The 265132-nt window shown below is 34.7% G+C and overlaps 18 protein-coding genes and 2 long non-coding RNA genes across 38 annotated transcripts; 9 read left to right on the top strand and 11 right to left on the bottom strand.

The window, feature by feature from the left end:
• Nucleotides 1-31749: 31749 nt before the first annotated feature.
• On the bottom strand, nt 31750-38985 carry LOC129951248 (protein kinase C and casein kinase substrate in neurons protein 1). Of its 2 annotated transcripts, XM_056063331.1 has the most exons (11): nt 38837-38966; nt 38081-38328; nt 36086-36311; nt 35922-36031; nt 34997-35334; nt 34663-34889; nt 34467-34587; nt 33565-33675; nt 33269-33444; nt 32099-32253; nt 31750-31966 (listed from the first exon to the last, which is right to left on the bottom strand). In XM_056063331.1, exons 3-11 carry the CDS (start codon nt 36187-36189, stop codon nt 31854-31856), a joined length of 1455 nt encoding a protein of 484 aa, XP_055919306.1. In that variant the 5' UTR covers nt 36190-36311; nt 38081-38328; nt 38837-38966; the 3' UTR covers nt 31750-31853. The 2 variants fall into 2 exon arrangements, with proteins under 2 accessions (XP_055919306.1, XP_055919305.1); XM_056063330.1 differs by lacking the exon at nt 38081-38328 and having other exon boundaries at nt 38837-38985.
• Nucleotides 38986-39707: 722 nt separating this feature from the next.
• Nucleotides 39708-43651, top strand: LOC129949225 (glycerophosphocholine phosphodiesterase GPCPD1). Of its 2 annotated transcripts, none has more exons than XM_056060551.1 (6): nt 39708-39957; nt 40924-41097; nt 41471-42552; nt 42619-43095; nt 43153-43299; nt 43377-43651. In XM_056060551.1, exons 2-6 carry the CDS (start codon nt 40938-40940, stop codon nt 43416-43418), a joined length of 1908 nt encoding a protein of 635 aa, XP_055916526.1. In that variant the 5' UTR covers nt 39708-39957; nt 40924-40937; the 3' UTR covers nt 43419-43651. The 2 variants fall into 2 exon arrangements, with proteins under 2 accessions (XP_055916526.1, XP_055916525.1); XM_056060550.1 differs by having other exon boundaries at nt 40889-41097.
• Nucleotides 43652-45628: 1977 nt separating this feature from the next.
• LOC129949226 (lactosylceramide 4-alpha-galactosyltransferase) lies at nt 45629-48234 on the bottom strand. The gene is made up of 3 exons (XM_056060552.1): nt 48078-48234; nt 47632-47884; nt 45629-46687 (listed from the first exon to the last, which is right to left on the bottom strand). The coding sequence occupies exons 2-3, from the start codon at nt 47632-47634 to the stop codon at nt 45875-45877; spliced, it is 816 nt and encodes a 271-aa protein (XP_055916527.1). The 5' UTR covers nt 47635-47884; nt 48078-48234; the 3' UTR covers nt 45629-45874.
• Nucleotides 47777-48437, top strand: LOC129949227 (uncharacterized). The gene is made up of 2 exons (XR_008782015.1): nt 47777-47916; nt 47980-48437. It is a non-coding gene; the product is annotated as an uncharacterized LOC129949227 (long non-coding RNA).
• Nucleotides 48438-49005: 568 nt separating this feature from the next.
• Nucleotides 49006-53172, top strand: LOC129950917 (pre-mRNA-processing factor 40 homolog A). Its single transcript, XM_056062868.1, has 8 exons — nt 49006-49157; nt 49211-49634; nt 49687-49946; nt 50228-51282; nt 51428-51730; nt 51780-51848; nt 52548-52634; nt 52691-53172. Exons 2-8 carry the CDS (start codon nt 49246-49248, stop codon nt 52961-52963), a joined length of 2436 nt encoding a protein of 811 aa, XP_055918843.1. The 5' UTR covers nt 49006-49157; nt 49211-49245; the 3' UTR covers nt 52964-53172.
• A 133-nt stretch (nt 53173-53305) lies between these two features.
• Nucleotides 53306-54766, bottom strand: LOC129950919 (uncharacterized). Of its 3 annotated transcripts, none has more exons than XM_056062869.1 (4): nt 54514-54766; nt 54166-54458; nt 53979-54107; nt 53306-53818 (listed from the first exon to the last, which is right to left on the bottom strand). In XM_056062869.1, the coding sequence occupies exons 1-4, from the start codon at nt 54697-54699 to the stop codon at nt 53770-53772; spliced, it is 657 nt and encodes a 218-aa protein (XP_055918844.1). In that variant the 5' UTR covers nt 54700-54766; the 3' UTR covers nt 53306-53769. The 3 variants fall into 3 exon arrangements, with proteins under 3 accessions (XP_055918844.1, XP_055918846.1, XP_055918845.1); XM_056062871.1 differs by having other exon boundaries at nt 53306-53933; nt 54514-54765; XM_056062870.1 differs by having other exon boundaries at nt 53306-53921; nt 54514-54764.
• A 526-nt stretch (nt 54767-55292) lies between these two features.
• LOC129950855 (uncharacterized) lies at nt 55293-59835 on the bottom strand. Of its 2 annotated transcripts, XM_056062776.1 has the most exons (7): nt 58528-59835; nt 58165-58356; nt 57951-58100; nt 57307-57576; nt 56998-57251; nt 56323-56557; nt 55293-55856 (listed from the first exon to the last, which is right to left on the bottom strand). In XM_056062776.1, exons 1-7 carry the CDS (start codon nt 58544-58546, stop codon nt 55384-55386), a joined length of 1593 nt encoding a protein of 530 aa, XP_055918751.1. In that variant the 5' UTR covers nt 58547-59835; the 3' UTR covers nt 55293-55383. The 2 variants fall into 2 exon arrangements, with proteins under 2 accessions (XP_055918751.1, XP_055918750.1); XM_056062775.1 differs by having other exon boundaries at nt 58165-59835.
• Nucleotides 59836-60446: 611 nt separating this feature from the next.
• LOC129951392 (coiled-coil domain-containing protein 85C) lies at nt 60447-64862 on the bottom strand. Of its 4 annotated transcripts, none has more exons than XM_056063513.1 (6): nt 64521-64862; nt 64296-64475; nt 62521-63348; nt 62274-62462; nt 61327-61563; nt 60447-60925 (listed from the first exon to the last, which is right to left on the bottom strand). In XM_056063513.1, the coding sequence occupies exons 3-6, from the start codon at nt 63265-63267 to the stop codon at nt 60590-60592; spliced, it is 1509 nt and encodes a 502-aa protein (XP_055919488.1). In that variant the 5' UTR covers nt 63268-63348; nt 64296-64475; nt 64521-64862; the 3' UTR covers nt 60447-60589. The 4 variants fall into 4 exon arrangements, with proteins under 4 accessions (XP_055919488.1, XP_055919486.1, XP_055919487.1 ...); XM_056063511.1 differs by having other exon boundaries at nt 64296-64452; XM_056063512.1 differs by having other exon boundaries at nt 64300-64452.
• A 1501-nt stretch (nt 64863-66363) lies between these two features.
• Nucleotides 66364-75583, bottom strand: LOC129949285 (lethal(2) giant larvae protein). Of its 5 annotated transcripts, none has more exons than XM_056060649.1 (12): nt 75069-75511; nt 74849-74930; nt 73634-73764; nt 70887-71665; nt 70277-70816; nt 69707-70218; nt 69523-69647; nt 69357-69462; nt 68677-69277; nt 68224-68618; nt 67230-67338; nt 66364-67165 (listed from the first exon to the last, which is right to left on the bottom strand). In XM_056060649.1, the coding sequence occupies exons 3-12, from the start codon at nt 73715-73717 to the stop codon at nt 67030-67032; spliced, it is 3387 nt and encodes a 1128-aa protein (XP_055916624.1). In that variant the 5' UTR covers nt 73718-73764; nt 74849-74930; nt 75069-75511; the 3' UTR covers nt 66364-67029. The 5 variants fall into 5 exon arrangements, 4 of the variants coding, with proteins under 4 accessions (XP_055916624.1, XP_055916626.1, XP_055916623.1 ...); XR_008782020.1 differs by adding an exon at nt 67955-67990 and having other exon boundaries at nt 67135-67165; nt 74849-75512; XM_056060651.1 differs by lacking the exon at nt 74849-74930 and having other exon boundaries at nt 75443-75583.
• Nucleotides 75584-76666: 1083 nt separating this feature from the next.
• LOC129950088 (AN1-type zinc finger protein 2A) lies at nt 76667-77999 on the top strand. 2 transcript variants are annotated; one of them, XM_056061890.1, is made up of 5 exons: nt 76667-76737; nt 76852-76920; nt 76979-77351; nt 77421-77550; nt 77612-77999. In XM_056061890.1, exons 2-5 carry the CDS (start codon nt 76866-76868, stop codon nt 77762-77764), a joined length of 711 nt encoding a protein of 236 aa, XP_055917865.1. In that variant the 5' UTR covers nt 76667-76737; nt 76852-76865; the 3' UTR covers nt 77765-77999. The 2 variants fall into 2 exon arrangements, with proteins under 2 accessions (XP_055917865.1, XP_055917864.1); XM_056061889.1 differs by lacking the exon at nt 76667-76737 and having other exon boundaries at nt 76744-76920.
• A 297-nt stretch (nt 78000-78296) lies between these two features.
• Nucleotides 78297-82668, bottom strand: LOC129950086 (conserved oligomeric Golgi complex subunit 3). Its single transcript, XM_056061888.1, has 9 exons — nt 82361-82668; nt 81771-82292; nt 81042-81523; nt 80840-80979; nt 80428-80588; nt 79813-79930; nt 79579-79754; nt 78952-79521; nt 78297-78890 (listed from the first exon to the last, which is right to left on the bottom strand). The coding sequence occupies exons 1-9, from the start codon at nt 82523-82525 to the stop codon at nt 78564-78566; spliced, it is 2661 nt and encodes an 886-aa protein (XP_055917863.1). The 5' UTR covers nt 82526-82668; the 3' UTR covers nt 78297-78563.
• Nucleotides 82669-88533: 5865 nt separating this feature from the next.
• Nucleotides 88534-92318, top strand: LOC129948967 (exocyst complex component 2). The gene is made up of 10 exons (XM_056060132.1): nt 88534-88760; nt 88814-89428; nt 89492-89591; nt 89649-89763; nt 90203-90337; nt 90408-90552; nt 90607-90770; nt 90827-91266; nt 91323-92039; nt 92094-92318. Exons 1-10 carry the CDS (start codon nt 88652-88654, stop codon nt 92230-92232), a joined length of 2679 nt encoding a protein of 892 aa, XP_055916107.1. The 5' UTR covers nt 88534-88651; the 3' UTR covers nt 92233-92318.
• On the bottom strand, nt 92283-94532 carry LOC129948969 (uncharacterized). Its single transcript, XM_056060134.1, has 3 exons — nt 93940-94532; nt 93588-93880; nt 92283-93399 (listed from the first exon to the last, which is right to left on the bottom strand). The coding sequence occupies exons 1-3, from the start codon at nt 94004-94006 to the stop codon at nt 92398-92400; spliced, it is 1362 nt and encodes a 453-aa protein (XP_055916109.1). The 5' UTR covers nt 94007-94532; the 3' UTR covers nt 92283-92397.
• LOC129948970 (uncharacterized) lies at nt 94328-95424 on the top strand. The gene is made up of 2 exons (XR_008781985.1): nt 94328-94466; nt 94526-95424. It is a non-coding gene; the product is annotated as an uncharacterized LOC129948970 (long non-coding RNA).
• LOC129948968 (uncharacterized) lies at nt 95342-98605 on the bottom strand. The gene is made up of 3 exons (XM_056060133.1): nt 97224-98605; nt 96558-97152; nt 95342-96024 (listed from the first exon to the last, which is right to left on the bottom strand). The coding sequence occupies exons 1-3, from the start codon at nt 98196-98198 to the stop codon at nt 95525-95527; spliced, it is 2070 nt and encodes a 689-aa protein (XP_055916108.1). The 5' UTR covers nt 98199-98605; the 3' UTR covers nt 95342-95524.
• A 1339-nt stretch (nt 98606-99944) lies between these two features.
• On the top strand, nt 99945-216889 carry LOC129949411 (muscle-specific protein 300 kDa). 6 transcript variants are annotated; one of them, XM_056060851.1, is made up of 28 exons: nt 99945-100111; nt 101977-102961; nt 126337-126398; nt 129368-129640; nt 130622-130785; nt 131419-131695; nt 131761-134367; nt 134525-147727; nt 147866-148019; nt 148092-148252; nt 148583-149725; nt 150219-150456; nt 150514-153299; nt 160341-160646; nt 161420-161571; nt 170269-171238; nt 171303-171515; nt 171580-171840; nt 200285-200449; nt 200512-207798; nt 208923-209228; nt 209963-210220; nt 210418-213344; nt 213804-213842; nt 214060-214683; nt 215021-215162; nt 215402-215481; nt 215840-216889. In XM_056060851.1, exons 2-28 carry the CDS (start codon nt 102139-102141, stop codon nt 216072-216074), a joined length of 35856 nt encoding a protein of 11951 aa, XP_055916826.1. In that variant the 5' UTR covers nt 99945-100111; nt 101977-102138; the 3' UTR covers nt 216075-216889. The 6 variants fall into 6 exon arrangements, with proteins under 6 accessions (XP_055916826.1, XP_055916827.1, XP_055916831.1 ...); XM_056060852.1 differs by having other exon boundaries at nt 99964-100105; XM_056060856.1 differs by lacking the exons at nt 99945-100111; nt 101977-102961; nt 213804-213842 and adding exons at nt 118099-120112; nt 174047-197065; nt 199910-200020.
• Nucleotides 216890-217413: 524 nt separating this feature from the next.
• Nucleotides 217414-218800, bottom strand: LOC129949413 (uncharacterized). Its single transcript, XM_056060858.1, has 4 exons — nt 218267-218800; nt 217974-218208; nt 217708-217812; nt 217414-217652 (listed from the first exon to the last, which is right to left on the bottom strand). The coding sequence occupies exons 1-4, from the start codon at nt 218791-218793 to the stop codon at nt 217476-217478; spliced, it is 1044 nt and encodes a 347-aa protein (XP_055916833.1). The 5' UTR covers nt 218794-218800; the 3' UTR covers nt 217414-217475.
• A 251-nt stretch (nt 218801-219051) lies between these two features.
• Nucleotides 219052-233863, top strand: LOC129949412 (dynein axonemal heavy chain 2). The gene is made up of 16 exons (XM_056060857.1): nt 219052-219189; nt 219250-219951; nt 220008-220767; nt 220970-222053; nt 222107-222277; nt 222331-222835; nt 222900-223284; nt 223353-223796; nt 223874-227053; nt 227121-227319; nt 227375-229899; nt 229976-231333; nt 231398-231502; nt 231564-232506; nt 232575-233065; nt 233118-233863. Exons 1-16 carry the CDS (start codon nt 219132-219134, stop codon nt 233660-233662), a joined length of 13455 nt encoding a protein of 4484 aa, XP_055916832.1. The 5' UTR covers nt 219052-219131; the 3' UTR covers nt 233663-233863.
• A 992-nt stretch (nt 233864-234855) lies between these two features.
• On the top strand, nt 234856-235861 carry LOC129950844 (UDP-glucosyltransferase 2-like). Its single transcript, XM_056062763.1, has 2 exons — nt 234856-235056; nt 235118-235861. Exons 1-2 carry the CDS (start codon nt 234856-234858, stop codon nt 235787-235789), a joined length of 873 nt encoding a protein of 290 aa, XP_055918738.1. The 3' UTR covers nt 235790-235861.
• Nucleotides 235862-236236: 375 nt separating this feature from the next.
• On the bottom strand, nt 236237-260617 carry LOC129951249 (uncharacterized). The gene is made up of 5 exons (XM_056063332.1): nt 258204-260617; nt 241738-241864; nt 237156-237364; nt 236803-237086; nt 236237-236629 (listed from the first exon to the last, which is right to left on the bottom strand). Exons 1-5 carry the CDS (start codon nt 259182-259184, stop codon nt 236473-236475), a joined length of 1758 nt encoding a protein of 585 aa, XP_055919307.1. The 5' UTR covers nt 259185-260617; the 3' UTR covers nt 236237-236472.
• Nucleotides 260618-265132: the final 4515 nt, after the last annotated feature.

Below are 265132 nucleotides of genomic sequence, written 5' to 3'. Positions count from 1 at the left end.
AAGTTGCGCCTAGTCAAGATCTATCATTCTAGATACAGCCAGGTCATTTTGGAGCGCTGGTTGAGCGTCCAGAGCGTTTTCCCACATACAATGACGAAAAAAAAAATTCTCACAAAAATAACGTGCACCGTTTGCCCCCCTCTCACTCCTAAACCGCTGAAAATAGAATTTTCACTTGTACTAGGGAAAGTTGCGCCTAGTCAAGATCTATCATTCTAGATACAGCCAGGTCATTTTGGAGCGCTGGTTGAGCGTCCAGAGCGTTTTCCCACATACAATGACGAAAAAAAAAATTCTCACAAAAATAACGTGCACCGTTTGCCCCCCTCTCACTCCTAAACCGCTGAAAATAGAATTTTCACTTGTACTAGGGAAAGTTGCGCCTAGTCAAGATCTATCATTCTAGATACAGCCAGGTCATTTTGGAGCGCTGGTTGAGCGTCCAGAGCGTTTTCCCACATACAATGACGAAAAAAAAAATTCTCACAAAAATAACGTGCACCGTTTGCCCCCCTCTCACTCCTAAACCGCTGAAAATAGAATTTTCACTTGTACTAGGGAAAGTTGCGCCTAGTCAAGATCTATCATTCTAGATACAGCCAGGTCATTTTGGAGCGCTGGTTGAGCGTCCAGAGCGTTTTCCCACATACAATGACGAAAAAAAAAATTCTCACAAAAATAACGTGCACCGTTTGCCCCCCTCTCACTCCTAAACCGCTGAAAATAGAATTTTCACTTGTACTAGGGAAAGTTGCGCCTAGTCAAGATCTATCATTCTAGATACAGCCAGGTCATTTTGGAGCGCTGGTTGAGCGTCCAGAGCGTTTTCCCACATACAATGACGAAAAAAAAAATTCTCACAAAAATAACGTGCACCGTTTGCCCCCCTCTCACTCCTAAACCGCTGAAAATAGAATTTTCACTTGTACTAGGGAAAGTTGCGCCTAGTCAAGATCTATCATTCTAGATACAGCCAGGTCATTTTGGAGCGCTGGTTGAGCGTCCAGAGCGTTTTCCCACATACAATGACGAAAAAAAAAATTCTCACAAAAATAACGTGCACCGTTTGCCCCCCTCTCACTCCTAAACCGCTGAAAATAGAATTTTCACTTGTACTAGGGAAAGTTGCGCCTAGTCAAGATCTATCATTCTAGATACAGCCAGGTCATTTTGGAGCGCTGGTTGAGCGTCCAGAGCGTTTTCCCACATACAATGACAAAAAAAAAAATTCTCACAAAAATAACGTGCACCGTTTGCCCCCCTCTCACTCCTAAACCGCTGAAAATAGAATTTTCACTTGTACTAGGGAAAGTTGCGCCTAGTCAAGATCTATCATTCTAGATACAGCCAGGTCATTTTGGAGCGCTGGTTGAGCGTCCAGAGCGTTTTCCCACATACAATGACGAAAAAAAAAATTCTCACAAAAATAACGTGCACCGTTTGCCCCCCTCTCACTCCTAAACCGCTGAAAATAGAATTTTCACTTGTACTAGGGAAAGTTGCGCCTAGTCAAGATCTATCATTCTAGATACAGCCAGGTCATTTTGGAGCGCTGGTTGAGCGTCCAGAGCGTTTTCCCACATACAATGACGAAAAAAAAAATTCTCACAAAAATAACGTGCACCGTTTGCCCCCCTCTCACTCCTAAACCGCTGAAAATAGAATTTTCACTTGTACTAGGGAAAGTTGCGCCTAGTCAAGATCTATCATTCTAGATACAGCCAGGTCATTTTGGAGCGCTGGTTGAGCGTCCAGAGCGTTTTCCCACATACAATGACGAAAAAAAAAATTCTCACAAAAATAACGTGCACCGTTTGCCCCCCTCTCACTCCTAAACCGCTGAAAATAGAATTTTCACTTGTACTAGGGAAAGTTGCGCCTAGTCAAGATCTATCATTCTAGATACAGCCAGGTCATTTTGGAGCGCTGGTTGAGCGTCCAGAGCGTTTTCCCACATACAATGACGAAAAAAAAAATTCTCACAAAAATAACGTGCACCGTTTGCCCCCCTCTCACTCCTAAACCGCTGAAAATAGAATTTTCACTTGTACTAGGGAAAGTTGCGCCTAGTCAAGATCTATCATTCTAGATACAGCCAGGTCATTTTGGAGCGCTGGTTGAGCGTCCAGAGCGTTTTCCCACATACAATGACGAAAAAAAAAATTCTCACAAAAATAACGTGCACCGTTTGCCCCCCTCTCACTCCTAAACCGCTGAAAATAGAATTTTCACTTGTACTAGGGAAAGTTGCGCCTAGTCAAGATCTATCATTCTAGATACAGCCAGGTCATTTTGGAGCGCTGGTTGAGCGTCCAGAGCGTTTTCCCACATACAATGACGAAAAAAAAAATTCTCACAAAAATAACGTGCACCGTTTGCCCCCCTCTCACTCCTAAACCGCTGAAAATAGAATTTTCACTTGTACTAGGGAAAGTTGCGCCTAGTCAAGATCTATCATTCTAGATACAGCCAGGTCATTTTGGAGCGCTGGTTGAGCGTCCAGAGCGTTTTCCCACATACAATGACGAAAAAAAAAATTCTCACAAAAATAACGTGCACCGTTTGCCCCCCTCTCACTCCTAAACCGCTGAAAATAGAATTTTCACTTGTACTAGGGAAAGTTGCGCCTAGTCAAGATCTATCATTCTAGATACAGCCAGGTCATTTTGGAGCGCTGGTTGAGCGTCCAGAGCGTTTTCCCACATACAATGACGAAAAAAAAAATTCTCACAAAAATAACGTGCACCGTTTGCCCCCCTCTCACTCCTAAACCGCTGAAAATAGAATTTTCACTTGTACTAGGGAAAGTTGCGCCTAGTCAAGATCTATCATTCTAGATACAGCCAGGTCATTTTGGAGCGCTGGTTGAGCGTCCAGAGCGTTTTCCCACATACAATGACGAAAAAAAAAATTCTCACAAAAATAACGTGCACCGTTTGCCCCCCTCTCACTCCTAAACCGCTGAAAATAGAATTTTCACTTGTACTAGGGAAAGTTGCGCCTAGTCAAGATCTATCATTCTAGATACAGCCAGGTCATTTTGGAGCGCTGGTTGAGCGTCCAGAGCGTTTTCCCACATACAATGACGAAAAAAAAAATTCTCACAAAAATAACGTGCACCGTTTGCCCCCCTCTCACTCCTAAACCGCTGAAAATAGAATTTTCACTTGTACTAGGGAAAGTTGCGCCTAGTCAAGATCTATCATTCTAGATACAGCCAGGTCATTTTGGAGCGCTGGTTGAGCGTCCAGAGCGTTTTCCCACATACAATGACGAAAAAAAAAATTCTCACAAAAATAACGTGCACCGTTTGCCCCCCTCTCACTCCTAAACCGCTGAAAATAGAATTTTCACTTGTACTAGGGAAAGTTGCGCCTAGTCAAGATCTATCATTCTAGATACAGCCAGGTCATTTTGGAGCGCTGGTTGAGCGTCCAGAGCGTTTTCCCACATACAATGACGAAAAAAAAAATTCTCACAAAAATAACGTGCACCGTTTGCCCCCCTCTCACTCCTAAACCGCTGAAAATAGAATTTTCACTTGTACTAGGGAAAGTTGCGCCTAGTCAAGATCTATCATTCTAGATACAGCCAGGTCATTTTGGAGCGCTGGTTGAGCGTCCAGAGCGTTTTCCCACATACAATGACGAAAAAAAAAATTCTCACAAAAATAACGTGCACCGTTTGCCCCCCTCTCACTCCTAAACCGCTGAAAATAGAATTTTCACTTGTACTAGGGAAGTTGCGCCTAGTCAAGATCTATCATTCTAGATACAGCCCAGGTCATTTTGGAGCGCTGGTTGAGCGTCCAGAGCGTTTTCCCCACATACAATGACGAAAAAAAAAATTCTCACAAAAATAAACGTGCACCGTTTGCCCCCCTCTCACTCCTAAACCGCTGAAAATAGAATTTTCACTTGTACTAGGGGAAAGTTGCGCCTAGTCAAGATCTATCATTCTAGATACAGCCAGGTCATTTTGGAGCGCTGGTTGAGCGTCCAGAGCGTTTTCCCACATACAATGACGAAAAAAAAAAATTCTCACAAAAATAACGTGCACCGTTTGCCCCCCCTCTCACTCCTAAACCGCTGAATATAGAATTTTCACTTGTACTAGGGAAAGTTGCGCCTAGTCAAGATCTATCATTCTAGATACAGCCAGGTCATTTTGGAGCGCTGGTTGAGCGGTCCAGAGCGTTTTCCCACATACAATGACGAAAAAAAAAATTCTCACAAAAAATAACGTGCACCGTTTGCCCCCCTCTCACTCCTAAACCGCTGAAAATAGAATTTTCACTTGTACTAGGGAAAGTTGCGCCTAGTCAAGATCTATCATTCTAGATACAGCCAGGTCATTTTGGAGCGCTGGTTGAGCGTCCAGAGCGTTTTTCCCACATACAATGACGAAAAAAAAAATTCTCACAAAAATAACGTGCACCGTTTGCCCCCCCTCTCACCTCCTAAACCGCTGAAAATAGAATTTTCACTTGTACTAGGGAAAGTTGCGCCTAGTCAAGATCTATCAATTCTAGATACAGCCAGGTCATTTTGGAGCGCTGGTTGAGCGTCCAGAGCGTTTTCCCACATACAATGACGAAAAAAAAAAATTCTCACAAAAATAACGTGCACCGTTTGCCCCCCTCTCACTCCTAAACCGCTGAAAATAGAATTTTTCACTTGTACTAGGGAAAGTTGCGCCTAGTCAAGATCTATCATTCTAGATACAGCCAGGTCATTTTGGAGCGCTGGTTGAGCGTCCAGAGCGTTTTCCCCACATACAATGACGAAAAAAAAAATTCTCACAAAAATAACGTGCACCGTTTGCCCCCCCTCTCACTCCTAAAACCGCTGAAAATAGAATTTTCACTTGTACTAGGGAAAGTTGCGCCCTAGTCAAGATCTATCATTCTAGATACAGCCAGGTCATTTTGGAGCGCTGGTTGAGCGTCCAGAGCGTTTTCCCACATACAATGACGAAAAAAAAAAATTCTCACAAAAATAACGTGCACCGTTTGCCCCCCTCTCACTCCTAAACCGCTGAAAATAGAATTTTCACTTGTACTAGGGAAAGTTGCGCCTAGTCAAGATCTATCATTCTAGATACAGCCAGGTCATTTTGGAGCGCTGGTTGAGCGTCCAGAGCGTTTTCCCCCACATACAATGACGAAAAAAAAAAATTCTCACAAAAATAACGTGCACCGTTTGCCCCCCTCTCACTCCTAAACCGCTGAATATAGAATTTTCACTTGTACTAGGGAAAGTTGCGCCTAGTCAAGATCTATCATTCTAGATACAGCCAGGTCATTTTGGAGCGCTGGTTGAGCGTCCAGAGCGTTTTCCCCCACATACAATGACGAAAAAAAAAAATTCTCACAAAAATAACGTGCACCGTTTGCCCCCCTCTCAACTCCTAAACCGCTGAAAATAGAATTTTCACTTGTACTAGGGAAAGTTGCGCCTAGTCAAGATCTATCATTCTAGATACAGCCAGGTCATTTTGGAGCGCTGGTTGAGCGTCCAGAGCGTTTTCCCCACATACAATGACGACAAAAAAAAAATTCTCACAAAAATAACGTGCACCGTTTGCCCCCCCTCTCACTCCTAAACCGCTGAAAATAGAATTTTCACTTGTACTAGGGAAAGTTGCGCCTAGTCAAGATCTATCATTCTAGATACAGCCAGGTCATTTTGGAGCGCTGGTTGAGCGTCCAGAGCGTTTTCCCACATACAATGACGAAAAAAAAAATTCTCACAAAAAATAACGTGCACCGTTTGCCCCCCTCTCACTCCTAAACCGCTGAAAATAGAATTTTCACTTGTACTAGGGAAAGTTGCGCCTAGTCAAGATCTATCATTCTAGATACAGCCAGGTCATTTTGGAGCGCTGGTTGAGCGTCCAGAGCGTTTTCCCCCACATACAATGACGAAAAAAAAAATTCTCACAAAAATAACGTGCACCGTTTGCCCCCCCTCTCACTCCTAAACCGCTGAAAATAGAATTTTCACTTGTACTAGGGAAAGTTGCGCCTAGTCAAGATCTATCATTCTAGATACAGCCAGGTCATTTTGGAGCGCTGGTTGAGCGTCCCAGAGCGTTTTCCCACATACAATGACAAAAAAAAAATTCTCACAAAAATAACGTGCACCGTTTGCCCCCCTCTCACTCCTAAACCGCTGAAAATAGAATTTTCACTTGTACTAGGGAAAGTTGCGCCTAGTCAAGATCTATCATTCTAGATACAGCCAGGTCATTTTGGAGCGCTGGTTGAGCGTCCAGAGCGTTTTCCCCACATACAATGACGAAAAAAAAAAATTCTCACAAAAATAACGTGCACCGTTTGCCCCCCTCTCACTCCTAAACCGCTGAAAATAGAATTTTCACTTGTACTAGGGAAAGTTGCGCCTAGTCAAGATCTATCATTTCTAGATACAGCCAGGTCATTTTGGAGCGCTGGTTGAGCGTCCAGAGCGTTTTCCCCACATACAATGACGAAAAAAAAAAATCTCACAAAAATAACGTGCACCGTTTGCCCCCCCTCTCACTCCTAAACCGCTGAAAATAGAATTTTCACTTGTACTAGGGAAAGTTGCGCCTAGTCAAGATCTATCATTCTAGATACAGCCAGGTCATTTTGGAGCGCTGGTTGAGCGTCCAGAGCGTTTTCCCACATACAATGACGAAAAAAAAAAATTCTTCACAAAAATAACGTGCACCGTTTGCCCCCCTCTCACTCCTAAACCGCTGAATATAGAATTTTCACTTGTACTAGGGAAAGTTGCGCCTAGTCAAGATCTATCATTCTAGATACAGCCAGGTCATTTTGGAGCGCTGGTTGAGCGTCCAGAGCGTTTTCCCACATACAATGACGAAAAAAAAAAATTCTCACAAAAATAACGTGCACCGTTTGCCCCCCTCTCACTCCTAAACCGCTGAAAATAGAATTTTCACTTGTACTAGGGAAAGTTGCGCCTAGTCAAGATCTATCATTCTAGATACAGCCAGGTCATTTTGGAGCGCTGGTTGAGCGTCCAGAGCGTTTTCCCACATACAATGACGAAAAAAAAAAATTCTCACAAAAATAACGTGCACCGTTTGCCCCCCTCTCACTCCTAAACCGCTGAAAATAGAATTTTCACTTGTACTAGGGAAAGTTGCGCCTAGTCAAGATCTATCATTCTAGATACAGCCAGGTCATTTTGGAGCGCTGGTTGAGCGTCCAGAGCGTTTTCCCACATACAATGACGAAAAAAAAAATTCTCACAAAAATAACGTGCACCGTTTGCCCCCCTCTCACTCCTAAACCGCTGAAAATAGAATTTTCACTTGTACTAGGGAAAGTTGCGCCTAGTCAAGATCTATCATTCTAGATACAGCCAGGTCATTTTGGAGCGCTGGTTGAGCGTCCAGAGCGTTTTCCCACATACAATGACGAAAAAAAAAAATTCTCACAAAAATAACGTGCACCGTTTGCCCCCCTCTCACTCCTAAACCGCTGAAAATAGAATTTTCACTTGTACTAGGGAAAGTTGCGCCTAGTCAAGATCTATCATTCTAGATACAGCCAGGTCATTTTGGAGCGCTGGTTGAGCGTCCAGAGCGTTTTCCCACATACAATGACGAAAAAAAAAATTCTCACAAAAATAACGTGCACCGTTTGCCCCCCCTCTCACTCCTAAACCGCTGAAAATAGAATTTTCACTTGTACTAGGGAAAGTTGCGCCTAGTCAAGATCTATCATTCTAGATACAGCCAGGTCATTTTGGAGCGCTGGTTGAGCGTCCAGAGCGTTTTCCCCACATACAATGACGAAAAAAAAAATTCTCACAAAAATAACGTGCACCGTTTGCCCCCCTCTCACTCCTAAACCGCTGAAAATAGAATTTTTCACTTGTACTAGGGAAAGTTGCGCCTAGTCAAGATCTATCATTCTAGATACAGCCAGGTCATTTTTGGAGCGCTGGTTGAGCGTCCAGAGCGTTTTTCCCCACATACAATGACGAAAAAAAAAAATTCTCACAAAAATAACGTGCACCGTTTGCCCCCCTCTCAACTCCTAAACCGCTGAAAATAGAATTTTCACTTGTACTAGGAAAGTTGCGCCTAGTCAAGATCTATCATTCTAGATACAGCCAGGTCATTTTGGAGCGCTGGTTGAGCGTCCAGAGCGTTTTCCCACATACATGACGAAAAAAAAAATTCTCACAAAAATAACGTGCACCGTTTTGCCCCCCTCTCACTCCTAAACCGCTGAAAATAGAAATTTTCACTTGTACTAGGGAAAGTTGCGCCTAGTCAAGATCTATCATTCTAGATACAGCCAGGTCATTTTGGAGCGCTGGTTGAGCGTCCAGAGCGTTTTCCACATACAATGACGAAAAAAAAAAATTCTCACAAAAATAACGTGCACACGTTTGCCCCCCTCTCACTCCTAAACCGCTGAAAATAGAATTTTCACTTGTACTAGGGAAAGTTGCGCCTAGTCAAGATCTATCATTCTAGATACAGCCAGGTCATTTTGGAGCGCTGGTTGAGCGTCCAGAGCGTTTTCCCACATACAATGACGAAAAAAAAAATTCTCACAAAAATAACGTGCACCGTTTGCCCCCCTCTCACTCCTAAACCGCTGAAAATAGAATTTTCCACTTGTACTAGGGAAAGTTGCGCCTAGTCAAGATCTATCATTCTAGATACAGCCAGGTCATTTTGGAGCGCTGGTTGAGCGTCCAGAGCGTTTTCCCACATACAATGACGAAAAAAAAAATTCTCACAAAAATAACGTGCACCGTTTGCCCCCCTCTCACTCCTAAACCGCTGAAAATAGAATTTTCACTTGTACTAGGGAAAGTTGCGCCTAGTCAAGATCTATCATTCTAGATACAGCCAGGTCATTTTGGAGCGCTGGTTGAGCGTCCAGAGCGTTTTCCCCACATACAATGACGAAAAAAAAAAATCTCACAAAAATAACGTGCACCGTTTGCCCCCCCTCTCACTCCTAAACCGCTGAAAATAGAATTTTCACTTGTACTAGGGAAAGTTGCGCCTAGTCAAGATCTATCATTCTAGATACAGCCAGGTCATTTTGGGAGCGCTGGTTGAGCGTCCAGAGCGTTTTCCCACATACAATGACAAAAAAAAAATTCTCACAAAAATAACGTGCACCGTTTGCCCCCCTCTCACTCCTAAACCGCTGAAAATAGAATTTTCACTTGTACTAGGGAAAGTTGCGCCTAGTCAAGATCTATCATTCTAGATACAGCCAGGTCATTTTGGAGCGCTGGTTGAGCGTCCAGAGCGTTTTCCCACATACAATGACGAAAAAAAAAAAATTCTCACAAAAATAACGTGCACCGTTTGCCCCCCTCTCACTCCTAAACCGCTGAAAATAGAATTTTCACTTGTACTAGGGAAAGTTGCGCCTAGTCAAGATCTATCATTCTAGATACAGCCAGGTCATTTTGGAGCGCTGGTTGAGCGTCCAGAGCGTTTTCCCACATACAATGACGAAAAAAAAAATTCTCACAAAAATAACGTGCACCGTTTGCCCCCCTCTCACTCCTAAACCGCTGAAAAATAGAATTTTCACTTGTACTAGGGAAAGTTGCGCCTAGTCAAGATCTATCATTCTAGATACAGCCAGGTCATTTTGGAGCGCTGGTTGAGCGTCCCAGAGCGTTTTCCCACATACAATGACGAAAAAAAAAAATTCTCACAAAAATAACGTGCACCGTTTGCCCCCCTCTCACTCCTAAACCGCTGAAAATAGAATTTTCACTTGTACTAGGGAAAGTTGCGCCTAGTCAAGATCTATCATTCTAGATACAGCCAGGTCATTTTGGAGCGCTGGTTGAGCGTCCAGAGCGTTTTCCCCACATACAATGACAAAAAAAAAATTCTCACAAAAATAACGTGCACCGTTTGCCCCCCCTCTCACTCCTAAACCGCTGAAAATAGAATTTTCACTTGTACTAGGGAAAGTTGCGCCTAGTCAAGATCTATCATTCTAGATACAGCCAGGTCATTTTGGAGCGCTGGTTGAGCGTCCAGAGCGTTTTCCCCACATACAATGACGAAAAAAAAAATTCTCACAAAAATAACGTGCACCGTTTTGCCCCCCTCTCACTCCTAAACCGCTGAAAATAGAATTTTCACTTGTACTAGGGAAAGTTGCGCTAGTCAAGATCTATCATTCTAGATACAGCCAGGTCATTTTGGAGCGCTGGTTGAGCGTCCAGAGCGTTTTCCCCACATACAATGACGAAAAAAAAAAATTCTCACAAAAATAACGTGCACCGTTTGCCCCCCTCTCACTCCCTAAACCGCTGAAAATAGAATTTTCACTTGTACTAGGGAAAGTTGCGCCTAGTCAAGATCTATCATTCTAGATACAGCCAGGTCATTTTGGAGCGCTGGTTGAGCGTCAGAGCGTTTTCCCACATACAATGACGAAAAAAAAATTCTCACAAAAATAACGTGCACCGTTTGCCCCCCTCTCACTCCTAAACCGCTGAATATAGAATTTTCACTTGTACTAGGGAAAGTTGCGCCTAGTCAAGATCTATCATTCTAGATACAGCCAGGTCATTTTGGAGCGCTGGTTGAGCGTCCAGAGCGTTTTCTCCCACATACAATGACGAAAAAAAAAATTCTCACAAAAATAACGTGCACCGTTTTGCCCCCCTCTCACTCCTAAACCCGCTGAAAATAGAATTTTCACTTGTACTAGGGAAAGTTGCGCCTAGTCAAGATCTATCATTCTAGATACAGCCAGGTCATTTTGGAGCGCTGGTTGAGCGTCCAGAGCGTTTTCCCACATACAATGACGAAAAAAAAAAAATTCTCACAAAAATAACGTGCACCGTTTGCCCCCCTCTCACTCCTAAACCGCTGAAAATAGAATTTTCACTTGTACTAGGGAAAGTTGCGCCTAGTCAAGATCTATCATTCTAGATACAGCCAGGTCATTTTGGAGCGCTGGTTGAGCGTCCAGAGCGTTTTCCCACATACAATGACGAAAAAAAAAATTCTCACAAAAATAAACGTGCACCGTTTGCCCCCCTCTCACTCCTAAACCGCTGAAAATAGAATTTTCACTTGTACTAGGGAAAGTTGCGCCTAGTCAAGATCTATCATTCTAGATACAGCCAGGTCATTTTGGAGCGCTGGTTGAGCGTCCAGAGCGTTTTCCCACATACAATGACGAAAAAAAAAAATTCTCACAAAAAATAACGTGCACCGTTTGCCCCCCCTCTCACTCCTAAACCGCTGAAAATAGAATTTTCACTTGTACTAGGGAAAGTTGCGCCTAGTCAAGATCTATCATTCTAGATACAGCCAGGTCATTTTTGGAGCGCTGGTTGAGCGTCCAGAGCGTTTTCCCACATACAATGACGAAAAAAAAATTCTCACAAAAATAACGTGCACCGTTTGCCCCCCTCTCACTCCTAAACCGCTGAAAATAGAATTTTCACTTGTACTAGGGAAAGTTGCGCCTAGTCAAGATCTATCATTCTAGATACAGCCAGGTCATTTTGGAGCGCTGGTTGAGGCGTCCAGAGCGTTTTCCCACATACAATGACGAAAAAAAAAATTCTCACAAAAATAACGTGCACCGTTTGCCCCCCTCTCACTCCTAAACCGCTGAAAATAGAATTTTCACTTGTACTAGGGAAAGTTGCGCCTAGTCAAGATCTATCATTCTAGATACAGCCAGGTCATTTTGGAGCGCTGGTTGAGCGTCCAGAGCGTTTTCCCACATACAATGACGAAAAAAAAATTCTCACAAAAATAACGTGCACCGTTTGCCCCCCTCTCACTCCTAAACCGCTGAAAATAGAATTTTTCACTTGTACTAGGGAAAGTTGCGGCCTAGTCCAAGATCTATCATTCTAGATACAGCCAGGTCATTTTGGAGCGCTGGTTGAGCGTCCAGAGCGTTTTCCCCACATACAATGACGAAAAAAAAAAATTCTCACAAAAATAACGTGCACCGTTTGCCCCCCTCTCACTCCTAAACCGCTGAAAATAGAATTTTCACTTGTACTAGGGAAAGTTGCGCCTAGTCAAGATCTATCATTCTAGATACAGCCAGGTCATTTTGGAGCGCTGGTTGAGCGTCCAGAGCGTTTTCCCACATACAATGACGAAAAAAAAAAATTCTCACAAAAATAACGTGCACCGTTTGCCCCCCCTCTCACTCCTAAAACCGCTGAAAATAGAATTTTCACTTGTACTAGGGAAAGTTGCGCCTAGTCAAGATCTATCATTCTAGATACAGCCAGGTCATTTTGGAGCGCTGGTTGAGCGTCCAGAGCGTTTTCCCCCACATACAATGACGAAAAAAAAAAATTCTCACAAAAATAACGTGCACCGTTTGCCCCCCTCTCACTCCTAAACCGCTGAAAATAGAATTTTCACTTGTACTAGGGAAAGTTGCGCCTAGTCAAGATCTATCATTCTAGATACAGCCAGGTCATTTTGGAGCGCTGGTTGAGCGTCCAGAGCGTTTTCCCACATACAATGACGAAAAAAAAAAATTCTCACAAAAATAAACGTGCACCGTTTGCCCCCCTCTCACTCCCTAAACCGCTGAAAATAGAATTTTCACTTGTACTAGGGAAAGTTGCGCCTAGTCAAGATCTATCATTCTAGATACAGCCAGGTCATTTTGGAGCGCTGGTTGAGCGTCCAGAGCGTTTTCCCCACATACAATGACGAAAAAAAAAAATTCTCCACAAAAATAAACGTGCACCGTTTGCCCCCCTCTCACTCCTAAACCGCTGAAAATAGAATTTTCACTTGTACTAGGGAAAGTTGCGCCTAGTCAAGATCTATCATTCTAGATACAGCCAGGTCATTTTGGAGCGCTGGTTGAGCGTCCAGAGCGTTTTCCCACATACAATGACAAAAAAAAAATTCTCACAAAAATAACGTGCACCGTTTGCCCCCCTCTCACTCCTAAACCGCTGAAAATAGAATTTTCACTTGTACTAGGGAAAGTTGCGCCTAGTCAAGATCTATCATTCTAGATACAGCCAGGTCATTTTGGAGCGCTGGTTGAGCGTCCAGAGCGTTTTCCCACATACAATGACGAAAAAAAAAAATTCTCACAAAAATAACGTGCACCGTTTGCCCCCCTCTCACTCCTAAACCGCTGAAAATAGAATTTTCACTTGTACTAGGGAAAGTTGCGCCTAGTCAAGATCTATCATTCTAGATACAGCCAGGTCATTTTGGAGCGCTGGTTGAGCGTCCAGAGCGTTTTCCCACATACAATGACGAAAAAAAAAATTCTCACAAAAATAACGTGCACCGTTTGCCCCCCTCTCACTCCTAAACCGCTGAATATAGAATTTTCACTTGTACTAGGGAAAGTTGCGCCTAGTCAAGATCTATCATTCTAGATACAGCCAGGTCATTTTGGAGCGCTGGTTGAGCGTCCAGAGCGTTTTCCCACATACAATGACGAAAAAAAAAATTCTCACAAAAATAACGTGCACCGTTTGCCCCCCTCTCACTCCTAAACCGCTGAAAATAGAATTTTCACTTGTACTAGGGAAAGTTGCGCCTAGTCAAGATCTATCATTCTAGATACAGCCAGGTCATTTTGGAGCGCTGGTTGAGCGTCCAGAGCGTTTTCCCACATACAATGACGAAAAAAAAAATTCTCACAAAAATAACGTGCACCGTTTGCCCCCCTCTCACTCCTAAACCGCTGAAAATAGAATTTTCACTTGTACTAGGGAAAGTTGCGCCTAGTCAAGATCTATCATTCTAGATACAGCCAGGTCATTTTGGAGCGCTGGTTGAGCGTCCAGAGCGTTTTCCCACATACAATGACGAAAAAAAAAATTCTCACAAAAATAACGTGCACCGTTTGCCCCCCTCTCACTCCTAAACCGCTGAAAATAGAATTTTCACTTGTACTAGGGAAAGTTGCGCCTAGTCAAGATCTATCATTCTAGATACAGCCAGGTCATTTTGGAGCGCTGGTTGAGCGTCCAGAGCGTTTTCCCACATACAATGACGAAAAAAAAAAATTCTCACAAAAATAACGTGCACCGTTTGCCCCCCTCTCACTCCTAAACCGCTGAAAATAGAATTTTCACTTGTACTAGGGAAAGTTGCGCCTAGTCAAGATCTATCATTCTAGATACAGCCAGGTCATTTTGGAGCGCTGGTTGAGCGTCCAGAGCGTTTTCCCACATACAATGACGAAAAAAAAAATTCTCACAAAAATAACGTGCACCGTTTGCCCCCCTCTCACTCCTAAACCGCTGAATATAGAATTTTCACTTGTACTAGGGAAAGTTGCGCCTAGTCAAGATCTATCATTCTAGATACAGCCAGGTCATTTTGGAGCGCTGGTTGAGCGTCCAGAGCGTTTTCCCACATACAATGACGAAAAAAAAAATTCTCACAAAAATAACGTGCACCGTTTGCCCCCCTCTCACTCCTAAACCGCTGAAAATAGAATTTTCACTTGTACTAGGGAAAGTTGCGCCTAGTCAAGATCTATCATTCTAGATACAGCCAGGTCATTTTGGAGCGCTGGTTGAGCGTCCAGAGCGTTTTCCCACATACAATGACGAAAAAAAAAATTCTCACAAAAATAACGTGCACCGTTTGCCCCCCTCTCACTCCTAAACCGCTGAAAATAGAATTTTCACTTGTACTAGGGAAAGTTGCGCCTAGTCAAGATCTATCATTCTAGATACAGCCAGGTCATTTTGGAGCGCTGGTTGAGCGTCCAGAGCGTTTTCCCACATACAATGACGAAAAAAAAAAAATTCTCACAAAAATAACGTGCACCGTTTGCCCCCCTCTCACTCCTAAACCGCTGAAAATAGAATTTTCACTTGTACTAGGGAAAGTTGCGCCTAGTCAAGATCTATCATTCTAGATACAGCCAGGTCATTTTGGAGCGCTGGTTGAGCGTCCAGAGCGTTTTCCCACATACAATGACAAAAAAAAAAATTCTCACAAAAATAACGTGCACCGTTTGCCCCCCTCTCACTCCTAAACCGCTGAAAATAGAATTTTCACTTGTACTAGGGAAAGTTGCGCCTAGTCAAGATCTATCATTCTAGATACAGCCAGGTCATTTTGGAGCGCTGGTTGAGCGTCCAGAGCGTTTTCCCACATACAATGACGAAAAAAAAAATTCTCACAAAAATAACGTGCACCGTTTGCCCCCCTCTCACTCCTAAACCGCTGAAAATAGAATTTTCACTTGTACTAGGGAAAGTTGCGCCTAGTCAAGATCTATCATTCTAGATACAGCCAGGTCATTTTGGAGCGCTGGTTGAGCGTCCAGAGCGTTTTCCCACATACAATGACGAAAAAAAAAAATTCTCACAAAAATAACGTGCACCGTTTGCCCCCCTCTCACTCCTAAACCGCTGAAAATAGAATTTTCACTTGTACTAGGGAAAGTTGCGCCTAGTCAAGATCTATCATTCTAGATACAGCCAGGTCATTTTGGAGCGCTGGTTGAGCGTCCAGAGCGTTTTCCCACATACAATGACGAAAAAAAAAATTCTCACAAAAATAACGTGCACCGTTTGCCCCCCTCTCACTCCTAAACCGCTGAATATAGAATTTTCACTTGTACTAGGGAAAGTTGCGCCTAGTCAAGATCTATCATTCTAGATACAGCCAGGTCATTTTGGAGCGCTGGTTGAGCGTCCAGAGCGTTTTCCCACATACAATGACGAAAAAAAAAATTCTCACAAAAATAACGTGCACCGTTTGCCCCCCTCTCACTCCTAAACCGCTGAAAATAGAATTTTCACTTGTACTAGGGAAAGTTGCGCCTAGTCAAGATCTATCATTCTAGATACAGCCAGGTCATTTTGGAGCGCTGGTTGAGCGTCCAGAGCGTTTTCCCACATACAATGACGAAAAAAAAAATTCTCACAAAAATAACGTGCACCGTTTGCCCCCCTCTCACTCCTAAACCGCTGAAAATAGAATTTTCACTTGTACTAGGGAAAGTTGCGCCTAGTCAAGATCTATCATTCTAGATACAGCCAGGTCATTTTGGAGCGCTGGTTGAGCGTCCAGAGCGTTTTCCCACATACAATGACGAAAAAAAAAATTCTCACAAAAATAACGTGCACCGTTTGCCCCCCTCTCACTCCTAAACCGCTGAAAATAGAATTTTCACTTGTACTAGGGAAAGTTGCGCCTAGTCAAGATCTATCATTCTAGATACAGCCAGGTCATTTTGGAGCGCTGGTTGAGCGTCCAGAGCGTTTTCCCACATACAATGACGAAAAAAAAAAATTCTCACAAAAATAACGTGCACCGTTTGCCCCCCTCTCACTCCTAAACCGCTGAAAATAGAATTTTCACTTGTACTAGGGAAAGTTGCGCCTAGTCAAGATCTATCATTCTAGATACAGCCAGGTCATTTTGGAGCGCTGGTTGAGCGTCCAGAGCGTTTTCCCACATACAATGACGAAAAAAAAAATTCTCACAAAAATAACGTGCACCGTTTGCCCCCCTCTCACTCCTAAACCGCTGAAAATAGAATTTTCACTTGTACTAGGGAAAGTTGCGCCTAGTCAAGATCTATCATTCTAGATACAGCCAGGTCATTTTGGAGCGCTGGTTGAGCGTCCAGAGCGTTTTCCCACATACAATGACGAAAAAAAAAATTCTCACAAAAATAACGTGCACCGTTTGCCCCCCTCTCACTCCTAAACCGCTGAAAATAGAATTTTCACTTGTACTAGGGAAAGTTGCGCCTAGTCAAGATCTATCATTCTAGATACAGCCAGGTCATTTTGGAGCGCTGGTTGAGCGTCCAGAGCGTTTTCCCACATACAATGACGAAAAAAAAAATTCTCACAAAAATAACGTGCACCGTTTGCCCCCCTCTCACTCCTAAACCGCTGAAAATAGAATTTTCACTTGTACTAGGGAAAGTTGCGCCTAGTCAAGATCTATCATTCTAGATACAGCCAGGTCATTTTGGAGCGCTGGTTGAGCGTCCAGAGCGTTTTCCCACATACAATGACGAAAAAAAAAATTCTCACAAAAATAACGTGCACCGTTTGCCCCCCTCTCACTCCTAAACCGCTGAAAATAGAATTTTCACTTGTACTAGGGAAAGTTGCGCCTAGTCAAGATCTATCATTCTAGATACAGCCAGGTCATTTTGGAGCGCTGGTTGAGCGTCCAGAGCGTTTTCCCACATACAATGACGAAAAAAAAAAATTCTCACAAAAATAACGTGCACCGTTTGCCCCCCTCTCACTCCTAAACCGCTGAAAATAGAATTTTCACTTGTACTAGGGAAAGTTGCGCCTAGTCAAGATCTATCATTCTAGATACAGCCAGGTCATTTTGGAGCGCTGGTTGAGCGTCCAGAGCGTTTTCCCACATACAATGACGAAAAAAAAAATTCTCACAAAAATAACGTGCACCGTTTGCCCCCCTCTCACTCCTAAACCGCTGAAAATAGAATTTTCACTTGTACTAGGGAAAGTTGCGCCTAGTCAAGATCTATCATTCTAGATACAGCCAGGTCATTTTGGAGCGCTGGTTGAGCGTCCAGAGCGTTTTCCCACATACAATGACGAAAAAAAAAATTCTCACAAAAATAACGTGCACCGTTTGCCCCCCTCTCACTCCTAAACCGCTGAAAATAGAATTTTCACTTGTACTAGGGAAAGTTGCGCCTAGTCAAGATCTATCATTCTAGATACAGCCAGGTCATTTTGGAGCGCTGGTTGAGCGTCCAGAGCGTTTTCCCACATACAATGACGAAAAAAAAAAATCTCACAAAAATAACGTGCACCGTTTGCCCCCCTCTCACTCCTAAACCGCTGAAAATAGAATTTTCACTTGTACTAGGGAAAGTTGCGCCTAGTCAAGATCTATCATTCTAGATACAGCCAGGTCATTTTGGAGCGCTGGTTGAGCGTCCAGAGCGTTTTCCCACATACAATGACAAAAAAAAATTCTCACAAAAATAACGTGCACCGTTTGCCCCCCTCTCACTCCTAAACCGCTGAAAATAGAATTTTCACTTGTACTAGGGAAAGTTGCGCCTAGTCAAGATCTATCATTCTAGATACAGCCAGGTCATTTTGGAGCGCTGGTTGAGCGTCCAGAGCGTTTTCCCACATACAATGACGAAAAAAAAAATTCTCACAAAAATAACGTGCACCGTTTGCCCCCCTCTCACTCCTAAACCGCTGAAAATAGAATTTTCACTTGTACTAGGGAAAGTTGCGCCTAGTCAAGATCTATCATTCTAGATACAGCCAGGTCATTTTGGAGCGCTGGTTGAGCGTCCAGAGCGTTTTCCCACATACAATGACGAAAAAAAAAATTCTCACAAAAATAACGTGCACCGTTTGCCCCCCTCTCACTCCTAAACCGCTGAAAATAGAATTTTCACTTGTACTAGGGAAAGTTGCGCCTAGTCAAGATCTATCATTCTAGATACAGCCAGGTCATTTTGGAGCGCTGGTTGAGCGTCCAGAGCGTTTTCCCACATACAATGACGAAAAAAAAAATTCTCACAAAAATAACGTGCACCGTTTGCCCCCCTCTCACTCCTAAACCGCTGAAAATAGAATTTTCACTTGTACTAGGGAAAGTTGCGCCTAGTCAAGATCTATCATTCTAGATACAGCCAGGTCATTTTGGAGCGCTGGTTGAGCGTCCAGAGCGTTTTCCCACATACAATGACAAAAAAAAATTCTCACAAAAATAACGTGCACCGTTTGCCCCCCTCTCACTCCTAAACCGCTGAAAATAGAATTTTCACTTGTACTAGGGAAAGTTGCGCCTAGTCAAGATCTATCATTCTAGATACAGCCAGGTCATTTTGGAGCGCTGGTTGAGCGTCCAGAGCGTTTTCCCACATACAATGACAAAAAAAAAATTCTCACAAAAATAACGTGCACCGTTTGCCCCCCTCTCACTCCTAAACCGCTGAAAATAGAATTTTCACTTGTACTAGGGAAAGTTGCGCCTAGTCAAGATCTATCATTCTAGATACAGCCAGGTCATTTTGGAGCGCTGGTTGAGCGTCCAGAGCGTTTTCCCACATACAATGACGAAAAAAAAAAATTCTCACAAAAATAACGTGCACCGTTTGCCCCCCTCTCACTCCTAAACCGCTGAAAATAGAATTTTCACTTGTACTAGGGAAAGTTGCGCCTAGTCAAGATCTATCATTCTAGATACAGCCAGGTCATTTTGGAGCGCTGGTTGAGCGTCCAGAGCGTTTTCCCACATACAATGACGAAAAAAAAAATTCTCACAAAAATAACGTGCACCGTTTGCCCCCCTCTCACTCCTAAACCGCTGAATATAGAATTTTCACTTGTACTAGGGAAAGTTGCGCCTAGTCAAGATCTATCATTCTAGATACAGCCAGGTCATTTTGGAGCGCTGGTTGAGCGTCCAGAGCGTTTTCCCACATACAATGACGAAAAAAAAAATTCTCACAAAAATAACGTGCACCGTTTGCCCCCCTCTCACTCCTAAACCGCTGAAAATAGAATTTTCACTTGTACTAGGGAAAGTTGCGCCTAGTCAAGATCTATCATTCTAGATACAGCCAGGTCATTTTGGAGCGCTGGTTGAGCGTCCAGAGCGTTTTCCCACATACAATGACGAAAAAAAAAATTCTCACAAAAATAACGTGCACCGTTTGCCCCCCTCTCACTCCTAAACCGCTGAAAATAGAATTTTCACTTGTACTAGGGAAAGTTGCGCCTAGTCAAGATCTATCATTCTAGATACAGCCAGGTCATTTTGGAGCGCTGGTTGAGCGTCCAGAGCGTTTTCCCACATACAATGACGAAAAAAAAAATTCTCACAAAAATAACGTGCACCGTTTGCCCCCCTCTCACTCCTAAACCGCTGAAAATAGAATTTTCACTTGTACTAGGGAAAGTTGCGCCTAGTCAAGATCTATCATTCTAGATACAGCCAGGTCATTTTGGAGCGCTGGTTGAGCGTCCAGAGCGTTTTCCCACATACAATGACGAAAAAAAAAAATTCTCACAAAAATAACGTGCACCGTTTGCCCCCCTCTCACTCCTAAACCGCTGAAAATAGAATTTTCACTTGTACTAGGGAAAGTTGCGCCTAGTCAAGATCTATCATTCTAGATACAGCCAGGTCATTTTGGAGCGCTGGTTGAGCGTCCAGAGCGTTTTCCCACATACAATGACGAAAAAAAAAATTCTCACAAAAATAACGTGCACCGTTTGCCCCCCTCTCACTCCTAAACCGCTGAATATAGAATTTTCACTTGTACTAGGGAAAGTTGCGCCTAGTCAAGATCTATCATTCTAGATACAGCCAGGTCATTTTGGAGCGCTGGTTGAGCGTCCAGAGCGTTTTCCCACATACAATGACGAAAAAAAAAATTCTCACAAAAATAACGTGCACCGTTTGCCCCCCTCTCACTCCTAAACCGCTGAAAATAGAATTTTCACTTGTACTAGGGAAAGTTGCGCCTAGTCAAGATCTATCATTCTAGATACAGCCAGGTCATTTTGGAGCGCTGGTTGAGCGTCCAGAGCGTTTTCCCACATACAATGACGAAAAAAAAAATTCTCACAAAAATAACGTGCACCGTTTGCCCCCCTCTCACTCCTAAACCGCTGAAAATAGAATTTTCACTTGTACTAGGGAAAGTTGCGCCTAGTCAAGATCTATCATTCTAGATACAGCCAGGTCATTTTGGAGCGCTGGTTGAGCGTCCAGAGCGTTTTCCCACATACAATGACGAAAAAAAAAATTCTCACAAAAATAACGTGCACCGTTTGCCCCCCTCTCACTCCTAAACCGCTGAAAATAGAATTTTCACTTGTACTAGGGAAAGTTGCGCCTAGTCAAGATCTATCATTCTAGATACAGCCAGGTCATTTTGGAGCGCTGGTTGAGCGTCCAGAGCGTTTTCCCACATACAATGACAAAAAAAAATTCTCACAAAAATAACGTGCACCGTTTGCCCCCCTCTCACTCCTAAACCGCTGAAAATAGAATTTTCACTTGTACTAGGGAAAGTTGCGCCTAGTCAAGATCTATCATTCTAGATACAGCCAGGTCATTTTGGAGCGCTGGTTGAGCGTCCAGAGCGTTTTCCCACATACAATGACAAAAAAAAAATTCTCACAAAAATAACGTGCACCGTTTGCCCCCCTCTCACTCCTAAACCGCTGAAAATAGAATTTTCACTTGTACTAGGGAAAGTTGCGCCTAGTCAAGATCTATCATTCTAGATACAGCCAGGTCATTTTGGAGCGCTGGTTGAGCGTCCAGAGCGTTTTCCCACATACAATGACGAAAAAAAAAAATTCTCACAAAAATAACGTGCACCGTTTGCCCCCCTCTCACTCCTAAACCGCTGAAAATAGAATTTTCACTTGTACTAGGGAAAGTTGCGCCTAGTCAAGATCTATCATTCTAGATACAGCCAGGTCATTTTGGAGCGCTGGTTGAGCGTCCAGAGCGTTTTCCCACATACAATGACGAAAAAAAAAATTCTCACAAAAATAACGTGCACCGTTTGCCCCCCTCTCACTCCTAAACCGCTGAATATAGAATTTTCACTTGTACTAGGGAAAGTTGCGCCTAGTCAAGATCTATCATTCTAGATACAGCCAGGTCATTTTGGAGCGCTGGTTGAGCGTCCAGAGCGTTTTCCCACATACAATGACGAAAAAAAAAATTCTCACAAAAATAACGTGCACCGTTTGCCCCCCTCTCACTCCTAAACCGCTGAAAATAGAATTTTCACTTGTACTAGGGAAAGTTGCGCCTAGTCAAGATCTATCATTCTAGATACAGCCAGGTCATTTTGGAGCGCTGGTTGAGCGTCCAGAGCGTTTTCCCACATACAATGACGAAAAAAAAAATTCTCACAAAAATAACGTGCACCGTTTGCCCCCCTCTCACTCCTAAACCGCTGAAAATAGAATTTTCACTTGTACTAGGGAAAGTTGCGCCTAGTCAAGATCTATCATTCTAGATACAGCCAGGTCATTTTGGAGCGCTGGTTGAGCGTCCAGAGCGTTTTCCCACATACAATGACGAAAAAAAAAATTCTCACAAAAATAACGTGCACCGTTTGCCCCCCTCTCACTCCTAAACCGCTGAAAATAGAATTTTCACTTGTACTAGGGAAAGTTGCGCCTAGTCAAGATCTATCATTCTAGATACAGCCAGGTCATTTTGGAGCGCTGGTTGAGCGTCCAGAGCGTTTTCCCACATACAATGACGAAAAAAAAAAATTCTCACAAAAATAACGTGCACCGTTTGCCCCCCTCTCACTCCTAAACCGCTGAAAATAGAATTTTCACTTGTACTAGGGAAAGTTGCGCCTAGTCAAGATCTATCATTCTAGATACAGCCAGGTCATTTTGGAGCGCTGGTTGAGCGTCCAGAGCGTTTTCCCACATACAATGACGAAAAAAAAAATTCTCACAAAAATAACGTGCACCGTTTGCCCCCCTCTCACTCCTAAACCGCTGAATATAGAATTTTCACTTGTACTAGGGAAAGTTGCGCCTAGTCAAGATCTATCATTCTAGATACAGCCAGGTCATTTTGGAGCGCTGGTTGAGCGTCCAGAGCGTTTTCCCACATACAATGACGAAAAAAAAAATTCTCACAAAAATAACGTGCACCGTTTGCCCCCCTCTCACTCCTAAACCGCTGAAAATAGAATTTTCACTTGTACTAGGGAAAGTTGCGCCTAGTCAAGATCTATCATTCTAGATACAGCCAGGTCATTTTGGAGCGCTGGTTGAGCGTCCAGAGCGTTTTCCCACATACAATGACGAAAAAAAAAATTCTCACAAAAATAACGTGCACCGTTTGCCCCCCTCTCACTCCTAAACCGCTGAAAATAGAATTTTCACTTGTACTAGGGAAAGTTGCGCCTAGTCAAGATCTATCATTCTAGATACAGCCAGGTCATTTTGGAGCGCTGGTTGAGCGTCCAGAGCGTTTTCCCACATACAATGACGAAAAAAAAAATTCTCACAAAAATAACGTGCACCGTTTGCCCCCCTCTCACTCCTAAACCGCTGAAAATAGAATTTTCACTTGTACTAGGGAAAGTTGCGCCTAGTCAAGATCTATCATTCTAGATACAGCCAGGTCATTTTGGAGCGCTGGTTGAGCGTCCAGAGCGTTTTCCCACATACAATGACGAAAAAAAAAATTCTCACAAAAATAACGTGCACCGTTTGCCCCCCTCTCACTCCTAAACCGCTGAAAATAGAATTTTCACTTGTACTAGGGAAAGTTGCGCCTAGTCAAGATCTATCATTCTAGATACAGCCAGGTCATTTTGGAGCGCTGGTTGAGCGTCCAGAGCGTTTTCCCACATACAATGACAAAAAAAAATTCTCACAAAAATAACGTGCACCGTTTGCCCCCCTCTCACTCCTAAACCGCTGAAAATAGAATTTTCACTTGTACTAGGGAAAGTTGCGCCTAGTCAAGATCTATCATTCTAGATACAGCCAGGTCATTTTGGAGCGCTGGTTGAGCGTCCAGAGCGTTTTCCCACATACAATGACAAAAAAAAAATTCTCACAAAAATAACGTGCACCGTTTGCCCCCCTCTCACTCCTAAACCGCTGAAAATAGAATTTTCACTTGTACTAGGGAAAGTTGCGCCTAGTCAAGATCTATCATTCTAGATACAGCCAGGTCATTTTGGAGCGCTGGTTGAGCGTCCAGAGCGTTTTCCCACATACAATGACGAAAAAAAAAAATTCTCACAAAAATAACGTGCACCGTTTGCCCCCCTCTCACTCCTAAACCGCTGAAAATAGAATTTTCACTTGTACTAGGGAAAGTTGCGCCTAGTCAAGATCTATCATTCTAGATACAGCCAGGTCATTTTGGAGCGCTGGTTGAGCGTCCAGAGCGTTTTCCCACATACAATGACGAAAAAAAAAATTCTCACAAAAATAACGTGCACCGTTTGCCCCCCTCTCACTCCTAAACCGCTGAATATAGAATTTTCACTTGTACTAGGGAAAGTTGCGCCTAGTCAAGATCTATCATTCTAGATACAGCCAGGTCATTTTGGAGCGCTGGTTGAGCGTCCAGAGCGTTTTCCCACATACAATGACGAAAAAAAAAATTCTCACAAAAATAACGTGCACCGTTTGCCCCCCTCTCACTCCTAAACCGCTGAAAATAGAATTTTCACTTGTACTAGGGAAAGTTGCGCCTAGTCAAGATCTATCATTCTAGATACAGCCAGGTCATTTTGGAGCGCTGGTTGAGCGTCCAGAGCGTTTTCCCACATACAATGACGAAAAAAAAAATTCTCACAAAAATAACGTGCACCGTTTGCCCCCCTCTCACTCCTAAACCGCTGAAAATAGAATTTTCACTTGTACTAGGGAAAGTTGCGCCTAGTCAAGATCTATCATTCTAGATACAGCCAGGTCATTTTGGAGCGCTGGTTGAGCGTCCAGAGCGTTTTCCCACATACAATGACGAAAAAAAAAATTCTCACAAAAATAACGTGCACCGTTTGCCCCCCTCTCACTCCTAAACCGCTGAAAATAGAATTTTCACTTGTACTAGGGAAAGTTGCGCCTAGTCAAGATCTATCATTCTAGATACAGCCAGGTCATTTTGGAGCGCTGGTTGAGCGTCCAGAGCGTTTTCCCACATACAATGACGAAAAAAAAAAATTCTCACAAAAATAACGTGCACCGTTTGCCCCCCTCTCACTCCTAAACCGCTGAAAATAGAATTTTCACTTGTACTAGGGAAAGTTGCGCCTAGTCAAGATCTATCATTCTAGATACAGCCAGGTCATTTTGGAGCGCTGGTTGAGCGTCCAGAGCGTTTTCCCACATACAATGACGAAAAAAAAAATTCTCACAAAAATAACGTGCACCGTTTGCCCCCCTCTCACTCCTAAACCGCTGAAAATAGAATTTTCACTTGTACTAGGGAAAGTTGCGCCTAGTCAAGATCTATCATTCTAGATACAGCCAGGTCATTTTGGAGCGCTGGTTGAGCGTCCAGAGCGTTTTCCCACATACAATGACGAAAAAAAAAATTCTCACAAAAATAACGTGCACCGTTTGCCCCCCTCTCACTCCTAAACCGCTGAAAATAGAATTTTCACTTGTACTAGGGAAAGTTGCGCCTAGTCAAGATCTATCATTCTAGATACAGCCAGGTCATTTTGGAGCGCTGGTTGAGCGTCCAGAGCGTTTTCCCACATACAATGACGAAAAAAAAAATTCTCACAAAAATAACGTGCACCGTTTGCCCCCCTCTCACTCCTAAACCGCTGAAAATAGAATTTTCACTTGTACTAGGGAAAGTTGCGCCTAGTCAAGATCTATCATTCTAGATACAGCCAGGTCATTTTGGAGCGCTGGTTGAGCGTCCAGAGCGTTTTCCCACATACAATGACGAAAAAAAAAATTCTCACAAAAATAACGTGCACCGTTTGCCCCCCTCTCACTCCTAAACCGCTGAAAATAGAATTTTCACTTGTACTAGGGAAAGTTGCGCCTAGTCAAGATCTATCATTCTAGATACAGCCAGGTCATTTTGGAGCGCTGGTTGAGCGTCCAGAGCGTTTTCCCACATACAATGACGAAAAAAAAAAATTCTCACAAAAATAACGTGCACCGTTTGCCCCCCTCTCACTCCTAAACCGCTGAAAATAGAATTTTCACTTGTACTAGGGAAAGTTGCGCCTAGTCAAGATCTATCATTCTAGATACAGCCAGGTCATTTTGGAGCGCTGGTTGAGCGTCCAGAGCGTTTTCCCACATACAATGACGAAAAAAAAAATTCTCACAAAAATAACGTGCACCGTTTGCCCCCCTCTCACTCCTAAACCGCTGAAAATAGAATTTTCACTTGTACTAGGGAAAGTTGCGCCTAGTCAAGATCTATCATTCTAGATACAGCCAGGTCATTTTGGAGCGCTGGTTGAGCGTCCAGAGCGTTTTCCCACATACAATGACGAAAAAAAAAATTCTCACAAAAATAACGTGCACCGTTTGCCCCCCTCTCACTCCTAAACCGCTGAAAATAGAATTTTCACTTGTACTAGGGAAAGTTGCGCCTAGTCAAGATCTATCATTCTAGATACAGCCAGGTCATTTTGGAGCGCTGGTTGAGCGTCCAGAGCGTTTTCCCACATACAATGACGAAAAAAAAAAATCTCACAAAAATAACGTGCACCGTTTGCCCCCCTCTCACTCCTAAACCGCTGAAAATAGAATTTTCACTTGTACTAGGGAAAGTTGCGCCTAGTCAAGATCTATCATTCTAGATACAGCCAGGTCATTTTGGAGCGCTGGTTGAGCGTCCAGAGCGTTTTCCCACATACAATGACAAAAAAAAATTCTCACAAAAATAACGTGCACCGTTTGCCCCCCTCTCACTCCTAAACCGCTGAAAATAGAATTTTCACTTGTACTAGGGAAAGTTGCGCCTAGTCAAGATCTATCATTCTAGATACAGCCAGGTCATTTTGGAGCGCTGGTTGAGCGTCCAGAGCGTTTTCCCACATACAATGACGAAAAAAAAAATTCTCACAAAAATAACGTGCACCGTTTGCCCCCCTCTCACTCCTAAACCGCTGAAAATAGAATTTTCACTTGTACTAGGGAAAGTTGCGCCTAGTCAAGATCTATCATTCTAGATACAGCCAGGTCATTTTGGAGCGCTGGTTGAGCGTCCAGAGCGTTTTCCCACATACAATGACGAAAAAAAAAATTCTCACAAAAATAACGTGCACCGTTTGCCCCCCTCTCACTCCTAAACCGCTGAAAATAGAATTTTCACTTGTACTAGGGAAAGTTGCGCCTAGTCAAGATCTATCATTCTAGATACAGCCAGGTCATTTTGGAGCGCTGGTTGAGCGTCCAGAGCGTTTTCCCACATACAATGACGAAAAAAAAAATTCTCACAAAAATAACGTGCACCGTTTGCCCCCCTCTCACTCCTAAACCGCTGAAAATAGAATTTTCACTTGTACTAGGGAAAGTTGCGCCTAGTCAAGATCTATCATTCTAGATACAGCCAGGTCATTTTGGAGCGCTGGTTGAGCGTCCAGAGCGTTTTCCCACATACAATGACAAAAAAAAATTCTCACAAAAATAACGTGCACCGTTTGCCCCCCTCTCACTCCTAAACCGCTGAAAATAGAATTTTCACTTGTACTAGGGAAAGTTGCGCCTAGTCAAGATCTATCATTCTAGATACAGCCAGGTCATTTTGGAGCGCTGGTTGAGCGTCCAGAGCGTTTTCCCACATACAATGACAAAAAAAAAATTCTCACAAAAATAACGTGCACCGTTTGCCCCCCTCTCACTCCTAAACCGCTGAAAATAGAATTTTCACTTGTACTAGGGAAAGTTGCGCCTAGTCAAGATCTATCATTCTAGATACAGCCAGGTCATTTTGGAGCGCTGGTTGAGCGTCCAGAGCGTTTTCCCACATACAATGACGAAAAAAAAAAATTCTCACAAAAATAACGTGCACCGTTTGCCCCCCTCTCACTCCTAAACCGCTGAAAATAGAATTTTCACTTGTACTAGGGAAAGTTGCGCCTAGTCAAGATCTATCATTCTAGATACAGCCAGGTCATTTTGGAGCGCTGGTTGAGCGTCCAGAGCGTTTTCCCACATACAATGACGAAAAAAAAAATTCTCACAAAAATAACGTGCACCGTTTGCCCCCCTCTCACTCCTAAACCGCTGAATATAGAATTTTCACTTGTACTAGGGAAAGTTGCGCCTAGTCAAGATCTATCATTCTAGATACAGCCAGGTCATTTTGGAGCGCTGGTTGAGCGTCCAGAGCGTTTTCCCACATACAATGACGAAAAAAAAAATTCTCACAAAAATAACGTGCACCGTTTGCCCCCCTCTCACTCCTAAACCGCTGAAAATAGAATTTTCACTTGTACTAGGGAAAGTTGCGCCTAGTCAAGATCTATCATTCTAGATACAGCCAGGTCATTTTGGAGCGCTGGTTGAGCGTCCAGAGCGTTTTCCCACATACAATGACGAAAAAAAAAATTCTCACAAAAATAACGTGCACCGTTTGCCCCCCTCTCACTCCTAAACCGCTGAAAATAGAATTTTCACTTGTACTAGGGAAAGTTGCGCCTAGTCAAGATCTATCATTCTAGATACAGCCAGGTCATTTTGGAGCGCTGGTTGAGCGTCCAGAGCGTTTTCCCACATACAATGACGAAAAAAAAAATTCTCACAAAAATAACGTGCACCGTTTGCCCCCCTCTCACTCCTAAACCGCTGAAAATAGAATTTTCACTTGTACTAGGGAAAGTTGCGCCTAGTCAAGATCTATCATTCTAGATACAGCCAGGTCATTTTGGAGCGCTGGTTGAGCGTCCAGAGCGTTTTCCCACATACAATGACGAAAAAAAAAAATTCTCACAAAAATAACGTGCACCGTTTGCCCCCCTCTCACTCCTAAACCGCTGAAAATAGAATTTTCACTTGTACTAGGGAAAGTTGCGCCTAGTCAAGATCTATCATTCTAGATACAGCCAGGTCATTTTGGAGCGCTGGTTGAGCGTCCAGAGCGTTTTCCCACATACAATGACGAAAAAAAAAATTCTCACAAAAATAACGTGCACCGTTTGCCCCCCTCTCACTCCTAAACCGCTGAATATAGAATTTTCACTTGTACTAGGGAAAGTTGCGCCTAGTCAAGATCTATCATTCTAGATACAGCCAGGTCATTTTGGAGCGCTGGTTGAGCGTCCAGAGCGTTTTCCCACATACAATGACGAAAAAAAAAATTCTCACAAAAATAACGTGCACCGTTTGCCCCCCTCTCACTCCTAAACCGCTGAAAATAGAATTTTCACTTGTACTAGGGAAAGTTGCGCCTAGTCAAGATCTATCATTCTAGATACAGCCAGGTCATTTTGGAGCGCTGGTTGAGCGTCCAGAGCGTTTTCCCACATACAATGACGAAAAAAAAAATTCTCACAAAAATAACGTGCACCGTTTGCCCCCCTCTCACTCCTAAACCGCTGAAAATAGAATTTTCACTTGTACTAGGGAAAGTTGCGCCTAGTCAAGATCTATCATTCTAGATACAGCCAGGTCATTTTGGAGCGCTGGTTGAGCGTCCAGAGCGTTTTCCCACATACAATGACGAAAAAAAAAATTCTCACAAAAATAACGTGCACCGTTTGCCCCCCTCTCACTCCTAAACCGCTGAAAATAGAATTTTCACTTGTACTAGGGAAAGTTGCGCCTAGTCAAGATCTATCATTCTAGATACAGCCAGGTCATTTTGGAGCGCTGGTTGAGCGTCCAGAGCATGTTGTGCACACTGAAAAATATTCAATTTGTTTCATTGGAAGCGCCTGTTGAAAAAGGTTTTCTCATCATGGTGTTTGTTGCAAGCACGAGTTGGAAAGAGAGAAGGAGAAAAAGTTTTTTGTCTGCATGACGGCCGCGCGCGGCCGTCATGCAGACAAAAAACTTTTTCTCCTTCTCTTTAACACTTGGGCCGGGTCCCAGGCCGCTTCTCTTATTGCTCTTATTCCTATTTTTACTTACAGACGGGTTAATCTTGTCTTGCCTATTTACGTATACGTTTGTAACCGCCATTTATTTTTGACTTTCTATACTGTTTCAGGATTCGAACCTGGGTGGTAGAGGTTACAGCTTCATCGACCAATCATCTAGGCCATTCTCTGTTATAGAAATGATCCTTCAAATTGTATTTACATTAAAACTTTTGGGCAATATTTTTTGGTATATTCTTAAAAGCTTTTATTTTTGCGAAAAACTTTTTCTTCGATAGTTTAATTGGTAAGACGCTCGTCCTTTTATTTCATAGATTACAGGTTCACTTTTCAGTAGGATACTTCTTTTTTTTTAATGTAATAATACAAAATATTTTGTATGTGTCATTTTTGTATAAATTTATGGTTGTAAATTCTTTTATCATTGAGGCAATTTTAGAAGAATTTGTATATGAAATGTTATTCAATGAAATAGTAAAATGAAGCTGTGCGAGAGCTGTTACTTTTGAATGTATTTCAAAATTTTGTTTATGAAAAATGTCTTACACACATGCTTTTGATCAAAGCTGGCGCTAGAGTTAAGGAAATTACTTAGAAATCATACTGTGGTGAATGAGGCTGGGTTTTACATTATAAATTTATTGAAATCGGATTAATATATCAAACATCCATTGTAAGGTAATTATTTTAAAATGTGTTTTTATCAACACATGATTTATATTTTTCAAAGTATGTCAGTCTGGTAGAAAACATTTTGCTACGCTTCTATTATGAACCAATTTTTAAAGATAGTAATTTGTGTCATTATTTCAATAAACTTTTTCGAACAGCTCTGCGGTGCAGATCGGGATAAATTTACACTTGCTCGATTGTGTACCAATATGGGTTAAGAAATCCTTCAAATAGGATAAACACTGATACAAATCTGTTTGTTATAATTACATAATAACATTCTTACTAAAAGTGGCATATTGTTTTCAATCACACAAAACTCAAAAGAGGAGAAAACCGACGAAAACGTAAACAAAATGCATTTTATCTGCTAATCTCATATTATGCAATCAAATATGGGAGCTGGATACATATTCCAATAACAATAAAATATACACCTTTCTAAATAATTTTTTGGGACAGTTTTTAAATATGACCACCCCTCAATAATAAATTCAATAGTCCAATTTTTAAGAGAAGAACAATGAAAAAGAAGAAATTATTTAAGGAAATCCACATTTCAAATTTGTTATCATTCATTTTTGATAACAATAGAACATGGTTTTGAGTTAAGTGAGAAAATAAAAAAAAAATGAATATACAATATGCTTCTGCCATTGTCTCGCGGTTCAAATCCTGGCCAAGGTGTGTTTTTTTTTTATTTAACTGAAATACATATGTGACTTTTATTTTTGTGTACGTAATTTACTTCGTACATTTTTTTAATTAGCTTCATTAAGCAAAACATTCTTGTTTTAATAAGTCGATCAAAGTGAAATCAAAAAAAAAAATTTGAAAAATAATAATTGAAAAACACATACATATGTTTATATTTAGCTTTGTTTGCTTGTTATTTTTAAATTTGCGTGCATCTATTTTGAAAAGAGAATACAAATTACCCGTTTAGGGTTTTTTGTTAAAACAAAACGGAATATTGTATATCAAAGTAAATGAATTCATTTAATAGTCTTTTAAGTTTTTCTATTTTTGAGTAGTTCCATAAGGAAAAATATAGCGTTTAACCATTTAATTTTGTTCGTATATATCAGAGGAGGACGATGAATAAGTATGTATTTTATTTGTGTTTTAACATAGAAAAGATCTGCTTGTGTATTGGTATACTTAACAATATGGTTATAAAAATCGTTGAACAGTATTATTCTTTATCATAGAGTTAGATGTTAATTAACTTATTCATGCATATTATTAACTTACTTTGACATTAATGTGCAATATACTTATATATTTGTATTATATTATTAACTTAGAGGCTCTAGCTTTTGATTTTACAGAAAATTTCGAACTGCACTTAAGCCATGATCAGGTACGTTTTTAAAACAAATTTTTAAGTCATGTATATAATATGTGTTTATTAGATTTTTAGATGATCTATTTATAATTTTTTAAAACAAAAAATATTCTCTACATTCTCGTTTGACGTTATAATCTATAAATGTTTTCAATTGTATTTGGAATAACAACGTTAAATATGCACTTTTTTAAATATGTGTATTTTTTATTTAATCAAATATCTGATTAACAAAGTCTTAACTAAACATTTTCTATGATATTTATTTCTGGTATTTCAAACCATTTACGCTTGCACTGCTTCGACGTAATTAGCAGGATATAATCCAACTTTTCCGTTTTTTCTTCCTTTACACCATCCTTGCTCATCTTCGTCTTCTAACTTTTCAAATACATCGCCTGAAACGTATAATTAATGAATGTAGATATGTCAATATGAGATCACATTGATAACGAAAGACATTTGTCTGAGCATTAAAAATTTATAGCTAAACGCTCTAATTAATATTTTAAAGCACCAACATTATTTACCCTGTTTAAAAGTAAGTTCATCGCTTTCAGCTCCTTCGTAGTCATACAATGCTTTTACTGGAACTCCTGGCTCACCGTTGTCAACGAGAATAGTATCAACATCACCTTCATCCCACTCCTCTTCTTCAAATGGATTAGCTTCCTTCCCATTGTTACTAAATTAAAAATAGGAACTTTTTTATTTAAATAGATATCATGGATTGTACATTAAACAAAAACAAATGAATGATATATTTACATTTTATGCTCTTGAACTAGCAAAAACAACTTTACAAAAGCGTTTTTATTGTGTTTTATATTAACACCTCCAAATTTATTTTATTTTATTATGTGTATTTACAGAATTCTTCATGAAACTAAAGGGTGATGTGAACTTAACTCATTTTTCTTCGAAATTATTTTTTTTTAAATAAATACAAAATTATATAATAAAACAAACTTTAAAACTCAAATAAGTAAAATATTTCTCTCAGTTTTGTTCTTTTTTTCCCAGTATGAGGACTTTTTAAATCATTTTTAAATATCAGGTAATGAAAACAATTAAAACGTGCATTTTGTTTGAATATCATATTAAACTATAAACGTTTATTTAATTTTCCTACTAAATTAACTTTTTGAAGAGCTTTTTCCCAAATTTTTCTCATAAAGTTAGTAACAAAAAACTTGCAAACTTTGAATTTTGCTGGGTCTAATTTTTTTTTAATTTTTTCTTACTCCCAACCTAGCGATCTTTCCGAATAAGCATCAAGAAAACGCGAATTAATTTAAGGCGAAATGTGCTAATCTGAATATTTCAGGAAAATTCTGGGTAAAATTGAGATGTTTTGATATTATCAAATGATTCATATGTATTTAAGCGCTTATGCAAAAGAAAGAAATATTTGAACCGTCGGTTATGGAAAATAGGACAAGTAAGGAGTTAGGAGAATAAATTGTTGTTTAGGGAAACAAATAAGTATAATGATAATGATAAATGATAGTGTTAATAGCAAGTTATTACGGCTACAGCTAAGATATCATTATTAAAATGTATTTTTTGTTTAAATGAATGTTTTGTGTTATTAAATAGAGGTAGTTCACGTTATTTTTATCATTTATCGACGGACCTCTTAAGTTATCAATTTTCGGTTATAAACTTTAGCTCTAAGAATGGAATTGAAATCGACTCACTTTGCTGTTGAATTTCGGTTAATAGGAGATGGTCCTCGAGTGTTGGTTTCCGATTTTGGTGACATGTCACAGTTATTAGAGTTGGTACTGCTTGACATTGATTTAGATATGTTTTTACTATTTGAATTAGCAGACGTTCTCTTAAGACTATTTTTTGCAGAAGGAGGTGGATATTCCTTTAAACAAAAAAAAAAGCATCTTTTAAAAAATACAACAAAAAAAAAACATTTAAAAAATAGACATATCAAGCTAAAAACAAGAAATTAATGCATTAACATATAAATTTTAAATCATACATGCAAATCTTCAGCAACCGGACGTTGGTTTATTAATGTTATTGGAGCAGCTGGAAGAGCTTCCTTCGACTTGTTTCCTTTAGCAATATCTCGGAATTCTTCAGTATATTCCTAAAAATAAAGATTTGAAATATCATTAATTACGGAATATACATATTGTATATAGACAAGAAATTTGAAAAATTTTAGATTGATCGAATAAAATTTAAGCAGAACATGTAAAACGCCTTGCAAAATCTCCTTCAACTTAATAATGTAACTCAAATTAACTCAACATTCTAAACATACTTATCATAAAGATGTTATATAAGCCAAGAACACTTTCAACTGCAAGCGCAGTGATTTTCATTAAAAAATATATTTAAAACGTAAGGAGGAGTTATTCTCAAGAGGATATTCATTTTTTAAAGCTATATATTTTTATAAAACTATTGTAAAAATGTCTTATTATCCTAAAAGGGCTCTGATAAAAAAGACAAAAATCTATTTTTTACTTGATTTCAATAAATGGGGGTCAAGCAAACGAGCATGAGTATGTCTAAGTCTATACTTCGCTTTCAAGCTAATCTTTAATGTTGTTTTATTGGAAGAGTACTAACAATTCGGGGTTTTGTGTTATTGTCAAAAAAAATCGTTTTTGTTTGCTTTTTAAAAAACATTTATACACAACTATTATCATTACTAAGTTATTTAATATGCAAATAATAAAACACATCTTGTATCTAACGTTGTGCATATATTTTGTGAGAAAATAGGATGAAAATAAGACATTTAAATTTTGTTTTAATTCATTGGCCAATATATAAATAGAACTTAGTTTTTGTTTGTAAACCTATGTATAAAACCATAACCTTCATCATCATCAGTATTTTAATTTATTGACAGAAAAAAAAATAACTTACGACAAAAGTCGGCCAATTCATTGCCATGTTGACACCATGATTATTTGACCACCATTTTAAATCCTTTTGATGATCAGCATTGCTAATGGTATGAAAGAACTCTTCGTATATTTGTGGAAGACTTTAAGAAAAATAAAACAGTTTGAGTTATCAAAAAATAGAACATGAATTATTATTATGGTATTTTTTTTCTAACCAAGGAATTTTGGTAATGTCCAGACATCCATGAATAGAGAACAAAACTTCTTTAAAAAACGTCAATCTAGTCCTCTCTATTAACTGGCACTTTTCGAATACTGAACCCATGTCTTCCATATAAACAGAATTATATTTACTTATTTCCGCAATTGCCTGTTCGTACTTTTCTCGACATTTTTGGACCTCATCCTTAGTTTTTTGAACACGGTCATGCATTTTTTTAACCTTAAAAATTAAAAATTTATTGATTTAAGTAATAAAAATATTTACGTTATTATCTGTCTTTAAATTAATATTTTAATTATTGAGTTATAATAAATAATAATAAATACTTGGTCTTGAGAAAGTGAACTGTCAGCAGTAGCATTTCTTTCTTGGTTCGATGCTGATTTCTCTGTTTTGCAGGCAGAATGGTAATCGGATTTTGCTTTTTCAACTTTAGCTAGAAGTTTTGCCCAAGGCTTTTGCGCTTTTTTAAATAAATCTTCCATATCTTTTTTTTCTTTGATTTGCATCAGAGTTTTATGGTAATTATCTTTTTGCCATGTCTTAATTTGGGTTGTCACGTCCGTGCATAAGTTTTCTTTGATTTTTAAATGTACATCAGATAGTCTTTCTGATTCTGTCAATACTCCTTTCCAAGCAGCTTCTGTTGTTCCATATTCAGGTCCTTTTTAAGAAAAAATTAGTTAATCAGGTTAGAAAAGTGAGCAAAACAAATTATGAAAGAACTGGTAACATATTCAAAAATAGGATAAACCCAACAAATTTTATTCTGAAAGTATTAGTTAATACAAAATATAAATATGTTTCGAATAATTTGACTGTTTCTTATTTATGATGACCAGAACTTTTAACATTATATACTTTGCAACTTTTAAATGATTAAAATGTTATTGAAATTATTAAAAAATACAAAATAATAGTTACTAATAGTGATAATTTTGTGTATACATCACCTCTAAAGGTTTTATGTCGCGTTTAATGATAATCTTCTTGTTTAAACCAATCTTTTTATAAAAGATTGTTTTTAATATTTTAACACAAATGTTAAAGAAGTGATCTGGATTTAAATAGACATTTTAGTTATAGAGCAAAAAAATACTAAAAACTTAATGAAACATAGAAAAGATTAGATGATTTTAGATCTGATATACTTGATTCACAACGACTTTATTAATTTTAAATATTATGTAAAAGTTTATAGTTTTTTCTTTAAAGTAGACATTTAAGAACGGGTGTACTAATTTTAATTACCTTTTTCAATAAGTTCGCCCCATTTTTTCGACCACGTTCGTAAACTTTTAGCATATGCCTTTTCAATTTCAGCTCTTTCTTGAATAAGTTGTGTTAGATCTTGGCATAATCTAAACGAAAAGCACTATTTCAATTGAGTCTGATATACTGAATAGCAAACATACTTGTATCCATCCTCAATTCGTTTCGTGGTTCTTTTATAGTTACCAGGTTCCCAAAATGAATCGCTTCCTGCCTGCAGAAGTTGATCATCGCTATGATGTGACATTTTTTTAAAGTTAAGTTTAGTTTAACTGTATTTGATTTATTCTGTCAGCAAAGCAAATGTTGACTATTATTTTTGAAAATTGGCTATAATATAGCACTATAGTAAGCCAATCCAGAAAATACCTAAAAGAGAATATTGTGGTTTCTTTGCATTACATTAAATTTGTATTAGCTTATATACATGCATATTTTTTTTGTTATTATGAATATAAGTATTAAAATAGTACGAATTAATAGAAATTCAAAAATAGGGAACCCCTGGGCCAATTTTTTCAATTTTTTGTGCAAACCGTCTTTTTAGTCTAGATGCACCGGGCGCTAGCATAAAACATTAAAAGAGTTTTACCAATAAAATTACGAAAAGTAATAATTAAAATAAAAAATGATTTTCATTTCTTTCGAATGTATATCCTTTCTTAAGCAATTTAACATTGTATTTTTGCTAGAGTTGTATGAGAAATATTTTTTATCCCAAAGTTGAAAAAAATAACAAATATATCAATAAACTTTCCATATTCATACACATACATATGTATAACTATTTTAAGGAGAAAATTATCAGGTAGAAAGATAGAGATAGTTCTGTTTGTCATTTTGAAAACATTTTTAAGATAACAGCTATTACAATGTTGATACATTTTTTACTATAAGCATACATACACCTTTTAAACTCAAGTAAAACATTCATGTATTAATTAAACCTGTGACTAGAATCAAACATTACGTAACAATAGTAAAGAAGTATGTTAAAAGAAAAACGATGATAAAAAATATCGAGATATTGAGAGTTATTCCCATGTCTATCTATAAAACATACAAACTGTATGTATTCAACAATTTTCTGTATGTTATACTATTCATTAATGTGTAAATGTACTAAGGGTTAAGTAATGTATTAGTAAAAAGAATGCAACTTGAGATTGTTTTTTTCTGTTTTAAAACATTTTTTATAAACACTGGCATACATAGTCACATAGTAACTGCGTTATTTTGATTTAAATTAAATTTTAAATTAAATTACGAAGCTAATTCATAGAATTGAATCGAAATGTAAGTTAGTGGAATTCAGTGAAGTCTGTTTTTACAGCTTTTCGTAGTAAACAACCATAAAGTCGTTTCCTTTATAATAAAAGCTGTATGCCAAAATTTGTATTCAAAAATAAAGTTACATACATATGCAATTTTGAGTTTTTGTTAGCACTATTTTTGCTGCCACCAATACTTCATTTTGTTGAGTGGATTTCAAATTCAGTGTAGGTAGGTACTAATTGACTTACGATTTGTTGTTACTCAATCGTTATATTTGTTTGTATAGCAATTCATGTTTCTCATGCCCAATAGGGGTGAATTTTGTGAATCTAGAGTAAAACGTTAAACCTATTATCATTACATGGGGGTCTTTGAGAAATTTAAACTTTACTACCTAGTACCTATCTGAAATTTAATACATTGAACTCATTAAAATAGAAATATTGCTTTTTTTAATTGTTGAGTTATAAATTGTATATGGGACAAAAAAAGAAGGTACAGAACAAAAGCGCAAAATAAAATGGGTATATTTGGGACAACTTCAATATACATATATATTTAATTGATTTATTTTTCAAAGGAAAACAAAAATAATGATACTTTTTATATAATAATTTCTACTTAAATAGGTATATTGGGTTTAAAAAAGGTCGTTAGAACATGGCCCAGTAGGTGCAGGCAAATAGGTGGGTAAATTACAGAAAAACGACATGGAGGTGAAAATCCAGCTTCGTCTTTTAACGATTTATTTAAATAAAATTGAGGTTTTACTTAAACAGGATTATATTTTGTTAAACGTCTGAAAGATGAATTATTTATGTACCACCATCAACATTAATTTAAATATTCATAAAGACACATACCTACAACGTATAAATTTTGTCTACAGTAATGTAGTAACCTTTAGGTCTTCAACAATTGTTTTCTTTTAAATTAAATGTATTTTAAACCCGAAACGTATGGTTTGAATTTGCCTTCATACCATCATGCGGATTTTATCCAGTAGACGTTAAAAATTTTTACAACTTTTGTATTCTACAATCACTTGCGATCAATTTCAGAGAACATGGAACGTAATTTACTTCTGCACTCGGAAACATTTGTTCAGCTTCTGAAACATTTGTTATTATTAAAAAGTTTACTGACAACTTTGTGTATAACATTTGTATGGAGTTTGATGATACATTCCGCTATTTTTAGGAATGTTGTTAAACGAAACATGAAAATCAAATCAACTAACAATTTCACTGCTCATTCACTACTCTACTACTAATAAATGATGTGAATCGAAGTTTAATTATTTTAACATTGAATTTATGTGTTTATCTTTAGTCATCATTGATAACCAGATATTAAAAACTTTTCTTGAATAATTTAGATGTCAATTAGAAAAATATCATTGGTTTTCCACTTTAAAAATTATACACCGTCTGAGGAAATGTTTTCTTTTGTGAATTTTCTAAAAAAAAAAAGAGGAAGGAGCACCCATTTAACTTTTTTTAATTAGCAAAAATGAATAGAGATACCATCAAATGAACCCAAATTTAGGTTAACACGTCATATTCGCAAGGCAACAGTTTGTATTGCTTTTTTTCACGTTTATTAATAATCTGAATTACCTTAAGCTTTTTTCAAGCATCAATATCTTAAATAAATTAATACCAAGTGTAAAAATGCAAACGATTTATAAAAAAAAACTTCCGAAAACACGGAACGTCTTCAAAACTGTTGTAAGAAACGAGAAATAAAAAAAAAAACAATTATGCATCTGACAACCTGCTGTTGAATGCTTCCACTTTCCACTCTTCTAAATGAGTGCGTTTCACCGAATATAAACGGGAAAGACCTGTTTGGTAACATGCTTTATTTCTGTTGTGAAGTGAAATGTTAACTTCTTGAGAATAGAGATATTAGCGAGAAACTTTAAAAGTACATTGAAATTATTTTGTGTTAAAAACAGCAATGCATCAACAACAACAATCACATATTTTTAACAATTGGCAATTGTCCACACATCGACAATTTTAGATACACTTTCCTTTTCTCTGCAAATTTATTTTTTGAAAGCTTTAATTTTATATTAATACCCACATATTTTCTTAAGAATGCCCAACTTAAACAATATGTGTAATTTTCTACTTTTTGCAATAAGAATTAATTATAATCCAGCTTTTTATCGAGATTCTAGACAATTTTGGTTTCAGTGTTCCACATTTCGATTGATTTCAAAAATGTATCCAAATCATTCAAATGAAATAAATAGCAGCTTTTTTTATTTCTATGTCAGTGGGTTTTATACAATTATTTTTTACACAGAAAACAAACAAAAGTATTTTTATCTATAAAGAGTTCTTGAAAGTGTAGCAAAAACATTAATTTTGTTCCTCTATTTTCTATTCGAACAGTCAAAATTAATGATCATTGTGTTGAATGGGCTCACTCGAAGTTCGAAATATATACAATTAAAGCTTTGTCAAAAATGACAAACATTTCTTATTGTTAAAAAAATGATTTACGGAAAATGTAAATACAGTTAAATAAAGATAACCATTTACCTTTATGTGTTTAGTGGTGGTCAAAAAGTTAAATTTATATCACAAATAAAATGACTGGTTTCTATTTGCTTTAGTTAAGCTACTGCTATGTACAAACTTAGAAATATCCATTGCTGTTTGTATTGTTTATATTAGTGCAGTTACAGAAGAATAAGGTCCTAAGATAAGCTGGCATCCTACGAAAGGTAGGTAAAACACACGGCTATTGAGCATTGCGAGAATGTTTCCGGCCAGTTAGGTACATGTAGACGCCTATTAACAGGCTGGACAAAATAGTATAATATTTCAGTGGAGTTTTTGCATAACATCCGGCTAATGTGGCTTTTCTCGTACTAGCATTTGTAACGATTGAATTTAATGCAATTAAATGTTTCACAGCGTAATACGATCTTCAGATTCATTAAATTAAAATACCTGCTTATCTTTTAATTCGTTCATATCAATTGAAAAACTTTTCTATAGGCCCGCTTTAACTTTAGAATATAAGGTTTATTTCTTAAATGTACCTTTGTATTTAGAGGCTGTATAACATTTTCGTAAGCTGATTACCTAAATTACTTAAATTGCAGACCCTTAAAATAGCTAGGAAAACCAATTAATTTGAAATACCTATAGGTACTATTTTTATTTTCAAGATATTGCTATATTTGTCGTTCATAATTTCTGACAGAAGAAATGAAAATGTAAATTTGGGCACTAATTTTGAATGAAAAGTAAACAGTTTGTTCTTTCTGTTTTTAGCAAAAAGAAATTTTAACCCATGAATTATTTGTTCTTAATCATTCAAATATTTTAACCAAGTCAGAAAGAAACTTAGTATGCTCTTGTAGGAAAGAAAAACATTAAATTAATAAAACAAGGCTCACAAAAATATATCAACTGTTCGTTAAGAAATAACGACATTATGTATGTATAAATCAATTTTTCTTTAAATTAACATAAGTAATTGATATGTATGTTAACACGTTATGTATTTGTATGTAAGTATAATAAATTCTTAAACTTAATCAAATATTAAGTGAGTTAACAGGAACTTACCCAAAATATAATTGTAGAATTTACTTTGAGCTTATTAAAATGAAAAGAATCACGTGGAATCAATTCTTTTTCCCTCAGATCAACCTTTTTTAAATGCATGTTTTAACTCACAGGAATAGACGCTCAAATGGCTGCCAGAAATAGTAATAATATATATGTACAAAAGACCTTCAACGTTGTAGTCACTATTGAAATTTCTAATATCGAAAAAGTTGCAATTACGGGTGGATGTGAAGAACTTGGAAATTGGATTCCAAAATATGCTGTTCTGCTGGATCAAGTAGAAGGTATATTTAAATACTATATTAACAATAATTTCCATTACTCTACCAAATTTCGAATGAGGTAATTTAATTATCAATGGTGAAATTCAATTAAAATTAAGATCTCGACAACAGTTTTTAATTGAAAAATCTTCTTAGTTCTAAAGCTAAAGGTTTATTAACATGTTATACATGTTTTTTGTGTTTTTTCAAAGCAATCTCTTCACCGGAGCAAGTAGTATGCGGAGATATTATTTGATTCGCTTTAAAAATAGTAAATTTTAGGACCTTAAATTCGCAAGTTTCATTATTTGGTCTTTGTGTCTATCGATTTTTATGATAATTAAATGTAATAAGGACTATGGATTAGAAATACAATTATTTTTTTTACTATAAGGTACTAACAGCTGGAAGAAGACAATTGGGTTCCAACAAGGTCGTATATTTGAGTATCGCTATTTTATATGTGCTACCAACTCAGTAAGCGATGAAGTAATTATTCGAAAGTGGGAAACACACTTACAAGCTAGAAATGTGAATTTTGGAGAAGAAGCTACTATTTTTAATGATATCTTTGGATATGTAAATGGGGTTGAAAAAATCGACCGTGGTTGGCTAACATTTGAAACTCTTATACAATTTAATTTTTTTAACGCTCCCTTTGAATGGAAGAGATCAATTAAGAAACGTTTAATTTATGTTAAAGTTACTTCTACGAACCTAAGCATTTATGGCGATAATCATCATAACTTTTCCGTTACATCACTAGAAGACACAATTTCAAATGACGCAAGAGAAAATTACGCCGATGCACATACTTTTGGGTTTTCTGAAGTAACGAAGCTAAAATACAATCAAAGTGTGATACAATGTCAAAATCAGTTTGGAATTTCTTGTGGAGATGAGGATTTAGTTATTTTTCATATGTCTGTAGCGGACCCTAAAACCACTGCCTACTTAGTTGACTTATACGGGTTTAGATCAAAGGCTTCCGAAGACGAACCACCTACTCACATAGGTTACAATTATGTTCTTCCCAATCTATTAAAGGGATCTGAAGGGAGCTTAGAAATTCCGATAACATGTGCAGTTAAACATCGTCCGCTTGGAATGATGCAAATCGGCTATGTAATCATCAAACCATTCCCATCATATAACTTTGATATGAGAGTGTCTTTTCAAAGGCATTGGAATCGAAAGTGGACGGGATTAGATGTTGGTCATCGTGGCTCTGGAAACAGTTTTAAATCAAAAGATTCTGCCATAAGAGAAAACACAATTACTTCTCTCAAAAATGCTGCTGCTCATGGTGCAGATATGGTTGAGTTTGATGTTCAATTGAGTAAAGATCTTGTGCCTGTAATTTATCACGATTTTATGGTGTTTGTGTCCTTGAAGTCAAAAATTTGTGTTCAAGACGATGAATATTTAGAAATTCCAATGCGGGAATTGTCCTTGGAGCAATTAAACACATTAAAAGTAATTTCTGACATTAAAAAAAATATGTAAATAATTTAATTTCTTAAGTATCGCGCATATACATAGGTCTATCACGTAGAAGAAGGGCGATCTCGAAAAGAACGTTATTTTGACAATGACGAGCTTCAAGAACATCAACCCTTTCCACAACTATCTGATGCTTTGAATGAAATAGATCCAAACGTCGGGTTTAATATCGAAATCAAATGGTCCCAAAAACTAGATGATGGCAAAATGGAACAGGAACTCGAACACGTTCTAGATAAAAACTTATATGTGGACTGTATTCTTGATGTAGTGTTACACAAAGCAGGTGGTCGAAGAATAGTGTTCTCATGCTTTGATCCTGATATTTGTGCTATGATAAGATTTAAACAGAATTTGTATCCAGTAATGTTTTTAACAATTGGGGTAACTACGAAATATAGAAAATTTCTAGATCCTCGGGGCAACACTATTGAATCCGCCGTATGTAATTCTCTTGCAATGGAGTTTTTGGGTATTGTTGCTAATACTGAAGATCTTTTAAGGGACCCAAGTCAAGTAAGTAATAAAATAATGAACTTTTCGAAATTAAAGCTTTAAAAATTGCGTTTCAAGATTAATCTTGCAAAAGATAGAGGCTTGGTTGTGTTTTGTTGGGGAGAAGACAATAATAGTAAGGAAACCATTCAATTATTGAAAAACATGGGGCTTCATGCAATAATATATGATAAAATGGATATTCTTTCCACCAAAGAAAATAAAGTATGAAATTTTACTGATTTTAGTTTCTTGCACCTACATATATTTGTAAACATGTATTTTTACTTATTTTCTTGCAGCAAAGCGTATTTCTAGCACAAGCTAAGGAAAACCAGAATTAATTGTTTAAGCAGTGTTAAGAAAGACCATCAGAATTGACAGGAAAAAAAAATGTGTTGGGAAAGAAGAAAGACACCCTATAGCCAGTAACATATCAGTTGATCACTTGATTCATTGACTTCAAATTCATTTAGTGACTTCTCGTTTACTATTATATCTGCATACAAATTAAAAATGTTTTAAACATCAATGTAATTTATATAAATAAATGTGTTTTGACTATTCTATTATATTATTTGTGCGTTTTAAATATCCGCATTAAATAAAAAATGTCAGTCCACCTTACTTAAGAATGTTGGAAAAAAGTTTTGATTCCATTCTTTGTTGCTGAAATTTTATATTTTTTCCCTAAAATCATTAATACAAACATACATACATTTATTTATTTGCCGAATACCTAATTTCATAGCGAAATTTGAATGTTATGTTTAAGCATTTTTGATTAATTCTGTCAAAAATAATTCTGCGACACAAATTCTCTCAGGTAGAATATTCGTTCTGTTAATTTTTGTTTGTAAAAACAAATAAATAGTTTCTAAGGATGTTATGATAGACGTATATACTTACTTAACTTGCAAAATGCAAATACGTAGAATAATTAACGATTTTTTTTTATAATTATTTACATAATATGTATATATTTTTTTTTCAACGAAAAATTTAAGTAAGAACAATAGATTGTGATACAATATTCATCATTAAAAAAAATGTTTTTTAATTATTTTGGTATCGCATCACTGAGTTAATAAAAAAATAATTTCCAAAGATATATAAGTTAAAATGTTAAAAAATGACGCAATACCTCGACGATAATGTCATGTTTTCTAGAGTAATCAAAAATTATTAATTTAGCATATAACAAGAAAGCTTTATAATCTTCAGTCTTATTAGCTAACTTTGATATTTGTTCAAAATATGTATATGTTAATTCATTAATATGTCTTGCAATGTATTGTATCTGTTATTTTAAATTTGATTAAAGTTAACTGTACAAAAGAAACAATACTTATACAAAGTTCCACAAGTTTTTCTTATAAATTATAACTTATCTCTAATTCTAACAGAAATAGCCCTGGTCTCGATTGTTCTAATTAAGATAATCATAGACATGTTAAATCGTCCTCTGATTAAATATTTTAGGAGAAACAGTTGTTTTTGAAGTAAAATCTTCGCCGATATAAGTTTAACAAGATCATTGGCATCAGTATCTAAAGAACAAAACGTAAAAAAAGAAACAATATACAGAAAAATTGAAATTTTGTTTGTTCTCCGTCATGCATTCATAACGCATAATTCATATTCCAATAAATGTTTCTTACTTTAAGAACTTGTTCACAAACGATATTTAATAAATTAAATATTTAACACTTATGTAAGTATGTTTCTTTTTTTAAATCATTATTATTCAAAAGTTAATTTAAGAATCGTGCATTCATTGAACTAAAAGATTTGTAAATACAAAACTCAGCCTCAAACCATTTTCTCTCTTTTTCTTAATTCAAAATAAAGTAAGCCTTAATTCTTCAAGACGGAATGAGCTTCTATGATAACTTTAACAATTAATATAAGATACTTTAAATCTTAATAATAATGTTATTATTTTTTGCACAAGACTAATTAAAGTATAGATTAAAAATCTGTACTTAAAAGAATATCAGGCCGTTTTAAATACGTGCTGATTTTATTTTATGTTATTTGTTTATAATTATTTTCCGTTCAAGATTTAACAAAAAAAACTTTATTTTAAGTTTACAGGAGATATTTCATCTGTTTATATATAAAATATATTATAACTAAATAATAATGTTAGTGTTTGTTTTTGGCTGAGATTCTGCAAAAATAAAAAAAAATATGTTTCGAATATTTACCACCATATTCATAAAAACAAAAAAGTTATTTCAGTTACTGGTTTTAACAAAAACACACCATAGGAAACGAATGTTATTGGCTCAAATCAGAGGGATTTGCATGCTGCCGGATTTATTCCATTGTCTAATTTCATTTACACAAGAGCTAAAGTAACATTATTATTTTTTATACATAGGGGAATAATGCAAAAACATACAATTATTTTTACTGAGGTTCTGCTTAAATAATAATCAAAATAAAATCTATATATGACCTCATTGCTTTGGTAAACACTTTCGTTCCTATAATTTTAAGTATATAAATGTTCATATGTACATATTTAAAAGAATTCGCCGCAAGAAGAATATACTTTTGGACAATGCTGTTCAGCCAATTTTCCGTAGGCCACATTTGAACCAACTTTTACAAGTCGATTTTTACTGTGCTTGTTCCAAACATGAATAACAAAAGAATCTTTGGTTTTTAACAAAGTATTTTCCAAAAATGCTTCCTCAAAAAAGTGGCTCCAATTCTTCCAACGAACTGCGTAAAATGCTTCTTTTGAGTAAACATGAAATCCAAAACAACGATCTCTGGTCATAGCTGTTGGTCATTTAGTTTTACAGACTTTATTTAAAACACGAGTAATCACTCCTGGACCATTGTTTCCCCAGTCGTTACCATTAAATTGCAACTGAAAATCTCTTAAACATAGTTCTGCGATTTCATGACCAAAACCAGTTGCATCAAAGTTCATTACTCCTGCTGCTATAAATGTATCTGATTCAGCACCTGCATAATTTGATGGAATGTTCTCCAAGCTTTTTTTGACTATCACGTCTAAATCGAGGTAAGTTCCTCCCCATCGCCATAATGTTAGATATCTGAGAAAATCAGATATATGTGACAAAACATATTTTGAGGAGAAAAGCTCATCATTGAGCAACCAATCGTAGATAGGAGTATTAGATGCATATGTCCAAAGATTTAAATTTCGAATGTAAACGTTAGGATAACTAAGTATTGACTCTAAAATTGGTTGCGAACTTCCGTTATTAAAAAATGTTGGACTGGCAAAAAGAACAAAAACATCGTAGTTCGGGTTACTTAATGCTGCAGATTCGATAGCACAGGCTTGACGAGCGCTTAAGCTAAGCATGTTTATAGACGAGGATGAACATGATGTTTCATGAAAGAATATACTTTTTCCAGGTTGAGGTTTTCGATTACTTAGTAGAATATCTTCGAGTTTTGATAGTTCAGTTCTTTTATTTGAATGAGTAAAACAACTCCGCACTTCATCATGTTTTTTTAAGTTATTCAATAGCAGACTTAATAAAGACGTCGTTATCAGAATACAAAATATGAATCTATACCGATATTGTTGGATTTTGTGAAAACACTTATTAATTGTCGAAAGTATCTGAAATGAAAATAACTTATTGGTTAAGACAATCATAAATGAATGATTTGTTTTAATCAACATGATTTTTAACATCACACCAAACCAAGTTTAAATCAATTGAATATATTTAAAAGATTATATAAAAATAGACAAGCTTAATAAATGTCGTGGAAAGTAGTTTATTTTAAACTTTCAATATTTGGGCACAAAAACTACTGTGAACTTGGTTGAACAAATTCCTATGATTCCATAAAAGTTCAAGTACTGCTCCTTGTCGTTTGGCATCCAGATAAACTGAAAGGTTTCGGTTGTAAGCCCTACTATTGACAAAAAAAGCATTTTTTGAACCCTCTCATCAGTTAGAGGATCGATCTTTTTTAAAAGGGGATTTTTTCAGAGAGGTTTGTTTTACAAAGAACCAATTCCTAAGTTAATCAAATAATCAATACAATACTTTTTTGATACGTTTTTTTAAATCCTCTTATAAGTAGGAGAACTGATCATAAATAGGGCGTTGTCTGTACATACATACATATACATACATTCTTTACAAGTTGTTAATGCTATAAAGCCGTTTAAAAATATACTATTCTAATAAGTAATATATAAGCAAAAGAATGAATAACATTTAATATCAAAAATATTTTAGTGAATATGAATTTTTATGGAAACACAGCTCTTAGTTTAATTCTATTAAATTTTGAAGGCGTAGGTATCTATCGTAAAATTACGTAATTTAACTTTTAAACTGAAAAAATTAACTTGAAAAAATTGTAATTCAAGCTATCTACGTGTTCTAAAGTGGCTATCGAAAGATCGCAACATTATTAATTGCGTTGCTCGATTGTAACGACGCTGGGTAATAAATGTGTTAATTAAATAAATAATAGAAATCAAACATGCAAATAACTACATTTCTGTTTCTAATATAAATGTATTGCAAATTGCAGAACTGTACATACCATTTTACAACTTTTACTTCAATAGTTTCCGCCGGTTTAAATTATTCCAGAAGAATCTATGCGAGTTTTATTATGTTGACCTTTTACCGAAATAATATGTCCATAAAAAGATGTTTGTCACATTCGTTCGTACTTTATCATCTGAATGATGATCTTCATAATTGATTACGCAAATATATTTGTTATACTGTGTAGCAACTGGATTGTTGATAAAAAAAAAGCGCTTGGAAGAATTGTTCTCTATATGTTATACCTGGGTAAAGGATTTGAGTTACATGTTATGAGGTTTGTTTAAATACAATTCATTTAAAAAGTAAATCATAATCTATAACTTTAATGCTTTATCAGATATAAAATTAAACAATACAAGGTGGATGTTTTTATTTTTCATTTTTTTGGAGTTCAGATTAAGATTCAATTACATATGGGAATAAATAAAAACATACATTTATTGCACCTAGTTAAAATCTTTAAACGAGGATGAGTTTCAAACAACAACAGTTGTGTAAATTAATGGTATTGTAATTAAAATTAATGTATTTAGTTTATTAAACAATAAGTTTACGAACTTCGCTTTTGTTGATGAAGCTGTCAATCTGAAATCTGAAGATTTTAATTTTTGATACGTTCAATGAATATTGCTACAGTAATAGAGCTAAGACAATAAGGGTAGTGTTACATTTGATTCTATTATGTGTTTTGGGGGGTTCAGAGTTGTATGAAGCATTGAACAAATGTGTTTTATGCTGAATGCGTTTAAAGCATACAAAATAATGAAATATATCGAAGTTGTTTGTACTCACAGATATGCGTGTTTTTAATATGTTGCATGCAACTTGTGGTGGTTTGAAATAAATCTTGTTGAGTATTATTACTTAAAATGTATTAAAATGAAGAGCGTTGAAAGCATTATGGCTGAAACACAAAAACGCTACAGGTTCGGCTTCGCCTGACGTTTACGAGTTCAGCTATAGGAATTCAATGCAAGCTATCACAATGGAGCTTCGACCTCACGTTTCGTTTGACAATCGTAAAGAAAAGAACGTAATGTAACGTTTGCTTTGACTGACAGCTCATCAGCTGTAAAAAATGTCAACAAACAAAATATTTGCAACCTCGAAGCAGGCCTAACGTAACGCAGACGAAGCCGAAGTGAAGCGTGTATGTGTTTCAGCCATTAACCTACTGCTTTAAATCTCTTATTATGTTTTAGTGAAAATGGATAACCAGAGCTTGTTTACAACGTGTACACACGAACTCACCCAATATCCAATCGCACCGTGTAGATTCGTAAAAAAAGTCATTCGTTTTATTTTTGGATGCTTCCATCCCACCAAAATTATCTGAAGCTATTCATTTGTATGCTTCCTTTTTGTTTGGTTTTCGTGTTGACAGACATTGAAAATTATTGTAGTCCTAGGTGTAAATTATAATAAATATTATGAGCAGTTAGTGAAAAAGAAATAATTAAAATAATATTTTGCAAACATACAAGCAAAATAAATTAAACTTGCGCCAAGAAGAAAGTAAGTATTTTATTTGGAATTTCTGTATTTATTTCTTTCATTGCGTTTTTAAGGTTATGTTTGATAAGTTTAAAACAAGGGCTTAAATATGAATGTTCCTCCATCCGTACCACCTATGGCCGGTTTATCCTCAACAATTGGATATCCCCCGATGGTGCCTTCGTTTAATATGCCCCCACCTGGGTTTGGACCGCCTGCAGAAATAGCTGCAGCGTTTGGAGCCACATCCTCAGAATGGAGTGAGCATAAGGCGCCAGATGGTAGGCCGTATTACTACAATAATGTAACTAAACAAAGCTCCTGGGACAAGCCAGATGACTTAAAAACTCCAGTTGAAAAAATAATTGCGTCTTGTCCATGGAAAGAATATCGATCGGATAATGGAAAAATATACTATCACAATGTTAACACAAAAGATTCAAGATGGGAACCCCCAGCTGAATACCTGGAAATGCAATCAAAAGTCAAGGCAGAAGAGTAAGCATTTGAGTTTTAACATTTTAAAGTCTGCAATAATATTTCTTTTTAGAGCTGCAGCAACTGCAAAGGCGGTTGCTGCATTAACATCATCTTCTATGGCTGGCATGATTATTCCACCCTCCATAGCTTCTGTCTTGCCGGCAACCATAGCTGCTGCCTCAAAACTATCAACACCTGACATTAGTTCACCTGCTTGCGATACACCTCCCGGTAGTAATGAAAATTCTTCTTCGGCTTTGGATCAGGCTATGGCCGCTACACTTGCGTCAATTGAAATTCCACAAACTGCATTCAAGGAAGAAAAAGAAAGTAAGTAGCATATACTTAATGTTAATTCAAAGATACTCGTACCTAATTAAGGTCATAAACAGTTTAAGGTTGAGTAAAAAATAATTTGTTGCTATAAAAATGTAACTAGTAGTATAGAACATGATGCATACTAAGGGCTTTAGAAGTAAAATTTAAAGAATTCCTAGTAACTACCTGTATAAGTACTTTTCTTTTTTATCTTATAAAGACTACTGATATTGAATTGTGACTATTATTTGGCATAATATACTTGTTTAATATTATTCTTATTATCTTAATAGACAAAAATCAAAAAACCGGGATAGAAGAAGTAAAATTGATTTTTAAAGATAAAAAAGAAGCAATAGAAGCATTTAAAGACCTTCTGAAAGAAAAAAACGTACCATCAAATGCTAATTGGGATCAGTGTGTTAAAATTATTTCAAAAGACGCTCGATATAACTCTTTTAAAGGATTGAATGAAAAAAAGCAAACGTTTAACGCTTATAAAACTCAAAAGTTAAAGGATGAGCGAGAAGAGTCCCGCCTGAGGGCTAAAAAAGCTAAAGAAGATCTGGAAAAATTTCTTATGTCATCCGAAAAAATGAATTCACAAATAAAGTTCTACAAATGTGAGGAAATATTCGCTACAAATAAAATTTGGACTGTTGTTCCTGAACAAGATCGTCGTGATATATTTGACGATTGTATCTTTAACTTATCAAAACGTGAAAAGGAAGAATCGCGAGTAATGAAAAAGCGAAATATGAAAGTGCTGGGTGAATTACTTGAATCCATGGCGTCAATAACATACCAAACGACTTGGTCTGAGGCACAAGTAATGTTATTGGAAAACGCTTCATTTAAAAATGATGTGAATCTACTTGGAATGGACAAGGAAGATGCTTTAATTGTTTTTGAAGAACATATTCGGAGTCTCGAAAAAGAAGAGGAAGAAGAAAAAGAGCGAGAAAAAAAGCGAATCAAGCGACAGCAACGTAAAAACAGGGATTCTTTCTTAACTTTGCTAGACTCCTTACATGAGGAGGGGAAATTGACATCAATGTCTTTATGGGTAGAACTTTATCCAGTTATTTCAGCTGATTTGCGTTTTTCAGCAATGTTAGGCCAATCGGGATCCACTCCGCTTGATTTATTCAAATTTTATGTAGAAGACTTAAAAGCAAGATTTCATGATGAAAAGAAAATCATTAGAGAAATACTTAAAGAAAAGCAGTTTCAGGTTAAGGCTAATACAACTTTTGAAGATTTTGCAACAGTTGTATGTGAAGATAAACGCTCTGCTAATTTGGATGCCGGCAATGTTAAATTAACATACAATTCGTTACTCGAAAAGGTATATTTTTTTATATTTGAATGTAATTTTTTCCCGGGATCAGTTTAATATAGTTTAGTTTTTTACATAACTATACAAGATATTCGTAACAATATGAACATTAGGTTTTTGCCGAATTTTCAATATTCAAATTAACATTTTTTAGGCTGAGACTGCAGAAAAAGAACGATTGAAGGAGGAACATAAGCGTTTAAAAAAATTGGAAAGTGAGATTAAAGGTGAATGGCTTGAGGGAAATATAACTGCGAGCGATACTTTTGAGGCAGCCAAAAAACATGTTGAACATTTAGAGGCATGTATCTTATATGAAAGGGACTATAGTTTGGAAAAAGTTTGGGAAGATTTTGTTAAAGAATGTGAAGATGCGTGCAGCCATCACCATTCCAGATCCAGGAAGTCGAAAAAAAACAAGAAACATAAAAAACGACCTCGGTCTAGCTCCAAATCGGTAAATTTTCTTATTTTTGTCTAAAACTTGTATTTATTTTATTTAATAGGATATTGAAAATGATGTTTCCGAATTTGAACAAGAAAAATTGCGCAAGAAGAAATCCAGATCGCATTCGGTAAGCTTGAATGTATCTTGCTTATACAAAACCTGTTTGAAAAGTAGAAAATTTGTTATTTTATACTACTTAAAAGGCACACATTTAAAAATGTCAATATTTCATTGTTTAAACGCTGATTTAGGATATGATTTATTATTTACTAATAGATATTTGGTAAAGGCTTAAAGAATATATTAACAGAAGCCTGGCCAATTCATTGAAAAATTTCAATTTATGTGTAATCGCGCATTTTTTAAAGAACTTTATTCACTCTAGGTTTGGAGTGAACAAAAACTAGCTCTAATTAGCCGTTTTTAACCGATACATTTTATTTCTTTCTTTTTTTAATAATTAAAATGTATTCTTTTTTGTTACCTAAGCCAGTGATTTAAAAAAAAAATACTTCAAATTAAAATTTGTATACGAAGGCTCACACCGTTCACAAATTCATTGAATTCATAAAGACAGAAAAAACTTACGTCATTAAATCATGATATTTATTTATGCATTTTGTTTTTTCTTGTTAAATTAAATATATGTATAACTGTACGGTTAAAAAGATATATAAAACATTTATTACATACTACTGTCATAAAACGATGGGTTTGAAATAATAAAATAGAATATTTTTAACGTTTTTGTTCCCTGTTCGAATTCAAATGTATGTATTATAATCATTTATATTAAAATATAATTATTTTTTATTGGACTTTTTAGCAATCCGTAAGCAGCAGTGAAAGCATCGAAAGCGAAAAAATTTCAAAAAAGAAGAAGAAAAAGAAGCATAGGAAATCGTCAAGAGCGGTAAGGAGAGAAATTTGTTAAAGTATTTATTTTGTCAAGAAAAACATATTCTGCAGTCCTCATACGAAAGCGAACACCCATCTTTGGCTGAGGAGTCACCAATATCTACGGAAATTGGCATGAAAAAGAAGAAAAAAGATAAAAAACACAAGGATGTTGAGCTCCGAAAACAACGTTCTCCTTCTTTGAGCCAGGCAAGCAATATTTCAGACAAATTACCTTCGGGAGGGTCCTCAAGAAACGGTGACGAGCAAGCTCTTAGTGAAAGTGAGTTGGAATCAAAGCGTGCAGCATTATTGGCTCAGCTAAAAGAACAAATGGAGGAGTAAGAGCCGAATTTGATTTAAAATTATTACCTACTATTTTAAGAGGATATTAAAATTACAATATTTTTAATGAATTCAAAGCATTTTTAAACAAAATCTTAACAGCATTATTATTATTTATTTAGTGCATCAATGTTAATACAAAAATTGTGAACAAAAACCAAGAATAATAAAGTCGTGCAAATCAATTTGATTTGTCGTTATTTTGCTGAGTTTTAGTTTTTGGTTTTAGTAATGTAAAGATAATGCGAAAGTTAATTTTATGTAAGTAAGATTAAATTAAACCTATGGACTGTGCAAAGTGGTTTAGAATTGAATATTCCAAAAGGTACCTAAACAAAATTGTTTCTGTTTAAACATTTTTAAAGAAATGTTTGGGTAAAATAATACAAATATAATTTATAGTTAAAATAATTATGACGAATGCTGATTAATTTTACAGCATCTCACCTGAAATATCGCTCTGCTAAAAGATTAACCTAAGATCAATTAACAAGAACAGTTTAATATCTAAAAATCGATCAAAATGTGAGTATACAAGTTTAAATTTAAAAAAAACGCTGTAATCTTTATTATAAATTTCAAATTATAAAATGTGTTAGTTTATAAAAAAAAGAAATGTCTTTCGTATAATGGAATTAAGATTTATTTTAATGGTTCAATTTGGTAGTATAGAAGGAACTTACTTAAGATATAGCTTATCATACGCTTGATCAATAAAAACAAAACTCATTTACGTTAATTCAGTATTTATTAGAATGTAAATAAAATGTCACCGAAAGGGTTGCTGCTCATTAACATGGCACCTATCAAATGGATCCTTGAATTGATGTCTCAGTTATATCGAAATATGAACGCCTGTACGATTAGAACATACACATATGATTAAACTGCTGTTTACATTGTAAGTATACATCAATTTTTCACTCGCATTAATTGTATCATATCCAAAAGACTTTTTCTAATTAATTAACTAAATTAATAAATTATTTGAGTTACTTTAAACTTAATTACTCACAATAACGTTTGACGCCTAACAGAGCGACAGTTTCCGTAAGCATCACGTAATTGATAATTTCTGCATATAATAGGTATCCTTGGTTTTACTTTTCGGTTCGAAAATATACTACTGACGTTTTGAGGGGTTCTGGAAATAGAATTCTGTTTAGTATTTCCCATGTTTTTTTTTATTGAACTAAAAATACTTCAAACGAAACTCGCTTGGAACTTGTGAAACGTTGTTCTTTCCAACACTGGCTTTCATATTATATTTTAAAGTTATGCTTTCCAAAGAAGGTATTATAGGAGAATAATGATTAGAGTCCAAATTTGAGTCATTTAATGCTAAACTTGACTGTTCTTTAACAACAGTAATGTTTTTTGTAGTGTTCGCAACTACCTGTGGAGTTCTAATGGTTGTAGAAATCCAAACTGGTATGGGACTTATTGTGAGATCTTCTTCGTCATAATAATATTCATCACCATTGTTAATCGTATCCTTAAAATAAGATATTTTTAAATTATCTAGTTCAATTCATAATGTAAGTAGTTACGTCAGAAAATTCGTTTTTGTCCACTTCAATGATTGCGACATCTTTTAAGCTGATATGAATATTATATTTTCCTGTCTGTCTTTGGTCATAAACCGAGTAGGTTTCATTTTGCAATGGAAAACAAAGTATTACTTGAGTAAATAAACATTTCAATAAAAGCAGGAGTATTTTGTATAACGAAGACATCGATGCTTTCCTCGACTTAGTCTTTCGGAAGGACTTTGTGAACTGAATTTTTTCAGATAATGCTATTTATAAATACTGTTCTTCTTCTTCTGTTTTAGGTATGATGCACTTTAAACGATGTAAGACAAAAGTTCAAGGACAAAAAAAAATAAAACAAGAAACTGGTAAAGTAAAACTGACTGCTATTAATAAATTGTGCTTTACGCAAAAGGTTGTAAGAAAACAATGATCATACACTGCGATTCACTTGTTTGAAGCTAAACATTTTTCAATTATATTTCGATATTTGTAAGTATTTAAACTGTATAACATTATGTATATGTAGATATTTAAAATGCAGTATTTTTTCATTTCCATTTCTCGGAAAAATTTGGTGTCTAATATAAAAATGAAATATAAAATTTATGAGTGAGTATTTAAAAAAAAGAGAAGGTATGCCAAATCTTTGAAAAGCCAAAAATAGTTATGGCTTCCTTTTAATGTATGTATGGACATAAAGTCTCCATACAACACCAGCTTGTACCTACCACATAACATCTGTTTTACTCGTGGTAACTACTTTTTACAAAGAATTAATACATTTGTGTGCCTTTCAAAATAGCCGTTATCAATTTTTTTTATTTTTAGTCATTATAATCTTTTTATTTCATAACATAAAACAATAAATTATTAAGATTATTCAGCTTAAAGACATTGGACCTGTGTATACCGAATGCATGCTCCAATGTTTTCTTCCGCGCTTCCCTTACCAACTCCTTTTCCAAAGTGCACACCCAAGTAAAAAGGTGTTACTGTAGACTCTATACGACAAGGTTTAACATTTGACGTGCAGAACTGGTTTCCACAATGAACCGGCTCACACCCTGGCAATGGACCCATTCCAACATCAACAAAGTCTTCGATTATGCAAGGCATAGTAATCCGATCATTGCATGTAGTAAAAAATTGTCTTGTAGTCGCAGATCGAGCTAATTTTCGAAAGCTAAATGCGCTCCGAAAAATTGACAAAATATCAAATCCTCCACGCGATGGTTTTGCAGTGGTTGTAAATTGTAAGTTTTCTTCTCCTGATCCCTCAGCATCAGCTAAAGCAGGAGTAACAGTCGTAGTTGTCCGGTTGTCTGTTTGTACGGAGTTTGTATACGAGGATTGTTGGTCTATTATAAAAACAAATTGTGTTAAGAACTTCAGTATTTAAGAATCCATCAAAATATATTAATCTATACTTTTTAAAAGGAATCAAGACGAAGAACTTAAATTAAGTTTTTTTTTAATATGCCGACTGGATTTTTATAGGAACATTAACAATAATATAAATAATATAAGTTTGTAGAAACGCAATTGTTTATGAAATAAAATACGTCCGACTTTCGCAATTCGAATAAGAAAATAAATTGTTTTAATATTTGGTAGTTATTTTTGTTGTTAAAACACCCTTCAATTGGATTTTTTCTCAAAATTGTATTTATGTCAATAAGCTTATCTTCGTAGGTAAAAATGTTCCGAATATCTATGCTACTTTATAATGCTACAGTAAAAATAACATCACTTTGCGTTTCTTCTCATGATAAGGCCTTATATGTCCTCTTGTATTAAATGCATAAACAAGTACAATTTATTTACCTTGGAAAAATGTTGAGTTTTGTGTAGAAAAATTGACTTGAGGAGTCTCATCAGGTACAGAATCTCCAATTATAACATTATTCTGTTGTTGAGTATTTAGCTTTGATGGACCTATTTTAAATGAGTGGTCATCACAAGGTTGATATATTATAGAACACATTTTATCTTCTTGTCGAATACAAGATTTATAGTCTTGATTTGCTAGGTGACGGCCATTGTCAGCGAAGTTAAATGTCTGAAAATTAAATAATTTCATTTAACTTTAGTTTTTGTTTAATGTTGTATAACAGTTCACCCCATAAATTAGTTTTCTTTTAATTCTGAAATTTAAAAATTTCTTTCAACTTTGTATTAAACGTCTAAATAATAATAACTTACATAATTTTTTAATGGGTTTAAAATCAAAACTTGACGTGAAGTTTGATTTTTTTAGTAGATATTTTCATTTGAATACATTTAAATGTATTAAACAGAAAATAGTATGTAATTTGTTTGGAAACATAGTGTACGTTTATGTTTTGCCAATCGCCTCACTTATTAAAATACCAGTTGATACATAAATATGCATCTGACCATTGATAATTTAGTAGTTCTTTATTGACCTCAATAGTGGACAAATATTATTTTCCAACACAAATTCTAACCTGAGTTAGATATAAAAAGTATAATGTTTACCTGTATGACACCTTCATGTCCAGTATAATATTGAAGGCAGTTTGCAGGAGCTCTTTGACTAAATAGAATTTGTGCAATACGTATCTCCCAAAATCGTATAGGCGAAAACCGGTTGGAAAAATTCATAGTTATTTCAATTATGTCGTCATCATTTAGAGAACTTTTTGTCATTGTGTGATTATTTTCGAGCATTTGAGTCTGAAGCCTTTTACGAGTAGGAATATCGGTTTCGCGTCTTTCAACTCCGTAGTATACTTTAACAATAAAACAAGTAAATAATTGAAATCTTAATAATTAAGGCGTTCTTACCATGTTGACCACTATTTTGGCCGCAGAGTATAAAGCTTCCTGATGGGCCGCCACTTACATTAAACGTATCTCCATCACAAATTCCTGTTCTTCTATTAGGCTGTCCAAGTGAGAAATGATTAAAGTCAATGCGTATTTGACTCACATTTGAGTCCATCAGTTTAAGCTTGTACTTGCAGGAAGTGAAGTTTTGAGGCATTGAGCTGGGAAAATTTGGCGATACCAAATACGTTATATTGTTGCGTATGGTCTGGTCACAAGTAGCTAAGACTGAAATTTAATTGGAAAAAAAATCCTCAAGTTTCAAGGTTATATTCGTTTTAACTCATACACCTCGAACTTAAATTTTTTTATTTTTTTCAGATTTTGTTAAAAAGAAATATTTTTTAGTTTTTCGATAGCAAATTGATGATAATTCAAATTGCAGATCTTTGAATCCCAACCGATATTTTTTTGACCAACTTTTCTCTAGAGATAACACAAAAAGCATGTCCATGGAATGATTTATGAACTTGCATTGTTAATACATGTAAATTTGGGTCATTAAAATCGCTTACGAATTTTAGTTTCAACAATCTTCCCATATTTGACTGACTAACAAATTAGTTTTCAAAACACCATAAAGACTTTGTAAATAAACTCACATATGCAACATACACCAAATCCCATGGAACATTCGCCCTGGGCAATCCCTCCTTTTAAACGACATTCGTATACATTTACACATACCCCAGTTCTTCTGCCATCATTCGAAAGACACTCTCCATCCACAGGAACCGGAAACAAATGAAACACTACAATGAGTTATAAAGAATTTATAAACTGCAGTATGCATGTTATGATTATTGACTAATTCACCTTTTTCTCTCCTCTTATTAATATCCGCCTGTTTTAATAACGTATTTTTTCCAAATAGAAAGTATTTACCGTCTTTTATATTCTTCGAATCGTTTGCGGAACTCCAAATATCGATATTTTTAAATAAATGCCATGAATTGCCTCTAACATCAGCGTCCACGGACAAGAGGCTGATGTCCCATGTAATACACACTATCCACAAATAAAAAAGCATGATTTTACAACTCTTCGATTAAATTTGTGCAGTTTCAAAAATCATTCCCTTTTCATGAACTATCAGACACGGCTTCAACAGAAAATTGAAAGATAAGTATTGATTGCACATTTCTTTTTTACTTCCTAACTCTCTAATGTATTTCTTACTTGTGCTTTTTCTGTGCATGTTGTTTCAATGTCAGTGGTACTCGTACTACTTTCACATACCGGAATGAGTACAGGTTCTTAGATCTTGTGCAACTTAACTTATTATATTTACACATTTTTTCATGGACGTAGAAAGAAGAACATTATCTCTCTTCTTGAATGAAGTAAAACTTGATATAATAAATTATAATAATATTATGTGCTTATAAACAAATTTATTAAACAAAACATTTTAATTAAGAACTGAATCATAAATTATAAAAAAAATATTAAAGTACAAAATTGTTTACAAATCACTCAATTAAAAATAGACTCTTGCTTTGTTAGACTTCGTATTAACTTTTATTCTTTTCCTCGTGTTCCGAATTCAAGTATGGAAACATATATACTAATTAATGATAATAAAGGGACATTTCATATACATATATGTCTATACACCTTAAAATAGTTTCTGCGTTATGCTCAAACTTTCTAATTTATAAAACATTTTTATTAATAATTTGTTTGTAATTATTTTCCTTGCGTAAAAGGAAGAATCAGTTTGCTGAATGTACACATTTTTAAATCATGCAAATAAACAAGTTAATGTAATTCTAGGTATATGCGTATGAATTTCTGGAACTACGATAATTTATGAATGAATGTATTTTAAGAAAAAAATAATAACTACGCACATGCAATTCTCTAAGAATAATTTCCGACGCCTAATTTAATACAACAATCCCCGCTTATGTTGATTTGTACATATGTACATATATGTATATGCTGAAACAAGACGCATGGTGTACCATCGCTTTTGTTGACCTCTTAACCATATTTTGAATGGTAGGTTCTTGCTAGGAATTGTAATAGTAATAATTATATCGTCATATTATCGAACAATTAACTGTTTAAATTATTTTTTTTTCGGGAAGAATGGTTTCATGTTTATTTTATTATTTATAATATGTTTTTCTTTAACTTAAAGGAATCGGGCAATAAACATAAATATGTTCACAAAAAAAATCCTTTTTTAATTCTAAAATTTTTGGTTGCAAAAATATGAAAATGAAACAAAGTTTAAATTTCTTGACCCAATTTCATTTTAAGAGTTGGACGGACAGTCGTTTAAATTACCCCTAAAATCGAAAAAAAAAAAAAACAAAGTTATGACGAATTTTGCAGTTTTATTTGCATCTAAAGCAATCTGAATTGTTGTTAATATTGTCTTAGATTGTGGAATTTGTACGTGTTTTTCTTTCTGTAACCAACCAAAAAAATTTGATTCAATTCAAAAAAAGTGTAGTGATGGCAGTTTTTTAAAAATACCAAGAGGTTTTCAAGTCACTAACCATCTTTAGAATGTAATACTTACAAATTTTAATTTTTTGTACTCTTTATTTTAACATATCAATAATGTTAAAATTTAAATATTATTATTATTATATCAAAAAAGTTTGTTTTTACCAATAAGAAAATAACCTAGTGTTAAGATCATTTAAGAAGTTTTAATAAGTCAAATTTTAAAACCTATTTAAACGATATTGACCGTTTGGTATGGTAAATAAGTAACCCTTCTCATTGTTTCTTTTTTATTTTTTTAAGGGAACCCAAACATCAAAAGATCAAAAACGATCAATTTTTTTTCAAAACTCAGTTTTATAAAATAAGATATTGTAGGATTCTTATTTTTATAAACAACATACTTAAACCAAGTCTAGTTTCTTTTAACGAGTCATGCGAGTTTAAATTGTAAGAATTTCAATTGTTTAAACAACTGTCGTTCTTAAAGCACATGCAAAGTACAAAATTAATGTAGCCAATTGCATTTACTTTTGAGTCTTTTATTTGGTATGATTTGTAATGTATTTTATTGTTTGTTGTAGGTGCTTGTAGGTTTAGTAAATGATTGTTTATTTTATTATTAAATAAAAGTCAAATAATTTTATTCTTTTTATTGGCTGCTTGGCATACAAAATTATTAAAGTTTTCTTGTAATGCAGTGATGATAAATAAATACATACATATATTAATTTGTAATTTATGAAAAGGTATATCAAACTTTACAACATTTTGAACTACTTTATTCCTCCATGGAGGGTTCATTTGTGCTGCTCTCTAATTTTCTCCATACAACGTTACACATTTCTCTCACAATAGCTTTTTCTCCATCGTCCATCTGTTCTATAGGCATTCCAGTTATGTTACCAAAACGATCACGTTCCAACTGTTCTCGTACTTCCAGCACTTGCAAGGCACGAATAACGGCCTCCGGTCTCCCAAGGATAGGTTCAGGTGTGCGTTGTGAAACATTTCCTGAATTGGATATTCGTTCTTCTTCCAACTGTTGAATTCTTTTTTCTAAAGACCGAACGTATTGAAGGGTTTGATCGTTTAGTGTTGAACGCAAATGCATATCCTTAAATATCAAAAATAATATATCATACATTAAAAAAAACATCTAACGGTTTTTTCGAATAATTCTGTGTGAAAAAACTAAAGAGTTCTAAAAACAAAGAACTAATTTTATAAGTTACATTCCACAACCTCCAATTAGTAAAAATAGTAACTAGTATAATAATAACACTACATCATGTTTTTTTTTGAAAGTTTCTTTCACTTTGAGGTTATATTTAATCAATTTTGGTGTACTTCAAATGATACAACATCACACAATAAACCCACTCATTTTTTGTAGACTTATTGGTTGTAGTTTTTAGTTTTTTTTTTTCAAATGCAGGATGTATTTAGTTGTTAGTTCACATACAGTATGCATTAATGTTAAGGCACATAGTATTGTACATATTAAATATTTCGTACCGGATATTGCCGCTCATAACTTCGTAGAGCTGATATAGTTTCGTCTGCGTTTGTACTGGAACTGCTTCCATCACCATCGTCGCGTAAGGTCCCGCGTATTGGAGTGCTACAATTGGCACAAACTGAATTTGTAGCAATGTGCGCTCGTTCTTCGTCCAGATAAAGACATAATTCCTTCAGTTCAAGATTGTCTGTAATAAGCTCTTGTTGTTTATCATCAAGCTGTCGTAGTTTTGTCTATAAAATATATTTTAAAAATTAAATTAAACAAAACCAAATATAGGTAGGTATGCATGCAATAAGTTTTTACAAGCACATATACATACATATATGGCGTAAGCTAAAATTTAAAAAAAATCTGGACAATTTTTTTGCCCATCCTACTAATAAGTCGGATGAGAAAAAGAATAATATTAGCGCTGGGCGATCACGCTTATTTCTTTTTTTGATAATTAAAATAGTATTGTCAGATGGGTGTGATTTATGCAGGTTTTTAGTAGAGTAACTCAACTAGATAAATTTAGCATTTGATGTCTTTTCAATTGAAGACAGATTGTAAACATGATTATGAATCGTTTTCTATACTCAGGTTTTTGAGAAGAAAGTCACATAATGCTTATAATTGAATATATTTACTAAGCACTTAATTGACCGCTAAAATGTATGAAATGATTCGATCACGTTTGAAAGTTTATTTGTTGAAAATAATTTGTTTATGTTGTTCGCATTGCACTTTTTTAAGCATTTGAACGACTCATTATTGTATTTCTCTTATACTTAATAATAAATAATAAACTTTTCTAAATGATGTCTTTAATATGTTTTTTTATTTAGAAACTTATCACATTCATGTAATGTAATAATTGTATAGCCTTTTACAATACCAAATTGTTTAAAAATATTAAAACGAAACTTGAATTGTCATTGTATATAATTTTAGTATTTACCTGATATGCGGATACTTCCTGCCTCATAACACTAGCTGTATATCTTCCAAAACGCTGCCACTCTCTTGCAAGCTTCCTACCTTTTTGTCGGTCGTCATCAAGAAAGCAACATAGATCTCTTAGTTCTTGGTTGTCATCAACCAATCTTTGGTTGGCTTCTTTCAATGCTCGCAGTTCTGTTATTAAGGGCTTTGTACAAAAATAATACTTTAACATTTATATAAACTGTGAGAATGCATAATCTTACCTGCAGCTGTCGACTCTGTTCCGAAGTTAATCTTGCACTTGATGGAATGCCAGTTTGAGTTAATGTTTGTGTATTTGAATCCTGATCCGACTTCCTAACAAATTTAAGCATTTCTTGCTGCTGTTGCTGAAGACGCAGAAGATTATCCTGTTCTTGTGAAGTAGAAATCAATAATTGACCTCGATGTTGAGGTATAGTTCGCTGTTGAATAAATCGAGATGAATTGCCCTGTGCCTTAATTGAATCTGGTACAAACACTGACGAGAGCTTTGGAATGTCTGGTGGATATTTTATGTTAAAATGCGATGCACTTAGATCTAATGATGTAGTTGGGTAAAAATTTGATTTTCCACCTGAAAGGTGTTTCAAAATACCACTCGAAGGTTGTGGAGGTGGTTGATACCGCGGAGGAATTGTATGTGCCGGTTCGATGCCGATGACGCCCTTCGTCGGTCTTTGTTGTTGCTGATGAATGTGTTGTACACACTGATTGTTTGTTATTTGTGGCACTGTAGCAATTGGATGATGTACCGTAGCCAAAGTTTGAATTTGCGTAGGACCGTTTGTTGCCGGCTGCTGGGAATTGGCTGAGGCACTTTTTTGTTTTGTTACTTGCTTTTGGTTTTGCTGGTATGTCTTTAAATGTTGAGTTTGCTGGTTTTTACCGTTTCCAGATGAAGTAACACTACAGTTTTCGTTTATCAAATTGCCATTTAATTTGTATATGTTGCTGTTCGGTCCGGACATCTTATCGACGTTATTTAACAGTTCGATTCATGAACATTTATTTTCTTTGCATCTTTATTATCCCTCGTGTATTTTTTATTTCTTAAAAGAAATTGTTTGACAAGAACATTTTTTAGATTACCTTATAAGCTAGTTTGTTTAATCATAAAGTCGGATTTTTAACCTCTACCTCTAAAATACTATAGATTATAAGATCTCTTGTAAAGAAGAGTATAATTGACAATAAATAAATAATGCTGGGTAATTTACAAAATCCACGAATTGTACCGTCACGGTTTAAGTATTACGTATGTACATAGATATTTACATTTGTAAATATAGATAAATACACATTATGTGAAGCTAAAATACTCTTCATCTCTTACACAACGCAACTCGTTACCCAGCTACCAAAGTCAAATGCTTCCCAATTTGTGATATAATTCCCAAATTTATTCTTGGCTTGATTTAACTTTTTTTTATAAAGTCGAAGACTAAATCATATTCCAATTAAGTTGTATTCGTTAGTGGCTTTCTTTTGCTGTAAGTTGATTTGTTATTATGTTTTTGGAATAAAACTAAGGTAGGTGGGTATTTCGTTTTTTGAATTCTACTTAAAAATGACTGCATCATTGGTATTATTTTGGTTCGTGGATATTCAATTTTATAATTTTTCTTGGGATAATTTATTAAATCTTTAATATCTGTAAGATATATTTTTGTTATGTTTACCTCTTAAATAAGGGTTTGGTATGATGATTTTTACTGTTTAATCGGAATTATTTAAAAACACGTTGCTTAAACAATTGAATGTGCTTAAAACTAATAATACCTGCAGGCCAAAATTATATACATTTAAAAACATTCATTTATTTAGATATGGGTTAGACCTTAATATGTACCTATTGTATAAGTCTTATTATACTATAGTGTAACAAAAAAATCATTGCGCTTTGGCTATGGAAAAGATATTTAAAGAGAACTTTTGCTAAATAATTTTCAACTTTGCAGACATAGGGTACTAACTCCAGTTACATACTCGTACTTACTTACTTTAATTGTTGAAATTTCACTACTGATGATTTGTTTTGTGGAGCGATCTTGTGTGTGTTTACACTTTCTTTTGGTTTTGTGTAACGCGAGATAAAGAAAGCCAACAAGAGGAAGAGATATTAATGCGTCACTTCTGGTGCCTTCTACTGGTGCCTAGGTTAGGTTGGTACTTTACACTTAAAGACATTTTTAGTTGCGTATTCATGCAAGGTCGATCTTACCAAGTAAATAAATAAGCACAGTTAAGGAAACTAACTTTCTCCACAGCATTAGCTTGTTGTTTAATACATTATTTCATTCAATAAAAATATTCAACGTTAGTACAAAACATTTACTTCGACTTGTAAAACTTTTATTTAGTTTATCACGGATATATACATTTAAAAACAAGATCGGAGATAAAAATTAAGTAAACAGAAAAACAAAATGCATACATTTCAATAGGCATGTGACGTAAACAAACTAATATATCTCTATCACTTTAATGTAAATTTATTTATTTTTATCAATTATTTAAAACAACTAACAAACTTCTTTTACCAAACCAACTATCAAATCAACTAGTAAAACAAAAACTAAAATAAAACAACAATGCAACTTCTTCGCTTTCCAGGGGCATTGTTGAAATTCATTCAGACTAATATGAAGGTTCAAACAGAATGAACGCGTTCAGTTATACTGCAGATAGTACGAACTGGGTTTAAAAATAAGTGATCGACATTTTTCGAAGAATATTAATTTTTTATTTAATTTTTTGTTTCAAATCTTTAAACTGATTATAGGGTAGATTATTTTATTTTTGTTATTTTATTATTTTTTTTTAAATATAAATTTGTTTCTTTTTAGACTTTAAAAATTATTTTTCCATCGAAAAATTTGTATCACTGCATAAATTCAATTGACTGATAAGGTTTTTTAGAAATTACTTTTGTTTTGTACAAACGCTTGATAAAACATGAAGTTTCGAACCACCGGAATAGTTTAAGTTAACATGTACATAAGTGGTACTCAAATAAATGTTTTAACATAAATACAAAGTTCAGTGACCAAATCGTTCAAGAGAATAAATAACACAGTGCTGTCTTTCCCGTTTGTATGGTTTGAAGAAATACATTTTAGGAGTAAAACAAGGAAGAAAGATCTTAAAAAATTGGAAGGGGAAGTGCTTTACTACAACTGTAATAGAATATACATATATTCAAAACTGTTTGCAATGAATAAAAAGCATAGGAAGGGACAGGGTTGTTTTCAATAGAGGGCGTACCAGAAATGTTTATTTTTCAAAGGAAAGCAAATTCAACAACAGTTTAGGCATTTCTTATTTTTATTTATTTAAGTAGCTATATGACACTAAATTTAAATAACTAATATTAAAAATTCAAATAGTTTTAGATTTGTTAAATTAGTTTTCCCCCAAGGTTGTTCTTGTTATGTAATTGTACTTCTTAAAGTTATTTATTTTTAAACTTCTTGTTTGTTGTTTGTTTTTTTTATTTATTAAAAGGCGGAATTTACAATATAAGATCCTCGTTGATTCGCGATGCAGTGGGAATGAAAGTACCACACAGAAAAATGCTAAATAAATATTTTGAAGTTCACATTGTTTTCGAATTGGGCACCCAATTAACTTGAATTGCTTTTTACCTTTCCATTAAAACATTAATTTTTTGTTAGCTTTAGCCTTATGAACTGAACGTCTCTTTATTTTTTGTATATCATCTATTTAAAAGCGGAAACTTTCTTCTCTTTGTTTGTTTGAGTTTGAAAAGTTAACTACAGAGGTATTTATGTGTAGCTTTTGGTTTGCTTTCTGTAAGGTAAAAAGTACAAAATTTAAAGATTCTTAATTGCTTTTCAAAAAAAGTGCTGTTATTTATAAATATATATGCATTTTAGTATTATTTTAGCTCTTTCATATAAGTTTGTATGGTCCTATTTTTTTTATGTTAGGAAAGATGTTCTCAGAATAAACCAGTCTTTGCTTACCATTTATCAATATTTACCTGAAAAAGGCGAAGCTGTTGTTGTAACAAGCTTTTTTCCACATTAAAAACATTGCAGGTATAGATTTACAAAAATATTTTTTATTTTGTATCAAGTTTGTATAACATTTTTGTTTAAAAATAAAGGAAAATGAAATATAATATATGTATTAAATGACATATACATACTTAACAATGTGGAAAAAGTTATATAGTTTGTTATATTTATCCATTTCAAAAAAATACTGTATGTATTTTAGTATAAAACGAATAATTTAAATCAAATCTAATTGACGAAATTGCTTATTCTCCACAATTTCGTATGTATAAAATTTATAAAATACTTTTTAGTAAATAATCGCGTTTTGTTTTATTAAAATGCGGTGTTGTACTTTAAAATCTATATTTTTTGAACATTGAAATCGTTTTCGAAATTACATAAATATGCACTATCCCTTCATTGGATTCGCTTACATTTGTAGACAATTTTTTTCGATAAAACTCTATCTCGTTTTTTTATTTAATAAATACTTTGATTTTTTTAGTAAATTTAATATTTTTCGCCAAAGAAGTTCGTAAGATTATGTTAACATTCATATAAAAATAACATGTTTAAAGAATATTTGTCTTATTGGTAATTTAATAAAAAAATATATGTCTATAAAAAATACTACACGCAAGATATGAAGTATAAAATGGTCAAATGCATAAAATGATATATTAAATTACCTAAATGAAATACTTTAATTCAGAACTGACTCTCTTCTCGAGTTGTGGTTTTAGTGGAAGTTATGGTATCGGATTCGCCGTTTGTCTTCTCATGTGAAATGCTGGTTATGACCGACTTAATTACGACTGAACTGGTGGTTGTTTCTGTAGTATTGCTAAAAGAATATCCAACAAAATGATATTACATAGATTGTTATGGATTGGTTGGTTAATATTTACCTTAGTGGTGCTAAATCCATTAAGTTTGGTATATTAAAATCAGTTATGTCTCTCATATTAGCGTTTGTAATGGTTTGACTCGTTTGCGAGCTTAAAACTGAAAGTCGACCTATAAAATCAATGTTTTAAAAATTTGCCAGCGGTTTCGTTCGTTAAAGTATTATAATAATAAATAAAAGTATAAGTGTACCGGATCTTTTCTTTGTTTACCAACTGTCTTCGAGAAAAGTTTTTTTTTTAATTAGAAAACAGATTATTACCTTTGCTTAATTGTATCTGAACTGGAATACAAATCAAATGCATACAATATTTATTTAAAAAAATACAAATTATTTTCTTGGCATTTGAATGCAAAACTATTTAAAATTGTTATTCAATCCTAGGACGAATAAGGAATTTTCGTAGAACGAATCTGGTAGTTTTGTGTATGTATTTTTAATTATGCATATATATTATGTAGTAGTAGCAAATACAGGTTTGTCAGAATTTCTTTTTTTTATTTTCAAATTTGTTTTTGTGTAATACCTATTTTTGTTGTTTTAGTTTTCGGTTTATTAGGAGAACAAAGACGATTTTCGTTTTGCATTAGTTCCGTTGGAACTATGACAGCTATACTATTGACTTGCTTTCGAACTAGTGTTATAGAAAAACTATTTTTAAAGGATTTCGAGTTTTGAATTTTAACCATTCCTTATAACTCAAAAATGCAGCTTATATCAGATTACCTTTCATCGGACCTTACTTCGTCTTATGTTCCAACCCTATAAAAAAAAGAGTAAGTCTGATTTTAAGAAAAAAAAAGTACGAAAAAACCTTTCCCAATGGAGCTTTGCAGAATTGCACAGAACAAATACATTATGTGTTTTTAGCCTTTTTAACATAAGAACATTTACATACCAAAATATATAGCATAACCAAAACCAAAACATTGATTTGAGCAATGGTACAATGAAAACACTAAGAGGTAACACACATGACTTTACAAAAAACTTACCAACTGTTTCTTCGGTTGTTGTAGAACAAAGAGTAGTTGTGGTAGCGTTTAGATGATCCCGCACCGAGTCAACGGTAATGTCTCCCATTGAACTTGAGATTGTTTCATTTCCGCGGTTGGGGGAGCCATCCAAACCGTTGGTCATTGCATTTGAATCCAAGGTTATGTGTTCTTTGTTAATGGGTTTGTTTATACTTTCCGTTGAATCTGCCTCCATGGTTTCTTGTTCGTTAATACTATTTTCGTCCGCGTTTCTACCATCCAAGTGTTCAACATTGATTCTTCCCTTCGGGGTTACCACTTTTGCTGTCGCGAGACTTATGCGTTGAAGTTCAGAAGAAGACATCATATACAGTGCTTCTCCAAAATTAGTAAAACACAAAGAGGAAATTCCACTAAAAAAAAAAAAACAAATTAAAAATGTTGTAAGTACAACTTGTTGACCTAGCTTACTTTATATCCTCTCGTCTAACAGCAGCAGCATTCAACTGTCTTTTTAGTTCTGGTATGGATAAAACAAGAATATCGCCTAAATTCGTAAGACATAAAAGGCCTACTTCATGGTAGTCCCGAGTTTCGGGCCCAATCTCTCCATTATTCTCTTCAACATTTTCGCGATCAGTGACAATTTCTGATTTAGTAGACTTAGTTGGGCTGCCCTGCAAATAATCCAACGGCACTCTACATGTAAAGGAAGCAAAAGCCAGTCTTCTCACACGAGCTCCTTCATGTGCTGTGAGTTTATATTTTGTTATCGGTTTTAATTGGGGTAGAGAAAAAATTTTAAACTGTTCTTCTGATGCAATCAAAACTCGATGTGGGGGAGTTTTTGGTCCATTAAGTTCTAGGGGTACACCAGTATGATCAAATACCACGATTCCAACAACAGGAGCTCTATGTTTCATTTGAATCTCTTTTGCCAATTGAGCAGAAACACGACGAGGGGAAGAAGACTGGTCTGCATTGTTTTCTTGTGGGGGTGGCAAATGTAAAAGGAACACAGAAACACAACTAGCATTTGTGGCAGACCAAAGTGTGGCGGCGGTTGTGTGCACTGTTATGTCGAAGATTAAAACATTTTATGTGAAATACATCAATTAAATGGACATCACTCTGAAGGTTAACTTACTTACCATTTGTAATATATGTCTTTGCAAATACTAAACAACGAACCATAGAACCCATTCCATCGTCTGGTGAGCGGGCTTCTACTTGTCTTTCTACGGGACGGGCATCCAGCTTAAATGACAAAATGTTATATTTTTATTTGCACTACACTGTTAATAAATAATAAATTACAGTTGTTGCGGGTTGCGTCGGATTGTTTCGTGTAGATCGTCCTTTTCTTAGTTTCCTAAATGATTCCCTAAGTGATTTTTTAAACGATTTGCGCCTAGAAAGTTGTTCTCCTGCTCCAGTAAGATCTAAAAATAAAACAAAGTCGATTATACGATAATTTGATTAACTAAAATAATTTGTTTACCGTTTGGATTTAAAGTACATCGATGAAATACTGGTAAGAAATTTTTGAAATCAAACAAAACTAAGCCATGAGCTGTTCCCCCTGAAACTAAGTTCCAATCTGTTTGCAAGGCCAAGCACGTAATACTAGCTGGTGGTAAGACTTGAAGAATTCCACTGATTTCAACACCGGGATCTCCAACTGGGTCTGCGTTTTCAATTAGTAAATTGGGGCGCACATTTAATTGGTCATGTCCTTTCCAAACAAATCCATCCCGGTCACTGACTAGATTCATGGTTGACACTTTTAAAGAAGATTTCTCGGAACAATTTTCCTCAAAGCTTGCGATAATAATTTGGCCAGCGGTTCCACCAATTATGATCTTTCCCGTTTTAGGACAAAGAGACAATTTTTTCACAGCTAATCTGGGATCATCCGAGTATGGATCGAAAAGCCCTGCTTTACGGAATGGTGGTTCCGAATCATCTATCGACTCAGAAGAGTCTCCGTGTATGTTCTCCTGATTTTCGTGGCTGAAAATGTTACATTAAATAGTAATATTCAAATATTTATATATTTTGAAAACTGTACCCAAATAAAATTGAAGTTTTAAGATGATATATGGGCGTCATTACAATGTCAGTACAATTCCAAAATTTAACAGAACCATCTTCGTGACCAGTTAGCATTATTTCATATTCTTCACTTTCTTCATTTTCCAAATCATAGGTTTCTGACCACACTCCTCCAGTTACTGGCCATGCCAAATCACTACACCCTGCATCCTGCTCTTGTCCAGCTTTGTTAATTTTTTCAAAAACTTTCTTAGATACTTGCGAAATCAATTGATTACAAGTAACTGCTGAGGCATGTAGAGAATGTAAATAAGGAGCTTTAATAACAGGAAACTTGGGATCCTTTAAATCATATGCACAAAGTTCTTCCTCTAAAAGAACCACAAGAACTTCAACTGCATCCGAGTTATTTTCGTAAGTTACGAAAAAGTCTATAACTTTGGAGGTAAAATCAAAGCATACTTTATTCTCATTATTTACGTGTATGGAAACACAATTATGATCACCATATGCAGACCGAGGCATACCCCCAGAAAACACAACAATTTTATCGGACCTTGAATTTTGGTGGAATTTATATTTTAAATTAAATATATGAAAATATAATGCGAAAGTTTATAGCTCACCCTCTAGTCCCTTTGTACAGACGGTTTATACTTTTGCAAGGATCCGGTCCATAAGGCACATAATTCAAATTCATGGGAGGATCAGAATCATTTAAATCCCAAGATGCGAATGAGCCATCAGCATGGTACCAAGTAAACTCAGTTCCTTCTGCATTAATGTGTAGGCCAACACTTTGACCATGTCCAGGAGCAATGAACGAACGAACAACAGCTGAAGTGTCTGTATCCCATAACACACAAAGGCCGCGGTTGTACGCTACAAGCAATTGGTTACTAGCATTTGGAATTTGCTTAATGCACTCAATAGCTCCTGGATTAAGTTTATAACTAGGTGGTACTTGTTCCAAAACCACGTCATGGTAAATTGCGGGCTCTTTAACGCTGAAATCCTTTAAATCCAATTGATATATATTACCACCTTCAGTTCCAATCCAAACAATATTTTTGGTATGAGAACAACATAAGGATGAAACTTTTTTTAGTTTGCCATCAAATGAAAGTGATTTGATCGCAACTAATGTTGATCCAACAGGTTCCCATAAAATTAGTTGATTGGACGCAGTTAGAGAAAGTAAATTTCCTGATCCATGGACCCATTCTAATAGTTGAACATTTAAATCAGCTGCCGAATTCGATTGCATTGTATGATGACCGTAAAATTCAATTCCAGGTTGGCCAAATACTTTAATAGCTCCATTTTGAGTGCCAACAGCCATAAGTTTGCTTTTTGAATCAAAAGCCAGAGCTGATGGTTTATGTGGAAATCCATGTTGCGCCGTCTTAAAAATTTGAAACAGAATAAAAATTTGGTTAAAAAAAAAACACTACACTAAAAACATTGTATGAATACGAAAACTTGAAGTAGTTTTACGGGGCACATCAATATTTAATATATCGATATCTAGAAAAAATTCAACAAAGCAAAGCAAACTTTCAAAATGTTTGAAAAAATAAAAGCTACAAAAAGACATCTAAGATCCTCTTATTTTCACAGCATTCATAAGCTTAGGATTTGAAGTTGTTCAATGAATTCAGAAAAGATTTCAAAATATCGAATAATATTAAAAAAAAAAAAAAAAACAGAATTATTTTTATATGCATTTTACTGAGATAACATTGCTTGGTTGAACATTGTTTCTTCTAACCGATTAGAGTATAACAAAACGCATGGCCACTGGTTGATGTAGTTCACATCAGTACATAAATACCAGTGCAGGTGGAAGGATTTACAAGTGACCATTCATTTTTTTACTTCAAATATGTTGCAGAACCAAGTAAAGTACCTAAATGATAAGATACACATATTATAGTCATAATATATTGCACCTAATATCGACTATAAAGAAAATAAAAATTAACTCTCAAATTAAGAATACTTTGAAGAATAAATAAACCTATATTCGATAAAATAAAAACTAGGTCAGCATACTATTTTTACTGATATCTTGCTGTGTTTTACACCTAAATTGGATCAATTTAGAACATTCTCTATTGCAAAATAATGACAAAGTTTGGTATTACAAAATATAAATGACAAAATACAAAACCTTTGGGAAATAAGATTAGATAAGACACGCCACAGTATCACAATATCTGATAAGGCAAAGCCCTCAAATTGTTAAAATTTTTATAACACAAACTCAAACCGAGTAACTGAATAACAGAACTAATGTTTACCTTAAAAGAGTTGAACACTTTTACACAAAAAACAATTGATATGTATTTGCATACTTTGATAATGATTTCTTTAAAGTAAATGATATAAGATCTTCATTCAATGATGGGTATCTTCGTTGTCTTTGCGATGGCAAACGAACTGATGCTTTTTTGTTTCCATTATGTAGGTACAATATTATGACTCATTTTAAATATTCTAAAGGTAGGTTATAGACCTAGCTTTATAGTTTCATAAATTCATTGAACTGCCAAGAAAAACAAACAGAACAAATTTAACATACCACCTTACCATAAGTCTAAAGACGACAATGTTGGTGTGATTTTTGATCTATTCAATCTCATTTCAAAAATGATGTCATACATTCGTCATAACTAGCAAAGTTATTCGATGTATTGCCTATTGCGTAATAATTGTGTTTCTTTTTTGTTTTGTTTGCTTAAAAACATATTAATGAAACCATTTGCGTGATAAGCAACAGTAAAAAACCAAAGCAATGTGATGACCTTATGACAAAAAAAGGACTAGGAATGTTAGTTTTTAAAGTATTTTGAAGGTGTTGGCTTAACAAAACGATAAGCAGCCAATCCTAATTTTTCTGCCTTAAATACTATTTTGATTAACATTGCGTGATGTTCCATATTCTCTTTCCAAACAAGAAACCTAAGTTTCCACAAACTTTTTGTTTGTGGTCAAGAAGGGCATGACGAAAGAGGCAAAATAAAAATAATTTCTCCATCTAAAAGAGAATGTAACTACTAATGTTTTAAACAAAGAATGTAACATTTGTAATGTTGATAAGGACAATTGAATACGCTAAAAAACATTGTTTGACCACTTCAATTCGAACCTTATAAAAAGGTTCAGTGAAAACTATGGCTCATTCCACAATTTTCCTATTGAAATTTTAACCTTTTAGTCAGAACGAGCTTATTTATTATTCTGTAATTCTGATAGGATTTTATAACATCCCTTTTTCATTTTTGTAGCATAAAGACCTTAATTTAATGCACTGCATTACTTATTATTTAAATAAAAACTTAATTAAATTAATCTTAGAATCCATTTCTACCTTTCTATACGCAAATAATTCCTTTTGCAATCGTTGACGCTCTGCAGTTGGCTGCTGTCCTTTTCCTCGTATAAATTTAAGCATTTTGTGGGTTAAAGTTTTTGGCCGCACGAGAACTTATTTGAAGGGCTCTGAAATTATAAGCAGAAAATGGATTATGGAATACAATGCTTATTATTTTTACTATAAAGTTAGTAATAAAAACATATTATTGAAACTAATTTATAAATATGGCATAGAGGAAGAAACAAAACAAGTGTATGCACAAGTTTCAATCAATATGTTTCAAACAATCTGTTATAGGTAGTAAAAGTAGGTTTCTAAGTTTATAGATTAATATTTGCTGTTTTTAATTTAATGCATGATAAAGTTTGTTGCTATTAAAATATCTTGTATGCCTAAGCACTACTGTACTAATTAAAATTTAAATAACAGTCTGAAAAATACCTCCTTATATTGAGGTAGGTCGAGCAGCAAGAACGTTTACCCCTTTGTTTGTGCTAAATATTTTGGTATTAGAACTAAACCAAAATTTTACTTATACCTACTTATAATATATATTTTTTTTAATAATTTTTGGAAGTACTATGAATTAACATGTAGGTAGAGTAACCAATAAAGATAAGTTAGCTGTAAGTATTGGTATACCTACTTATAAAGCTTAAAATAAATTAGATTAGATGTACCTAACCAGTGTAAGAGAAAACCAGTTATTTTTCATAATGCCTACATACCAACCTACTAACGAAACATACCAAGGTATAATATAGTTGCCTATCTATAAAATAAATTTGTCTGTTTTATTCTTATAATGAGAAAAGTAAATGGGTGGGTGGTAATGGTAACATTTAAAATTTGAGATACAAAATTTATATTTTCTTCTTTTTTAATAATTCTTAAAATGTATATTTAGACTGAAGTCATACCACCTCATACCTACTACACATAGATTTGAGTTCTATGATACAATCCCCACCTAGTTAATGAATTTATTATGTCACTTTTAAGAAAATGCAAGTTTTTAAGAACAATTAAAGTAATTTGTACTTTCCGTTTATTATTAAAAACTTGTTCCTGTATATAAAACATAAGAAAACACTTTTTAAATAAGTTTGTTTAAAAAATGTTTGATCTTATTAATCATCATGCTACGAGCAACAGGTAAATATGTTCATATATTAAAAGTTCCGATTTTATAAGTGAGATAAGACTTACCAGTGCCTCGAAAACACCTTTAGAACAATAAACCTTTAAGTCTGCACAATAAAATATAACAAGACTCTTTAAAAGCCGCACCCTTATTCAAAAAAAAAAATATTGAAACAATCTTGTTATACGATTTCGCATACAAATACAAAATGACAAAATGCGTCCGGTCCGGCGGCGGCGACAGCGACACGTCAAACAAACAGCCTAGGTGTTTAGTTATTCTTACCTTCTTTACATGAAGAAGTTAAAAAAGAATTATATTCAATATCCTGCATAGACAAATTTATTCACAGGTGTATGCTTTTAATCACTTATCACATCGTTTTGTTTTACACAAGAAACTTCAGCGGTAGTTATTTAATTAATTTCACGAAATAAAAATGCTTTTACATGAATTCTGCAGCCAACTCAAAGCAAAAGAGGAAAGGTGAACAAAATTTAAGATTCTACACAAGAACAACCGATACACAACTTGGAGTACTCCCCAGCGCTTTTTTTTACTTAGACGATAAGAAAATTACAATTTGTGATAAGTTTTTAAATGTTATGAATTATAATATTTTGAATCTGAATTAACAAAAATAAAAAATTAAATAAAACCTTTGAGAAGCAAAAGCAGTACTGACATTCCCAGCGAACCAACTAACTCAACATTTTATATTCCACTGAATGAACTATATTTTAATTTTGGTTTTGGTTGATGAAACACAGCGGACAGAGTCCAAGCGGGCAGCGGCCTGCATTGTGGATGGCGAACTTGTTGTGTATAATCATTAGTTGAAGCCTGAGAGTGTAGGTAGCGCTGTGTACTCAATAAGGACTACATCATACTACAATTATTCATCTTAAAGTTGCTCACCCAGGCAAACTGAAACGATATTCTTTTGCGATCGCATTAGGTTTAGGAAGTTAAGTTGTTGCTCAAAACTGAATTCTATGCTGCCAAATAGAATGTTGCTGGGTGTTTTATACAGACATTTGTACAACTTTTATTTCTTTGTCATTACGCACCGATAAATGTTTTGCTACTACCAACTTATATTTTCCAAAAAATGTATAATTAAGCATTATTCACATGAGCACGACCAACGAAAAAACGAATATTCGTCGATTTTGTCATTTCTTTCACATGAGAGTTTTTAATGCGCCACGAATTAAGTTTGATTTTGACCACCCAAACCAAAACAAGAATGATTTTTTTAGGTTAAGTACGCGCGATTATTTTATTCGTTGCGAGTATGGATAATGTGGAACGTGAATAAAGTTTGACAGTTCGTATCAACTTCAATTTTTTTCGCTACGAATAAATTTGTTTTATTAAAGTTATTAATATATGATATTAAAAAGTAAAAGTATGCATCATAAATCAAATAGAAACTATATTTCTATCGTTTTGTTAAGAATTTGTGTGGAAATATGTCTTCAAACGTATATAAACTCACATTTTGTAAGCCATTCGTCGTTCGTTGGTCGCGCTTATGTGAATGTTGCTTTATTGTTTGCCACGGTTAATAAAGATATTTTATAAAGTTGTCAAATCAAGGAGCACTTCATTATAAAATATATTAATTTGTTGAAAACGAAAATTCAGTCTGTGAAATAAAGAAATTAATTGGTTGACGAGAAATTTAACTTAAAATCACAAAGAAAAATTAAAAAAAATACTTGTTGCTTTGTTGACTAGTCTGTAAGATTGACTAAGTAATATATAAAAGACATTAAGTTGTTGGCAACTTAGTTGAATCGTGAGTGCTCTCCCTAATGTATTTCTTCAAGTTGCTGTAGTACGGATGGAATAGGCCCCAATTTTTTGACATAATAATTTAGTTAGATGTAGACGTCATAGTCATGTCAATAATATAATATAGGTAACATTTCTCTAATTTCCTGGTTTGGTACGTATCATATTTATGTTTAGTCATACAATACACATCGTATTCATTTGATAAAACAAAGTAAGGAATCACGAAGTTTCTAGACTAATTAGCATTTATTGGATTTATCAAAAGGATACTTGAGCGCCATGGAATTCCCCAACCTTGGAAGACATTGTTCTGAAGAATCATGCCACAAGTTGGGTAAGTTGTGTATATTTAAATTGGAAATTTAATTCTCATATTGAATGGGAAATTTCAGATTTCTTACCTATGAAATGCGACTCGTGTGATAAAGTTTTCTGTTCGGAGCACTTTAGCTACATGAAACACCACTGTCCTGGAGCGTACAAGAAAGATTTCCAAGTGCCAGTTTGCCCACTATGTGGAGAACCAGTTCCTACTCCTCGCGGGACTTCTCCAGATCAAACTGTTGGTCAACATATGGACCAGTATTGCAAGTCGGACACAAAGAAAATTTTCACAAATCGTTGCTCGTTTAAAAATTGCAAGAAGAAAGAGCTAATTCCTGTGACATGTAATACTTGCAACATGAACTTCTGTCTGCGTCATCGCCATTCAGTAGACCATGAGTGTGCTGGTCCTCCACAAAATCTTCAACGCAACTTAATAGCGTAAGAATTGTCAATCCAATTTCAATTCCACTCCACTCCTAAAAATGTATTTATTTTTTTAACATTCAGCAATGCAGCAGAATATAGAAAAAACAATAAGCCTACAACTTTATTCAATACAAATCTTAAACCAACAGCGGCAAATAGAGTAAACATAACTCGAGGGAGCAGCGAGGCTAAAAATATTCAAGGAAATATGGTATGAGCATTGAAGTTGTATTTATAAAGAGTGTTTAGTTTCAACTCCTTTTTCCTTGTAGACTGAAGACGAAGCCTTAGCTCACGCACTTGCACTCTCTATTATGGAGTTAGATGAATCGGCGGAACGCAACAGAAGAGCTGCTGAACAAAGCCCAACAGTTGCTCCAGTTGGTGGACAACGGAACTCTAAGGAAAAATGTTCATTATCATAGCAGTTTTCACTGTTGTGGAAAATGCGAATTTTAAATTATTTCTAGGTCGTATTACACGTCGTTTAAATTTGCAAAAATACGTGCATCAATATTAAATAAATTCGATACATATATAAGTGACTTAAAGAGAGTTTACTAAAAATTAGTTCTAACAACATCTATTGCATAATTTATGGCTTGTTAATTTTAATTCAAATAACTATAAAATTAAACACCTGCTTAACTTAAAAAACGATTTTTTATTTTAGTGCCCGAATACGAATGGCGTAAAGATTTCCACGTTCATAAATGTTACAATAAAAGGACAGATCTTTTGCTTGTTTTTAGGGTCTATGAATCAAAACAAACTTTAGGTAACCATAACAATATTTTCGGTTATTATGGTTAATAAATGAAAAGTCTATGAATTGTCCGAAGATTACATGCAGTTGAATGTGTGTGTGGCAAATTAAGCATAAGCGGTCTTTTAAATATTACCTTAAATGTTTTTAACATATATTCTAATATTTTAAATTATTGTGATTGTACCCGATAGTTTTAAAATGTATTTATTAGTGTACCAAAAACCTTTGAAACTGTACTTATATTTTATTTTACATATCGAAGCTATATATTATTATCAGTTTGTTTAACATGCAAGTGTTAGTAAAAGTCTGCTTTTTACTTTTGTTTGCAACATTAGATTAAATGCCGACTGCTTTTTTCGAGACATACAATCAATCAGGTTAATATTTGTTTACAAATTAATTTCTTTATTTAGTGTGTAAATAAATAATTCCTTCATAAGCTTGGTACTTATTCAGCATTGGCCATCATCCAAAGATACGTTCTCCGAAACAATTTCCGAAGCTTCAGGAACTTGAGTCATAGCAACAGCATTCTCAAAGCTCACTCTTTTTTCTAAGCTTATTTTCCTTTGCCCAACATGTCCTTCATTTGATGAAGTACTTATTTTTCTGGCTGCGGAAAAATTGACAATTCCTTCAGCAGCAAGAATGCTAGCACTTGACAAAAGTATCGATACCTGTTCTGCTGACGGACAGCTTGCAATAGTCATATCATCTGGAGAATATCCATTTGTTGCAAGTATTTGCTCTAGCTTCACAAAGGAGCTTATAATGTTGTTCTGAAATCAAAATATAAGCCAATGTTTTTTTTGTTTTTTAAATATTTTAAGTTGCACTTACTCTAATGGGTCTAAAAATTATGAATTCGGTATCACGATTGCTAAGGTAAAGTTGCATAGATCTCTGGAGATTGCATAGTTTGACTTTAACAAGTCTTTGTGTCTCTTGAATAATACTACTTATTTGCTGTGGACTTGCCCAAGTGCTATGTCTTAATGTGTAATTAACTTTAGTTGGTGTTGCTTGTTCCTTATTTCCCCCTGTCGATACTTGTGATATTAAATTTTGAGCTTTTTCAAGGAATACGAGTAGAGGTCCAATAAGCATATGCACAGCGTCTTTAATAAAAAGCTCACAAGCAGATTTAAGTTGTTGATCGACTTCTTTTCTAGAATCTAAGAGATGTTCTTTTATTTGAGGCGTGCCTTCAAGAAGGAATTCAAGTAAGGCGTTATTGCTTCCCATAGAAAAAAGTTGTTTGCGTTTCTGCAAAAGTCCAAAGGCAGCAGTCTTTATTTTGCTAAAATCAAGTGATGTCTCCTTGACAGTAAAATCTACACGAAAAGGAGCTATTTGTTCTCTTAGTATCAGCAAGTGTTTAATTTCAAAAAGTTCGCCATCGATTGTTGTCTGAAAAGCCATGTTTCAAATTTTACGATTGTATTTTATTATGAACAATACCACTACCTTAGAAGCACTTATCTTGCCTGAGGCCTTAGAAACACTCTGTATGCATAGTCGTAAGGCTTCTTGAGAAAGTCCTTGGAAAATTGGCCTGTCAACACACCGATACAGTCGTGACAAACAAACTAGAGTTCTTCGTACAGTGGGATACCACATCCCATGAAGATCAGCTGGTGAATCTTTTAAAAAAGAAACAAAACATTATTTACACAAAAACCAAATATTTCATAAGCCTACTTAGATTTCTTGCTCTTGCGTTGGTATCAACGCTATCTGTGTTTGATGTGGTTGATATAAGGGATGATCGGGAATCTGATCGCCTCAAGTGCGGCTCATGCAGCGACAGTGCTATACTCTGATATAAAATATATTTTAATACATATCGTATGCATATTTAACGTACAGGTTTGAAGTTTTTTAATTTCTGGGTAACATAGCTATACAATTTTTCCAATTTAAATATTTTTCATATTGTTACAAACTGTTTGTGTAAATAAGTAATTTAGTAATATAATTTGTAGTTTTAAATATTTAATTATATAATATGGAGTACCCGTGGTGGGTTAGACAGTACGTAGGACCGTCACGTCGTGCCTTTTCAAATTAGCCGTTTGTAGGCCCCGTCCATTCCTAACATTACTCGCACACATGAATGTTTGAGAGTCGTAAGTCATTAGGCACTATTGGCTATTTAACTATTTAATGATTTTTTTGATTAATATAATAAATATTTAGTAGTTCTTTTTTGACGTCTATTTTATTTTCGTCTTTTGTACATTAAATTAAATTTATTGTATTAGCTACGTTTTATTAAAAAAAAACAACAACATATATATTTATATATATACTTACTTCCATCATTTCTAATTTTTCTGGGTAAGCAAGATCTCCTGATGAGGGATTATAATGTAATATATCGGATTGCAAATACAAATGAGCACGAAAAACTAAACGCTCTTGAACATCTTGAAGCATTTGGTTAGCAGTTCGATCGAAAGCTTCCAATTGTTCAGCTTAAATAAAATCAAATATAGTTATTTTAAGGGTATCATCTTGTTACTCAAAAACTTGTAATTGTATGCTGGTCTGATTTTTAGTATGATGGGTATTAATAGCCACTTGAATACAAGAACTAGGATAATTACATCTTAAAACTCAAAAATCAGTGCTAAGGATTTTATCAAGTCAATTCCTATTTCCAAAAAAAACAACTTTTAACTCTTGCTATCAAGTGGCGAAATACTCGTTGTAAATGATATTTTACGATTTTGTTGAACTTGCTCTTCAATCATTTCAATTCTTAGAATACTGCATATCTCAGCCAGAGTTTCTAAATGGTTAATATGGATAATCATTGGCCTCATTGTATCATAAAGAATCGTACACAAGCCTTCCAAATAGGACCTGAAAGGAACAAACAAGGGGCATATAGGAAAACTGCTACAATTGTAAATATAAATGTATACATTAACTGATCGCTTGGAATTGAAAAGTACTGGAAAAATAAACGGTGTTCATCCTGACATACATGGACCAAAAAACCACAGGCACTACGCATCAACGAGCACTGATCTCCTTTGTAGGTAGATTTTAAATCCTGAATTGCGTTTTCGACCGCCGGTGACATGATATTTGCTCTTTCTGACAAATAACAATTGTGAATTTCAGATAAAAGCTGTTCATATTCCGAACTAAAGCTGAGGCGATCTTCAACTAGTTGGGATACTCTCTTTATTTTCACAGCAGACGCTTGATATTTTCCATAGTAAAGTGCAAAAGCAGACTCGGCATTTGGTTTATTTAGTTGAGTCCCAGCATTTTTGGGAGCTAAGGTTTGGTGTGTGGCTTGTGAAATGACTGTCATTACATAATTTTTAATAAGCGTTATAGCTTTCGATAGAACATGTTTGTACTTGACGATAAATGCTGAAGAATCTTTATATTTCGGCTTGATAAAGAAAACAAAGTGTTCAGTTAGTTAGTCAGAATTTGTTAAGAATAAAAATAAGGTGTACTTATTTATAACATTATAATAGAATAAGAGTTGAAAAAAGATAGTATTGTAATCTTGCATCATGCAGGTAAGGAGCCTTAAGACCATAAAACTGATTCTTTAATTGCTAAGATCCTGAGATGTTCTATGAGCTCCATAAATCATTGTCAGAAAATGAACAAACTTTGATTAATGTACTTACATTTTCCTTTAGATATTTAATGCAATCGTCAATCCTGGACAAGCATTCTCTAAAAGACTCACTTGCAACAGAAAGCGTTGGGCTTTGAATGCGTTGAAATAAGAATTCCACTTGGTTGAAGAATTGTAGACGTCTCTGGATTTCTTCGTTTATATCCTGCATCTTTTTTTGCTCATCTATGAGTTGCTGACTTGCGGAGTTAAGAGAACTTGTTTTGTGGGACACAAAATCGTACTGCGCATTTAAGTTACTCAATATTTCCATAGCTGTATCTACTTGTTGGAGCATAACTCGACATTCCTCGCTTCGAATTTCCAGTTGTTGCAAATATCTTTCATAGGAGCTATGGGCATGTTTATGAATTTCACCTTTTACCCGATCGTGCCAAAGCAAGAAATCATGGGTGCTTTTAATGTCAGGATATTGTCCTACATCTTTGAATATTTCACTTAGCGGACATACACTGTCATGTACTTTTTCGTCAGCTATTGGTATCAATGAAGTTTTATCAGTTTCTGTTGGCTGTAAAATAAGTGAGATAAATTTAAGTGTTCTAACATTGTAAGGCAAACAAATAATCATATTCATACATCTCCTTGCATTTTCTTCCATTTCGAGCACAGTTTTTCCATATATTCTTCTTGTTTATGTGAAAGTCCGGCTATGGGATCGTCTTTGGCCTCCCATTGTAATAAACGAAAACGAATTTTGCGGAGAATATCATTTTCACTTTGAGCTGATGCTATATCCACCATATTTGATCAAATGAATTAATCTTCAACAAATGTTTTTTTTTTACGAAACCGATTTTATTTGTATGTCCTGTTTTGTTATTTCTTTATTTTTAAAGTTAATTTTATTGTTGACTTAACTTCATAAGATTTTTTGCAAACGTGACGTTTTGATATCAGAAATATTAGTTGTCGAGCTTTCCAATCAATGTGGAAGGTAATATTTACAAAACAGCTGATTGCAAATTAAAAAGGGGAGTTCACATTCTCGAGATTTTATTTTCATTACATTTGTATTATGTATAAGTCTATTCACAAACGAAACTTAAAGATACTTATTATATTTGCCGACTAAGAAATGGTCTGGCTCTACAACTGTTTGATATTTTATTTGTCAAGCAATACAAAACAGAAATATTTTAGGCTTTATATCCACTGGAATTGATAAATAAAATTCGTCCACTCAAAAAGACAATGTGAGTAGAATTAACCTAAAAAATATGGAAAGAGGGATATCAATAAGATGTAAACATGAGAGAGAAATATATGATACTATATGTCTGTCTCCTGCACCTTTTACGTGTACTAGTGAGAAATTGAGTAGATGAGACTAAAAAGTACATTCAAATTACTTTGATTTGACATTTAACTATTATACCAGCATGTGTGTTCGATAGATTTTTTCTCATCAAGTGTTTACGTATTCTTTTATTTTTGTTATAAATTATATTTAAGTTTTGATTTGATTTATTTTTTCCATAGGCTATTTTAAATGTCAATAGGTTTAGGATAACTTATAATTATTTATACGAAACAAAACAAAATTCACAATCAATTAAGGTATTCAAATGAAATACTTGAGTCTTATTTTATAGGGTATTTATGAAGCATATGCATATCCTTAGATCACAAATTTGTTGCGTTACGAATTTTACTTAAAAATTGAGGTTGAATATTCTGAAGAACACTTATACTTAATACTACATTCGAATTCAGATAATTAGATATACTTGTTACAGTAACTTCACAGTTTGTTTAGTTGGTATTCAAACGAATTTCTTTTAAGCTTTATTTTAACAGGTAGGTACTTGTGAAGTCCAAGTATGAGTTTAAATCACAATTTGTTTTGTTAGAGATTTATGTTTGAATATAATTATTTCATTAAAAACTTACTTATTTTTAATAACATTAGGTTTTAGGTAACATAAATCTAATATGTTCAATAAATTCACAGCATTTTTTGCAGGTATCTAAGAGAGTTCTTTTGTATGTTCTTTTTTAGGAGGCATTTCAGAAATTTTGGTAAGTGTTTAGATGCCCCTTGGAGAAAGGTCTGAGTTACAAGTATTTTCTTCCTTTTTTTTGTTTTTTTTTTTTGTATGTATAACTAAACACTTAAAATATGATAACATTTCACATGTATTTTTTGGCATGTGGATTATTTACTAGCCTTCATAGTTATTGATTGAGCGTTTTCTATAAAAATTAGCTAGGAATAAGTTGTCATTTTACTAGATTTGCAGTTCGAAGTTGGAACTCTCATTCAAAATTTAAATTGGTAATAAATAGAATCTATCGTAAATAGAGTAATCTGTGTTTTCCGCAAATATGTCCCGGAGGATATAGGGTTGTCGTTCAAACACTTTTCGCATCTAGCTGCAACCGAGCAGTACGTTGACACTTGTAGCATTGCTTTGTGACCTTATTTCTAATTGATTTGATAATATGTCTGAACAATATCTTAAAAGTCAAGAGGAGAGAAATTTCCTCATAGTCCTCTCAAAATTTCATAGGCGTGAAGGAGAATGCTTCAATCTTACACTCTGTAAAGTATTTCATAAAAAATGGAATGTAACTCAACATCCGGTATAAACATTTTTAATTTACCAAAATCTGTTATAACAAATTTAATATAATCTAAACTTAACTTAGTTTTACTTATGAAATCCATAGAGTTTTCGATAAAACGCCTTTTGTGAAGATTGGTGGGAACGAGGGGTTGCTGTCGTCTTTTTTGTTGCTTCCATCCTTCGATGCGTCCGTCGAGAAATTAGCAGCAGGGTTAAATTTCTAAGCCCTTGGGTTACTCAACGAACTTTTCTTTTCATTTTCATCATTTTTATCGTGCACTTTCCACATGTTCAGAAGAGCAAAGCGATTTGAGTTGTTTGGCTTAACAGCAATTTTTTTCGCACCCTTGCCTGTAACTACTTGTTTTCTCTTTCGAGCAATGATTCTCGAATACATGTCCTTGCTATTTGAGAGAAGCTCCTTGAGCACAATTTCATGACCGCAAACAAAGGATATTATCCTACTCTCAAAATTTGTTTTTGTTTTCCCTAGGTTAAAAATCAAAAACTTTATAATCAATCTTGACACGTCTTTACACGACGAGAACACAATCCAGAATTTTTTTTTAAATCCATTTTTATTAATTCATTCTTAATCCTATCTTAAAGCTACACAAAAATTCATAAAACTAGCCTAATTATCCATAACTTACAACTAACTTAATGGTCCCATACAGACACTCTAAGATAAACTATAACACTAACTACTAATGCCTTTCAGCTGTAAGATCTATTTTAACTTCAATTCATTTTTATTTATTTTCGTATTAATTAGAAAATTTAAAAAACTAATACCAATATCCTTTTTAGTTTTACTTAAAAACTACTTAAAATAAGGTCCCTAATATAAGACTTAAAACTAACGTAAACTACCTATTCTACAAATAAACTACTTAAAACTAGAACAACCACAGCAGCAAATCTAACGTTTTTTGTTTTTATATTTAATTGTCTTTTTTTTGTATGTTTTTTTTTTATCTTTTTTATTTTTTATGTTCCATGTTCTTTTTTTTCTTTTTTTTTTTAATTTTTTTGTTTTTATTTTTATTTTTTATTTTTTTTTTGTGCCACCATACCTATTCTACTTAAAACTAAACCCTAAAACTATAAAACAAGTATGTAAGCCAGCCAAGGCTTTAATCTCGACTACCCACTATCAAGTGCCTATTGAAGCCACCAAAACTGGTTCTCCTGCTTCACCCTATCAGTTCGGTCCCGTTCGGCCACAGCCCTACTGGACCGAAGGAGCTTTGCTAGGCCTTGTGCCATACGTCCCGATTCTACACGAATCGCCTATCCAGGGTTCGTCGTCTGTCGTGGTATATTTTAGCAGAACTGCCAATCTATAAAGTATCAGACCGATTCTATCTAAAAAAGGAATGCCTCTGGTGGAATGAATCCGCTCAAGAGTGCACTTTCAAAATACTCGTCGTTCGAAAAATAAATTGTTGGTCGAAGACATACATAGCTCTTGCAATGTGACCTCGAACGAATTTTATCACGAAATTGTCAATTCTGTTGATTCGAGCAAATTACCTTCACTCAGATACCGAGGTACTTCACTACATTTTTGCTCGCTAATGGCTGCCCGTGAAGATCAACGATGACCATCTTGCGCCAATTCTTGCACGTATCCCTCGTGGCCCTAGCCAACGGAGTCCGGAACAGAATTGTCTCTGACTTCTGGACATTTATTTTCGTCGCAATATCGCTGAATCTTGTCGAAATCACGCTGCAAGAGAATTCTAATAACCTCAACCTTTCGGGCCGTTCTGTACGCAATTAGATCGTCGGCGTACGCAATTGCCTCTGTAAGACTACCTTTCAGATCGCTGGTGTAAATGCTGAAGAGAATCGGCGAATTCACCGCTCCCTGTTGAAGACCATTTCTAATTGAGAATGTTGTGGTAGAAGTTACATTGCCACTTTGACAACAAACTTTCTACCGTTAAGCATATCATAAAGTATATACAACAATGGCTTGCTTATGCCAAACCTGCTCAGTTTTAGGTAAAGACCCTCTAACCATACGGTGTCAAAGGCCTTTTCCAAATCAACCATAACAGCACCTGTGCATTGTTGTTTTGATTTATTCCATTGGATATCAGAAACGAGTTTAGACGCAGCATGAATTGTGTCATGACCCGCCTTGAACCCGAACTGTTTATCCGGAATAATTTTGTTATACGCAGCCACTCTTGTGCCTACGTAGTGCGTCAATTGCCGCTTTTTTGTAAGCGTCTATTTGGTCCCGTTTTTTGTACTTTGGAATTGTCCGTTCCATCGTTCGTTTTATTGTTTCGTCCATCTGTTGTAAATGTTGGTCAATTTCTGTATTTGTCAGGTTTCTGTTGTTTGGTGGGGCTATGTCACTCGAACGAAGTTCTCTCGCTAAGGCGTTGGTGAAACGAGGCCAACGCATCTTACTGTAATTGTAAGAGTACGTTGGAACGTATTCTTCCAATTCCACGCGTTTGTTTGGAATGTGCATTACAGCAGCCAGTCCGCTGTGATCACTGTCGTACTCGACTGTTACTGTTACGACTTTGTCTGTAACTGTCAGTCTGGTGGCGTACAGCAAAAGATCAAGAAAGGAGCCAGTTCTTGGATACGATGGCTTTTCAGTAGCCAGCAGGTCGACGCCATATTCAACACTATATAGATTCATCAAATTAAAAAGATGGTTACCTCTGGGATTACGATGTTGATTTCCCCAACCTTCATGTTTTTGCGTTCAAATCACCGGCCAAGATGAAATAGTTTTGTTCCAAGCTCAGTTTCAGTTCCCTAAAAAAAATCTCGAGTTCTGAAGCAAAGTACGTAACCTGTGGAGCTTCAGCCGCATAAGCCGCAATCATATACATCCGCTTCCCTTGAGTGAGAGAGATGCATACAACGCAAACTTCTAGCGTCTTGAGTTTTCGCAATTCATTGTTATATACGACTTTATAATTAATGCCTTTTCGTATAAAGAGAGCGACACCGCCCCTTGAGTGGAGTCGGGCCGGTCTCTTCTTACGATATTGTAATTTGTATGAGTCAATTTGTGTTTGTGGTTTAGCTTAGTTTCGCTAGCCATAAACACATCGGGACTGTAGTCTGTCAACAATTGGAACATATTGGCTCTTCGTTCAATCCTAATCAGTGAATTAACATTCACAGCTAGGACTTTTAGGCGCGTCTCCGGCAGCGCGCCCATTATGATCTAAATTGCGCCAGGCCAGGCAACAAAGAGTAGAGATGATCTACCCTCCTTTATCTGACTTTGAAGTCCTGTTAGTTGACCTTGAATGCTCAACAACAAGGCTACAATGTCAGGCTGCACCTCTGTTGCCTTAGGCACAGGGGCCTTTGGGGCAACCGTTGGTGGAGCCTACACAATCCATTTGAATATTTGACAGATTAAAATTATAAGCGTTCATTTAACCGAATATAAATGAAATTTCAAAAGATGTAAGAGCATAATATTTACTAAATTATCAGTGTCCATACAAACTCTTATTTTGTTAGCCATGTTAACTGCTTATAATTTCCTTCTAAAATAAAATTTGAAGATAATAAAGTACTTTGTTTTTCACTGTAAAAGTCATGATAGTACACTGTCAATTATCAGTCATCCACCAACAAATTACTTGGCACATTAACATCTAGTTAGACCTGCCCAGTTATTATGTGAAACACTTATGTTCCAAGTCAATTTACTGTGACTTCACTTTTTGATTGCCTTGACGAGCCAGTTATTACTATCATTGAAATCAATCTGAAAAATTAATTAATTAAACTTATTTTATAACAGTAAAACAGCTTTTAAAGCAAAGAAGAAACAGGTGGCGTTTCAAAATTAATTATAATTTTTTCCACCAAACCCACATGAGAGAAAGCACAAGTAAAGAGTAAGAATTACTTTACAGGGGGGTTTTGTATGAGAATTCAAAAGTCCGTTTCTACCATGTCAATGGTTTAAATGATGCAAACCAATGAGAGCTATTACCGCCCCCTAAAAGTATGTTTCAATTTATTTATATTGGGCATCAGACTGAAGTCCAACTCGATCTTAAAACACATCATATAAAATAGTGAAATCGAAAAACCAGCATTCAGGAAAAAATTCAAAGTTCAAACGAACATTGAATATATACCCTACGATATAATTTTTACTAACTGTCAATGTCACATCTGACATCATTTGATGATATACTAATAATTAAGCTCCCTTCAAACCTTTGCCTTTACAACAAAATTATATTTTATGAATTTGTTAGACACAGATTTAAAAAAGAAAAGAACATACTAATATTAAATGGCACCTCAGCCTGTTGTCACTGGTCTTTCACCGAAAGAAGGTCCTCCAGGAACACGAGTTACAATACGAGGGGAGTTTCTGGGAACTAGATCAAATGATCTTATCGGTATAATATTATTTTTCTTGTTTTGAAGTATTACTGACTCAAAATAATTTAAGGTCTTACAATTTGCGGGTCCGATTGCCTTCTGTCAGCAGAATGGAAGAGCTCTAACAAAATAATTGCTCGCACTGGGCCTGCTAAGGGAAAAGGGGATATCATCGTCACCACTTTGAGCGGAGGTGTTGGTACATCCACAGTGCAATTTCGGGCGTATCACGAAACAATTGGACCACTTAAAGAATCAGCAGTTTGGATTGAAGAATCTCCAACCCAAACGCTGTCATGGGGAAGACGAACCTTAACTCAAACTGGCTATACACAAGAGGATCCTCTCGGTCTCTCGATTGAAGGAAACGAGCAGAAAATTCCAGAAGACTTGAGGGAACTTTTTCCGGACCACAGTGGTGATTTATCGCAAGAGAATTTTTCCCCTTCATGGTTTTTGTTAGAGAACCACCTGGCTACTTCCTTTGAGGATTTAAAAGCCGGTCTGTCTTATCTCAAACGCAAAGTAGAAAGTCAGAAAGAGGGACAACTATCATTTCTGAAATCAAACGCTGGTTCAGTTATAGATCAACTTGATACTCTTATGAACATAAGAGACAAGTTTCAAGAAGATGTAAGAGTGCATGGAATCAAACCATTAACCCTTCTGCATACATCAATTGAAAGTAAGGAAAAAATATAATATAATTTGTATTATTGATTTTTTTTTAATAATACAATGTTTTTAGATTCGATTTCTGAGTCCAACAATATTTTTAATGAAGTTTTGTTAAGGAAGGAAAAGGCGGATTCTACTAGAGCCGTTCTTTTGGCTCTTTCCAGGCATAAGTAAAATAATATCGATTATTCTAAAAACAAATTTGATTATTTTGGTTCAATTTTCAGGTTTCTCTTTTCTTTACCAAACTCGGTAGACCGAAGGGCTGCCGCTGGGGACTATGATATCCTTGTGAGCGATTACTCGAGAGCTAAAAATTTGTTTGGAAAAACAGAAGTGCCCGTAAGTTAATAAAACTATTTTATTTCAAAAAATATGACTTGTGAAATTGAAATATCTTGTTGATTGTGTTCCTTTTCATTTGAACAAAACATTTTATAAATGGTGCATACCATAACTACTATTTAAATGGGACACTTGCCCTTCTGACGTTTATATTTGAATTACTCCCGATTTCGGAAACGGGTGAAAGTTTTGATTTGTAAATTACCAAATTTATCTATGAACATAATGATAAACAGAATGTATCCATTTTAATTATCTATTAATAATCTTAGATCAAAAATCGTTTTTAGTTTAATCCTATGTTAATAGCAGATTGGTGATGTGTCTTGAAAGGTTACACGGTTAACCGGAAAATTAAAACTATGAGTTCAAATTCACTAAATTGGTATAACTGAAAATGTCGTTAAATTTATAAATGTGTTTTTATTGCTTGTAGATTTTTCGAAGAATTTTGGATGAAGTTGACATGCGGATTTTGAAAATCAGAAAAGAGCTTCACGAAAAAGTAATCAAAATGCCACAAAGTGTTGAGCAGCAAAAAAAGTGTATTAAAGCTCTTACCAGCTTAGAGGTATTTGTTTATGTTAAAATAATTTTAACAAAGAATAATGAATTGTATTGTATGAACGTCTTGATTTTAGCTACAACAAAGTGGAAACATAACTAATAATAAGCTAAAAGACTCAGACCCTGCTTGGGATGCTATTGATGCTCGTGCAAAATACTTGGAAGCAACCTTCAAGTTAACTTTCGAACAGTATACTTCAAAAGAAAGCGGACAAGAAAGTAGGTTTGCATTGTAAACAGTTCTGCTATATAAATGAAATTAAAACTTTTTAGAATCTAAGAACCGTGATAGCAATCAACCACCAAGTCGTGTTGTTTTTTGTGAGGAAATATGTGATATAGCTGCATCTCAACTGCCTGATCTATGGCGACTTGGTCAGCTCTATTTTACAGGGGAACTGCGTGGTCAAAACGATCCGAAACCAGGAGACTTTAAAGTTTGTTTGCTGATTTAAAAAGATGATTGTTATTGTGTTTTCTTTTTTTACTCTAGAGAATGATCTTAACAGCTATAGAAAAGTTTTGCACTTATCTGCGTGTAGCTATACTCATAGCTTCTGACTTGCGTTCTCTACGCCAAACAACAGGAGTATCGTGGCCAATTGGATCGTCGTCTGCAACACATCAATTTCTTCCATGGATACAACAGTGCTTACGCTTCATTAGAATAACATACGCCACATTGATACGCTTAGATTTACCAAACAATGCCTTAGACATTATTCAAAAGCTGATAAACGACGTACGACTGTTTTGTTTTTCAATTATTTTCAAGCGTTCTAATGACAAAGTCAAAAAGCTTGGCTCTAAAGAAAATTGGATAACAGGAGTTGATGAATTCCCGGGTGCCACGCTGTTGCCATCTATGCTGGAGGAAATAATTGTTGAGACTTTAGAAGAAGGCCAAAATACTTGTATGAATCCCGAAATAAGGTAACTATAATTATTTTGTTCACTTTTATGTAATACAACAGTACATTTTATTCTAGGGAGGGTAATCTTTTAGAACCTCAGTCAGATGGTCAGCGGGAGGTTTCTCAACGGCTGCAAGAAATGCTGTCTACATTCTGCGGAGTAATTGAGGAATTGACTTTTCAAAGCCACGACGATGAAGCTAATACATCGACTATATCCCAACTGCTTGGGTTTCCAAACTCTCAACAGAGTGGCCCAGACAGTAAAATGTGGGGATCAGTTGTGTCTTGGGAACAACGAATGCTTTGTTGCTTAGCAAACTGTGCCTACTGCAATAAATGTTTTTTTCCACATATAGGCACGGTGTTCGTAAAGTACGGTTATCCTTTACCGAACTTAGCAATCGAAACGTCGCGCTATTCTATAAATCAACTATTTACAAACTTGTTAGAGGCCTATGTCGAACATAAAGGGGACCCTTTGGTAGGAACAATTGAGCCTTCAATGTACTTAGGCCGATTCCAATGGGATAATCAGGTAGAAATTGGAAAACTACGCCCATATGCTCATGAGTGTTGTGACAATTTAGTAGGCGTTTATTCAGAGGTATTTACTATTTGTCCATCACTCTTGCGTTCGATCCTGGAGCCACTAATTCAAACTGTTGCTGAGGAGTTAGCTCGTCTCATGAGTTGCGTTACAGAATTTAGTAGCACAGGAATTATACAAGCGAACGTAGACATCAAACTAATGCGAGATGTGCTTAAGTTTTATAGTAACGAAACAGCAAAGTGAGTATTTAATTTAATAGAAATGGGTGATCTTGATATCACTTGGAATTACAGATCTTTTTTTGTGGAAGCACTTGATGCAATAAATCCCCAGATGAATGCAGAACAAAGTAAACAAGTTGATGCAATTCTTAAGGATGTGAAACAATGTATGAAATTACATTTCGCTTGTTTTTCAGTTGTCAATCCATAAACCAGCAAAAAAATTGTCTAATTAAATCGCTAATTTGCAGAACACCTTAATTATTATTAAAAGCAAACAAATTTTATTAAAAAAAATAGTATTTTTTTTTTAATTTTCATCTTAATTTTTCTTATATATATACATACATATTTTTAACAATTTTAATATACATAACTACAGTTTAAAATCAAAAGAAAATTCATTTCCGGATTCTTGGAACTTTTTAAAATTATCCTTTATAGCGCGCTCTACATCGATTTGGTTAAACTTCTCCTGAACACGCATCTTGATAGGATTTTCAATTGCATCCATTATTTGATAGCGCAAAATATTTGGTAGTACATTAACTAAAAACTCCATAACGTAATCGGCGGTTCCAGCTCCATCACAGCGAACTTGAATATTGCCAAGATCAATCTGAAGATCATTGATTTGTGGTTTTTTCCGTGTATCCAAAGCTTGACTAATATTCACAGTGGCCTTGATATGCTGAACCATAAACTGTGCATGGCCAACTGCTGATATAAATCCTAATCCAAATCCCACTTCCCATTGGGTTGCTCCACTTATTTTTTGTGTTCCCACTTGAAAACAAAGAGAGACCGTGTTATTTTCCATTGCAACTATCATCTCCCCCACACGGTAGAAGGATGATACACCCCTTATCCATGTGTTGACCATTTGAACGGAAAAAATTCCAACTGTATGGTTATAGTCTTGGACATAAAATGGATCGTAGCCCATGGACCGGACCTTTTTTCGGCCCTCGGCAATAGCCATATCTAATGGAGAAATTGAGTTTGGAAGTTTACGGTCTCCCATTACGTTCTTAACGTTTTTATTTATCTCTTCACGGAGCTTAGTATCGACTTCTTTGAGTATAAGCGGCTTCATAGCATCAAAAACCAAATTTGGAGCTGAATTAATAATGCTCTGAAATACGGCCCCCAAAAATCCCAGGTTTTGAAAATCCATTGTCATTGTAGAAAAGGTTAAGTCCATGTTTATTTGCTCTGTTGTAAGATGACCATCGGTTTGTACTGCAAGTGAGGCAACAGCTTTTGCCAATACGTTCTTTAAAACAACTGTAAATGGGCCTTGGGCGGAAGAAAACAGAGAGCTCAACGTATATGACCCTTTTACTGTCATCGTGTCCAACTGAATTCCAGCATCTACCTTAAACCACAAAAATATTTGTATATCAATACATATGAGCTCATTATTTCATTCATTAAAAAGTTTTTTAAATATTAAAATGGAACCAGTCTTTTTCATACTTTAAGAAAATGTACATAACGTCCGATACATAAAGTAATTAATGTTATTAATAAGAGATTAAAATTTCTGTAATAATTTTTACTTACCTTCATTTCCTTAAGGTTAACATTTAAGTATTTTATTCTGAATTGAGAAAGACCATGTGCTTGTACATTCATCATTTTAAGTGTACCCATGCCTAAGCTCTTTACCATATCTGGTACTTTCATGGGATCAGGAATCGGAACGTCGGGTAGTCCAACTGGGTCTGGTTGTTTATAATGCTCGAGCACAGCAAATAGCTGAGCCGCCAAACGATTTTCTGTAACTTGAACATTATGTTCATCTACATTAGCTTGTGGCAATGAGTAGTCCTCTTCCTGGGAATCAACATTTTCGCCTGCGTAAAATAATTTTCTTTGTTTAATATTTCAACTCAAAAGTTACACGTCTTTATACCCTCATCATAACTACATCCGACGTGTGAAATTAATAAAAATGCAAACACACAAAAAATGCGTTTCATGTTAGTTAATATTGAGTTTATTTATTTATTTAATTCTTTATTAAATCAATCACTATAAAGCACTTTGAAAGAAAATGTAAATTCACAGACAGCAGCTCGATGAGAATCAACCCGAATACTACATGGAAACACTGATAATGAGCGCCACCTCAATACTTTAAATATCTTAAAATGGTCAAGGGTCATGCTATGAGGAGATTCTGTGCTTGTCATTGAACATCAGTGTGTTCACTCTATTGATTAAAGTTGTTATTTCCAAGTAGCTAGTACAATACATTTTCGTCATAAGGCGAATGTGTAAATAAGAGAAAGCGTAAAACTCGAGATAATAAATTGGAAGAATTGTCAGAGTAGATGTGGGTTGATAACATCAGATTTGGAAAATCTATTTCTCCAACGAAACGAAATTTGTCCTTATTTAATTCTTATTTTTCAAGTTTGTTTCTGCAGTTGAAATTAGGTTTGAATCTTTTGTTTTGTATTTTTTGCTGGTTCTGTAGATAATATGCATGTTTTCAGGTAAGAGAGTGAGATCTTGGCTTTATCTTGGTATCCTGGAAACACTCTAGACACTCATAATGAAATGTTTTGAGTCTAATTAACAGCTCTTAAACTTACACCAACTCTCGAACTTACCATAAAAGATGTTTTAAGTGAGTAAGATACTCTTATTTTCACAAGACATAGCAGGTACTGATCTTCGAGTGTATAAAGATGTATTTCTTAAGCGAGAATGTGGAGGATGTGTTCGTATTATTTCCGTTGCAATAAGATATGTATTTTCATGGAATTCAAAATACGAAAAAATTAATTCAAAAACAAAGTGTTCTTAAAAATAATTGCATATTATGCCGCAAAAAACATTATTTAAATAGCAAAATATTTTAATAAGTATAGTTGGATTTCTAATTTGTTTGTATTATTATAACCAGTTTGAATTGACAATTACTAGTGTGTCTTGATGAGTTGCTGTTAAAATGTATGCTTAACTTTAAGCAACTCTTTAAAAAATTTGAAAATTCCAAGTGACATTCGAGTTAAAGGTAAATCAATAGATGTCATTTCGTCAATAATTGATCAATAGCTGCATTAAAAATTGTTTTGAGATATTATTAAAATTTTCAAGAAATAATATGAAAGAACGGAGAATTTAAAAAATCTAAGTCATGTATTTTTTATTCATAATCATTTTTTTCTTTTCTTGAGCCTTATTTTATATATTTAATCCTTTAACCTAAATATTTATAGCTAGATTCATAAGATGAAGTTTTGTTTTTAAATAACCTTAGTTATATAATTTTGTATTGTAAAATTTAGACATTAAAACAACAAGCGTTCAAGGACAACTTCGTTTTTAATCGAGTATGTACCTACGAATACCGAAAATAAATTTAACTATAACATTCCAGTACAAAATTATCTAAGGCTTCATTATTCTAAAGTTATTAAAAACCTACTTATTATTATCTTAATAAATCTACGTGAGATGAAAGTATGCACAGGTAAGAGGGAAACCAATTACATTTCACTCGTGTCAAGAACTTCCAGTAATGGCGGGTGTGGTATTGATAACGGCGAGTCTCGAGAGTTTGTCAAGAACTCATCATCCTGAAAAAGATCCGATGTAAAGGAGCTTGGTGAAGTAACGATTATGGGGGATAAGGTAAAGGTAGCAGGAGATGTGGAGAGAGAAATAGCTGAGTTTTTGGATTGAGGAACACTATTTGAGGGCATTGTGTGCAATGTTATAACATTGTTGTGCTTTGGAAACGGGGAAAGTTGGGTGTTTGAAGTGAATGTAGAACAATTATTTGGTGACATTTGGTGTTGTTGAGATTGTTGCTGCATAATTATTTGTGGCAACGTAGTACTGATTTCCGGAATTTGATGAATTGTTGTGGTCATTTGCTGGTTTGATTTGGGTACAATGAATGTATTATTACTGTTGTGGGAGATTGAGTGAATTCTTTTAATTGACTGTTGATTTTGATGGGATGTAGATGTAAAAACGTTGACAACTGAAAAGACAAAACAAGGTTTATATTAAGTTTCAAAAAGCTACATAGGTTCATCATAGTATTTTATTAATATTGACTAAAGAAACTCAAATTAATAACTTAATATTTTAAGCAAGCAAATAAAGTTGATTTCAAAGCAAAATATCTACTCAAGATAGCAATTCCAAACAACAAGTTTAACAGTTATTATATACAAATTTACAGAGATCTTATTTATTTTCTTTTTATTTGATAGTTGAAAATACAATAAATTATTATTTTAATATCAATACACATACATCGGTCTTTTATTATTGTTTATAAAATAAAATACTCAAAAATTTGAAAAAGCTTGAAAGCGTGTTGTTTGTTTCGAAGAATAATGTAAAACTTTTTCAAGTTGAAAAAAAAATTTGAATTTTTTTATTAATTTACCAATGATGATAAAAGATCGTTGTGGATTAAAAATGTTTATATCTGAGCTTAAAATTTGTTCAACAATTTAATTTGAAGACAATTAGTGATAGTTTTTTTTATTAAAAGAAGAATCATACCTTGATATTTGCCTTCTGGTGATTGAATCAAGAGAGATTCTTTAGAAAGGTTTTCCAATTGCACTAAACCATGATCCCTTTGTACTTTGTTGGTGGCTGTTAGAGTCTGTTGTTGTTTAACCACATTCTGCTGTTGCGGTGTCGCCGTATTTATTGTTTGATTTCGATGGGAAATCGTTCCTATACTGGACATTATTGGTGTCACTGTAATTCTAGAACTTACGGGAAAATCATTCGAAGTGTAATCTTTACGAGGTTTGTAACATGTTGCCGGTGACAATTGATTGGTTGAACCTGTATCTTTAGCGACTGGTGCATTGGATGCAGTCGGGCTGAGGCTATCATCTGCCATGTGAATTTCGTAGCAAGCTAGTTCGGGTATAACTGGCCTTACTTTGCCACCATCTGGTCGATGTGGATTTCTGCATCCCCGACATTTACAACCGATGCAAGACTTCGAATCTACATAACATGGACACCTCTGTCCACAGCAAGTAAGTTTGCCAGGTGTGGCCGTGGCATTGCCACATCGACATCCTCGTCGTTTAGTATTCTGTTTGTTGACTTGACGAAAGAGAGTTGGCGCAACCGCTTTCTAAAAAAAAAAACAATAAAATAGTTCACAAAATTAAAGCAGATCATTTTTAATATTATTTAATATATTACCCTCGGCGCATTCTCCTCTTCTACTTCGGTCTTTCGTTTAATAGTTATTTTGTTACCGATGCCAGTATACAAAACAGAATACATTGCTGTTCCATTGGAAACGGTTTTTATTGGTGGTGGGTTTCTTACTTGCTGTGTCATCAGAGCTTCAACTGCCGGAGTCACCATTACACCCGGCTTACTTTCAGTTCTGTGCTGCGTTACAAAGTTTGGGGTTCTATTGAGTTGGGTTAACTTCATGGAAGAGCTTACAACAGAAGGAGCACTTGTTGAAGTAGAACTTATGACTGCTGCCGAGTTTTTAAGAAACGATAATGACTGAGATGTTTGATTTTGTGGGACGACCATAGGAACAGATCGAGAAATATCTATTAATGGAAACTCTTGTTTTATTAGCAACGGCATCTGCGATGTATGTACTGTGTGAGCGGAAGATGATGGCGCCGCAGGCACTGGAACAACTACCGCTGGTTTTACATATGGTTTGGGTAGTTCTGCAGTAAACGCCATTAGTATATCCTCAAAGTTTGCACCTTCTTCAATCAACTCTACTAAACTTAAATGCGGAGTTATGACGCCAGTGGTCACATTACTTGTTTGAAAAGATTGTTTGCAGATGAAGCTGTACAGTGCTGTAGACATAATATGCTCACACAAGCTCTTGTAACACTGAATGAGAATACGCATTTGTTTGTTTTCTTCATAAGTTCTATAGTCTTGGCAATCTTTACACGAATTGCAACAAGGCCGTATGTTTTTCCTTCCCCTTACACATAAACGGCATACATTATGTTGACACTTTGATTCCTTCGGTGAGTAAGGGTCTTTTAATAAGCGTCCGCATACTGCACACGAAATAGATTGCCTCAAATACGGGACAAGGCGGTAAAGTTCTGATAATTTTTGGTCACACGAACTAGGATCATGTTGCAGGATTATCCTGGAAGTTGATACGTAAAGACTTATTGCATTCATTCTGTGATAAGTGAAAGAGCTTTAAATGACATTTATTTTGGCTAAAGAAATGCCCGGTCCAAAAATAATTTATGGTTTGTAGAATTTGCCAAACAATAGTTGATTTTAGGAAAGAAGTTCACAATTTAAAAAAATTGCACTTTTTTATTAAAATGCGGTAAAAGCCTATTAAACACTTCTTTATTTACAAATATGAAGAATTTGTATGGACTCTCGTCTTAGATTGCGCAAATTTTGAACTATTGAAATTTGTAAACATATCACTCAATTGTTTGAGAAAACACTTATCGGCGAGCAGGTTATAAAAACATGTATATATAATTTCTATAAAACAATTCTTTGATAAAGTTTTAAAATGAAAATATCGAAAAACAATTCTAATTTGTGACTCCTAAACAACGTATATAATTTTCGCCGATTTATTTTTTGACGTTTTTTGTGTTAGTGTCATTCTTGACAGTAGACTCGTTCAAATTGCCTTCTCGATTTCTTGCACAGAATGAACGTATTCAGAGCTATTGTTACTAAACTAGTTCGCTTTCCAACTCATAAACTAAGACCGATAAAAAAATCATTGGCGAGAGAATTTTTTCTTAAAAGTCTGTTGAATCTTTTGCACTAAAAATGGAAATGATGCATTTTAGATTATTCCTCATGTTAAGTGATCTATATTTTTAAGGCAAACTGAATTGACAGCCGAAATTTACCAACTCTGCAATGGAGTATTTCTGACATTGGATCTCTCTAGATAATGTTGTCCCAATTAAATATTGTTTTAAACAAAGTCATCTTTTAATTATGCGTTATCTCTAACGGAACACTTCTAGGTAAACCAAAGACAAGACGAATCATTTAAAAAATAAAATATTTCTTTCTTAATATTGCCAAATTCAATAACTACCATATCGTCGGAAACAATTGACCAATAAATAAAACACACAATGTGAATAATATTAATGTCGTTAGGAAAGTGAGTTCTCAATTAATGCTTGTTGTTTTGTTGTCATAACCAATGAATTAGTAATAATTACAAAAAAAAAACAAATCGTTGACACATTATTCCATATCGATATTAGTTGATGTTTAAGAAGAGACAGAGAAGTGAGTAAGACATTTTTTTCTTTTTTTTTGAAAGAGTAAGAAGTAAGTCCAGTAAGTCTGCCCAAAAAAGTCTAATGGTAAAATCGTCCATACTAATGTTGCTGGTTTTATTTACTATCATAAGTAGTTCGGTTTGCGTTACAATATATATTTAATATTTTAGCATTATAAACAGCCACTTGTATACATAAAATGTTTACATCACGAATATAATATTTGTATTCGAAAATGTTTTATTACATTCTCGCTAGCATACAACTAGAGTATTTAAGAACTATAAGTTTTGCAGTAAAAATAGTTATTGGTGACACTATTGCCATGTGTTTCAAAAAACAAAAGAGAATTATCGACAACAAAACACTTTTTCCTCTAACAATGTCTATAATAATTATTGTTTACTTTTTCTTAAGAATAAGACAGGATGTGAGAGCAGGAAATGAAAACGTGTTTTGTTTGGGGATTTCAAAACATAAAAATGCTAAGAGAACACGGATTCGTTTGAATCACTTTAGCATGCGCACAAATCGCTTTTTGGCTCAATAAATTTCGAAAACTCAAATCTGATTTTTGAAAAGTTCAAATGAATCTTTCTTTTTGAAATATTCGATTTAAAATTCAGTAAGTGTTTCGTTCTCGTCGAGTGTTGTTCTCGTACCCATCAGACAGATCGTTTTATTCTCTTCTTTTATTTCATTTCATTTTTAAACCTGTAATAAAAAAAGCATTGTTGTATAGTGCAACGGTACTTTTAAAGTCGATAAAATTTAAAACTTGCTCAACGTTTGAAAATATTATTCCTCCGCAAAGTTTGTGTTGGTTTTTAAGATTATATCCGATTTTCACGTTTCAGTATACCTACCTAATTACATAACTACATGCTTTTCCTAAATTATTTTATTATTTGCATATATGTACCAATATTAAAATATAAAACCATTCGGAAATAGCCATTTAACTCATGTCTGTGTAATAATTAAAGCTGAATAATTAATAAAATGTATGCGATCTTACCTTTACTCGTATTCAATCAAGAAAATAACCGTTTAAATTTTATTCGAGAAAAGTATATTTTCCAAGTTTAACGAACTGAGTTCATTTCTATTTTTGAAAACCTCGCGATGCTCACACATATACAAGTGCATGCAATTTATATATGAAAATACTAAGATTGTGCGTGTTGTGAAAAAAAAACATTTTTGGAAAAAGTGAAAAGTAATTTCGAAAAATGAAATCCCAGCTGAAAAAGTAGTGAGCTAAAAAACCGTTTACTGTGATAGACACGCAGATACATCGTACCCCAGTGAACATAATGTGCAACTCATAAGGCCACATACTTACTTTCAAATTTGTATATAATGTGTATAATTTTTATTTTAACTTTACAATGAGATAAATTCTATTTTTGGATGGAAAAGGAAGAATATCTGTGTGGAGAAATGCTTGAATCAAGAGAATTTGTTGATGGGTTCATTCTACTTTCACGAATGACTATTGACTATGCGTTTAGTTTCTTGTGCCATTTTTTAATAAGAAAAAATAATAAATTATATTTTTAATTAAACTCATATAGCTTTCATTCAAAATAATTCTGACGAGTATGATTAAATTAGAACGAAAAGATCTGGAACTTTAGCACATGGTTTTATTTCTTTTCTTCTTTTTCATTCAGTCATCAGTGAAAATATTTTTTTATTTCATCAGACAGTGTAAGCATTTTTGTTTTCCAAAACATTTAAACCTTTTTAGTTTAAAATTTGTATTGCTTATTAATTGAAGCAACACATACCTTTTAAAAATTTTCCAAAGGTATAATTTGTTTTCATAATTTATAATTTTGAAAAAAATATTTTAAAAAAGTGAAACAAATCTTTCAACTCCCTACTTATACATGCATTTTGAACTTTAAAGAGATCATTGAAACCTAAGTTATTGCTTATTTAAATATTTTTAAATTGTTGATTGTTGTTTCGTTTTGTCAATATTTCTTGGTTAAAATAAATAAATAAAACATGCAGGTACTTTAGAGTTATGAATGCATAAAATGTACAACTTACATTTATGTTTCGCTAAAACTCTACTTTTTACGTAAATTTGTATGTACATACTTATTTTTCCATATCAAGAAACATTCAAATATTCAAGAAAATATTTCTGTGTATTAAAATTACCAATTTTCTTCGCATTTATTCAATCCACCCGGCGCAAAATTGTTGACAAAAAATAGTACACTTACTCATTACCATCCCGGGCATTCAAATCTATTTAATTTTTGTGAAAGATTGACACGGCGCCATACCGCACAGTTTCTGTTCATTTAAACAAAAAGTTCAAATTGTCATACCCACAAATAGTCTTTAAGAAGCAATGATTTGTCTTGGCAAGATGTTAAAGTACATTACTTGCTCTTGTCTACACATTGTTCAATAGAAGATGACGATTGATTTCAATGACATTTTTCCTCAGAAGACTTTTTACATTTTTTAAGTCATTAGGGGTGACAAAAATTGGCACAAAAAACAAATTAATAGATAGTGAATTTGAAGGTACTCAAAGTGAAGAACCCACATTCTCTTGGTCGAGTTCCTATTTATATCTGGCGCGAAAATAAACTTTTAAATTAAGCAGATTTTGATCTCTACGTCATCGTCGGTTTGATCGTTTTTTTTTTTTGTTGCAGGTTTGTGTTTTAATCGAAATGTTCAATATCGCTCCTAAGTAATATATCAAATTAAAAGATTATAAATATAAAAACTTATATAAATAAAATTCAAAATTCTATAAGAAAATATATAAATCAGTGTTATCAGGAGAAGAGTATAGTTAATTTTTGTATCGAAAAATGTCTGGACAACATCCACAGCCTCCATATGGAGGAAGTGGACGAGGAGGTTGGAATCCCCGAGCCACTAATGCAGCAACACCATCTCCTTCATTTATGTATCGACCACCATCACCCTGGACTCCAGTGGCACCATCTCCACCACCAATAATATCTGGTCCGCGAAGATCGTCCATACAATCTCCAGCTCAAATGATGAATTCTGCAAATAGCCCTCCAGTAGGTAGAATGCAGACAATGTCACCAGGACCCCAAAATGTCGGTGGACTTCGTGGATCGCGATGTGTAACAAGTATTCCACACCCAAGACCCCAATGGCCATACCGCGTACCGCAGCAATTTTCGAATGATACTCAATCGCCTCAGCCATACCAGGCTCCTTCGTATCCATCATCGCCCAACTTCTATTCCACATCATCTGCAAAGGTCTGCCCATCACCTCCAACATTTTCAAGCGTAAATGGTCCAAGACCATTTCGACCAATGTACAATGCATCAACTCCGAATAACCAAGCACATGACTATGTGCATGGTGTAAGTTCATTTCAACTTTCGCCAACTCCCTCGCCAGTAGTGTGCCAAGTTCCACAAGAGTTTTTGTATAATAACCAACCTCCTCCATCTTTGTACGATCAGCATTCAACGAGATCTCAATTCGAATATGTTGGCGTGCCATTGGAACCTCCGCAACCTAAATCTTATGTTATTTATGATGACGAGGAGGAACAAGGCCCGTCCACAGCCGAGATAATTGCTAACCAATCACAGGACTATATAGACGAGAAATTAGCGGAATACCAATTGACTATCCTGCAGTTGCAAGGTAAGATAATTATTTGTTTAAAATGTTTGTAAAATTATTTATGTACACAACAAATTAAATTTTATTTTTAAAACCCTAACCGTCCGTACTTATGTTAAATTTTCATAATTTTCGGAATTGAATTTTATATAATTAAAGGACAAGACAAACTGCTGCAAATTGGCCACATTTTACTTTTGTAAAGTGCTCTTATTTCACTTGGACTAATTCTACGCAGCATCCTAAAGTGTAAAAAAAGTTTTATAGATCTTAATTACTATTGTTAAAATTTTTTATTGAAATGTTAGGATTTATATATGTACATATGTATAAAGATAAAATATAATTTTTTATATTTGATTAATAATCATAACCAAATTGTGTATACTTGACTGATTTTTGTATGGATTAGTTAGAGTTTTTACATTGATTTATTTTGTTAATATTAATTTTCGGCATTTCTAGTAGAGAGAATTTTATTCACAAGAAATGCCGAAAATTAATATTAACAAAATATGTAAATCAAAATTTCAAGTTGCAAGAAAAACGGAAAAAAGGTAGATATCTATCTGTGCTGACTTATTTCCAATTTTTCCACATAAGATCGCATTGAACGCTTACATAATATATCCATTTTTAACTACTAAAAGTCAACAACATTAATTTATATTTTTAAGTACATACATACATACATAGATCAATTTAAAACTCTTTGTTACAGTTTTTTAAAAGTAAACAAACATATAAAATACACAAACATATGGTTTTTACCCCCTCATAGGTTTGTACTTTGGATCTTAGTGGAATCTTGGCTAGTGAACTAGAACCTTTATTTTTCAAATTTTTAAATTCAAATCTTGTTGTTTTTCAAAATTGTGGTTCTCATTGTCTTCCGATATTAGGCTAAATTTCCTCATTTCTTAGCCCCGTTTCCGCTTCCAAATAATCACATTCAAAAATTGCAATAGTACCCTTGTTATGTTTGTCATGCTTTTTTGCCCTTCGCATTCACAATTTTGATAATAACTACATACCGACAGACGCGACATTTCCATTGACCTAAATCCCTTCATGGGTTGACACTCCACGTTTAATAAAATTATTTACAAGCTGTTTTGTGCAAAGTTATCGGCAATTTGGGATGAGTTCAAAGAACTCATATTTTCTTAACATAATTTATGTATCTAAATCATTTTTCAAGAACGAATTCAATGCTTCGTTTGAATTTCTAAACAGTGCATGTTTAGCGTCGCCGCTCTGATTTATTTTTATGTGGAATTGTGCTTGCTTCTATATAAATAGAAGCAAATTAAGTACCTTCTGAATCACAGAGTCTGTATAATTAAAAAAGTATGGATGTATCTATTGTATGTACCTTTAGTACATAATACATCTAATGTTTATTTAAAATCAAAAATCTATTTTAATCTTTTTTGTTTATTTACTTTTTTTAAATTAACTTGAGCTTATAGCCAGAAATATTAACATAGTGCATGGATGTGTATATAAATACATGTAAAGGGTGATTTTTTTGAGGTTAGGATTTTCATGCATTAGTATTTGACAGATCACGCGGGATTTCAGACATGGTGTCAAAGAGAAAGATGCTCAGTATGCTTTGACATTTCATCATGAATAGACTTACTAACGAGCAACGCTTGCAAATCATTGAATTTTATTACCAAAATCAGTTTTCGGTTCGAAATGTGTTTCGCGCTTTACGTCCGATTTATGGTCTACATAATCGACCAAGTGAGCAAACAATTAATGCGATTGTGACCAAGTTTCGCACTCAGTTTACTTTATTGGACATTAAACCAACCACACGAATGCGTACAGTGCGTACAGAAGAGAATATTGCGTCTGTTTCTGAGAGTGTTGCTGAAGACCGTGAAATGTCGATTCGTCGCCGTTCGCAGCAATTGGGTTTGTGTTATTCGACCACATGGAAGATTTTACGCAAATATCTTGGTGTAAAACCGTATAAAATACAGCTCGTGCAAGAACTGAAGCCGAACGATCTGCCACAACGTCGAATTTTCAGTGAATGGGCCCTAGAAAAGTTGGCAAAAAATCCGCTTTTTTATCGACAAATTTTGTTCAGCGATGAGGCTCATTTCTGGATGAATGGCTACGTAAATAAGCAAAATTGCCGCATTTGGAGTGAAGAGCAACCAGAAGCCGTTCAAGAACTACCCATGCATCCCGAAAAATGCACTGTTTGGTGTGGTTTGTACGCTGGTGGAATCATTGGACCGTATTTTTTCAAAGATGCTGTTGGACGCAACGTTACGGTGAATGGCGATCGCTATCGTTCAATGCTAACAAACTTTTTGTTGCCAAAAATGGAAGAACTGAACTTGGTTGACATGTGGTTTCAACAAGATGGCGCTACATGCCACACAGCTCGCGATTCTATGGCCATTTTGAGGGAAAACTTCGGAGAACAATTCATCTCAAGGAATGGACCGGTAAGTTGGCCACCAAGATCATGCGATTTGACGCCTTTAGACTATTTTTTGTGGGGCTACGTCAAGTCTACACAAATAAGCCAGCAACTATTCCAGCTTTGGAAGACAACATTTCCGAAGAAATTCGGGCTATTCCGGCCGAAATGCTCGAAAAAGTTACCCAAAATTGGACTTTCCGAATGGACCACCTAAGACGCAGCCGCGGTCAACATTTAAATGAAATTATCTTTAAAAAGTAAATGTCATGGACCAATCTAACGTTTCAAATAAAGAATCGATGAGATTTTGCAAATTTTATGCGTTTTTTTTTTTTAAAAAGTTCTCAAGCTCTTAAAAAATCACCGTTTATATGAATATAAAAATTGTAAGCATTTATTATAAAGAGGAAAGATTTGTATTTTTGTATGTAACGAATAAACTCAAAAAGTACTGGACCGATTTTAGTAATTCTTTTTTCATTAGAAAGCTACATTATAACTGAGTAACATAGGCTATATTTAGTACTAGAAATCTTTAGAAATTTCTATTAAAACCAACTGAAGGTGTTCAAAAATAAGCCATACAATGTCTTTCATCGCATACGCTGCGAAGAGTATTAATGATAGGATAAAAAGATGTTGCACAATAATAGAACATATCAATATCTACAAAAAACTTCGCGAGAATATATGTCTAACTACTGTAGTTACGTCACTATAACTACTTTTTTACATTTAACAAATTGATAGAAATGCCGATCAAAATCAGAATGCGTTATCCATACCATTTATAAATTTGTATCCAAATAAATAATTTATTTGAACTGTCTCAATACCTGATGATTACTTTTTGAATTATTTAAATCGGACATTCCATTTAAAAGATATCATGAAAGTAGAATAAAATACTTGCCGGCTGCGGCCGCCATGCAGCGCATGGTGTAATTAACTCGTCGAGAGGGGCAGTGAGGGAGAAGGGGGTGCACCATTATGAACTAGGAAGCCATGCGGTCGGCCCCTTACGCAGTGGACGCAATCGACATTGAAAATTTAGAGTTTTTTAACACATTTTTATGCTTCACTTAAAAAGTTCTTTTCAGAGCTACTTAGTTTTAGTATTATGAATCACACTTAAATAAAATTAGGTACGCCTGTTATGGTTTTAAGAAGTTTAAGCACTCCCAATATGTGTAATGGTACAAGACTATTGATCAAATAACTAAGAGACAATGTGATTGTAGCAACTATCATTACGGGTCCCGCGGCCGATCAGCTCGCATATGTTCCGCGGACGCCATGATACCAAGTGATTTGCCCATATCTTTTAAAAGGTTACAGTTCCCTTTAAAAATATTCTTTGCCGTAACAAAAAATAAATCCCAGGGACGAACTTATTCCATATTTGGTATCGACTTAAGGAAAGAGTGCTTTTCCCACGGGCAACTGTATGTGGCACTTTCACGAGTAGGATCTCCTGAAAATCAATACGTTTTGTTGCCACCTACAAATACCACAGCCAACGTTGTGTACAGGGAGGCTTAAGGTTAGCATACAATTTTTTTTTCTAATTTAGTGATTCATGGTCGTTTTAATTAGCATGCTTATAACTTAAATATCTGTACCTATTTATGTCTACCTGTGCGAAGCCGGGACGGGCCGCTAGTGTATTATATGCTGTAATAAAACGTTTGATTTTCTTAGTTATTTTAGGTTTAAAATGGACAGTTTGGAGTTATTTCATATATTTACTTTATGACGGATGCTTCCCTATTTTTTTGATAAAATTTGTAAATAATATGCAAATAGCTTTTACAAAACATGTTTTCCTTCTAGGAATCCATTTCTTTTAAGATGTAAGAACAAAATTTATAAATAATCCAATTAACTTAGACGCGACTATCGTAAGTTGGTAAATGAACTAAAAAAAAGTTTTGTACATACACAAAATAAAAATGGGAATTAAAACAATTTTTATTTTATCACTGAACTGAATATTTATTGTGAAATCTTGAGGTATCAAAAATCTAATTTAGTGCACTCGAATTTGAAATTATTATCCAGTTTAATATTATCGGCTTGCAAAGTCTGCCACGCTATAGCTTATTAATAATTTCCTTGATAATTATTTTAAATTTGTTTGAAATCACGTGCTTCAACGTGTTTTTCAGTTGTTAATGCTTGGGGTACTATCGTATCGTAACAATAATGTTAAGTATTTATGTCTAGATCTAGTTTCGACCAAACCACTAGCAATTTAACCACAAAATATTTGTATGATATTTCTAAACGCATTATGTACATTTTGTTGATACAGTAGCTTGATGCTATAACAATCGAACCCTTCGCTTAAAAAGGTGGTAGTCAAATGATCTAAATAATCTTAGTTGGGTAATAAAAAGTACCTATACAATTTGTCTCGTGGTTTCAAAAATTATGTTTGATCCCTAGATCACGTAGTTGTTGTTGTTTCCATTTTGAATGTTCAATTTACATAATATTATGTATGCATGTAAATGCAAGTAAAGTAAAGAATAAAGTACAGTACGAAGTATGTACATAAAAATAATGAATTCTAGTCTAGTCTAAATTCCTCTTTTTACTTGCGACATAAAGGAACTATATGGCAAGTGCAAAATTTCGAACTCGAGATTTTAATAGAATATGATATTACGATGGTAGAGAAGTCGATGGCGATTCCGTCCGTTCTGTTTTGTCTGTCTTTCCACGGTCCTACAGCCTAAACCATTGGGTTGATTGAGTTCAAACTTGGAAGTTATGGTTTTGAGCAGATTCACGTTAGGGTTTTTTTTTTTTCATTTTTTGTTAAGATCAAAACTAACAGTGGCCCCCATACAATTTTTTGGTCAAAAAATGATAATTCAAATTTTCTTAGAAACAAAATTTTCTGTAAAATTTTATTTTTTAACTTGCCTTCTTTTAAACAGAAAAACATATTTTTGTATTGCTCAGGAAAGGTACCACTCAAAGAACCGTTATTTTGTTTTTTAGTTTTCTCAACAACTTATGAACTGATTTCAATACTTTTTTTTGAATAAGCTCTTATATTGCTTTAACAATATATGCTTATCAAAAGTGCAATTTTGTATTGTTTGGATTTTTAAAAAAATATTGAATTTTTTTTTCAAATTCAAATGTAGAGCGTATATTTATGATCACTAAACAACTGCATACCAAAAATATTTTTGGAACGTAATTAAAAACTTTTATATATACAAAATTAATTAAAAAAAACCGCTCTAACGATTTTCAAAAAAAAAAAGAAAAATCTAGAGTTTTTATTATCAATAAAATGGCATTTAAATTTTTGAAGACAAAGTTATTTTTCAGGTAAAATTTTGAATCTTAAGATAGTTTTTTTTTTAATTTCTTTAGCTGTGTTAAATGTAACCCTCTCCCATCTCACCATATCAAATCCTGTGCATGAGCGCATTATTTTGAAAAAAAAAATTAATTACATTCCTATCTTTTATCAAAATCAATGCATTTGGTGCACATTTATCTATTTTTATAACTATAACTATTGTAAATACTAACTATGACCGTGTAGCGCCACTGCATCGGATTAACGAATATGACATATTTAATCAACAATCTATTTTTAAGGTCCTATCAAGAAGTATTATCTTGGTACCTTTGATGACTTTAAAATATTATTCTTTCATATATATTACTTGCCTTCGCCTATATAAACGAATAAATACTTAGTAAAAGTTTAAGAATCGGGCCAGAAAGAGTATATGTATTTTATATTATAATCCCTTTTTCAACGTATGTATATACATTATACTTGTATAGGTGTTACGTACAACCTCTACGTCTACAACTATTGCTTACGTGTCACTTCATAACTAAAATCCAAAACGGATAAGAGCCTGACTGTAAACAACACATGAATAGTAATTTCTTGTACTTGTTTGTATGATTATTTCTTTTCAAAATTTAACGAATAAAATAAACTGAACGTAATAACTCCATGTTTAAGCTGAAAACTTGAAGGAAAGAAGGAATGTGATTGGATTGTAGTAAGCACCTTCTACCACCAATAGCATTCCTTCATTATCATCATAAACATGGCTTTATCTATCTATCTGCATAAAGCTGAGCACGCCAATGAAATATTCCTTTTCCGTTCTAGACACCTACGATCGTTTACAATTTATACATAACATGTTCTGCCTCTTTCTTATCTTTAGATAATTTATTTTCCATCCTGGTTCTTCTAATATGAAACTAAAATAAAGCTATCCAAAGGAAGCTTTGAACGTACTAGTTGAATACACAAACAATTGTTTTCGTTAAGTATGCTTACAAGTATTGTTCATTTCCGGGATGAAATGTGATAGGATGAGTTGTGTCTTGGGATGAAAATTTTTGACAAATCAAATGACATTTATATCTTTCAAGACAAACTTATTAAACAGGTATATTTTTAAATCTTAAATAGGTACTTTTTTAAACAGACTCTTTGCATACAGGAGCAAGTTCGTGCGACCCAGTCGTGCCGTAGAGAAGAACTTATCAAATGTACATTTTGAGAAAGGAGCTTAGAACCGCTTCACAGAATCATAGAATAGAATTTTCAATGATCTTCATTCTACAGCCATAGCTTTGATAATTAATTCAAAGAACTATACCTAAATATGTAGTACCCGTGGCATGATGGTTAGTGCGTTGGACTGAAAAAAAACAAAAAGAGATGACGTCACAAAGCGAGTCGTCAGACGGTGACATCGACTACGTCTCCGAAGGTGGAGAGGGGCACTATAGGTCGCCTAAAAATAAAAATAGGTTCGCAAGCCTAGCGCCGCCAGAGCAGCCTAAAGAAAGGGAGATGGAGGTGCCTGAAGCCCCCAACGACAACGAAGCCGATGAAGCGGAGCTGGCACAAGTGCTGCAGGCAAAAAAGCAGCAAATAGATGCCTACGAGGACCAGCTAAAAAAGCTGAAGGAGGAGATGGAGCCCCTTCTCAGTGCACTAAGAAACAAAATTGAAGCGCGCCGACAAAAAGAGGCAGCTGAGAAGGAGGACAAACAAGCACAACGGCTCCTACAACAACAACAGCAGCAACAGGCAAAGCAAAAAAAGCCTGATACAAGGCAACAAAAACAACAACCACAGCAGCAACAACCAAAGCCCGCTACCAAAATCACTGGAGCGGAGCAAAAAATTAAGGCTTTACCAGCAGTGACAGGCTCAATGAAGGAGGGCCCATCTACCTCGAGTAAGGCCAAGCAGCAGCAACAACAAGAGCTACAAGCAAGGCAGCAGCAGCAGCAGAAACAGCAACAAAAGCCGCAGAAGCAGCAACAGCAGCAGCAACACCAGAAACAACCACAGCCTAACAAAGAAAAAATACCACCAATAAGGACCCATAAGGTTGACATACAGGACATTAAACAGGTATGTAAGTCGGCCACTAAGGGCAAATTTCTCATTAAAATTCTAAACGAAAAAGAAAAGAATTATTCGGTCCAGTGCTTCTCACTGGCCGAATACAAGTTAGTTAAAGAGTTGCTAAAAGAGGCCACAGCTGAGTTCTTCAGCTATACGCCTAAGAGCGAAAAATTCAAGACGGTCCTTCTGAAGGGCATAAGTTCCTGCACGGAACCGGAGGAGCTCTTAGCTGAGCTCCGCCAAAAAGCCAGTGACGATCTCGATTTTATCGGGGTCAAGCCTTTCACTACGGTGAAGTCAAGACGAGGGGGTTATAGGCTGCCAATGTTTCTCGTAACATTATCGCCCCAAAGCAGTTTGAATAGTGTCGAGAGAATCGTATCTCTCGACAATCAAGCTGTACGCTGGGAGACATTAAAAAGGCACGACGACATTCTACAATGTACGAAGTGCCAGAGGTTTGGCCATGCCAATGCCAACTGCAATATGCAGTTGCGTTGTGTGAGGTGCGGAGAAACCCACAAAGAATGAGAGTGCAAGCTGGGGAATGAGCGGGTTGAGGATTTGACCCTGCTCAAGTGTGTCCTTTGTGGAAACCAAGGGCACCCCGCTAACTATAGGGGTTGCCCTAAGGTCCAACAAATGAAACACAAACAGGCCAGTCAAAAAGCCGAAAAAAGTCGACAGGCTCCAACACAAAAATTCGTGGATCCCAAATTCTCTTACGCCCAAATGGTGTCAGGGAATGGGAATACGAGACAAGCTCCACCAACGGTTGCCCCCAAGGCCCCTGTGCCTAAGGCACCAGAGGTGCAGCCTGACATTGTAGCCTTGTTGTTGAGCATTCAAGGTCAACTAACAGGACTGCAAAGTCAGATAAAGGAGCAAGGCAAAAGGGTAGATCATCTCTACTCTTTGTTGCCTGGCCTGGCGTAATTTAGACCATAATGGGCGCGCTGCCGGAGACGCGCCTAAAAGTCCTAGCTGTGAATGTAAATTCACTGATTAGGATTGAACGAAGAGCCAATATGTTCCAATTGTTGAAAGACTACAGTCCCGATGTGTTTATGGCTAGCGAAACTAAGCTAAACCACAAACACAAATTGACTCATAAAAATTACAATATCGTAAGAAGAGACCGGCCCGACTCCACTCAAGGGGGCGGTGTCGCTCTCTTTATACGAAAAGGCATTAATTATAAAGTCATATACAACAATGAATTGCGAAAGCTCAAGACGCTAGAAGTTTGCGTCGTATGCGTCTCTCTCTCTCAAGGGAAGCGGATGTATATGATTGCGGCTTATGCGGCTGGAGCTCCGCAGGTCACTTACTTTGCATCAGAACTCGAGATTGTTTTTAGAGAACTTAAACTGAGCTTGGAAGAAAACTATTTCATCTTGGCCGGTGATTTGAACGCAAAACATGAAGATTGGGGAAATCAAAATAGTAATCCCAGAGGTAATCATCTTTTTAATTTGATGAATCTTTCCATCGTTGAATATGGCGTCGACCTGCTGGCTACTGATAGGCCATCGTATCCAAGAAGCGGCTCCTTTCTGGATCTTTTGCTGTACGACACTAGACTGACAGTAACAGACAAAGCGGGTAATCACCCTCGAAACTGCTTACAGACAGTCGAGTACGACAGTGATCACTGCGGACTGGCTGCTGTAATGCAGATTCCGAACGAACGCGTGGAGTTGGAGGAATACGTTGCAACGCACTCTTACAATTACAGTAAGATGCGTTGGCCTCGTTTCACCAACGCCTTAGCGAGAGAACTTCGTTCGAGTGACATAGCCCCACCAAACAACAGAAACCTGACAAATACAGAAATTGACCAACACTTACAACAGATGGACGAAACAATAAAACGAACGATGGAACGGACAATCCCAAAGTATAGAGAACGGGACCAAATGGACGCTTACAGAAACGCGACAATTGACGCACTGCGAAAGCACAAGAGTGGCTTACTGACAAGACTCAAAAACTTGTATAGACGACTTACAGACCCACACGACTTGGAGGTTAGGACACTGAAGTCGTCAATAAAAAATGTCAATCTGTTGATTAAGGAGAACTACAGGGTATCAATTAACAAGTACTGGGACCGCAAGATCCGGTCAGTTAATTCGAGTGACCCTAGTATGTTCCCCAAAATCAACAAGATATTCAGAAAAAAAAACGATAATGACCTTCCGTGTCTTAAACTCCAAAGAACTGAAGAGAACAGAGACGTACTCAGGACAGCGCAAATAGATCCAGAAGAAGCCATCTTTGACGATGACTTTTACGTAATTGAAGATCCGAAGGAAAAAGTGGAGGCGGTGGGAGCTGCTTTCCAACAAGTGTACAAGGTGAATGTTAGCATTCGCCCCAACCACGACCTGGAAAACAGAGCCCTACTTAATCACTTTTACCTCCGTAATGATATCACACATTGGCGATCTGAGAACCGCGGTTTCATGCGGTTCAATGACGATTCCTTGGCAAATGCCATAATCGCCGAGCAAACGGGACCAAGTCCCTTGTTAGTGACGAAGGTTGAGCTTCAGCTCATCTTCAATTCAATAAAAAACAAAAAGTCAGCAGGTGTCGATGGTATATCCAACGTTGTACTAAGACATTTACCGATGGAAGCAATTGACATTTACACCACACTCTTCAACAATGCACTGAATAATGCATATTATCCAGTGCATTGGAAGACCGCTGTGGTTCATCCTCTCCCGAAAAAGGGAAAGGACAACTCCAACCCGTCAAATCTTCGGTCGATAAGTCTTCTTCCGAGCATCAGCAAAGTTTTCGAAAAGATCATTAATAGGGCTCTGACTAAGTGGGCTGCGGACAACAAAATTATTCCGGATAAACAGTTCGGGTTCAAGGCGGGTCATGACACAATTCATGCTGCGTCTAAACTCGTTTCTGATATCCAATGGAATAAATCAAAACAACAATGCACAGGTGCTGTCCTGGTTGATTTGGAAAAGGCCTTTGACACCGTATGGTTAGAGGGTCTTTACCTAAAATTGAGCAGGTTTGGCATTAGCAAGCCATTGTTGTATATACTTTATGATATGCTTAACGGTAGAAAGTTTGTTGTCAAAAGTGGCAATGTAACTTCTACCACAACATTCTCAATTAAAAATGGTCTTCAACAGGGAGCGGTAAATTCGCCGATTCTCTTCAACATTTACACCAGCGATCTGATAGGTAGTCTTACAAAGGCAATTGCGTACGCCGACGATCTAATTGCGTACAGAACGGCTCGAAAGGTTGAGGTTATTAGAATTCTCTTGCAGCGTGATTTCGACAAGATTCAGCGATATTGCGACGACTGGAAACTGAAAATAAATGTCCAGAAGTCAGAGACAATTCTGTTCCGGACTCCTTTGGCTAGGGCCACGAGGGATACGTGTAAGAATTGGCGCAAGATGGTCATCGTTGATCTTCACGGGCAGCCATTGGCGAGCAAAAGTGTAGTGAAGTACCTGGGTATCTGGTTAGATCAGTATTTATATTTCGACAGACATATAAACGCTGCTCTGACCAGGGCCAGAGGAGCCTTCGCTCTGACGAAACGGCTGTTTTTTAGCAGTCGGCTTGACCCCAGAGTGAAGGTTATTTGCTACATGGCCCTCATACGGCCAATGATCGTGTATGGTTGTCCTGTGTGGTTCAGCGTTGCCCCTTCCCAGATGGAGAAGTTTCGGGTGTTCGAGCGGCAGTGTTTACGACGCTGTACCGGCTTATATCGAACAGCCGAATCTTCTTATGTGCATTATTATTCCAACGAGGTCCTGTACAACGGGGCTCGAATCAACAGAATTGACAATTTCGTGATAAAACTCGTTCGAGGTCACATTGCAAGAGCTATGTCTTCGACCAACAATTTAATTTTCGGGGCGTTCTATCCGAACGACGAGTATTTTGAGAGTGCACGCTTGAGCGGCTTTATTCCCCCAGAGGCATTCCTCTTTTTAGATAGATGCGGTCTGATACAGGATAGATTGGCAGTTCCGTTAATCTACCACGTCAGACGAAGAACCGTGGATAGGCGACTCCTGTACAATCGGGACGTCATGGCACAAGGCGGAGCAGAGCTCCTTCGGTTCAGTAGGGCTGTGTCCGAACGGGACCGAACTGATAGGGTGAAGCAGGAGAACCAGTTTTGGTGGCTTCAATCGGCACTTGATATTGGGTAGTCGGGATGGGGTTTTAAGCCTTGGCCGGCTTACATACTTGTTTTATAGTTTTAGGGTTTAGTTTTAAGTAGAATAGGCATGGTGGCACAAAAAAAAAAAAAAAAAATACAAAAAAATTAAAAAATAAAAAGAAAAAAAAAAAACAAAGAAAAAATAAATTAAAAACAAAAAAAATCAAAGAAAAAAAAAAAAAAAAAAAATCAAAGAAAAAAAAAAACCATACAAAAAAAAAAAAGACAGTAAAATATAAAAACAAAACACGTTAGATTTGCTGCTGTGGTTGTTCTAGTTTTAAGTAGTTTATAGGTAGAATAGGTAGTTTAAGTTAGCTTTAAGTTTTATTTAAGGACCTAATTTTAAGTAGTTTTTTAAGTAAAAATAAAAAAGGACCTTGATATTAGTTTTTTCACATAATTTTCTAATAAATACAAAATAAATAAAATTAAAATGAAGTAAAATAGATCTTAGGGCCGAAAGGCATTAGTTTTAAGTGTTATAGTTTAGCTTAGAGTGTCCGTATGGGACCATTAAGTTAGTTGTAAGTTATGGATAATTAGGCTAGTTTTATGAATTTTTGTCTAGCTTTAAGATAGGTTTAAGATTGAATAAATAAAAATGAATTTGAAAAAAAAAAAAAAAAAAGTGCGTTGGACTGTCATGCAAGGGGTCTTGGGTTCAATCCCTGCCTGTGCCAGCTTAATTTAAAAAAAAAAAAAAATAATAATTTTCGCGGGTACTGCCTCTTGCGAGGAATTGACAAATCCTTCAAGAGTAATTCTTGTCATGAAAAAGTGCTTTCTCAAAATAGCCGTTCGGATTCGGCCTTAAATTGTAGGTCCCTTCCATTCCTGACAACAGTACTCGCACACAGGAATGGTTGAGAGTTGTAAGTCACTAGGCCCTGGTTCACAACGGACTGTTGCGCCACCCCATTTTTTGATACCTAAATATATTACCGGCGGCGTTTATGCTGTCTTTCTTTCAATGATTCCAATATTCGCCTTATTCATTCTCAAGTGTCAAGGTCAGATTTATAAAAAAAAAAAACACAAATACAATTAAGAATAGCAAAAAAAACATAAAATGCCAAATTTACAAATCCGAAGAAAAAGTAAACGGAAACCAGAAAAGTGAAAGTAGAATCAACGAAAATATTTTTGGCTGGTATAACAAAAAAAAGTTATTGTTACCAATTTTTGGTGGTATTTTACTTAATTCTTTTTAAATGAAAACAAAACTGCAGAATTCTTTTTTATTTTTCTAACATCATTGGTGAAAAGTAATTTTTCATGATTGTAGTTTTTTTTTATGTGATGAATAAAATATTAAATAAATCAAAATTTTAATTTTTTTAGTTTATGAGCATCAATTCTAAATATAAAATAAATAAATTGGGTTGCGCAACAGTCCGTTGAGAACCAGGGCCTAGTGACTTACAACTCTCAACCATTCCTGTGTGCGAGTACTGTTGTCAGGAATGGAAAGGACCTACAATTTTAGGCCGAATCCGAACGGCTAATTTGAGAAAGCACTTTTTCATGACAAGAATTACAGTACCGCGAAAATTATTTTTTTTTTAAATTAAGGTGGCACAGGCAGGGATTGAACCAAAGACCCCTTGCATGACAGTCCAACGCACTAACCATCATGCCACGGGTACCAAATAAATATAGGAATTTAACTAACGCAGTCTCAATTTTATCTAGACTTATTTGAATCTTTATCTCTACTTTTCCTTGTAAAATATTGGCACTATGCAAAGTTAAGTAACTGATCGATTCGTAATGGCCTACGACTTTTGACTACTCTGCGTTGAGTGTTATAATACAATTTTATATCGAATCAGATTAAAAGTGTGAAAAGCATTTTAATTAGGTCTACTTATGTCGTTTGGCACATTTGGCTTTGTGAAAAACAACTAAGATATTGACCTTTTTATTTTTTACTAGTTTTATTCTTAAAAATAGCAAAAATCTCAATTTTGACACTTTTCTGTTTTGTAAAGTGAAATAAAGAAGAACGTCAAAAACTGAACGTTAATCAATTTTATTGGCGGTATTTATTTTTTACGGATTTAAGATTTTTGTTTAACAATCATGCGCAGTTATCAAATTCAAAAGAAAGTCCCAAAGAAACTGTTTTGAATAGCATATTACTGAAATACAAGTCCACCCTTCAGTAAAAAAAATAAAACATCACAATCCTGTCCAATAAATTCGTCCGTTTTCCTAAGTATTTTGTTCTCTCTGAGTTGACTTGGAAAATTGATCTGGTTTAGTATAACTTAAGTAACACTTCGTAAAAATACTTTGTTTTGTTTTTAGTAATTATGTATAAAAGAACCAGATATTTCAAATTGATTTTACATTGATAGTAAGAAATAAGAGTAAAAAGGTTTGCTTATCATCGTGATGGTACATTGTACTTGAAGGTTCTTTTAAATTCTCTTAACATTTGTAGCCATAATAAAATGTTGCCCCAAAAGCTTTGAATATTTGGGTATGTTGTCATACAAAGCATGACGTCGTAAATCATATGTTTTCAAATTTATAAAATCTCTGTATGGGCGAAAAACATGCAAAAGAGAGGTTTCAATGAAGTTTGTACGAAACTTAAACGAAAACATGATTTAATATCTTATCATGTATATATAAGCTTAAAACAACATAAAACAAATAAAGTGTTAAGTATGCTTTGACTTTAACAAATACATTTTTGTTTGAAGTGGGGGTGGAGGTTGAAGATTAATAGATTGAAAAAGCTTTTTTACAAAGTACACTTTTTAGTGTTAAGAGTTGAAATGAACCTGTAAGAGAAGCAACCACTCACCAAAAAGCTTTATTTATGTGGCGCCCGACAATAAGAATATAATATACCGTATTGGACTTTTGAGAATTTAATATGAGTTTAAATTTGTGGATTTGTGGTCTCTGGTTTCAAGTATCTCATAAGAATAAAACTTGAATTTGCTGCCCCAATTTGCTTGTTTGTGATGTGGAATGGCAACTTAGTGTTAAAACCTATAACTTGTAGTAAGCTCTCATATGAAATTAACTTCGAAACGAACTTCAGTATCGAACCGGCTTTCTTTATAGACGGACTTGAATTCGGAATAAATTGCTTTAAAAAAGTGTTGAATCTACTTTAATTATAATTAATGCGGAGTGAAGTAAAAAATAGTTTAAGTGATGTTAGACATTTAGTTGAAAATGTGAATGTGATAGATTCACAAACATTTTTTGTTAACTGTTAAAATCGACCTCTGTACACCTATAACCTTTAAAATCCACTTATTAAACCTTAAAAAGAGAATATTTTTGTGCATATACCTGTGTGTTTGTGAGATATAAAAATCACGAAGAGGTGGTGAAGAGAGGCAAGGAACGGCCTGTATACTTGTGATTTTAGGCTTAAAGGCTATTTATTTTTTCTTAAGAGAATATAATAAGTAATAATTGTAATTTTGGTATTGAAAAATACTTGAAGTTAAATGTTTTATCTGTGAAAAATAGAATAAAATAAAAGTGCATATCTTTTTCAATGTTGAGAAATAAAAAAAAATAAAGAAGACATTAAATGATAAATCAATGAAATGGATAGAGAACCTAAAAAAAACCAGGACCTTGCCCATTCGCCTAAGTTGGGCAGAAGTGATGATGAGGGAGGGGGAGATGTCGAGAATATAGTACACTCAAGGAGTACGTTTGAAGTTAAGGTTAGGGAATATGAACAATTTGAAGAAGAACTACCAACAACTTCGCCTATTATTGTCCAGAGTAGCACCGAAATTCAAAGGAGTAGCACTCCAACACTAACCCCCACCCACCAGCGTTTGAGACAAAAAATTGCTCTCTATGAAAAAGTATGGTCTTCAGGAAGCAGCAGTACCATAAAACGTCATTCAGATGACTCTTCGGAAAGTGTGTCTATAGAAGGCGATATGGGTGATGAAAGTGTATTTGATATTGATGTTCCTGCTTACGAGAAACGGCTTAAGGAGGAACGCGACGGGCGAAACCCAGAAAGTCCTACAGTTCCTTTCGTCAAACTTCGCTCTACTCCACAGCCTTTGCCAAGGAGTTCCACTACTTGCGAACAAAATCCTAAAAGTCCTTTTAATGTTACATTGCGCCATACTAGCCGAAGTATTCCCCAAGCAGAGGGTCTAACCCTAAGTCGGGGTTCTTCAGAAGAATGTTTTACTTTTGAAAAGAAAACATTACGAACAACTCGTGAGACGACCTCCTCTGATGGCGTGAAGACAATAGTAACAACTACAACAGTAGGAAACTCTGATGCGCCCACCCACACCCATCACATTCAAGACCGGATTATTCGTCAGCAACAATATCCTATTGGTAGTGACCGTGAACGAGGCTCATCGGAAGAGCATGAGACTCGCGTTCGAGCATCAAGTCGGTGTAGCTCCACACCACCCCGCACAATTGATTTGACCGCTGGAGGACAGCAAATTTTAATTAAATTTGATGGAGGCTCGAGCACCGACGAGACTGATGACATCAACCGGCTTACAGCAGAAGGTAATATTCAAAATGTTATGGAAACTTCAGAAAGTATTATCACTGTTGGCAACCGTTCTGCTGGCTACCACGGGCAACTACAAAAACAACCTTCTTCATGGAAAACAAAAACAAAAACAACCACAAGGATTATTTCTAGTTCGTCCTCTTCCACGCCTTTTATTGAAGCCAAAACGAGAACCAGTTTACTTGAAGGCGGCGATTTAGATGGTGGTGATGTCAACCGATCCATTGGTGCTAATTCAACTGGCGGTGGTATATCAATTACTTCCTCTGCAATTCATTTTAGTGGTGACAATAGTAGCTCTCCTGGGAATGTGAAAACTGTTTTTGAACCCAAAGCTTACTCCACAACTTCCGCAGAGCTACCAATCGAAACGAAAATCAGTGATTCTAGCGCAATTAGAAATTCAATAGAAGAAAGACACCATATTGCAATTAGCAGCGCTGCCAGCAGCACTTGCAAAACCGAATACAAGGAGTTTCAGTCTACAATGGCAGCGATTAACTTTGCTCGCAGTAACTCGCAGTACGATAGCCATATTAAAGAAAAGAGAGGTAAATAATTAAATGTATTTTCTATTTAATTGATGCACAAATTCAATTAATTGAAAAAAAGGGAAAACATAGATTTGAGTACCTAAAACTTCTTTTTTGTCTAAATGTGTAATCAATAATGTTAAGTATTATTTTCTGTAAAAGTTTTGAAATTTTTTGTCAAATAATATCTCGTGCTAAAGTCGTTTCCACGGAAGCTTGCGGTATTGATGTAAGTCTATAAAAAAATAGGTATATATAGGTCACGCAATAAACAAGTTTTAGTCTTCTTAGATTTACTGTAACCAATAGTTATGAATGTTACAGAAGAGTGAGTACCTTTTCCTACTCCAAAGTTAATGCCATTCAATGTGTTCATTTCTTTATTTTTATTCATGCGCTGGTTATTGATTGTTTTATGTTAATTTATACAAGAACAATACTTAAAAATGGTAAACGGACATACCTATGTACACCCTATAAGTCATTAGTCCTATTCTTTGTTAAAATAGTGCAGAACCATAAAAATATAAACAATTCAATAGGGAGCGGTATTACACCAAAACCGTACCTATAGGGATATACTTAGTATATTTTTGTAAATGTTTGTAATCGAACATAAAATAAAGCGGCTCGCCTGCGAAGAATTTGAGCAATGATTCAAAGAACCTTTATTGAAATATTGAAACCTTGCGGAGTAATTTGTTTTTACTCGTTATTAAGAATTTAAAATCACTGTTTTGAACTTTTTAAACTTGAAAGGGCTTATTAAAACATTTTACATTAAATATTCCTGTTAAAATGTGTGTTCTATTATTCGCTATTTAATGAAAAGACTTATTAGAATTTGCTTGCTGATGAAAGTTGATAATACAAATTTTGAAATGTTTTTGTAATAAAACAGTTTTATAAAATACATTTTTTACTTTTAAAATCGATATAAATCTGATGCGAATTGAATAGAAATTAAACATTTCATACATATACAGTGGTGGCCACACAATTAGAAACGACACCTATATATTAATATAAGTATGCATAACTTTTTTAAAAGAAATTTCTTCTGGTTGAGAAGAGGTTTAATTTATAGTCCATGAATAAGAGTACACATTAAATAATAAATGCAAGACAAAAGCTAGACAATATTTTTTTTTTAATTCAAATTGTGTGTGGCCATACAATTAGAAACAGAACATATAAAATGGTATTTCTTAAAAAATCTTCAACTTAATATAAAGTAAGCATTAATATTTTGTAGTTAATCCTTTACTTTGTAAAGGCGCAGCCAACCTTCTTTCCAGACTTTCAACCAAAGCTCGGCATCTTGATAGTGGTATACCCTCCCAGACCTTCTTAATTTTTTGGAAAAGCTCGTCAAATCGTTGTCCTGCTAAAAAACCTAACTAACGGGCATGTGTGGGAATGAATAAGTCTCCATGACATTTTCCAGTATGCCTTTATAAAACTTGTTGATCCATTCGACCGTTTATCATTACTAATGGACCAACACTACTCCAAGAAAATGCACCCCACGCCTTATTCTCATTCTTTTTTTCTAAGGACGTCTAACGTACACTTTACCGTCTGACCCAAACAAATTGAACTTAGATTTATCATTCCAGAGTATTTTGTGCAGAGAAAGTCAATCGTGCCATAAGGTTTGTTTTGACACATGTGGTTTTCTCCGTGCAACACATCCGCGTATACCATGTTCTAAGAGGCGACGACTTATGGTTCTAGCTGACAGTTCTCGACCGATTTGGGGTGTAAAAATATCTTTTATCTTACCAGAAGTGTAGAAAAGATCGGCCTTGCTGATTCTGCATATCAGCCTGTCTTCTTTTGGCGTCGTTTTCTGTTCAATCGGCTTTCTTTTGGCTTCCAGTTCTTTTAAATACTTGTATGGCTCCAAACACCATCTTTTTTAAACAGCTAAATTTTTTAGCTATGGAATTCATTGACTTATTTTAATTTTGGTAACACTGCACAATCAGCTACCGGAGTTCTGGACCGTACGACTTATTTTTACCCATTTTTCACTGTATTATAATTAATATTGTAAAAATCATGAAAATATAATGAAAACAATCAACTCACATTGATAAAAAGTCGAATTTAAAACAAATTCACTGATTCTAGTTATCGTTTCTAATTTTATGTCCAGCAAAATTGTCGACTTTAAATGAATTTCTTAAAATAACGACGTTTTGACAACTTCCCGCGTTTAGTAAAATACATGATTGGAACACACATGTCAGCCATTATCGACTAACGGTACTAGCCAAACACAGTGGTGCTTTAAACAAAAATTTTATTGATGAAAATATTAACAATATCTCGTTCCTAATTGTGTGGCCACAACTGTATGTACATTCTACATCGATACACAATTTTTGCCATTATCTACTGACCTTTATTTATCAAAAAAATATTTGTTTGATTCACTGCCGATTGGTCCTTAAAATTACCGAACTTTTCTATTTATTGAAACCAAAATTGACACAGCTTTTCCGATGAGCTAACTTCATTTCAAAACTTTATTTGAAATTAAAAACTAAATTATCAATGAAAAAATAAAAAAAATAGTTAGAAATGTCCGGTTGACAATTGCTGTTTAACCACTCACTTAAATAATTAAGATAAAAACAATAAATTATTTCGAAAGTGTTTCAAAATAAATCAATCAATCAATTTAAGTTTTTATTTCCAAAATTGTATTGCGTTCCATTAAAAATAATGAAACCATAATCATTTTTCAAGTAAGCTTATTTGTGCCTTGTGTTTTAAATATTCTGAATAGAGCAAAAATTTAAATAAACCATCAATAGTTTCCTTATAAGAATTTAATTGCTTTGCAGTTACAAAAATAGTTTTTTCAACTCATTCTAAAATTTGATTAAAATTTAAAAATATAAAGTTTGTATTTTGAATTAGGTTCTGAATAAAATCAAATTAAATTAATTACCTAATGTTCTTCTACAAAAAATCACAAGAAGAGTTATTGACAGCTAACTTATTTGTAATAACTGATCTTCACATAAAATCACACTTTAGAATACATTGTAGAAAAAAAGCATATTGAATCTAGAAAATATTGTATATGAAAATACTGAAATGAAAATGTAAAAAAACAACTTTAAAACCGATTGATCTGAATGATTCCAGATCACTTACTAAATAAGTCGTGTGTATCACAAGATTGATTGATTGATGAATATACATAAATAAATCTTATAGTTTGAATTCCTTCCAAAAATTGTGTGTGTAATGTATGGGATGAATTTATTCTATAATTTTGTTCTCTCTTAAAAAAGTTGCTACAACATGAACAATTATCAATTTATTGATATTTAAAAATGTTTCTTTCACAATTGTTTTTGACATTTGTGAGCAGAACAGAGGCTGTCAAATCAGCTAGTATTCTTATTATTAATTGGTTTTCCTATTTATTTCTTTTAGAATTATTTTAGCAGGTAGGTAATTCACTTTCTTGTTTTCAGTTTAATGAGAAAGCTGTTGCAATTAATTTTTACTTCTCAAGTATTCATGAAAATATCTCCAATTAGCAAGTTTTTAACTTATTACACTTCCACATTACGTGTCATGCATAAAATGTACGTTTATATTATTACTCGTATATTTTTGTTTAGAGCGACGCTTTACGTTTGTGGTGTGTACAATACCTTAAAATATATATGTACTGTACATATATAGTAAAAAGATTGTAAATAAAGGTTTAGGTAGAAATATTAAATTTAAAAACAAATTTTGTAACAAACTCCAGTCAATCGAAAAATCTCGGTAGATTGTGTGAAACATGATATCATAAGCGGAGTGTTATACTATACAGTCATTGCATTCTGAACTTACTAAGGCTAAATAAACAAATAAGTGTCAATCTTTTGATACTGATCGGGAATTCATTAGAACGTCTGACCACATGGAATGCCGCTGTCACCCTAACTTCATTGATGTGTATATATTGTTTTTATTTAATTACCTTACGTACCTTATAAGCTATTTTTAGATCTACGAACGAACTTACTGTTGATAAACGTGATGAAAAGGAAAATGACGTAAGTTTTAGTTTGTAACTTGATAGAAATTGATTTAGCTTAGCAGATGTACAGTGGATATAGTATTTAAAAAATATCATTTTTGATTTGACTTGAAGAGATATGTATGTAGTTTGATCTGTTAGTATTATACTTTAAATGGTATGGTATACTTGTTCCAGAACCTTGAAAATATGCTACTTCCTTAATTGAATTACTGTGGTCGTATTTGATTCTTATGAGGATATTTTCATGAAAATGTGTATTGAATCATTTTTTTTCAAGGTTTCCCTGAAGACTAGGTTACCATTTGAAGTAACTTGTTTGCATGTTAGCTAAATCAAAAGTAGGGTGGTCCACTTATTGTAGTTTTAGGAAATTTACGTCGTATTTTTGATTTTGATAAGCATCAATCGATTCTAAAAGTAAACAGTCCCTATTTGGAATTTCTTTTTTTACCAGATTTTTAACATTATAATGCTACCAAATTCTGACACAGTATGAAAGTACGTGTCTTCTAGATGGACCAAAAATACTCTGCAATTAGAGTTAATAGAACAACCTTAGCTATTTTTAAGACCAAAAGAAACTGTATTGTCTTCAAAATGGATATTATTTCAATAAAACAAATGCACTTATTATTTTAAAAACTTTTTAATCATTTTAAAAGTATAAAACTTAAAATCAACGATTTATAAGATTACATACATATGTGCAAATGTATATGTACCTTTTTTGTCTTCTTACAACAACAATATACCAAGTTAACTGATAAACCAGGCATAATATTTTTCTATTTACCATACGATAAATAAAAAGATAATTTGTTCGCACTCAGGGTGTTAACATTTAATAACATAACACATTTTATTATTTCTCAATATTTAAATTTGGCCAAGATTTTCAATATTATAATAAAATACATAGAATTAAAAATGGAATTTTTTGATTTCATGAAACTAAGAAATAACTTTACTTCAAAAGCTTATCGAATCGCCAAAGCGTTATAGAATTTGTATCATAATCTCTCAAGATTAAATAATTTTAGCATTGCTATCAAGGCTGGCTATGGCTAATTGTAGGTACCATTTTATTAAATTAAAACAAACCTACATACTAAATTAGAAACGACACAAATTTTGAACTTCAATTCATACTCGTATATATTTTTTTATACATCAACCATTAAAAATAAACTGCACCCGCCAACGCCGACCGCGCAGCCAGGCCGGGCCGACTGCCAAAGTGACATCATTTTATCTGCACTCAAGAAATAAAATCTACATAGCAGGTTGATTGATAACAATGTTTTTGTTTAAATAATTCTAGTACACACTCATCTACATACATACATATATTACTTATGTACAAATATTTTAAAACAGTTAATTTCGTTGATTAAGTTTTTGATTTGGGATTTGAAAACATAGACGACTATTTTTGTTTGATGTTTTAAATAACATTCTGTATGTATTAAAATATGCATAGCACAATCTATGTATGTAGTATGTTTTCTTTATTTTTATGAATCAATGTTTTTGTTTTTAATTCAGCTGAATATTTGCTTTTTTTTAAATTTTTAATTTACATAAGTACAAGCACGAACATTTTTAGCCTAATATGAGTGTCATAGATATGAAAGTCAATTGTGATTCACTTAATTAAATTAGATTGATACTTAATCAACAGTTTTCAAGGAGAATTGTCCAAATAATGTTGGCCATGGTGAAATTTTCAAATACTTCTGGTGGGGCTTTGACATCTTTGGATGATGATGAATTTACCTAAGCAATGTATTTTTGTATCTATTTATATTTGGAAATGTTGCATTGAACAATTCGCTCCTTGAGACCACATTTTTTTTTGATATTATCTAGAACCATTTGTGATCAAATTAAAAAAATTTATCAGGATTTCAAAGATAGGTCCGATTCGTAGAGTAACAGAATAATAAGTGTTGGAATTTAGTTGATTTGCGTTCTTGTTTTACAAATTTTTTCTTTGAGTAATTAAATTTCTTCCGATTTCATATGAATTGATAACATGAACAAGCGTTCAAATTACTTCTTGTCCTACCAGATGGCAGCACCTATTATAATTATTTAAAAACAAAAACGTATTATCATATTAAAATTATATTGAAACATTGTATGAAGAACTAAAAATTGACATTTCGTTTTATTATTTCAGAGGAACAAGAACGTGTCCAGAAGAAAACGTTTACTAACTGGATTAATTCATACCTCTCAAAGGTAAGTCAGACAATCATAATTCATAGCTAGTCAACTATTATTGACTTAATGGGATGGTGATGTCATACCATAAGCAATTATACCAAAAAGGTTTAATTGGAAATGTAAACATATAAATAAATAACGTAGAAAAAGATTAATTGCTACTTAATACAAATAAAACCGACTTTTGTGAGAAATTCTACAATTTGGCTTCGATTTGATGATTTCACTTGCAATGGAAACAGATGTGGATTCAAAAATATTTCTTAAAAAACTAATGAAATCGAAAAAAAAATAGTTATGTAATTCCATCAAGACGAACTTCAAATGTGTCTGGAATCCTATAAGATATACCCACGAATTTCTTCTCTAAATTTATTTTTCAGTCGAATTTGTCGTGACAATTCAAATAATCTTCTAGTGGCTTTATGAATTTATTTATGGTTTAAGATGTTATTATTTTCTTGAAACGTATTCATGATTAGTTCAAAATTTTATTTTATAGGTAAATTCCCTAAATTTGGTAGATAGAAACTCATATCCGATTTGTTTGAATATCTTCTTTAAAATACAACTCAATTTAATTACTTGTTTAACATTTTAAAAATTAGCATATATGTAAAATAAATTAACAAAAATAAAACTTGTTAGTTTGGTAGGAGCGTTAAAAAAATGATATTGTTGTGCTGTGTCGCATCGAAACTGTGTCTGCGAAACGTGTGAATTTTTATTTCATCACAGGTTAATATATTTGGTCAACTTAACTCGTTTTTATAACTGGTTTTCATTATTTTTTCAAGGTCACATGCATCTAAGGAAACAGTTTTGTTTTTTGCAATCTTAAATTTAAAAGTTCAAACAAATATTTATAATAAATAAAAGATGTCACAACACCTAGTAGAGAACCAGGGCCTTACAACTCTTATCCATTCTGATGTGGGAGTAATGTCAAGGATAAAGGGGACTCCCAAGAGGCAGTACCCGTGAAAAAAAAAAACTTTACGCAAAAAACTAACTTTTAGGTCATAGGCAGGGATAGAACCCAAAATTTATAGCGTGACATTCTTACTCTTTAACCATCTAGCGTGACATTCTTACTCTTTAACCATCAAGCCACTCAAATAAACTTGATTTGAAATAAGCCACATATACTTACCATAATCTTTAACTTAAGAACAAAAGCGCTTTAATGTTGTATTTAGGGCCTTGCGAAGGCAGCCGAAGAAAATTTGATTTTTATTTGGAATGAATAATGTGTACCCATTTCTGGAGCATGAATATTTTCCATCATATAGTGGGTATTTTTTCTTAATGACCGATAATACGTCTTTCGTAGCAATAGGTCCACTGGTGATCTCATGGTTCATCTCACCGAGCAGTGGAACAAATCTTTACAATTCTAAGGAGGTTTTTGTATGAAATTTTATACTCGCAGTTTAAGGCAGCTGCTTGCCGAATTTACAATTGAAAATTTAGAATGAAACAACAACAACTTGTGTGTGCTACCACCAAGTTCATAGGCTGGAGTTATAGCTATTTCACGGGGACCAACCCGATCATCAGACTCCTTTAGTGGTGCTTAATCGCTTTATGTTCAATTTAATTTTTGAAGAACTTTTGCCCGAGCTTACATAGTTTTGGAGAAATTAAGATTATTGCACTTGATATTTCAAAAGCCTTTGATAGGCTTTGGCATCAGGCTCTCTTATCGAAAATGAGTGCTTTCGGTTTTCCTCCTTAATTGGATTAGTAATTACCTTTCGAATCGTTTAATACAAGTTGTATTGGATGGATTTAAGTCTAAAAACCACAAAATAAATGCTGGTGTGCCCCAAGACTCTGTTCTATCTCCAACACTCTTTCCCATTTTTATTAATGATCTCCTGCCTGCAACTTCTAATCCAATACATTGTTTCGCTGACGATAGTACTCTTAGCTTTTCATATTCGTTTTCAGATTCACATCCCTCTTCTTCGGATGTGGAACTGCAACGACAAAATATGATACGCTCATTAAATTCCGACCTAAACAGCATTGTATAAATGGCACTTGCATCAAAGAGCTGCAAAGAGATCACGCGATGTCGCCAAAAATACTGCAAGATGTTTGGGTTTTCTAAGGCGATGCAAGAAGGTTTTCTCCCCCCATGATCTGGCTTTTATCTACAAGACTTATATACGTCCAAAGCTTGAGTATAACTTCCATATCTGGGCTGGTGCTCCTGCAACTTACTTAAGCCTCTTGGACATTTGGTGATATTACCATCATAAGATCATTTACGTCGCTAGAACATCCTCGAAATGTTTCTTGTCTCACCCTCTTTTACCGTTATTTTAATGGTTTATGCTCTAGAAATAAAGCCAGTTGCATTCCTCCCTTATACAGTTTAACCGTAATACTCGCGCTTCTAGGAATGTTCATCAATATACCCTCGAGCCCAACTTCGGTCGTACTGTCAAGTACAGAGCTTCGTTCTTTAGCCGAACTATGTGAATGTGGAATGCCTTGCCACACTCTGTCTTTCCCAACCATTGCAATTTTCAGGAATTTAAAACCAATGTGCACCGACACCTCGTTTCAACCCTTCTCTCACTTTCCTAGTGCTAACACTGTGTCTACATAATAAGGGTAGTATTATCCCTTTGAGTGCGCGCTTATTATATAAAAAATTGGAGACATTGAGTCAGGAATGTTTATAAATGTTATTTATAGAAATGGAATAAACCAGCCTAGCACTGCGCCATTGTCTCTCATGCTAAAAGTTTGAGTTCAAAGCTGAAGAAAGTATTGCATGTTACATTACCTGACTTTATGTAACTATGTACGATGTACTTTAGAGTTACGATGGAAGTAAGGAGTAAATCAATATTCATAAATATTTCATGTAGGCTAACCGACATTTGAAAAAATTATACACGCACCATAAAAGTTAGCAATTGTCTTAAAAAGTATTAATAATTGTTTTTAAACTTTTATTTAATTCACAGCGCATTCCGCCGCTTCGAGTAGATGACTTAATCAACGATTTACGCGATGGCACCAAGCTCATAGCGTTATTAGAAGTTTTATCTGGCGAAAGATTGCCAGTAGAGAAAGGACGAGTTCTTCGACGACCTCATTTTCTTAGCAACGCAAATACAGCCTTACAGTTCTTAGCCAGCAAAAGAATAAAATTAGTTAATATTAACCCTGCAGATCTTGTGGATGGGAGACCACCAGTTGTGCTGGGATTAATTTGGACCATCATATTGTACTTCCAGGTAAGTCAACTTGAATACTCACATTATCATAGGTTTATAAATTTTATGTGACACTTTTCTTTTTGGGTAAGCAAAACAATACAAAGTAAACCTACAAAAACACATTCGTGTGCCTATTATTGCACTTTTTGAGTTTTATTTTTATTTATTTGAAAATACTTACATATTATGTAGCTTTGTATCGCTTCCATTATCCAAAGTGAAACTTTTCACAGCTAAGTTGGTATATAAAATTATGCTAATACTTAACAAATATCTTTTTAAATGTAATTAAGTTGTATAAAATTTCTTTCCAATGCAAGCTTCGTAAAAAGAGGCGGAAAAGAGTAGTAGTAATTAGTTATAAATCTAAGGTAGGTTGCTGGTAGTTTCATTAATTTCGTATTTATCCTTAAGTTATAAAAATAATCCTATTATGCTTTTTTACTTTATTATTTTTATCAAAATGAAGATTCTTAGCGCAATCGTAAGGATCTCATTTTTACTTAAATATGGCAAGCTTCAGTGAATATTGCACAACTTCTATTATTTATACAAAAAATACCGAATGTTTTATATCTTACGAAAATACCTACGAAACATCGGTATCTAACATATAACAGATTGGGTGTTTAAAAAAAATCTCAAAAATAGTTTGCTCCAAGCACCTATTCATTTTCTTGGTGAAAACAACTTGCAACTAAATGTGCTTATATTCTGACAGCGTTGTTTTGAAAATATTCTTTGTTCAAACATTTTGGAATAGAAAAAAAACTTGTTCAATTTTGCTAACATAAAATGTTTAGTTTGCTTGATATGAAGATCTAAATTTTTAATTTAAATTTAAAAATAATTTAAAGAGAGCCAATACACGATTCACTCGTGTAAGGTACATATACATATAAAATATTATTGAATATTCACCTCAAGTTTTTTGATTAATTTTATTGAATGCGTTTTAATTTGAAAACATACTTAAACTCTTTTTTGTTCTTTTGTCAGATCGAAGAAAATAGTCGTGCCTTAGAATATCTGGGCCAAGGAATAAGTGGATCTGTAAGTTCGTTGGATAGCGTTGGCAAAACTGTGAGCGACTCAAAGGCCGAGAAATGGAAACAAGGTGCAAGAAAGACTCTCCTTAATTGGGTGACCAATGCTTTACCAAAGTAAGTGTTTAGTTGAGTTTTCATAATTTATCCTAAGTAAAGAATTATTTAAAAAATATTCAACAATGAATTAATTATAAATGATAAACTAGTTGAACATAATAAAAAATCAAAAGAAACTAACATATTTAGCAACTAAACGTTAGGCGCCTATGGGATAAGAACAAATCTTGTTTCACTCTTTTCAAGTATAAAAGAATTTCTGTGAGTGATTCATTAATTGCATTGTGTAAGCAATGTGTCAGTTATAAATACAACTGCCTCTTTCAAAAGAACGAAAAGAAAATGAATTTTATTTTACGAAAAGAACTGTATTGGTGCTATATTAGGGTGACTCAAAAAGGCATACACTTATTTTTCTTTAGAAAGTTAAATAACTTTATCCAGTCTTCTATTAAAAAACTTTAACTCTGAGATTAAATTTAAATTCAATGGACATTAACCTCGTAACATGCGTAACTTCAGAGCTATCAAAAAATCAGTGCATAATTTTTTCCCAAATTTAAAAATGAACACCTATAATAAAAAGAGTTAGTTCTTTTAGTTTGCTATACACAACTGTCATAGTCTAATTTAATTTCATCAAAGCTTTAATAAAAAATAAATGTTAACTATTTCAATTATGATGTTTAGGGACATTGGTGTGGAAGTGCGTGATTTTGGCGCTAGTTGGAGAGATGGAGTTGCATTCCTTGCACTTATCGATGCCATAAAGGCTAATTTGATTAACTTGGCTGAGCTTAAGAAAGCTAGCAACCGTCAGCGTCTAGAAACTGCTTTCGACGTAGCAGAAACCAAACTGGGCATTGCCAAACTATTAGATGCCGAAGATGTGGACGTTCCAAAACCAGACGAAAAGAGTATTATGACATATGTCGCCCAATTTCTGCACAAGTATCCCGAACCAAAGGTAATTTTTGAAAACATTTCTGTCTTAGTTCAATCCATTATATTTAAAAAATTTATATTAAAAAGGGTGCTGGACAAAGTTCATCAGACATTCAACTTGAGGCAGATAAATTAAGACATTGGTTACAACAGAAAACACAAGAATACGAACCGATGGTTATGCAAAACTCTTTTCCGAGAGACTTTGGAGAATATCTTATAGCAAGATCTGAAATTGATGCCCATTATTCAATCTATCATAGAATTCAAAATTTGGTCGAAACTCAAAGCGGATTTTTGCAGATTTCGAAACAATCTTGGGAAGAAATTCATACTTTGTGGCAACTGGTACAATATCAAATAATGTATTGGTTGTGGCTTTTGGATTCTGAACTTCCAGGAGATTTGGGTTCGGTTGGAAAATGGCTGGCGGAAGCCGAAAAACTTTTATTAGACAATGAAATTCCGAGCATTATGAATGAAGAGACTGCATCAGTGATAAGTAGAAAGCTGGAAGAACACAAATTATTTTTTGCACAACTACCCAAAATTGAGGCCTTATTCGAAAACGCAAAACGATCTCCATATGCTCAGAACGTGCCTTTGGAGCAACTTAGAAATATAGAAATTCGATTAAAAGAAATTGGACCAAAAGCAGTTGAGAGAAGGATTAAACTTAAGTTCCTAGAACACAAATGTTGCCTTATAGCTTTCCTCAACCTAGTCGAAAACAAGATGAAAGGTTGGACGGGGAAATATGGAGTTGAAGAGCGAGTCCAACAACAGTTGGAACAGTATAAAAACTTTGTTTCGCGAAATAAAATTTTCCAAGAATTTCAAAAGGCTTTTGTTGATATGCAGCAGGTTGTTGACGAGTATAAGCGCGATGGAAATGTTTCACGTAAAGAAACTGCCAATATAGACCAGTTTATGTTTGAGACAGAAGAACGTTGGAATCGTGTTTCGATGGAATTGAAATGTTGTCAAAATTCCTTAGAAGAAGTTGTGACATGTTGGAAAACGTGGAACTCTTTGCATCCTGTTTTTGAAGACTGGCTTAATCAAGCTGAAAGAAAAATTGGCGAATCAGAAGACGAGCGCTTGGAGTTTTTCCAAGATATTGGTATGTGGAAAGACAAATTCCAAACTCTGTCAAGTTCTGCAACATACCTCATAGCGTCTTGCCAAGATCATATCTCAAATGATCTCAGAAATAAACACAGCATGTTGTCAGAAAGATTTGAGAGACTTTTTGCTAATACCAAACAGTATATGCATGCTGGTGATATTATACGTTCAAGACAGGAATATAAGGCAGGCATTGAGAAGCTTAGCAAATGGCTTCAAAACGCGGAAAGGAAACTTCAACAAAAACATTCCCTTGGAAATAATGAAGAAATAAAAAACTACGCCGAAGAGCTGCAGCACCTGGCTGGTGAAATTGACGACAATGATGAACTATTTAAGACAATAAGCCGTAATTTCCAAGGCCTAATTCAGGACTTATCTCGGGAAGAAGTCGAAAAAACTATGAAAATTCTTAAGCAAGAAAAAGAAAGCTTGGTAAAAGTGCGTGCAAAAATTCCGAGCAAACTTCATCTCATCCATCAGTTGATTATTCAGCAAGAATCCTTGGAAGCTGGCCAAAAAGAAATTAATCAATGGTTGAATGAAGCTGAGAATCTACTAAGCAAAAACACTTTGATTGGTGGAAAAGAAAGCGTTTTTGAGGAACTAAACAAAATCAAAAGTTTCTTCTCTCGAACTGTTTACTACAGATCAATGCTGGAAAGTAAAAATAAAGTCTTCCAGAATTTGTTGAAATCTGTAGCAGAAGATGAAGCAATAGACACAACTGCGTCCAGACAATCAATGCAGCATCTAAACGATAGATTTAACTATGTCATACAAAACGCGCAACAATTGGAACAAAAATTGAATGATACTGCTATAAGCTGGAATAATTTCAAGGACAATGAGCAGATAGTAAGCGAATGGATTTCCAAGGCCGAAACAGCTTTATCGGAAAAGCTTATTGAATCAAAAACTGTTATAGAAAACCAGAAGCACTTCTTTGAAAACGTAAATGAAGTATGGATGAGCCATTTAGTGAAATCCGCTCATGAGCTATCAAGATATCTTCCAGAAAGTGAGCAAAAACAAATATTAGATGCAGTAGAAAATCTTCAAGCCAGATGGCAAAATGTGCTTTCTCAGGCTCCATTGCATTTGCTTAAGCTTGAATTCCGTCTTGATGAAAATGTTTTTCACCAATATATGAAAGACATTGAAAAAGAAATTCATCTGGAAGAACAGGCCCTGAACCGTAATGAAGACTTCGAATCCATTTTGAACCGCAACAAACACTTTTTCAATACACAAGGGGCTATACCTCGAATTGAAAATTGTCTCGATACCATGAAGCGATTAAGTGAAGCTTACACAAATCAAATGCCAAACGATAGTAGCTTAAGATCAAGCTACAAAACAGCTGAACAACAATGGCAAGATGTAACAAATAGGATTGAAGACCTTGTTCAAACTTTGCAGCAAATACCTGCTCAGTGGGAAAACTACCATCGTAAGTTCAACGAAATGGTCACTTGGATGAATTCTGTTGACCGGAGTTTGAAAAACATTGTGAATGAAGTCAATAGCATGGAAGAATTCGAAAAGGAAAAAGTAGTATTTCAGGTAATTACTTTTAAAAATAAATTAAATGAATACTAACCAAACCCTTATAAAACATTCCCAAAAATTATGCAGCTTAGGGAACTTGTGGTATAATTTAAGAAATTTTTTTTGTTTACCTAACTTAAAAGATTCTAATAATTTCCTATTTGTTTCACAGAAAATTTGTCAGGAAGCAGATATGAAGCGCGAAGATATGAAGTGGTTAGTGAAAACTTTGGATTCCTTGCTAGGTTATGCAACAGAAAATGAAGCAAATATTGAACAAAAACAGCTTGAAGACCTCATTGCCCGTTACAAGAATTTAATTCCTACTATAGAAGTGACTATGGTGAAAACTGAAGTCTTTTCAAAATGTTTCACTTATCGCAGAGAAGTCCATGAAGTTGTGTGCCTTTTGTCCAAAGTAAAGGAACAAACAGCAAATGCATCTGCTCCAGATAGCCTTGAAAAAGTAAACAAAATGATTCAAGAACAACAGTATGCCATTAACCAGTTGGATCACCAAAGACCACATATCATGTCGATGCTGCAACGTGGCCGCGATCTCAGTAAAGATGTTCATGCGCCATCATTTGTTAATACCGAAGTTAAGAACCTTGAAACTGGTTGGAACGAAGCGTACACAGAGACAGTTGACAAATTGCAAGCACTGAAGGGCACACAAAGTGTTTGGAGTGAATTTGTTGACCAAAAGAATGACATTTTTTCATTGCTTCAGACTGCAGAAACTGAGCTCAGGGCTTTAACTCCTTTACAAACTGATCCTAAGAATGTAAGCCAAGATCTAAAGGCTAAACGTGAGTTGAATGTATCCTTGCAGCAGGCTTCTCATCAACTAATACCCAAACTTCATGCACTAAGAGGGCAGCTTGCCCCATTAGCAGCTTCTGAAAAGCGTCCTATTCTCGAAAAGGAAGTTGCTGAGGTTGAAAAGATGTTCTTCAATACCATGGAACACGTTAAAGACCGCGTGGGTTATCTTGAAGACTATAGCGCAAAGTGGAACAACTACAAATCTCGCCTGGCTGAGCTCCAAGAATGGGCAAATAAAGTTGCGCCAAAGAACATTGAAGCCTTGCAATCTGAAGATTTGACTCCAGAAGAACGTGTCGCCAAAGCTAACACACTTAAGGGTATTCTAAGCGATAAAATGAAACAACTTGATATTCTCGCTTCTGATGCATCAGAACTATCCCCTAAAGAGGGTAATGTTGCAGAAGCTAAACGGCTTAAGGGTGAAATAGTAAAACTGCAAGAGGTGTTTAGTGCAATCAATCGCAACGTAAATCACCAAGCTCAAGCTGTTCAAGAAGATCTTATTAACTGGCAACGTTACCAAGCGGGAATTCAAGAAATTAAACCACTGATAGAGGATTCCGAAATTAAGGTAAATAATTTAGTCCCCAAGCCCCTTACCTTGCAAGAAGCGGTTCAATTACAACAGAACGCTGATCAATTTGAAGCACAATGCCAAGAGCAATTGGACAGACTCCAAGGCATATCAAACATAAGTCATCAAATGTTATGCAAAACAAATGCTCCTGATGAATTAGATGCAATGCACTCTCGTTGGACCGCTATTCATGAGAATGCCAAGCAAACTAACACCAAGCTACAAAAACTAGTTTCCACTTGGCAGTCTTTTGATGCGGAGGCTGAGAAATTGGAAGCGTGGGTAGATGATGGAGAAAAAATGATTGTTAAGCGAACATCAGTCTTAAATTCTCCACATGTAGATAAACTTGAAAAAGAACTCGTTAAGTTGAAGTCGTTCAACAACGAAATTTCGGAACAACAAGCTAGGCTAGTTGCTTTGGGTCAGTCTAGTGATCAAATTGGACTCCATTTGGCACCCGAAGGTGCAGCTGCGGTTAAAGACAGAGTTACTACAATGAAAGCTAAGTTATTAAAACTCTCAGAAGCAACGAGAGCAAAAATCAATGAAGTGTCAGACGCCATTATAGCCCGACAAGATTTTAACGCCAAAATGGCAAACTTTTCTTCTTGGATGGATCATCTTCGTAACCAAATAGCTCAAGTTGAAGAAATAAGTCCGGAATCTGTTGAAACGAGCCTTCAAGTAATACATGCTTTGATGCAAGAACATGCTGATAAAAAGCCAAGTTTCAATTCAATCTATGATGAAGTTAAGCAACTTTCTTTAAGCTCTTTACCAGAAGATGCAAATACCTTGAATGAATCATACACAGATTTGGTTGTAAACTTCCAAAACTTGGAAACAAATATGCAGGAGAAAAAAAATCTTCTAGAGAAGTGGACTGAAATCTTAGGATGGAAAAACGAAACGGAAAGTCACCTTAATTACTTGAAACACCAACTGGAAAAACCTGATGTTCCTAGTTCAGAAGAACTCACAAAAATCGTAAATGAAATTGATGGAATTGCTAAGCCTTTCAAATATTGGAAAAATCAAGCAAAAGAAATTGACGAAAATACAATTGTTCAATTAAAGGAACCTGTAAACCGACGACCAATATTAGCTAGTAAATTAGTAAACGACCTTGAAAACAAATTAGATAACTTGAAAATTCGTTCTCAAAACCAAAAGCTCCAACAAGAGCAACTTGTAGTTAGAAAAACTAAGTTCGAACAATTAGAAACAACCTTCGATCAGAACCTTCAAGGTCATCGTGCTAAGCTTGCAAACATTTTGGGCACAAGCCCAACGTTCGAAAACATTGATCAGATAATATCAGATTTGGTTGCTTTGAACGCAGCCTTAAAGCCTCAGGAAGATCTAAAACATAAAATTCATGATGAGGGCTCTATGCTTATGAAAGAAGATATTGCGAGCATGCCAGAAATTCAAGAAGTACTCCTAGTAATGGATAAAAACTACGATGTCCTTCAAAATGATATTCAAGATCGCATTCAGAAGTACAACCTCATAAGTCAAGGTTTAAAAGAGTATGCTGATGTGAAGGACAAGTTTGACAAGGAACTGAAAAAGGCTATTGATTTTCATCATTCTGTTCCAACACAACCTCACGATGAAGTTGAGTTGCAAAGGGCTGCAGACAACACCCGAAAATCCTTGGAACAAATAAGAAAATGCAAGAATAGTCTAGATGAATTAGAACGTAAAGGAAACAATGTTGCTAAATTCTTTGATAGCATTGGTGAAGCAGTTCCCAAAAATATTGCATCAGACTTTGCCAAAGCAAAACAACAATGGCAAGATTTACATGATAAAGCTTCAAAGAATGCTCATCAGTACGAAACTGAAACTATAATTTGGAGCCAGATCGAAGATGCCAAAAAAGACGTCTTACCTTGGTTACTGGAAACAAACCAAGGTTTATGTGATGCAGCCGATAACACAATTGAAATTGAATTTGCTCCAATGAGATTAAATAAATACAGGGCTGAACTCCCTTCGTATTTGATTCTAAAGGACAATATTTCGGAAAAATCTCAGGAGATTCTTAAGGTCAATAATGGTGTTCCAATTCCACCTCTCGAAGCATTAAATAAGCTTTTATCAGATCAGTTTGCTGAAGTTGAAGCAAACGCGAACCGGCTGGAATCTATAACAACATCATTTAACGAAAAAGAACAAGAAATAAGAAAAAATATAAAAGCGGCTGGAGAGGATTTGAGCAAAATTCGAGAAGCCTTAGTTAAATGCGATGATATGTCTGGAGACAATGCTAAGATCATGGAACGCTTGCAGCTTTGCAAATCTCTTCGGACTCAGTTGGATAATAATGGCAGCAAAATTGATAATCTGAGAGAGCGTGTTGATGAAATAAGAATTTTGTATCCAACTTTCAGTGAATCAATAATACCCAAGGAATTGAACAACGTCCAAAAAAGATTCGAGAGTGTAGACCTTTATGGCAAAAAAATCGAAAAATCTCTTCTTCAATTCCTTAAGAAGATTCATGCTGATAAAGTTGGAATGCTTAAGCGGATGATAACCACTCAACAGGAAAAGGTAGCATGGTGCCAACCCGAATCTTCAAGTGATAAATATAATCTTGATGTGAAGAAATCCTCACTTCAAGAAGTCAATAAGGCAATGGAAGATTGTCAAGCCCGACACAGTGAAATATTGAATTCTCTTGAGTTTTTGAGTCTTGTTGATAGTCCGGAGAACATAGCAGAACTTAAAAGAGAGGCTGATGCCTTAAATGATGAAATGAAGGCTCTTCAAACCAGTTTTGATAAAATCAAGCATGTTCTAAACGAAAACTTTGATCTATGGAGCCAGTATGAAGATGCAAACGAAAAAATTTCATCATGGCTGCGAGAAGTCGAAGGGCGTGCAAAGGCTGAGACCAGTAGTCAAATAAGTTTGCCTGAAATTCAATCCAAACTAAATGAACTAAATAAATTCCACAATGATGTTAAGAACCATGCTCCAATAATGACAAATCTTGAAAAAATATCCCAGCAGATAGTGGAAAAAAATCCGGAAGCACGAATTGCTCAGTTTGTTAATCATTTGGTTCAAAGATATCAGGCTCTTTCTAAAAGTCTAATGAGTTATATTGAACGTGTCAAGAATGCAGAACAAAACAATGAACAGTTTATGAAAGCCAAGAATGAATTTAGTGATTGGTTTGAGGATGCGAAAATTGAGTTTCAAGAGCTGGCTCGTATGGGGTCTCCCGGATCATCCTCGGCTACAGCTCAGCAACTACAAACCATTAAAAATTACTTGAAGACTTTTGATAATGGCCAAGTTCTACTAAATAATGCTGTAGATGTTGGTGAAGTACTGTATCCGTTGGTAACACCACAGAACAGAGAGGCTATTCGAGCTGATTTAAGAAAACTCCGTGATAATTACGATTACTTACGCGATGAAGCAAATGCTTTGATGCAACAGGTTGAAGCTGTTTTAATTCAAAAGACTTCAATTGAAGAAAGTTGTACACAGGTTTCAAGTTGGCTTAGTGAATCCAAGGCTAAAGTTTCGGACTCTAATGAACTGTACCCAACCTTGGTTGCTAAGAAAGCTGCTTTACAAAATTATAAAGTCCTTTTACAAGAGATAACCCTCCACAAGAATGCTCTTAAACAGCTTCATGACAAAGCTGTCAACTTATGTGATGACGAATCAGAACGTAAGACTGAGGAATCCATCCGAGAATATGATGATATGTCAAAAAAAATCAACGATAGAATAAATGTTGTAAGCAACCAAGTTACAAAACATGAAGCTTACGATCAAGTTCTTGAGAAAGCTCAAGATTGGCTTAACACAATTAAGTCTGAAGCAATAGATATTTTAAATGAAACAACTTTTGAAAAAGAAGGAGCTGAAGAAAAACTTGTTGTTGTTGAAAACTTAATCCAACAGAAACCAGAAGGTGATTCGATTTTCGAAACCTGCCACAAACTTCTTCAAACCGTACTCAGTCAGACTCACCCGAGTGGACATCCATTGTTAATCAAAAGCTTCGAAGAACCAAAAAGAGCCTGGCAGGAATTCATGATACTTTGTGAGGATTCATTAGTTAAACTTAAACAACTTTGCAGCAAATGGGATGAATTTGAAGGTTTAATTGACGGCATTGATTCCTGGATGAAGAAAGTGGAAAACGTTGTTAAAAATCAAAGTCTGAAGAGCACTGCTGAAGCTAAAAAGTTATATCTACAACAACTCAAGGATATTGATCGTGAAATAGCAGATCGTGCTCCAGCTATAAATGAGTTAATGGACCAAGGCAGAGAAATAGAAGGTGAAACTGATTTAAACCTCAAACTTTCTCGGTTAAATACCCGTTATCAAACTCTGAAAAATCTTTGCAAAGAAAATACTTCAAAGTATACAAACTATGTGAAAGATCATGAAACATTCAACGCCGATTATGAAAGCTTCAAGAGCAAAGTCCAAAACTGCGTGGAAGAACTGGCTAAGAATAATGAGGTAGTTGGTGACTTTAACATATTGCAGGATAGGCAAAATAAGATTCGTGAAATGTCTGATAATAGAATAAATGACTCAACACCTTTTGAGGCTCTTATTGACTGTGGTGAGAAGCTCTATAGTCATACAAGCCCTGATGGTAGAGAAATTATACGTCAACAGATTCGATCTCTACGCACAATATGGGATAATTACACTGACGATCTTAATTCTGCAGCACAAAAAATTGACCATTGCCTTCTCCAATTCAATGAGTTCACAATAGCACAAGAACAACTCACAAAATGGCTTAAGGATGTTGATAAGGCTATGCAGAGTCATACTGAATTAAAAACCACTCTACAAGAAAAACGAGCTCAGCTACAAAACCATAAACTTCTGCATCAAGAAATTACAACGCACAACGTTTTAGTTGATAATGTGTGTGATAAAGCACAAATGCTTGTCGATCAAATCAAGGACAATTCTCTCAATACTTACTTGCAATCAATCAAGCAACTATTCAGTAACATTGTTAACAAATCTGAAGATATATTGGTTAACTTGGAATCGTGTGCCGAATCCCATGCGGATCTAAATAACTTAATCTCGGCTGGCAAAACCTGGATCTCAAGTGAAAAGGAAAAACTATTAGATTGTGATGACTCCTATGGCGAAAAAGCTGACATTAAACGTAAAATAGACATTTTAGCCCGTCTTGCCGAGTCGAAAACACAAGGCGAACAAATTATAAAAGACATTCGAAGTCATTTAGAAAAGGTTAAGACCACAACCTCACCTAAGGGAAAAGAAATTTTGGAAAAAGAAATTGATGAGTTGGATACAACCATTCAAAGCCATTTCCAAGATATTGAGGGAATAGCAGGCAAACAACGCGATGTGCTCGGTCAATGGAATAACTTTGAAAATACTTTGGAAGAACTAACCAAGTGGTGCCGAGCTGCTGAGAGTGTTTTCCGTGATCAGCAATTGCAATCAACCTTTGAAGAAAAAGCTAAACAGCTTGAAAAATATAAAAATCAGCGAGAACTTATTTTGCAGAAGGAAAAGGAGATCGATACATTTGCTGATGCTGCTCATGCTTTGCTAAGTAATTGTGGAACTGACCGCCTCAAAAATCTTACTTCCCAAATAACAAACCGTTATCATTTGCTGCAGGTTTTAAGCAAAGAGGTTGTTAACCGCTGGCAAAATCTTGTGGATGATCACCAAATTTATAACGACAAATTAAATGAAATTAATCTTTGGTTGCAGCCGATTGAAAACCAGCTTGAAAAGGCCCTTAAGGATGAACCATCGCAATCAGGAAACATCTTAAATGTCCTCCTTTCAGAGAGGGAACAAGCTGAAAATCTACTATCATCTCTTAATACTCTAGGAGAAAAGGCTTTACCAGAAACATCTACACAAGGGAGGGAGAAAATTCGTCAGCAATTACGAGATGTACGTGACCGATGGGACAAACTTGATGAAGGCATCCGAAATCTTCAAAAACAACAAGAAGCACAGACTGTTCAATTGTCGAGCTATCAAGATATTTATAATCAAATTCTGAACTGGCTAGACTCAGTGGAAAAAACCTTAAAGAACGAAAATCCAAATACATGGACATCCGGACAAGAGATTCGTTCGAAAATTTTCAAATACAAATCAACAACCCAAGATATAAATTCACATAAAAGAATCATAGAAGGTGTCAATGAAAAGGCAGCAATTTTGCTTGAAGCATCGGTTCCAGTTAATGCAAATGAAATTAAAAAAGAAATTGATGACATCAACAATCGATACGATAAAGTTGTTCAAAACTGTGCCAAATTATTGAATGAGCTTGAAAAGGCCTTCGATGTCTACCAACAGTTCAATGATCTTCAAAAATCCCAACAAGACTATCAGAAAAACCTTTGGGATCGTTTAACCGGCTACTCCGACTATTCTGGTAACAAAGTTGCACTTCAGGCACGTTTAAATAAAGTGATCGAAATCCAAGATGCTCTACCCGAGGGGGTTGTCAAACTTCAATCACTTTCGAATCACATTGAAAGTCAAACAAAAATTCTTCCTGCTCGTTCAAAGGAAGCAATGTCTCGTGATTTGGCAAACTTAAATGCTGACTTTGAAAAGTTCAGCGTGTCATTGAGTGATGTGAAGAGCAGCTTAGAAAATCGCCTTCAGCAATGGAACGATTACGAAACAAATTTGGATCGTTTGATCAACTGGCTAAGTGAAGCCGAAAACAGCCTTAAAAATTACAATCCCAAGTCTTCTCTTGATGAAAAAACAGAACAACTTAATCGATTCCAGACACTTATCCAAAGTCTCCGAAGAAACGAAGTTGAATTTGAAAAAATGAAGGATGATTCATCTGAACTTATTCAAAGTAGTGGCGAGACTAGAATTTCGGTTAACGTCCAACAAGTAACATCACGATTCCAATCCATCCAAGCAACAGCTAAAGAAATTTTAAAGAAGTGTGAGCAATCGGTAAATGACCACCAAGCTTTCAATGACAAGTATAAGAATTGTTCCGATTGGATTGCTAACGCGCAAGCTAAGTATGATGATTGTAGTGATCTTTCTCAGGTAGGTTCTAAGGAAGATCTGATTAAGAAGCAGAATGCCATTCAAGAACTATTAGCTCAACAATCAAGTGTTACTTTGATGGTCAATGGCACTATGGAATCGGGTGAGAAGTGTTATCCATCTACTGCATCTGAAGGCAGAGAGGCAATTCGTTCACAATTAGATGAGTTGCAACAAGCCTTTGATCAGTTGTTTGATAACATAAGCGATACTGGAAGGAAAATTCAAGACAAAATGTCCAAGTGGAGTGGATTTGACGAGGTAGCTGAAAAACTCAAAAATTGGTTAAATGATGTAGAAAATCAATTACCAGCCGAAATTGAACTTAAGACTACCCTAGATGAAAAGAGGGCTAAGTTACAATCGTACAGAGATATCTTAAATGATATAAACAATCACAAGGCAGAGTTGGGTAATCTTCAAGAAATTTCATCCAATCTTCCTGAAAAAACTGAACACGTTGATGCTATAACCAAAAAATTGAGTGAGCAATACTCGGTTTTACGAAATAGATGTGAAAAATTCGTAGAACGATATGAAAGTATTGTGAGCGATCATCAGCAATATTGTAAGGCTGTCATGGAAGCTCAAGAATTCATGGATGCAACAGGAAATACCGTAAATCTGTGGGGAGATTTAGAATTAGAACAAGTTTCATTACACACAAATTTGGATCGTTTGAAGAATTTGAAAGTCAGTCTTGCAGACGAATTTCCACGAGTTGATCAAGTACGCGCTCTAGGAGAAAAGGTTATTCCAGGAACAATCGATGTTGGTCAAGTAAACATCAAGTCTCAGATCGACAACACACAACAAGAATGGGAAAACCTCATAGCTTCGATAGATTCCGAAATCGAAGCCATTGAGAACCGTCTTCAGCAATGGTCTGAATATGAACAGCTAAGAAATCAGTGTCTTGACTGGATCCGTGATTCTGATAATAAACTTCATGCGATTGACCTTAAAGAAACCTTGAATGAAAAGAAGGTACAATTGGATGAACTGAAAACTCTTCAGGGAGAAGTACGAGCGAAGGAACTTGAAATTGATAATGTTTCTGAAAAGGGACAAATTTTGTTGAAAGGCCATTCTAGCGTCAGGAGCGTCCAAGGTCCTGAACTTATCACCAAATATCAACAAATCTTCCACAAAGTCAAAGAATTAAACAATCGTTGGCAACAATATGTAACATCCCATCAAGAGTTTGATAACCAAGTTACAGAGTGTATTAATTGGATGGACTCCATTAAACAAAATTTGGAGTACTGTTCTGATACCAGCTCAATGAATCAAGCTGAACTTGAAAAGAAGTTGTCTACAATTCAAGATGTTATTTTACTCAAGGATGAAGGTTCAACAAAAATCCAGGGATTGTTTGAATTAGCACAGAACGTATTAGCGAATACGGCACCTATGGGTCATGAACCAATTAACAAGTCATTAGCGCAAATACAAGAAGCCTGGTCTGCAATAGCTTTGAAAATGATTGATGTAAGATCAAATCTAGACGATTCTATAAGTCAATGGAGTGGTTTTCTTGAGCAAGTTCAAAATGTGAAAAAAATAAATGATTGGTTGGAAGATATGTTAAGAGAACTATCTGAGTATCAAACCACAATGACAGAAAAAAGAGCACAATTAGACCGAATCAAGAGTACCGAAGAAAAGGTGCGTATGGAGAAAATTGATGTTGATGCTTTGAAATCACAAATACCCGAAATGTTGGGTTCGGGACAACAAAGCCAACAGGCCTTCCAAGCTCAAAAAGTACTTGATAAATTTGATGAGTTAGCAGGCAGAACGCAAAAATTACTATCTTCACGAAATGATCAATATAGAGACCATAGGCTGTACAAGGAAGCCTACGATGACCTTGTGAGCTGGATAAGTCGGGCCAGAGAGAAGTTCCCTTCACTGAAACAGAGTAGCTTGAGTGATAAACTTGCAATTGAAAATGCCGTACAAGCTACTGAAGCACTTATTAATAAGCAAGCTCAAGGTGAACTTCTTGTCGAACACTTGGTACATACTGGTGAAGTTGTGTTAGCTAGTACTTCCACACAGGGTCAGGAAATAATTCGAAATGATATTCGAGCACTTCGAGATAGCTTTGAAGGTCTTTTCCGGGAAATAATTCAACAAAAAGAAAGCCTCGAAGCAACAATGATTCAATGGAGAGCTTATAAAGAAGAATATGAACGTTTAATGGAATGGCTTCAACAAATTGATATATTGGTTAAGAATCATAAACTCAATCTTCTTCCAAATATTGATGAAAAAAAGAAACAAGTAGATGACATGAACAGTATTATGACTCGATTGGAAAACGGAAAAGCTGATATCGAAACATTCAACCAATCTGCTGCCGGTCTTCTTAAATCGCATTTGGATACTTATGTCAACAACCAACTTCGACACCTTAACTCAATGTATCAAGTTCAAGTAAATTTAGCTAAAGATGTGTTAAAAAAAGTTGAGACAAACTTTGAGCAACACAAAGCTTACACGAACAACATGAAGGGAGCTCAGGATTGGATCGCAAATGCCAAAGAAGTTATTCGTAACTGTAGTGAAGCATCTAGTGCAAATTCGAAGGAAGTGTTGCAGCAAAGACTTGCTCAAATCCAAGACTTGATAAAAAGGCGGGAAGAAGGTCAAAACCTAGTTCATTCAGCTATTAATAATGGCGAAAAAGTTGTTCGCAATACACGATCTGACGGTAGAGATTCTATAAACTCTGAAATGAGAGATTTGCAAACAGATTGGGAACGCCTTGTGAAAAAAATGTCGACTGCCAAGGTTCATCTTGAAACAAGTCTCTTGCAATGGGCTGACTACAGTTCAAGCTACTCCCAACTACAACAGTGGATTTCAGACAGAGAGGCCAAACTACAGCAAGCATGTGAGCAGAAAATAGTGAAATCTAGAACTGGCCAACCAGGTCTAAGTTCAGGTCTAAGTGAAAAGAAAGCATATCTAAGACAGACTAATAATATAGTCCAAGATATTGTGTCATTTGAGCCAATGATTCAGTCAGTAGCATCAAAGGCTTCAGATCTTCAACAAGGTGCTCCGGCTACAGAAATTTCTAGCAAGTACGAAACACTTACAAAACAGGCAAGGGACTTGTATGAGAAACAAAGAAGTGCAATTGAGCAATACCAAGCACTTATTGATGCTGGTAATGAGTTTGCCCAATGGCTGCGTAATGCTAAAGAAAGGTTAAGTAAATGTTCCGAACCAACCGGCGACAAACAAGCTTTAGCTGAAAAAACTCATCAGCTGAAAATTCTTCAGAGTGAAGTACCAGATGGTCAGAAGAAGTTAGATCTTGCTTTAGACCAAGGTGAAATTGCATGTAAAACAGCAGAACCAGCTGATCGCGAAATTATCGAAGAGGAAGTTGCCCTTCTTCAAGAAGAGTTCGATAATTATGTTGAAGCCCTTAAAAAAACTAAAGAGTACCTAGAAGTGGGAATAGTTAAATGGACAGATTACCAGGATCAATATACAGAAGCCCTCGAATGGCTTACCAAAACAGAAGCATTAGTCCAATCATACAATAAACTTCAGGACAGTTTGGGCCAAAAGAAGGTAGTACTTGAGGAGTTCCAAGGACATTTGCAGACACTCTTCGACTGGCAGAAGGAATTAGATCGTTTGAATATGAAAGCTCAAATGTTACTTGAAACTTGTTCTGATACTAGAGTCAGCAATGCCATTACACAGTTGACAACTAAATACAATGCGCTCCTTACATTAGCAAAGGAAGTGATGCGCCGACTAGAAATGCATTATCAAGAACATCAGCAGCACCACACAATCTATGAAGAATGTCAATCTTGGATCGAGAAAACAAGAGAAAAATTAAATGACTGCGAAACTATCCCAGGTAATCTCAAAGATGTGCAATTAAAGTTGAACACAGTGAAGAATCTTCGACAAGGCTTCGAGACTGGTCAAAACAAATTACGATATCTTCTCGAACTTAAGGAAAAGGTCATAATGAATACTGAACAAAACGGTGCTGCGAAAATTCAGGAAGATACTGAAAATCTTAAGCAAGACTTCGAAAAACTTTTGGTTGATCTCAATGATATTAAACAAAAATTAACAAACAGGGCTGCCCAACTTGAAGAAGTAAGTAAGTTGTACAAAATTTTACTCGAATGGATGGAAGAAATTGAACCAAGCATAAAGCCAAGTGAAGAGTTTTTAAATGATTTAAGCGAGAAGAGAGCAGCTTTAGAGAAATATCGTGCAATTTATCGTGACATTAATGGTCATAGCGATCTAATTGAAAAGATAAACAATCGTCTTCAAGAAGACGAAACTCTAGACCGCAATGATTTCAAGGATGGCCTTCAGAAATTTGACGAAATTCAAGAATCTGTCGGAAAAATTATAGAAAACCTAGAAAATCAAGTCAATAATCATGATAAATACAAGCAAGCGTTTAAAGAAACCCAAGACTGGCTACGAAAAACCAGATTGGCAATTGAACAATCATCTGATTGTCATGGAGAAAAAGATCTTGTTGAGGAGAGGTTGAACAAACTGGGAGAAATTGGTTCTTCTATGATGGAGGGCAGCTCTCTCCTTGACGCTACTGTGGAACTGAGTCAAAATGTAATATCTACTAGTGGAAACGAAGGTCAAGACGGTATAACACAGGAGATAAAACAATTAAACACTGAGTGGGAAACTCTTCAGGTTCTGTCCAGAGATGCTCGGGTTAGCCTTGATGAGTGCCTGTCTTCATGGACTAGTTTCTTAAATAAGTTCAATAAAATTAATGATTGGATCGCAGAGTTATCAAGCAGAGTAAGCAACGCAAATGAGTCCGAAAGCAAAACTCCCAATGACTTGGTCAACGCAAAGGTAAGCTATGTCATTATTCATTCACACTGTTTGTTTTCCCAATTTAAGTTTCCTTTCAATTATTTGGTCATGAGGCTTAAATTGCATGCCATGGAATAGTATTGCTTGTTTCTTGTTTAAATTTAAAGTCTGTTATAGAAACTTTTGGAAGAGGTCCTCGATGAGAAGGAAACTGTAGAGGATCTAAATGATGTGTGTGAGATACTCATGGAACATAGTGCTTGCTCAAGAGTTAGAGATCAAACTGTTGAAACCCAGGCGAATTATACAAAACTTCTTACAGCAGCCCAAGGCGAGTGCAAAAGACTTCAAAGTTCATTCAATAAGTTATAAAAGTAATAACAAACTAAATTTCTTCTTACAGGACTTGTAGCAAAAATTGAGAAGAACCTGTCAGATCATACAGAGTTCCTCAACTATAAGAACGAAATGGATGCTTGGATTATAAAAGCAAATGATGTACTGAATGAGTGCACATGTGAAGGGGATACAAATGCAATTGCCGAACAATTAGAAACAGTAAATGTAAGTATTGAACTTTAGTTTTCAAGGAATGTAGACTACTTTGTTGTCTCATGCTTTTCGTCATGATTTTGCGTTTGGGTTGTTTTGCTTAAGAAACGTCAAAAGGATATATGGCTTACAAAAGCATTAAATATCAAATATAATAATTTCGGTTATGTGGCTTTATTTCTTAATAAATAAAGAGCCCCATGAGTTGTCAAACATAATAAAAATAATCTCACTAATTGATTTATAAATTGACGGTCTTTAGCGTTCTCTTAGTTGTTCTTATTATTATTAAAATTGTGATTAAAATTTAAATTTAAATATTTTGTTTTTTTTTTCCTTAAGTCGTTAAATTCACGTCTCCCTGAAGGTCAACATTTGCTTAACATGGTTCAAGATGCCTACAACAAAGCAAGTAACATAACTCCAGAAGAGCAACAAGAAAAGCTTAGAGATTTAATGACGAAAATTCGCGAAGATTGGGACACGTTAGGTTTGAATGTCCAAGAAAAGTTAAGTAATCTTCACCAAGCAAAGACGCGCTGGCGTGACTTTTCAGCAAACAAGGGAAAGCTTATCAAATGGTTGGAAGATACTGAAAGTTCATTGAAGCCAACACCAGATACCAAGGGTGAACTCAGTGAAATGAAAACCATTTTGGAAAGATTCAAGAACTTACAAAACGATATTAAACAAAAGAATCCAGATTTTGAAAATATAATGGTTGAAGCAAATGAACTGGGAACTGAGGTTGAAGAAGTTCGTGGTTTATTAAGTCGCTTTGAAAAAACCAAATCTGATTGTGCTAATCGAATCAAGTTCTTGGAGTCAGAAATAATTGACTACAATACATACCATCAGTCACTACAAGATGTTGAAAAATGGCTACTTCAAATATCCTTCCAATTGATGGCACATAATTCTCTTTTCATTTCGAATAGGGAACAAACTCAAGAACAAATCAATCAACACGAAGCTTTGTTAGATGAAATTCAGAAATATCGCGCAACCTTGGATGACCTAAATGCCAAGGGACAAGGACAGATAAAACGATATGAACCAAAAACCCCTGCCATTCGCGGAATCGTTGAAGAACAACTCAACAACATTCAAGACAGCTACAACTCCCTTCTTCACACTTCAGTGCAGATAAAGAATCGTCTGCATGAGTCTTTGGCCAAGTTCCAGGACTACGAAGATACTTTGAGTAGCATTATGGCCAATCTAAACGAATATGAACCAGTTATTCAAAATGAATTAGATGTTCCAGCAACCAATCTAGAAATGGCAAAGAAACAGCTCCAACACGCACAATCACTGCACAATAAATTGCAACAAGAAAAGTCTCGACTTGCCTTGGCCGTGCAAGCATGTGAGGCGGCAACTGCATCAATCAGCCGCCCAAGTTCTCCATTAGAAACTGCAATGCAGCCCATTCCAGAAAAGGAACTGATTGTAAGAGCCAAGCTAGAGGATCTTCTCGATCAGGTATGATATTTCGAAATTTTTATTAACATACACACTCGTATGTAACCTAATTTAAGTAAAAGTGTTGTTTTCTAATCACGTTCCACCCAAATATAATTCTTTTTATTTTGATTAATATTCGAACTTAAATGTAATGAAGGCTTCGCAAATAAAACCTTCTTCGAAAGCCACAGTGCTAGATCCAAACTCCTGCAATCGTGTTAAAGTTCTGTACAAACATCCTAATCTAAATCAAAGCAGCAATTTTACTAAGCTTGATGCTCTAGACACTAAGGTGAGTTGGAAAGGATTAGCAGTGAAAGGTACTTGCACGGTGCTTTACATGAGGCTTTGGTTTTTCATAAAGATCTATTCCATCGATATCTTGAATCTTCTTTAGAAGTAAAGAGTATTTTCCAACTATTTTTATTGCATTCATTTATACCACTTAAGTTTGAACATAGTTTAGATAATGTTTTGATGTGCTCGTATATTTGATTGTTCTTTTTTATAGATTCAATCTCATTTAAGTGGATTGACACAATCAGTTAGTGAGCTAGAGCAGCAGCAAAAACAGAGAGCGGAACTTCAGGACTGGATTAAGAAGCAAGAGAATTCAGTATCGGATTGGTTATCACGGCCGTGTAAACTACGTCCAGAGGCAGCTAAGCAAGAGTTAACTGCTATGAATGATCTTCTTAATACAATTGAAAATAAACGCTCTCAACTTTTGACCGATATGACTGGATCATGTAAGTTATAATATTTTTCCATTAAGTGAATTCCAATAATTATTAAATTGTTTGCAGTCGCTGATGGTGATACAACAGACCTCGAAAATCAGCTAGATGAGCTAGAAAGTGAGCTGATGAATGCCATAGCTAAAAAACAAAGTGGGCAAAACACCATTGATGATTACCGCCAGGCAATGCAGCAAGTACAATCATGGTTTGAATCGCTTATAAAGCGTATGGATGTTCTTGATAAGGGAAGTGGCCTAAATTGTGGACAAAAAATGGCTGCCATTTTAGAGCTTAAGCAAGAGTATGAAACGAATGGACCACTTAAAATTCAGGATCTGAAAGCTAAATCTGCAGCGATTGGAGAAGTCATTAGCAATCTTGATGGTCAGCAAGTAGAGGAACAAATGAAATCTTTGGATCGAAGATATAATGACTTAGGCAAAAGAATAGATCGAAAGGTTCAGCTTTTAGATGTTACTAACAAAAATGTTGAAGCAGCCAAGGCTGAAATCGATCAGTTGCAAAATTGGGTGAAAGAAAAAATTCTTGAGTTACAGTCTCCTCCACCAATAGGATATACAGTGAAAAGCGCTGAAGCTAGACAGCAAAAACTCAAAGGAATGATGAAAGATTCTGAAGCTAAATTATCTCTTGCGGAGTCCCTTGAAAAACGAACTTCTAATCTTGAACCAGAGTTAGAACCTGTTGAATACACACAGCTTGTATCGGCTTTAAGAAATTTCGGAACAGATCATAAAAATTTGTCCAATTTGTTGAAAAACGAAATGGAAAGAGCCTTAGAAGCGGCAAAGAATAGGAGAGCTTTAGAGTTGGACCTTGAAAAAACTCGAGCATGGTTAAAATCCAAACTAGCCGAAATTCGTAAACAGCCAGGACATCACCCACTATCATCGGCCAATGTTGAGAAGGAAATTCAAATCAATAAAAAACACGATGATGACATAAAAGATTTCAATGAAGGTCTTCTCAATGATGTTGTTCGTCAAGCTCATAATATCATGAAGGATTGCCCAGAAGAGGAAAAAGTCCAGCTTCAAAAAATATTAGATGAAATAGAAAGTGAAAATCAACTATTGAAAGATGAGAATTCCAAGCGTATGAAGGTTTTAGTTGATCTCTTGCAGAACAGACGAAATTTGGAAAATGCAATGAAGAAGGTAGGCGATTGGTTAAATGAAGTTGAAACTACCGTGTCTGTCGAAATCCGTACTTCAAGCCTTCCAATTCTTGAAGAACAATTGAGCAACTACAAAAACTTGGCTGAGAAAGCGACCGAAATGGGAGGTTTTATGAACGATGTCGCCGAGCAAGGAAAAGGCATTTCACCATCACTTAGCAACCCAGATAAACTTAAGCTTAACGATGAATTAAAGAGCTTGAAAGATCGTTTTGGCAAAATAACACAAACCATTAATGATCGTGTGAATAATTTGGAGGACAACATCAAAAAGTACAAGGATGCGAAGAGTAAACTAGCTGATTGCATGCAATTCCTGAGTGCCGTACAACAACGCTTGCGAGATTTGAACAAACCAATTGGCAGTAAAATTGAAGATGTTCAGGATCTGCTGGGTGCTTATGAAGGCATACTGAAGGAATTGAAGGATAGTAAACAAAACATGGGTGACCTAGAATTTGACGATTTACCAGAACTACAAAGTATTATTTCACAACAAGACGATATGATCAAATTGATTGAGGATCAACTTGCGCATTTGCGGCAATTATTGATGCTTCGTGAGCAGTTCATCGCTCTAATTAATCAAATAATTATGTTCATAATGAAATATACCGAAGTAATAACCGATATAGAAAACTCACCCGATGACCTGGAAGAGAAAATTAAGAAGTATGATGATGTAATTGTGAAAATTCAAGAGTGTGAGGCGCTCCTTGCTTCCGCCACGGACAAGGGCCAGAAAATCGCTTCAGAGGGAACCGCTGCAGATAGAAATAGTATTACTGACCAACTTCAATCTCTCAAGAAGCAACTGCAGAATCTACGTAAAGCAGTTGAGACACAGCGACAAAAGCATCAAAATCAATTAGAACATCATAAAAAAATGGCCGCAGAACTATCGGAGGTCTTAGATTGGTTGCACAGTATTGAAGGTGAAGTTAAGTCCCGACCTCTATTAGATAGGGATCCAGACTCAGTTGAGCATGAGATTCAAAAACACAATAACCTATCAAAACAAATCAAACAGAACCTCGATAAACTAATTAAAATTACTAATCAAGTTCAATCGGAAGTTGGAATGCCGAGCTCACTTTTGGAAATGCTTTCGGAAGCCCGATCTTTGATGACAATTTTACCAAATGAACTTGATGAACGTTTGAAATACCTTACGAACAACAAAGCAAGTCGTATTGAATACATGGAACTGATTGCTAAGTTTAATTCCTGGGTGCATGAAGCAGAAACTCGTCTTCAGAACGTACAGCACGGAATCGATTACGAAAACCTATTACGACATTTGGAGGAGCACAAAAACTTTTTTGGTAATGAGTCGACAGCCAGGAATTTGGTTCATAAGGACATTCAAGAGGCTGCGGACAAGATTTGGCCTTCATTGAGTACATTTGAACAAAATGAGTTGTCTAGGGAATTACAAGAGCTCCAGAAGAAGTTGCAGAATACATTGGCTGCAGCTAAAGCCCAACAAAATGAACTTGAAATGGAATCCGAACGTTGGAAGATATATAATCAAGGTTGTGAGAAAATCAGAGCATATATCGAACGAACAAGTTTTGCTGACGAACCCGTCACCAATTTGGCTGGCGTGCACTTCAACATACAAAAATTAACACATGCTATTGGGAACATTGAGGTAAGTTTTATTTATTATTACTTCATTTTGTGTGATTAAATGTTCAATAATTGGAAACATGTTGAACACTATAATTTTTTGAAACTTATATTAAGAAAGAACTTTTAAGCACAGAATTCCAGAAACTGAATATTCAAATTTCATGTGTAATGATCCCAATAATATTCTAAGTCTTTTCTAACTTTTTTGTTAGTTAATTTTTCAAAACAAGAGAAGATGGTGATTTCAGTACTTTGTCCAACCAAAAACATACATTTTAAAAGTAAGGGAATTGATTATGACCTAAAATACCTTTAAGACTCCATTGTTCGTAATTATTTAAGACTTGTCGACTGTTTACATATTAGATATGAAATTAAAATTTTCGAAAGTATGCCCTTCGAGCAAATTTAAGGAATTATGTAATACGAACGTACTCTTTTTGAATATTGAAAAAAATACGAGAGACAGATTTCGTCACAATTTAATGTTCAGTAAATTATTGCAGTACCAATTTAAGTTTTTCTTCGTGAAACAAATATTTAATTTAATGTTATTTTAAGTAAAGCCCAAGTTTATTCAATAAATTTCATAGTGGGCAGGTATTTGAAATTTTATGTGATGAGTTTGTTTGATATTTCTTGGGCGTACTTTGTTAAAATCAAAAATCAAAAAAAAAACAAATTGAATGATTTTTCACATTAATAGAAAATTTCGATCAAATCGCATAATTGTCTTTGGTATGCATCTTGCGCAAAAACAATATACATACATACAGTTGTATTCATAAAAATAGCAGTGCTCTCCAAATAAAACAAAAAGGCCTTCAATATCAACGTTATAATAATATATTTCATTAAACTTCTAATAACAAACTAAAATATTTTATTCATAGAAACAGAAAATAAGTATTATTAATTTTTTAAATAAATGGCTGTTCATAAAAATAGCAGTGCATGACAAAGTACTGGATCTATTACGTAAGAAGTAAGACAAACTGTAACAAGTTATATGAAAGAATACAAATAATGTTAGTACTTTGTTGGATAACCATTGTTTTTTATGACTGCCTCGCATCTTCGTGGCATCGAGTCCACTAAAACCTGACACCTCCCGACTGGTATTGCGTTCCACGAATCAAGCAATTCTTTCGAATTCTTGGGTTTTGCTTTATGAACAGCGTTCTTAACATCCCCCAACAAATTTCCACTTCACTGTTTTTATAGTGTACCGTGGATCGATTGCTGCATTTTAGGGTCTTGTCACATATTCCCGACGACCCTTGGACCCAAACAGGACGACGTTGCTTTAATCGCTCCACAGAACTTTCCTTCATTTCTCTTTTGCCTAATCTCTATGCGCTTTAACAAACTCCATTCTCTTGCCCACATGCCGTTTCGTCAAGAATGGTACCTTGCGTGGACTTCGCTTATAAACGACATCTTCGTATTGTGACAGGGTTAACAGACAGTTGAAGTCCATTTCTTATTTTGGTAATTGAAAGGGTGCTGTTTTGCTAACTGAATATTTTTTGTGTCAGTTCTTTCAGTGTCATCCTTTTTGGGCCTAGATTCGGTTTGTTTTGTCATTTTAAGGCGTTACTGACCATTTTTGGTGAGCAGCCTTGGCTGTCTTGAATATTTTGGTAGATTTTTCCCTCCAAACGCAGTTTTCTAATAAGTTTTCGAATTTCTTCGGTGTTGTGTCTTGACCGTCCTATTGTTTATTTTTGAGCTAATTTTTATTAATTTTTGATATGCTAGTATGTTACAAATACTTAAAACTTTATATATAAAATATTAACTTAACGAAAAATAAAAAAAGGTGAATTTTTAACACTTTTTAATAATAAAATCAAAAGCACTTCTATTTTTATGAACACTCTATATCCAGAAAGTTTGAAATAATTTATGTTCAGCGGAAAAGTAGGGTATAACTTCAAGCTAAAAGTCTCTAATATAAATACGAAAGACCGTTAGATGCTAGTTACATGGTAATTTTTTTTGTAAGAATTTCCATTATTTAAATAATTGACAATCTAATAAAATTTGACCAGCCCTGCTATTTTTATGAACACAACTGTAAATCATCGGCGCAATATTCCGTTGAGAATTAGGCTCTAGTGACTTAGAAGGAGCCTGTAGCTAATTTGAGAAAGCACTGTTTATGACCAGAATTACTCTTGGAGGATTTTGCCATTTTGGGAAGTAGTACCCTTGAAAAAAAAACTTTAAAAGGAACAGGCAGTGATTAAACCCAAGACCTCTGGCATGATAGTCCTACGAAATACGCCACGGATATATATTTATAAATAAAATGAAACTCGATGTTTAAAATTTCAAACCAAAGTTCGGTATCTACGTAACAATTTTACTTATTTAAGTATTGATAATATATTTCAATTAAGCCCCAGCATCATTTGGTCCGGTTGTCTAGTAACACTATAAATAAAAATTCATACTTAAATATATGTACATACATACGCATGAAGCTATCCTTCTAAAAAATAAATTCAGCATTTAAAATTGACTTTATTTTGTTCTTTGTGCTTTAAATCAGGCCACATGAAATATATTTTGACATCTGATTGACAGAAGTTTTTGCTTTTTATTTATTGATGAATTTTGTGAGTACAGGAAGTTCTTAAATTTTTGTTTTAACTAATGGACACATAGAACACAAAAGAAATTTGAATTTCTTTAAATAAAATTGTAGTGAATTTTACGACATTTCATATGTCAGTTTTTGTGGTTCTTACATAAATATTACTTTAATAATTTTTATTTCTTGTATTTATGCATATCTTTTTAAATCTGTCAAAAAGGATCTATATCTAGAAGTTCGATGATTTTGTTGCAGAATTTTATGATTAGTAGTTCCAACTAAGAGGTATTTTTGTAGATATTTTGAAAGAATTTTATAAATATGGAAAATAATGATACGTTTTTAAATGACAAAAAAGATCCTGATGGTACGCTGTCCATCACTAGATTCAGGCCATCCATTTAACCGAAAAGAGTTGTTATCTGTAAGCCATTTCGTTTTTGAGTTTGAAATTTTGAGTTTTGCTTAGATTAAGTAATAAAGAATAGGTTACAAAAAGGAGCTCTGCTAGAATGTAATTCTCAATATCTTTAGTTTTCTCCATTACCATTTTTGAATTTTGATTTGATAGCAGCTTTGGAATAGAAGTGCTAGTTAATACAGCAACAAATTTAGTAAAATATTTTCTTAGACCTCATGGATAGCTTCGATTTTTGTGTCCTTGTCAGTTTTTGTTTTGTTCAGTATGCATAGCTTTTTTTAGCCGATGTCTAAGAAGAATATTTAGGGCAAAATAAAGAATTAACCACTTCAGTTATGATTCGTTGCTCTGATAGTTTTTCTTTTTTCATTTTTTTTCATAGCTTTGTGGAGCCGCAAAAAGTTGTTTATAAGTATTTCTCAAATTCTTGAAAACATCTTTTTTCTGTGACTTTTAACTTGATTTTCTACCTACATTTACCTTGTAAACTAGTAAAACAGAACAATGAGTTATCTTCAACAATTTTTAAAATATTCTTATCAATAGTATATCAGCTGATGTTAAACGAGAATGTGAACTTCTGAGCGACTTTTGCGATGTTTATTAATTGATCTTGGGAAATTCCAATTAAAGTCATTTTCTAACTGATCTTGTACACCTCGCAGGTACAAAAAAACACAGGCAAATAAAGTCGCAAAAATGGTGATCTCATTACAGTGATCTGCACTTGAATAAATTGCTTTTACATCACTAGTATTTTCTCACGTATGCGAGGGCCCTGTTTCATTAATACGGCTGATACAGTTATGACCCTGATAGAAAAGTAAGGTGTGGCATTATTTGTTGAGACGTTGAAATTGATTTTTATCAACAACATGTAAGTATAATTACATACAAGACAGATTAACATTCGATATTGCTGAAATATAGTTTATGATCAGCTGGCGCTAAAGAGTACTACAGTGATCTTGCATCTCATGGGTATAGGCATTCCTATTCTACATTCTTTTAAACAGCAGTAGATCCAAAATCTCACTGACCTCATGTACGATTAGGTATTATGTCTGTGAAAAGTGCAAAACATTACCAGATCACAGCACAGGCCGCAGTCACGGACATTTTGCGCTTTTAGCGAAGGCTTACCCACTCAACAAATGTATGTATCAATTAATTTTTTATTAAGTCTTGTTATACGTCTGTCTGGATGTCTAAAAAATACAAAACCTCACCATTAAGACGTTATTAACTCAACAAAACATATGCGGATCGATGTTTCAGTTTTCTTCTTCCATAAATAAAATGACATCATCATTCAGCACGCAGCACCCATAGCCATAACAATTAATATATGTTTACACTAGACTTGTAAACCCCTGATTGTGTGAGGTGGAGTATCTCCCCTATACATACATACGTACCTACATACATTTATACATAAAGTAGGGAGAACCTAAAAGATGTAGGCAGGCTTGCCAGATTGCACGATGTATCACAAAACGCGTATAATTTGTTTCCTAAATATCGGTATATAAATATTTATGTGAGATATTGGATACTTTGTTTTCTTCATTCTAAAACTTCGACCGAATCAGCTTGATTACTTGACTTGCTTCCTCTGTATGAATAACTTGAAATTTAGAAGTTCAATGGAATAAACTCATAATAATTGTCACCTGGGTTAAAAGTCTTATCCTAAGAAGTTAAAGACGAGTTTTTCAAATGGTGAATCCTTATTTTTAGAGTTCAATTAGTTTGCTCTAAGTCCACCAACCTTCCCGGTAACTAATGGAATTGTAAAAATATAGCTATTTCCTGCATGAATGGTAAGAGCCAAAGTTTTATAACTTCTTTTGCGGATTAGGATTCATTTCTATGTCAAGAAAATATTAACTGTCTTCCAAACCCAAATATACTAGAAGCCTTTAATTCTAGTATGTACGAAAAATTTCCAATAAAGGTTGAAAAGAAGTTACTTCTTACAAAGGAGCATTTTACTAACAATTTTTAACAAATTAATAAAACATTTTTAATTTAAAAAATACTTGTTTTTCTGTCTTAAATGATTTTAAACTTTCCAATTTTCAATTGAGGTTGAAAAGAAGTAACTTCTTACAAAGAAGCATTTTACTAACAATTATTAACAAATTAATAAAACATTTTTAATTTTAAAAATACTTGTTTTTCTGTCTTAAATGATTTTAAACTTTCCTATCAAAATTTGTTGTTAAGAAATGAGAAAAGAAATGTTTTTTCTTGTGTAGTTTTGCTGTATTTTGGGGTTAAAATAAATAAATTGTGATATAAGCTCACAAAAATCTGGCAAGCCTGGATATATTCGTATGTTGAAATACAAAGCTTTTTCCTTACTGTCTAGAACAAACATCTCTTCTATTTTGTAAGAGAAAATAATTAAATGTTTAAAGCTTGAAATAAATAGGTTTACTTGAAACTTGAGTACCTAACCTATATATTGGTTAAAGAGGTACTAACATGTTCAGTGATTATATTTATTTATAATAATGAACCTACTATATATGTTTAGTGTTTACCTTATAATTTAAAGATAAACTGTTTTATGATTCAAGATCTTTATAGGTACCTAAGACAGAATTAAATTCTTGAATTAGGACTAGGTATCCGTGAAAAACAGTGGTCTCTTGATTTTAAAATCCTACCATTTTAATTCTAAAAGAAATTCATAACGATTGTCCGATTTCATAAACTTTCTCTTGTGGTCAAAACTTCATAGAATGTATAGCTAGGTATTTAGTTCCTACTTGGAAAAAAGTTTTTGAGATTATTACACAAATAAGGATCCTATCAGAATCCTTCTAGAAATAGATTATAACGGTGTTACCATTATTCTTAAATTTCGATCTCCCTTCTGTAAGCAGACTTGCGAGACTTATTTTTTATCATGATGTTAGGCCTGATTGACTTTTTTCACAATTCCAAAACTTGTCCTATAGATACCATCTACAGAATGTATCAAAATAAAACTCCCTTTATTTTTATAACTTCCATATACATAGGTACTACTTATAATATAGAAAATTCACAATACTCGTAGCTTTTACGTTTAATTCTCTTATTTTTTAAAATACTCTGAGTAGATTCAAAATAAATACTCGCATACAAACAGTTTCAAAGAGAACAAATAAATAAAATATGTAAGAATATGAAGTCGCTGTTGCTGTCGGTATCGGTGTCGGTGTCGCAGTTCTCAGCACCACAAGCACGTGCACTTGTGCGCGAGTTTCAGCTGATTTATGCGTTGTTGTTGGTTTATGCACTGAAAGCCGGTAACAGGCCTTGCATGGTGTGTTCAATGTACATGGACTTTCATGCTTAAGATACATAGGGAGTTCAAAGCCGGTGCCGGGCCGGTATACCAAGTGTTCAAATGCTGGAAGTGCTTTAACTTTTTAACTCAAATTTTTTTAGCTTATGACGACATCTTTTTGGTTTTTGCTCTTTAGAGAAAGCTCTTTTGTATGGCACTTGTGCCATTTTGCATGTACGAGTAAGTAGGTATAGTATATTTAAAACGAGAATATGGTGTCTATAGTAGTTTCATTCCTTTTTGGGAAGATACCGGTTCCATGTGGTGTTGGAAAACGAACGTACATATATGTATCTCAAAGTATACCAGAGAAGAGCATTGGGCTAGTCAGAAAATTAATTCCAAAGGAATACAACATTTAAAGTTGAGACGTTCGGCAGATCAAACCCGTTTAAAAATAAATAGGAAATAAAATAAGACTCGCACGTCTAGAAAAAACCTTAACTTCTCTTAAAATATAAATAAAAATAAAAATACTTAAATAGAATAAATAAAATACAGTAATTTTGCCCTTTTTCAAAAATAATATATTTTAAAACGCAATTGGTATGAAAAAGTGTAATTACTTTTGAACATATTGTTAGAGCACGATATAAATACATTTTAAGGTTGAAGCATATGATTTATTGTGCGCAAAAAGAAAGCTAAGTTTAATGTTTTTTTATTTTTGTTCTGTTTGTTTCAATTTCACCAGAGTCAAAGTAACGATATCGTTCAAATAAATCAACAAGCTCAAGCTATAATAAGACAAGCAGATTTACACAATCGCAGCGCTATTGAAAAGGACAATTCAGAGTTAAACCGTTTGTGGTCAGATCTAGTGAAGGGATTGGAAAATCGTCGTGACACGTTACAGTCGGCTGCTGAGAAGTGGGAGGAATTTGAGAACAAGTTCCATTTGTTGGAAAAATCAATTGTTCGATTGGAGGAAAAATCCCGAAATGTCGACCCAGTGGTAAGGTCCAGACGGCATTTGGAAGAAACAAAGCATGCTATCCAGGTGAGATAAAATTAATCTTATGCTATCTACTAAAGTTTAAGAATATTTATTCAATTGAATTAAGAAAAGTACAATGTTTAAATAATTTTGTATACAAGGTCTAGGATAGTTTTTTTTTATTTAATAACATCAAAATACACACGTATATAGATTTGTTTATGAGTGCATATGATGTTTAATCTTTTGAAATTTAAATTAATTTAAAATCTATTATGTACCTATATATTGTTTTATTCAATTGAAATTTATTGTTCTCGTCATAACTAATGTGGAAACAATTAAAAAATTCGGAAAACACATTCTAGAGCTCATAACTTTAAATTTGCCTCATGGTCCGCTAACCAAACTAGTCACTTTAATTACAAACTATAGCAGATAATACAACTTGGGAACATAATTCGTTAAAAAGTTGGTCTGTCTGAACTCTGCATATGACTGCTTACTTAATTACGTCATCGCATTTGTCGGTGTGTATTTTCAATCAAAAATATACACTAAACAAATATCAACGAACTTGGCCTTCGTTTTGAGGGCCAAACACCAAATTGAATAATAAAATGTCGTTTAAAATATGCTAGAGAGACTTTTATGAGGCTTGATTATCATGACTTACAAAACAACATAAGAACACGTTTTATTTTATGTTTGCAAATAGATTGATCTGAAATATTTAAATAAAATGTATTTTTAATACTTCCTTTAATTTGTTTTAGATTTAAAATTTACATTGCAGTTTGTACCTAATTTAAATATAATCTTTTGGTTTTTTAAAGGAAATTCTCGGTGAATCTGAAGAACTTAAACCATCACATAAAGAGATTGAAACGCTCTCAGTATCCATCGTCTCATTCCTTGGGAAAGTACACAAGCCCTCGGCGGAGGCCATTCAGGCCAAAGTGGATAACATAGTCATTCAAAATTCCAAGTGAGTAAATTTTCTGATGATTTATTTTAAATCTGGGCGATTCTATACAAAATAAGGAAGTGCGAAGATTAAGTTCTTAAAAAAAATAATTTTTTGAAAATTATCGCTACCGCAGTCAAATAACATTCCAATTTATTAAGTATTATATTAAACAGAACCACAACTTCATAGCCTTCACAAATGTAGAATATTTTTGTTTGTGGTCTAGATTATTTTTGTGTCCATTATAAATGAACATTTATAGGTACATTGATTAAAATGTTACTTCTTGAATTGATAAAACATATGCTTTGAAAATAAGACAAGTAATTCACTTGCTCTTACCAACTAGAATCTAAGATTTTCTTGAACGATAGTTAGGAGTTAAAACTTGTTTAATAAATTTAAATTAAATTTTCGGTTTAAAGTGAAGTTATTCATTATCCACCTGTAAGAGAAAATTAAAAATTGCATTTGTTTAAAGTTTCCAAATGCTTTTTATCGAAAATATTTAAGTTCAATAAGTTTTAAGAAGTCTTAGAGAAAACAAAGTTCAATTCACTTGTTGCACTTGTCACTATGTTCATTCCTAAACCGTCCGTCCTCACGATCTGATCTGAATCAATTTATATATGAATGCAAACAAAACACGGAATCCATGCTTTCTATTTCTATTTAAACAATTATGAATGGATTATGAAACCTATACAAAAAATAAAAGTCAAATGAAGACTTATTCTGAGTTTTGAATAAAGCAAACAAAAAGATGGAACTAATGTTTAAATTATGTAAATGCGTGTATTTATTTTGATATTGATTTTACGGAAGGCGTACACAAAACGTGGTTATCACAGAATTATTCAGAGAAGAATCCATTTTAAATCAAGGAAGCTTGCAAAAACTTGTTTTAAAATGTTTGATGTTTGAAATACAGATTAGTCAAAAATCAATCTTCGTGTCTGTCGTTTAAAAAGCACAGAAGAGTTTCTTACATTTTCAACTCTTGGTGTTTAAGACATTCTAGTTTGTAATACGTTGGACTTCTCTTATAATTAACATGACTGATACGCATTTTTCGACGCACAATGTGCTTATAGGTAATTTAAAATGCATGTTTTGAACTTGCACAAATTAATAATGAAATCAGTAAATACTTTTAGACATATCGTTCAAAAACTATGACTCAAACTTTATGTACAATGAATACGATACAAAAACACAACTTAAGGGTTTCTTGAGAAAAAAAATGCACCTTGGATTATGTACTTATAAAATGAATATAATGATGATCTTTCCAATCAACATTCATGCTATATAGGCACATTCCTGTATTTCTTATTTACATACAGGTGCATACCTATACATACATGCCTATTGTTTGAGTTAAAACATTTTCTTAAAAAGTATTTTAATAGGTACACAATAAATTGTATCTCACTTTTATAACTTTAAAATATGGGTAGAATATTCTTTGTTAGCTACGAGTTCTAGAAGCAATCTTTGATATTTAAAAACCCTATTGTGTACAATTCAAGACACATGCCATATGGTTTAATTGAAATTAGATATCATTGTTGTTAAGAGTTTTTATAAGACTATGTTTACAATGCCTGAACATTTATTCTTTGTTTGTGCTCCTAAAATAGAATTCTAATTTAAGTTTAAAGTATATCTTTCCAATTTGTTGTTTTTATTTGTAGCTCTGTCTCTATTGAATGGTTCAAGAATGCATTATACAAATTTCGCAACGACTTTCCATGGAAATCTATAAAAGCATGATGGTTTTGATCTCATTCGTTTTGATATCAAAACACATGCTCCGTATTATCTGAAAAATTATCCATTTTTTCCTTGCAGTTTCCAACTTCAAGCTCAAATATTTGAAATCTCCTGATACGATACTTTTATAAAATAAATAAATTGGGTGCCGAACCAATCATTGGGAACTAGGGCCTACTGACTTACAACTCGCGACCATTCCTGTGTACGAGTACTGTTGTCAGGGATAAAGGGGACCCGTAGTTTTCAGCCGAATCTGAGCGGCTTATTTGAGAAAGTACTTTTAATAACAAAATTATTCTTGGAGAATTTGTCGATTCCCCGAAAGAGGCAGTATTTGCATGTGTATTTTATTTATTTCAAAAATCACTTAAAAGGTAGGACATGAGTCTTATAAAGTGTTGCCAGCCTTTACATTAGTTTCAGAATTTGAATGAAAATTATATAATAAAGACTTCTATTTACATATTTATATAAAAAAAAAGGAAATTTAACATCAATTATTTGCCAAATAGTTGAAAAGTAAAAATTTAAATCTACTTATGCTTCTTATTCTTCTCACAGCGATGGGCAAAGAGTTCCAAAGGCGTACAATATGAATACAAAATTGATATAGAAAAAAAAAATTGGTATAGAAAATTGTATCGGGGTAGTATTAAAGCAAAGGACCTTGTTGAATGAGGGAAATTCAGCTTACCGTATAGATAATCAGGTTGTTGTGTTTGGATGATTTCATGCAAGTAACTCAGAGAGCGAAAGTTTATTAAACTGTGTAGCCGAAATCCGTACCGCAAAAATGGATATGTGATCATAACGAAGTAGATTATAATTATAGCGGACAATAGTCTAGTTTATTTCGGTAGTATAAGGCCCTTAGCAAGTAGCAGTTTAGTTTTGACCGGGATGAAATTTGGAGCGACATATAATAAGGTCGACTTATCAGGAGCTGCACATCATCAGCATAAAGATGAATTTAACAATGTTAAGCAACTTGTTAACTCATTTATGTAAAGTGAAAAGAGGATTGGTCCAAGGAAAGATCCCTGTGGCACTTCACTTAAAATATTGAGAAATGTGGACGAGTATCCATCGGCCACCACGCATTGTTGCCTTCCGCTGAGATTACGAAAGAACAAGCTTACAGGACTCTAAAGAAAACCCAAAGTTAATTCGCAGCTCTCTACAAAGAATTGAGTGGTTAACAGTATCAGAAGCCTTTGAATAATCTAACAGTGTTTGCAATGTAGCATGATCACTGTTCATAGCCATTCTTATTTCATCAGTTACAAAAACTGACAGGTACTTAGCAGGTTGGTGATTGTAAGATATCTTTGGATCTGCCCAGAATAGTTTTTTCAAACACCGTCGAAAGAAACGGCAGTACACGTGAAAAAAACTTTAGATGGTATAGGCAAGGATCAAACCCAAGACTTCAAATCACAGTCCATTGCACTAATCATCATTCCATGGATACTACGATTCTTTTACAACTTTAAAATTTTGATAATTTACGAATTAACTTTCGTTTGATGCCACTGCAAAAAAATGGCCCATATATTACTTGAAAAAACGAAATATTCCAAATAGTCCGAAAATTTTAAATCAATTAAACAATAATTTGTATGAGGAAAGCCATTTATTCAAATTGTTAAGATTCTTATCAAGAAATCCTAATTGAGTGTCATATTTTAAAGTAAAACCTTTATCCTTTTTAGCTTTAGAATTATGTGCCCCTAAAAAGTTAATGAAATATGATTTGTCCTTTAAAGAGAATAAAAAATGCTTTCGCATTTAATAAATATGCATACCCTAGAGTAACAACCTATTTATCATAAAATTGTTGCCTTAATGTTATTTGCAAATTTCATATTGGTTCGAGTGAATTCTTTTATTAAAAAAAATGGATTAAGTTTGAGTGAAGGTAGTCTTTAAAATTGTATACTTAATAGCTTAATTGTGTATTTTTGAAAGTTTTACTTATAATTTCAAATAACAATATGAGTAACATTGACGAAAATAACGTTTTTTTAAAATTTCAATCATCAATCCATAATAAAACGTTCCCTCTTATAAAAGCTGAGAACGCAAAGGTAATAAGCGCCACCTTATGAGTTCTCGCTCTTTATCTAAAATTTTAGATATGACGACAGTGAAAACTTATTTAAATGACTAGAAATCTTTGAATTTAATTATTTAAAACAAAAATCACTGAGCAACTATTCAAAAGCTTACGTATCACAAAATTAATTGTATATGTATTCAGTTTCCTTAGAGAATTGTATTTGTTTTTATACGCAAAAACCTTTACATTTATATACTGTTAATGCATATTTTTTTTAAATTTTAAAAATAGAAAGAATCATATCTGATCATATCCCTACACTTTGCTGAAAATTAAAGCGATCTCGTTATCTGACATTTTGTTATGATGACAATGATTATTTATTAAAATAAACAAACAATTTTAAAGCATAACAAAAATTACTAAGCAACTATTCAAAACAAAATATTACGTATACGCCCTGTATCACAATATCATTTGTAGTTTCCGTTTCCTTGCATGTACATATATTCGGAGTTGTTTGTTTACCCAAAAACGTTTCCACATTTTTGAAGTGAAGTTTGCAATCGATTTAAGTTAAAAAAATACTCTTAAGCTGAAAGTGCAATCCCTTATGAACTGTACCAAAAAATTACTAACTTAATTGATGTCTGCCAAAAATATGGAATCTTCTTTGAATCCGTGAATTATAGTATGTGTCTTTATTATTAAACTACAAACTAGTAACTGATAGTTCCAGCTTGGGACAACACAAACTTTAAAATGCAATGGAAGGTAACTTCATTGAATTTAATCCTGCTTCATTATGTCAAAAATGTTCAATTCAATTCAATTCATTTGGCCTATGTCAAATTTGCTATGTCTTGCTGTTAAAACACATGCAAGCACAACTGATTTGTTTATTTTAATGTATGGACGAAAAGGTCCATATTATTTAGTGTTAGTTTTAATAGTGAAGAAAAAATAAAACAAACCAAACCAAAACAAAAATGATAGAAGAAATAAGCCAAATTAATAAATAACGTGTTTGTTTTTATTGTTACTCTTCTATTGATTTAACTTTCAATTAAAGATTTCACCATATTTCAAGAAATGGAAATTATAGAACGCCTTATTTTAGAATTTTGTTTCTTCAACGATTAGTTCGGTTGACAAAATACAACCAACAGAAATAAATAAACAACAAAATTCAATTCAAATTATGTCATACTTTTGCACATAAAAGTATATAATTGTATGTACATCCATATATATTTTGGTAAGATGATGTTGTGATGACTTCATTTTTAATTTACTGTCTGAATGCTTATCCGCTTCGTCTCTCGCATACAGCCACAGTCTGAGGTTAATATATAAAATTATACGATCAAGTTAAAAAAAAATTATAGATTTATGTCAACAACTTTTTTAGCCGGTTCGGCTTGGAGAAAATAAACAAACTTTGATTTATTTATTTTCTTTTATTTTTGCTTCATTCCAATAACATTGCAATTTCAAATTCAGACTTTCAAATAAAAGTGATTTTCATATACCTATGTACATATGTATTCAGTTTTCAGTTTGTTTACATAAAAACTCAAAACTAAGTGTTTTCATGTACGTCTATTACAATCGGAAACAATAATGAGAAAATAAAAATTGTTAAATATGACATCAAATAGTTATTTTAAACAACCTTCATAAGCTTCTGAAGTTCTGATGTAAATCATTAAATCAAACAACAATACCAACAAATTTACTCAGCTCACTCTCTTAAGAACCACAATACGCATTATTGCCATTCACAAAAGCTTTGATAAAGAGAAAGTTATAAAGCTCAATAATACTCAGCTAACCGAACCTATCTAATAATTTGTTGCATTCATATCTCACGCTGTGCGCCGTCTGAAAAATAAATCTATTTTTGGTTTTGAGAACATGTACTAATCTATAATGTATACAACAATACAAATTATTGTGCAGAGTGTGACCAGATTGATTCTAATTTTTGGAAACAAACCTTACAATAAAAAAACATGTTTCGAAGTTGACTCTCCAGTACTAAACTAGACATTCTTCAACTAGGGTGGAATTGGCTTAGGTGATTTTCAATAAATGGCAGTCAAACTCACCTCATTTGATATTATGATATTCTTAAGTGATAGCTTAATAGCTATCTCAACAAAATTGTGGTACACCTATTGCAATGAGAATAACGTGTCTTTTGCTACCATATGCTGACAAAAAATACTACAAAATTTCTTTAAGTATCTACTTTTTCCATTTACAAAAAAAACATTCTTACAATCAAGAAACTGACAATTAAAAAACAAACATAAAATCAAGTCAGTTAATTGGTCCTTTTGTTTCCAAATATTATTAGAATCTCACGCCACTATTATTTGAACAATTCTTATTGCAATTTTCACAATAAAACTAAATTAACATTTGAATCTTACACTCGGGTGTAAACCTCTCCTTTCCTTACTACCATTACAACCTCGGGCTACGGGCTCCCGGGGCTGATCCTAGCAACATAAAGGAGAGGACGTCCTGGCCACGGTAGCTTGGCATGCTTGCATGAGCACGAACTAGCTCGCCGAAGGAGGGGTTCTTGCTACCGCATTACTGGACGGGGTTACGACTTCATGCCATGTATAAATAAAATTAAAAAAAAAATGGAGACCCGAATTGTCCATGTGTTCGGGAGATTAATCCCTATAGAGGGGAGGGTCGTTGATGGAGTTGACCCTCGGAGGATTTGCCCACCCTTTATATCAGACGGATACCACATTGGCTACTACACATTGTCACAGAACATTTGTCCTTCAAAAATGTAACAGTTATGTGGTTTTTTAAATTTAAAACTATGTACGTTTTGAGATTATTGAAATCAATATGTAGAGACAACTGTTGCTCCTTCTAGTCACTCTCAAAATTGATTTAGGAAATAGACAAAAGTACAATTTTATAAGCTACTTTGGTCACATTAATTCTGACGTCATCATTCACAAAATTGGGCTTTTTACGTTTTGTGCTCTTCATTGCTTCGAATGCCTCTCATTGTGAGCTCTAGCTAGAGGCACGATGACGTGACGATATAAGAGGCTTATCATCGATATTCTGAGAACTATTTTACACACACTTAACTATAAATATTGTAGGCAATACTAAAGACTAAATTTGTTTTTGGGGATATGTCTGGTTCCCTTCCCTTACGGCCCCTTCGGTCTACTCTAGTGAACTATTGCAAGTTCACTTCTTTCTTATAAAATTCAACTTGAATCTTATTCTGGCGGTGCCATGGCATTTTTAGTTTATTATATTATGTACGTAATTTTATTTGTTTTTGCATTTATTGTGTCGCAGTCACACAACTTTTTTGGGGTTGGCCTTCTCGTTCGGAAGCAAACTTTTGGGGAACTCAGAAAAATCGACCAACGATGTTCTCAGTTTAAATTATAATTTAGCTATAAGCAGACGTAAGACTGGATGGCTGGAAATAGTTGCATTACAATAAGAAATAGTTGTCACCGAAAGCAGAGCGCAATAATTTATATTAAATATATTATACTCGTATCCATATCGATTTAACTATAGCGGAATAAAAGGACTAAATAAATAAACCTTCAGAGGAAACAAGAATACGCCAAGGATTTAAGATACAATTTGATTACTGGAAAAGTTATTTTTTAAAGGTTACACAAACGACAGTCAGAACAAGTGAAAGGTTTGTTTGCCGGTTTTGTTTGATTATTTCTTTGGAAATTCAATTTTTGACTCGATGAAGTCATCGGTTAAAATACACGTGCAAGGTCGTTAAGTATTTAAATATAAATTTCTTCAATTTTTTCTGAGAAAATATATTCATCGACAAGTTTTAAAAATATTCATCGGTCCATTCAAATCGAAAGCAAACACAAAAACGTTGTAATGCTTAAAAATATCAAACTAATGGGTAAACGTTCTGCGAAGTTTTTTCTTTTTTTGATTATATTTTTATCCAAGAACTATTTGGTGGAAGTAGTTGTTCCTATTGTTTAAAAAAAAATGTTGGCATCTATCCAAGCAGGCTTCAACAACGATGTCTATTGGGAAGTTTAAAAAGACATAATGAGATCACTATTTAATGAATTGTGCGAGTATTATCGATACAAACCTGAAGACTTAACAATTTATTCAACGGATATCAAAATAAAAACATGATAAGATAAAATAATGCCTGATATTGAAAACAATTTCGCAAACCATACGTAACAGATTAATACAAAGTAGTAAAATTGAATGCATCCACATTCCAATAGCATTTGTTCATAATTTATTGAACATCTTAAAAATCGAAAAGTAGCTAAATTGAATTTCCATCCTTAGCTGATGAATCTTAAGCAAAATGACTTCATTATGAAAAGTTATTCAACATTTAACAACATTTTCAAATAATATAATTTTTTCTGTATTCAAAGAGAATATTATTATTTATAATTTATACATCAATGCCTGTACCTATATGCACATGTGAACAAAAATATTTCAAGGCAAGGGACCTATACCGATTTAAAGATTTAAAGAATCAAGAATAAGAATACACAAATACGAGTATGGAAAGAAGAACGTTTAGACAAAAATAAATTTCCTTGTGGCAGAATAAAATAAATATACGGAATGGTGAAACAGTTCGCACGGTTGCGATAAAATATTGAATTTAGAGCTTTTTCAGAATTATTTTTTGGCTACGCAGTAGGAAAAGGCGGAATATTATTTTAGTTGAGATTTTCTCTTATACTATCTAGGATTTATTTTGTTTGTTGTGCGTAACGAATTATAAATATAAATATTTTAATTAACTTTTTAGTAGATATTTGATAGAATTTCATATAACTTTTACTTACATTTTACAGATTGAACGACGACCTAAAAGATAAAGACCGAAAGGTAAGCAAGGATTTAGAAGAAATTGAAAATATCTTCCATCGTATATCCGAACTGCAAGATAAGTTTAACACGCTTTTGGAGAAAATAAGCGAAGTACACGTATTTGATGCTAAAGTCAATATAATAGAAGAAGATTTGAAGAAAATTCAAAAATCCGCTGATCAAACTATAGAAGAAGGGAAAATTTTGATTAAATCCACTCAAGAAAAATACTTGAAGCAACAAAACTTAATTCCAGCGGATATAGCGCAAGAATTTACTGCTTTAGAGTTACTCTCTGAGAGAGTACAAGGTGACATGGATACAAAACAAAGAGAATTTAAACGTGCCAAAACGGTACGCACCGAATACTTAACTGGTGTTGATGAAATTCAAACATGGCTTCAAAAGGCTGAGGTTCAAATTCAAGACCGCACATTAGAACCAGCTAAATTAAAAGAAGACCTGCACAGAATAAATCAGGAAATTGGTGGAATTTATGAAAAGTTTAACTTAGTTAAGAATAATGGAGGCGTTATTATTGAAAATTGTCGAAATAGCGAAGAAAAAATATTAGTTCAAAACACAATCGATCAACTTGCTCAGCAATTGGGTCAAGTGCGATCGTGGTTAGATGAAAAGAAACAACAAGTAGGCGATAGCCTAGACGCATGGACTCGGTTTATGAATTTGTACCAAATTGTGATGACATGGGTTGCTGAAAAGAGGGCATTCCTTGAGGAACCCCTGGATTTGAAAACTCTACATGAAACCCGCCAAAAGTTGAATGATTACTCTAATGCCTGCAAAAGTATTAAGCCAATTGTTAAACATTTGAGTGAAATGGACAAGGAACTAGAACACATCGGCCAAGTGACCTCAATCGGTGATCTTAAGTCTAAACTGGAAGAAGCGGAAGAAGCTAAAGTTGGAGTTGAAGCGATCTTACTTGAGAGGGTATTTACTCTTAAAAGCAGACTTCAAACAGTGACATATATAATTTTCCTCTTTTATTGTTTAGAATGCTTTATTACAAGAAACCAGTGAAGAATGGGATCAATGTGAACGCAAAATTAAGGACATCCGTAGTTGGATTGAAAAGACAAGGACTTCCCTAGACTCAATTCAACAAAAGAAAAAACCACTGAGAGATCAATTAGGCTTCTGTGAAAAGACTGTTGCCGACATAAATGTGCAAAAGACTAAATTGAGACTGTCGATTGAAAAACTAGAAGTAATTCACCTATCTAATAGGCGTTTTGGACTTTCTCGATGTTTATATTACTTTTTTTCTTTAGGTTCATTTCCGTTCTGGTATTGGTGGAGATCCCCGGCTGAGCGAAAATGTTGATGATCTTTTGCGTATTTTATCCGAGCTAAACGATTTGGTGAAAACCAAATCTACAAGCTTAGAGGAAACGCTTAATCAAATCGATGTTTATCAGCTTCAAATGCAGTCTCTTAGACAAAAAATAATTCAGGAGGAACAACAACTTCGTCTTGTCATGGCGCCAACATATTTGCCGCATGACCGTGAACAGGCGTTAGTTGAACAACAGGTACGTACTCTAAAAACTCATATTTGATAGGAATGATTTTTATTTTTATCAGAGACAGTCAAACAAGTTATTAGGGTTTCAAAGATAAACAATTTTGTGGCTAACTAGGGGAAATATTAAACAAATTTTCGAACACTACAGACGAATATCAGGAAAATCAGCAAACTGTGATCATCCGAATTTAAGTTCCTTTGTAATGTGTATGTGTAATACAGTTTCAGTACATGCATAAATGTTTTCATCTTTTTTGTTCTCCATACATATTTCGTCTCATGCGTGCACATTAAACCGAAATCATTTCATCCATATCTATCTATATGGCTATTTTGTTGATAACGCATAATAATTTCAGTCACGTGTATTTGAAAATACGATTTTTTCTTAATTCACTATTTTTCAAAAACGGGCTGAAACTTCTCCTATGACGTCAGTTTCAATCTAATTTAAGAAAATCTAAAATATTTTTTTCTAAACGAGCCGAGAGTCTTTCGTGAATCATAAGGTTCGTAGACAAACACACAAACAATACTACAAATTATGATTGTGGGAATAATGTTTGCTTTTAGTGAAAATAAAATGACTTTATTAATAGATATAATGCACGCATAGACTTTAATTGTTTTGGTTGGTTTCTATGCAGGATAAATAGAAAACACCCACTCATTTGACAATTCAAATATGTTGTCTTCGAATTAACATTATTTATTGGGTTACCGTGCCAATATCATAGGTGGTATCACTAAATGTTAGTTCGTCAGTCAAATCATTAAATACATTTGCTGATGATTCATGTCTTTTTGAATTTTATGAAAGCAATCTGAAAAATAAAAAAAAAAAAAACAAATTAATGTAAAGAAGAAATGATGTGTGTGAAATTTCACAAATAAAAAACACGTTTTGATTGCAATCACCATGTTTGTTTACATTTACTCATAATTTTGTAAAATAGCACATTTTCGCGTGAATTTTCATAAAACTATCGTAGCGTTAACATGGTGATGGGTTTTATAATATATACGTATGATGTAGCCATTGATTCAGTATTAATATATATTCTTTCACACATTTATTCATTTCGTCCCATCATCATTTTTATAAATCACAAAAACACATTTTTATAATAATGGAATAGCTTTTTGAAATATTTAAAAAGTACGATTTGGTTTGTTCTTACTTCCTTTTTAATTTGTATGAGTATTTAGTTTACAAAGAATAAATTTAATTTTTGCATTTAATTCATAATATAATTTTATTTACCTTTATTTTTCTCCTCTTTTATTTTCATTAATTATTCTGGTGTTGTCAATCTTCTCATAAAATAAAAACGAAACCTACAAAATATATAATATATAAACAAAAACTCTATACAAAACACCCTGCTCTGCTTTTGTTCTTTTTAAATAATGTGTTCACTCAATTACTAACATTTAAATTAATGTAATCCCATCAATATTAACTATTGTTTGTTATGTGCATAATAACAAATAAAAAAATAACCTTTCGATAACTTATCCTCTTGAAACAAACCGCAACATCTTTTACTAAAAATGACTTCTTCTCTGGTATCTGGGTGCTTATTGCCAAAAATATTTACTATCTGTCTTGAAAAACAATCATTGCTTGAAAAAGGCATGTCGGGAACGCGTTAAGAACCTCCATTCTAAAATAACTGCCCGCAATGAACGCATCAAACTACTCATAAATCGGGGCACTCCGGACGATGCAATCTTAAATAGTTAATCATAGCCTTAAACCTTAAAATAAATTTAATATTTAGATATCAATATTATCGTCCTTAAAAATATTCAAGTAAAAAAAGTATAATCAAGACTAGAATGGCCTAATGACCCATTAAAAAATCACTTTATTTGTATTGTTTATCTCCCAAACAATTCTTAAAGTCACTACTTAAAACTAAAGATATAATTAGTACTTAAATATATGTATGATCTTACAATAAAATAATCTTCATTCTTCCATGTCAATGAATAAACTTATGAAAATAAAACCAAAATAAATGCAAAAATAATATGAGAAATAGAATTTTATTTTTAAAGTGAAGACATTTAGAAATTGACTACTAGATTAGAAGAAGAGGAATAGTTAGGAGCATTAGGCAAATTATTTACATTCTTTAAATTTTTGTATCACGAATCTTACTAAAACCAATTTGGCACATCTCTTCAATTCCATTTTCTACGTGCAGGCTGTTCGAACAACAATCGATGATATGAAACAAAAATATGATGTGATAGCCGCCTTATCATACACCCTGGATCCAAATTCAGTGGTAACAACGTCTTCAGCTGTATCGATGCTCTTAAAACCATCTAAATTGGGTTTTACTTATGCCGAAGTGCTGTCAGGTAGATCAAGTCCACTTCAGTTTGCGCTCGACCAAACGAAAGAACAAATTTCAAAACCCAAAAAGCCAATTATATCTTACAACTTGCCAGGGGAACAACAACAATTTGAACTTACATATGATCAAGAGAAATCAGTTCCACCACAGCAACAACAAATTGAAAAATCTGATGAACCAGACTCTTTATTGTTCGAAGAAGAATTAAAAAGAAAAGAAATTTTCCAAATTCAAAGTACATCACAGAAAGCCCAAGTTTTTGAACCGAATTCACAACCAGTTGTGCATATAGACGAATTTATCGCTCAAGAAAAAAAATCGTCCGAACCGAAAAAACCCGAAATAAGACGGGCTAGATCTCCTAGGCGAAAACATTTTGAAAAGTCGAGAACTGAAAATACCACTAATTTGCAATCGAGTGAAACGAAAAACTCTTTATATGTTCCAGTTGAGCCGAGAGCCCGCTCAAGAAGTCCTATTTGGGCTCCTGGATCTACTTCCTATGCTGAAGTACTGCGTGGTGTTGAACTAGAACGACAACGGCAAGAAATGCTGGCACAACAATTGAGTGTTAAACACAACCAAGACAAAGAAATTCAGTCGGTAAGCTTACCGTCAACAGAAGCTGTAATATATGAAAATGTCCACAAGGAACCAGAGCAAGGATCTACTTCAATAGATTACAGTTCTCTACAGCAAGAGGTCAGCCTCCCCGAGAAAGACTTTTCTTATCCAAATGTTACCACGTATCAAGAACAAAATTTTGAAGTATACCAACCTACTCAATCTGCCCAAACAACACTAACGACTGATCAGTCTTCATGGCAATATTCAACTCAACAGGTTCAAACAAACTATTATGAACAAATTTTACAATATCAGCCTCAACAAACTACTCAACCTACATATGGTAGTTACAATATAGCTCAATATCAACCAGGCTACCAGATTATTGGTCAGTCTATGGCGGGCTATTATCAACAACCCGGTATTGATACTTACCAATATCAGACAACAGGTGCAAATATGATTTATTCTGATCAACCTCAGTTATACTTCCCTCAAGGTGAAGCCTTACCTTTGGACGCAAGCTCGATTAATCTGCCAGCATACCAGCAGCCTGAGCATAGCACAATTCTTGCTGTTCCTTCAACTGAGCTCAGTGAACAAATTTATCAATATGACAACATTTCCCTAAGGCCAGAACCAAGTGTAAATATCTCCACGTTAGCTAATGTAACGCAAACTACGGACGCACCATTAGAGTACGACATTAATCAAGTTCATCAACAAGACATGCAAAACATTCAATTATTGGAACCAGAATTAAGACCCGATGTAACATTCGGACAGTTTAGCATGAATGAAATAGATGTTGAAATTAAAAAGGATTCAAGTCCAACTTTCTTTGAAACACAACTTCAAGACAAAGAGGAGCAACAATATGTTCATCCAACAAACCTTTCAGATTCTCAGTTCCAGTCCTCATCAACTGATAAACCGGCTACATCTAAGCCAAGTTCCTCAAACGGAAGTACATATGCCGAAGTTTTGTTCGGTCAAATGAACACTAATTTAAGACAAGTTTTCCAGTCATCCAGCATTCAACAGCCAAGACAAACATCCGTTGTAACATCCACAAATAGTGAGGAACAAAAGCCACAATATTCTAAACGAGGTAAACTCGAAACATCCATAACTCAGCATCAATCGACAAAATATGTTCGGGACGAATTCCAACAAACTGCAACTACAACGAATAATGCCAGGCAACGAGCAAAGTCTCCTTCCATGGACTTTAAAGAAATTCAGAGAAGAGAGGACACATATGCTCCAAACCCAAAATCAAGGTTACGCTCCAAAAAGCAACCCGATGAAAGGCAAGCGACATCATCCAAGACGAAAGATATTTATAAAACGAAGCAAAGTAAATATGTAGAGCCGGTTGTTTCTGGTGAAACTACCGCTACTACGGTAACAACTTCTAAGACTAATGTTGCGATAACCAAGAGTAGTATTAAGGAAAAACAAACTTCGAAAGCTCAACTTAAACAAAAGGGGAGAGTTGGGCTTTCCGAGGAAGAAACTAGCGTAAGAAAATCCAAAGAAGATTCACAAAACACTGAAAAAGGATCTACGTATACAGAAACTAAAGTTACACACATAGACACTGAAAGCAGTGGTGAGGAAAAGGAATCAAAGAGAAGAACCCGCAAAATGGGTGGCTCCAAAACTGAGTCCAAGTCTTTAAATGAAGAACACAATGTGCCTTCTACAAAATCACTTAAAACGAAAAAAGAGTTAGCTGATGTAAGAGAATTACCCGTTGAATTAGCTGTTGTGGAAAATATTCCCGACATAAAGAAAGATCAAAGCACTCCAAACATAAATAAAAAAGAGTTTAACGTCTCCAAGCAAGACAAAAAACAAAAACAAAAGCATAAACCATCCGAAGTTCTAACTTATGAAGATTCTGAACAAACTGATAGTCCATCCAAAAATATTATCAGTAAAACTTTGAAAATAACAAAAAAAGTTGTTCAAAAAAGCAATTCCCCAGACAAAACAACTGTCGTGGAAGACGAACCACAAGTAAAGACTTTTACGATTTCTGAAAGTAAAAGTTCAAACCATTCAAGTTTCGAAACGCAAGCGACTGGTATTGTAAGAACAACAACAACAACAAAAAGAACAGTCAAACATATTAATTCTCAAGGCGAAGAAAGTGTTGTTGAAGACGAACCACAAATAGAAACATCAACAACAACTGACACTTTTGTCACACAACCAACATCCAATGAACCTAATAAAACAGTACAAGACGGTGGAGTTGTGAAGACTACAACAACGAAGACAACAAAAATAACAAGAAAAACGACTTCTCAAGGTGGACACAAAACAGAAAATGAACCCGAAACTATTCGTGTGGAAACAACTAAGAAAAACCAAGAAAAATCATCAAAACAGACAAAAACCAACAAAAAAACTGTCAATGAAGATGTTCGAGAAATTGAAAAACAGCCACGTTCCTCAAATATTGGACATCGTTCTGAAGAAAGTCTTAGTGGTGCAGAGAATATTCTTAGTGGAAACATAAAAGAAAATATTCCCACAAAAGAAACTCAATCTGAATCCAAAATTCTAACAAAATCCAATGATAAGCAGATGATGGACACTACATCGAATGCTTCTCAGCCTAAAGAAAGTCGAACGACTTCCACAACGTCATTTGTGGAAAGCAGCCAAACATCACATTCGTCCGTTAAAAGTCAAACTACCCAGAGACAAACAATTACGGAAAGAGTTCAAGTTTTGGAAAGTATACCAACCCTTGCAGACGAGAAAAAGAAAGAAGACGACGATTTGGAAATAGAAACATTATCAGAAGTCGAATGTACAAGTCCTTTGAAAAGTCATGGTATTGAAGAAAAGACTTTAAATCTTCGAACAGTAGAAAATATTCAGAATGTTGCTAAGGATGAACCAGTATATGAAATTATTTCGCAAGGCATTGACGTAAATATTGATAAACAAAATCCTGATCAACACCTGCCCACTGAAATAAATAATTCTGTATTAAATAACACTTCACAACAAGATGCTAACCAAGAAAGTTATACCTCTCATTCTTCCACAATATCTCAGGGAAATATTGTCAAAACGACAATCCTTAAAACAAGAAAAATTGTTAAAAAAATTACTTCGGACGGCAAGGAGACAATCGAGAGTATAACTGAAGATGAGCCACAAATAGCAACAGTTGAAACTCAGATTAGCCCGATTACTTCAGAAACAAAGGTGTCATTTGTTTCATCTACACAAGTTCCAGAATCAGTTGCAGTTGATAATAACGTCATCCCAGGACCAGTGCAAACAACTGAAGAAGTAATAACTTATCCACCTGAAACAAGTTCATTAATGTACACAACAACAGATTCAAGTAGTGTTCAAAAAGGGTTTTCTTCTGTAACATCAAAAACAACATATGGAAGCGTCGTTAAGACGACTACGGTAAAAACTAGGCGAATCGTTAAAAGAATCACGGCAGATGGCGAAGAAATAATTGAAAATATCACTGAAGATGAGCCGCACATTGAAAGTGTGGTATCAGAGTTGTCACCGACAACAAGTGTTACAAAAGTTTGTGAAACTGAATATTCTCAAGGAATCAGTCAAAAATTAGAAGCTGACGAAAGAATACCAACATTAGATAGCTTTAAAGATCAAAAGCAAACGCATTTAGGCCAAACAATGTTAAATGAAACTAATACAAATATAGCATTGGAAGAATCAAAGAGTACATTCAGTACCTTAAGGACGAATAAAACTGAGGCTATAAAATCCACAGAAAGTACCAAACAAGGAGAAGCAGTTCAAGATGTTTCGAAACCAATTTGCAATATTGATGAAACGGGTAACCAAATCAATAGAAATGATAATGAAGTTCAAATTGTTTCCTCTGGTGAAGCGGGTAACAAGAGCGTTGTTGAGCCAATTGCATCTGTAAATAATTTCCATGACAAAAATGATCATAGTTTTGACAAGCATACGACTCTGACTCAAACGACAACAAAATACAAAACCGTTACGACAAAAAGTAATCAATTTAAAAATCCTTATCAGGTTGTTGTTGTGAGCGAAGAAGAATCAGACATGTTATTGTCAAAAGGTAGAACACAAAAGATATCACTCATTACTCACGAAGAAAGGCTTAAGAACCCATTAGTTCAAATGCATATGCATCTTCCAGATGTTACTCTGAAAATAAGAAATACGGTTTCAGAAGACGTTTCGTCGGAGAATTCGAGTGATGAGCTAGGACAGGTTTATATAGGGTCCAATACTGTAGATCAGCTTTCTCTCAGAGAAAAAGGTAGGGACAAGTCAAACCAATTATCCGATGACTCGAAGTTGAAAAAAAAATCTACTCTGCCTGACGATATGACTTGTGAAGAACAACAGCTATTTGAGGAGATTCATAAGAAACTTTCTAAAAAAGATAAGAAAAAACGACCAGGTATACCGGAAGAGTTCCGTAAGTACAGCGAAGACAATAACTCCGACGCAAGTGAAATTACAGTAGATACAAACGAAACTAATAAAACAAGTTTAGATACTGTGTATTCATTAAGTCAGGAACTAATTAATGAAGAACGCAGGCAAACAAGCAGTACAACAAGTGTCTCCTCTGAGGTATCTGAAAATATAATTTCCGAAAAGAAAGATACCGAGAAAATAGGTTCAATGCAATCAAGCATAACTTTGCATCCCGAAGACAGATTACCAGAAGGCCAAGAAGAAGAGCCATCTAATATAACAGTTGATGTTCTCACTAAACCCAACACAGACCTTATATTAAAAACTCATACTAACAAAACAAATAACACCTTACAGACCCAAAGTTTGATACTAGAAAGCGATAGGCGCGTATTAAATGAAGAATCAACTAGCCATGTCAGTAACATATTAACATCAGCTAATCTTGCACCATTACCTAGGCTAGCAATAAATTATGCCATTAATTGTTTTGAAGTGCCACGTTATGATTTAATGCTTTTAAATAGAGCAGAAGCTGTGTACTACAGAGTTTCTAATAGAGAGGTAAAGAGTAAGGATAAAGACGATGAAGAGTATACGATTTCCCTGGACTCACAAAAAACCGATACAATCAAAGTGGAGAAACTAGAGGTAAGAACTTGCCCATCAAATGCAGAAGCATTACCTAATCATTACAATTTCGAAGTGTCTTCTTATGATACTTCACTGCTTACCAAGGCTGAACGCCTCTATGCTACTTTACTAACACAAAATTATGAAACTGAAAAGAATAAGATAGATTTAGATAATGTGACTGATAAAGGTGCTATTGAAAAATCACTTTCGATTGAATCAGAAAAGCAGTTAAATCAAATTCAGGATGTGAAAATAATTAGTGATACTAAAGTTGAAAATAAAATTCTTCAAGAGCCTTCAGAGCAAGAAATAAAACCATTCCTTGATTCACCCCCCACATCTGAAGAATATATTCCTGAAAAACTTATTTTAGGTGAAGTGAAATTGGAAAAAGATGTGACTGAAAAACCTTCTGACTTAGGATCTCTTCAGAATGTTGTCGAACACTCTGAACAAATAACTTTTAATACTAAGGTTTTGGGAACCAAAGATGTACAAGAAACTGAACACATAAGTTCATCGGTAGATGCAGTAACAGAAGAATTAACTATGCCTGTTGATTTACCAGAGAAACCCAAAAAGGTTGACTATGTTGGACTTCCTATTGACGAAACAACAAATACTTGGATGGATGTTCTTGATGAGCCAATGACTTTTTCATCAGACGAAGAAGATAATGCTGAACAGCTTATTTCCGATAAAACCAAGTTGGAACAAAAAGTAACTGAGAAACCATCAGAAGTGGAAGCTTCAAAGAATGTTGTCGAACAAATCGAAAATGTAAAAGCAACTGAGCTTATAACTTCATCGGTAAATGTAGTGACAGAAGAATCAAAAATACCTGCTGATTTACAAGAGAAACCCAAAAAGGTTGACTATGTTGGACTTCCTATTGACGAAACAACAAATACTTGGATGGATGTTCTTGATGAGCCAATGACTTTTCCATCAGACGAAGAAGATAATGCTGAACAGCTTATTTCCGATAAAACCAAGTTGGAACAAAAAGTAACTGAGAAACCATCAGAAGTGGAAGCTTCAAAGAATGTTGTCGAACAAATAGAAAATGTAAAAGTAACTGAACTTATAACTTCATCGGTAAATGTAGTGACAGAAGAATCAAAAGTACCTGTTGATTTACAAGAGAAACCCAAAAAGGTTGACTATGTTGGACTTCCTATTGACGAAACAACAAATACTTGGATGGATGTTCTTGATGAGCCAATGACTTTTTCATCAGACGAAGAAGATAATGCTGACCAGCTTATTTCCGATAAAACCAAGTTGGAACAAAAAGTAACTGAGAAACCATCAGAAGTGGAAGCTTCAAAGAATGTTGTCGAACAAATAGAAAATGTAAAAGCAACTGAGATTATAACTTCATCGGTAAATGTAGTGACAGAAGAATCAAAAATATCTGTTGATATACAAGAGAAACCCAAAAAGGTTGACTATGTTGGACTTCCTATTGACGAAACAACAAATACTTGGATGGATGTTCTTGATGAGCCAATGACTTTTTCATCAGACGAAGAAGATAATGCTGAACAGCTTATTTCCGATAAAACCAAGTTGGAACAAAAAGTAACTGAGAAACCATCAGAAGTGGAAGCTTCAAAGAATGTTGTCGAACAAATCGAAAATGTAAAAGCAACTGAGCTTATAACTTCATCGGTAAATGTAGTGACAGAAGAATCAAAAATACCTGCTGATTTACAAGAGAAACCCAAAAAGGTTGACTATGTTGGACTTCCTATTGACGAAACAACAAATACTTGGATGGATGTTCTTGATGAGCCAATGACTTTTTCATCAGACGAAGAAGATAATGCTGAACAGCTTATTTCCGATAAAACCAAGTTGGAACAAAAATTAACTGAGAAACCATCAGAAGTGGAAGCTTCAAAGAATGTTGTCGAACAAATAGAAAATGTAAAAGTAACTGAGCTTATAACTTCATCGGTAAATGTAGTGACAGAAGAATCAAAAATACCTGCTGATTTACGAGAGAAACCCAAAAAGGTTGACTATGTTGGACTTCCTATTGACGAAACGACAAATACTTGGATGGATGTTCTTGATGAGCCAATGACTTTTTCATCAGACGAAGAAGATAATGCTGAACAGCTTATTTCCGATAAAACCAAGTTGGAACAAAAAGTAACTGAGAAACCATCAGAAGTAGAAACGTCAAAGAATGTTGTCGAACAAATCGAAAATGTAAAAGTAACTGAACTTATAACTTCATCGGTAAATGTAGTGACAGAAGAATCAAAAATACCTGTTGATTTACAAGAGAAACCCAAAAAGGTTGACTATGTTGGACTTCCTATTGACGAAACAACAAATACTTGGATGGATGTTCTTGATGAGCCAATGACTTTTCCATCAGACGAAGAAGATAATGCTGAACAGCTTATTTCCGATAAAACCAAGTTGGAACAAAAAGTAACTGAGAAACCATCAGAAGTGGAAGCTTCAAAGAATGTTGTCGAACAAATAGAAAATGTAAAAGTAACTGAACTTATAACTACATCGGTAAATGTAGTGACAGAAGAATCAAAAATACTTGTTGATTTACAAGAGAAACCCAAAAAGCTTGACTATGTTGGACTTCCTATTGACGAAACAACAAATACTTGGATGGATGTTCTTGATGAGCCAATGACTTTTTCATCAGACGAAGAAGATAATGCTGAACAGCTTATTTCCGATAAAACCAAGTTGGAACAAAAAGTAACTGAGAAACCATCAGAAGTGGAAGCTTCAAAGAATGTTGTCGAACAAATAGAAAATGTAAAAGTAACTGAACTTATAACTTCATCGGTAAATGTAGTGACAGAAGAATCAAAAATACCTGTTGATTTACAAGAGAAACCCAAAAAGGTTGACTATGTTGGACTTCCTATTGACGAAACAACAAATACTTGGATGGATGTTCTTGATGAGCCAATGACTTTTTCATCAGATGAAGAAGATAATGCTGAACAGCTTATTTCCGATAAAACCAAGTTGGAACAAAAAGTAACTGAGAAACCATCAGAAGTGGAAGCTTCAAAGAATGTTGTCGAACAAATTGAAAATGTAAAAGCAACTGAGCTTATAACTTCATCGGTAAATGTAGTGACAGAGGAATCAAAAATACCTGTTGATTTATCAGATAAACCCAAAAAGATTGACTATGTTGGACTTCCTATTGATGAAACTACAAATACTTGGATGGATGTTCTTGATGAGCCAATGACTTTTTCATCAGACGAAGAAGATAATGTTGAACAGCTTAAATCCAATAAAACCACGTTGGAACCAAATGTAACTGAGAAACCATCAGAAGTAGAAACTCCAAAGAAAATTGTCAAGCGAGTGGAACCTATGAATAATGTGTTTGAAACATTAGTTGATGAGAACGTAGAAAAGGAAAAAGTATCGTTAGATGCCGAAAAAGAAGTAGAAAAATCACTTAAACCGAGTAGACCAAACAAAGTCGATTTTGGTGTACTTCCTATGGCTGACTCTGCAAATGATTGGATAGTTTCATCATCAGATAACAAAATTGTTTCAGTTGGTGAAGAAATAAATGCCCAAAAGCCACAGCTTTCTGAAGAAAAAACAATTGATGAGGTTCAAATTACTACTAGTTCAAGAGTTATTGAAAAAGAAAATTCTGGTAATGTTATTATAACTGAAACGCGAAAAATTGTCATGGAAAATGAACATGGTCAGCCAATTTACGAATTTTCAATGCCTCAAAAACCAAGGCAGCAGGTTGACTATATCCAACCCTTACATGATGAGAAATCAGTAATTGATACGTGGTCAAGTGTACTAGAAGATTCTATTCCATCAAATAGTACGCCAACATTTTCTAAATTATCAGCTGATGCTCCGGAGTTCACACCAGCTTTTATGCGTAATTTACAAGCAAATAAAACTGAGGAATTTCTTAGATCTGAAAGAAAAGTCATTATATCTGCCGATAAGCCAGAGTATAAAACATTTGATTCTAATCCTTCGATGATTTCTGATACGCCTTTCCATATTCCAAAAGCAGAGAGTAGAAAGGAATACATGGATATTGAAAAGAACGTTTCATCTGAAGAACCTGTTCGAAAATCAGATGGCAAGAGCTATGCCGATATACTTTTCGGAGAATATATGCCTTCCATGCAGCCCTCTTTAAGTACTTCGATAATTGAATGCAGCCAAGTCGAAAATATCAAAAAACCCGACGGAAAGGTTAGTAGCGTAAGTGTTGCCTTAGATGTGCCTCAAAATAAGTTGGAAGAAAATAAACAGCCATCTAAGGACAAAACTACTGACAAACAGCAAAAACGGAAATCGAAAAAACAAAAATCAAACAATAATCTTCAAAAAGTGGTGAAACTTTCAGAGGAGGAAGCAATAAACCCAGTTTTGCCATCGGTCAAAGGTGAAGAAGAAGAAAAACCAGTGTCTTCTCCAATAAAACAGACTATTGTTACTCCAGATCCAAATTCATGGGCTTCAATTGTTAGTCGGCCAGGAGAATGGGTTGAATCTATTCCTAAGAAAAAAGAAGTTATTGAAAAGAAAGAAATTTTAGAATCTCCAAAGAAACACGAAAAGAAGATAAAGACTAAATCCAACCCAGTAATCAAAGAAAAAGTAAAAATAGAAAAAAAATTGTCCAAAGTTGTTGATTGCGATGAAAAAGTTGATGCAGTGAAATCGAATTCAGATTCTGAAGAACAAGACTCCGCATTACATTTGGAAGAACAAATAGTTTCCTCACTAACAAGCAGTCCCATTGATGAAAAAAAACTAGAAGAAAGTGATAAAACAGAATCATTTACTTGGGCATCGTTAGTTAGAAAGCCAGGAGAGTGGCAAGATAATACACTTCCTCGCAAGGACGATTCAGTAAAGGAAAAGTCAATGAAGTCCGATTTAATGAAAAGTAAGGTAGACAAAACTAAAGTGCATCCTGAAAATCCAAGTGAACATGATGAAAAGCAAAAACCTGTGATTGATGTGAGAAACAAGTCCGGAAGATCACATCCAGCGCAAAAATCAACCAAAATCCAAAATAAAAAACGTAAGACTGTTGAGTTGCAGCAAATCGAAGAGCCTAAGAGTACTCATGATACATTAAGTGATGAAGATCAACAGAGCACTATCACTCCTCAAATGCCTTCAATTGACCTTAAAGAAGAAGTTATTGTTGAACAAGGCTTGACATGGGCTAAAGTTGCCAGCCAAATAGATTCTTGGACCGAAATTGAACCCAAAAAAGAAGATAAGCCAGTACAAGCTGAAGAGAAACGTGGTAAAGAAATAAGTAAAAAGTCGAAAAAGCCCAAAAAAAGTACTTTACCAGAAACAATTGTACCTACTGAACATTCTTCTGTTGTTTTGCCAAAGCCCCTGCTTTCCCTTGAAGTAGTTGATTTACCGAAGGTTGAACATAAAGTAAAACAGCAACCTTCTATTAAAATAGCTGAAACAACTTACCAATCATCTGGCCCAACGTGGGCGTCTATTGTCAGTACGCAAACACCTTCTGTTAAACAAGTTTCTGGAAAACAAGTGGATAAAACATTCAATCAAAGTCAACAGAAACCCCTTGCTGATAGAAAACCTAATGACAAGCCACAAGCGGTACCAAAAAAGGTTGTTGAAAAACCAATTGTAGTTCAGGAGAAAATTGTGCAAAAACCCATAACTGACACTAAACATGTTCACAACTTGGTAGTTACGACTAAAAAACCTGATCAAAAAGAAAAACCAGTTCCAAAAACATGGGCCGAACTTTTGGAGTATGAATCTGATGAAGATATTACTTCATCTAAAAATGTTTCAGAAGAATTAGAGAGCTATAGCGAATCCTATCAAACTATAGATGTGGAGGAAGTCTATGTTACCAAAAATGAGAATCCAGTGGAGATCGAAGATCTACCTATTATTGATTCAACCATTATTACGGAATCAAAAGAAAATATTCTTGAAACAAAGAATTTAGAGCGAATAGATGAAGAAATAACGGAAACAGTAAGAACTGATACTGTAGATTATAAACAAAAAGAGGACGATTCGATAAATACCATCTCTGAAGTACCAATATCCATCCCTGCCTTAGAAGTAAAAACATTTATTGATAATGAAAAACAACATGTTTCAAAAACAGAGACCCAAACTGAACCTGAAGCGACTTTAATAAAAGAAACAACTCCTGAAACACCTGCTTTGATAGAAGAAGAAGAAATTTCAACGGAAACAGTTAAAACTGATACGTTAGATTACAAGCAGAGCAACGATGAATCGACGAATATCATTTCTGAACCCCAAATATCCATTCCTGACTTAGAAGCAAACACATTTATTGAATACGAAAAACAACATGCTTTAAAAACAGAGCCCAAAATTGAACCTGAAACGACTTCAACAGAAGACATCGTTGAAACAACTCCTGAAAATCCTATTAGAAAGGGAAGCGAAGAAAACGAGTTTGCTTTGAAAAAAGAAAAACAAATTTCATTGCAAGAATCTTTAGCTTCTCCTACAGATCCAGACTTCAGTAACTTTATGTTTTGGAAGAATGCACCTGAAGAAATCTCAGAATTGGAGCCTATTCCGAAAAAAGAACGAAAGGTTTCCTGGTCAACTAATTTAATTCAAGTGATCGCCGAAAAGAATGAAGATTCCCCTCTTAATGAACACAAGTTATTAGAATCATCAAGTGTCTCATTAGAGCTTCCAACCTTGTCCGAAAACATAGCAACCGATACCGTCATATCGCAAAAGAATGATAGTCATAATATCAACAAAACTATCTCAACAATTACCGAAACAACAAGTGGATTTATTATTTCAGAGCAAATAAATATTTTAAAAGAACGCCAGCTTGAAAATAAATTGAAAACAAATATTGCTGAAGAAATCCACAAAAAATCAGAAATTGAATCACATACACAAAAGGATGAACCGATTTCTTTTGAAACAGAACACCTTGAGGTAGAAGAACCAAATGGTACACCCTGTTTGATACGAGAAATTGTTACAGAAAATGTTGAAATTATTGAAAAGATTTCTGAAAAGGAACCCTTCAAAGAAAGTGAACTACATACTGATATCACAATGGAAGAAAAACCTTTAGAAAATAAAGGTAAGCAAATCATTGACGAATCTGAAGATGACAAAGATAAATCAACCATAAGTAAATTTGAGAATCTTACCACTGCTACGAAAGAAGAAGAATGTAAACCGATAGAAAGTTTAACCACTGTTGTTGAAAACAAAAACAAATTAGAGCCTGTTGTAGTACCTCCAGAAAACATTAGAGAAGACAAAATTATCAAAATTGATTCTAAAACAATTCATCTACCAACAGCAAACGAACCTGAGGAAAATCACATTGTTGATTTAACTACCGCAGAAGAAATCAAAGTGGTGAAGGACGATACTCCAAAGCATGCATCTCATATTAAGTTACCGGAAGATGTGGCCATATCTCCGAGTGCTTCTTGGTCAACAATAGTTACAACAGATGCTACTCATTTGCCGCATGAACACGAAACGACGTTCATAGAACATGTTTCTTCTGTTGATGTTTTAGAAGATACTCATACATACAACTCACAGAAAACTGTCGAAGTACCTTCAAATAAAAAGAAAAAATCTAAGGTTATAGAAAAAACCGATATTGCATTTGGAGATGAGAATGAAATGAAGGAGAATATGGAAGCAATTGAAATTAAGGCTATAGAACAGTCAGACATATATGAACCAGTCCATAAGGAAGTTGTTCCTCGGGAGATTCAATCAAAACAACAAGATGTTATGGTAGAGCCAGATAATAAACTAAAATCAACTAAAAATTATTCCACAAATGAAGATATGGTTACTGAACAATGTACAACTCCTTGGTCCACGGTTATGAAGGCAGCAACTGCTGATTTTATTTCTACCGAAAAACTTGAACTAACAGAAACGTTTGTTGAACAGGAAACAAATACAACTAAAACCTCAATAGATGAGAACCCAGAAACCGAAAAAGACGAAATAAAAATTGGCCCTCAAACACAAATTGAAATACAGAAGCCTAGTAAAAATAAGTCAAATAAAAAGAAGCCCATGGAAACTCCATTGAAACCTGACTTCAACACACACAAACCTTCTGAAGAAACTCAAATTGACATAAGTGATGTCATCATTGAGGACAAACCAAGAAAGTCAAATAAAAAGAAATCTATTAAAAAGAATTCTACCGATAATCCAATTGCAGATCCTTCCAACCCAGAAAAGGAAGTATCTCACATAGAAGACAAAAATGTTGACCAACCATCAATGCAGTCACATGAAATTCAAGTTGAACAACATTTGACCTCTTGGTCAACGATTGTTAAGACGGCAACTCCTGAAATAACATCTGATGAGCAATCCAAAGTACCACAAACTTTACTTGAATCTGAAGAAATTGTTTCCAATGTCGCTATTGATAACAAACCAACAATTGAATTAACAACCGATTCTCAAACACATGTTGAAACAAAGAAATTAGGCAAAACTAAACACAAAAAGAAGAAAATTCTTGAGGCTTTTGAAGACACTTCCAAACAAAACAAAGAAATAGCTTCTATGGACAACAAAACTGTTTTAGAAACAACAACCAAAATTAATGAAAAGGGCACAAGTCAACAACCAGCTTCTTGGTCAATGATTGTTGAGACAGATGAATTTATCTCTTCTGAAAAGGCTGAAGTTGAATACGATATCAAGGTTTCTGATGTCACCAATAATAAACCAATTGTTGTTATCGATGAATTGACCCATGATTCTCAAACACCAGTTCATTCAAAGAAAGCTAGTAAAAATAAGCAGAAAACGAAGAAAATACTTGAACCTTCCACTAAAGATGTATCTCAACTAGATTCGAAAGTTGATTCTAATAAAGACTATAATATTGAAGAACCGGCATTGAAGACACAACATACTGAAGAACCATCTGCTTTGTGGTCGGCAATAGTTAAGACAACCGCAGCTGAAACTATCTCTGCTGATCAACCTAAACATCCACACGCTTTGATTGATCATAAACTCATAGTATCAGATATAACTATGGATGATAAACAACCTAAAGAACTCCATACTGATTCTCAAGCTCAAATTGAAATGAAGAATCTAACAAGTGATAAAGAAGCTGAAAATGAGAAGCTTCTAGAGGTTTCGATTGCAACAACACCTGCATATGAAAAAGAATTATTGCCCGAAGAAAAAACAGCTGTTGCTTGCGAAACTCAAAAAGTTGCGGAAACTGAAAATGTACAACCGCAAACTTCGTGGTCGACAATTGTTAAGACAACTACTGTCAAATTTATCTCTGCAGAACAACATGGACTTTCACAGCCTTCAAATAAAGTTGAACCATTAGTTTCTTATGCTATCAAAGATGAAAAATCAACTGTTGAAATCCTTGAACCAGTAACCGACTCTCAAACACATGAAACAAAGAATTTGAGTAACAACAAGTCTAAAAAGAAGAAAATTATTGTGTCCCCCGAAATAAAGAACGAAGTATCTCCTTCACCAATCAAAACTGCGGAGGAACTAATAACTGAGAAACAAGAAAAGGAAGCCGTTAAACCTTTAACTTCCTGGTCGACAATTTTAAAGACAAATTCTTCTGAGCAGTCTAACTATCCAAAGGCTTTAGTCATCGAACAAGAAGTTATTGTTTCTGAGTCCACCAACGATAATACACCATCATTTGAAGTCAATCAATTAGCCAATAATGAAGCTAATGTGGGATCAAAGAAGCCATCCAAAAATAAGTCTAAAAAGAAAAAGCCAGAAGAGACATTTATTCCCCACACCTCCGACATAGAAACGGAAGTCCATCTCTTAGAAGATAAGACTATAGAAAAACCAATTACTGAGCCGATTAGCAAGAAGAGTGAAGAAATTACAACTTCTTGGTCAACTATTGTAAAGTCAAACTATCCTGAGAAGCCAGTTGAACATGAGCACAAGGCAACTGCGATTTCTGAAAAAGATACATCAGTTTTTGAACCTCAAGAATCACCAGCAAACTCTCAAAAACAAGACGAAACCAAGAAACAAATTAAAAATAAACCCAAAAAGAAAAAATCTTCTGAGACTCCAATAAAAGACTCTTTCTCATTAGAAAGTGAAAACATTCCTTTAGAAATCGAAATTGCTACAGAACCATTAATCAAGCCAACTGACGATGAAACCAAAAATCAATCAACTTTCTGGTCAACAATAGTTAAAACTAGCACTGCTGAATTTATTTCTGCTGAACAACCCAAATTATCTGAGACTTTAATTGAACCCAATGACACCACGGATGATGAACCAACGATTCAAAATCAAGAATTAATATTTGATTCTCAAACGCAAGTCAAAACTAAGAAACCAAATAAAAATAAATCAAAGAAGAAGAAGCCTATTGAGGTTTCAACACTTGACATTCACGAAATAGAAACAGGAGTCGATACCTTGGAAGACAAAACTTTTGAGGAGCCACAAACTCAAACCAACGGTGATAGCGTTGTTCAGCACTTAACATCTTGGTCGACAGTTGTTAAGACAACAACTACTAACTCAACAGCTGTTGAGCAACTTAAACTTCCTCAGACTTTAGTTGACAAAGTTATTGAACCCGTTATCACTACTGTTGAAAAACCGACTATTGAAGTCAATGCAATCACAACCCATTCACACCCTGAAACGAAGAAAACCAATAAAAATAAGTCTAAGAAGAAAAAGGTTACAGAAAGTGTAATAAAAAGTACTTTTGAACCAGAAACCGAAGTGGATCGAACAGAAGAAATGGTTGATGAACCACCAACTCAACCTTGTGAAAAGTCCACAGAAATAATCTCAACTTCTTGGTCAAGAGTTGTTAAGGCCAATGCAGTTGAATTACCTTCCGCTGAGAAAACAACACTTGAACCTTTAACAAGACATGAATTAATAGCATCTGATGTTGTAGTAGATGTTCCATCAAATGATTCTCGAACTCGAATTCCTCAAGTAGAACCAAAGAAACCAAGAAAAATGAAGACAGAAAATAAATTACCAATTGAGGCCGCAGAAATTCAAGCTGTTAGATTAGAAGACAAAACTGATCTGATTCCAGAAGCGCACACATTTGAAGAACAAACTGATAAACCTTCATCATCATGGGCGACGATTGTAAAGACAACTACTGCAGAATTTATTACTAACGAGCAGCTTAAGTTCCCACAGGCCTTGGATAGTAAACCAACTAAAATAAATAAATTAGAAACCGATTCCCATACACCAGTCAAAACAAATACACCAGTAAAACACAAGGCCAAGAAACAGAGATTAAATCAAAGTCCATCAAAACCAACTTCTGAAGTAGAACGAGAAGTGGTTCAAGAAGACGCACATGCTGGACAACCTTCTCAAAAAACAACACCTGACCCTAAACTTCCACTGATTGAAGTTAAACAGGAGCCATTAGTTTCTGATATCAATATATCTAAAAATCCATTAAAAGAAGCTGATAAATTAATAACAAACTCCAGAACTATAATTGAAACAAACAAGCTAAGTAAAAGTGAGCCTAGAAAAAAGAAAATTCCTGAAGCTTCAGCTGTTACTACAACTGCATCATATAAGGATAGTTCTAAGGAAACTTTCACTCCCAGTTTATCATTTTCAAGCACAATTACTACTGAACTCATCTGCTCTGAAGAACTGAAGGTTCCAGTTAATTTAGTCGAACAAAAAACATTACTGTCTCTTGACATCAAGGATGATCAATCAACATTTAAAGCCGTTAAGAACGATCCTTCTGGAACCCCAATATTTTCCGTTGAGGAACCAGAACCAATTTCAGATAAAATTCCAGATGATAACGTTCCAGAATGTTTCTTAAGTACCAAAAAACCATTATCGGTAGATATCGGAACTGTCGAAGATGACACTCCTGTTGAGCATATTCTTAAACAAGGTGCGCAAGACGAAGTAGAAATAGAAATTGTGATTACAAATATTGAACAAAATCCAACACAAGATGTTTCTGAAGTTAATGACTCACATAATTCCCTTAATTTAAATCCAGTTCAATCAGATGAAAAGCCAGAAAGAACATGCGGAGTAGAAACCACCAAAATTGATGAAAATATTGAAACTATTCCACAAGTCCCGAACACCTCAGAAATTAGTTTGGAATCAGTTGAAAATTCAGAAGAAAATGAAAAATCATCTTCTCCTATGGTCTTCTCTTGGTCTAAACTGGTAGAGGAAGAAATATATGAAAAAGAAACATTGAGTTCAAAAGATCACAAACAAAGCGTACAAGTTTTCAACACAGAAAGTGATATTAAACCCAAATCCAAAAAGAGTAAATCTGTTGTGACTAGCGAAACTATTTCGGAACCTAAAGAAATAAAATCAGGAAATAGAAAGCATAAAATGAACAAACCGGAATCGATTGAAAGAGTGAAAAATGAAAAATTAAAAGAAGACAATCAGAAGCCAGCTTTAGCAGAGCAAGTAATTGGCAAAACAAATGAGCAGCCTTCAACAAAAATCACACCAAGTTCATCAATTATACCAGTTGTTCAATCATCTCAATCTTGGTCATCGATTGTTCAACACAGTACATCGGAGCCAACGACAACTCACAGTATAACTGAGGTTAAGACATCAAAGCAAACCACTAAATCATCACAAAATCGAGACGAATCTCAACCCATGGTCCCCCAATCAATTTCATCAGATGTATTTTTAATCAAAGAGGATCCAATTGAAGTCGAGGTTGAGTACTTGCCAGTCAAAAAATCTGAAGAGAATACTGAAAAATCGAAAATAGCAGAGTTTTCAGAGTTCATCCCAGATACAATTTCACAACCTCTAATGTCTTGGTCTTCCATAGTTAAGCAAACTGAAGATTTTATTTCTTCAGAACAAAAAGGGGTTTCTACTATTGAACAAATTGAAAAGAATATCGAATCAGCGAACAACGAAAAATTGAGCAAGCCAACAGATTCAGATGTTAAAAAGGAACATATTCCACAACAGAAGCTCAAAGAAAAATCAAAGAAACAACAGAAAAACACAATACCCATTGAAAGTGGTAGACACTTACGCGATAAACGTTCTAAATCAAAAGATAAACAATCTACAGTTAGTGCTCTTCCAATAGTAGAAATGCAGTCTTACACAATAATCGACAAGGAAGCACTCCAAACGCATAATGAAAGTACCGCACCTATTGAAGATAATTTACTGAGACCAACAACTTCTAGTGCAGATGAAGATATTATAAAGGTTGAACTTCTCCCAGAAGCCTCAAAAGAAGACAGTAACAAAGATCAAATATCAACAAAGCTTACAGAAAAACAAAAGCCTGAAAATTGGAAGAGAGAGAAAAAACCTAAGAAGGTGGACTTAGATAAACCCACTCAATCAAACCAAGACAACCTTCCCAAAGAACTTAACGAACAATCTACACCAAACGTATGGAAATTGGGTGAAACATATGCTGAAATCGTAAGAAAGTCTGGTCTTCTGACGGAACCTATTGTATACGAAACAGAAACCACTCCAATTGTTCACAAAGATACAACCGATGTTATTGCAATTGAAAGCGACACGCAGATGGAAGAGGAAACGGTACGCATTGAGTTTAAACCAGATGTTATAGTTTCTGAACCCGAAATACCAGACAATATTCCTAAACATAGCAAAATTTTAATTGACCATATCCAAGATTTAAAAACAACCGAAGACAATATTTCGTTTGAGAGAAATGTTTTGGATCAGGATGATGTATCTAACAAATCATGGGCAACTATTGTCAAAGAAAACGTTTCTGAGCAACAGTCTATAACGCCAATTTCAGAAGTGGTATCAAATGTATCTTCAAGAGCTTCTAGATCACAAGTGCGCCCAATTATTCATGTTACTGAGTCAAGTGATTACGGCCATGAAATAGAACAACCTTTGGATGCTGAAGGCTTCCTTGAATGTATTTCTAAGAAAGAGAAGCATCGAAGAAGATCACGATCGAGATCGCAACAGCCAATAAAAGAAGTAATTGAGGTACCTGAAGAGACAAAGTCGAAGCCGAAGAAAAATAAACCAAAAAAACATGCTAAAAAACAAGAAGAAGAAGTTAATGCAGTATCCATTGAACCTAACATTGAAGGAGGCTCTAAAACCCCTACGACTGAGACTAATGATAATATACTCTTGTCCTGGTCATCTGTAGTAATGCAGGCCGAAGAAGAAGAACTCGCACAAAACGATTTCACAAGTCCATTAGAAATTCCAGCAAAAGAAGATCAAACTTCTTTAGAGAGTACAAAACATACAATGTCTAAGAATAAGCCTAATGATAAACAATTAGAACACTCTGAAACAACTGAGGTGCATTCAAAACTTTCTAAAGATAAAAAGAAAGCTAAAAAATCAACAAAGGTACTTAAAGATCCTCTTCAAGTTGAGGAATTAAAGACTACGGATACTGTAAAACCAGAATCATTTGAGGTATGTGACCAGTTAATTCAAAAGCAACTCTCCGTTGAGGAGTTAAAAACTCCTGATACTATTAAACAAGCATCATTTGAGATATCTAATCAGCTACTTCAAGATCCACTTGAAGTTGAGGATTTAAAAACTACAAGGACTGAAAAAAGTGAATCATTTGAGTTATTAGACCAAGTTAAGACTGCAAAACCAGAATCATTGGAGGTATGCGACCAATTACATCATGAGCCACTTCAAGTTTTGGAGTTAAAAACTCCAGAGATTTTAACAAGAGAATCTTCAACAGTTAAACAGGCTATTGAATCAATAAACCCTAAATTTGATAACATCAAAATAGAGGCCAAAATCATACAAGAAGAAATAGAAACGCCAAGACCATCTGAAGAATTTAAATCCACACCACAGGAGTCTGTTAAACATGAAGACTCCACAAAAGCCACTGTTTCAAGGCTTGAAAGCGAAGAAATAAAAACATCAGGATCTTCTGAAGAATTAGAACCTACACATCAGGAGTCCATAAAACATCTAGACTCAACAAAACCCACTACTTCAAGACTTGAAAGTACTCTTTTGCTGGAAAAAGATCAAACAGCCTTACCAGTTGATAAATTCGACGCAGAAGTTTTCTTTACTGACAACTCAACAAGAGTTATTATTACTAAAACCACCAGATCCGAAGTTCCTGAGCAAATCACTAATTCAAAACAAGAACCAACAGTCATGACTTCTGATACTAGTAAATTGTTACCAGAAAATATATCACAGGTTTCCGAAACAGCCAAAATTAGCCCTGAAATAGAAATGAGTATCACTGCTGGTGTTTCAAATGTTTCAGTAGTTTCGACAAATGCTGAAACTAAAACAGAAACGAATAAAATAGCAGATGCTTCAAATGTTTCAGAAGTTAAGACAGATGTTAAAAAGAATGAAGTCAGTGATATATTCAAGGAACCAATCGAGGAACCCATCAAAACTGAAAATTACGAATTTGGATCATTTTCAGATACACCAATTGACAAAAATCAATACGCCTATACTTCTATAACCAACGTACCTGAAAATACATGGTCAACCACTGTGAGCTACATAACCGAGTCTAAAGTAGCGGATACATATCTGCCAGTTAAAGATTTCGATACTACGGAAACAATTACTCCTATTCCAACACCATCTGAAAATATTTTACAAATGTGTCCTGCACCTACCCACTCATCAAGTGAATTAAACAGTGTTTCTTCTGATTCAAGCGAAAGTGATGCTCTTAAGAAAATCACAGAAGCAATAGCTAGAACTACTCAAATTTTACAGAAGCCATTGAATGAAATAGAACAGGATTTATCTACGAGTATAGAACCTAAAACTAAAAATTTGAATATTATTGATCGTACATTTGATTTAGATCTTGAGTCATTTGTTTTAGATGGTTCTGACATTAATAGTTTAAATGACGTTAAAGGTAGAGAATCATTGGAAAATAAACCCGTAGAACCTATAGAAAGCATTGAGTCTACGACTTGTTCCTCGAAATCTAACGAAATTCTATTTAACCTCTATCGCGACTCTTTCCGAACAAATCTTTCCTCTCTGGCTTTGTTTGAAGCCAGTTGGGTTTTATTAATGCAAAGCCAAAGTGTTCCTTCCACGATCAGAAAATCTGAAATTTCTGAGCAAATAAATAAGACTGATATGGTGCACATAGATAAACAAGATTTAGAAACAGTAGAAGATGATGCAAATGCACGCCTTTGTAAGAATTTGTATATTGAAAATCTGGCTATTCCAGTGCGCCCCAAATTTAATGAATACGAAGTAGAATGTCCTGTGCGACTTGTTAGTGATATGATTAGCGAAGATAAAGTAGACGAAGACAATAAAGAAGACGAGGACGAGAACGAGGACGAGAACAAACAAACACCTGCTATCGATTTCAAAAAGAAAAATGATGATAGTGACGACGATGATGATCATAGTCCTGGGAGCACTGGTTCAAGTGGTACGGTGACGCCAACTTCGAAAACTCAAAGTAGCATGAGTTGCGCTTCACAGAGCATGTCAGCTGATCTTCCTGGTGGTATTGCAAATTGGCGCGAACAAAGTACTTATATTGCTCTAGACGAAAACCAAGAAAAACCCAATACTAATGATTTGTCAGAAAAAATAACAACTACCACAGCTGCTATCGCAACTATATCCTCAAACCTTATCCCTAATGTTATCCCTAATGTAATCCCAACACCCACAATCCTTCCAACATCAGTGTTTTACCCCGAAATCACTGCAAAAATAACGCCCGATGTAACTGAAAATTTAACTACAACTGGGGATCAATTAACCACCCTGACTAGCACTAAACTAACTCATATCGCTGTTGCTCCTGCGATGTCGCCAAAAATCACTACAACCACTAAAACAGAAACAGTCTTACCCGAAAGTATGCACCCAGAACAGAAAATCATAACCAAAACAACAACAACCACAACTACAACCACTGATGAGCTCTTATCACCCGAAATTGCTCCATCAAGAACCAAACCCTCAATCGTCAAAAGGACGACAAAGACTACCACCACAACGGTGACTGCGCCTCCTGGGGAGCATTCATCTACGGCATTAGAAAACGTTTCAGGCTCCAAGGATGTCGTCCTCGAATACAGCCATCAACAGAAGGTGATAACGATGAGTCTTCGTTTGTTTGTAGCTATTTTATTTGCTGCTTTTTTGTTTGGTTTTGGTATTTGTTTTTGGCTTTTAAGTAGTTTGAAATTTTGTAATTGGTAAAATTAAACAACAAATTTTAAAATTAAGTCACTGAAAATTCCAACCATAGGTTTCTTCTATTTTTATAACAATATTATTTCGTTTATTAACTTTTATATTATACATACATATGAAAATATTATTCCTGTTTATATACATAAATATTCTTAAGCATTTATAGTAATAATCCTTAAAACTCAAATTCTTTTTTTTTTAACTTAAGTCATTTATCATGTCTAATGTACGACCAATCTTTACTTTATCGTACCATTTATATTGTTTTCTTTTTCATTTTTAATCTTTTTTTGTTTTTACTAGTTATCATTTAATTAATTTTTTTGAATGACTATAAATTTAAATATAAAGCATAATAATAATAAGTTGCCTTTTGCCATATTTGTAATAAAGAAATTAAAAAATTGCATGAAATTTTATTATTTTTCCTTGAATAATAACATTTTAAATAAAAAAAAACATAAATACTAATATGTAACAAAAGTAGTTTTGATTTTAACACTAAAACATATTGTAGCATATAGAGAATGCACATGCACAGCAGTAAAAGGTGTCCTGAAGATGTTATGTTTTTCTACAGAGGTTTATTACCTTAAGGAGGTAGAGGGAAACTTACTGAAGCAAAGCCCGAGATGATATCTTACAAAACATGGATCCTATTCCTTTTGCAGAGCTCGAATGAATTCAACTTTACAAGAATTCGAGACCTACGAAATTTTTGAAAATATAAAAATCTCAAAAACTCCCACTAAAACTAAATAAGCATAGTGTGTACTGAGGTTTTCGGGCTTTTAGATTGCCTTTGCCATTTTCGAAAGCATTTTGCAGACATATTTCATACAAAACTCCAGAAAAATATTCTTCTAAAAAAAATGGAAATTGATAATATGTGTAATATGAGAAAAACCATTATCACATAGCTTAATACTTTCTGAGTATATTGAAGAAGATATTATTTTCCAACTGCATTAAAACGCGGTTTTGAACTCAAAAGTACATGAAATCAACATAACTAGGAAAAATAAATTTGTATTTATTGTCGAGCTCAGTTCATTAGTTGATCAGTTGAAAACTGAAAAAATTGAGATATCGTTTTTCAAATGTTCTACTGCAACAAGAAATATTCTTTCTTCACTTAATAATCTGTTTTATAGCTCTTATTGTATTATCATAATCGCTATACCTATATTTAAAGTGCCTGGATAACATAACATACCAAAAGATTGATCAACTTAAAAAAGTATTGTTTGAATATTCTTGTGTTCTTTGCATATATTAATAATAACATAACTTTTGTGCTCGATAGATGAATTTAAAACTCGTTTTTAATTATTTCTTAAATATAATAATTTTAACCATCACCGTAAAGTTGTTAAATTTATTCGACTACAAAAGCAAGTGAGTTCCTAATCCACTACTGTGTATTTTTAACAGCGAAATTGTGTGCCTGATTATCTTTGCCTATAATTAGTCCGATTAATATGGAGTCGCTATAAAGATTTGATAACAAAACATACGAATTCTTGTACTATGTACGAGTGCGTTTGAAAATCTATTTTTAGTCGATTTTTCACTTCAATAGATAAATACTTCTTCTTTTCTGCACTTTTTATATTTGATGCCTTTTACTGCTAAAATAAATATTATGCACAGTTGAAAACACTAGAGAAAACATCACATAAGCATTTTTAGCAACAAATAAGAATTTACTGGGTGTATTTCAAGTCAGCACATATTTCTTCTTAAAATAAGCATCAAGTTCAATGTCTTCGATTCTTCAGACAAACAAGAGGCCACGTGTATATACGTAATGATTTATACCTTTTAAATTGGTTTCGTTACAATCAAAATAGAACTTTAGCTAGTTTGAATATCCAGAAAGTGATTTTGAAATCGAAATCAGCATTACAAGGAAAGAAAAACAGAAGAATTAGGAAGTCATGGGAACACCAACACGGTCGTTCCTCAGAAGTGTGGTAATTTTAAAGAGCATTAGCACAATATAAAACCAAATATTAAAATCCAAAATTTTGTATACATTTTTCAAAATAATTTTTTACATGGGTTTATGTTGGTGCTTGTAATTGTTCAGAACTGAGAAACAACCGAAAAATGCCAACCCCTTCGTAGCTGAAGATATTGAACCGCTGAAAACAAAAATAAAGTGCATATTGAAATAGGATTTTTACAATTTATTTATTAAGGACGTGTTTTTGTGGAAATACGAGTGCATATTATGTGGACTTTGAAAATTATACATTTAGAACAACCAAAATCCACCACCGACCTTAAAGTGGTTGCTTTGTATTATACTCGTAGAACTTGTTTCTAAGGCTTCGCATATGGCCAGCAAAAATACGCCTTGTATTAATAATGAAAAACCTAATCTAGCAAATTGTATTTAGATTTAATTGCTGATTGTTTTTTAAGTGCCAAGGCTTTGTTTAACAATATAAGGAATATTGTAAAAAAAATAAGTATACAACGAAAACGATACAATATTTTAGTGTTAACTAATCAAAGCAAAAATAAATAAATTAGTTCAAACTACATAAAAAAGAAGCCAAGACATATATTTTGCATAAATATTAAAACCAATTAACTTTGAGTTTTTGAATGTTAACCTTTTTTTTAATGTTATTTTATGGAAACTAATATATTTTTTTCTTTATTTTTCTTTTTCAATATATCATTTAAAATTATTTGTTATTCAAAATATACATAACTAAATGTATGTAGGAGGCAATTTCACAAGAAATTGATGAACTGCTTCAATCACTATCTACAATTGAAGATGGAATTGGTAATTTACCAAATACAAGCCTTGAAAACATGGCACATGGTTTGAAGGTAAGTTTCAACTTATGTGTTTTGAAGTACAATAATTAAATTAATTGCTGATTGAAATATGCATGTGATTAACACAAGCATATCATATCATTTGTCATTCATATACCCATCATCTTCAGACTATAACTTTTTTTTCGAGAAGGATGGACTTTTAGTGTCCTAAAGTCTCTGAAAAGTATTTAGTTTTGATGAGAGTATTGGATAAAAATATAAATCATTTTTAAAAGCATTTGATTTCTGATTTTTTCATCTATAAATTTCCAGCTCATACTACAAAACTTGGGATCATACATGCAAGAAGTCGAACGTATCAAAGATGTCAGCCAGTCGTTCCCTACAGATCCGCAAACGGATAGAATTCTCAATGAAATCAGGGATCGCATAGATTTCCTATCGCTTAGATCGCAACAAGGAATAACAATGGTGGAGGTAAGTTACCACTGACGACTTAAAAGCAAATACAAAGAATTAAAATGTGATATTCTTTTTAGAGCGCCTTACAAGAACAACGCAAACGTAAACAAGAACTTGAAAATTACCAACGTCATTTGAGTGAAGTTGAAAATTGGTGTAAAAATGCCTTTGTGGAGACTGAAGAGATTGAAAGGAATCCTATTGAAGATCAAATTGCAGATCTTCAACGACTGTTAAGAAACTTGAAAGAAAAAGAATCTGCATTGCTTCAAATTGCCCAAAGCACAAAAGATCTTCAACAACATAGCGAGTTATCGGACTTGGTGTCGACTCTTTCCGAACACCTTACCTTAGTGATAACAACAATTAGAGAACAAATTACTCTTATCACAACTCGAATAACTATTATTGAAACTCAGATAGTTGAAGAAAGGAAGAAAATAACTGAGAAAAAGAAGGCAGAAGAAGAAGAGATAAAGAAGAAAAAGGAATTAGAAGATGAGCTAAAGAAACAAAAAGAAACTGAAAAAATTGCTATTTCAAAAATTCAAGAGGCATCTCCAAAGATATTAGAACATCTAAGCATAATACAAGATAAACCTATTGAGTCAGACGCCAGTGCACCAGGATCTCTTGTTGACGAAAATACACTTGATTCCACTTCCATGCCTGAAGAAGAAATTCAGAACGTATTGGGGCAGCTAGAAGTAGAAACGCAAACATCGTTAAGTCTTGTGCCACACGTTGAAGTTGTTGCTCAAATTGAAGCAGATGCACAAACAAGTTTTCCACTGGTTGAAACTGTTGAAACATCAATGCAGACTCAAAAAGAGCGAAAACCAACTGAAAACATTTTTGTTACTCAGAAAGTATTTGGCGATAGAGAAACTATCCAAATAGATACTCGTCCAAATAAAGAAGTTCCAGATTCACCAGATGATATATTTGTTGAGGCAAGATTTCATCAAAAACCACAGCATGACGTTAACCGTGCAACTGAGTTGGTTATGCAAAATGTCCCCGAATCATTCGAAACAACGTTCGTACAACCTGATGAAACCACTACTGAAGTAATGATAAATCCTGATGGCACGAAACAAATTATTGTTAAAAAAATGATACGTACTATCCGCACTACTCAAACAATGTCTACCGCAAAAGATTCTCCAAACGCTGGAATTATTCAAGTGATTTCTTCGACTCCGGAAGAAAGTGGTGATGATTTTATAAATGACAAGATGATAGTACCTTCAGGAATTAATCAACTCCATCCTGAGCATGTAGAATTTACTCCAATAACTGCAAGTCAATCTTCAAGTGTTCGTGCAGTAGTCCAACAAGTCACACGAAAAATCATACGGAAAACTCGAAAAACAATAAAGCGTGTAGTGACAATTGATGGAAAAGAATGTGTCACAGAGGAAGTGATTGAAGAACCCGAAGAAGTAGAAATTACTGAAGAAGAGTTGCCCCCTCAAGTTCAAGTCAAAATTGTACGCACAATTAACGGTCAAATTGTAACCGAAGAAGAATTCGAACGTTTTAAGCAAAAACCAGGTGTTGTGATTGAAGAGCAGGATGCAGAACAAGCTCCAAGCACATCAGGCACTTTGGTAACATCACAGGTATTTGAATTAGAGCAAGCACCAGTAGAATTAAAAACCTTTGATACAGCACAAGTAGTAGAGATGATATGTGAAATTCCTAGTACCACTAATGTTACAGAAAGAAAATTAGACAACGCAGTCACAATACCAGCACAGACAGTAACTACAGAACCAATCGATGATGCGTCTGCTGCTGACAAATTTGGAAAACCTCAACAGCAAGTTCCACCAGCAGTTGAAAACATAACCGATATATGGCCCATTGAACATCATTTGATGCCAACATCCATTGAATTTTCTCAACATTCTGAACCAGTTCAAGCTATTTTGGAACCAAAAGAGGAAGAAAAAGAAGATTTGCCTTTAGAAGGCGTTGTTGAAGTTGAGGAAATTTGGCCAGTAAGTGAATTGACTGGACATTCTTTAGTTCTTGATTCAACTGAATCAAATGAATCATCAAAACCAACTGATAAGTCAACTGGTAAAATCGTGCCAAAAGAAAAAGAAACTGTTAAGAAAGATGTAAAATCTATTGACTCTAATAGTCCACGCCCAGAAGTTAAAATTCAAGAACAACATTCTCTTGACACTGAAACCTCAAATAAGGGCATTGTAGACTTGACACTTCCATCCGGACAAATTGAAGCTGTTTCTCAATTTTTGGAATCTGAGAACAAACTCGATTTTCCAAAGATTTCAATTGACTCAACAAACCAAGAATCCAGAGTAACAATATCTATATCCGAAGATATTAAAAAAACAACACAAATGTTAATATCAACAGAGAGTAAGTACGTCGATCAACACTCGATTGAACAACATCAACCAGTTGAAGAGAGAACACCTGATGCAGATACTCAATTATTAGTTTCTGAAGAAGCTAAACTGAAGCGTGAACAAGAAAGTTCCAAAATTGTGCCTTTAGAAGAAATAGTAAAAGAAAAGCCTTATAAGAAGGTGGATAATGAAACACCAATTATCACGATACCTGAAATAATAACTCCAAGCAAAAATGACACAAAGACTGTAATAGATTTGGTGTCCTCTATCGAAGTCATTCCAGATCAAGCTTTCGAAGCTGTCCATACTCTTGTTGATGAACATAGCGTTGACTTTAGAGAAAATAAGCTAGCGCCAGTTTTGCCTAAAACAAATGTAGAAATTCAGCAAACCACAAAAATGTTCATTTCAGGAGAATCAATGCCATCTGAATCTCCACGAAAATCAATTAAAATGACCGCACCCAGTTTAGATAATGCTGGTGAAAGTTTCCTTAAGCTTGGAATGACCACAATTGATGCATCCATTCCATCTCCAAAAATCAACTTGAGCATCACCGAAACAAGTGTTACTGAAACTGATGTTGGAGAACCTTCTTATAGCGATGCTTTGGATGCGAAGCGAAATCGAAAGAAAAAAAAGAGAAGGGATAAAGAGTCTTTCGAAATAAAACAAGAAGAACCAGAGGTGCAGCACAAGGTAGATGTTGAGCCTGAAGAAGTAAACCCCATACCATTGTCTGCTTCAGAATTTGAAACAACTCAAGGAGTAGGCTATGAGGAGGAAGATTTTACTTTAAGCAAAGAAGACGATACTCCCAAAGAAGATACTAAAAAGAGACGTAAAAAGAAGAAGAAGCAGTCACTAAAAGTTAAAGAGGATGAAGATTCTTACAATCCGCGGTCCTCCGAAGAAGGCAGTGATGGAAAATCTGTAAGCATTGAATCAGAAGGCAAAATTTTGAATGAAACTATCGAAGAGATAAACCCTGACAGTGAGGTTTCAAGTATAAGTGAAGAAAAATCAGTAAAAATAATTGAAGAATCGCTCATTTCTCCAAGCTCAGATTCTCCCCGGCAATATCAAACTTCTGTAGTTATTCCAACAGAAGTAATAGAAATTACTTACGTTGAAGACAATGAACAACAAACAAGTCCCAGGGGTAATATAGTATCACCCGAAAACATACCTGAACAGAAAGAAAGTGAATCCACAGAAGTGAAATCATCACAAACTTCGCCTGTGCACCGTGCTGTTGTAGAACTTGGTCAACAAACGAGTATTGACCTCGACGTTGATATTCAGGAAGCAGAATCACAAACTCCTATTATTGAATTAGTTGAAAGTGAAGCCCAAACGACTGCTCCAAAACCAGAAGAAAATGTTTCACAAATAAAAGAAACAATTTCAGAAGAGGTTCAAACTGATGAAACAATGACACCAACAAAAACTGCTGAAATTTCAAGTCAGACTAATTTAATAACTACAACGGAAAAACAGCTACAGACAACTCCAAAAGCATCACCAGTACACACGTCTAAACCTGAAGATAAGTTTACTACATCTGATGTAACTGTTCCCATAGTAGATGATCTTATTGCCAACCTACAGCTTCCTGCTGAAAGAACTTCTTCCAAAGACCAGTCCATTTCAACAGATAATCCATTAACTGCTGAAACGTCCATGCAAACAATTGAAATAGAACCATTGGTTCAGATAGTGACGGAAACCAGAGACACTGCATCTTCTCCTACACTTCAATATCATCAAGAAACTTCAGAAGCCGCAATTCAAACATACGCCCCTGAATCTCTCGGTGAAGTAGAAGATTCTTCGATAAGCATTTCTTCCTCATCAGAACCTTTAAATGTCGAAGTTCATACAACAGTCGCCATACCAGCTGACACAGATGCGTCAGAAAGTGAGCCAACACTCTATGAATACAAACAGACATTAGAGTTGCCTAAAAAATCTAGAAGTAAAAATGAGGAGAGTTCTGTTCCAGAGGTCAATATAAGCTTCGAAATCAGCAACAAAGGTGTCGCTGAACACGAAGTTCTGGTGTCTTCAGCTCAAATCCCAGCGGTCTCATTAAATAAAAATAATGAGAAACCAAAATTGCACATCACCACTTCCAATATCATTGCTGAAACTTCGGATCAGCCAGATCAATCTAACGAACAGGATAAGATCACCGTTCCTATAAAACAAACACGATCTCGTCCCACTTCACTCATTATGATAGAAGAAGTTATGTCACCAACTGAAGTTATAGATGTACCCATTACACCTGGACCTGATATTGCTAGTGAAGATACCAACATTTGGTCGACAGCAACAAGTGTAATAAATCAAACACCCAAAGAAGCCACTCAACAAATGTTAATGTCTGAAAGTCTTATTCACTATCCTGGCCAAAAAGAAACCACTATCTGGACAGAAACAAAGGATGCTATTGGAGACAGAATACGGCATTTAAAAGAATGCCCCTTCAAGAACCAAACTCCTTTAAGCAACGTTCTTCACTTAGCTACTCTCAGTGAACGCGTAAAGGATGAGCCAGTTGAAAATCGTGTTAAGGATGTGAAAGATTGCCTAGAGACCTTAGAGCACGTTGTGGAGCAATCCAATACTACCGTCGTACAGACAACAGTTATTACCATAATCGAAAAGGTTTCAACGTGGCTGGAAACAATTGAGTACAGGGTGTACTTAATTCGTCAGCAATCAAATGAAGGCCCCAGCGAAGAGAAAGTTGTAGGTTATAATCAACTTAACAATGAACTGTCATCTATTAAGCAGAGTGTTAATGCACTTGAAACTAAACTGGGTCACCCTAAAGTCGCGGAAGATCCTGAATCGCAGATTCAGATTTTGCAGTGTGTAGAAACACTAAAAGAGCACATTGTAGCAGTTGAAGATGTCACGAAAAGCAATGAAGAACAAGATCTGAAAGATCTAGAAAAGTGGAATCACTTCCAAGTTCAGGTTAATCAAATGACAATGTTGTTAGAAGTCCTTCAGGAGAGTTATGAAACAATAATATCAGAAGACACAACACCTGCATTACGACTTGAACAATTGGATAAGCTCGAAAATCAAAATATCGATACACTTAATCAAGTTTCTCAACTTATTAACTCAGCTCGATCTTTTCAGAGGGATTTCCCTAATAAGCAGGTTCCTCAAGATGTTTACACTTCTTTTGAAGTAGCAAAGAATCTTGAAAACAATATTATCCAAGAAAGAGATCGCCTCTTGCAATTACAGCTACTAGCTGAAGATTACGAGGAGACTCTTAAAGAGTTTTCCAAGATAACAATATTAGCCAACAAGCTTGTTGAAAATCCAATAGTAGCTAGTAACTTAGATCAGCTGAACATAGAAGTTCAAAACCATAGAAAATTCTTTGTGAACCTGAGCCATTGTCGAGCTATTCTGGAATCACTTGAAGAAAATATAGATTCAGAAACAAGGCAAAAGCATTGTGAAATGCATAAGGATCTTTATGAACGAGCTACAATTTTGCTGGAGAAGGCTTCTGATCGAGCTTCTAAATTGGCGCAAGCAGCTTCCCGTTGGACTGTATTAGAAAAAGGTATGAGAGATGAAAGACAATGGCTGCAGGTCGCTACACAACGTGTTCCCGACCTATCCACAGTGACTTCAGCTGATTTTGACCAATATACCACTCTTTATCAATCCTTGAATACTGATATTTCCTATCACTACGTAAAAATGACTCAGCTTTCAAACATTTCTAACAAGCTCCAGGAATTGGTTCAGTCACCTAATTTGGTCGAAGAAAGCAATGAAGCCCTCATCGTTCTACTTAAACTTCGTGAAGAAGTTGCAACTTATCTGCATCGTCTACTAATTTTTAAAGAAATTTGGACCCTTTATGAAAATCAAACAGAAAAGATGGAAATTTTCGTCCGAGACGCAGAAAAGGAGTTAAGTCAAATCCATATCCCAGATGATCCACGAGAACAGCCCATAGAGCATATGCGTCAATTTTGGGAAGTGAAGGCCTACTTTGAAATGCACAATAACATCCGAAACGATGCAGGTTTGACATTTGAAAAGGCTCTCACAGTTATTCCACTAGCTGACGAAATGCTACAAAGACAATTCCATGCTCAACTTGAAGACCGTTGGCGAGGAGTATCCGAGAGAATTGAAGGCATCCAAAATGCTATTGTCAATAGTATGACTTCAGAAGATGTACCAGAAGAAGATAGACTTAAATTGCTTGAACGAGAGCTTCAAGAAATCTATTTGACCATGACTAGCATGAAGGGAGTCATAAAAAGTGAAGAAGAACTAAGCTTGTACATTGAACGTATACAAGTTTTGAATACTCGCGTTGGTTTTATTGGCAATGAGTTAGGTCGCATTGGTTTGCAGCCCGCTACCGAACCCGAAAAAATAGGGCAGCTTTTTTCACTTTCACACAAAATAACAACTCAAATTAGTGAAGAACTTGAAGGTGCCGCCATTTTAAAGGAACGACTTTTGTCAATTCAAGAGGGCATCACTAACTTGCGCAAAAATCAAACCAAAATCTCCGTAATTTTAGACGAATGTGAAAATGCTGAAAAATTAGGGAGCGATGCAATTGAAAAGGCTGTCATTGATTGTCAATCAGTTGGAGAAGACCTTATTTTAAATTGGCAGGAAATAATGCGGTTGCGACAACTCCTACACACTCTTCCGATGCAATTGAAAATGTCTGTATCACCTATTAAGTTGGAACGAGAAATATCTTTGCTGCAAGATGAACATGCATTTTTGGAATCGAGATGTGCGAATATCATGACTATTTTAAAGAATCGGCTCTCCTTATGGTTACGCTATGAAAGACAGCTTGATCTCGTACGGAATTCTGTACAGGAAACCGAATTCATGATTGATCTATTAAAGGTCCATGGGCAAGTCGATTACGAGCGACTTAAAAGAGCCACCGAACGTCTTGAGGTGAGTTAGTTTGTTTTTTGGTTGTTTTGCTTTATATAAATTTGGGTTGAATAAAACAGCATATTGAATTATGATAAATACTATAAAGGCTTACATTTTGTCTTATCGACACGAATTCCTTTCTTTAAACATCTTTCATGTATGTATTTCTAGATCTTAACGTAGTAAAAGTACAATAGTAGGCAAACAAAATTATGGTATTGTAATTTTCTTGTAATTTAATTCGTGCATTTTACAGGAAAAACCCTCTTAAAAGTAGAAATTTGCATCTTGCTTTGAAGTTTTAATTCATTTATTATTTGATTATTGAAAGAAAACGTTATTTTGAACTGTAAAGTCCTTGAAAATCAAACAAAACCTGCATACATAGATACATTTTAAAATATTTGATAAAAACTTCGGTCAATTATTTTGTTTATCGATTGAATTTAAAGTCAATTTCGAATGAATTAAAAAATTACACCTCTCCTAAGTAGTGCCTCTTCCTAATTCTTTCATTAATTTAATCACGCTCACTATTTGAACATAATACACAACCTACATAACAGTGGGCTTCCATGCGCTTAACCCAGTTCTTAGATACAGACGGTTCTCCCTTTGCCTCACAAATTGTCCGTTGGCTTCCAAGCTAGTATGAATAGTTTTTAAAATCGTTCAACCCTTCTAACTTAATACCCATCATACCCAATTAAAGCCTATTGCCTACAACAACAGAATTTGGTGCGTCGAAATGATAATCATTATACGAGTACTATAAAACTAAAACATCGATTTTACACCCCGTCAAGGCCAATTCCCTATGATTCTTTCAAAAACTTTCTTTTTCGTTAGAAATTTGTTTTCATTGTTTTGTATTTGTGATTTGCAATTATTCTGTTTTACAGAACGAAATAACGACAATTTTCGAAAGAAATTAAAAAATAAAAACAAAATATAAAAACAAATAAAGTTAAAGCGAATGCTTCACGATGAGACAATTCTAGTTTCACTGTTTAGTTTCAGTAGAGTGCGAGCTCGAGTGCTGTGTAGACGACTACGACTACGACGACGACGACAGTGCTATTAATTAATTTGTTTTGTTTTAATTTGTATTTAAAATGTGTATTTTCTGAAAACAAAAATAGGGACTTTCCGATGACCTACAAAATCGCGAAGAACTGCTGGGAGAACTAAAGACTACCGCGAAGCCTTTGATTGAAACTTGTGACGGTCAAATTGTAGAACAAATTGAAGCAGCCGTCCAAGAAGCTGTCATTGCATGGAATGACACATCTGGTAATCTTCTGGACCTTTGCACACGATACCAACGTGCTGTTCAACTCTGGGAAAAGTATCGGAAAGCTTCCGAAGTCGTTAAGACATACATCGAACAAGAAATGGACAGTGTAAAAACTTTGGAGCAACCCTTGGATTTGAAACAACATGCCAAGGTAAGATTAATCCATATAGATAAAGTTATTTGTAGGTACTTGTTCCTAGTGTAAAAATGAGTTTCATTAAAATATTTGTTCTTTTTAAACTTTGAATTTTACGAATTTTGACTCAATGCTATGTTAATGGACATTTATTTTTGTGATAGCTGCTAGTGATAAGCAAATGCGGTTTTGTTTTTGAAATTATCGCATTACAATACAATCCTTCAAGCTTGAAACTTCAACTTTTCATGTATTATTTTCTTATCGCGCATTTTGTTTTAAAATAACCTAAATAAATGTGATAACAACAAAATAAGCAGCGTCTCGTCTGCAGCTTCTTCAACATCTTTTATGTTATTTTAAAGGAAAACTAATATAAATATATCGATATCTAAATTCGGTTATATCTCTGCGGGATTCTTGGGTTCCAATTCTTGAACCATACATAATTAGCCCAAACAATGGTCGCAATTAGAACGATGATGCCGTAAATAGATCCTGAACTGTACGCGTTAGAGTCATTCAATTCTTCGCATCACTCGAATGCTGTGTACCTGCAGTTTTGTTTTGTCTCTCGAATAATTATGTTGTTTGTGTTTTTTGAAAACAATACAATCGGATTAGAGTAAGGGTACATGAAAGAAATGAGAACAACATTTTAATGAGATTTAAATGATTTGTCATGAATCATTGATTCATAGAACACCTAAACTAAAAATATTGTCTTTTTGTTTTTGTGTTTCTTTCAGGAGTCCGAAGAGAGTTTGGTAAATCAAAATGACAAACTAAATGAACTTCGAGAGATGGTGTCGAGAATTTCAGCAGACGTTGGATTAGATATATCGAATTTGTTGCAAGGCGAGTTGGATGCCTTGGGTCAAAAACTGCAGGAAGTTAAGGAGAGCATAACAACATTAGCAAATGTTGCCGAAAGCAAGGATATAGAACGAAGGGGTATAGATGAAAACATAAGTCAAGCCCGGACTTATCTGAATAATGTTCAACAGGTAAGTTTAGATATTTTAATTAAACAAAAAAAAAAACGGTTTTTGTAGATAAGACTCTGAGAAAATGAAAAGATTGCAAAATGACAAACATTGTATGTAATGTAACTCTTAAACTTGTGAACTCCAATATTTTTAGTTTTTTAATAATACAAATTTTTCTCACAATCGTAACGTATTTGCTTTTGTTGAATTTTAAGGATATGGCTCGTTCTCCAGCAAATCCAAAAGAAAGTGAAGATCAATTGATTGCTTTGCGAAACCATCTTCAAACACTAACCAAGACTGAAGAAAAACTCAAACAAATTCAAGACAGAAATATTGAAAATAACAATGCCAATGATTCATCAATCATCGACGTCCTAGAATTATGGCAACGAGTTTTTCAAGAAACATTCCAAGAGTACCATCGTTTATCATCGCGCTTGGTCCGCAGTCAAAACAGTACCGAAGCTCTTAAGCTCTGGCGGCAATATCTGCAACATGTGCAATCATTCTTATCATGCTCGATACCTGACGACTATAACAGTTTGAGTGAACAACGCCATCTCTGTGAAATTCATCAAAATCTGTTGGTAAGCCAACAGTCTGTACAGTCAATTCATACTGAATCAAATAGAAATGATGACAGTGTCAATGTTGAACAATTCAAAGTTCTGACAAATGTGCACAATGAAACCCTTTCTAGGATCATTCAAAGAAATCGAGAAATCGAAACCAGGATGAACGCATGGAACGTCTACCGTCTGGAGTTGAATAGGCTCTTTGAATGGTTGAAAGAGAGAGAAAAAGAAAGATCCATGTTGCAACTCAGATATATTCATCTAAAGAGAGTTCCAAGGCTAAAGCAGAAAATTAATGAGCTTATTCATCTCATTCCTGTGGGTGAGGAAATGGCCGAAAAACTAAAAGATCAGCAAAAACTTCTTTTGGCTTTTAGTGATGATGCTTTAGCCACATCCATTCGCATGGAACACGCATCAGTCAATCAAAGAATTCAAAACCTGCGAGCTGCTTTGGAAACATGGAATAATTTCTTGATCAAAATAAGTCAGCTTTCGGAAAGTTTCGATAGCAAAGTTAAAAATTTGCGAACAGATTTCGAAAAGGGACAAGAATTAGTTGAAGACACAACCAACAACCTGCCATCCGAACCGAATAGTATTTACGAGAGATTAAATGTATTAAGGAATCAAAGAATCCATATCGCAAGCCTAGTTCAAGAACTAGAAACTCTAAACGTTAATCAAGAGGAATTGAAGGAATGCATAAGTCCACATGATATGAAATCTATTCGACAAACTATTTGGATATTGTGGCAACAACACGCAGACTTAGATTACCAACTTTCTAATTTAATCAATACCATCGAGGATAGACTCTCATTGCTTTCCATTTTCAACAGCCGCCACGAAAAGATTTTGATGTGGATAAATGAACTTGAAACAAGAATCGAAAAGGATTCTGATATGAGTTTAATGCAAAATCCTGAAGAGGCTGCCAAAAATCTGGAGAAACAAATTCAATCCGAACTCCAGCTCCGAGAAAAAGACCGCGAGTGGTTGCTATCAACTAGCAGGGAATTACTTTCCTTGTACAAAGATAGTCCAGATGCAGAAACCATACGTACTGATATTCAACAAAAATCTGATCTAATCATTGACCACTGGGAAAGGTTGAAATACCTTTGTAAGCAACGCTTAAATAAAATATCAGATCTAAAGACAACCTTACTTCGACTGGATGAACGTATCGCTCTGATACGCCAGTGGATGCTGGAAATCGAATCAAAGATTGCTGAAACAATAGTTTTTGAATCACACATGCCGCCAGTAATGGAAGCAAAACTAAGCGAACATGAAGCCATACAGCGTTCCATAGAAAACCAAAGTAGTAATGTTGGTGAAGTCCTCAACCTAGCGGAAGTGTTACTTAGTGATTCAGATACTTGGAAAGTCCATATCAACACAAATAACCTTCAATCAAACGCTCAAAATCTCGAAAAACGATGGAAGAGTGTTTGTAGACATTCAACAGAAAGAAAGGCAAAGATTATCAGAGTCTGGAACCTGTTGCAACATCTAGTAAAATTAACCACTGACAACAAATCTTGGGTTGGCCAACGGGAGACTCAAATATCTAATTTAGAAAAAGATCTAAATTCTCTATCACGAGATGATCTTACTGAAAGACAGAAAAATGTCCAAGAAGTAATTTCTAATATCAAATCGTTTAATGGTAAACTCATGGAGCTCGAGCAAAACTACGCCAAAATTGTAATTGAACAAGGAATAGACCTTGAAAACATGCAAAAGCTTACTATGCCTACAAAAGTCTTAATCACAAAATGGAAAAACCTGCTTCCAAGATGCTTTGCTATTTTGGATAGCATCGACAAGGAAGCGAAAATTCAAAGAGAATTCCACGCTGCACACGAAAAAATCATTTCCACTCTTTCAGGTATCAATTCTCAGCTTGACGAAGTTGAGAACATTGATCCACAAACCAGTTTGAAAAACCTTGAACGACTGGAGCGGAATTTAAAACAAAACAATGATGTATTGAAGCAAACCAATCTTCTTGGGGATCAGGCCAAAAATCTTAAGCAAACAAATGTGTCTAGAATTGAAGAGCTTATCTTAGAGTACACAACACTATGGCAACAGATTGAGCTTAGGATAACACAGATCAAAACGACTTTGTTGAAGAAAGTTTCTTCAGTAGAAGCTCCGCAAAAACTAGTCAGGTTACAAGAAAGTGATGCCGGTGTTCAGGTCGATACTCTTTCCAAGAAGAATAAATTCCAACGCATGACCTCCATAACTCCTAAAGATGCCTACATAATGGAACTAGAGACTGCTATTAAGGAATGCCAGAGCAACTTGGATGAGCTTCAGCAAGCTATTACAGATAAGACTCGAAAACCCGGTCCGCAGCGAATCTCAAAATTATTTGCCAATGCCCAATCATCAACGGAACTAATGAAACATTTGAGCACAATTCTTATAACCGAATGTTCGGCCAGTAATACAGAAGCCAGTTCTGAGATGGTCAACGAATTGATACTGCGGTATGAGACCTTACAATCTCAATGGAAAGCACGTCAGCAACACGAAGAAAGTACAAGGTATGTATTTTTGTACTCGTACAAAATTCTTTATTTTCTCATGTGGTTTTTGCTTGGATTGGTTTTCGGTTTTGGTTTTATTTCGACTTTTTTTTAAAACTTTTCTATTGCATTTTTTAAATTGTAAATTATTTTAAAAATTCATTCATTTATTTTAATAAAAACAAAAGATTCCTTAAAGTTTATTCAAATTTTTATTTTGAAAGTGCGACTTAGGAACAAAGTGAATTGTTTCTATCTTCGACAACTTTCAAAGTAAATTGATGATATTAAAAATAAGTATTTCATGGTTTTTATTCATAAGCCGGATGTTTCGGAACTTATTGTCTTTTAAATTTATCACAAGCTCATATCCAAGTCCACTTCTTCTGTTTTTCGAATTGTACTAATTTTGTTTCATGTTCTCTCTATACTAATGCTGCTCACTTTTAATTGTAACATCTGAAAAAATGTGCACAGGTCTAACATTCCTGCCGCTTATAACCTCACATGTCCACAGTAAGTATTAAAGTGTAAAATAAAAACAACGAAACTTTGAATAACTACATAAAAAAAAACTAACATATTCTAATTGAATGAAAATTTGAGAAATATTTAATTCGTCCTGTTAACAGTGCGAACATTGTACATACTTTTGGTCATAATGGTTATCAAGTTATCTTATCTTAAGTTAATTTATTTTGGAGAAAGATTCATTTTTATGTTTTATTTTTAGTGATGTTGGCCGTTTAACATGTCCGCTTTGTACCCAGCGCAATTGGCAACAAATTGATAATGACCTATGGCGCCTTGAGCAATGGTTGCAATTTGCCGAAAACACTCAGCGTTCACAAATAAATCCACCTAGTAATATTGAAATTCTAGAAGATATCGTTCAGGATCATCGAGAATTCTTGTTGGACCTCGAAAGCCACAAAATAATCATAACGTCTTTAAATGTTGTGGGTGATCATTTGGCAACGCACACCTTAGACACTGATAAGGCTCAGCAACTGAGAGCCAGATTGGATAGTGATAATTCCCGTTGGAATACGGTATGCATTAACGCAACCAAATGGCAAAGCCTCTTGCAGACAGAATTGATGGGCAACAGTGAGTTCCATCAGATAATTGATGAGCTTTGCACTTGGCTGCAGCAAACCGAACAAAATATTAAGGCCTCAGAACCAGTTGATCTAACTGAAGACCGAAAAATTTTGGAGGCCAAATTCCGAAAATTCAAGGAGCTGCGTGCAGAATTGGAACGATGTGAACCTAGAGTTGTGAGTCTGCAGGATGCGGCTGATCAATTATTGAAATCCGCTGATGAAAGTGAAAGCTCTTCACTCACTTATACGAGGTAAGTTAAACATGACAGCCTTTTGGGCGGAGGGAAATCGGCACTCACAAAGTTTTTAGGAAATGTTTGACTAAACTCATACAATAAATTAACTGAACACTTTTTCGAACAGGTTTGAAAACATATTAACGCATTGTGAACAATATACTGAACAAAGCATACCAACTTCCTTAAATTTTTAAGACATAATTCGTAAGACCTTACGTATTTTTAATTCCTTGGAAGAATTTACATTTTTTATTCATATATTCACTTATTTTATGTGTTCGTCCGCCCATCAAGCAACATTCTAATATTTTTTGTGTGAGAATCGTATGTTATCTTAATTTATCCATAGAACTCTTTTTAGGTTAACTGACCTAAGGCTCCGCTTACAATCCTTACGCAGGCTCTCTGGAATTTACATTGTTAAATTGGGCGCAGTCCTTGGATACGATGGAGACAATCTGGGTGTATCATTGCATATGCTTTCGAATGAAGTGAGTTTTAGTTTTAATTTTTTTCCCCATTAAATATTTTGTAAATCTTAATTTGAGAAAAAATTTATGTGCACAAAGGTAAAACTAATTTTTCTTTAAAATGCTTTCACAACTATTACTTTTATTTAGCAGATATTAATCAAAATTTGAATTTTTCTTAAAATATTGTTTTTTAGAATTTTGTTTTTGTTTGTTGTTTTAATTTTATATCATTGTTTTATTTTTTTTTTGCTACGCAGCTTCTGGAACAATCCGAATCAAGGATTCAACTTTCTTCTTCTTCTATTACGGCATCATCGCACAATACTGAAATTGCAAAGTAAATACTAGAATTGTTTTTGTTTTGAACTTAAATTTCTTTAGTTCTTATTATTAAGTATCGTACGATTTCTTAGTCTTTGTTAGTCAGCTTTTATCTTTCATAGTTTGAAGTATTTCAACAAATTTTAAAGAAGGGATATAAACTGACTATAAAAAGGAAATCGCTTTTTATTGTGTGTAATTAAGAGTGATTTATTAAACTGTAATATTAAAATCTATCACGTAAGATAAAATGTAATCCTTGAAGTATTTAAATTCAGTACGAGCTTAAGTATAAAGTTCTAAGGCTTTAAGCTTCTGCTTATTATATCGTTTGTCATTAGCAAACAAATCTAATATGAATCTTCTACTTTTAGTTCCGAAGATGCTGCCGACGGAGATGTTATCAACACCACTGTTCTAGCACGCGGCTATCGATTCTTAGGTCGCGTTGTTCGTGCCTCACTTCCCATACAAGCACTCATGTTGCTTTTACTGGGTGTTGCCACACTTGTGCCCCACGGTGAAGACTACACGTGCATGTTCTCAAATACATTTGCTCGAAGCTTAGAGCCTATGTTATCCTACCCCAATGGACCACCACCAACCTAAAATCCCAAATCTTTCCAAAACCCCTTAAAGTAATATCAGTGATAATTTTATATATACTTATACCTACCTATAACAAAAAATACAATAATTTAGAATTAATTATGTAAATGATCGATTCAAGAGAAAATTCTTTTAAATATAAAATAGTAAAACGCACATAATAAAGTTTATAAATCATTGTAAAATCGATTATTATATTTCATGCGTATCTATGTGATGAACAAAAATAAGTAAATAATTAAACAAATTAATGTTTGTTAATTCAGGTCTTCTGACAGTGCTTCCGAAGCGTCTTAAAAATTTTGAAGCACGGGTATCGGAAGCATTACTTCAATTCTTTTTGCTACAAAAATATCTCCCCTTGTTTTTTGCTCTAAGAAAAGAAGAATTCGAATCTATGATCTGAAAAAAAACAACTGCTTTTGAAAATAGAAAAAATTACAAAATATGTATCCTATAACGGTGCTAAATCCCCAACCAACAAAAATATAATTTTCCTACATTTATTTGTTAAAGCTTAATAATATTTATCAAACATATTGAACAAAAATCCATCCAATTCTTTTATTTAAACATTTTATACTTTATTTTATACATTGATTTTTATAATGATTTTTTCTGTTTTAAAACAGCTTAAAAATTAAAAGGTTAAAAATAAAATTGAAAAGTGTAACAGAAACGTAGATCCTATGGTAAAATAAAATGTAAGAGATATTTATATAAAAAATTTGTTACTTGCATTAAACGAATATTTAAATTTAGAATAATAACATTGTACCTATTACACTTTAATATAATCGAAATAAAAAAATTAATCTCTTGTTTTTATTTAAATTTTAAGAGTTTCGTTATGAAACATTTTAGTGCAACTCCAAAATGAGAGTCGAATCCATGGTCTTAGATATTCATTTCGTATTTTTTTTTCTGGAGAAATCTTTATCGAACGCAATAGCAACAAAGTTCCATGTTAGACAAAGAAAGCTTTTCGAAATTCTATGCCACAAAGTTGGAGAGAAAGTTGGAAGACAAGTCAGTTTAGTCTGAAGGAATCTTTAGTAATGGAAAGAATAAAATTAGTGAAAATGTTTTATTAAACTTTTCTACTTTAAAAAGGTGTGGTGTTTTTTTTGAGCTTGAGTTTTAAAAATTAATTACTATTTAAGCTACTAAACAATGTATTATATGATTATAATTACAACACAGGTTTGTACAAATTTGATCGAAAGAAGGAGTAGAAATGTTATCCAATATTAGAGAATACATTTAGTGAATAAGTGTCAAAATTAATAGCCTCAGTGTATTTCCGTCTTAAATGAAACATGCAAATTATTTCCATGTTTTGTTTGTTTATTAAAATTTAAAAATAAATAAGCAAAAATAAATATGCACATAGACTTAATATTAATGAACAAATATATTTTGTCCTGAGCTGCAATTTCTTAAAACATCCTGTCTAATAGATGTAACCTCTTTTAGACAGTTTGAACATCTTTGATTGAACGGCTTTTCTTCGTCTTCGTCATCGCCAAATGTTTCCTCATCTGTGAGAGTTATGCAACGAACATTTCGTGAATATTTCTTGAAAAAAAAAAAATATTCTTCAAAAATTTTATATTCATTAAGGTATGTTTACCAGAACCACTAATGGCCGCTCATCACTATTATCTTTAAAAGAAGCATTACACTCATTTTTTTTCGCTCTAAAAATTGTACAAAGTATAAAAGTCAGAAGTACCATCTGAAATTAAAGCTAATTAAGTTTAAGAACAATTGTTTGCAGATTTTCTACAACTTCAAATAAAGGAATAAGGTGATATGAAAACGAAATTTTGTTTAAATATAACTCCATAAATGATATGGCTTGATTTGAAGCTTCCAAATAAAAATAGTTTAACTTACTTCTATGACTACGCAAAAGATCCATATACCGGAGAGGATGTGGGAAAATTGTAATGTAAGACTCTTAAATTTAGCGAGGCATCCACCTGTATTTATGTCACTTATACAAGTATCTTTGTCCAAATCCTCGATATCTGTTGCATGTGAATTGGGAGCAAAACTTTCAAAACAAGAAGTAGCTGATCGTTTACAACAAGCATACGGAATCACTGCCATAGGGAGGAATGAGTCTGACCTACAAATCTTTTTAATATAGTAAAGTTTTTGAAAAAGATGATACTTAACAGTCTTACATTTGTGGACAATCATCCTGCTGTGAAATCCACACAGCTTCTTGCCAATCCTTGAATCCAAGAACACCACAACATTCATTGCGAATCTGAATTTCGTCCCAGAGAATCTTCCATTCTGGTTCCGTGAAATAAAGATCGATCCCTTGAAACAAAGACGATGCGTATGCTATTTGCAAGGATTCAATGTTGTTGTACTGGAACCAAATCGTCACCGATCCGCACACAACAACCATGGAACTAAAACTTTTCCATAGAAGCAACAGTTTGGAGTGATGCGTTATTGTATCGTTTTTACAACACTGATGCCATAAAGCAAGTCCGAGGAAGAAACATACGAAAATTTCGAAGTCTAGAATATAAATGCTAGTAATTTGACTGAACAGGAATTGGCGCTCGGATTTTGGGATGTAAGTTTTGAAGACGTAGTGGAAGTAAGTCGTTACGCAAAGAAGTATCAATCCCACCAGAATTTCCAGAGACATCAGAATTGTGACACAACATTGTGAGTAGCTCAATTTGTCACGCATTTGATAATTTTTCATGAGTTTTTGAATTTGTTTGTTTTTATAAGTTTTTTGAAAACTATTGGAGTTGAAAAATCATAAAACTAACCATAGAAACCTCCATAGTTACAGTTATATGTCATATACACTTCAACGACTCGAATTCATGTTTGTGATGCATAAACAAAACCCCAATAACTTCCTTTGAAACCATAGAATGTTTTGTACATTTGCATAATTAGTTTCACTTGATATCTTTAAAGTTTATTTACACAGCTCATGATTTAAACTTCAAGTTATTTGTAAAACAAGATTGAGAAAAGTTTTCAAAATATTTTAAAGATCTACTAAAGAAAAACGCAATGGCTGCAGGTGATCATGTAAGCATAATGAGCAGTGTCAGCGACTCTGACCAGGAAGGTAATTCATAGAAAAATTAAGGAATCTAAGTGTTTTCATTTCAAAAAGAATCGATTTTAGATGACGAAATTAATGAACAAATACAGACTGTTGCTGAAACACCAGTTCCAACTTATTCCGATGAAGATTTAGCCCAACTGATAACTTTTGTGCAACGTATGACAATATTATATGGCCTAGATCACCGAGACTGGACAGAAGATGCAATATCTGTGATACGTGGTTGGTTTCTTGGAGTAAATGAACTGCTTCTGACATTATTTTATGACCAAAACAAGTTAATTGCTTCTCTAAGCTTCCCAATGGTGCCAGTTGAGGGCTTGACATACTTTATGCGAAAGCCAAATGAGATTTTCGATGTGGAAACCTTTCACGATGAAGTTATTTTTGGAACGCTACTTGAAAATATTGACAAGTCGTTTTTAAGAACCTTAACTCTAATCTATGCTCCGTATTTTAGAAGTTTTACGAAATGGAGTGAGAATGTACGGCATAGATTCTTTAATGCATTGGATAAAGTTTTAGCCAATGTGACTGGATTGCATTATAAAATGGCTGGAGTTACTGTTCTTTACGTACCCAGTATAAAAACCAAACAAAATAAAGATGTTGCTGCCAAAGATCGCGATCTGATAAAGAGCCTTGAAGCTATTGCTATTCACTGGGGGAGTCAGATAAGGACATGTTTGGTAGACAAAGTTCTGGTGGCACCGCACAAACTGGTTTGTCCTATTGATGAATATGAGTTTTGGGTTTACCGATGTAAGATTCATATTAAATTGATTTATCAATTTAGTAGACAGTTAATGCATTTTCAGATGAAGTTCTTCAATGCTTAAGTGTCCAGCTTCATAGTGATGGTGTACAAAATGTGGTCAATATACTTCGAACAGGCCAGTCGGTGTACTTGAAGCAGATTGAAGAGCTGATACAGGAATGTGACAGTGAACTACTGGAATCGAAGTCAAATATTAAATACATACAGCTACTTGTGAAGCCTTGTCAAATTTTAGACAGTGCCATCACTCCAGCCGATATTCCTTCAATGCTGCCTCGATTTATTCATCTTATTCGGTTTATTTGGTTGAATTCGGAATATTATAATAAACCTGAGCTCATTACGGGACTGTTTCGAAACTTAAGTAATCAAATAATAAAATTTTGTACATCACAAATAAACATCGATAAAATTCTGGGTGGCAATCCGAGGTTTGGAATCATTGTGTGCAACTTGTCAATAGAATGCTGTCTGTCATATAAACTTATATTTAAAGAAATTTGCAAACAATATAAGGAAACCCATACCCTTAACGAATGGCATCTTGATGAAGCTATGATTTTTAACCACGTTAATGCTTTTGAAGACCGTTTGTTTGACTTAATTGATATTTGCCAGTCAATGATAGTATTTGGAAGATTGGATGAAACTGAAGTTATTCCAAAACCATTGTTTGGAGGAACGCGAGGGCCGTATTTTGAAAACAAAACAGAGAATGTCGAAAACAGTTTTATGAAAATTCTGGTAACATTAAGGAAAGATTGCAAAGCTTTAATATTGGACGTACATAAAAATGAGTGGTAAGCAGAATAGTTTTCAAAGTAAATGTAGTAATCCATGGTATTTAAGTTATTTCAAATATAAAATAAGTGAATCTCACTATTAATGGTTTTCGAATGTGTTTTTGAAGTTATGATAGTAGTGACTAGTAATTCTAAATTTGTTGTTAAATTTTTTGTAATGCCCTTCAAAAAAATGTAATTGTTTTTTGCGGTACAATAGGTATACAGAAGTTCTTAAGTATCGCAAGATGATTTGCAGCCTGGAAGAGACCGTTCAACGTTTGATGTCAAGTGTTTTTCAAAGTGTATGCAATGTTGAAGAGGGCTTAGAAGTCTTAGTGACGTTGCATTTTTATTCGTTTCGGAATTCTTTACGAAAAACTTATTTAAAGCAAGTCAGTGAAGTATGGACAATGTTCATTTCCGAAATTGAAACCACAAATGAGAGACTCAAAGAACAATCCCAAAACCACGATTCTTGGGTTCCGAAGAGCGCATCAAAAGTAGTGCTGTATAGAACAAATTTAGAACGTTTGAAATGGTTACGAGAACGTCTAGAATATTCTGAATGGTTACCTGATGTCAGTTTATCGAAAGTTGCAATGGACAAATTTATTGTTTGTGCCGCTGATTTCGGGAAGGAAATGCAAAAGTCATTTAAATCTTGGACACAAACTGCTGATGTTGATTTCGTTTCAAAACTCAATCGGACTCTTTTGATTCGAAGCAAGCTTAAGAAAGGCCTCCTAGAATGCAATATTGACCGATCCCTCCTTCTAATTTGCGAAGAAGCTCGATATTTTGCACAGATGGGATTCCAAATTCCAACAACTATAAATAAGCAGTATTCTAAATATTCTAACCTTAAATTCGTCTATAACAGTGTGTTAACGGTATGCCTATCATACAATCGTATTTTGGCAGCACTGTCGCCAGGCGAAAGGAAACTTTTTGCAATGCTTATTCAAGGCTGTGATAAGAAGATTGCCCCAGGTATCTTCAAGCTAAGCTGGGGTGGTGAATTTAGCGATGAGTACATAGTTGACTGTGGCAAACATACAGGAAGGCTGCAAAGTACAGTGGATGTATATAAGAGGGCTAACTTCAACATCTGCAGAGCGTGTGAAAAGATTTGTAATTTAACATTTTTTAATATTACAAATATTGGAAAATCTTTAGAGATCTTCGAGAAAAACCTAGATATTCAATGTAAAGCAATTTCACGAATATTATCAAAACAATATAAGTTCATCCTTGAGCTGATACTTACGGTTTTTAGAGAATTTCAGGACGTTTACGAAGAGGTATATATAAAAACTAGTTACTTACTGTCTTAAAATATGTTTTCTGATTTTAGATGATACCACAATGGACATACTATATAAACCGTTTAGATGATATGCTGGAAGCTTCTTTTCTCACCTGCGTTAAAAATTCGCTATCAAATATCCTCGATGTCCTTCTGGGTAAGGGAAATGCTGGATCTTCCCAAATATTATTTGTAAATATCGATATTGAGGATCAAAAAGTAGCAAAAATTTAATATCTTATTGTATTAGCTATTAACGATTAAACTTACAGATTGTTTTTGAACCCACAACTCACAACATATCGCTAACATTTCGAAGCATACTCCCTAGAATTACCAGAGTTTTAGAAGAATTTCCACGGCTTTGGCAACAATTTAAACTTTCTACTTATTCACTCACATTTGATAAAATTGTTACCAATAATTCGGATTGCATTGAACTCAGAAAGAACATCATGCACCAAGTTGAATATAATATTTTTGAGGTAAATGCGTTCCTGGTAAATTGGACCAAATTTCAGCCAATTTGGGAGATGCACGAAGTAACATTTCTCAAAAATTGGGAACTTAAGGAACAGACTGCACAAGAATTTAATGAACAGATAGCTAACTATACGAATTTGGCGAATGAAGTTGCAGTTCAAGAAACAATATCTACAGTTCATTCCATTACACTTAACTCGAGCAAGCTGAAAAATTCTATTTTAGATTTAATCGACTATTGGCAGGATTTGAATGTGAAATTGTTGAAGAGGAAGGCATCTTCTAGAATTAAAGGTAAATGCTTGAGCTATTGAGCTAAAGGTTAATTATTTCTTTTTGTCTGATATAACTTATGCAGGCATCTATAAATATATGCAGTATAATAGTGAGAAAGTATCAATCATTCCAAGAACTCTGAAAGAAATAAAAGAGTTAACAGCATATTATGAACAGCTTGTCAAGGAAATCGAAGTAAAATCGAATGAGTTTCCTGGTATCTTAGCGCTTTTTAAAGTTCTTGACAAATACCAGATACAATTCCCATCAAATACCTCTGAACTGGTTCAAAACCTTGATTTAGAGTGGCAAAACTACATAAAAAAGCTTTTAGAAGCTGATGAAATGCTGGGTAATACAAAGGAAGAGTTTAAGGCATCGCTTTTAAATCAGTCTGAAAAATTTAAGGTTGCAATTAAAGTTCTCATGGAAGAGTTTCTTGTTAAAGCCCCAACATCATCCCATATGTAACTATTTATTTTTTCACCTCTCCCTTTTCCTTTTCCCTTTCCCAACACCAAATCCTTAATTTTAGCCCTCCCAGAATAGCTTTGAAATACTTGGATTTAATCAATGAGAAAATCGAAGGATGTTTCAATTTCGAAAAGAGCCTGGGATCAGATTTAAAATTTTTTGGCATTGGTTATTCAGAAAACAAAGAATTAAAAAAAATAGATAGCGAAACAAAAATCTTATACCATATTTGGCAATTGGTAAACGAATGGACCACATCTTGGAATGAGTGGAAAAATAGCAATTTTTGGAAAGTTGATATCGACTTGATCGAGGACACTGCTATATCACTGTACACTGAGTTCAATCAACTTTGTAAATCATATGCCGATCGAAATTGGGAAATTTTGGAAACCATACGAAAGAACGTCTTTGAGTTTCGAAAAACTTTACCTTTAATAGCAGCCCTCAGAAATCCATCTATGAGGCCACGTCATTGGGATAATTTACGAGCAATTATGGAAATGTAAGGTCTTTACATAATCTTGAATTTATTTTTATAACATAACATAACATTATATACAAATTTAATAACTTTTTCAGAACATTTGATCAAAATTCTAAAGATTTCACTCTAGACAAAATAATGGCCTTGAATTTCCAAGCATTTTCCGAAGACGTTCTAGACATTTCGAATGCAGCAACGATGGAGCTTCAAATTGAAAATGCTATCAAAAATATCGCAGCAATTTGGCAGGTTCAAAAATTTGAGGTCACACACTACCGCGATGAAATTTACAAAATAAAAAATGTCGAAGATTGTGTTCAGCTGTTAGAAGAGCATCTTGTACAAATTTCCAGCATGAAATCGACAAAATTTGTTGAGCCATTTATTAAAGCGGTTGATCATTGGGAAAAAAAGTTGGCTTATATATCCGAGACGCTCGAAAAAGCCTTAAGTGTTCAGCGTCAGTGGTTATATTTGGAAAACATATTTGCAGGTGAAGACATTACTAAACAACTACCAGAAGAGGATATACGATTTCGAGAATTGACGACTGAATGGGGTGCAATAACCGAAAAGATGTTTAACGCCAAATCTGCGGTCAAGGCTTTCCACCATCGCGTGCATGGATTTCTACTCAACCGTTGTACAGCTATTGAAGATGAATTGGAAATAATCCAAAGAGCACTCGAAGTTTATTTGGAAACTAAAAGACAACTCTTTCCAAGATTTTATTTTATTTCAAATGATGATTTGTTGGAGATTCTAGGGAATGCTAAAAGACCGGACCTAGTCCAAACTCACCTCAAAAAGCTTTTTGATAATCTGTATAAATTAGAGTTGAAAAAAAGTTTGGGAAAACAAACCCGTTGGCAAGCAGTAGGAATGTATGCAAACGACGGAGAGTATGTGGATTTTCTCAACGCTCTTTTTGTTGAAGGCCCCGCAGAGAAATGGCTAGCTAGTGTCGAAAATCAAATGTTAGCGGTTTTGAAAAGCAAGCTAAAGCTTACTAGAACATCTCTTAAGCAGTTATCAACGAATCGAGAAAAATGGTTGAAATCTTGGCCTGGTCAGCTGTGTTTGACAACAGCGTTGATGGAATGGACGACTGAGTGCACAAGGCGGTTGATGCACTGCAAAATTGTAGAGAGCAAGAAACCTCTGCGCAAGTTGAAACGCAAGCAGAATAAGGTTTTGGAAATTCTTTCCGATCTAAGCAGAAAAGAATTGCCAACTATACTGCGTTTAAAAGTGAATACGTTGATAACAATCGAGATCCATGGACGAGATGTTATTGAACGTATGTACAAAATGAATTGCAAGGATGTGAACCACTTCGAATGGTTTTCGCAGCTTCGATTTTATTGGGAAAGAGATTTATCAATCTGCAGCATTAAACAAACCAATACCCAATTCACCTATGGATATGAGTATACAGGCAATTCCGGTCGATTGGTTATAACTCCGTTGACTGACCGATGTTACATTACTCTCACAACTGCTCTTCACCTGAACAGGGGAGGCAGTCCTAAGGGACCTGCAGGAACCGGTAAGACCGAAACCGTGAAAGATCTTGGCAAGGCTCTCGGCTTGTGGGTGGTTGTTACAAACTGTTCGGAAGGACTGGACTACAAGAGCATTGGTAAAAATTTTTCGGGTCTAGCTCAGTCGGGAGCTTGGGGATGCTTTGACGAATTTAATCGAATTAATATTGAAGTTTTGTCTGTTGTGGCTCAGCAAATTTTGTCAATCATGACAGCCCTCGCAGCCAAACAGAAAATGTTCAACTTTGAGGGACAGATGATCAGACTGAAACATACCGTCGGCTTGTTTATTACTATGAATCCTGGCTACGCGGGAAGGACAGAACTTCCAGATAATCTAAAGTCCATGTTTCGACCTATTGCCATGATGGTTCCTGATAACATAATCATAGCAGAGAACCTGCTTTTTTCAGATGGATTTCAAAATGCTAGGATTCTAGCTCGAAAAGTGTTCACTCTTTATGAATTGGCCAAGCAACAACTATCAAAACAGTGCCACTATGATTTTGGTCTTCGTTCAATGGTTGCTCTCTTGAGGTACGCTGGCAAGAAACGACGACAGCTTTCCGGAACCATTGAAGAGGAAATAGTATATTTGTCTATGCGAGACATGAATGTTGCTAGATTAACGGCGGAAGATTTACCTTTATTTAATGGGATCATGGAAGACATTTTTCCGGGGCTTGAAATTCCAATTGTGGATTATACCGATTTCAAAGAAGCTTTAACTGCGGAGTTTCGAGAAAATGGACTTCAATTGATTCCCAATGCCATCAAAAAAGTAATAGAGGTTTATGAAACTAAGAATTCACGACACTCTACAATGATTATTGGTAACACTTGTACGGCCAAGAGCGTGACTTGGAAAGCTCTTCAAGGTGCCTGCAATAGACTAAAAGGTTTAAAGAAAGAAGGCTGGGAAAATGTAACGGTATATCCCATGAACCCGAAGTCATTAAATTTAGCAGAACTCTATGGGGAATATAACTTAGCAACTGGAGAGTGGTTGGACGGTGTTTTAAGTCTTATTATGCGTACAATATGCAGCGATGAAACAGCGTCACAAAAATGGATTCTCTTTGATGGTCCAGTAGATGCCGTTTGGATTGAAAATATGAACTCTGTGATGGATGACAATAAAGTTCTTACTTTAGTAAATAGTGAACGAATCACAATGCCACCTCAGGTATCTCTTCTCTTTGAGGCCTCAGACTTAGCTGAAGCTTCTCCAGCTACCGTATCACGTTGTGGGATTGTTTACAATGATTACGCTGATTGGGGATGGCGTCCATTTGTAAAGTCTTGGTTAAGGAGACAATCTCTCAAGGAATATGTCACTTTATTACAAGATCTTTTTGATTCATATATTGATAAGATATTAGAATTCAAAAAAGCTCGCTGTCGCGAAACCATCAGGACCAATGAGTTAAATGTTGTAATGTCGATGTGTAAGCTTCTTGAGTGCCTCGCAACGAAAGCAAATGGTATAACAGGAGAAAATATTGAAAGTCTTGAGACCATGACCAAGTTATGGTTCCTTTTCTGCATGATTTGGTCAATATGCGGGACGGTGGACGAGGACAGCCGTTTAAGAATCGATGCCTTCCTACGAGAAAAAGAAAGTTGTTTTCCCATAAAGGATACTGTCTACGATTACTATGTTGAACCTCACTATAAGACGTTTGTGCTATGGGAGAATAAGTTGAGTGATAACTGGAAATATGATCAAAGGTGAGTTTTATGGAGTTTTCAGTTTGAATTGTTTTTTTTTTTTTATATTCTTCTTGAAAATTTCTAGCGTACCATTTTACAAAATTATCGTGCCTACAATAGATACTATCCGGTATGAGTACTTAGTGTCAAAGCTTTTAATAGCAGGAAATCCGGTTATGCTTGTAGGAAAGGTGGGAACGGGAAAGACTTCAACAGCAATAAGTGTAACCAATGCATCAAATCGAGAAACCTACACAATCCTTTCAATTAATATATCAGCATTGGTAAGATGATGATGATGTCTTACTTAATTTAAATTTAACATTATTTTCCAATCAGACTTCTTCAGCGGGCCTTCAAGAATCAATTGAAAGTCGTACTGAAAAACGTACAAAAGTTTTATATGTGCCTATTGGCGGAAAGAAGATGATTTGTTTCATGGATGACTTCAATATGCCAGCCAAGGATACATATGGATCTCAGCCAGCACTTGAACTCATACGGCAGTGGCTTGATTATAAGTTTTGGTTCGATCGAAAGACCCAGCAGAGAATTTACGTCCAAAATACGACTTTGATTGCGGCTATGGGACCACCAGGAGGTGGGAGGCAGGAAATATCACCCAGAACATTGAGTAGATTTTTCATTATCAACATGACCTTCCCAACGGAGGCAATAACTGCTCACATTTTTGGAACCCTTCTTAAGCAAAAGCTTGGTGATCATGAACTAAGTGTTCAAAATATGTGGAAACCAATAACCTTAGCTACAATTGATCTGTTCAATGCGGTTTTCAAAAAACTCCTGCCAACGCCAACTAAAACGCATTATCTTTTCAATTTGCGTGACATTTCAAAAATCTTCCAGGGCCTATTACGTAGTGACCCGAAAAGCACAACGAAGATCTTAACTATTCAGCGGCTTTGGATTCATGAGTGCTTTAGAGTTTTCAGTGATCGCTTGGTAGATGAATCGGATCAATCATGGTTTGTGTCTGAAATTAATTTCACTATTGGTAAACACATGGATACAACGTTCCATAGCCTGTGTCCAAATAAAATAGTTCCAATGTTTGGATGTGTCTTAAGTCCACAAGGCTATTACGAGGACATTATGAATATTGACAGCTTACGTAGTTACATGACAAATCGTTTGGAAGAGTACAATTTAGCTCCAGGTTCAGCGAGAATCAGCATAGTCTTCTTTAGGGAAGCTATAGAGCACGTAATAAGAATTGTGAGGGTTATATCGCAGCCCAAGGGACATATGTTGCATATTGGTATTGGAGGATCTGGGCGGCAAGTTCTGGCGAAATTAGCTATTTTTATTTGCGAGTTTAACATATTTCAAGTCGAAGTTACAAAAAAATACCGGATTTCGGAATTTCGAGAAGATCTCAAGAGTTTGTACAAGATCATTGGAATCAAAAACAGACCGTGTGTTTTTCTCTTTAGCGGTGAACAGGTTATGGAAAGCTCGTTCTTAGAAATAATTAATAACATGCTTAGTACCGGCGAAGCTAATCTATTTAAGCCTGATGAGTTTGAGGAGCTCAAGCCTGGCTTAGAACGCCAAGCTAAAAAGTTGGGAATTACAGCTACAACAGAAGCATTTTATAACTTGTTCTCGCAAAATGTGTGCAATAATTTACATATAATAATATGCCTGAGCCCGATTGGTGAAAACTTCCGACTTTTTTTGAGGCAATACCCTAGCTTGATAAATTCAACCACTTCAAACTGGTTCCGAATGTGGCCAAAAGAAGCACTTTTAGAAGTGGCTCAAAAGTTTCTGATGGACATACAGCTTAGCGTTGGTATTCAAGGAAAACCTCTTTCGTCAAGCAAAGAAAGCCTTAAGTATATCAGAGAAGATGATGTACAAAAAAATGTTGCATATGTGTTTTCATTTATTCACTCGAGTGTTGTCGACGTTTCTAACCTTATGCTTATTGAAATGCAGCGCTATAATTATGTGACTTCCATAAACTTCCTTGAGCTTGTTTCAGGCTTTAAGAAGTTGTTGCAATCGAAAAGAACAGAGGTATCGACGAATGCAAATAAACTTCGAAATGGGTTATCAAAAATTGACGAAACTCAGGAAAAAGTTGGGTTTATGTCAGAAGACTTAAAAGTCAGCCAGGAACAGGTGAAAACTCTCACGAGTCAGTGTGAAATTTTCATAGCTGAGATAGAAGCTCAAAGCCAGGAAGCTGAAGAACAAAAAGCTAAGGTTGACGAAGAAAGTAAAATAATTTCCCAAGAAGAAGTAGCGTGTATTGAATTGGCTGCTATAGCACAACAAGATTTGGACTTTGTTATGCCAATGATAGAAGATGCTGTTAAGGCATTAGACGCACTCAATAAGAAGGACTTGTCAGAGGTGAAATCGTATGGAAAACCTCCACCAAAAATTGAAAAGGTCATGGAAGCTGTTATGATACTTTTGGGCAAGGAGCCTACCTGGGAAATGGCTAAGAAAATGTTGGGTGAACAGAGCTTTCTTAATGATTTACGGACTTTCGATCGGGACCATGTTTCAGATAAAACGTTAAAACGAATAGCTCTCTTCACCCAGAATCCAGAATTGGAACCGGAAAAAGTAGCAACAGTTTCATCAGCTTGTAAGTCATTGATGCTTTGGATTATTGCTATAGAAAATTACGCAAAAGTGTACAGAATTATGGCACCCAAAAAGGAAAAACTTGACAAAACTATGCAATCATTAGCTGAAAAACAGATGCTTTTGGCATCAGCACGCAGCAAGTTGGATGAGCTGAACTTGAAGTTGGAAGGATTGAGAGCAGATTTTAAAGAAAAATCTGACCTTTTGGAGGACCTAAAGAATAAATCCGAAAAACTAAGGTAATTAGCTTAATCACTTATGTTAAAACAAATATAAATTCAACCTTTTATTGAAATCAAAAATTAAACATTACAGAAAACAACTTGACCGGGCAATTATTTTGGTTGAGTCTTTGTCAGGAGAGCGCCAGCGTTGGATGGATACCGTTGAATCTCTAGATGTCGATTTTGAAAAATTGCCTGGAGATTGTTTAATAGCCACCGCATTTTTATCATATCTTGGGCCTTTTGATTCAAAGTACAGAGATTCTTTAGTTGAAATGTGGCAAAAACAGATTCAAGAAAAACATATTCCTCATACGGAAGATCTTAAGATCACCCGATTCCTGAGTGATCCTGTCACCATACGTGAGTGGAACATCCAAGGTCTACCTCTAGATGATTTCAGTACTGAAAATGCAATAATTGCAACCCAAGGGCCCAGACGACCACTGATTATCGACCCCCAAAACCAGGCCAATTCATGGATTTGCAATCTCGAAAGTCAAGAACTTAAGACCATTGACTTTAATCAACCTGATTTTATTCGCATTTTGGAAAAAGCTATGCAATATGGCTCTCCAGTTCTTTTACAAAATGTTACCGAAATCTTAGATCCTGTTATCAATCCAATATTAAGATCAACATTCACAGTTCAAGGTGGACACAAACTCATTAAGTTCAACGAAAAATTTATATCTTTCAAGGATACTTTTAAACTTTACATCACAACCAAAATAAGTAACCCACACTATCCACCAGAGATATCTTCCAAGACTGCGATTATAAATTTTGCCGTCAAACAGAGTGCACTTGAAGCCCAGCTTCTTGGGATTATAGTTCGAAAAGAGAAGCCAGCCTTGGAACAACAGAAAGATGAAATGGTAGTTACCATAGCCAGAAACAAACGAACTCTTATTGATCTTGATAATCAAATTCTTCGACTCTTGAACGAAAGCAGGGGATCGTTGCTAGAAGATGATGAACTTTTCAACACTCTTCAAAAGTCTAGGCAGACTTCGGCCTTGGTAAAAGAGTCGCTAAGCACAGCAGAAATAACAGAAATAGAAATAGATATTGCTCGCCAAGCGTACCAACCAGCTGCTGAAAGGGCTTCAGTTCTATTTTTCGTTCTAACAGATCTCGCAAGAGTCGATCCAATGTATCAGTTTTCATTAAATGCTTACATTTCCCTCTTCAATAAGTCCATAGAAAAGAGCCCAAAACATCAAGTTATTAAAGAACGTATTGCTTACATTAATGAGTACCACACTTACGCAGTTTTTGTAAACACCTGCCGCGGCTTATTTGAAAAACACAAACTTCTTTTCGCCATCGATATGTTTGCGAAAATTCTTCAAGTATCTGGGCAACTGGTTGACGTGGAATACAATTTTATATTGAATGGAGGGTTAATTGTTAACAGACTTGATCAAGCCCCAAATCCTAGTCCAAGTAAGTTTGAAATTGTTTATTTGTAGAGTTATAGAAAACCTTCAAGTTTTGTATTTCGATAAAGATTGGATAACCGAAGAGATATGGGACAATGTGACAGAGCTTGATAAGGTTAGTGGTTTCCATGGTATCATCAACTCTTTTGAGCAGTTCCCAAAACTTTGGCACGGTAATATAGAAAAAGAAGAGTTTCATGTCTAATTTAATTTGTGTTAATTTTGAAATCTTAGAATGGTATAGTAGCACAAACCCTGAATCCGAAGAATTAATTGGCGAATGGAATGAGAAGCTCACGGACTTTCAAAAATATTGCGTTGTTCGATGTCTGCGCCCGGACAGAATTTCTTTTTGTCTGGCACAATTTACAGCCACCATACTTGGACCAAAGTTTGCTGAAGCTCCAATTTTGAATCTTAAATCCGCCTTGGAAGAGTCCACAGCATATACTCCTTTGATATTTCTTCTATCACCAGGAGTTGACCCAACCGGTGGCCTTATAAGTCTTGCCGAACAAGTCAATATGGCCTCGAAGCTGTCCTCACTTAGCTTAGGACAGGGACAAGCTCCGCTTGCCACAAGGCTGATTATGGAAGGTGCAAAAGAAGGAAATTGGGTGTTTCTTGCTAACTGTCATTTGTCACTTAGTTGGCTTCCAACCCTAGACAAAATTATTCAAATTATCCAATCCACAAAAGTTAGTAAAAAATTCCGATTGTGGCTAAGTTCTAACCCACACAGAGAGTTCCCGGTGTCAATCCTTCAGACTGGCATCAAGATGACAACGGAGCCGCCACGAGGAATCAAAGCTAACATGAAACGATTATACAACAATATATCTGAAGATAATTTAAACCAATGCAATGATCCGAAAGTTTACAAGAAACTTATTTTTGCTCTTTGTTTTTTTCACTCAGTCATTATCGAGCGAAGGAAGTTCCAAGAGCTTGGTTGGAATGTTATTTATAGTTTTAACGACTCGGATTTTGAAGTTTCTGAGATTCTACTGTTTCTTTACATAAACGAATACGAAGAAATCCAATGGGAAGCTCTGAAGTATCTTATAGCCGGTGTTAACTATGGGGGGCATGTAACAGACGAGTGGGATCGCCGTCTGCTATTGACCTACATTAATAACTTTTTTACAAGTGACGCAATAACCATTCCAAATTATCGGTAAGATAGTAAAAAAGAATAATATAAAATATTTTCGTTTAAATTTATATTTTCTTTTGACTTTGAAGGCTTTCATCTTTGCGGGCTTATTTTATACCACCGGACGGAGATCTAGAATATTACAAGGATCATATTGAACTTTTGCCTAACACTGATAGGCCTGAGGCATTTGGACAGCATCCAAACGCAGATATTGCATCTCTGATTGGAGAGACTAAAGAACTTCTCGATTCTTTACTTTCTATTCAAGTGCAAACACAAAAAGCCTCTACAGAAAGTATGGATAGCAAGGTGTTGAGGCTAGCTCGGGAAATTGAGACTAACATTCCAGACGAAATGAACTACGATCAAACTGCAAAAGTTTTAGGGAATAATCGCACCCCTCTGGATGTGGTCCTACTGCAGGAAATGTGGAGGTACAATGTTCTTCTCGCGAGAATCAAAGTTTGCCTTAGGGACCTGCAGAAAGGTATTCAGGGTTTGGTACTGATGGATAGTGATCTTGAAGATGTCCTTAATGCTGTTTTTGAAGGAAGAGTTCCAAATATTTGGCTAAAATGTAGAGTGAGTATGAAAATTTGAATCATCTTTAAAATATTTATTTTTCACAGCCTATCCGTCTAAGAAGCCACTGGCTTCATGGACTCGTGATTTGGCGCTTCGTGTGGACTATTTCAATCGATGGGCAACCACCTTAAAGCCTCCTGTACTCTTCTGGCTTTCAGCTTACACTTTCCCAACAGGTTTTCTCACAGCAGTGCTTCAGACATCTGCTAGAGCTTCGAAGACTCCAATTGACGAACTCTCATGGGAGTTTTCAGTTTTTGTGGAAGAAGAATCTGCCGTTGCTAGAATGATCCAAAGTGAAGGCGTTTGCGTGCGCGGGCTTTTCCTTGAATGTGGCGGTTGGAATAGAAAGGCCCGCTGCCTACAAGATCCAAAGGCCATGGAATTGGTGTGTCCAATGCCAGTTATTCATTTTAGGCCAGTAGAAAATACGAAAAAGAAAACTCGTGGTATTTATCAGTGTCCCACCTATTATTTTGCTCAACGATCAGGATCTTTCATAACGGTGATCGATCTTAAATCCGGGGCAGAGTCTTCTGAGTATTGGATTAAAAGATCTACTGCACTTTTATTGAGTTTAAGCTCTTAAGGATATTCTACTTAATTTGTTCAGTTACTTAAATTTTGTTTTTATAGTTTAATTTATCTTTTCACAATATTACTTCAATGTTATAATAAAAATACTCAAGATCTTTTATTGCATTACGTCGTACTATTCGTTCTCAAAAGAAAATGGAAGCAGAGCTAAAGTTTCAAAATATTTAATTTTAACAGTTCAATTTTTTTGAAGCAAACGACATAAACTTAAGAAGAAAGGAAAAGATCTTTTTTTTTAGATTTAAAGCTAAAAGAAAGTTACGAAGGTAAGTTTTTGTTATCGTGCACACTGTTTCCAAGAGTATCATAACTGAAACTAATTTATTGAAAAAATCAATCAAATTTTGTATCTTACCACATTATCAATCAAACTTCTTTGTCTGATATTTTGCCGACAAAAAGTAAAAGTACCGATACTAGGCTATCAACCATCAAAATTGTATACAAATTCAGTTCTTCTAAATGCTTTCACACTAAAACTTTAATTAAAAATGGTGATTTTTAAAAGAAACGCTGTCCTTCTTGTGATTATATTTTTGTATTTTGTTTCGGAAGCCCTATCCTCGAAAATCTTAGGGTTATTTACAAGTCCACATAGATCACACATGTTGGTTTATCAAGGTGTTGTTAGAGGACTTTTAAGGAAGGGTCACAACATGACCATTATCACTGTTTTATCAATAGACGACGAAGAAATTCTTTCGAAAAATGTGACAATAATAAAGTTAAAACCTCCTCCGAAACCTAGATCAGCAAATGGATTTTTTCGTCAAATTGCCATTATTAACGCCAATGGCAAAGTATTTAATGATATAAGGTTTCAAAAATTCTTGAAAAATAAAAACAATTTTGATTTGGTAATTCTTGGGTATTTGTTCAACGATTATCAGTTAGGAGTAGCAGCGCATTTTAAATGTCCGAGTGTAGTGATTTGGACAACACAGCCGATAAGTTTTGTTAAGAGATTTGTTGGAGAACCAAATGAATGGTTTCTTGTTCCACAACCGTTTGTAAGAAGTCAGGTAGTTGGAGTACGCGGTCTTATTTATGGGATCTTCGAAACTTTTATCAGATGGATATTGGATATATTTATGTACAAAATCTACCGGTAAGAAATATGTAAAATACAAACATACTAACTTGGATTCAATTACCGACAGATAATAATTAATTTAGTTTTATAACATGGCTCGTACTTTGATATTATTTGTTCTCAATAGGGAGTACTTTAAATCAAATGACTACCCTAGCTTGACCTCTATGCAAAACAACGTTTCCCTAGTTCTCTGTAACCATCATTTTAGTGAAGGAGCTGTTGAAGCTCATTTACCAAACATGGTTGAGATAAGTGGGATCCAAATTAGCGACAAAGTGTTTCTTCCGAAGGCAAGATATCTTAATAATAAATTCATCACTTATTCTTTAAAATTTCTTTTTTTATTTTCAGGAATTACAAGAATTTATGGACTCAGCTGACAATGGAGTAATATACTTTTCTCTCGGAACAGTTGTATCAGCGGGAGAACTAGAGCCACTTATTTTAAATACATTTGTCAAAGTGCTTTCATCGATGCCACAAAAAGTCATTTGGAAAATAGAAAACCTTGTGACAAATTACTCAAATATTTTTACCAGTAAATGGCTTCCACAAAGTGGTATTCTTGCTCACCCCAAAGTTAAGCTTTTCATCAGCCATGGTGGCAAAGGCAGCACAATAGAAGCACTTTACTATGCTGTACCTATGTTGGTTTTACCATTTTTTGGAGATCAGTTTGCCAACGCTCGTCGTATAAAGAACAAGGGCTTCGGTCTAGAGCTTGATAATACCAATTTAAATTATTTAAAACTTCGCCAGAGCATATTTGAAGTTTTGAATAATAACACCTACTATACAAATATCAAAACAGCATCAAATATTTTCAAAGATCGCCCTTTTACTGCGGAGGAAACTGCAACATATTGGATAGATTATGTTATTCGGCACAGAGGTGCGGTGCATATGAAAGACCGTTCGAAGAAGTCCAGCTTCATTCAGTATCACAGTATTGACGTGTACCTATGGTTTTCCGGTTTTCTGTGCGCTGTATACATTTTGCGTGAAATTGGAATTTGGATATAATCACCAAATACATGAGTCTTTAGAGTATTTTCAACCTACATACCTTTAAAGGTAAGTTAACTTTGTGTAAAGTTCATATTTAGAATGTTTTGTAAATAAATAATATTAAAAGAAACTAAACTGAACATTATTGTCGCTTTGAATAGTTTTATATTTTTTTTTAACTTTTACTGGTTATATTTATTTAAATTTAGTTAAAGTAAAATATTTAAATATATTCAAATCGACTTTAGTATATAGTTGGAAAATGTGGTATTGAAATTTCGTCGAAAAGTTTTAGATCAAGAAATAGTTCTAATAGGGAATATAATATTCAAGTCTGAATAAGAGATAAGGCTTTATTCTTCAAAAGCTAAATTTCCAACTATAATAATAATATGCCCATTAAAAAAAAATACAAAACAAGTACATTTTTTTTATAGAAAACGTTGTAAAAGAATTGCAAGAAACAAACGAGATTTATTTATTTTCTTCAAAATGAACAATCAATAGAAACAACACACGTAACATACAAAAATAGTTAAGTATAATTTTTTTAAGTACATACATAATAATAATTAAATCACTAAATAAATATAAAATTAAAAATGCCTCTCTTAAATCTACATGATATACATAAGCAGATAGACATAAACATTATAATATTTATATATAACTACATTTTAAGTATAATTAAAATAATCTTATGACGGTCCGTTAAATACTTTGCTTTCAGCGTCACTTGAATATCTGGTGTTTTTTCGAGATGTAGGTCTGCTCAACTTAGGGCAACGTCCATTGTTTTTATTATAATGACCATATTCACAAAATGGCTTTTGGCATTTATTTTCTGAGATGCATCTAAAAGTTAGAAATACAAAATTTATGATTGTTTCTTATTTTCTTTAATGTTATATTGTAATGATGTCGTTTTGAAAGAAATATAAATTTTAAAAATGTCTTAAACGGTTTTATGTTAAACGGTGACTTAAATGGAAAAAAAGGGAAAACAAAATTTGAATAATTATTCTTACTTTTGATCCTTATATGGAAACCGATCGTTTCCTTCTTTAAGATCGTAGCACTTTTGACTCCATGATAAACAATCACACCTACATTGACTTCTTTCCCTAACGACACGGAAATGAGCAGGACATCTGCAGTTCTCATTGGAAGCTGCAGTATTTGAGGAAATTATTAAACTATTTTGCCTAGGAGTTCGTCGATATCTATTTCTTTCAACGCAATGACATTCTGTGTGGTTTTCAAAGGTCCGAAAACCTATACTGGTTTTAGATTTATTGCCAAAAGGAGTAATCTAAAGAAAAAAAGAGTATTAATCTTATGTCCTGAAAAATTATCTTTATGTCAAAGTTTTAATACTTACATAAAAGTACAAATCCACTAGTGCTGTTGATTTAGCTACACATGTTTTTCTATCATCATTACAGCATCCTGTATCATCAGCACAACGATGTAATATGGTGCAATGTGGAACAAAGCGGTCTGATGCTTCTATGACGTGAATAACTTTGGGGTGTGGCCAGCGGCATTTACCTTCTTCTCTGAGTCGCTTAGCGTTTTCTGAGACTTTGTCTAAAACAAAAAATTTATTGAAAATTTAATTATTAAGTATTTTGTTGGATAATAAATATTAGCTTGATATTTAATTTTAAAAGTATTATTTTTACCAAAAATCAAGGTTAAATTAGAGTAAGTGCATTGGGGCGTATACTTATTTGTAAGTTTTATTCGTTTCTATATTAAAGGGTGGTTAAATTTTAAGGTCCGATGTTGAAAGTGAATCATACCTAAGCACTAAGTTTTTTTCTGCATTTCATTTGACATTTCTCAATGTCCGACTATCGCAATTTGAACACAGGCTTATTATTTATACAGGCTTATTATAAAAATGAGCGTTTGAATTAAAAAGCATATCGTGCACATCGTATTTTTTGATAAATTTAATCGTTCAAATAAGCTTACTATAGCAAAAGCAGTGCAAGGTTAGGTTAGGTTAGGTTGAAGTGGCTGTCCAGATATCATTGACACACGTAGACCTCAAGGGTCCATTGTGATACCACTAATGAGGTTACTCATGGGAGAGTAATGAATTTAAACAAACCATTTTGTACTTTTAATAAAGTTAAAGAGACGTTTTGTGTCAATCGTTGCCAGTTCACTGGTATTATCGAAGAAGGGATTACCGAGAAAGTAATTCCTTCTAATGGAGAATGCTGGACATGTACATAGAAGGTGTGTGACCGTTTCCTCTTCCTCCTCGTCCATGCAGCTTCTACAGAAGTCATTTGTGCAGACCCCTAGCCTCAGAGCATGTCTTCCTATGAGGCAGTGTCCCGTTATTACTCCAATTGTAGAGCTTATACTTTGTCTGCTAAGTGATATCAAGCCTTTTGACCGTTTTAAGTCAATACTTGGCCATATTTGCTTGGTTGCCAGGCAGGTGGTTCTTTGTGACCATCTAGTATTTGTTGTTTCTAAAGCATATTGCTTGAGAAGATATTTGCATGTAGCAAGTGGTGTTCCTATGTTATGTGTTTGTCTAACATAAGGCAGAAGTGTTCCGTTTTTGGCGAGCTCATCGGCTTTGCAATTTCCCGGAATGTCTCTGTGGCCCGGCACCCAAATGAGGTGAAAGTTAAACTGTTCCGTCATCTCCTTCAGAGATGATTGACAATCGTGGACTGTTCGAGAGTTTGTGGAGACAGATGCGAGAGATTTAAGAGCGGCTTGGCTGTCCGAGAAGATTCGTATATCCTTACAAGATATAACGTTTTCTTTGAGCCAGGATAGTGCTTCTTTAATCGCCATTACTTCTGCCAGGAATATACTACATTGATTGGGAAGTCTATAGGATAGACTGAGATTCAGTTGTTCTGAAAAGATACCACTTCCAACTCCGTGATCGGTCCAGTATTGTTACTGGTCCATTGAGAGGTGGCTCTAAGCCTTACACATGAGTTGGCAGCCACCTTTTTAGAGAAGATGTCAAGTGGTGTTAGGTTTAAAAACACTTCCAGTGCTGCGGTTGGTGTTGTGCGAAGTTCTCCTGTGATGCACATACCTGCTGACCGCTGGACTTTAATGAGTTTATTTAGATTTACCATCTTGTCCAGTGCGGTCCACCATACGACGGCTCCATAAATGAGTATCGGCCTGATTACCGAAGTGTATAGCCAGTGGGTTATTTTTTGGGAGAAGCCCCATTTTGATCCTATGGCCTTTTTACAAGTAAAAAGCGCTACAGTAGCCTTTTATAAATTTAATCGTTCAAATAAGCTTACTATAGCAAAAGCAGTGCAAAAATTTGAGCAAATACCAGTGCATACTCATACGGCTCGCACTGTAGGAAATATTGCTGTGTGGCTGAAGAGCCGTCCACCTCAACTCTTTGTCGTGTCCAACAAATGCACCTCTCACGCTCGTCGATGATAAACATTATGCATAAAGAGACAATTTACTCAAGCCTCTTAACCATTTCAAGCGTCGGCAATGGACAGAAATGGAAACAATAGATGAAAATTATCTTTAGTGCTGAGGCACATTTTCACCTCGCCAATAAGCAGAATTAACATTTTTGGCCGAATGATAATCTAAGAGCGATAGTTGAAGAACCTCATCCACTGTTTGGCGCGGTTTATGGACTGGCGGTATCATCGGCTCGTATTCTTCCGAAATGAGGCCGGTCAGGCAGTTACTGTGAACACCCTATCGTGAGATAATAACGAAATTTGTATATCCCGAATTGGAAAGAATATGTTGTTTCAATGGACGGTGACACTTGTCGTACAGCTCTTTTGTAGTATAAATTCAGTGGTCGTGTTATCTCACGTGGAGGGGATGTCAATTGGCCGCCAAGGAAGAAAAGGTGTACTTTGATAAGCAAGCAACAACATTTCAAAAGCTTAAAGATGAGATTATTGGGCATTCGGATTATTATTGAAGGCATAGAACTTCAATTATGCCTCAGTGTCATTGAAAATTTGTACCATCGGATTTTAGCCGATATTTTGTTCCATACATAGTTGAACCATGCCAATATTATCATAAGAAAAAGAAATGACAATAATTTCTATTGTAATTTTGAATACATTTGATAGAGCCGATTTCTGAAAAGCTTATACAAATTGAACTTAGGTACGTATAAAGTGCAACTTATCGCATTTACAAATGGTAAATTTTTTAGAAACAAAATCAAGCCAACAAATCGAACCTGAAACTCTTTCAAAATCTTTTGAAGGTGTGTTACTTGCTAAAACCTCTGCGTAACCTGGTTAACAGTATGCATTTAATACAGCAGTCATATTCAACTTTATTATTATTTGAACTTAACGAAATTCAAACACGGAAGGAAGTAGTTATCTTTTTACAAATACGAAATATAGTAACAATTCACTACAACAACGGTGCAGCGTTATTTGTTCAGCAGTGGACTCTAAGGTTCATATCTTTTCCTGCTGCAATTTATCTTTGCCGGTTATAATCAAAAGGCCGTAAGTAATTTATCCCTTAAGCGAGGTTAAGATGCCAAATGGCTCTGCGGGCGAATGATATAACTAAAGAGTCACCTAAAGCTACACACAAATGTTGCCAAGAAATTTATTTGGCTTGATCAAACAACAAACATACTATTTGCTTTTTAGCCAGACACGGATACGAATATGAATTTACGAGTACGAAAGTACCACCCAGAATGCAAGAAGTTAAGATATTATCGATCGTAAAGTTATTACACGGGGCGTGAGCAGATGTCGTCAATATATATACAAGGAAGAATAACTCGTGATGATGTACTTATCTACTGATGTACTCGTATAAGTATAGTGTGCATTGTGCTTTAACTTTATGTACATTATCATCGGCAAAACCTATTTTTTCCATATTATCCGCATGATTTATCGATATGGCAATTGCATCTCGAAAGTCAAACTCAAAAGATAGACGAACAACATATAAATATTGGTATGTAAATAACGGGTCTGGAAAAATTATGGATGGCTAATCGATCAGATGTATCTACTACTAGTGTGTCTGGCTGGAATAAGGAGACTGGCACGCCACACGGTAGCCAGAAATAAACCACGAAAAATGAATTATTAGTTACGGTAATTAAGTGAAGAAATTTCATTGTTGATTGTTGGCCCCAAGCCTCCAAGACGTGTGTTATTATAAATAATTTTATGTCCAATGTCTACAACAGGCTGAAGGTACATTATATCACTTAAGTGTAAGTTGTGTGTTCAGTCATGTTGTTTATTTGTTCGCAGTTCGTAGCACTGCAGTGTAACAAGCTCGTGAAGGTTTCACTGATGTGACATGAGTTCAGAAGCAAAATGCAGCAGACGCACGTTTAACGCAAAGTAAATAAGTAGTTTCCTTCTACCTTCTACCTGCATATGAGCATTGGTATGTTATTATAGTTTGGTGATCAAGGAGCTGGCAAGACTGATGGTTTCCTGTCAAATTCCTAAGTAATATATTTCGCATTGTTTTGTTCAAATAGGTCATTGGCATTCTTTTGATGAAGACAAAGTGAAATGCATTTGATGTTCTTGCTTTATTAACCCAAACTGAATTTTTTGATATACAAAAGTGTATTTTTAGGCAGGCTTTTGTCAGGAGCGTAGCTTCTCAGAATCGTCTGGTACTTAAACAATACAGTAAAGGTAATGTAACTAACTCGAGAAATATTTGGTTGTTTTTCATTTTCATTAAAAAGTCTTTATTGAACTTTGAAATTGCAGTTTACCACAATACAGATTGTGACCAATTTGCCAGTTGATTTTTGGCCAAAACAGAAACAATAAAAATATAGTTGTATACCATTTAAAATAAAGCTCGAATGAAATTTCACTGAAACTGCTGTCCTAAAGTGAAGACTTATAAATGTTTGTGAAAGTAATGATCCCAATTATGAAAGTAAGGATAATTTTTGTATTAATACTTACTTTGTAAAAATTGTTCCCGTACAGCATCAGGAGTTCCTAAGTATTTCCATTTTCTATCAGTAAAACTCATATTCTGATTTTGCTCCTCGTTAAACGGATTTGATTCATCATTTAAATATTCTTCTTGCTGAAAGTAAAAACAAATATAAAATATTAATTCATATTTATAAGTACACAAATACGTAGAAAACAAAATATTATTTAAGAACAGTGTTAATCGGTAACCTTAAGTTATTGGAAATTTCATTTTTGAAGAATCATTACTGAGAAATAGATAAGAATCAGATAAGGCTTGATTAAATATTAGTTTACCAAGAAATAATTCCGACCTATCTTAATTTTGCTTATGAGTGCTAATCATAAAGTTTGTACAGTAAATATATACAATGTACATACATATGTTTATATTTTTAATGTGTTGTTTTCGTTTAATTTTAGTGTTTCAATTTCATTCATAAAACTAATGTTGTTTACAATCATATATTAATTCAAAACAATGTTTCTTTCAGAAAATTCTAAGAAATTTAATATTATTCATAGACGTCTTGAAGAAATGGATTTATAAGACTTTTGCTTCGGTTTGTTTTTTAAACTTCATTTTATTTTTAAAGGCGTTTAATTATAAAAACAATTCAAATTTTTCAATTAAAAACGATATAATATGATATTTTGTTTAGACAAAAGAAAACTGCAACATTGTTAAGAAATTTCGTCATTTTGACGTTCTTTTTTTTTCAAAATCCAAAAAAGTTAAGTTCGACCAAGCAGTGTATTTTATTGCGTCAAAAATCACATTAATTTAAATTGCCGACTATGGCAGCGATAATGTGCCAAATCGCAATTGATAAGTTTATTGTGAATATAGATGTTATACAGTATGTAGTTTATTAAGTGTTGTAATTTCTGATCAAGTTCAATAAAATTATTCCGGTCTTAGCCCAAATTTGCGTAGTACTCATATATGATTTTTAATCTATTGAGAATAATTTATAATTCGGGGGCAATTTATTAAACTTATCGTTAGTCGTTGGAATTTGTTTTTTAAATGTTTACATTTTTTTGACGTTTCAAGGCCACTAGAATTTAAATTGATTGGAAGTACCTTTATTTGTCAGTCATATCTCAATAACCCGCAGAGATATTGGCTTTAAATGTGTCCATTTTTGTATTACAGAGAAATTATCAAAATGGAAAGAAAGAACTTTAAAAAGAATATTTTTGTACATCTATTTAAAAACTTGGTTAACACTAAATATCTTTAAATTTATATCATTACCACCCTAATTTATGGTTTCTTATAACATTCAAATAAAAAAAAAATTGATAAATATTTCATCTACAAACATTCTGTTACATTCAGGATAAATGTATGGAAAGAATAAAGTTTTTGACATCTCGTAAAATGTATAGAAAAATTGAAGTAACAGTTTTGTTTGTACATTATACAAAACCTGGTGCCCTACTCTGTAATGCGTTTCGAAAGCCAATCCAATTCGAATGTGATATTCGATTCGTTTATGAATTCGTAGGTACTCTGTAAAATGTTGGAATCGAATAAAACAATCATCTAGTACTTTTTCTATATATAGAAAAGATTTGCCGGGGCTCGAAGTATTTCTTATGAGATTTGTTAAAGTAAATATACAAAAATTAAAGCAAATCACAAAAAAGACCAGGAAAAAATTAAAATTCAGTAATTTGTATCACTTGATAATTATGGTAATGACTTTTTTTACACTTCACTGCTTTGCCACATATCTCTTTTTAATTCAAGCTTAGAAAGTTTAAGCTGACTTTTTTCATAGTCATTTCGTTTTTTGTGTTGAAATTCGTCTTTTGCCAAGGTATACTTTTTCCTTCAAGTCATACAAATTCCACCATAATTTCAAATTGCTTTTGTTTGGTATGCACATTTTTCGCTGATGATTCCCTGTAATGGGATTTATTTGCTTGAATTTTGAAAAAAAAATTATTTCATTACTTATATTTTATCTCTTCATACAACTTAACACAATTTTCCTTTTGTGTCCTTTAAAAACGACCATCGAATTGAAATTCGTTACCTCTCTTGGCGTAGAAACAAAATTTTCGTTTTCGAACGCTAATGACATTCGGAAACGAATTGCCTGGTACGAAAAATCCGAATGCGGATTTGTCATTCGGTAAGTACTAGATTTTTTATCCGTATTAGAAATTGATAGTACAAAATATTCGTTTTCGAAAATATTTGCTTTCGAAACGCATTTAAGAGTAGGGTTCCTGTAAAAAAATACTAATATTAATGTTTGATTTTAAAATTCAAGTAAATCGTATTACTCGTAAAAACTCATAGAAATTAAAATTCCAATCGACAATTTGTTTGTAAGAAATATAAACAATTAGTCGAAGCTATGAATTGTTTAATTTTCATTTCGTTTCTTTTACTTTTGCTGCATATTGTTTTTCTATTCAAACTCTTTCTTTCTTTTCCAAAAATATAAAATACTTTGCGTAACAGATGCAATTCCATTTGAGTTCAATCTTAGAATCAACTTTCGATCCAACGTAGCCATGTACCTGGATTGAAATTAAAATTTGGACTCGATCCCTCAGCCCATACACTTGTAATCGGGGTATTAGTTCACTTTAATTCAAAGAGTTCAATTCACTGCCATCGTGAACTATTTTCTATATCTTTGTTCTTTGGTAATCCACAATGGTAGTAGTTTGTGAAATTGTTTGTGCTCGGCTCGCGATCGTCTCGAATTAAAAACCAAAAAACTAATAAAAACTATTTATTTTCGATGTACGGTCAAAAAAATTCAAGCAAAGTGTTAAGTAAATATTAAAGTTTAAGTTTATGCTAAAAAATATTAGTTAATTACGAAGTAAAGTGTACTTTTTGTAAAATATGATTTGGGAATAAATTCATTTATTTGCATTCATCACTGAGCTCGTTCGATTGGTTTGTCGGTTCGGTAGTGTTAATTGGCGGGTCAATTTAAAAATTTGAAAATTTGATCTCTTTTTTTGGAAAGTTATAAGGAAACATATTGAAAAATTCATTTGTTTTAATTGTGTAGTGAATAAAAATAATAAGTGTTTAATCAGAGTAAGAGTGAAATTATTTAAATTTGAATTCAAGTGAAATTGTCTCATACTTTCACGCGTTCGCGTCGCGTCTCGGTTTCGGTCTCGGTAGTGCCATTGGCAAAGCACAAAGAAGTGCAATTTTGATGTCAGTTGGTTGGCCGAATAAATTGAAATTAATACAAATTGGTAAGTACCTTTATTTTCCTTTAAGAATGTTCACAAAAAAATGTTTGAAAATCAGTTTTAGCTGTTTACTGTTAATATAGTGGAAAGGTTTAAGTATTTTTGTAGTTATTAGTCTTGAGCCTCAAATAGCCTGATTATATTTACGGTAGAATACTAAAATTAAGAAAATAAGCGGTTTTGGAAGTTTAAAAAATATACTGCGGGTATTTTGCCTCCATTTTCCTCATATGAAAAGATACTGAAGGTGATTTAATTTGTTCTTAAAAAGAATGTCCATGTTATGATGGAGATAGGTTAAGTTTAAGTTTAGTATCGAATAAATTAATAGCAACTTCTATTCTTGACAGGCGATAGACAGTATTTAGAGCTAGGAATAAAAAAAGGTAATAATCAGTAGTTTTCGTGATTTAATGAGAATTTTTAACAATTGTTCTACCTAATTTTTCTAATAAGAGAAAAAACAAGAAAATAACCAATCAGTTGTATCCAAAATTTGGGAAAATGTTTCACTAGACTTAATAATTTAATATCATAACTTTACATTTTAAAAAATGTCCTAAACAATGATTTTCTTTGAAACTCCAAAAGCGTAGTAAAAAATCCCATCCTTTAATTTGTCCGCGGAAGAACATAAGAATATTCTGCAAATTCTTCACGGTAACGATATAGCCATTTGTCTTATGATGAAAACTATTAAAACATATTGAGATTAAAATAAGGAGACAAAAACACACTTGTACTCGAACATCAATGCTGAAGTCGATGTCTCTAATAATAGGACTCCACGTCTGTTCATTGTGGATGTCGTTCAATCGACATTCGTATGTCTCATGCCAATTCATAAAAAATGCCTTTGACCTGCTGTCTCGTTTGTAAGGCCTTTCTCAAAGTTTTTCAAAAGAATAATTTTCTTAATACAAAACAAAAAATACATCTACAGGGTGTCCCATATTTAATGGTTCAATAACTAAATACATTGATGGATCAGTTCACGACCCAACGAAATTTGGCTTGTACAACTCTCAAAGAAATATTCAGTCTAAATCCTTAAACTCAATAAAAAGCACTACAAATTTGGTTCAAGGATTATCAGTTGCCAAATTAAATTGAAATTCTAGCTTTGAAACAGTACGGCTCCGTCGATTGGTTGTCTTAAAAGTTAAAAACGGCTTACAACTTAAATAATGGTTTATTTAAGGAAACCGAAGTGAACAACTACAATATTTACATTTATTGGAAACTACTGTTCCCTTGACTACAAATTTATTACTTTTAGAAACCGTTATCGACCTAAAAACGTTTCTGGCCCTATAACAAAAAAATACGCCAGTTTTGGTAAAATCAGTACACTTTGAGTAAAATATGGAAGTTATGTGGCGATTGAATTTTAAACCTTTTTTATTGAACCAAATCAAAAGTATAACCTATGGTTTGACATTTTTGGAAAGTTACAAGACAAAGAATGTTTTTGAAATAAGCAGCAGGCAATGGCCTAGTCACTGATAAAGCTTCGGTTCCCGCAATATGCAGTTGCGCTGTGTCAGGTGCTCAGAAACTCACAGTGAAGGAGAACGCAAGCTGGGGAATGAGCGGGTTGAGGATTTGACTCAGTCCTAGTGTGTCTTTTGAAGATCCGAAGGAAAAAGTGGAAGCGGTGGGAACTGCCTTCCAGTAAGTGTACAAGATGAATGTTAGCGTCCGCCCCAATCACGACCTAGAAAACAGAGCCTTACTTAAGCATTTTTACCATCGAAATGATATGATACGGCGATCGGAAAACTGCGGTTTCATGCGGTTCAATGACGACTCCTTGGCAAATGCCATATTCGCCGAGCAAACAGGAGCAAGTCCCTTGCTAGTGACGAAGGTTGATCTTCAGCTCATCTTTAATTTAATGAAAAATGAAAAGTAAGCAGGTGTCGATGGTATATCCAACGTTGTACTAAGACATTTACCGATGGAGGCAATTGACATTTACACCACACTCTTCAATAATGCACTGAATAATGCATATTATCGAGTGCATTGGAAGACCGCTGTGGTTCATCCTCTTCCGAAAAAGGGAAAGGACAACTCCAACCCTTCAAATCTTCGGTCGATAAGTCTTCTTACGAGCATCAGCACATTTTTCGAAAAAATCATGATAGAACTCTGACTAACTGGGCTGCGGACAACAAAATAATTCCGGATAAACAGTTCGGGTCCAAGGCGGGTCATGACAGTATTCATTCTTTGTCTAAACTAGTTTCTGATATCCAATGGAATAAATCAAAACAACAATGCACAGGTGCTGTTCTGGTTGATTTGACACCGTATGGTTAAAGGGTCTTAAACTAAAACTGAGCAGGCTTGGCATAAGCAAGCCATTGTTGTATATACTTTATGTTAAACATTAACGGTAGAAAGTTTGTTGTCAAAAGTGGCAATGTAATTTCTGCCACAACATTCTTAATTAAAAATAGTCTTCAACAGGGAGCAGTGAATTTGGCGATTCTCTTCAGCATTTACACCAAGTATCTGATAGGTAGTCTTACAAAGGCAATTGCGTACGCCGACGATCTAATTGCGTACAGAACAGCCCGAAAGGTTGAGGTTATTAGAATTCTCTTGCAGCGTGATTTCGACAAGATTCAGCGATATTGCGACGACTGGAAACTGAAAATAAATGTCCAGAAGTCAGAGACAATTCTGTTCCGGACTTCGTTGGCTAGGGCCACGAGGGATACGTGTAAGAATTGGCGCAAGATGGTCATCGTTGATCTTCACGGGCAGCCATTAGCGAGCAAAAGTGTAGTGAAGTACCTCGGTATCTGGTTAGATCAGTATTTATATTTCGACAGACATATAAATGCTGCTCTGACCAGGACCAGAGGAGCCTTCGCTCTGACGAAACGGCTGTTTTTTAGCAGTCGGCTTGACCCCAGAGTGAAGGTAATTTGCTACATGGCCTTCATACGGCCAATGATCGTGTATGGTTGTCCTGTGTGGTTCAACGTTGCCCCTTCCCAGATGGAGAAGTTTCGGGTGTTCGAGCGGACGTGCTTACGACACTGTACCGGCTTATATCGAACAGCCGAATCTTCTTATGTGCATTACTATTCAAACGAGGTCCTATACAACGGGGTTCGAATCAACAGAATTGACATTTTCGTGACAAAACTCGTTCGAGGTCACATTGCAAGAGCTATGTATGTCTTCGACCAATAATTTAATTTTCGGGGCGTTCTCGTATCTTGAGTGGATTCATGCATCAGAGGCATTCCTCTTTCTAGACGAATGCGGTCTGATACAGGAAAGATTGGCAGTTCTGCTAAAATATACCACGACAGACGACGAACCCTGGATAGGCGACTCCTGTACAATCGGAACGTCATGGCACAAGGCGGATCAGAGCTCCTTCGGTTTAGTAGGTCTGTGTCCGAACGGGACCGAACTGATAAGGTGAAGCAGGAGAACCAGTTTTGGTCGCTTCAATCGGTACTTGATAGTGGGTAGTCGGGATGGGGTTTTAAGCCTTGGCTGGTTTACATACTTGTTTTATAGCTTTAGGGTTTAGTTTTAAGTAGAATAGGCATGGTGGGAAACATGGAATAATAAAAAAAATAAAACAATAAAATATGAAAAACAAAAAATGTTAGATAGTCAGATTTGCGGCTGTGGTTGCTCTAGTTTTAAGTAGTTTATAGGTAGAATAGGTAGTTTAAGTTAGTTTTAAGTTCTATTTAAGGACCTTATTTTAAGTAGTTTTTAAGTAAAAATAAAAAAGGATATTGATATTAGTTTTTTTTCTTCAAATTTCCTCATAAGTACAAAAATAAATAAAATGAATAACAGTTAAATACATATTAGGGCCGAAAGGCATAAGTATTAAGTAATATAGTTTAACTTGGAGTGTCCGTATGGGACCATTAAGTTGGTTGTAAGTTGTGGTTATTTAGACTAGCTTTATGAATTCTAGCTTAGAGATAGGTTTAAGATTGAATGAATAAAAATGAATTTACAAAAAAAAAAAGCAGCGGTTCCCATCGATCACCAAAATCAAGCACCAGTGAGCGTGGTTAGAAGGCAGATGAGGGGCCGTCTCGAAACCTACCGCGTGCTGTTGTCATGACTTCTTTCTGTCTGTTGTTCTTGCTCTTCTGTCCTTCTGTCTTGTATTAATGTCTTGTGTTGTTATCACCTTACATAATCTATAGTCGCTCAAGGTGCTGTGTTTTCTACTCTGTATATTTATGTGCTGAGTAGTGTGTAATGTAATGTAATGAAATAAGCAACCACCATTACCTAAGTCACACACATTTTTTTTTTGTGAAAGTCATTAACACTAGATTGCTGAATTAAGTCATCTGGATCAATCAGAAAAGAAAATTGTGCAGATTTGTAAAGACACAGGTTTTAGACTCTGACTTTTTGATTAACATATAAATGCGTTTATTAATCGGGAGCGAAAGGAACCCCGCTCTTAATATAAGAAACATCAAAAATGTATTCTAAACCAATTTATTAACATATTAGATATTATTCTATAATGCAGTCATTTTGACAGCTTTGAATCAATCTTAGTGTACATTGCCAACCACTAAAATGAGACCACACATTTTGGACTAGATTTTCAACTTTTATAGCTGGTGCAAGTACTATTTTATATCCATTTTGAGCAGTTTATTTTTTGATCTTGGAGAATCTCAATACTCGCTTTCAATAAACAATTTAACTGTATAAATTTGTAAAGATGAATTACGTGTCTAGGTACCATTTCAAAAGTAGTTAAAGGTTTTCAGGTACTACAATTTCACCATCTATAAAACCTAGTGGTTGGCAGTGGTTGTATATAAAGCTTCCGTCTTTCTATAGTATTAAAAAAGCAGACCTTTCTCTTAAACCGTAAAAATGCAATAAAGACGAGTTACCACATCTTGTTAGGTCATAACGTTACCTTATTTTTGTACTTAGTAGTACCCGTGGCATGATGGTTAGTGCGGTGGACTGTCATGCCAGAGGTCTTGGTTTCGATCCCTACCTATGTCATCTAAAGTCTTTTCACGGGTACTGCCTCTTGCGAGGAATTGACAAATTCTCCAAGAGTAACTCTTGTCATGAAAAAGTGCTTTCTCAAATTAGCCGTTCGGATTCGGCATATAAACTGTAGGCCCCCTTCATTCCTGACAACATCACTCGCACACATGAATGGTTGAGAGTTGTAAGTCACTAGGCCCTAGTTCTCAACGGACTGTTGCGCCACCCAATTTATTTATTTTATTTTAGTTTGGACCATTACTTATAACAACACCCTGTAAGTTCACATACGTTCCGTTGCGAAGGAAACACCAATTTCAAGTATCTAAGTCTCTTCTCACTCCTCGCGTCCTCGTCAATCCGCATATCTCAATTTGAATACCAAATAAGCTAATCTTTTACCCATGTTGCATTATGCAGTATGAATATTCAAAAAGGTATTGATATAGATAACAATGGATTGCCGATGAATTGGTGTAATTGTCGCAACCAATTAGACTCCTAATCACTTGGATCGCTTCGCACTCGCACTCGCACTTAACGATTGGTTTAGCACCTCGTATTAGCTATTTACTGTTACAAGACTGATAGCATCGCGGCATGAATGCAAATATTATTAAATACAAATAGTCATTTTCTGTTTACATTGAATATTTGTGTTTAGGAAAGTGAGGGTATGGAAAGAAACTCTTAGCGTATCGTATCGTTGGCAAGCTATCCGATTCCGAGACCGAGGTGTTTATAGTTTCAAACCATGAACTCGAGGTATAGTGAATTAGTATACAAATATGGAAAACATTTTACCACCGAACACACTGATGGATAATGCATCGTTCCCAAAAGTTCTTCGTAAACAGATGTTTCATTAATTTATTTTGATTGGATTTTTGATGTCGAACAGTTTTCTTTTTGTAAATGAACAGAACATGATTAATTGCATAAGGTATGGTAAGAAAACAACACCAGAACTCAGAAACTATTTGGTGAACATTATGGAATATGAAAATGGAAAATTGAAAATTGATTTATTTCAGGAAACACAACTTCCCTGTTCAATATACAGAAAGTATGAACTGTTTAAACGTACATACATATATAATAATAATATTTATAATAAACATTTAAAATAAAAATGTTTTTAAACATAGTTTTTGAATACTCTATATTAGACGTATTCTCGTAAATGGTTTGGATGTGGAAATACTTTATGATTCATGATATTTTTCAAATTTCTATGATTCAAAATTTTAGATTAACAAAATACTACATGGTAAAAAATCAGTAGGACAAGGTTCTGGTTGTCCCAATTGTGTATTTCAAAATAATTGAAAAAAGAAAAATAATTTTACGTCTTTAGCATATTTAGAATATTTTGAAGCACTGATTTTTTTAAAACTAAAATTTTTCACTAAACATTTTCAATATTCTATAAACAAAGGTTTTTACTAAATTTTGTATAAGCCTGAGAATAAGTCTTTGTTTTTTAAAGTTTTAAGTTATATATCGATATTTTGAGATTTTTTTTATTTTTCCTTTCGACAGTGTTTTTGAGAAATGCATAGTTATAATCAGGAATTTAGAGATACAGAGGCCTCGAGGCAATACAGAAGCGGAGGCCCTTCGCCCCAAATTATTTTCAAAATAAAGTAAACAATTTTTTTTCACTCGATTTTTCAATGAATAATTTATTGTTAAACCAAGTAGATTCCATTAGTATTGAACAAACACATATAAATATAAAGGGAAAAAAAAATGATCTAAAATAAAATGTTAGGGTTAACGAACGGAACCTTTCGAGCTTTTTTCGCCGAAAAATCCTCGATGATTTAGTTGAAATCCAGTTTTCGGAGTAAATTGCTTTCAATACTTAGTAGAGAAAGCTTCGATAGACGGTTTTGTCCCATTGTGGTTGGAAGCCCATTTTTAATAATTTTCATTTTTGACAATGACATTTTTATCAATGCAATTTCGAGGTTTGGGAATTCAGCTCTGAAATTGAGAATTTGGTAGTAAAATAGTTCCGGCGATTGATCTGTTCCATACTCCTTTTCTATTCTGTATGAGTCAGTCAAAGACACAAATTGAACCAACTCATTACCAAGACTATGTTCTAAATCATCCAGATAAACTTTCACCAATGCCTCTGTTGCGGCGTGCAAATATTCAGCATTCATCTTCTCGATGTGATTCAGGAATACAAATTTCAAACGTGCAGCTTCACATGCAATCTTTCATTAAAATAAACGGATGGTTGGTAAATCACTTTGATAAAAGCGGATACTTTGTATTTTTAGTTGGTGGTAAGATTTGCGTCTTGTGTTTTTCCGTAATCGAGCGAATTTAACCCGTATTTCTAGTTTTGGTGCGTGTGCGTGATTGTACTCATTCATCAGTATGGGATATTTTTTGGATTCCACGAATCATTTCAATGATTCTAGTGTACGCATTACCGATTCAAGAATCATTTTTGGGTCTTGCAATATCTTGTTTTTATTGTAGCTTTGAAACGCTCCAAGATATTCTTCGATTTCCGAATAGCGATTGACTAAGGCTTTCGTAGCTTTAGCTCGACAAGACCAATGATTATCGTTGATCTTTTTCAAGACTAAAAACTGGCCGCTTTTCTTCTCTGATAATTTCTCAATCAGAACTAGGTGCCGCTCTGTATTGGCTGTGAAAAACGTGTACAAATTGTGCATGAAATCAAAGAACAACATTCCAACATTCCACAGCCGTATATCGGCAATAACGAGGTGAATATGTTCAATGGGGCTTTTCGTCGTAGACTAGTGACTTAACATATCCCCACAGAGAATAGTCAAGCGGCGTTAAAACATACGATCTTGGAGCCAAATGCGCGGCTTCGTAATGTAACACTATACTGTTATCGAACGCTTCCTTCAATAAATCAATATTGTGGCACAAGCTATGTGACATTTAGAATCGTCTTATTAAGACAGCAGCTCCTACACATGTTGATTCAATTAAAAAATGAAGAAGTCAGTAATTGATTATTATTAAATCGCATTTCCAACCGTACGCGCCATGACGGTATTACATCGTCTGACATCTTTGTTGTATGTAACTTGTTTGCTAAACATTTTCAGTCAGTTTATTTAGACAGTTGTCGTAATATGACTTGTGCTACAAATATAAACTCTTCAAATACTCTTATTAATATAGGCAGTTTAAATTTGTTCACTTCTGGGATCGAGTTAGCCTTGTCTACGCTTAAGGATGATAAGCGACGTGATGTTGATGGAATTTCACCAATCATTTTACGAATGTGTGCGAGTGCATTGGCTGTTCCTTTAAAAATTATTTTTAATCGTTCACTTGCAAATGGCGAGTTTCTAAATACTTATAAAAGTTCAACTATCAAACCAACATATTAACAAAACAGGTGGTAGCAAGATGTTTCAAACTATCGTCCAATTGGTAAAATTGCTACTATTCCCAATTTTTTTGAAAAGTTAGACTATGACAAACTAACTACTTCTTTTAAAGCAATGATTTCACCATACCAACATGGTTTTGTTGCTGGTAGATCCACTGCAACTAACCTCACTATTTTTAGAAATTTCGTCAATACTGACTTTTCTAAAGCTTTTGACAGAGTCAATAATGATGCTTTACTTATGAAGATAAATAAAGTAGGTTGTTCACTAAAACTTTTTAAAATGGCTAAAATCATACTTAAAGGATCGTATTCAGTACGTTCTTATAAATAAAATTATTTCTACACAGGTAGATGTTACGTCAGGGTTCCGCAAGGAAGCCACCTTAGTCCTCTTCTTTTTTTGTTGTTTATAAACGACATTTTTGATGTGTTTTTTTTTTTAATTCAAAGTGCTTGATGTACGCAGATGATCTAAAAGTATTTCGTTCTTCTGCAACAAGATCTTGATATCTTATCGGGCTGGTGTTTAGCTAACTGTTTACGCTTGAACATTTCCAAATACCAAAGCCTAACGTTTTCTCGAAACTTTTGTCCAATTAATTTAATCAATAAAACCATTTGCCATTGTCCGTTATAACATTTAAAAAAGATCTTGGTGGGGTTTTTGGCAAAAAAATTGACTTTGTAAAGCATATAGATTTTGAAGTTGCTAAAGGCAGTTCAATGTTAGGTTTCATATTGCGAAACTCAAAGGAGTTTTCCAATCCACGCACCTTAAAGTATTTATATTTGGCGTTTGTTAGGTCTAATCTTAAATACTGCAGTGTAATCTGAATGATCCAAAAACAATTTACGAGAGTTGTAGTGAAAAGATTTAAAATTTTGTCTAATTAATAAAAATACATAAAATCAAGCCAACTTGTTTCTACAAAATAGATAGTTCAAATACATTCATACTAAATGTTGGTATACAGCTATTCTAAGGTACAGTGTACAGTTATCCAACAGAATCATACAGAATTAAAATTAAATAAGTTTCTGGAAAACAATCTCCACTCCCAATCAAACATTGTCCATCACTCAAAATATTTCTTGGTTTTTAGCTTTTTACTTCTGGCAAACATTTCGAGAGTTAAGAGCTTGTTGAATTTATTATGTAAAAATCTTATTGCATCTCATAAGATCTAAATCAAAGAATGTCGCAAGGTAAACCAACAACGCAACGCTAACACAAACGCCCTCTTCCGGTAGTTATGAAACTTTAAAGGGCTATAATTTTAATATTTCAAGAGCTGTAACTTTAAATTCAAAAACTGATTTTAATATGTATCTCACAGTTGGTCAAATAGATCAAATAAACCAAATCAAATTTAATTGAGGCCAATAATAAATCATCGAGTGACACTCAAACAACAACAAAAACAACTATAAAGTTACGCAACATCCATAAATGTTCAATACAAAAATCACGCCTTTCAAAAAGATTTTAACTTTCTTTCTTTTGGTTTATTTTATTGATGGCTTATAAACTGAAAATTAAGGTAAGAATGTTTTATGTATAAAAACTACGACAGAAGATTTCGATAAATAAACAATTAATCAACTGTCAATTCAAAATAAATAAAAACTGATGTTGTGGGAAGGGCGTTGTAATTTATGCCTTAACTGATATTTTAACCATCAAGCGGACCCGATAAATTGAATTAAATTGGAAGAGAGACATGATGAAATAATTAAGTTTATAATAGTCATGTGTTGGGCTTAAAATTTGATTTTTATTTTCTTTTATTGATAAATTGATAATATTTTTAAATGGACAAACTATGAATGTATGAGTTGAAGAAAATTACTAATTGAATTCTTTTTCGAATTTTCATTTTATTTAAATTGACATGGTTATGTGGTTCAATGCTGTTTTCTATTTTATTAATTTTATTAGATATACACAAGTTTTTTAAATTCATTAATCAATTACGAATAATTTACGTACATTCCTGATCTTGCATCGTGCTTTTGCTTTACAAAAATCTATACCTATCAATCTTAAATTGAACTTTATCAATTATAAGTTTTGACGTATATACTCTGGGCGGTGTCAGTAAGATTCAATCTAAACGAATTTAATATTCTAAACTAGAACATATCCAATGTAATGATTGAAAAATAAATTTGGAAATAGTTTTCGAAATGTTGGGAGCAATAGTTGTCGATCTAAATGGATTAAAAGCTTTGAAGGACTTTTTTAATTCAGTTCAAGGTGTACGTTTTGAATAGTGTAGAATTAAAGTTTCTATTTCAATCTATTATTGTCTATTACTATTATTATTATTATTTTTCTGGAAGAATCAGTTGACGGAAAGCAGCTCATGATCAACCGTCTGGAGTGCTACTGGATCTTTGGAACCTGACTGTTAACCTTGGAAAGTCTAAAATGATGATCTTCAGGGATGGAGGTGGAAGATACTCGAGAAACAAAAGGTGGACCTACAAGGGTCAGAATTTGGAAATTGTTCGAGAGTATATGTATCTTGGTGTATTGATCTGTGCTAACCTTAACTTTAAAAAACATTTCGAAACTAAATTAGCTGAGGCAAAGAGAGCTTTTTCTTCAATCTGGGGAAGTTGTATAGAGAGTAGGTTTGTGGACCATAGCGCAAAGATCCAGATATTTCGTGCCACTGCTTCTTCCATCATGTTGTATGGTGCTCAAGTGTGGGGTTGCTGGCAGTTTGATGTTGTTGAAAAATTTCAAAGATATTTTCTTAAACGCATTTTTCGGTTGCCGGCCTGTACTCCAAATTACATGGCGCACCTTGAAACTACAATACCGTTATTCTTAAATACGCTAAAATTACACTTCGATTATATAATGAAGCTGCTGGAGATGGATGAAACCAGACTACCCAAATTGATCCTCAAGTCGATAATTACTTTAAGAGGTAACCTCTTCAAAAAATGGGAAGAAATAGGCGTTGAGTGTGGAGAAAGGTTACAGATTCAACCAGGTATCGGACCCACTATTCTGAGAAACATGTTTCAAAATTTACTGGGTGGTGTAGCGCGCTCAGCTTACAGTGGTTATACCTTGGAAGCTCAATCTTCTCAGTATAGGACGATATATAGCCAGCTTGACTACAACTTACAAGGAAGCTCCTACTTCTTAAACAGATTACCGCTTTCAATAATAAGTACGATATTTAAAGTAAGAGGGGAAATCATCAACCTGAACTACATTCCACATCGTCCGGACCTACCTATTTTGTGTGATATTTGCAACCTCAAGGAAAGAGAAGATATTTATCATTTTATTGCCAGATGCCCGATTCTAAGTGAATTTCGAGTCAGATTACGTATTAAAACATTGATGATATAGTCTTGTTTGCTTACTCCCCAGAAACACGCCAACTTATGATAAACAAGATTTACAATTACTGTTGTTTATCGAATTTGGTTGTCAACACTCAAAAATCCAAGGTGATGATTTTTAAAAGAGGAGGTGGATGGAACGCATCGAATGAAAAGTGGGTGTTTAACGGAGAAGACATTGAATAAGTCAAGGAGTACAAGTACCTACGCGTTATCTCTTCGAGAAACTTAAAAATGGAAAAGCATCTAGTAGAAAAACTGTAAAAAGCAAAAACAATTATAAATATAGCATGGAAAAGAGTTTTTATGAACGTCAACATAGCACATAGTATAAAATATAAAGTATTCGAAGCTGCAGCGGAGAGGATTCTTTTGTACGGCGCCCAAGTTTGGGGATGTAAAAAGTTTCTCACAGTGGAGAAACTACTAACTCACTACGTGAAAAGAGTATTTCGTCTGCCATTGAACACACTAAACTATGTTATTATGCTAGAGACAGGACTTTCACCTCTATTCGTCAAAACCCTTAAACTGCAAGCGGACTATTTACTGAAAATTGTCAAGATGCCTGATTCCCGACTGGTCAAGAAAGTAGCTCTTAAAGCAGTACAAAACCTAACTGGTACAGTGAGTGGAATTGCCTCGCCGAAGGATGTAACGTGGAGTTCAATTTAAACGTTGGAAGTATATCAAGTTGCAAGGATATATTATATGCTGTGATTGCGAAAGTAGATGAAAAATGTAGAGAAGATTATGTAGCTGAAGCTTCCGAGTTCTTATTCAGAACTATTTATAGAAGGCTGAACCACAATCTTGCTGAAAGAAACTACTTCAGTGATGCAAATAGTGTGAACGAGATTTCAACAATGGTTAGACTCCGAAGCGAACTTATAAGCCTGAATTTCATACCACATAGACCCGAATTACCAATATAGTGCAGTAAGTGCAATCTTAGAGAAAGAGAGGACGTAATTCATTTCGTTGGAAAATGCCCTACTTTAAAAGAAACAAGAAGGAGCTTTATTGGAAGTGACTTCTTATCGGATGAACAAGTTGTTGCCTTGCTTAATGAGATGAATGCCGTCAATTTGTATAAATATTGCAAAATCGCGTTAAGGGATAGATCTAGAATTATGAACGAAGATTTCTGATTTATCAAACAATAATAATAATAATAAATAAAATTATCTTCTTTTTAAATCCACATAAATAATTATAAAAGCTTTGTATCTGTATAATTTATGTAATTTTGTCAATCTTATTAACCGCAAAATATTTCAAAATATAAGAAAATCTCAATATTTTTGAATTCCAAACATTAAATGCCTTTAAAAAAAAGTTGCTAATGATTAATATAGTATTTTTTAATAAACTCAAGGTGAAAGGTATTAAATAAAAAAGTAGACACAATTACTTAAGCACTTACAGAATTATAATCCACATCTTGCCTTCGACCAGTTTCGGCTGCGATCACAAAATGTGCAGCTCCATCCGCACTCTTTACCTCCTCCTTTCGGCTATCGGATTCATCCAACATATAGTCAGGTATTTCACCTTCAGTCTCAGTTTCATCCCGCCGCACTTCAATCGTGTTCTCATTGTCATCAACTTCGCCATAGTAATCGTCTTCGTCGTAATCCTCATCGTATTCATCCTTGCTCTTGAACCCCTGATCGTCGTGACTAACTTTGCCCGGATCAACGTAATCAATCCTACTCGTTGACGTTTTTTCCAAAACTTTTCGTTGATTGTTTCGGGCTAGTGAACTGCGTTCCTTATTCTGCTGGCTTTCCTGATGGTGATGCTGTCTGCTATTGTCATAATCATTGTTACTCCCATACCTAGTCTTGGGCCCTAGATCTTCGTGACTTATCTTTCCCGTGTAAACATAATCATTCCTGGGTGGTTTTTCTTGAAATTTTCCTTGACTGTTTTGAGCTTGTAAGCTGCGTTCCTTATGTTGCTGATGGTTTTCTTGATTAGACTGCCTATTGTTGTGAGACCAAAACGATCTTGCATTATGTTCCAATTTGATGGCACTCGTGGGCGCGTCGTAGTTATTCAAATTAACATTGACTCGACTTCGGTTATTATTCGCACTGACGTTTTTGACTTGGACCATTGTTCCGTCATTGGTCTCATTGTGTTTGGGTTTTATGTGCATCTCACGATTATTTTTGTGAATGTTGCTGGCGTCATGATGATGGCGATGTTGGCGATGAGCAAACTGGACTGACTGATGAGTGGTGTGTGTTTGCTGCAGATGGAAGGGTTGCTGATTCTGGTTGATTCCGTTCCATTTCGGCTTGAAATCGCTTGCATATGAAGCTAAGACATTGTGCCTGATAAATATCAGCACAAGTAAAATACTGGATAGGATCATTTTTCTATCCCATTTACGGGCCATGTTAAGTGAAATTATAAATGTGTACGAAATAAAAAATATTTAATAATTCACCACTCTTAATTCACCACACTTTAAGGGGATGAAAATATCTCTTTGATTCAAGGTCACAGATATTACGCGTATTATTCATCATTAATTAAATTTTTCGTTGAAATATGTATCTACAAATGCTATACAAAGTTACTTAAGATGCTAATCAAACAGACGATATGATTATAACCCACTTTGCGAGAATAACGATGACAAGTAGTGCAAATAAATGAGTTATCTACGCCGACAAACACACGCATACACATTCACGTTACACTAACACTAACACTCTATAAAAAGCACATTGGAGGTATTATTAAATAAAAAAAATACAGATAATAAAATTCCTTATAAAATATCTGCGATTCAACAAAATCCAGATGCTATCAAGATCAACGCCGCAGGCTCACTTAAATTATGTGTGAACAGTTAACAAGCTTATTTATTAAAATGTATTCAAAAACAGCAACCGTTCAATTAATTTAAATTATCAGTTCAACACCCACGCCAAGACGCCACTACTGATGGATAATTTGAATTTAGCCGCTCCTAGACGGCAAGACACGCGTTTGTGTACTTACGTACGTCCCGTCTCGTCGTCGTGGTCGTTTGGTCGGTCGGCAATTTAATTTATAAATAGTCCGAGTAATATCGCGAATACTCGCCTCGCGAATTAAATTCAATAGAATTTTTGTTTGGAAATGAGTCACAGCACAATACAAACAATAAACGGGAGACAAGTTTCCAAAATTAAAACTGCACGCTTCTTGTTACTTCTGGCGATATAGGGGATATGGCGAAATTCTGATGCTATCTTCACAACCGCTATTTGCTCAAACTATGATAATAAAATCGTCGGCTATCACTCGAAATAGACGTCGCAGATGTATCTTCTTGAGATTACACGACCACATACCACGTCTACGATACGAATAGAGTATCTATAATAATAATTGCAATGGGTGATTATAGATCGCGATCGGTCCACAAAAGCGTACCACAACACAACACGGCATTAGCACGGCACGGCACGGCACGGTACGGCAATTACTGGCCAAAAGATGATGCTGACGCGATCAACGTTCTCCACTTTCTGCGAGCTAAATGCTTTCTCAACGAAAAGAAGACCCCCGATTCCATCTTGTTTCTTATAAATTTATTCTCGTTTGCTGGTTGTTAATTGTTGTCGAAGGGCAGAATAAAGATACTTTTTGAAAAGAGAAAATCTTATGATTTGGCATTGTTCGGACAATGCTTATGTACTCTTTGGATGGATACGAGCACCCAAGTATAACATACGAGTAGCAGTTTTGTGCCTTTATAGATCGTGCAATATTTATCAATTCTTTGTGGGACGAGTAGCAAAGTAAAGACGACGGACGGTCTTCACTCTTCACGCAACAACTTATCACTAACAACTGATGTGCGATGCATTCGAGTGCTATTGAACAGACTCAACGAATCGATTTAAATCGACGACGACGACGACGACGGCGATGACGGCGAACGGAGACGCGACTGCAGACCGGACGGTAAAAGCATGCAGCAAGCAGCAAGAAGTATAAGCAGTAAGCGGTAAGCGGTAAGGGTCATGGGTACATGCTGCTATGCAAGTTCATAATGCTGCTGCAACATTGTGACACCATAAAATACTGAGACTTATAATCCAATATGCTAAATACTTATGGGCTTGGGCTGTTTAAAGAGAATACTCGTACTCGTAAACTCGTACTCATACTCGTTCGACGTACATACAAGTATCACGGAAAGACCCCGATGATGGGATGCATCCATCAGATGCAAGGGGATCTTCTGAATTTATGAATTCCGCAGCTATAATGGGCGGTGGCCTGGCTGGTGTGTAATGCGACAGAATAATTTCCAATATGTTAATCAGCATATTCCTAACACCGAGGCGACCACATTAACATTAAAGAGTTGGATTGTTGGATTTTCTTTCAGATAGTTTTTTAACTTGTCTATTGAAACTAATAGGTGTTTAAAAGCACGTTCACATTACATTTGCGCTGCCTTTGAAGTTTGTACGTGGTAAAATGATAAAGTTTTGAGTATTAAATTACTCGATAGTGTAAGCAAAGTTTTGTCGCAATAGGGAAGGTAAACATGCTCCGATATTTAGATCTTTTTGTAGGGTTTTACTTGTTACATATGTTTTTAATATTTGTTTGAATTAGTACTTTCAGAAATGTTCGTGTTGGCTTGAATTTTAATAGCTTTTGCCCAAATTTAAGTAACGATTAAAATCATTTGAATATATCTATGGAGCTTAAATATTTTCTGTTTTCTTTTGAAAAGATCACATTTTCCAAAAGTTGCAAGGAGAATTTTAATTAATGGAAAAAGAACAATCTTTAAAAAGAATAACAAGTTTTGTAACGCGTTCGGTTAGATGATTTTAATTACAAGTATATCATAATTGTTATCAATTCAATCAGTTTGTTTGTATATACAATATTACATTTTATAATAATTTTATTTTTCACTTAACATGTTTAATAGGAAATTTTTATTTTTATAAATTCCAATACTAAGAAATGTTAATAAAGTTTAATAGCTTTTGCATAACTTATTTGTAGACATGATTTCTTGGTAATAATGGCTCATAAAACTAATGTTTGTAAGTGCCTTTCGAATATTTTGTTTTCTCGCTTAGTTGCTTATATTTCTTATGCATTTATTTAAATTTAATTTAATTTTTATTTTCAGTATCTCGTGTACTTTAGAGGATGTAATATGTTTTCCTTTTTTCAACATTAAATCTGAATTCGGGTTTGATCATAGAGTAAATTAAATAAACGATAGATGTATGTGTATAATGAATTACACATCGGTAATCAGACCGATTTTAATGGGCGGTATGGTGGACTGCTTTAGAGAAAGCTTTAAAACCGCGACAAATTAAATAAAGTACAACGTTCAGCTTGGCTATGTATAAGCGGATCGTTTGGCACGACCCCATCTGCAGCAGTGGACACCTTACTTTACCTAACACCTCCTGACATATTTAGCAAACAAATAGCTGCAAGCTCTGCTATTCGCCTCAAAGCTTCGTATACTAAACTTTTAGATATTTAGAATCAATTCAAAAGCACACAGACTATCCCATCCACCAACTGCAATTCGACAGAAACTTCCAGATTTGTATACCTCCAAGATCTTTTGGGGAGGATAGGACATTCTTGGAGGATGAGTCAATCCATTTTTACACAGATGGGTCAAAAACTAAAGAAGGCTTTGGTGGAGGAGTGTACTCAGAACGACTGAAATTAAGTCTCTCATTCCGACTTTCCAATCATTGTAGCGTGTTAAGGGCGGAACTTTTGGCGATAAAGGAAGTCTTCTTCTGAATTATAGAAAACGTGATATAAACATCTGATAATTGTATTTTCTCATAAAATCAGGCTGCTATCAAATCACTGGACTCTGTCTCTACAAACTCTATAACAGTCCATAACTGTCGATCATCCCTATAATGGAGATGGCACAGCAGTTAAATATTCACCATTGCTGGGTGCCGGGCCATGGAGACATTCCAGGTAACTGTAAGGCAGATGAACTCACCAGGAACGGTAGAGTACAGCCCATCCTACCACGTTTGGCACACAATGGCATACCAATCGCTACTTGTAAACTGCTGCTAATGCAAGACGCTATGAAGAAGGCAAACACCAGGTAAAAATCTGGTCAACACTAGATTTAAAGCGTCCAATGTGCTTGCTATCTCTAAGCAGATCGCGTATAAGCTCGATAATAGGTGTCATAACCGGACACTGTCTAATAGGAAAGCACGCCACGCTGTTAGGCGTATTATCAAATGACTTTTGCAAAAGATGTATGAACGAGGAAGAGTAGGAAACAGGTTTTCATCTTTTCTGTACATGCCCTGCTCTGGCTCAAAAACTGAAGAATTACCTAGGAGAATTCTTCTTTTACGATCTAAACGATCTAAATCATATCAGCATAATCAGCCTCTCACGTTTCGTAAGGGACTCAAACTGGTTACATTATCCATTGAGCTTAGGAGGAAGCCTCAAGATTCATGTGGTATCACAATGGGCCATTAAACTGGCCTTAGTGTGTCTATTTCCATCCAGGGACCTAACCTAATCATCTAATGAAAACATCGATTTATGTAATATCTACATAACTGTTTTTAATGAATGCATGCATACTTCTACATTGATCTGCACTTATTTTACAGAAATTCAGATACATTTATGTAATAATAATCAACAACATTATTTACTTACTTACTTACTTAAGGTGGCGCTACTGTCCTGTGTGAACTAGGGCCTCACCCAACAAACTTCTCCATCTAGCTCGGTCCCTAGCTAGATGTTTCCAGTTTCGCGCTCCAAGTTGGGTGAGGTCACCTTCCACTTGTGCGCGCCACCTGATCCGCGGTCTTCCTCTACTGCGCTGTCCTGTGGGTGCGGATTCGAAGACTTTCCAGGCCGGAGCATTGGTCAGCCATCTTAGTCGTTGGCCTTTTACACTTCTGGCTAAGTCTACGTCGCTGTACAGCCCGTACAGCTCATCGTTCCATCTTCTCCTCCACTCCCCTTCGATGCATACGGGACCGTAGATCACACGAACAACTTTTCTCTCGAAGCGACCCAAGGTACTTTCATCCGCTTTTGTCATGGTCCATGCTTCTGCACCGTATAGAAGGACGTTGATGATAAGGGTCTTATATAGCAACACTTTGGTCCTTCGAGAGAGGACTTTACCACTCAATTGCTTTCTTAGTCCAAACAAACAGCGGTTAGCAAGAGTTATTTTGCGTTTGATCTCAGCGCTGGTGTTTTTTTCTGCATTTACAGCGGAGCCTAGGTAGACGAAGTCCTTGACTACCTCAAAGTTACGTCTGTCGATTGTGACGTTTTGACCAAGACATTGGTGTTGTATGTCCTTTCTAGACGACAGCATGTACTTTGCTTTGCCCTCATTAACCGTTAAACTCATTTCTGCCGCCTCTGCCTCAATACTCACAAAAGCCACATTGACATCACGCTGAGTTCTTCCGATTATGTCAATGTCATTAGCATATGCCAGTAATTGGACAGACTTTTGAAAGATAGTGCCTCTAGTGTTGACATGTGAGCTCTGCACTATTCTTTCAAGCACGATGTTAAAAAAATCGCATGGCAGCGCATCACCTTGTCTAAAACCTTTTTTGACATCGAAAGGTTCTGTTAAGCTGTTTCCAACCTTTATGGAGCAGCGTGAATTAAAAAAACATTATTTAAACTTATTTAATGTGTCTTCGTTAGAGTTAAGGGTTGTAACTTTTATTCAATGATTCCCTTGAATAATTATATGCAATTGATGAATAATGCACAAGAACACACTTATATCAGAAAAAGAGGCTGGGATGCGACCCACGTTGATAGCTTTCCATTTCGTCTGTCGATTTGTCTTGTTTGAAAAAGTTTGGAGGTTTTCGTGTTTTGTTAAAAAAGTTATCAGTTAAATTATTCTAAAAAAAATTAAATTTACCAAAAATATTTTTTAGCATCATAAAAGAGTTCGATTTCAAAATCTATTTTGGTTAACGAGATTTTTACCAATTTTAGTAGCATCTCTTAAAAGTTTATATTTCTAATATAAACAAGTACAAATTTGATGAATAAAATTAATTTGAAGCCAATTAAACATAAAATTTTACCAATTTTGCGTACTAGTTTTTGTAGATTTAAAGCCTATATCTTAAATTTTTGAAAAGATTTGAATTGAAGATCAATTTTTACGAACTTTTATTACTTCTTTTAGGTATTTATTTTTTGTTCAAAAAAATTCCAATTCGATTTTTCTCAAAATTTTACCAAATGTTCAAAAAGATATTTCTTATAAGTTAAAAAAGTTATTTGAGTCAAAAATCAATTTTTATCAAATTT

This window comes from Eupeodes corollae, chromosome 3, assembly GCF_945859685.1.
Source record: "Eupeodes corollae chromosome 3, idEupCoro1.1, whole genome shotgun sequence".
Taxonomy (NCBI): domain Eukaryota; kingdom Metazoa; phylum Arthropoda; class Insecta; order Diptera; family Syrphidae; genus Eupeodes; species Eupeodes corollae.
This window is presented reverse-complemented; position numbering and strand designations above follow the sequence as displayed.

What these genes read in the sequence shown, in the direction of transcription:
- LOC129951248 (XM_056063330.1), bottom strand. Translation starts at nt 36,189, where the DNA reads ATGTCACATCATAGCGATGATCAACTTCTGCAGGCAGGAAGCGATTCA. An exon ending in GTTCACTTTCTCAAGACCAA is followed by an intron (nt 34,890 to 34,996) that starts GTATTTATTATT and finishes TTAATTTTTAAG; the next exon opens with GTTAAAAAAATGCATGACCG. An exon ending in AACCGAAATTCAACAGCAAA is followed by an intron (nt 32,254 to 33,268) that starts GTGAGTCGATTT and finishes TTTTTAATTTAG; the next exon opens with TAACAATGGGAAGGAAGCTA.
- LOC129949225 (XM_056060551.1), top strand. Translation starts at nt 40,938, where the DNA reads ATGGCTGCCAGAAATAGTAATAATATATATGTACAAAAGACCTTCAAC. An exon ending in TCTGCTGGATCAAGTAGAAG is followed by an intron (nt 41,098 to 41,470) that starts GTATATTTAAAT and finishes TTTTACTATAAG; the next exon opens with GTACTAACAGCTGGAAGAAG. An exon ending in TTTTAAGGGACCCAAGTCAA is followed by an intron (nt 43,096 to 43,152) that starts GTAAGTAATAAA and finishes TTGCGTTTCAAG; the next exon opens with ATTAATCTTGCAAAAGATAG.
- LOC129950917 (XM_056062868.1), top strand. Translation starts at nt 49,246, where the DNA reads ATGAATGTTCCTCCATCCGTACCACCTATGGCCGGTTTATCCTCAACA. An exon ending in CTCGGTCTAGCTCCAAATCG is followed by an intron (nt 51,731 to 51,779) that starts GTAAATTTTCTT and finishes TTTATTTAATAG; the next exon opens with GATATTGAAAATGATGTTTC. An exon ending in AGAAATCCAGATCGCATTCG is followed by an intron (nt 51,849 to 52,547) that starts GTAAGCTTGAAT and finishes TGGACTTTTTAG; the next exon opens with CAATCCGTAAGCAGCAGTGA.
- LOC129950919 (XM_056062869.1), bottom strand. Translation starts at nt 54,699, where the DNA reads ATGTCTTCGTTATACAAAATACTCCTGCTTTTATTGAAATGTTTATTT. An exon ending in ACAAAAACGAATTTTCTGAC is followed by an intron (nt 54,459 to 54,513) that starts GTAACTACTTAC and finishes TCTTATTTTAAG; the next exon opens with GATACGATTAACAATGGTGA. An exon ending in CCAAGCGAGTTTCGTTTGAA is followed by an intron (nt 54,108 to 54,165) that starts GTATTTTTAGTT and finishes TTCTATTTCCAG; the next exon opens with AACCCCTCAAAACGTCAGTA.
- LOC129950855 (XM_056062775.1), bottom strand. Translation starts at nt 58,378, where the DNA reads ATGCTTTTTTATTTGTGGATAGTGTGTATTACATGGGACATCAGCCTC. An exon ending in CCAAAATAGTGGTCAACATG is followed by an intron (nt 57,252 to 57,306) that starts GTAAGAACGCCT and finishes TTATTGTTAAAG; the next exon opens with TATACTACGGAGTTGAAAGA. An exon ending in GACATGAAGGTGTCATACAG is followed by an intron (nt 56,558 to 56,997) that starts GTAAACATTATA and finishes TTTAATTTTCAG; the next exon opens with ACATTTAACTTCGCTGACAA.
- LOC129951392 (XM_056063513.1), bottom strand. Translation starts at nt 63,267, where the DNA reads ATGTCCGGACCGAACAGCAACATATACAAATTAAATGGCAATTTGATA. An exon ending in AGGAAGTATCCGCATATCAG is followed by an intron (nt 61,564 to 62,273) that starts GTAAATACTAAA and finishes TATATTTTATAG; the next exon opens with ACAAAACTACGACAGCTTGA. An exon ending in GTTATGAGCGGCAATATCCG is followed by an intron (nt 60,926 to 61,326) that starts GTACGAAATATT and finishes TTGATATTTAAG; the next exon opens with GATATGCATTTGCGTTCAAC.
- LOC129949285 (XM_056060651.1), bottom strand. Translation starts at nt 73,717, where the DNA reads ATGCTTAAATTTATACGAGGAAAAGGACAGCAGCCAACTGCAGAGCGT. An exon ending in AATTATTTGCGTATAGAAAG is followed by an intron (nt 71,666 to 73,633) that starts GTAGAAATGGAT and finishes CAAATTTTTAAG; the next exon opens with ACGGCGCAACATGGATTTCC. An exon ending in ATGGATTTAGCACCACTAAG is followed by an intron (nt 67,166 to 67,229) that starts GTAAATATTAAC and finishes ATATTCTTTTAG; the next exon opens with CAATACTACAGAAACAACCA.
- LOC129950088 (XM_056061890.1), top strand. Translation starts at nt 76,866, where the DNA reads ATGGAATTCCCCAACCTTGGAAGACATTGTTCTGAAGAATCATGCCAC. An exon ending in AGAATCATGCCACAAGTTGG is followed by an intron (nt 76,921 to 76,978) that starts GTAAGTTGTGTA and finishes GGGAAATTTCAG; the next exon opens with ATTTCTTACCTATGAAATGC. An exon ending in CTTCAACGCAACTTAATAGC is followed by an intron (nt 77,352 to 77,420) that starts GTAAGAATTGTC and finishes TTTAACATTCAG; the next exon opens with CAATGCAGCAGAATATAGAA.
- LOC129950086 (XM_056061888.1), bottom strand. Translation starts at nt 82,525, where the DNA reads ATGGTGGATATAGCATCAGCTCAAAGTGAAAATGATATTCTCCGCAAA. An exon ending in AGAGCAAGTTCAACAAAATC is followed by an intron (nt 80,589 to 80,839) that starts GTAAAATATCAT and finishes ATTTTATTTAAG; the next exon opens with CTGAACAATTGGAAGCTTTC. An exon ending in GCAAGATAAGTGCTTCTAAG is followed by an intron (nt 79,522 to 79,578) that starts GTAGTGGTATTG and finishes ATGGCTTTTCAG; the next exon opens with ACAACAATCGATGGCGAACT.
- LOC129948967 (XM_056060132.1), top strand. Translation starts at nt 88,652, where the DNA reads ATGGCACCTCAGCCTGTTGTCACTGGTCTTTCACCGAAAGAAGGTCCT. An exon ending in TTGGCTCTTTCCAGGCATAA is followed by an intron (nt 89,592 to 89,648) that starts GTAAAATAATAT and finishes TTCAATTTTCAG; the next exon opens with GTTTCTCTTTTCTTTACCAA. An exon ending in TATAGTAACGAAACAGCAAA is followed by an intron (nt 92,040 to 92,093) that starts GTGAGTATTTAA and finishes TTGGAATTACAG; the next exon opens with ATCTTTTTTTGTGGAAGCAC.
- LOC129948969 (XM_056060134.1), bottom strand. Translation starts at nt 94,006, where the DNA reads ATGAAACGCATTTTTTGTGTGTTTGCATTTTTATTAATTTCACACGTC. An exon ending in CGGATGTAGTTATGATGAGG is followed by an intron (nt 93,881 to 93,939) that starts GTATAAAGACGT and finishes TATTTTACGCAG; the next exon opens with GCGAAAATGTTGATTCCCAG. An exon ending in TTAACCTTAAGGAAATGAAG is followed by an intron (nt 93,400 to 93,587) that starts GTAAGTAAAAAT and finishes TTGTGGTTTAAG; the next exon opens with GTAGATGCTGGAATTCAGTT.
- LOC129948968 (XM_056060133.1), bottom strand. Translation starts at nt 98,198, where the DNA reads ATGAATGCAATAAGTCTTTACGTATCAACTTCCAGGATAATCCTGCAA. An exon ending in AAGAGGAGAATGCGCCGAGG is followed by an intron (nt 97,153 to 97,223) that starts GTAATATATTAA and finishes TTTTTTTTTTAG; the next exon opens with AAAGCGGTTGCGCCAACTCT. An exon ending in ACCAGAAGGCAAATATCAAG is followed by an intron (nt 96,025 to 96,557) that starts GTATGATTCTTC and finishes TTGTCTTTTCAG; the next exon opens with TTGTCAACGTTTTTACATCT.
- LOC129949411 (XM_056060856.1), top strand. Translation starts at nt 118,606, where the DNA reads ATGGATAGAGAACCTAAAAAAAACCAGGACCTTGCCCATTCGCCTAAG. An exon ending in ATGACTTGGTCAACGCAAAG is followed by an intron (nt 147,728 to 147,865) that starts GTAAGCTATGTC and finishes AGTCTGTTATAG; the next exon opens with AAACTTTTGGAAGAGGTCCT. An exon ending in AACAATTAGAAACAGTAAAT is followed by an intron (nt 148,253 to 148,582) that starts GTAAGTATTGAA and finishes TTTTTCCTTAAG; the next exon opens with TCGTTAAATTCACGTCTCCC.
- LOC129949413 (XM_056060858.1), bottom strand. Translation starts at nt 218,793, where the DNA reads ATGCGTGACAAATTGAGCTACTCACAATGTTGTGTCACAATTCTGATG. An exon ending in CAGGATGATTGTCCACAAAT is followed by an intron (nt 218,209 to 218,266) that starts GTAAGACTGTTA and finishes AAAGATTTGTAG; the next exon opens with GTCAGACTCATTCCTCCCTA. An exon ending in AGCGGCCATTAGTGGTTCTG is followed by an intron (nt 217,653 to 217,707) that starts GTAAACATACCT and finishes TTTTTTTTCAAG; the next exon opens with AAATATTCACGAAATGTTCG.
- LOC129949412 (XM_056060857.1), top strand. Translation starts at nt 219,132, where the DNA reads ATGGCTGCAGGTGATCATGTAAGCATAATGAGCAGTGTCAGCGACTCT. An exon ending in GCCCCAACATCATCCCATAT is followed by an intron (nt 223,285 to 223,352) that starts GTAACTATTTAT and finishes CCTTAATTTTAG; the next exon opens with CCCTCCCAGAATAGCTTTGA. An exon ending in TCCAAATATTTGGCTAAAAT is followed by an intron (nt 233,066 to 233,117) that starts GTAGAGTGAGTA and finishes TATTTTTCACAG; the next exon opens with CCTATCCGTCTAAGAAGCCA.
- LOC129950844 (XM_056062763.1), top strand. Translation starts at nt 234,856, where the DNA reads ATGGCTCGTACTTTGATATTATTTGTTCTCAATAGGGAGTACTTTAAA. An exon ending in ACAAAGTGTTTCTTCCGAAG is followed by an intron (nt 235,057 to 235,117) that starts GCAAGATATCTT and finishes TTTTATTTTCAG; the next exon opens with GAATTACAAGAATTTATGGA.
- LOC129951249 (XM_056063332.1), bottom strand. Translation starts at nt 259,184, where the DNA reads ATGGCCCGTAAATGGGATAGAAAAATGATCCTATCCAGTATTTTACTT. An exon ending in ACGGGAACAATTTTTACAAA is followed by an intron (nt 237,365 to 241,737) that starts GTAAGTATTAAT and finishes TTTTTGTTTTAG; the next exon opens with ACAAAGTCTCAGAAAACGCT. An exon ending in TAGTGGATTTGTACTTTTAT is followed by an intron (nt 237,087 to 237,155) that starts GTAAGTATTAAA and finishes TTTTTTCTTTAG; the next exon opens with ATTACTCCTTTTGGCAATAA.